Below are 288,358 nucleotides of genomic sequence, written 5' to 3' on the forward strand. Positions count from 1 at the left end.
ACATTCAATTCCGTCCATGGAATACAAATGCTATTTAACTCGGGTTTCAAATGTGATTGATATTTTTGTGATGTTTTCTACTGCTTGTGTAAATGTAAATATCACAATAATAATAATAATGAGCACAATAGATACAAAATGAAACCCTGAGAAATTGTGACCCACACTATAAAACATTGCAATATAAACATTGAGTAAATAGCAATGGCTAGTAAGAGATATACTTATAGTTATATCAAAACATGTATTATCATCTAATGACAAAGAATGAAAGATGGTACAAGCCTATCCTCTGAAAGTCCTTGGAAAAAATGTTAGAGAAGAAAGGAAACAATTCTGACCCCTTCCCTTTTTCCACATTGTTACTTTACAAACTTATTCTATCATTGATGAGAAACATTTAATCAATCTACACACAGTACCCCAATGGCAAAGCGAAAACAGGTTTTTAGAACATTTTGCAATGTATTGAAAATAAATAACACATACCTTATTTGCATAAGTATTCAGACCCTTTGCCATGAGACTCGAAATTGAGCTCACATGCATCCTGTTTCCATTGATCATCCTTGAGATGTTTTGACAACACTGATAATGGCACCGGAGGGGATGGCTGCCATTTTTATGGGCTCCTAACTAACTGTGCTATTGTTTGTAAATTATTTTGTACATGTTGCTGTTACCATCTCTTATGACAGAAAAGAGCTTCTGAACAGCGATTACTCACCTCAATCTGGACAAAGATTTTTCTTTAATCAGTCTGATGAAGGACACACTGCTTTCGAGTCCAGGCCCAAATCCGCATCATTAGCACAAAGAAATAATTCTTTGGCAGGTAGGTAAACCACCTCTACCCTCCGTACTATTGGCCAACGTGCAATCATTGGAAAATAAACTGGACGATCTACGATAAAGACTATCCTACCAACGGGACATTAAAAACGAATATCTTGTGTTTCACCGAGTCGTTGCTGAATGACGACACATAATATAGAGCTGTCTGGGTTTTCCGTGCATTGGCAGAACAGAGCAGCTACGTCTGGTAAGACAAGGGGCGGGGGTTGTGTGTCTATTTGTCAATAACTGCTGGTGCGCGATGTCTAATATTAAAGAAGTCTCAAGGTATTGCTCGCCGGAGGTAGAATACCTCTAAGCTGTAGACCACACTATCTATTTACCACCACAATCCAATGCTGGCACTAAGACCGCATTCAACATGCTGTATAAGGCCATAAGGAAACAAGAAAGCTCCTAGTGGCCAGGGACTTTAAGGCAGAGAAACTTAAATCCGTTTGAACTCATTTCTACCAGGATGTGCAATCGGAGGGGGGAAAAAAAACTCGAAACCACCTTTACTCCACACACATCATCCTACACCGGCTCTAACACTCATCGGATGTGGCAGGGCTTGCAAACTATTACTGACTACAAAGGGAAACCCAGCCGCGAGCTGCCCAGTGACACAACCCTACCAGACGAGCTATTTATGCTCCCTTCGAGGCAAGCAACACTGAAGTATGCATGAGAGCACCAGCTGTTCCAGACAACTGTGTGATATCTCTCCAATATTCACAAAGCCGCGGGGCCAGACAGACTACAAGGGTAGTGTACTCAAAGCATACACGGACCAACTGGCAAGTGTCTTCACTAACATTTTCATCCTCTCCCTGACTGAGTCTGTAATATCTACATGTTTCAAACAGACCACCTTAGGTAACCTGTCTAAATGATTACCTCCCCGTATCACTCACGTAGGTAACCTGAAGTGCCTTGAAAGGCTGGTTATGGCTTACATCAAGACCATCATGCCTGAGCCCTAGACACACTCCAATTTCCAAACCGCCCCAACAGATCCACAGATAACTCAACGCAATCTCAAATCGCACTCCACACTACCCTTTCCCAACCAGACAAAATTAACACCTACGTAAGAATGCTGTTCATTGACTACAGCTCAGCGTTCAACACTTTTACATTTACATTTAAGTCATTTAGCAGATGCTCTTATCCATAGTGCCCACAAAGCTTATCACTAAACTAAGGACCCTGGGATTTGGAAAAGGAGGGCCGAACAGGCCCCATTAACATTGACGCGGCTGCAGTGGATCGAGTCGAGATCTGTCCACATCACCAAAGAACTATCATGGTCCAAACACCAAGACAGTCATGAAGAGGGCACGACAACACATTTTCCCTTCAGGAGACTGAAAATATTTGGCATATGGTCCCCAGATCCTCAAAGTTTAAGAGCTGCACCATCAAGAGCATCCTGACCGGTTGCATCACCACCTGGTATGGTAACTGCTCGGAATCTGACCGTAAGGCGCTACAGAGGGTAGCGTGTACTGCCCAGTACATCACTGGGGCAAACTTCCTGCCATCCAGGACCGATATACCAGGTGGTGTCAGAGGATGGGCAAAAAAATGTTTGTCAAAGACTCCACTCAGGCCTCCCGAGTGGCGCAGTGGTCTAAGGCACTGCATCGCAGTGCTAGCTGTGCCACTAGAGATTCTGGCGTTGTTTAAAGTGGCTAGTGATATATTTTACATCAATTCCCATTATTAAAGTGGCTGGAGTTGAGTCAGTGTGTTGGCAGCAGCCACACTCAATGTTAGTGGTGGCTGTTTAACAGTCTGATGGCCTTAAGATAGAAGCTGTTTTTCAGTCTCTCGGTCCCAGCTTTGATGCACCTGTACTGACCTCGCCTTCTGGATGATAGTGGGGTGAACAGGCAGTGGCTCGGGTGGTTGTTGTCCTTGATGATCTTTTTGGCCTTCCTGTGACATCGGGTGGTGTAGGTGTCCTGGAGGGCAGGTAGTTTGCCCTCCAGCTATGTGAAGCTTGTAGCGTTATCCCAAGAAGAGTCGAGGCTGTAATCGCTGCCAAAGGTGCTCCAACAAAGTACCAAGTTAAGGGTCTGAATATTTATGTAAATGTCTTTATTTTTGTTTATACATTTGAAAGAAAATGATAAAAAACAGTTTTTGCATTGTCATTATCAGGTATTGTGTGTAGATTGATGAGGGGGGGAAAAAATTATCCATTTTAGAATAAGGCTGTAATGTAACAAAATGTGGAAAAACTCAAGGGGTCTGAATACTTTCCGAACACAACGTATGTCCAAAATAGATGGGGGTGGGGTCTAAGCTAACATGTGTAATTGTTTTAAGATGGTGATAACATGGATCATTTATTTATTTTGGACACATTTAACCCCTTATTTTTGTTGGCACAACTACCTCCATACTTCTTTGTTTGTATGGGTTGCCTTCAGACGAGTCCCGTGACACCTGTGGGGGTCAGAGAGCAAAACGGAGAACACCATCGTGAGTCTCATCTTTCCATAGAGTGGTCATATCAGTTTGTAACACTACAAACATTTATGTGAGAAGAATCATTTTCAGGATGTCCCATGGTCTGACAAACACATCTGGAGCTCGGCCACCTTCCACCGCAGATGCGGCAGGCTGACATATCTCTAGCTTAAACGGTTGGATTTTTATTGGAATTTAAACAAAAATTGTTACTTAGATTGACGCATAGGTGCATCAATAGACTTAAGGAATTTTAATACAATGCTAAATGTTTCTTGTTATGATATTAGCAGTCAGAACCATCTTGAGAACATAAAGGTTGTTACCCCTGCTCATACGTTGCTGATGCATGCCAGATCATACATAAAATACCAGGTGTTGTATCAGCTAACCACATGTTACAGCAATCTGGTGCCTGACGGCACAGTAGATGACATGGCACGCAACAATTGGCTGACGCATGCAAAGTCTGAGCAGAGCAACACGACCCCAGTGTTGCGATAGTGTCAACAATGATGCGCATTTCACAATCTGTTCAGTTCTGAAACTGTAATGGTGTAATAAATCAGATGAGTTCAAATACTATTTGTAATCTTTCAAATACGAAGAGCATTTGCTTTAGCCTGCCTGGACTCCCAAGTTTGGTGGGTAGGGTTTGCACTATTTAGACAACAGGCAAGCACAGCTAAGTTATTTCAAATAGTATTTGAACCCAGATCTGGTGTAAAAGGTCTACCACAGATATATATGCCATTTAGCAGACGCTTTTATCCAAAGCGACTTACAGTCATGTGTGCATACATTCTACGTATGGGTGGTCCCGGGGATCGAACCCACTACCCTGGCGTTACAAGCGCCATGCTCTACCAACTGAGCTACAGAAGGACCCCAGAAGGAGATTAGTAAGAATGTAACAGTACTGTAACAGAAAAATGTAACAGTACTGGCCCACTAAAATAAATAGTTGCACTATTTGGCCCCGTACACACTCAAATTGTACAACTGATGTAGAACACATTTGACACAAGTTGTGTCATGTTTTTCTGCACAATAATTATTATTACGGAAGCGATGTGGAGACACCACACTCTGCTGCAACCTTGGCGTTAAATGATGTGGTAAAGGCTATGAATAGGAGGAAGCACTGTGCTGCCCTGTTTAATGACCCATCGAAGGCTTTAAGTTGTATTGAAGCCTTTGGATGCAGTTTATCATAGTGCACTACACTTTAATACGGGCAATGGGTTGAGTAAACACCACTGCATTCTGTATCTGAAAGTAGGCTGACACTCTTAAATGTCTTGTAGATTGATGCATTGCAATCTTTCTGTTTATAAAGCCCTCCTGTATAAACTCTGGCCGTACCTTACTTTTATTGTTAACTTACAAGATACCAGACCCGGTCTCCCTTTGATCTCCACTGAGTTAGGTAGATCTGCTTTTAGTTTTTTTGTTGCACCTTAAGTGTAGAATGATCTCCAATGCACTTTTAAAATTGGAGGAATTGGTGCCTCCTAGGGCATTTCAGAAGGCTGGCTGATAGAGGATCTTATTACTACAGAATGTGTATATTGATATGTATTGTGCTAAACAGGGCTCACCTGGAAAAGAGACCTTGGTCTCTGCATTAAATCCTTGTCAAAATAAAGGTGAAATAAATAAAACAATGGTTGTGTAAGGACAAAGAGTTGTATCACAAAATTATCAGTTGTATCATCAAATGCCTTTGTACATCAGTTGTACAAGCTGAGTGTGTATGGAGCCTTTATGGTACTGGTGAACAACTGCTGAGCACACATGGAATTGTTACATGCCACCTAAGAACACTCATGACGTCATCGCTCACAAAAAGGAACCAACAAATGAGCCACGCACAAGCACTAATGCGAAACAAGTGGGGTTTTAAGAGGGGTTTTCAAAGACACTCATGAGCTGTCCACTGAAAGTTGACTAGCAACATGAAACTGGGTCCTAAAAGACACCCACCATGAGTGCCCACTGAATTCGCCCCATAAAAGGGAAACCAAAATAAAAGCCCACACCACTTTAAAATATGGAGTTAACCAAAGATAAAAGGCTTTGAATTCACAAACTTGGAGGAAGACAAACAGTCCAGCAATTTTAACATCTCTCCTGCCAACTAGAGCGTTGGCTCTGCCAGCACAGATGAAACTAACAACTGATTTACAGGTGCAACACATCCTGACCAACAAGGATGATTCCAATAAGCGTGCGCCACACCCATACAGAACCAACCTAAAAAGCCTGTAACACCTTCCCCCTTTAGTCAACAAGTATATTCCATGTACTTGTTGGAGAAGTTTGCTCACAACCAACAAAAAGCTCTAATTTCACAATTGAAATGAATCACTTTCTCCAATATAAACACAGAGTTAACACTCCAACAATCATAAATCATCATCAAAACGGCCATTCATTAAAATAAAATAAAAATAAAAAACGTGCACCAGAACACAAAACACAAAACAAAAACGGACTAAGCATCTTTTAAAGACAAATCAGAAAACAAGTTGTCCTTACCATGGACATGTCTGATTTCAAGGAGAAACTCCTGCAATATCCGTAGTAACTTTCCTTGGGATTTTCTTCAGTGGAATAACCTCAGGGAAACAAGTTGCAGCACACATAGTTACGAAAAATGGGTTACCGCTCGTTGTTTTGGGCAAAGAATCAATAAACCTGCTGAAAGGTTAGTCAAAACCAGAAGTGCAAAGGTGAACTGGCACTGTTCGGTTTACCCATCACCTGACAAACGTGACAGGACTAACAGTAAACCACAATATCATGTTCCAGACCATAAATTAACCAAGATACGGTCATTCGTCTTGTTAACCCCAAGACGCCATCTCTTGTCGAAGCGTAACTAGAATTTGAGATCCACTGGGACAATCGTCTCGCCCAGAAGTGGGGAACGCGACTTCCTCAGCAGAACACTATCTCTCAACGTAACCCACACAAACCTCATCAAACTCCTCTGGATGCAAAAATATGAGGGAAGCATCTTCTCTCTGTTCAGCAACCAGCTGCTTCCTAGACATCGAAGTGTCAACTGTTGGAACCCTTGTCTTTCAGCGGTCCTACAAACTCACTCACATTTTGGGTTTTCAAAGGAGCGGTCAACGCAAAAGGTGCTCGGAAATCAGGACCACACAAACCTCTCATAGGTCGAACTTGGTGGGATTGATTGTTATCCTCCAACAGTACACTTGCTCTCTGCAATATTCTTAGACATAACAAGTATAATAGCACACGCTGAGAACTCCAGGGTACTTTTCTGATAACTGGAAGTGCTCCCACAAGAAAACGTATTTTTCTCTCCTATATTTGTTTCAATTTAGGACAGAGCAGAGAGAGAATATGTACTTTCTCTCGGCAGTAATGACAAACGGGTTGATAAGAAGCTGCAGTTTTCTGCAGATCCTTGTCTGGGGAAAAAGCAAAACCTCGTAGGAGGTGACTTGTCTGGATTGCTATTTGTAATAATGTCTTTCATAATTTACGGAACTGTTGTCTGTATGCCTCTGGGAACAACTCTTAAAGTCGAAGGATAGCAGCTTTAACAGTATCATAATCTGAATTTCACGGCCATTTCAGGACGTTTGCAATCCTCCTAAACAGAGTAAAATATACATTCTACTCATTTTCAGTGAAAGGCGGTACAAGCCGGAGCTTCCGAACGAGCTCAAACTCTGTTTAGGGTGCAGGATGGCCCGAGTTGATTCAGAGTACTTCCAAGATCTATCCCTCTTTGGCGTGCTGCCAACTCCACTTATTTTAATCGAATGGCATGCTCACATTCCTGTTCTTGTCTGGCTGCAGGTTCTTCTTATTCAATTTTTTTACTGAATGTCCTGCTCAAACTAATTGCTGTTGCGCCAATTTTGCCTTTCGTTCTACCTCTCGCAGTTTCACATCTACAGGATGTACTCTACCGCCTTCAGGACCCTTTTCACCATGTTCCCTCTCCAGGAGGATTTTCTCCTCCGCCAAAGCAGTATCGATGAATTCTGCCTACTGCTTCGGAATCGGCAGGTGCCACTTTGATGTCAATGTTTTGCAATGAGCAGATTCGCCCTTGTACATTTATCCAGTATCTCCCAAGCCGGGTTCCACACAAATGTTCCCAATTCAGTCAAAATATGTTTTACCCTGTGAGTGTTTATGCAACTTTCCACCCACTGCTTTGGAATGATTTAAGCGACTACAAAAAACCTAGGACATGATCCCGGACGAGCCCCCCCTGTTGTTACGTTCCCACTGAGACAAACTCATGTCATCGCTCACAAACCATTAAATTAGCCAGACGGAAAAACACCAAAGCTTAACAGGTGGGGTTTTAGGAGAGGTTCAGACACTCATGGGGGGTGTCCATTGAAAGTTAACTAGCAACAAGAAACAGGGTTCTGAAAGGCACCCACCGTGAGTATACATTCACCCCCAGAAAAGGCTAAATAAAAACCCACACCACCTTATAATACGGAGTTAAAAATAAGCGGCGCTAACCAAAGCGAAGAACACAAGAGTAAAGGCTTAACTTGACAAAAGGTCGGTCAAACACTTCCAACATCTCTCCTGCCAACTAGAGCATTGGCTCTGCAAGTCTTCTATATTACCTGTGCCAGCACAGGGGAAACTGACTATTAACGGTGAAACAGGTGCCACACACCCTGACCAACAAGGATGACTCCAATTAGGGCGCGGCTCATCCACATAATCAACCTTGATATCGAACTAGAGAAGAAACCCAAAACCTGCAATCTCCTCCAGGACAATGCCTTTCACGTCTAACATATACACTGACACAAGACGAAATATTATTAATACTAAATGATAAATCAGGAACTTCATTATTCCATTATAACAATACATGACCAACTAAAAATTACATGATTATTACTGCATACAAATAAAACTTTGAATATTTCAAACATTTTTCCAAATTACATGTATTTTATACAAGGTATGTTAAGCAATAACAACAAAAAGACTTCTCCTTTGAACTATATAAAAACAAAATTACAACGATGTACATATCAGAATCATTATCAAATCTCTGCTTCCCGACTTCAATATCCTTACAGAACACTACAACTGTCTCTATATGTGTAGCACATTCCTTAAATAAACACATCATTTTACAATGCGTCACAAACGGCCCCACATTTCCAAAATAGTATGCTACTTTTAACCAGCATGCATTGGGTCCTGTTCAAAAGTAGTGCACTACAGAATAGGGCTCCATTTGGGACACATCCTACAACTGCTGGCTCAAGTCTATACTACCAAAGACTTGAATACAAACCATGGTGGATTTGAAAATGATTAGGAACCAGATTCTTCATATCATGACAGTACTGTTTTGACTGGGTGGCTATATAAATTCCAAAATATACACGTCTAAAAACACAGAACTTCATCCAGAAGTGAGTTAAATGTAGCTTGGGTACCAGTATGTGACATGCTACGACAAGGAGTGGCATGATGGCACACAGACTGGTACAATCAAAAACACAAGTTCATTCTTTCTTGGGGTCATTAGCACACCGATAATTTCTTTGAAAATATCTACATAAATTCTGGTGAAGAGATCCCCTTTCTAAAAGGTTTGGTTGCTATCTACATGGGAAAAATAAACACCTGGGTGGTGAATAAAAGTAATAACCTAAGTTTGTAGAAATAAAAAAAGTAAACTAGAGTCGAAAGTGAGGTGAGAACAGAGATGTGAATGGGTGAATGGGAGGCAAGCCTACTAGCACATAATACATGTAAAAAGATAAATCATCCAAAACAACATGAGTTAATCTCAAACGGATTAAATTATTTCTAAAAATCCAATTTGCCTGAATTGTCTATAAAGAACTTATATTTTATTTATCCATTTAAAACCTTCACCACTTTTGACTCACCCACATAGAGAGACCCATGTCAAATGAAGAATGGGTCATATCATGGGTTTCATAATATAATCAAAGAATTGTTTTACTAAAAATCAACTACGAATTATTTCATACATTTTTCATTGTCAATTTGATGAATACATGCTTCTTGCATGTAAGTTTAATGGGTTAAATGATTAGATAGATCATATAGCAATTAATTGATCGATACATGTTCAATTGATCTGAGCGATGCATGACCAACTAAATGCTTACATGCTCCTCAATCTATACACTACCGTTCAAAAGTTTGGGGTGACCTAGAAATGTCCTTGTTTTTGAAAGAAAAGCAATTTTTTTGTCCATTAAAATAACTTAAAATTGATCAGAAATAGTGTTAATGTCATTGTTAATGTTGTAAATGACTGTTGTAGCTGGAAACGGATGATTTTTAATGGAATATCTACATAGGCGTACAGAGGCCCATTATCAGCTATTCCAAGTTTACCATTTTAAAAGGCTAATTGATCATTAGAAAACCCTTTTGCAATTATGTTAGCACAGCTGAAAACTGTTGTTCTGATTAAAGAAGCAAGAAAACTAGCCTTTAGACTGGTTGAGTATCTGGAGTATCAGCATTTGTGGGTTCAATTACAGGCTCAAAATGGCCAGGAAAAAATAACTTTCTTCTGAAACTCGTCAGTCTATTCTTGTTCTGAGAAATGAAGGCTATTCCATGCGTGAAATTGCTAAGAAATTAAAGATCCCTAACAACACTATGTACTACTCCCTTCAAAGAACAGCATAAACTGGCTCTAACCAGAATAGAAAGAGTGGGAGGCCCCGGTGCACAACTGAGCAAGAGGACAAGTACATCAGAGTGTCTAGTTTGAGAAACAGACGCCAACACTAGTCTCAAGAGGAAACTCCGGGATGCTGGCCTTCTAGGCAGAGTTCCTCTGTCCAGTGTCTGTTCTTTTGCCCATCTTAATCTTTTTATTGGCCAGTCTGAGATATGGCTTTTTCTTTGCAACTCTGCCTAGAAGACCAGCATCCTGGAGTCGCCTCTTCACTGTTAACATTGAGACTAGTGTTTTGCGGTTACTATTTAAAGAAGCTGCCAGTGGAGGACTTGAGGCATCCGTTTCACAAACTACTGATCTCAACTAGTCTGAAGAAGGCCAGTTGTATTGCATCTTTAATCAGAACATTTTTTTATCTGTGCTAACATAATTGCAAAAGGGTTCTCTAATGATCAATTATTTCTCTAATGATCAATTATGCCTTTAAACTTGCATTAGCTAACACAATGTGCCATTAGAACACAGCAGTAATGGTTGCTGATAATGGGCCTCTGTATATATATATATTTTTTTTAATGAGCCATTTCCAGCAACAATAGTCATTTACAACATTAACAATGTCTACACTGTATTTCTGATTCATTTGTTGTTATTTTAATGGACAAAAAAATATGCTTTTCTTTCAAAAACAGGGACATTTCTAAGTGACTCCAAACTTTTGAATGGTAGTGTGTGTATATATATTTTTTAATATCAAAGTATAAATAATACCAAATGTGAAAGCAGAGTACCAAAGTAGAATGCTGACTATTTCAGTGCTACAAAACAGCTATATAGATTCAATCCATTCTGAATTATTAAGGACTGGAAACTGGTATAGAGTGAGAACATGAGTGAATGACAGGTGCCGGTGAAGATACCAGATGAAAAAAAAAATGGAATTATAGATTTAAAAATATAAACAGTTTCTCTTAAAGCAGTCATGTCTTTCAGGTCCTCTTTAATTTACATCCATCTGTCCTCCATCCATCCATATCTCCCAAAGCACCTCTCACAGGAGAAGCTTCCCATTGCGGTGTATTTTCAGAATCTTTCCTAGTCTCTGTTTTGCTGTTGCAAGTCCTTTCTTTGGACGTTTCCCTGAGATGGAGGTAGAAAGAAGGAATAAAGCAATGGGTAAGAAAACAGTTTGTCACATTTAGGAATTCTGTTCATTAGACACCAAATGGAGGAAAACAGACAAACAGGGAGCCATTATCTGGACAGGTCATTTTCATATTCCGCTCTGAAATGTTTTCTGTTGTGTGCCCTAATGAACACAACTCACAGGGGTTACAGCAACAACAAAAAAATCCCATGACTGAAACTTAAGTCGATCTCAGATTGATTTTCTGTGGGAAAGTTAACTTACACATTCATGTCAAAAAAAAAACACAAAAAAAAGGAATGACCATCATGCTTTTAGAGAAAGAGGATCATTTGTACATGTAAACAATTACAGTCCTGTTCAATTGGATAAAAACATGTATTATTAAAATAATGAAAAAAATGAATCCATATGAAAGAAATCCGCCACAGTGACGGAGAAAGAACTTTAACCCCTGAACTCATGTCTATGTGCTGTGAAGTTACCAGTGTGTTTCTACAGCCTTGACCTAAATGATTGGCACCCTTTATTCTTTATTATTATATTATTATACCACCCACCACTGCGACTTGTATGCTCTAGTCGGCTGGCCCGCACTACATATTCGTCGCCAGACCCACTGGCTCCAGTTCATCTACAAGTCCATGCTAGGTAAAGCTCCGCCTTATCTCAGTTCACTGGTCACGATGGCAACACCCATCCGTAGCACGCGCTCCAGCAGGTGTATCTCACTGATCATCCCTAAAGCCAACACCTAATTTGGCCGCCTTTCGTTCCAGTACGCTGCTGCCTGTGACTGGAACGAACTGCAAAAATCGCTGAAGTTGGAGACTTTTATCTCCCTCACCAACTTCAAACATCAGCTATCCGAGCAGCTAACCGATCGCTGCAGCTGTACATAGTCTATTGGTAAATAGCCCACCCATTTTCACCTACCTCATTCCCATACTGTTTTTATACTGTTTTTTATTTATTTACTTTTCTGCTCTTTTGCACACCAATATCTCTACCTGTACATGAACATCTGATCATTTATCACTCCAGTGTTAATCTGAAAATTTTTATTATTCGCCTACCTCCTCATGCCATTTGCACACATTGTATATAGACTGCCCATTTTTTTCTTCTGTGTTATTGACTTGTTACTTGTTTACTACACAGAGTTACTGTAACTCTGTGTTGTCTGTTCACACTGCTATGCTTTATCTTGGCCAGGTCGCAGTTGCAAATGAGAACTTGTTCTCAACTAGCCTACCTGGTTAAATAAAGGTGAAAAAAAATAATAAAATAAAGATGAGCAAAAAAAAAAAAATAGGGCAGTGACGATCATGGAATTTTTAATTGGTCGACCAAATGACCGCAGTCCCCGTAATAACTGTTTGGCGGGGGGCGCACATTTTCTCCCCCCGCAACTGACTGCATGTGCCGCCATAGAAATATAATTAATAGAATGGGCGTCCTCATTCTATGATGGCATAATGGGTGGACTGGCAGCCATAGATGTGGTAAAGGAGTCATTGGAACGCAGAAGTTCCATTTACCAGATTGGAGAACATTCAACAAATCTGATCTAACATAGTGGATATTCGCCAAAACCTTCATGTTTTATGTACTGTAACAGGCCCAGAATGTACTTACTTCAGTCCAATTTGGATATATTTGCTATATAACATGTAGAAGTGACTACTAAATGCTAACTAACGTTTGTATAAGATGGTTAGCATAGCTAGCATACAGAAATGGTTGATGGTGGTCAAAATAATGTTTAACTGTAATGTAGTTGATCGTAACAATGACATGAACATGTTTTGGGGTTGACATCCATACAAGCATTATATTTCGAAATAATGTGAAATACACAAACAATAGCCTAAAAGTAGACTAACTTTTAGTACCCCGAGGCACTTTCCCCCATGCGTTTCCATGGCAATTTCATTGTTTTGGCCGACTTTGATTGACCTCTTTACCACATCTACTAAGAGTGTACCCATAAGTAAAATATGTACTCAAATATATGCTGTAATTTGCTGATTCAACTGACATTACAAAAAATATATTCCATTGCATGGGGCACATCAGTTAAACATCATTTGAATGAACATTCACATTACCATGGAAATTATTGCATCACAATACCAGGCAGCCATTGTGAGTGTACGAATTAGTTAACCAATCTAATTGCCAGGGTTAGATGTTGCAAGCCTGTTCTATTTCTGTGTGCTGCTGCTGCATTGTCATTCAGTCAGCTGTCTATTAGACGCCTCAAAAAATGGTTAATTTATTTTCATGATGTCTGAACTATATTGTGTATGAAAAAAAGGGTAGATTACACTGAACAAAAATAAACGCAACAATCAACAATTTCAAATATTTTACTCAGTTACAGTTCATATAAGGAAATCTGGCAATTGTAATAAATTCATCTATGGATTTCACATGACTGGGAATACAGATATGCATCTGTTGGTCACAGAGATCTTTTTTTAAAGTAGGGGCATGGATCAGAAAACCAGTCAGTATCTGGTGTGACCATTTGCCTCATGCAGCGCGAAATCTCCTTCGCATAGAGTTGATCAGGCTTTTGATTGTGGCCTGTGGAATGTAGTCCCACTGTTCTTCAAATCGCTGTGCGAAGTTGCTGGATATTGGCGGGAATTGGAACACGCTGTCGTACACGTCGATCCAGAGCATCCCAAACGTGCTCAATGGGTGACATGTATGGTGAGTATGCAGGGCATGGAATAACTGGGACATTTTCAGCTTCCAGGAATTGTGTTCAGATCCTTGCAAAATGGGACTGTGCATTATCATGCTGAAACATGAGGTGAGGGCGGTGGATGAATGGCATGACAATGGGCCTCAGGATCTCGTCACGGTATCTCTGTTCTACTAATCATTGACAGTGCCCTCTGTTCATAATGTTGACATCAGCAAACCACTCGCCCACACGATGCCATACACGCTGTCCGTACAGTTGAAATCGGGATTAATCTGTGAAGAGCACACTTCTCCAGCGTGTCAGTGACCATCGAAGGTGAGCATTTGCCCACTAAAGTTGGTTACAACGCCGCACTGCAGTCAGGTCAAGACCCTGGTGAGGACGACGAGCACGCAGCCGAGCTTCCCTGAGACAGTTAGACAGTTTGTGCAGAAATTATTTGGTTCTGCAAACCCGCACTTTCATCAGCTGTCCAGGTGGCTGGCCTGGTTACATGTGGTCTGCGGCTATGAGACTGGTTGGACGTACTGCCAAATTCTCAAAAATGACGTTGGAGGCGGCTTATGGTAGAGAAATGAACATTAAATTATCTGGAAACAGCTCTAGTGGACATTCCTGCAGTCAGCATGCCATTTGCACGCACTCCCAAAAATTGAGACATCTGTGGCATTGTGTTGTGTGACAAAACTGCACATTTTAGACTGGCCTTTATTGTCCACAGCACAAGGTGCACCTGTGTAATGATCATCCTTCTTGATATGCCACACCTGTCTAGTAGATAGTGAACATTTCTCCTTTGTCAAGATAATCTTACATGGATGTAAACAAATGTCTGCACAAAATGTGGAAAATTATATTTTTGTGTGGATGAAAAATGTCTTTACATGTTGTTTTTCTGTTCAGTGTATATTATTATACTTATATACTTGCTCAGAGAAAGAGATTTTAACAAGTAATATGTTCTCTCAAAAATATTCAAATTATTGCCACCTCTATTTCCAATACTTCAGCACCATCCCCTTTGCGAGGACAACGGTACTGAGCCTTTTTCTAAAATATTTAATGAGATTGGAGAACATATTTTATTTAACTCGGCAAGTCAGTTAAGAAAAATATCTTCTTTTCAATGACGGCCGAGGAACAGTAGGTTAACTGCCTTGTTCAGGTGCAGAACGACAGATTTTTACCTTTCCAGCTCAGGGATTCGATCTTGCAACCTTTCGGTTACTAGCTCTAACCACTAGGCTACCTGCCTCCAATCGGGAGGGATCTTAGACCATTCATCTTTATGGCATATTTCCAGATCCTTGATATCCTTTGTTGGTGCTTATGGACTTCCCTCTTCAATTCAAACCACACGTTTTCAATTGGTTTCAAGTCCAGAGACAGATGGCCATTGCAAAATGTTGACTTTGTGGCCAAGTTTCAGCCTCCTGGCAGAGGCAACCAGGTTTTAGGCTGAAATGTATTGAGCTCTTTGGCCACGCACACCAGTGGTTGGTTTGGCGTTGAAAGAAGGATGCTTGTAAAGAAAATAAGGTCAAACTTTACCCAGTACGAGGACATTTTGCCCAAAACCTTGTTGCCTCTGCCAGAAGGCAGCAACTTGGTCAAAAGTGGATCTTCCAGCAAGACAATTACCCCAAGCACTTATGTACTTACCTCCACCAGCTCCAGCGCTGCCGGGGCTAGCTAGCCCAGCGGGGGAGGCTGTAGAGGGGGAGTAAGTGCTGCTGTTCTGGGGGGAGAGGGAGGGTCGTCTGGAGGTGAGGAACACCCCAGGAGCCATAGCCGCACTCCCTCTGGGGCCCCCAGGGCCTGCCGTGTACTCATGGTCCAGTAGGCTGGCAGAGTAGCACTCCACCCTCTGCTCAGGGCTTAAGTCAGGGGTGGGAGGCTCCGGGGCTAGAGGGGGGGAGGGAGGGGACGGCTCGGCCCGAGGAGGTGGATGTGGTGGGGCAACGGGGCGGGGCTTTTTGGTGTACTTCCTCTTGGTGGGTTTCTGGATCTCCTGGATGAATAAACAATAGAAATATTAGACAGCATTTGACATTCAATCATATTCCCTAGCTCCTCAGAGCATCTCAACATTTGGCTCTCCTTTGTCTTTTGGTGATTGTCTCATCTTTTAATTTAATTTTATTTAACTAGGCAAGTCAGTTAAGAACTAATTCTTATTTACAATGACGGCCTACACTGGGCCAATTGTGCGTTGCCCTATGGGGACTCCCAATCATGGCCGGTTGTGATACAGCCTGGAATCAAACCAGGGTCATTAGTGACGCCTCTAGCACTGAGATGTAGCGCCTTAGACCGATGCGCCACTCAGGAGCCGTCAAAATGTATTTGAATGGGTGTAAGATTTAGTAAAGGGTACTACCGCTACCTGCCCTACCTCTTTCAGAACATGAACTTGTCCCAAACTGTCCCCTAACATGCACAATATACAAAAGTATGTGGACACCGCTTCAAATTTGTGGATTTGGCTATTTAATCCACACCCGTTGCTGATAGGTGTATAAAATCGAGCACACCGCCATGCAATCTCCATAGACAAACATTGACAGTAGAATGGCCTTACTGAAGAGCTCAGTGAATTAAAACGTGGCACCGTTATAGGATGCCATCTTCCCAACAAGTCAGTTTGTCAAATTTCTGCCCTGCTAGAGCTGCCCCAGTCAACTGTAAGTGCTGTTATTGTGAAGTGGACATGTCTAGGAGCAACAACTGCTCAGCCGCGATGTGGTGGTCTGTCCTCGGTTGCAACGCTCACTACAGCGCTCACTACAGTTCCAAACAGTGAGTTCCAAACTCACTACAGTTCCAAACTGCCTCTGGAAGCAAAGTCAGCACAATAAATGTTAGTCGGAGCTTCATGAAATGGGTTTCCATGGACGAGCAGCTGCACACAAGCCTAAGATAATCATGCGCAATGCCAAGCGTCGGCTGGAGTGGTGGAAATGCGTTCTCTGGAGTGATGTCGAGATCGGTGTGGAAGAACTTGACGGGCCTGCACAGAGCCCTAATCTCAACCCCACCGAACACCTTTGGGATGAATTGGAACGCCGACTACGAGCCAGGCCTCATCTCCCAACATCAGAGACCTCACTAATGCTCGTGGCTGAACGGAAGCAAGTCCCCGCAGCAAAGTTCCAACATCTAGTGGAAAGCCTTCCCAGAAGAGTGGAGGCTGTTATAGCAGCAAAGGGGGGGGACCAACTCCATATTAATGCCCATCGTTTTGGAATGAGATGTTGGAATATACACTACATGACCAAAAGTATTTCCCCTCCTCTCATCTCACCTGTTGTGCCAGTTTGGCAGCAGCTGCAGCAAGGCCAGTCTCTACAGACGCCACTCTGGCCCCCTCCCTCACTGGGCGCTCCTGTTTTGGCAGGGTGGGGGTTACCCGGGCTGAGGGAATAAGAAAAGATGTTTGCGGAATTAATCAATGATATGTAACACTTTATTTGGAGTCTTTATTTGGAGAGTCCACCTACAGATGGTTATTACATGTTCAACTAAGTATCAACAAAAGTCCTTCGCTGTCGGTTTGGTCATGAAACATGTCCACTGTCTAACACTTGAAAATGGGTTGAGTAGTGAGTACCTTTGGGGCTCCAAGGAGTGTCGTCCCAGTTTTTCTTCCTCTTCATCTTGGCCTTGTTGGCGTGGTCCTCCTCATCAGACTCTAAGGAGGGATAGACTGAAACACACACAGGGGTTGGTCAGGAGGGTTGAGCAGTCAGGCAGGATAATGATAGTGACATCATTGGATCATTTAGTTTAGTATCCATCATAGTGCCTTGATTCGATGATTTAGTTCCCAGGTGAGCTAAACCCAATGTTCGTGCATTTGTTTTAGCTCGCCTGGGTAACCAGTTTGGCGGAGGGTGCAAATTTGAGACCATTCCAAAACTAATGCAGCCAGGGCAAGGGGAGTAGTCTCTGAGCAGTAGCCAGGCCATGGGTATGTTCTTCTGCTCCTTGCTCCCATGACTCACCTGGTCAGAAGTAGTGCACTATACAGGGAATAGGATGCCATTTGGGACGCACACAGCCTATGGGAGAATCTCAATTGAGATTCTTCCTCTGACTCACCATACTCGGCGTCTTTAAAACAGGTGCCCAGAGTTTCCTGCTCGTCTGGGCTGTCCTCGTCGCTAAGGTGACGGGCCGGCCGCTTGACAGGCCGCTTCCCAGGGCGTTGGAAAGTTGTCTTCTCTTTGGAGGCTCCTCCCCCTCTGCTCTTATTGGCTCCTGTCACCCACACGGCCCGCCCTCCTTTCTCTTTGACCATGCCTAGGCCCTCAGAAAGCCCTCCGGAGACAGACCGAGGGGAGGAAGAGGAGGAAGAGGAGGAGGAGGAAGAGGATGGAGGGTTGGCCATGGAGAGCATGCCCTGGATGGCATCTCGCGTGCTGGGAGAGGCTGGGGCTTCCTCACTGGAGGGTGGAGAGGGAGGACAAGAGATGAATGATCACCACACAAACAGCACTAAAATGTAGAGGACATATGTTGCAAAAATGTCTATTACGCAAGTTAACCTGTTCCGTTTATGAAGGCAGTGAGAGAAACATTCATTCTCCCAACTTCATTGGCTCCCATTTTGGATACATTTTTCCATTGGCAATCTGATGCCAAGGCAGAATGCAAATACATTTTTCGAATGATTGACTTCAAATAGATAAGACAATACGTGGTAGTCTGACTGCTCAGAATATCTGAACACAAGTTGCAGAGGGCTGGTATTGAGAATAAAACAATATGATTAAGGTTTCTGAAATGTCCAGAAGTGTCAGTCAGGCCCTACCTGAGTGCAGAGTCCAGCCCTGCCACCTGTTTGCTGGCTTTCAGCAGGTCCAGGATTCCTCCTGCTCCACCCTTCACGCCATGGACAGTCATGGTCTCCTCCTCATCTGTGGTGTAGTCCTCCTCAATGTCAAAGTCCACCTCTCCTGGTTCTCTGATGCGATGGGGGTCAGAGCATGGCTTGGCCCTCGGCAGCTTCCTAGGAAGACCTGACGGAAACAGAATCTTGTTCAGTAGGCACAAAATGGAAGAATAACATTTGAAACTGTGTGAAATGGGGAGGAACTAATAGAAATGCTACACTTGTACGTTTTCATTAGCAAAAGGTTGTTACAACATGTGCTCTGATGGAAAACGGTCCAGGCATTTTCCATCAGGTTTATAGTTTGTTCCTTGCTCCACCAACGGACCAAACCTGCCCCAGACACCAATGATAAAACTGACTGGTAGATTACGCCACTCTATCCCAGAGGACGCCTAAAAAGTGTTTTTTATTGCCTTCATATCAATTTAGCCTCAAGGCTCGGACAGCTGAACCGAATGCCCCAACAAGATCAGAAAACATTTTTTTTATTGATTAGTAATGCTATCACAAAAGAAGTGCTCTCAAAGTATATTTCCATTTGTACTATATCATGTAAACTTACCACTAAGTTTCTTCTTGCTGGATCCCCCAGCCTTGCGTCTTGGAGGAGGTGTCTCGTCAATCTGTAGCTCGTCCTCTGACTCAAAGTCTGACAGTGCAGACCCTCCCATAGCATGGTGCTGGAAGTGAGGGGCCCGGCCGGCACTGTTACTGCCGCCCGAACGTCCACCCTTCTTGCTGTGGTCAGAAAGAAAGAAACTTCTATGAACGTGTCGATGACACAATGTCAAATGCAAACAGTACGTGATAAGAGATAAAGAGGTCGCCTGACATCCCAGTCTTACCCCTGTATTTTGCCGTTGGTCAGCACCAGCTTCAGTTTGCTCTTGCTCATTTTCCCCTGGAACTCCTCCAAGGGTAGCTCAAACTGGAGATGGAGAGAAATCACAAGCATCCATTAGCATCACAAATCCATGCAAACAAACACTGTACTCAGGTTCAGAGCTGAATAAAACTAGAACTTTCACAACTTTATTTGTCCCGGAGGGATTTTCTTTTTAGGTAAAAGGACTATATAAATGTGCATTTCATTTATTAAATGTATTCGACAAGGACAAGGCACATCAATCACCAATTGAACAGACATACCTTGTTCTTGTTTTTCTTGTTACCAGATTGGCATTTCTTCAGTGTGTGTTTGGTGTGGATCTCCAGGAGATCCAGCTCCCCTGCCTCTTTCATTAAGCCCTTTTGGCCCTTCTTTTTGGGACTGGGGGACACATCCTTGGGTTTGGGGCCTCTCTTCTTCCCCGGGGGGCGGCCAGGGCTCTGGGAGATGGCTAGAGGGGAGGCTTTGGGGAGGGGCGAGGGGAAGCCCTGTGTAGAGGTGAAAGGAGCCGCAGGGCGGCCTTGCTGGAAGATGTCCTGGAGTGGCAGAGAGGACAGAGTACTCTCAGTAAGCCAGACTGAAATGAATTCATACACACTCATATGCCTGATAGGGACTCACTATAGTGGTGACCTGAACTGTACAGGCTCAGATATGATGGTAGATGAACAACTAGGCCAGTCTAGTATCTTGGCTCAGTTTGCCTCAGTGTACTCTTTTGGGCTCCCGAGTGGTGCAGCAGTCTAAGGCACTGCATCTCAGTGCAAGAGGCGTCACTACAGTCCCTGGTTTGAATCCAGGCTGAATCACACCCGGCCGTGATTGGGAGTTCCATAGGGCGGCCAACAATTGGCCCAGCGTCGTTAGGGTTTGGCCGTCATTGTAAATAAGAATTTGTTCTTAACTGACTTGCCTAGTTAAATAAATATAATCAATTTAAAAAAGTAAGAAAATATTGGTCAGTGTCTCCACCTCCCCAGGCCAGCTTACCTCCACCAGTCGTATCTCCTTGGCCAGGTCCTTGACCAGTTGCTGGGTCTTAATGGTCTCTGGAATCTCCACCTCGTGGTCAGTCAGCGACTGGTGGGAGGACAAAAACATTACGTCACCATAAGACACAAACAACTATTGCGCCCACTACAACTAGCTTCCTGATATCTTGTGCAATTGCGCATAATGTTAGCGACGGACTATGACAGATGTTATAAAGTCTTCAGTGGCTGCTATAAAGGCTTGATGAATGCATACATAAGGGGGCCTACAGTAAAGAGCTACCTCTTTGCGTGTCCAGGTGCGGAAAGCGTTGTTGAGGGCCTTGGCTCCGTGGACCAAGTAGGTAGCAGGGTGTCTGCGGTTTTCTCTCAGACCTGCAACATAGATCAACATAGACGTTATCAAGGTTCTTGACATACATTGCCCAAAGAAATGCAGTTCATTAGAGAGCAGAGGGGGGAAAAGCATGTTTATGATGAAGCACCTCACCTCTGAATGTGTCAAGCAGGTGCTTGCCAACATACCAGCACACAGTCTCAAAGTTTGGGAAACTGAACAGGTCGGCTGTACTCAACCTCTTCTCTATTTCATACGCTCTGATGGGGAAAGAAGAAGAACACAGAATGAATGGTTATAAACATTTGGTCAATTGAATGTATAGTACAATGGTAATTGAAATGTATTGAGTGACCCATTTTCAAAATAGCATTGTAGTTGTGAATGGTAGAGAAATGTTGGTATGATCAGTTCAGATAAACTGAGTACCGCAAGTGATGCGACTCACGTTTTAGTAGGAGGAAGGAGTGAAGGGACTTACCGGAGCTGCATGTCAATGTTGAGACTGTGTAGGAAATTCCCTCCAAAAGCCACACAGTCCACAGGAGTCAGTACAGCATGGATCCATCCTGAGAGAGAGAGACACACAAGTACATTGAAAACACTTAATTAGTATTTGGTAGCATTGCCTTTAAATTGTTTAACTTGGGTCAAACGTTTCGGGTAGCCTTCCACAAGCTACCTGAAACCTGTTTCAGGTTTGTAGGCCTCCTTGCTTGCACACGCTTTTTCAGTTCTGCCCACAAATTTTCTATAGGATTGAGGTCAGGGCTTTGTGATGGCCACTCCAAAAAGTTGACTTTATTGTCCTTAAGCCATTTTGCCACAACTTTGGAAGGATGCTTGGAGTCATTGTCCATTTGGAAGACCCATTTGCAACCAAGCTTTAACTTCCTGACTGATGTCTTGAGATGTTGCTTCAACATATCCACATACTTTTCCTTTCCTCATGATGCCATCTATTTTGCGAAGTGCACCAGTCCTTCCTGCATCAAAGCACCCCCACAACATGATTCTGCCACCCCCATGCTTCACGGTTGGGATGGTGTTCTTCGGATTGCAAGCCCCCCTCCCTTTTTCCTCCAAACATAACGATGGTCATTAAGGCCAAACAGTTATATTTTTGTTTCATCACACCAGAGGACATTTCTCCAAAAAGTACCATCTTTGTTCCCATGTGCAGTTGCAAACCGTAGTCTGACATTTTATGGCGGTTTTGGAGCAGTGGCTTCTTCCTTGATGAGCGGCCTTTCAAGTTTATAGGACTCGTTTTACTGTGGATATAGATACCTTTGTACCCGTTTCCTCCAGCATCTTCACAAGGTCCTTTGCTGTTGTTCTGAGATTGATTTGCACTTTTCGCACCAAAGTACATTCATCTCTAGGAGACAGAACGCATCTCCTTCCTGAGCGGTATGACGGCTGTGTGGCCCCATGGTGTTTATACTTGCGTACTATTGTTTGTACAGATGAACGTGGTACCTTCAGGAGTTTGGAAATTGCTCCCAAGGATGAACCAGACTTGTGGAGGTCTACATTTTTTTTTTATGTCAAGCAAAGAGGCACTGAGTTTAAAGGTAGGCCTTGAAATCCACAGGTACACCTCCAATTGACTCAAATTATGTCAATTAGCCTTTCAGAAGCTTCTAAAGCCATGATATCATTTTCTGGAATTTTCCACGCTGTTTAAAGTCACAGTCAACTTAAAGGCACAATCAACAGGTGAGTGAGTACCTCATTTAGCTGGTTGAGAGAATGCCAAGAGTGTGCAAAGCTGTCATTAAGACAAAGGGTGGCTACTTTGAAGAATCTCAAATATAAAATATATTTTTATTTGTTTAAAAGTATTTTGGTTACTACATGATTCCATATGTGATATTTCATAGTTTTGATGCCTTCACTATTATTCTACAATGTAAAAAAATAGTAAAAATTAAGAAACTCTTGAATGAGTAGGTGTGTCCAAACTTTTGACTGGTAGTGTATATGAACCGGCACATAATATACGGAGTTCTGACAAGCTCCACCAGGAATGCACTGTATATAAAACCCATCACCAGAAGCAATAACAGGCCTGTCACAGCACTAGTCCCTGTTTCAGAAGACCAACCATAACATCTGACTACACTTTGTTGAATACCTGTTGGGATGAAGAGCGTGTTCCCCTGTTTGACAGAGCACTTGTAGCACATGTCCACCTGGTCCCCGAAGAACATCTCGTTCTGATTGGACGAGGAGCTCCAGCGCTCAAACAAGGCAAGGTTTGCTGGCGTGGGGGAGATCAGGTAGAATATCTTCTCACCCTGAGAGACACACGTAGACAGTGACAGCGCTCATTAGTCAACCTTTCCGTTTCCACATCAACGTGAAAGTGGAAGAGTTAAAAGGAGAGAATTGTCATCCGTCAGGCAGACACAGCATTACAATGATGAACAAGGTAAAGTCAGGCATGGACATCACACATTCAAATGTTATATCGCTCAAGTCTCCTAGTATATAACGCTCCAATTATGCATGTCAGCACAGCAGGAAGAATGCCTAGTTCCAACAGTCCCTTTACACAATCTGGCCCATAAAATGTCCCAATAACTGCTCTCTTCTTACCCGTAGTACATGGTACCAGACAGAGGTGCCTCCAAAGTCGATGTGGAAGTCTGTGTAGCTGTCCTTGACCCCCATGAGGCAGTATTTCTGGACGTTGGGCCGCTCAAACACAGACTCCTCAGGCCACAGGTTCTCCACCCACGACAGCTTCCTCACTATCTTCGGAGTCTCCACCAAATTTGACAGCCTGTGACAGAAAATTGACATTTGACTTTTGTTCAACCAAATTACGTACTGATGACAAGGAAGACCCCCAGAGAGCAATACCAACCAATGAGTGCATTGACACAAGAACAAGCAGTGTAGTGTACCTGGTCTCAGAGAACTCTAGGCTGATGACGTTGAGGACTCGGTCTCTGTTGGGGCTGTTGTAGTACTCCACAAAGTCCCCTAGGCGCATCTTCAGGTCAGCTTGGCGAGACACGTCAATCACATCAATCTCCCTGTCCGGACCTATAGACAACACGCAATCAACAAATAAAACACGTCTTGCCGTTCTCCACACAGGGTGCTTTATTCCTGCACCGTGATCATATACAACATCTCAACTTCACAGAGGTCTTGTTGTGTGAGATAAGACCGTAGTTTCCTCTGGTAACCTACACTAGGTTACATCTCTTATGGTAATGGAATGTCAAGTTGAGACATGACTAGTTAAAGAGCAGGTATGACAGAGCCTTGTACTGTATGTAGAGTTGCAGGTTTACATTGAAATTTTAATCATTGAGCAGATGCCCTTATCGAAGGAGACTTACTTACTTAGAGTGCATTCAACTAAGGTAGGTAAATGTACCATAGAAGACAACATATAAATCAGTGTTCTAGTTAATGATGTGGGGAAAACAAGCAAATATTAAAATAACTGCATGTGAAACCAAAATTTCTGCTAAAGATGGAGAGGTTTACCGATGTAGTGCTCTACGTCGTTGACTCCGAAGTTCCCCGGGGGCAGGTTCATGCCCAGGCCGTCCCTCCTGAGGACCATGACAGGAACACTGAATGAGCGCTCCTCCAGGAACTCCACTGTCAGCTGGGCCCCCGACGGCTTTAACAATACCTCATCAGCACTGCACATACACAGAGAGATTGGAAAATAGTGAGGGACACAGAGAAATAGAATAACGAATGGGAAAAGCGTCCCAGACTGCTGCAATTTCACCGTACACTCAATATGGCAGATATGGTATTATGATGCAAAATTCAACTTCTATGAGAACCACGTCAGAACTGTAAAGTTAGAGAAAATAATTAAAGTACCACTCGAAATGATACATTATCTGACATTTAAAAAAATGCAGATTCAAAAGCCATATTGTTGATCACTCAGATAGTTTTGAGACGCTATACTGTATGGACGCAAGCAAAACGCTACGCATGAAATAATTTACATTATAAGTGTCGGGTTGGGTTCTTTCTCTGCGAGGCGGTCATTTTAGGTGAATGTTCATGCTAGATAAAAGACAGCGTGGAAGAGAATGAACACGTATAGACATAATGTAATATGGGAGGTTTACCTTGGGAAGGTGCGGCTTCGTAGCTCCCTGACAAACTGCGGGCTGCCTGTCTTTACTGGTCGACCAGAAGTTTCTCTTCCACCAGCATCAGCCTGCTTGGTACCTCCACGCCGCTTCCTCACTGCGGAACATACAGGGGACAACAACAGACTTGCATTACAACCACGTTACTACTACTTGTGCAATTACAACCACACTACTAGTGTACTATTACTACTAGGCTTACATTACTACTAGTAGTATTACTAAAGGCAGACCAGGTAACGAAACTGACAGAAGTGAGGAATTGTTATGTGTATTGGCATGTGTAATTCTATAGAGCCGGGTTCCCTAATCTTGTCCTAGAGTACCCCTAGCCACTCAGAATGTATTCAGAACTAGCACACCTGATGCTACAGATTCAAACAGGTTTGAAATATGGGTGAAATATAAAAATACAGCCTGGGAAGCAAATTCAAAGAGACTGAGAGGGACTTACTGACAGAGGGCCCATGGGTGACCTGACAGTTGGGACAGTGGTACAGGTCAATCTCTGCTGCTTTGTCTTCCTCCACTCCAACACAACTAGACAAACAAACAAACAAAAATGTACTCATAGCCTACTGTATACAGTCAGCAATTATAATGAACAAAAATATAAACACAACATGCACCAATTACATTGATTTTACTATGTTACAGTTCATATGAGGAAATCAGGCAATTGAAATACATTTATTAGGCCCTAATCTATGGATTTCACATGACTGGGAATACTGATATGCATCAAATTGCCATCGATAAAATGCAATTGTGTCTGTAGCTTATGCCTGCCCATACCATAACCCCACCGCCACCATGGGGCACTCTGTTCACAACGTTGATATCAGCAAACTGCTTGCCCACACAACGCCATACACGTGTTCTGCGGTTGTGAGGCCGGTTGGACATACTGCCAAATTCTCTAAAACATTCAATTCTCGGGCAAAAGCTCTGGTGGACATTCTTTCAGTCTGCATGCCAATTGCACGCTCCCTCATAATTTGAGACATCTGTAGCTTTGTGTGACAAAACTGCACATTTTAGAGTGGCCTTTTAGTCCCCAGCACTAGGTTCACCTGTGTAATGATCATGCTGTTTAATTACCTTCTTGATATACCACACCTGTTAGGTGGATGGACTATCTTGAAGGAGAAATGCTCACTAACAGAAATGTAAACAAATTTGTGCACAACATTTTTGAGAAATAAGCCTTTTGTGCATATGGTACATTTCTGGGATATTTTACTGCATCTCATGAAACATTGGACCAACACTTAATATAATAAATAATAATATATGCCATTTAGCAGACGCTTTTATCCAAAGCGACTTACAGTCATGTGTGCATACATTCTACGTATGGGTGGTCCCGGGAATCGAACCCACTACCCTGGCGTTACAAGCGCCATGCTCTACCAACTGACACTTAACATGCTGTGTTTATATTTTTGTTCAGTGTAGTAATGTTTAATGAAACTGAAGTATAACTTACCTTCCATGGAACCAGTCTTGACATATGTCACACTCGATCATAAAGCGTGTGACATCGTAGGGCAGGCGACACAGGCAGTACACTGGAACAGACGCCATACTGGGAGTGTAAACTGACTGACAGTTAGGCTTAAATCTACTCTGTGAATATGGCAGCACGACACTAGTTTGCAATTAGAATTAGTTTACGGTTGCATTGAGCTCTGAAAAAAAATATATAGTTCAAATGGCGTTTGTACTGAAGCAGCACAGGGCAGTGCCAGTAACAGGTTAACTGTGGTGTGTCACTTCACTTGGAATAGGTGCCTAGCCCACTGCTTTCTGTCACACATGGTGCATTGTATTCGCCATGATTAGGCACCTGTTGAAATGGGAAAGAAGAGAGCACGAACATATCTGTCAAAAAGTCTGCAGGGATGTGGGTGTTCATTTGAGGATAAGCTCCTCTAAGTCGTTTTACTGACCGAAGGTTCTCACTGTAAGTTGCTATACTTGGCTCGCTAGCAGTGGGTCTGAATAGTAAGCTAGCCCACGATTTGGCAATACAAAAGTTAGCTAGCTAATAATAACACTTCTAAACTGGCTAATACATTTATGGGGAGGGGTAGGCCTTGCAAAATGTCTGACAGCTCTCGCATATGAATTGGAATTCAGACAAATAACTGGCCAATTAGCTAGTACTAGGGGAGGGAAAGTAACATTAGCCAGTTAGCAGCTTAGCTAGCTAACTATAGTAGCTAGATTTGTAAACACTGCAGCCTGGCTAACAATGGCTTTTCGCAAGTACCTAGACTATGCTAACGTAACTAGCTAACAAACGAAAAGCGCAGGTAATTAAACGTTACCGATTCATAGCAAGCTGGTAATGTGTATTAGTTCAACGCTATCTTTTCGTTAGTTGCAATTCAAGACCACACATAGCCAGCTGTTTATTCGCTACAGTAACTTAGTTGTTAGCGCAACATGCTAGCTACCATTTGCTAAGCTTAGCAACTTAAGTTAGCTGGTAACGTTAGCTAAACAGCGGATAAGTCTATATTTAGCTAAATATATTCTAGTTTATATTAGTTTGTCGTGAAAATAGTATTGAATTACTCATAAGTAAGTTGTACGTTAAGAAAATTGGTCCGAAATAATTTCTTACCGGGATTTAAAATGTCCGATTGCTGCAGAGGGGCCACCGGCCAAGCATTCGAAATCGGTTGAAATCCTTACGAAAGGCTGAGGATCGATGAGGCCTTATTATGCAGCGCAAAGTATTCAAAAATAGCCCTTACTGCATTGTCTTTTCCCCCCACAAATGATACCCGGGTGTGTCGGTTAAGTCACAAAATGTATATTGCAGGGTTTGAAAAGATTAAAAGACCACTACATGAGCACTGTTACTATAAACAACTCAGAAATACAGACATTTGTGATGGAGCAACGCCATTTCAAAGCACTCGCATAAACTGTCTGTAATTGAAGGAACAATAAAGTTGCGCTAGTGAAGAACTACAATAGCGGCGGCACATCAATACTTCAAATGTATGCCTACACACAAAATGAAACAATATTTACATTACAGTTGAGTAATTAGTGTAGTAACCAGCTATTGCACTGTAATAACTGCAATAACAACCTGGGCCTGTAATTATACTGAACAAAAATATGAGTGCAACATGCAACAATTTCAAAGATTTTCGAGTTAACAGTTCATATAAGGAAATTAGTCAATTGAAAGGAATTCATTAAGCCCTAATCTATGGATTTCACATGACTGGGAATACAGATATGCATATGTTGGTCACAGATACCTTTTTAAAAAGTAGGGGTGTGGATCAGAAAACCAGTCAGTATCTGGTGTGACCACCATTTGCCTCATGCAGCGCAACACATCTCTTTCGCATTGAGTTGATCAGACTGTTGATTGTGGCCTGTGGAATGTTTTCCCACTCTCTTCAATGACTGTGCAAAGTTGTGCAGGAACTGGAACACGCTGTCGTACACATCGATCCAGAGCATACCAAACATGCTCAGTGGGTGAGTATGCAGGGTATGGAAGAACTGGGACATTTTCAGCTTCCAGGAATTGTGTAAAGATCCTTGTGACATGGGGCAGTGCATTATCATGCTGAAACATAAGGTGATGGCTGCAGATTTATGGCAAAACAATGGCCTCAGGATCTCATCACGCTATCTCTGTGCATTCAAATTGCCATTGATAAAATGCAGTTGTGTTTGTTATCCATAGCGTATGCATGCCCATACCATAACCCCACTACCACCATGGGGTACTGTTCACAACTTTGGCATCAGCAAACTGCTCGCCCACACAACACCATACACGTGATCTGCGGTTGTGAGGCCGGTTGGACGTATTGCCAAATTCTCAAAAACTACAGAGGAGAAATATTGTAGAGAAATTAACATTCAATTCTCTGGCAACATTCCTGCAGTCAGCATGACAATTGCACAATACTTCAAAACTTGAGACATCTGTGGCATTGTGTTTTGTGACAAAACTGCACATTTTAGAGTGGCCTTTTATTGCCCCCAGCACAAGGTGCACCTGTGTAATGATCATGCTGTTTAATAAGCTTCTTGATATGCCACACCTTTCAGGTGGATGGATTTTCTTGGCAAATAAATGCTCACTAACAGGGATAAAAACAAATTTGTGCACAACATTTGAGAGTAATATTTTTGTATTTGGAATATTTCTGGGATCTTTTATTTCAGCTCGTGAAAGATGGGACCAACACATTACATGTTGCGTTTATATTTTTGTTCAGTGTATATCAATTATTTCAACCGTATGACAAGATTGGTGAAATTGAAGACAGGTGTGGGTCCAACAGAATAAGCAATAAAATGCCCATTAACAGTTTGATGTTTAACACCATTTATTTTGATTAGTTACAAAAACATAAATAAAATCAACAATTGAATTAGTTACAATATTACAGAGGTTAAATCACCAGAAACATACATTTTATTTATAGGTTTTTGTATTTAAATGTCCTTCTAAATCATTGGTTCTCAGTCAGGTGTAATATCAGGAGAAGTGTGTGTTAGATGAGCCCAATGGCCTAAAGGTAGTCTAGGCCTACCTCTTGACGGTGTTTCATTGTTTGTCCAGTGAATCAAGTTTCCGTAGAGATAAAAACAAGTTGATACAGTATATCTCTATGATTAGAACCATACTGACAAAACCTCTCACAATTGAAACATGATGTAGCTATTACTCTGTTTCAACACAAAGTCTGAGAGGAATAGAATATATCCTGGGGGGACTCCAACAGAGATGAGAAGCAATGTTTTCTAGTGTCAGATAACCTCATATTTTCAAATACTGATCAGAAGAACACGATTTTACATTTTGTACAACCCCATTTCAAAATACAAAAATAATATTTTTTTCCTTTAGATTACATTTTGGTAACACATCAGGGCGAGTTCCACATTTCCTTTTCATGAATATCATCAAAGCTGTGACATATAGTCAACATGTTAGTATTGACTTGACAGCACAGTAACTTCCTCCCCTCCACTAATAATATTAAACTATTTTACTGTGAAAATGTGGGTTGTCTCATAAAAATAAAACATAAATACTGAAAACCATTATGTTAAACTATATATTCATATGCAATTGGTAAAGTGTTAAGTTTGTGAACAACTATAAGCACCAACTGTTTTAGCTCCCCAAAATGAATGTTTTGTTTTTCCTCCCACTTTCATTAGTTTTAGTGAGTTTTCAGCTCACTATGAAGCAGTCTTTCACATATGCTCTACCATCTCCTCTTTGCTGTGGGAAAAACTCTCTATCATTATACATTTAAATAAAAACAGAAACACTGATTTAACTATAAAACTTATAGTACCAAGTAAGCTTTCAGAAAAAGTATTTATCAATGTTCACATTTATATGTATAGCTAAATGCAATGATGATTGTACTGTATCTCATTGTCCATGTGCATCCCTGTCACTCACTGGAGTAAGTTGAGAAATGGAAGTCAGTAAACCTTTTGCTGTGTGCATGCAGATCTGTTAAAGATCCTTCTAGTCGAATTTACAAAAGAGTAATTCACACGTAAAACAACTTGTTAAGGACAAAAATGTTCACTAATACTTAAATCCAGAAAAAGGCTCTCACAATGCTGCCTAACAAACTATTTTTTTTCAATGACACTTCTTGAATTAAACCTTTATTTAACTAGGCAAGTCAGTTAAGAAGAAATTCTTATTTACAATGACACGCTGGGCCAATTGTGCGCCGCCTTATGGGACTCCCAATCACGGCCGGTTGTGATACAGCCTGGATTCGAACCAGGGTGTATGTAGTGTCGCCTCTGGCACAGAAATGCGCCACTCGGGAGCCGTAAAGTCATGTCCCAAATGGTACCCTACTTTACAAGATTAGGGTGCCATTTGGGACGCACTGTATTACTATGGACTTTATGGGTTCGAGCGCCACTCACTTAACTGACTTCTTTGACGTCTTGAGGAGAGACAGAACCAATACATGATGGGCTCTATAGGTAAACAGTCTGGTACAGTAACAACTAATGTTAGTCTGCTTTTATGGAAGTAGTGGGGATTCGATTTGTGATGCAGTGCAGCAATATTACAAAGCTTTTGTCACACAAAATAAAACTGTCACACACACACACAGTAAAGTATTCATTCTAAAAGGCAATATGAGGACAGCCCATATAGTTGGTTTCCCCATTCCATAAAATTACTTGGCAGTTTGTTTTCTTATCAGTTTTCCTTGTATGACACCTTTGATTTGCAGTGTAGCAATTGGTATTGAGTAAATTCAATATTGCCCTAAAACAAATTGATTCTAGCTCAAATAAAACAGATTTATTTCTGATCAATAAATTACCTCAGAGTTTGTTGTTGTGCACAACAGCAGACGTGAGAAATATAAGCACAAGTGCAAGCAGATTGCAGGCAAGTCAAGGTACATTGTAGCCGTAAGGTCACTGAACATATTCATATATTGATCACAATTTAATCATGTTACTCAACATGTCATTTAAAATCTTCTTTAATCTACTAATTGACACTTATTTATCAATGTAAAAAATTATAATCCACGAAATACATGCCTTGCCCGTGCACTAGACTGTACAGCAGTGTGCTTAGTGGCATTGTGGTAGTGATAATAGCCAGGTAGCACCACTATTACCATGCTCTGTGGTGTTACTGTAACATGCTGTTGTTGCACCTGCTTTATATCTCATTGGTAGCCTGTTGAAACATTTGTGCTATACTCATGTAATATGTCAGTTAATGCGTAAATGTTTGGTTGGTTGTTGTCAACGTGCTTCTACAAAATTATTTGGTTAAACGCCACCACAGACAAATCAGGACATCACAGGATGATACAATTTAGATGACAGTTACTAATTGCACTTAAAATTCATAGTCCTTTTCGATATAAGTAAGCATTGACAAAAACAAAACAAAAATATGTCAATGTTTTCTGTTCCTTCATGTCTCAGCTTGGGAGGAAGAGTTCTGGGTCAAACTTAGTTCGATTTTAAAAATAACATGACTGTTACTTAGTGTCAAAATACACAAGGAATATGTACTGAGGAAATCAATGGCAACACAAACACACACACACACACATTACCTAATTTTGTACATCTCAAACACACCAATATCATGACCCCCCCTCCCAAGAGTTTCATATTGCCCTCTGTCTGTACATATTCTGTCTACATAGACTCAACCATCTCTCACATTCACTTACCATCTCATCTTTACAAATATAATGGCGTCCATTTTCTCATTGTCAGACATTACCTCTCATAAAATACATACTCTCAAACTTTCCACATGGTTTTTACACATCCATCATCTCCATATTTTTTTCTACTTCCCTTGTTCCATCCTAATCGAACTCACTCTTCCCCCCTCTCATTTTCTTTTTACTGCTGTCCCAGAGGAAGAGTGGAGGTTGGGGGCGTGGGGTGAAGTTTGGCACTGGATGGTCGAGCAGCAGCAGAGCAGGAGGAGGAGCAGGAGGAGGAGCAGAAGCACAATGTCCCCCCGGAGCCACCGGGGGCAGGAGCAGCAGGAGCAGCGCCAGTGTCTATGGGCTCCACTACCGCATTGTTGCTAGACCCAGGAATCAGACACCCAGGCTGAGCTAGGGCCAGCTGAGACGATGGGGACACCTGGGAAGGCAACAGAGGTTTATTCTGATTCGGAGGTGGGGTTCCTACACCTAAATGGGGCTGCTGGGGTATCTGTTGTTGCCCTGTCTGTGGCTCTACGGGAGACAGGGACTGAGACAGTAGTTGAGTCTGGATTAGGGGTTGTATCTGTAATGGGTGAGTAGGCTGGGCTTGCTGGAGGTGTAAACTTTGATGCAGCTGAGGGACTGGAGGCATGTGTGTTTGTTGTTGTTGTGGTCCTGGTGGTCCCACCACCCCACTCCACTGGCCCCCCCCAGTGGTGTACTGAGCTGGAGCAGTGAGGCTGGAGGGGGCTGGGGAGGCCTGGGGGTTCAGTGGTGCCACAGGGAACCAACAAGGAGGAGCCACCTGGAACGAAGACATCACTAATGTGACACACAATAACGACATCCAACAGTTTTTGGTAGCTTGCAGTCATACACTGAATTGTACAAAAATGTACAAGCATGTACACAATACATTGGCAATGGAATACTGTACATGGGCAATAAATACACATGCACTATATACGTATAGGTCATGTGAGGCCTGGTGCATTACCTCTGTGGCCTGTGGCCACCCTCCCAACTCCTGCACCTGCTGAATCTGCTTGATCTGATTGAGCGAGGGCTTGGGGGCGGCGGGACCCACTGTCTCCTTCGTCCAATCATCCACCAGTTTGTGCAAGTCATCTGTGAACATGCTCTTTCTGGCAACCTGGGAGGGAGGATTGTGGTCTGAGAAGAGAGAAAGGGAAGAAAATCAATCAAACTTGCTACTTGCTCAGAGGAAGAGTTAGGTTTCGGTGAAACCATTACCTCTTTTGGTAGTCAGTAGGGTGATTTGTTCTGGGTTGCAGTATGGCGGCAGTTTTCTCTGTTCTCCCCCTGAGAAACTACTGGACTGTTGTATACCTTCAGCAGAGACAACAGAGTCAGATATCACATATCACATTCAGTGGGAGAGAGATGATCAGGTGAGAGAGAGGGAAAGATAAAACAGAGAGCGAGAAGCCAAAGAGAGAAGACCGAGGGAGAGAAATACACAGATCAAGTCTGAAAGAGAGAGTAGACCCAGAAAGAGAGATTGGTTACCGGGGTGACCAGCGAGTCCATTGTTGTCCATGTGTGAGTGGGGTCTTGGTCGGAGCTTGGCTTTGGCTGGCCTGTGCCTGCGGGGGGAGAGGGCTGGGGACCCGGAGGGGAAGGGTGGGGTGCGGGGCAGGGTCTGCTGGTGGTCTTTGAGGGAGCGCAGCTGTCTGTACAGCTCCTGGAGCTCTCTGTTCTGCTGAGCGTGGAGGGACACCACCTCCTTGATGTGCCTGGGGAAGAGAGGTAAAATACAGGGGGAGGAATGGAGGACGGAGACATGAAGAGAATGGGGTTTGGAAGATCATTAATGGCAGAGCGACAGAGTTGAGGAGGAGAGAAGAGTCAGATGTTGAGAATGTAGACAGGCAGGGAGTGGGTGCGTGGGAGAAAGAGTAAAAATTGGTCAGTCAAAATAGAAGAAACATCAACATGTTGAATGATACTGAAAATAAACCCTGTCCCTTTTTTATCCTCTGTCTCCCAGATGGGTCATTGACTGCACAACATGAATTCCCAATAAACAAGGTATTCTATTTTATCATCTCACTTCTCTCTCAGCGTGTGCAGCTCCTTCCTCAGGTCTTCATCCTCCATCTCACTCTCCTCATCATCACTACTGCCCAGGGGAGAATGACCATGCCCGTGACCATGTCCTCGGGGTGGGTTGCTCAGTGCTGGAGTCCTCTTCCCCTCCTCCCTCTCTCCCTCCTTCCCTCGGGTCCTCCTCCTCTCTCTCTCCAGGTCAGGAGACACAGGGGAGCTGTCCGTCAGTTCTTTCTCCTCTTTCTGGTTCTCCGTCTGGGTCACAGAGAAGCGCCCCACATTCCTGTGGCTGCTGCCCGTACCACAGGCTGCCTCCTTGGGGGGAGAGGCCTCAGGGGGCTGGGGCACTGGGGTGACCTGGGGAAAATACAAAGTGGGAGTCATTAAGTTTGTGTGTGTTCCTCCAGCACATTCTGATATTTAACCAGGAAGTGATTATCAGGAAGTTCTAGGCACTTAATAGATCTGAAAGAATTTAATAGGCCTGGTAGTAGTACTGTACTGGTAGTACTGGTAGTGTCCTCTCGTACACTGTGAGGCTATTTTGCCATATTGCTTACACCTACCTATCAAATCTTTTCAGAACTACACAGGTGTCTAGAGTCTATTTCGTACCTGAAATCGTCCCTTGAGTGAGTGGGGAGGGTTGGAGGAAGTCCCCTCTCTCTCCTCGCTGACTGCCTGACTGCCACTAAAGTGACCGTCTGGTAAAAAGAGGGCGAATGAAAAACAACAGGGGGAGAGAGAGGAGGACAGAGACAAGGACACGGAGACAGAGACACACACATGGGTATAGATACAGATGTGAGGACAAGGTAGATAGACAAACACACAGACATAGGCACACACAGAGGGGTATACCGACAAGCACAGGGATAAGACGTGGACACAGACACCACAAACACAGAAAGACAGAGTTAAAGATCATTAAATCCCATGACATATCATTATCAGACAGCAACCCTGTGACTACACAAATAAGTATTCTATTGTAGACAAGCTTACAGTTCATGGGAATGCGTGTGTGACATTACATTGATTTAGAAAACTATAACATTCTTATGTTTTGCAGTCCTTTTCTTACAGTGACAGGAATAAGCATAAAAACATTATGATAAAGATAACTTAAAAATAACATATACAGTAAAAACATGCTTAAATAAGCATAACATGTTATGGAGTGTGGGAAGGGTTGGTATATACTGTAAGTCAGTAATTAATATTCACATAAAGATATGAGATAGAAATGCATTTTAGGGAGGGGTCAGTTAGTTGAATGTATGCATCAGTATACTGTACACAGTATACACACACACACACACACACACACACACACACACACACACACACACACACACACACACACACACACACACACACACACACACACACACACACACACACACACACTACCACACACACACAGACCCCACACACAAACATCACATGTCAATCTGGATGAATAAATTGATCCACAATGTAGATTAAAAGGGATGTCATTTGTGGTATATGATATCTGGGGGTTTTCTAAACAGAATTGGTGTATATGAATATGTTGCATCATTTGAGATAGCAATGTAAAAATGTACAGCTTGGCATGAATGCTGCTGATATGGTTTTACACATTATGTATGATAGTACATCACCATATACAGTCGGAAGTTTACATACACCTTAGCCAAATACATTTAAACTCAGTTTTTCACAATTCCTGACATTTAATCCTAGTAAAAATACCCTGTTTTAGGTCAGTTAGGATCACCACTTTATTTTAAGAATGTGAAATGTCAGAATAATACTAGAGAATGATTTATTTCAGCTTTTATTTCTTTCATCACATTCCCAGTGGGTCGGTCACAAGTTTACATACACTAAATTAGTATTTGGTAGCATTGCCATTAAATTGTTTAACTTGGGTCAAACCTTTAAGGCAGCTTTCCACAAGCATCATACAAAAAGTTGAGTGAATTTTGTCCCTTTCCTCCTGACAGAGCTGGTGTAACTGAGTCAGGTTTGTAGACCTCCTTGCTCGCACATGCTTTTTTAGTTCTGCCCACACATTTTCTATAGGATTGAGGTCAGGGCTTTCTGATGGCCACTCCAATACATTGACTTTGTTGTCCTTAAGCCATTTTGCCACAACATTGCAAGCATGCTTGGGGTCATTGTCCCGTTTCCTCCAGCATCTTTACAAGGTCCTTTGCTGTTGTTCCGGGATTGATTTGTACTTTTCGCACCAAAGCATGTTCCTCTCTAGGAGACAGAACGCTTCGCCTTCCTGAGCGGTATGACGGCTGAGTGGTCCCAAGAGGCACTGAGTTTTAAGGTAGACCTTGAAATACATCTACAGGTACACCTCCAATTGACTGAAATGATGTAAATTAGACTAATAAAATATTCTAAAGCCATGACATCATTTTCTGGAATTTTACAAGCTGTTTAAAGGTACAGTCAACATAGTGTTTGTAAACTTCTGACCAACTGGAATTGTGATACTAATTGTGATAAGTTTGAAGGACTCCAACCTAAGTGTATGTAAACTTCCGACTTCAACTGTACAATTCACTGTATCACAATTCCAGTTTACATACTCTAAGTTGACTGTGCCTCCAAACAGCTTGTAAAATTCCAGAAAATTATGTCATGGCTTTAGAAGCTTCCATTAGGCTAATTGACATAATTTGAATCAATCGGAGGTGTCTCTGTGGATGTTTTTCAAGGCCTACCTTCAAACTCAGTGCCTCTGTGCTTGACATCATGGGAAAATCAAAAGAAATCAATTGTAGACCTCCACAAGTCTGGTTCATCCTTGGGAGCAATTTACAAACGACTGAAGGTACAACGGTCATCTGTACAAACAATAGTACTCAAGTATAAACACCATGGGACCACGCAGCCGTCAAACCGCTCAGGAAGGAGACTCGTTCTGTCTCCTAGAGATGAATGTACTTTGGTGCGAAAAGTGCAAATCAATCCCAGAACAACACCAAAGGACCCTGTGAAGATGCTGGAGGAAACAGGTATAAAAGTATCTATATCCACAGTAAAATGAGTCCTATATTGACATAACCTGAAAGGCCGCTCAGCAAGGAACAAACCACTGCTCCAAAACTGCCATAAAATAGCCAGACTACGGTTTGCAACTGCACATGGGGACAAAGATTGTACTTTTTGGAGAAATGTCCTCTGGTCTGATGAAAACAAAATATAACTGTTTGGCCATAATGACAATCATTATGTTTGGAGGAAAAAGAGGGAGGATTGTAAGCCGAAGAACACCATCCCAACCGTGAAGCACAGGGTGGCAACATCATGTTGTAGGGGTGCTTTGCTGCAGGAGGGACTGGTGCACTTCACAAAATAGATGGCTCATGAGGAAGGAAAATTCTGTGTATATACTGAAGCAAAATCTCAACACATCAGTCAGGAAGTTAAAGCTTGGTCACAAATGGGTCTTCCAAATGGAAAATCACCCCAAGCATACTTACAAAGTTGTGGCAAAATGGCTTAAAGACAACAAAGTCCAATTATTGGAGAGGCAATCACAAAGCCCTGACCTCAATTTGATAGAACATTTGTGGCCAGAACTGAAAAAGCGTGTGCGAGCAAGGAGGCTTACAAACCTGACTCAGTTACACCAGCTCTGTCAGGAGGAATGGGCCAAAATTCACCCAACTTATTGTGGGAAGCTTGTGGAAGGCTACCCGAAACGTTTGACCCAAGTTGAACAATTTAAAGGCAATTCTACCAAATACTAATTGAGTGTATGTAAACTTGTGACCCACTGGGAATGTGATGAAAGAAAAGCTGAAATAAATCATCATTCTCTACTAATATTCTGATATTCCACATTCTTAAAATAAAGTAGGGATCCTAACTGACCTAACACAGGGAGTTTTTACTAGGATTAAATGTCAGGAATTGTGATAAACAGAGTTTAAATGTATTTGGATAAGGTGTATGTAAACTTCTAACTTCAACTGTAAGTGAAATAATCTGTCTGTAAACAATTGTTTGAAAAATGACTTGTGTCATGCACTAAGTAGATGTCCTAACCGACTTGCCAAAACTATAGTTTGTTCACAATAACTTTGTGGAGTGGTTTAAAATGAGTTTTAATGACTCCAACCTAAGTGTATGTAAACTTCTGACTTCAACTGTATACACACATATGTAGAACAAGTGCACATACACTACATGTGTATGTAGTGTAAAACTACAAAAGTATGTGGACACCTGCTCGTCAAACATCTCATTCCAAACACATTGGCATTCATATGGAGTTGGTCCTCCCCTTTGCTGCTATTACAGCCTTCACTCTTCTGGGAAGGCTTTCCAGTAGATGTTTGAACACTGCTGCAGGGACTTGCTTCCATTCAGCCACAAGAGTATTAGTGAGGTTGGGCACTGATGTTTGGTGATTAGGCCTGGCTCGCAGTCGGCGTTCCAATTCATCCCAATGGTGGTCGATGGGGTTGAGGTCAGGATTCTGTGCAGGCCAGTCAAGTTCTTCCACACCGATCTTGAAAAAGCATTTCTGTATGGACCTCGCTTTGTGCAAGGGGCATTTTCATTCTGAAACAGGAAAGGGCCTTCCCCCCCCAAACTGTTGCCACAAAGTTGGAAGCACAGAATTGTCTAGAATGTCATTATATACTGTAGCGTTAAGGTTTCCTTACAGGCCTCCTGAGTGGCACAGCGGTCTAAGGCACTGCATCACTAAAAATCCAGGTTCGATCCCGGGCTGTGTCGCAACCGGCCGTGACCGGGAGACCAATTAGGTGAAGCACAATTGGCCCAGCATCGACTCCTTGTGGCAGCCAGGCGCATTCAGTGTGTCAAAGAAGAAGTGCGGCTTGGCGGGCTGTTTGTTTCGGAGAACACATGGCTCTCGACCTCATCCTCTCAAATCAAATCAATACATGGCCTCGAGTCCATACAGTAGTAGCAGCGATGGGACAACACTGTAACTACCAAATGAATATCGCGAAAATGGGGAGAAAAAGGGGTATAAAGTACACAATTTTATTTTTTCGGCCTTAATCCGAACCATGAAAAACGGCCACAGACCATTATTCCTCCTCCACCAAACTTTACAGTTGGCACTATGCATGTAGGTAGAGTTCTCCTGTTATCCGCCAAACCTAGATTTGATTCGTCCATCGGATTGCCAGATGGTGAAGCGTGATTCATCACTCCAGAGAATGCATTTCCACTGGTCCAGAGTCCAATGGAGGCGAGCTTTACACCACTCCAGCCGAAGCTTGGCATGCGCATGGTGATCTTAGGCTTGTCGGGGCATGGAAACTAATTTCATGAAGATCCAGACAAACAGTTCTTGTGCTGACGTTGCTTTCAGAGGAAATTTGGAACTCGGTAGTGAGTGCTGCAACTGAGGACAGACAACTGTTACGCACTACGCTCTTCAGCACTAAGCGGTCCCATTCTGTGAGCTTGTGTGGCTTACCACTTCGCAGTTGAGCCGTTGTTGCTCCTAGACATTTCTACTTCACAATAACAGCACTTACATTTGACCGGGGCAGCTCCAGCAGGGCAGAAATTTGACAAACTAACTTGTTTGAAAGGTGGCATTCTATGACGGTGCCACGTTGAAAGTCACTGAGCTCTTCAGTACGGGCCATTCTACTGCTAATGTTTGTCTATGGAGATTTTATACAACTGTCAGCTTCGGGTGTGGCTGAAAGAGCCGAATCCACTCATTTGGCCATGTAGTGTAAAATGAAAATACACATAACTAAACTAAACAGTGAAACACACTAATACATATAAGAATAGCAGTCTGCTAAAACAATATAAGCTTATACTGTAAGCTTAACCTTACAAAAGCCTATGCAGTTAAGAAAGAAACAGTATATATATATATATACAGTACCAGTCAAAAGTGTGCAAAACTGTCATCAAGGTGGCTACTTTGAAGAATCTAAAATGTACAATATATTTTGATTTGTTTAACACTTTTTTGGTTACTACATTATTCCATATGTGTTATTTCATAGTTTTGATGTCGTCACTATTATTCTACAATGTAGAAAATAGTAAAAATAAAGAAAAACCCTGGAATGAGTAGGTGTGTCCAAACTTTTGACTGGTACTGTAGTTACTTCTAAACCATGTACTGTACAATGTGCACAATGTATAGTAAATTATGACTGTCATCATAATCTAGGATATCACATACAATACATAACATACTGACAAAGCAAATGGCTCATGTAGAAAGTATTTTAAGGAATGTATTGCATCTAAATGTACTGCATACATATGCAGTGATTGCCATGACATGTGCCACGTGTGATTGTGAGCCCTCAAAGCGTGGTATGTAAGTGAGCCTGAAAGCATGGTATGTACAAGCCCCTACATATTTATTTGGAGAGCAAACCTAAAACTTTTCATTTGCCTCTGTAGTCCAGAATTTTGGATTTGAGATCAAATGTTTTATGAGGTGACAGTACGTCACCATGTGAGGGTATTTTCATACAAATAAAAAGGTGACATTCTGTACAGTCGCCTCATATAAAACATTTGATCTCAAATGCTGGAGTATAGAGCCAAATGAAAAGTTTGAGCTTCACTGTCCAAATAAATACGTAGGGGAGTGTTTGTGTGTACATTATGTGTGTGTCCTTGAGCCGTTGGGTATGTGCGAGTGTGTGTGGGGTGCTCTTAGCTACTCTGTGCCAGCAGGTGGGGTGGTTGGTGTGGTGAGGGCAGTGTTTGGTGTGTTGGCACTGACTGGGCAGTGGCCTACAGAGCAGAGGGTGGGGCTGTGGTGGGCATCCTAGCTCGGGGGCTGCAGATCCACGTGCACCTCCAGAGTTACAGTAGTAAGCTCATCTGCACCACGGACATATCACCCTCCTGATGATGCCCGTCTCTTCCCTCCTTCCTTCCTACACTCTGTACCATTTTCCTCCTCATCCCCCCTTCTCTGGCTCCTCTTCTCTATGCTTCTTTCCACTATTCCAGCCTCATGCCAAGGGTGAGTTATCCCCCATGCAAACAAAAAAAAGATTGCCAAAATAAATTTAGTAAAGCCATTCTCCAAAACAAATAAATCCAAACGAGTAATGTATCATGTAGTGATATCATCGACATGGCACTATACAACAAAGACAATAACATTACAATTGATACAATTACAGTTACTAATTACTTGTTAAAGAATAAACAATCAAATAATTGCTGTCAAAGATGATCAGAAACAACACAACTAGGTTACACGAAACATACTGTATCTACCCATTTGTATTTGAGATAAACACCCCCACCAACCAACATCCCATTCACCCTCTCTCTCTCTCTCTCTCTCTCTAAGATCACGCTACCTTGCTGGACTCTGGGCTTCTTGAACAAGCTGGCGGAGTGGCGCAGTTTGCAAGCCCAGCTTTTGAATTTGCGAGTCCAGGATTTCTTGCTAACGGGATTTCTGATACTAGGACATGTCAGGTTTAGGCCAAAATATCCACCTCCTGCATTGTGCTGTGGCGGCGATCCAGGGCCCAGGGGGACGGGTTGCAGATTTGCAGGCCACGTAGTGACTTCTCCTGGGGTACTGGTGTCAGAGTGAGGGGGGGCAGCCTGGAGGGGTAAGGGGAGGGGATAGGTAACATAGCGACATGGTAAGAGTGGCTGCCAAAATCGGGGGTAGAGACTCGGAGAGAAAAAAAAAGAGATGCTGGAATATCATAAACTTACATAACAAGAACCGTAGCATTGAAAAAGACATTCATAAGAACAAGGCAATCGAAGTAGTGATCTTTACATAAAGTTTCAGGTAAAAGTCAATCACTATTCAATGTTTCAATTCAACATCCAGATATGTGGACCTTACTTACAAAAACAGTGGGTTCTCCAGGGATAGGCGGGGGCCCGGCCGAGTCTCCGTGTGGAGAGGCAAGGAGGGAGGAAGCGAGGGAGGCGGAGGAGAGAGACGGGCCGGGCTGCTGCTCCACCGGGCTTTCTGGTGGAGCCTCCTCCCCCACTCCTCTCCCCCTTTCCAGGTCAGGAGAGGTGGAGGAGGAGCGGGAGGTGGTGGAGGAGGTGGTGGAGGAGGAAGAGTGAGGAGAGGTGTCTGAGGATGACAACACGGGAGGAGGGAAGGAGGAGGGTTGGAGCGAGTGCGGCCCCGAGGATTCATCCCCTCCTGCCGATGTGGAGGCTGCTGACACTGCGGTGGCACCTGCGGTAGAAGCCACAGCAGCTCCCCCCGTCACAGCTGCCCCACTACTATACTCCTGATACAACAAGTTCCTCAGCTTTTCATCCAGAGTCTTAATGCGGTTGTCTACAAACTCGATTTTGGGAGGGCCCTCGCTGTCCGACTCGGCCACAGAGGATGGTTGGACTGGGGATGGGGTCAAGGTGAGGGAGAGGGGCGGTAAGGGGGCATCGGAGGTTGTGTTAATGTTGAGGGGCAACGATAAGTCTGAGGAGGGATGTAGAGGGGCAGAGTGACTGCCTATATCCTCTGTCACACCGTCCTCCTCTGTAGACCTCTTCCACTCTGACTGTTGTAATGACGTCTGCTTCTGGGGAGGAGCCTGCTGGGGCACCTGCTGCTGCTGATGGTTAACCTCTTGTTGTACTTGTTGTTGCTGCTGTTGCTGTACTAGTTGTTGTGTCTGTTCTAGAGGGAGTTGTTGAGCTTGCGGTTGTACGAGCGCCATGTTTAGTGGCTGTACTGATTGTTGTTGGACATACTGTTGGTTCACTGACAGCTGCTGTTGTTGCTGCTGCTGCTGTTGTTGCTGTTGGAGCATTTGCTGTTGCTGCTGAATATGCAGTGCTTGTTGCAGAGTTAACTGTTGCTGATGCTGTGGCTGCAAGTCAATCGCTGCCTGTTGCTGTGAAATGACTGGTTGTTTTTGCTGTGGTGGTGGCAACTGGTGTAGCTGTTGCATGTGTAACTGTGTGTTGTACTGTGCGTTCTGCATTTGGACAGGCATTTGCTGAGTCTGTAGTTGTAGTGCCAGCGGCAACATCTCTGTCTGTGATTGCAGGGACATACACTGTTGTTGTAACGGCTCTGTGTGACTGAGCTGGGGATGCAAATGTACCTCAGACTGCTGCTGATGTTGTTGCAGCATCTGCAACTGTTGAATAGATTGTTGCAACGCGTGTTGCTGCTTCTGCTGCTGCAGTTGTATCTGCTCTTGGTACTCTTGCTGTTGTTTCTGTACCTGTTGGAGTTGCACAGTCTTCAGGTGTTGTTGTTGTTGCTGATGTTCTAGGAGTGGTTGCTGCTGCTGTACCTGTTGCACTGTCTGGAGTTGCTGTTGTAACTGGACCTGAGGCTGAACCTGGGCTGCCGTGCACTGCATCTGAGGCAGAGTGTGTTGCTGCTGCTCCAGACCAGCACGGCTAACAGGAGGAGAGGCCACGGTTGCAGCCACAGCCACTGGTGGGTGGATTGAGCCAGTGGATGAGTGGTCCCCTCCAGACACACACTGTCCTAGGGTGGCCACCTTTACTACATCACCCAGGCTTGGTCCTCGGCCCTGGCTCACCATAGAGCCCCTACTCGTAGCTGGAGAGGTCAGAGCTTCAGTTGGAGAGGGGGGTGGTAGTGGGCGCGATGGTGGCAGAAGCAGCTACCATGGAAGTGACTGGGAGGTTGGCAGCGGTGGTTGGGATGAAGGATGTTGCTGTGGTGGCACTGGAAGTTTGGTTAATGGAAGCCTGCAGGTCTAGGCCTAGCCTAGCCGAGGCAGCGGGGACTGGGTGTGGGACTGAGGCAACAACTGCACTAGCGAGACTAGAAGTCAGGGCGGAAACCCTACTGTCAGAGGCAGCAGAGGCCGTCGTGTCAGGAGCAGGGGCAGCAGGGGCTGGGGGGGCAGACATGGAGGCAGGGGCAGAAACGGTGGAGGCGGAGGCAGGGGGGGAGGAGGCGGTGGCAGGGACACACAGGGTGGACGTGGAGCGGGGAGGAGGAGAGGAGACCATTCCAGCGAAGGAGGAGTCCGATCTCTGGGATCCTCCGCCCCCCCTCTAAAGTACATTGACCAATCAGAGCACACAAGACCAGAGAGAGGAGGGACAGAGGTTTAGTTGGTGTTACTCGACAGACAGAACCAAACACAGCTAAGCCGAGCCCAGCCGTACTACGCTGGCCTGGTTACGCTTCCACCATAGTCGTTGGAAAAGACAATGCAATGAGACAATATTAAAACCAGCACATGGGAGAAGGGGTTGCAACATTTTCTGTACAGTGCATAGCCCACCTTTGGAGCAGGACACTAACTGCACAGGACAGTTCAGAAAATATTTCAACCCCTACTGTTTTCGGGGTGGGCTTGGTAGCGTGAAAAGGGAATTGCTGCCCTGTGTTAGATTACTGCCCAGGTGTGTCTTTCATTGACCCAATCATACTGTTACTGTACCTCTGTCAGTGTCTGTAGACTGGGGCACCCTGACCTCTCCGGTCGAGAGAGGTGGAGGGGTGGACGCTCCTCCCTGGTTGGACGTGGAGTCTCTGTGTCTGATGGTCTGGTTGATGAAGAACCTCCATCTGCCCACCGGAGACGACTGAGGCGCCCAGTCCACTGGAACATAAAATAATATATAAAAAGTCCCACTTTAAACTAACTACAACTTTCAAGGTTTCCTTAAACACTTTATAAAACCTATATAGATATTTTAGAAATAATTCAGAATCATTAATAATGATTCATAATAATAATCACAAGGAGCTGCACAACTGGCAGATAGAGACCAAAATAATATAGAAAAGGTCCCACTTGAATGAACTAACTTTACTTTCAAGGCTTAATGAAGCCTTCATAAACACATAGAACAGTAGTCACCAACCTTTTCTGAGTCAAGATCACTAAGTCAAAATGCAAGCCGAGATCTACTGCTGAGATTTTTTTTGTAACATGATTTCAAAAATGTAAGCCTATGCAACATTAACCAATTAAAAACAGTTCTGTAGCAAGGAGGTTTGTGCAGTGGGCTACAGGCCCAATACATTATCATTGCATATTGGCTATGCTCGAGTTACCCTGCCAATGTTGTTCTTCCCAGAACATTTTAAAATTAAACTTATATGATCACACTGGTACATAGATTACATATTACTTGTGAGAAACAGCTGAGTGAGCATAATACGTTTTTTTTTTACTGGACTGATGGCCTGCATCTGATGGTCAGTCTGAGGGGAAGGAGAGAGCAGTGGTGAGGCTGCATCTCCCCAGACTCACCATCCCCCTCTCTCCACTGAGAAAAGGGGACACAGTCTTCCAGTTAATAACGAAACTTAAGTCGCGCAGCATTATTTCAGCCTCATGCACCAATTCATGTTGTTCCTCCTATGACCAGAGTAAGTGAAATATTCCTCGATATTTAAAAAGACACAAGCCGCTAATAATAACAACGCAAGTTTATTGACAGTCTTTGCTGTACTCGTTGATTGCAGCTGCAGTGCTGGTTGTCGTGTGACTGGAAGGAGCGACGGTGCATTTTATGGCTTTATAAAACTGTTGAACAAAGTGTTGACAGTGCTGAATAACAACATAAATATAAACTTACTCAAAAACAACAGCTCTTTTCTGTATTCATTGAGTCTCTCCCTAGTCATGCTTTTAAAATGGAACATTATCAACTTTGCTGTGCATTCGAGCCTTCTTTTTACACTGTCGTGAGGAAACTGTGTAGACACGGTGATCTGAGCCATCTGATTGGTCAGTGGTAGGCCTATAGGTGCACTTGATTTGCTCTCTGGGCTTGCCGGGTAGGAGTTCTACCTTAGACACATGAAATGGTTCAAAATGGGAACACTTTGCCTTCCCGGCACTCGGGCTGCTGAATCAAGTGCACCTACAGCCAACAGCACAAAACAAATAAAAAAATAGGAACGCAAGGCGTATCCTTGTGTTTTTACAGAAATGTTTGGTGATCGACTAGGAATGGCTTGGAGATCTGTTTAGTGACCATGGACATCATTCATAATGCTTTAGGATTACAAAAGGGTTAAAGGAGTAGCTTACCATTTTACAACATGATGTTAGATGGTTCGTAACCCTGAAAGTAGTCTATGAGCCTGGAGAAATTGTAATCCATGGTTTGTTTTCCTTAAACAACCATTTCAAACTTAAGCTAACTTTAGCCACAACTCGCTAAAAATGTATGAAAGTGATAGGTGCATGTGACCAAAATCACCTGAAATCAACTTCATATTTACTTAAAGATGATTTGGCCCAAAAAATAAATATATATATATGTTCACATGCCCCTATCACTACCCTAGATGTATTTGCTAAAAGGTGGCTATACTGGGGAGGAGGAGGGGCGAGTCCCAAATTGAATTCTATTCCCCATATAGGGATCTGGTCAAAAGAAGTGCACTATACATGCACTATGCTCTATATAGGGAAACGCAGTGCATTTGGAAAGTATTCAGTCCGCATCACTTTTTCCAACATTTTGTTACGTTACAGCCTTATTCTAAAATTGATTAAACAATTGTTTCCCCCTCATCAATCTACACACAATACCCGATAATGACAAAGCGAAAACATGTTTTTAGAAATGTTTGCACGTATTCAGACCCTTTACTATAAGAGTCGAAATTGAGCTCAGGTGCATCCTGTTTCCATTGACCATCCTTAAGATGTTTCTACAACTTGATTGGAGTCCACCTGTGGTAAATTCAATTGATTGGACATGACTTGGAATGCACACACTTGTCTATATAAACGTCCCACAGTTGATAGTGCATGTCAGAGCAAAAACCAAGCCATGCGGTCAAAGGAATTGTCCGTAGAGCTCCGAGAAAGGGTTGCGTCGAGGCACAGATCTGGGAAGGGTACCAAAACATTTCCTGAGCATTGAAGGTCCCCAAGAACACAGTGGCCTCCATCATTCTTAAATGGAAGCAGTTTGGAACCACCAAGACTCTTACTGGAACTGTCCGCTAGGCCAAACTGAGCAATTGAGGGAGAAGGTCCTTCGTCAGGGAGGTGAACAAGAACCTGATGGTCACTCTGACAGAGCTCCAATGTTCCTCTGTGGAGACAGGAGAAACTTCGAAAAGGACAACCATCTCTGTAGCACTCGACCAATCAGGCCTTTATGGTAGAGTGGCCAGATGGAAGCCACCCCTCAGTAAAAGGCTCATGACAGACCGCTTAGTTTGCCAAAAGGCACTTAAAGGACTCTCAGACCAGGAGAAACAAGGTTGAAAGCAAGATTGAACTCTTTGGCACTGGAGGAAACCAGGCACCGCTCATCACCTGGCCAATACCATCTCTACCTACGGGGAAGCATGGTGGTGGCAGCATCATGCTATGGGGATATTTTTCAGTGGCAGGGACTGGGAGACTAGTCAGATTCGAGTGAAAGCTGAATGGAGCAAAGTACAGAGATCTGTGATGGAAACCTGTTTTACAGCGCTCAGGACCTCCTACTGGGTTGAGGTCAGCCAACACAACACAGGAATGGTTACGGATACAGGTATCCTGTGTGCATTTGTTTTCTCTCCTTCTGCCCTAGTCACAGGTGGCAGTCAACAATCGCCCCCCCTAGATTTAGGTTGTCTGTTGTTATTAGTTGTCACTGTTCCTTTTCACTGTTATGATCTCTGTTACGGGTCTCGTTTCCATCCCCCTAGACTGCAGGGCCAAAGGGATTCGTAACAAGTCTCTGAATGTCCTTGAAGGCCCAGCCAAAGCCCGGACTTGAACCAAATCAAACCTCTCTGGAGAGACCTGAAAATAGCTGTGCAGCCAACATGTCAGAGCTTGAGTGTAACTTATTTACCAAAGAAGACTTGAGGCTTTAATTACTGCCAAAGGGGCTTCAACAAAGTACTGAGTAAAGGGTCTGAATGCTATGTAAATTTGATATTTCCGTTTTTTTTTTTCCATTAGCAAAAATGTCTAAACTTTAATACATTTTAGAATAAGGCAACAAAATTTGGAAAAAGTCAAGGGGTCTGAAAACTTTCCCAATACACTGTAGTTGCCATTTTGGACAAAGCCAGGGAGGGGTAACTCACTTGCTGTGCCTGTTGGAGTGCTCACATGCAGCTGTTCCATAGATCCAGTCTGGACAGAAAACAGGAAAACACAGAACAGACGATGTTAACATACATACAGGCGGAATGACATTGTAATCAATCCAATTAGCTATGGTTGCTCCATTACATTAGCCAAGGTAAGGGCCTCTGTATGTTCTCCATACACCATTACATTAGCTCTCTGTTTAGGTTTAGCATTCACCAAAACATAGGATATGGCTACTGACATGGCTACTGACATATTGTTTCCATAACGGTAAGATAAAAGACAGACAGTACTTTACATGGACCTGTTTTCAAGGCACCATAATATGGACATCAGGACATGCTTTACCCCTGGCTGTACGCTGTACTGGGTTCAGTGTTTCAAACTGTATGTCTAAAGATTAAGAGTAGAAAGGAGCCTAAAAGACATTACATAAGGATATCGGAGCAGCTTCCCAAAAAGCATCCTATTCCCTTTATATTGTACTACTTTCGACCATGTAGGGCAGGGGTTCTCAAACTTTTAGGGGCCCAGGACCCCTTTTGTGAGAGCAAATTCTTCAGGGACCCCCTCATAATCAGAACACAACTCGAGTGAGATTTAAAAAATGTAATTAAATAAAAAGCATACAATAAGTTTTACTTATGACTTCGGCATGGCTGGACGAACCAGGTCTCAGGTCCAGGGAAGGAACATTTTAAAAGCCAGTCTCTTAGCATCGGAGAGAAAAATGTGCTGTTTTCAAGCGAATATCCTGCAATTCTACAAATTTTGTCATTGGGCAGAGGGATTTTTTTGTTGTTGTTGCAGCTGTAGAGCTAATATCATGCAATTCTACACATTTTGCAATGAGGCAGAGAAACTTTGCAGTTTTAAAACTAAACCACTAATATTAGTGAAAAAATACCATGCTATTGTTTGAGGAGAGTGCACAACAATAAAACGTTTTATCACGGCAACTGGTTTGATACATTCACCTCTGAAGGTAAATAATGTACTTACATTCAGTAATCTTGCTCTGATTTGTCATCCTGAGGATCCCAGAGATATGAGGTAGCATAGTTGTGTTTGATAAAATACATTTTTATATTCAAATGCCGGAACTGTGTTCTACAGTTTGAACCCCTGCTGTCTCTGGCCCCACATCGACCCCACCATCTAAATGTGTGAAGGTTAGTGTCTTTTCTGTAGGGAAACTAATTATCCACCATGTATGTACGTATGTATGTATGTAGGCTTGTACTGGACCGCAGAGTGCTGAAGCGTGTAAAAATCGTCTGTCCTTGGTTGCAACACTCACTACCAAATTCCAAACTGAATCTGGACGCAAACGTCAGCACAATAACTGTTCATCGGGAGCTTCATGAAATCCACACATGCCAAGCGTCGGCTGGAGTGGTGTAAAGCTTGCCGCCATTGGACTCTGGAGCAGTGGAAATGTGTTCTCTGGCGTAATGAATACCGCTTCACCATCTGGCAGTCCGACGGACAAATCTGGGTTCGGCGGATGCCAGGAGAACGCTACCTGCCCCAATGCATAGTGCCAACTGTAAAGTTTGATGGAGGAGGAATAATGGTCTGCACTGTTTTTCATGGTTTGTGCTTGGCCCCTTAACGCTATAGCATACAATGACATTCTAGACGATTCTGTGCTTCCAACTTTGTGGCAAAAGTGCACAAAGCAAGGTCCATGAAATGGTTTGTCGAGATCAGTGTGGATAAACTTGACTGGGCTGCAAAGAGCCCGGAGCTCAACCTCACTGAACACCTTTGGGATGAATTGGAACACCAACTGCGAGCCAGTCCTAATCGCCCAACATCAGTGCCCGACCTCACTAATGCTCGTGGCTAAATGGAAGCAAGTCCCCGCATCAATGTTCCAACATCTAGTGGAAAGCTTTCCCAGAAGAGTGGAGGCTGTTATAGCAGCAAAGGGAGGGACCAACTCCATATTAATTCCCATGATTTTGGAATGAGATGTTCTACGAGCATACTTTTGGTCATGCAGTGTATTTATCTGGATGTGGACCCCCTGCAGTACCTCCACAGCACCCACTTTGAGAACCCAGCAGACCCCACTCTGAGAACCCCTGATGTAGGGAATAGGTATTATGGTGCCATGTGGGACATAACCAATGTTTTCAAACCAGACCTGTTGATGTGTGAGGAGAATTTCCTGAGCTCTCTTGACAATGGACCTCAGCTCTTCCACAAATGTATCTTTCTCTGACTCAAGGACAAAATCCTCCTCCACCTACACAAGACATTACAGATACACAAAATATATATTTTTAAAGCCAAACTCAATGGACCAAACACAGGCTGCATGGCGAACTGGGTGTTAGTCCAAATGAGAATGCTTGCCGCAAAAACCATCATCCCATCCAATATAGAATAATCATATATTCATATCTAGTATATCAAAACAGGTAGAAGTTTGAGGTACAATAATCCCATGCAATGTCCATGTAGAACTGCCTGTTGATCTAGTCACCATATAATCTGCGATGTCTTCAGGTGCGTCTCCCTCTGTGTCGAACTTAAAGGTGACCATCTTGTTGCTGTGGGTTTCCAGCTGACACTCCACCATGTTGTCACCAGAGCCGGACACCTACAGAGCACAGGAAGAGAAACCATGTGGTTCTGTTCAATGTCTTGGACATGACAACTTCTTGGACTTGACAATTTATTGTAAACCTTTCACATCCTGATAGGGATTCATATTATTAGGGATACTATACCTGGATCATACTCAGTTGAAATGCATGGGATCCCTTTTCTGCCCCCCGATAGGACAATCTCCTCTGAGACTTCATCCTCTCTAGTTTTCCATTGGCTAACATCTGTAGATCCCCATCCCCATTGGCTGAAACAGCACTGTGAGAGAGGTGTCAGACAAGCAAGAGTCATGCACAACACGTGAACATTGATGGTCAAATAAATAGTACTCCATGTACAGTAGTGGGCATAGTCTTTTCTAACATGGAGGGCTTGACATTCAAAACAAAAAATAAGCGAACATTGACAACCGGTCCCTAGCCCTTCCCCTTGGTCCTAACCTTTGGATGTTTGCAGATCGGACGGCTCTGGAAAGGTTTAAGTAGTGTAGTGGTGTAGCTTCCACCATATCACTTCAAACTTATTGATCTGCAAACATTGACCTGATAGGGCCAGGGGCAAGAGCAAGGAAGTAAATTGGGGCCGACGTTGAGAGTAGTGATGTGACACATACCCTGAAGAGGAGTGTCTCTCTGTGCCAGACTGGTTTGGACTCTCCTGTAGAGCCACATAAATAGACAGACCAACGCACATACAGAAAACAGCAAAAACCAACAAAGAAAAAATAGATACCAAACCATTAGTTGACTGATACAAATCAAATTGAACAACTGAAATAGGAAATTGAACAAAAATGAACCTATTTTAATGTAATTTAAAGGAAAAAAACTGGATCTGGTTGTTGTAGTACCGGTTAGTTTAAATCAGAACAAATACCATACAAATGTACTTAGCGTAACTGAGTAAAAGGACTTTTTCTTAAAAACAAAACAAAAATAATGTGTTTTATTGTGATTCAAAAAGGGTATGGCCCTCAGAATACTCTCTACTGTATACACCCTTCTAGAATCGGCTGGATATTGGATGAAGATAGTGGTAGTAGTGGAACAGTATACAGTAGTGGTAGAGTGGCATGCACTTCTGTACCTGAGCAATGCCCAGCAGAGCAGGGTCACAGTCTTGGAGTGAGGTTGAGGTGGGGTGCAGCAGCGAGGGGGCGTTAGAGTCAAGGGGCTGGGCAGTGGCGGCAACAGCCGGGGGAGAGGTCAGGCCCGAGGGGACATCAGCCAGACCAGACAGGGTTAGTTGGCTCTCTGGTGGGGTGGGCTGGGTCTCTGGGCCAGGGTTAGCAGGATGGAGGGGTGGCAGGGAGGCAGGGTGGGGGTGAGACGATATATGAGAAGGACTGGGGGGCATCTGTGGAAGAGGGAAGGAAGTAGCCTGGGAAGGATTCAGAGGGGGCTGTTGCTCGGTGGTGGAGTCCGCCAATGCAGCCTCAGCGTGCTGGGTCTGGGTGTGGGCATGGGCCTGCGCTTGGGCCAGTGTCTGGGTGTGTGCCTGAGCTTGCATGGCCATCTGGGTGTGTGTGTGCGTGGGTATTGGCTGTGTCAGCTGAGCTTGGTGCTGGGGGGATGGTGGCAGACCTCCTGCTCCTGCTACTACCTGACTGTACAGGGGTAGGGCTCTAGTCTGAGACCCGAGCTGGGGCACGTTTCTGGGGGATGCTGTCTGTGCTGGGTTAACAGTAGACTGCTGGGGCAACAGATGTGGGGGGATCTGAGGAAGCTGATAACCCAGTTGACATGGGTCGGGATTTGAGACCTGCTGATGCTGAGACTGCAGAGCCTGTTGAATTGGGGCTGTCTGAGACTGAAGCTGCTGTGGGAGTGTCTGTTGTACGACTTGTGGAACCTGTTGCACCAGCTGTTGCTGTTGGTATTGCTCCATGGGAATGGGTTGAGGCAGCATAGATTTAGACTGAGCCTGAGGTATGGGTTGGTTTAACGGCTGCACCACAGCTGGGCTTCCTGTTACTTGCAGCTGCTGCTGTTGTGGCTGTGGGACAGGCTGTAGCTGTACCTGTGGTTGTAGCTGTACCTGCTGGCCTTGGTTATACACTTGCCCAGTCTGTTGTTGTATGTGTTGAGGCGAAGCAGAGACCAAGGTGGTAGGGTCTATGACTGTGGAGGCAGGGGCCTCCATGACAGTTCCAACACCAACAGATCCAGGAGACAGCATCATCTGCTGGTACTGCACCATGGACTGCTGTTGCTCCAACAGTACCTGCTGGTGTTGCTGGGTAACTTGTTGTGTGATGTCCTGATGTTGTTGTTGCAGGACTGGCTGTATGGCTTGCTGCTGGGTGGGCTGAGGTGCAGTGACATACTGGGGTGCCAGTAGTACAGCTGGAGCATGGGGGCGGTGTTGAGGCTGCGCTAGACCTGGGAGCTGAACACTGGGCTGCACTGGAGACTCGTGCTGGGGTTGGATCTGGCTGTGCATGGCGGTTATTGAGACTGGAGGTTGGGGTTGGACCAGAGCTGGACTCTGCCTCATAGGAGGCATCATCTGAGTCTCAACAACTGCTGGAATCGGATTCAAAGCTTGGGTTGGATGCAGAGACTGGGGAGTCTGCTGGATGAGTGACTGCACTGGAGCCTGGGCCTGTATTTGAGCTGGGATCTGATGGATAGCCTGTACTATAGGAGCCTGGGACTGGATAGGGATCGGAGGACTTGGTGCCTGGATCGGGGCCACCACTTGAGGTGGAATCTGGACTTCAATCATCTGGGGCTGGGCTTTGAGTGGAGGCTGGGGCTGGGCCTGGAGTACTGGGACTGGGAAATGGCCCAGGCTCTGAGGGTGAGCTTCATTCTGAGCTTGAATCTGGGCCAGGACTTGGGCATGCACTATAGCCAGTGGAGCCTGGCTGGGAATCTGTGGCTGAATGGCTACAGGTTTGGCTCCCTGACCCTGGGCTTGGGCAGCCATCTGAGCTTGGACCTGCATGGCCTGTATAACCTCTGCTGCTGGTAGGTTTGGGGCAACAAGGGGGATCTGAGAAGGAGGTTCAATGACAGAGCTCTGATGGCCCTGCTGTTGTTGCTGGACAACATACGCTTGTTGTTGTTGCTCCAGTAATACAGCTTGTTGTTGCTGCTGCTGCTGTTGTATCAGCGCTACTTGCTGTTGTTCTGTCACTTGCTGCTGCGTTAGGCTCGTGTGACTAGGTGGAAACATAGCAGTGTTTTGCTGTTGTTGTTGTTGCTGCAACAAACACACATCAATTTGTTGCTGTTGAATCAAAGCTTGCAACTGCTCACATTGTTGCTGAATCAAAGTGGTCTCTTGTTTCTCACTTTGTTGAAATTGAATATTGGCGGTTTGCTGCTGCGATTGCCCAGTCTCTTGCTGTTGTTGAATCTGTTGCTGCTGCTGTTGTAGCAAAGCCTGTTGGTGTAGTCTCTCTGCTTGTTGTTGTTGTAGCAACGCCTGCTGTTGCTGTTGTTGCTCGATCTGTTGTTGTAACAAAGCTTGCTGCTGTTGTAGCTCCAGCTGCTGTTGCAGTTGTGCCTGTTGTTGCTGTTGCTCCAATTGCTGCTGCTGTAAAACTGCTTGTTGCTGCTGAAGTTGTTGCTGTTGTAGCAGGGCTTGCTGTTGTTCCAACTGTTGCTGTAGCACAGCTTGCTGTGAGTCGATTGGATGACTGACGACCGCCTGTTGTTGTAGTTGGGTCGGTTGTTGCAGCACAGCTTGCTGTTGTTGATACAGTGGTTGCTGCTGTTGTAGATCCATTTCCGGTTGTTGTTGGATCTGGCTCGCTTGGTGAGCCTCCAGTTGTTGTTGCTGCTGTAGGAGCGCATGCTGCTGCTGTTGCTCAAACTGATGCTGTTGTAACAGCGCTTGCTGTTGCTCTAGCTGTTGTTGCTGTAGTTGCACCTGTTGTTGCTGTTGCTTTAAGGCTTGCTTTTGCTGCTGCTCTTGTTGCTGCTGCTGTAACATCGCTTGCTGCTGCTGTTGCTCAAATATTTGCTGTTGTAACAGCGCTTGCTGTTGCTCCAGTTGGTGCTGTTGTAGCCGTGCCTGTTGTTGCTTTTGTAGCAACGCCTGTTGCTGCTGTTGCTCAAGCTGCTGTTGTATGTACACTTGCTGTTGTTGTTCTAGTAACATTGCTTGTTGTTGTTGCTGATGTTCAATCTGGTGCTGTTGGTGTAGCAACAATGTTTGCTGCTGTTGCAGTTGTTGCTGCTGTTGTAGGTCGTTTAGCGGTGGTTGCACATAGGCTTGGGTTTGATCCACTTGCTGTAATGACAATGCCTGTTGTTGTTGCTGCTGTTGGTCCATTGATGGCTGTTGTGGTGGTAAGGCCTGCTGCTGAGGATGCTGTTGCATTTGCTGCTGAACCAAAGCTTGCTGCACATACACTTGCTGCTGAAGCTCAGTAGTTTGCTGCTGTTGGATTGCTATAGTCTGCTGCTGTTGTTCTATATGTTGCTGTATCAGTACCGCCTTCTGGGGAATTACATTGGCCTGTTGTTGTTGGTGTGGTTGTTGCTGCTGAAGCAGGGTGGTTTGTTGAGCCTCCATTTGCTGCTGCTGTGGCTCCATCAGTATCTGCTGTTGTTGAACAATGGTCTGCTGTTGGGTAATCATGAAAGGCTGCGCTTGCTGGGTTAAAGGCTGGGGTGTCATCTGGATGTCAGAGGCCTGCATGATGTTAGGAGTGACATTGGCCTGGGTCTGTTGTGGGAGAGGGACCATGGCCTCCATGTCACCAACTCCCACTAGTCCTGTTGGGTCTCCCACTGATATGGGAGCTGGAAGAATGTTAAGCTGGGCTTGGGGTGAAACTGGGGGTGCACAGGACTGGGAAGGGGCCATTGGTGCGATCTGTGATCCATCCGAATGGTATGACTGAGATGGTGTGAAGATAACCATCATGGGGTGACAGGGACATGGTCAGATGGAGTTATGGTGAGAGGGCAGGTAGGCGGAGATTGAGGTAAAGAGAGGAGGGAAGAGTAAGCATTGGATAAAGGGCAGGCATTAATTATCAAAGGACTGCACACATTCTTTAGAGGACATGAAAGCATTGTCACGATCAAGATTGTTATCGTTTTTATTATCGTTAAAGCACATCTGATAAAATAGTTACATGAATTGATTAAAAGCTATTCGGAATAAATCAAGGTTCAATCTTCTTTTGTCCAGTAGAAAAGAGATGTTACAGAGATGTTAAGAGAGTTGAACGGGATCGAGAGCCACTCACCTGAGAATACTGCTGTGGTACACCTGGTGAGGCTTGTGTTGCCATAGCAACAGGCTGAACATAAGTCTGCTGACCAAAAGGTGCCCCACCACTGCTTTGACCAATGCACATGGCGGAAATCCCACCACTCTGACCAGTAGGCACGTTCGGAACTCCTCCGCTCTGACCAATCGGGAGCATTTCGTGGTGGGCCAAAAATGCCTAAAAACAGATAACAGACAACACAATTGAGCATAATTGCAGGGTTGGAGATAAGATATCAATCTCTTTGTAAACTAGATTTTCCAAAACAGGAAGAACCATAATATGGTCTATAATGGCACCCTATTCTCTACATAGTGCACTACTTTTGGCCCTGGTTAAAAGTAGTCCACTACATAGGGAATAGGGAGTCCTTTGAGATGCCATATACTCACCGAGGCAGCAGCAGGGAGGCTGAGTTGAGAGAGCATGTATGACTCCCCTTGCTGAGGGTATGCCTGGCTCTGGCCACTGGCATAGGATTCACAGCTGGCTGAGCCAATGCTCTCACCTCCTGGAGTAAATACAAAGGCAAGAGTAAATAAAGGAGTCTAGACAAATACTACTTTGAGGATAAGGAAAATAATATCATTATCATTATATCCTATTCTAGGACTGTCCGCAACCATACCATATTTATCTTAATATTCCACTTCGTTGCTGATATCTACCCCATCACAGTCAGTACGTAGGGAAACACAGTATACAGTCTTACGCCGTAAACAAATCTCTACAAGCCTCTGATTGACAGAATATTGGTCTGCTGTACCTGTGGGCAGGCTCAGAGCATTCCCACTGTGGATCTGCTGCTGTTGCCTCACATGCTGATCCACCTCTGGAAGCTCCTCAACCTCACCCTGCCCTCCTCCTCCCCCACCTCCCCCTGTCAACACAGCCACCCCAGGCCCCAGGGAGGAGAGGTGAGAGCAGGTGGAGGAGGTGAGGGTGGAGTCCCGTCTCTCATCAAAGCCTTGCTGCTGTCGGAGCAGCTGCTGCTGGCGTCTCTCACGGGACTTCTTGATGAGCGTGACGCGGTCACGGATGGATTTACCCACCACCTTAGCGTCGCTCTCGTGGAAGAAGCCTGACTTCACCTGGATAGAGGAGGAGGGAGAGGGGGTGGTGGGTAGACAGAGAGAGGGTAGACAGAGAGAGGAGAGAGAGAGAGAGAGAGAAAGAGAGAGTGGGTAGGTGGAGAGAAAGAGATAGGAGGCAGAGAGAAAAAGAGAGAGAAAAAGTTGAAAGCATGGCGAGGGAATGTAGGTTGGAGGCAACAACTAGCAAGGAAACCTTGATTAATGAGCGGTGGACTCTGTAATAGATCACCTTTCCTGTAGCCCTCCAACCTTCCCTGTAGTTCCTTCAACAGAGGTCCTAGTTATTCCTGCTCCGTCTAGCACTGTTCTCTCTTCTATCATTTTCACACTAATGTGCTGAGCCGAGCCAACCTTTACTGTAATGTTCTAGCCTGGGGCCATGCCAGAAAGGAATATCAGACTGCAGGATACAGTCTGGGTCTGCACCAAGGTGTGAAAAAGGTATCAGTGTCTCACCATTTCTCTTTCTGCTTCCCTCTCCCTTCCTCCCTATCCATTTCTCCCCCTAATCTCACCATCTCCGAAGCCACCTCCTCTGCGCTGTCGTTCTCCAGGTCGTAGCTGAACTCGATGGCCTCATTGTCTTTGTGTTTTCCCTTCAGCTTCTTTGGCTCCTCCACCCAGATCCTGAGGGCCAGGCAGTCCTGACAGCCCGTGTCTTCCTCCGCCAGCTCCACACGCACCCCGGTGTCCTCCCCGAAGAACGCATGGGTCAACAGGTCCCGGATGGACAGCCTGCAGACAGAGACAACACATCAAGCTCGCAACAAATGCCCACTTCTTTCCCAAACAATGTGTGGCTTTTATCGGATAGGACAGTGGAAGAACAGATGACAGGAAAGGTAGGAGAATGGCGATTCACAAGGGCAGCGGGCTGGAGTTGAAGCATGCCCACTCTGGTATATGTTCCCGGGGTCAGCGGCCCTAACCACTAGACTTTTTCTTTACAAGCGCTCTGCTGTTTAGCAAGGTTTGCAAAAGACATTGCAATTCCTCCCATTATTAGGAGAGAGAGAGCGGGAAGGGGGGTAGAGAGAGGTCAAAACACTTGCCTCTGACTCTTGTCCTGGCGGATGCAGCACCCAATGATCTCTTTGATCTCTGGGTCATTGACTTTATCGAAGCTGGCTGGTTTTATACCCTGTAGGCAGAGCGGGAGAGAGGGGGCAGGTGAGGTGACCGAATGGACAATGATATAGATGATGTACTACTCCGTCCCACACAGACAGTAATATACTTTAGATGGGACTCCTGTAATACTTCAGAGAGTTAATCATGAAGCAGTAATGAAGAAACCCTGACTACAGCTAATGTACTGTCACATATACAGTATATTTAATAATTTACTGAATCTGAGGGAGGTTGGTGAGAAGATCAAGGGCAAGTCGGGAAACGACAGACTTGGCCAAAAGGCCAAAGGGGTTTTTGTGAAGAACGTTAGACGGAAAGATCTTGTAGAAGTAGGGGAAAGGGAACCTATGCCACAAAGGGACAAGCCCAAAGGGACAGCGGTCCCAGACTTACGCTGGTGACTTTGCGGTAGATCTGTGCAGCATTCTGGCACTCTGAGTAGGGGTATTCTGAGGTGGCCATCTCCAACATGCACATCCCAAAGGCATAGACGTCAACAGACTCATCATAATGTTCCTCGTACATCTCTGGAGCCATGAACTCAGGGGTACCTGGAAGACAGGGCACATTAGTCAATTGAAAAGGTAAAGTCGCACACCTTAAATACCCAGATGAAGATATTTTGAGACCAAAATTACCCGAAATTGGTGAAATAAGCATCATCATGCTTGGACAGTGATGCTCAAACGGTGCAACCTGTGTTTATTGAATATCATTTTGACCTCTAACCTCCTCTGTCAGTAAAGGACCATCATCAGATGCCCAGGAGTATAAATTATTTTATGAAGGTTACTCAGGAATCTATAGGGTCCACACTTACTGTAAACACAGACCACAGATCAGCTCTTAACATACACTTCCAGTGGCATTTAGTGAAACAGAGCTTGACCTTTGAGCAAGAATAACCACCGCAGAGACTGTACTCAGCTGATGATGCCTTCTTGGAGAGTTGGGTCAGCTCATAAGATATTCACATTGTAGCAGAGTGACCACAGATTGTAAAAGTCATTCCCACAACACTGATGTCCATTATCTCAAGTCTTACTCACAAGAAATCTGACATACCTATATGACCCATTCAAATACCATTCCCACAACATGACATAAGAAAACAACTGATCGCTGGCTCCGGAAACTGACGGTCGCTAGTTACCTATGACACTTTTGGCAAAGGAGGTCCTCATGAGAGTGGCCAATCCCAGGTCTCCGATCTTGACGGAGCCGGTAGGGCCGGTGATGAAGATGTTGTCACACTTGAGGTCCCTGTGGATGATGGGAGGGGTCCTAGTGTGGAGGAACTGGAGGCCCTTCAGGATCTGACGACACCAGCTCCTCAGGACCTTGGGCTTCATCACCTTGAAGCGCTTCAGGTACCTGCAGACAGGACAGGGGAGCATGGTTATAACTATACAGCATTGTGGCATGGTTTCTATGGAACAACCTCTTTGGTGTAACGCTATTTGCGAGCTGAGCAGGGGTCTGTGTGTCTTCTACCCACGTTTTGAGGGTTCCCGAGGTCATGAGTTCGGTGACCAGGACGATGCACTTCTTCCCTCGCAGCACTGACTCCCAGGAGTCATAGAAACGGACAATGTTAGGGTGCTGGAGGCCCTTCAGCATCTCTGCCTCCTCCTTAAACCGCTGCTGCTCCGCCTTGGTCAGCTTACGGTCCTGTAGACACAAAGAAATACACAGAAGGCAGGATAGACATCAGAGAGCATTCGGTTGTGAGAACACGTTGCAAAGATTGAGCCAGAGCCAATACTGCACTGTTGAATCGTCAAGCAGTTAGTTTTATTGGGCAACCCAAAGGTCTTCATCAGTGAGAACATACCCACGGCCTGAACAGTGTTCAGTGCTATTCTCCTACTGTTGTAGAAGAAGAACAAAAAACGAAGGATTTAGAGTGCTTAGGTCTGTATTCAAGAGGCTTAGGTTCTTACTTTCAGCATTCGCTAAACTGGAAACCTATGACAAAAAACGTTCAGGAGACAATGCATATACTATACCTGAGACTTATTATGGGGAGCTTGCTTTCAGGAAACAGCTCTGTCAACAACAGAGCCAATACTGGAACACTATACCAATCAGAAAACAGTGCTGTCAACAACAGAGCCAATACTGGAACACTATACCAATCAGAAAACAGTGCTGTCAACAACAGAGCCAATACTGGAACACTATACCAATCAGGAAACAGTGCTGTCAACAACAGAGCCAATACTGGAACACTATACCAATCAGGAAACAGTGCTGTCAACAACAGAGCCAATACTGGAACACTATACCAATCAGGAAACAGTGCTGTCAACAACAGAGCCAATACTGGAACACTATACCAATCAGGAAACAGTGCTGTCAACAACAGAGCCAATACTGGAACACTATACCAATCAGGAAACAGTGCTGTCAACAACAGAGCCAATACTGGAACACTATACCAATCAGGAAACAGTACTGTCAACAACAAAGCCAATACTGGAGCCTCACAGCACAGTTGAAATATATAAATCAAAACTGGACGGTCTTTGGAGATAGATGGGAGGGATTAAAGGGAGCTGAAGGATGGGACTAAAATGTAAAATATACCGTGTCCGTAAAATGTATATAGTGTATATAGTATGATATTATTTAATATAATATTGGAAATGATGTAGACAAGTACATTGATAGAAGCCACAATCTATTTGCAATATTAAAGCTGATCCACCACCTAAAAAAACAAAACAATAGTGGAGCAATACAACCAATCAGTCAGCCCTCACGACCAAGCAACCATATTTCATGTAATTAAACACCTACCACCACTAGATGGCGCAATCAGGATATAGTTTCATCTGCATGAGTGGAGACAACACCCACCTCAGCCTATAAGACACTTCTGCGGCATCTGCCACGCTGCCATTGGGCCTAGTATGGCGGATGCTGCAGAAATCCCTGGCTCCGGCAAAGTCTCCCACTGGGAATAACACTCACACATGCATGCACACACAGACGTATGCTGACGCACACACACACACACACACACACATATATGTGTGTATATACAGTGGGGAGAACAAGTATTTGATACACTCCCGATTTTGCAGGTTTTCCTAATTACAAAGCATGTAGAGGTCTATAATTTTTACCATGGGTACACTTCAACTGTGAGAGACGGAATCTAAAAAAAAATCTTGGCCCATTCCTCCATGCAGATCTCCTATAGAGCAGTGATGTTTTGGGGCTGTTGCTGGGCAACACAAACTTTCAACTCCCTCCAAAGATTTTCTATGGGGTTGAGATCTGGAGACTGGCTAGGCCACTCCAGGACCTTGAAATGCTTCTTACGAAGCCACTCCGTTGTCCGGGCAGTGTGTTTGGGATCATTGTCATGCTGAAAGACCCAGCCACGTTTCATCTTCAATGCCCTGGCTGATAGGAGGTTTTCACTCAAAATCTCACGATACATGGCCCCATTCATTCTTTCCTTCACACGGATCAGTGGTCCTGGTCCCTTTGCAGAAAAACAGCCCCAAAGCATGATGTTTCCACCCCCATGCTTCACAGTAGGTATGGTGTTCTTTGGATGCAACTCAGCATTCTTTGTCCTCCAAACACGACGAGTTGAGTTTTTACCAAAAAGTTATATTTTGGTTTCATCTGACATTCTCCCAATCTTCTTCTGGATCATCCAAATGCTCTCTAGCAAGCTTCAGACGGGCATGGACATGTACTGGCTTAAGCAGGGGGACACGTCTGGCACTGCAGGATTTGAGTCCCTGGCGGCGTAGTGTGTTACTGATGGTAGGCTTTGTTACTTTGGTCCCAGCTCTCTGCAGGTCATTCACTAGGTCCCCCCGTGTGGTTCTGGGATTTTTGCTCACCGTTCTTGTGATAATTTTGACCCCACGGGGTGAGATCTTGCATGGAGCCCCAGATCGAGGGAGATTATCAGTGGTCTTGTGTCTTCCATTTCCTAATAATTGCTCCCACAGTTGATTTCTTCAAATCAAGCTGCTTACCTATTGCAGATTCAGTCTTCCCAGCCTGGTGCAGGTCTACAATTTTATTTCTGGTGTCCTTTGACAGCTCTTCGGTCTTGGCCATAGTGTAGTTTGGAGTGTGACTGTTTGAGGTTGTGGACAGGTGTCTTTTATACTGATAACAAGTTCAAACGGGTGCCATTAATACAGGTAACGAGTGGAGGACAGAGGAGCCTCTTAAAGAAGAAGTTACAGGTCTGTGAGAGCCAGATATCTTGCTTGTTTGTAGGTGATCAAATACTTATTTTTCACCATAATTTGAAAATTAATTAATAAAAATCCTACAATGTGGTTTTCTGGATTTTTTTTAGTTGAAATGTACCTATTGAAGTGAAGTGTACCTATGATGAAAATTACACAATTGGTAGCTGACTAAATACATTTTTGCCCCCTGTACGTACGTACGTACATATGTACGTATGTTGGTTACTTACAGTAAGCAATAAAGGCCTGAGGGGGTGTGGTATATGGCCAATATACCACAGCTAAGGGCTGTTCTTATGCACAACACTTTTATTAATACATTTTATTTTTATTTCACCTTTATTTAACCCGGTAGGCAAATTGAGAACAAGTTCTCATTTACAATTGTGACCTGGCCAAGAAAGCAAAGCAGTTTGACACATACATCAACACAGAGTTACACATGGAGTAAAACAAACATACAGTCAATAATACAGTAGAAACAAGTCTATATACGATGTGAGCAAATGAGGTGAGATAAGGGAGGTAAAGGCAAAAAAAGGGCTATGGTGCCAAAGTAAATACAATATAGCAAGTAAAACACTAGAATGTTAGATTTGCAGTGGAAGAATGTGCAAAGTAGAAAGAAAAAATAAATAAAAGGTTGCAAAGGAGCTAAATAAATAACTAAATAAAATAAATACAGTAGGGAAAGAGGTAGTTGTTTGGGCTAAATTATAGATGGGCTATGTACAGGTGCAGTAATCTGTGAGCTGCTCTGACAGTTGGTGCTTAAAGCTGGTGAGAGAGATAAGTGTTTCCAGTTTCAGAGATTTTTGTAGTTCGTTCCAGTCATTGGCAGCAGAGAACTGGAAGGAGAGGCGGCCAAAGAAAGAATTGGTTTCGGGGGTGACCAGAGAGATATACCTGCTGGAGTGCGTGATACAGGTGGGAGATGCTATGGTGACCAGCGAGCTGAGATAAGGGGTGACTTTACCTAGCAGGGTCTTGTAGATGACATGGAGACAGTTGGTTTGGCGACGAGTATGAAGCGAGGGCCAGCCAACGAGAGTGTACAAGTCGCAATGGTGGGTAGTATATGGGGCTTTGGTGACAAAACGGATGGCACTGTGATAAACTGCTTCCAATTTATTGAGTAGGGCATTGGAGGCTATTTTGTAAAGTCGAAGTCGAGGATTGGTAGGATGGTGAGTTTTACAAGGGTATGTTTGGCAGCATAAGTGAAGGATGCTTTGTTGTGAAATAGGAAGCCAATTCTAGATTTAACTTTGGATTGGAGATGTTTGATGTGGGTATGGAAGGAGAGTTTACAGTCTAACCAGACACCTAGGTATTTGTAGTTGTCCACATATTCTAAGTCAGAGCCGAGTGGAGATGTTGGACAGGCGGGTAGGTGCAGGTAGCGATCGGTTGAAGAGCATGCATTTAGTTTTACTTGTATTTAAGAGAAATTGGAGGCCACGGAAGGAGAGTTGTATGGCATTGAAGCTTGCCTGGAGGGTTGTTAACACAGTGTCCAAAGAAGGGCCGGAAGTATACAGAATGGTGTCATCTGCGTAGAGGTGGATCAGAGACTCACCAGCAGCAAGAGCGCGACATCATTGATGTATACCGAGAAGAGAGTCGGTCCAAGAATTGACACAACGCGGAGTGTCTGGATACAGCCTTTATCCGTGGTATATTGGCAACATATATCAAACCCCTGAGGTACCGTATTGCTATTATAAACTGGGGACCGGCGTAATTAGAAGAGTAAAACCTGCGGTATACTTTCAGCCAATCAGCATTCAGAGCTCAAACCACCATTATAAAAAGGCAAATATAAGCAAATAATATACCACTATGAATCGCTAAGTGACTATACATTTATAGCTTAGTATTTTTCTAAATGGCAGCTGTCCTAACAATTGTCATCGTTAAACAAAGCAAGCATTGTGTTTCTTTAGTGGTCGTTTTGACCTCTGTTGACCTTGCCACTTGTGGTCTCTTACGTCATTCAACATCACGTCATTCAACATCACGCTATAGTCTGAACAGGACAACAACCAAAGGTCATGACCTGAGGCGGGAAACAACAGATATGACAATTGAAACAAGTGGTGACAAGGCAAGGCCATATTGCAAAACAAACAAACTACAAAACAAAGATGTGCATGAAAACAACCATCCCCTCACTAGCACCTGTCAAGTACATGAAAACAACTATCATCTCCTCACTAGCACCTGTCAAGTACATGAAAACAACCATCTCCTCACTAGCACCTGTCAAGTACATGAAAACAACCATCTCCTCACTAGCACCTGTCAAGTACATGAAAACAACTATTATCTCCTCACTAGCACCTGTCAAGTACACGAAAACAACCATCTCCTCACTAGCACCTGTCAAGTACATGAAAACAGATTGAAATGGTCAGTGCGATTCCTGCCATAGCAACAACAAACACACATCCGTAAAATAGCATTCATAATATGTTGCTTTCCATTTACCTCTTCCATTTACTTATAGGCTCTGTGTTCATGAATTACTGTCTGAAGGGAGAGGTGCTACTACTACAGACATTTCATTCTAAATCAGATTTACTTCTGATTTCCATGTAATGCAGTTTCCCTCATTAAATCCCTCCCCTCGTCACTCCCTCTCTGCATCGTGTAGTCGAAGATCCATCTCTTCCAACTCAATGTCCTTTTCTGGAAGTGAAGGCCACCTCTCTCCTCTTCGCCCCCTCCTCCTCCTCCCTCTCGGCACTGTCATCCCTCTCTCTCTCTCCTGTATTCGCTAGCTTGAACTGAGCGTCAACAGCAAGACTGCTGCTTTATTGTCAGAGCTAAAAATAATATCCTGGACTTGGGACTGCCCCTTTGCCTCGACTCCCTGCTGTTTCACTGTCTGAATGGCTTGATGTGTCTGTCTGGGTCTCAGTGGCTGTCTGTGCAGTAGGCCTATGCCTTTCGGTTAGTCTGTGTCCCTGCATTGAACTGTTTAACAACGGTGTCTCTACATCTGTGTAGCTAACTCCCTAACAGTGTCTGATTTTGTGTGTTGGTTTCTGTTGATCACAGACTAGTCTCACAGTCATCTGTCAGTGTGCATAATCAGAGCATCAGTCTGTGTCACCGCTTGTCGTCTGTGTGTCTCTTGTCTGGCCGTCTGTCTGGCTGTCTAACTCCATATTCTCTGCGCATCCGGCAGCTCTCCCCTGTGTATCTATTGTGTAGTTTCCAGTGTTCGGTCAGATGATCTGGGGTAAGAAAAGGTCACTGGGGTCAATTATCATCATATTCAGTTCAGTCATGTCACGGTGGCAAAAGACAAGCATACATGTACGCTTGCACAAAGAAGAAACACACACATCTGCTCTCTATAATATGAAAGGCAGGGGAATAGATGCATAGGGGCTGCATAAATAAAACATTAATTATGAAGATTGTTTAACATACTAACACACAATACTATTAATGCTGACAATGGAAAGGAAATCTCATTGACATATACACCACCGTGCAAAAGTTTGGGTTCACTTTGAAATGTCCTTGTTTTTTAAAGAAAAGCACATTTTTGTCACATTAAAATAACATCAAATTGATCAGAAATATAGTGTAGACATTGTTAATGTTGTAAATGACTATAGTAGCTGGAAAAAGCTGATTTTTAATGGAATATCTACATAGGCGCACTGAGGCCCATTATCACAAACCATCACTCCTGTGTTCCAATGGCACGTTGTGTTAGCTAATCCAAGTTGATCATTTTAAAAGGCTAATTGATCATTAGAAAACCCTTTTGCAATTAGGTTAACACAGCTGAAAACTGTTGTTCTAATTAATGAAGCAATAAAACTGGCCTTCTTTAGACTAGTTGAGTATCTGGAGCATCAGCATTTGTGGGTTCGATTACAGGCTCAAAATGGCAAAAAACAAAGTACTTTCTTCTGAAACTAGTCAGTCTATTCTTGTTCTGAGAAATTGCCAAGAAACTGAATATCTCGTACAACACTGGGTACTACTCCCGTCACAGAACAGCACAAACGGGGTCTGGCAAAAATGGCTCTACTATGTAGATATTCCATAAAATAAAATAAAAGTCAGCCGTTTCCAGCTTCAATAGTCATTTACAACATTAACAATGTCTACACCATTTCTGATCAATTTTATGTTATTTCAAAATAGACCAAAAAAATGTGCTTTTCTTTCAAAAACAAGGACATTTCCAAGTGACCCCAAACTTTTGAAAGGTAGTGTATGCATTCTCAGAACCCAGAATCACATTTCACAGTACGCGGGCCAGCTACTAGATACAATTAGACAAATCGATACTATATGTGGTTTACAAAAACTACTAGGCTATGAAAATATTTACACACTTTATTTCTCCAGCAAAGCAAACAAACTGGGAGTATACAATGTGATAACGTAGATGAAGGACAAACACGTTTGAGCCATTGCTCAGTGTAGGGTTCCGTCTTTCGGATGGGACGTTATAAAAGGGTGTCCTGACTCTCTGTGGTCACTAAGGATCCCATAGCACTTATCATAAGAGTAGGGGTGTTAACCCTGGTGTCCTGGCTAAATTTCCACTCTGGCCCTCATACCATCATTTTCTACCTCATAATCGTCTCCAGCGTCCAATTGGCTCGTTCATCCCCCCCCCCTCTTTATTAAAAAAGATATATATATATTTCACCTTTATTTAACCAAGTAGGCTAGTTGAGAACAAGTTCTCATTTACAACTGCGACCTGGCCAAGATAAAGCATAGCAGTGTGAACAAACAGCAACACAGAGTTACACATGGAGCAAACAATAAACAAGTCAATAACACAGTAGAATTTTTTTCTTTTTTATATATATATTTTTTTAAAGAGTCTATATACATTGTGTGCAAAAGGCATGAGGAGGTAGGCGAATAATTACAATTTAGCAGATTAACACAGGAGTGATAAATGATCAGATGGTCATGTGCAGGTAGAGATACTGGTGTGCAAAAGCGCAGGAAAGAAAATAAATAAAAACAGTATGGGGATGAGGTAGGTAAATTGGGTGGGCTATTTACCGATGGACTATGTACAGCTGCAGCGATCGGTTAGCTGCTCAGATAGCAATGTTTAAAGTTGGTGAGGGAGATAAAAGTCTCCAACTTCAACGATTTTTGCAATTTGTTCCAGTCACAGGCAGCAGAGAACTGGAAGGAAAGGCGGCCAAATGAGGTGTTGGCTTTGTATCAGTGAGATACACCTGCTGGAGCGCGTGCTACGGGTGGGTGTTGCAATCGTGACCAGTGAACTGAAATAAGGTGGAGCTTTACCTACTATGGAATTGTAGATGACCTGGAGCCAGTGGGTCTGGCGACGAATATTTTTGTTTTATTTATTTATTTAACCTTTATTTAACCAGGTAGGCAAGTTGAGAACAAGTTCTCATTTACAATTGTGACCTGGCCAAGATAAAGCAAAGCAGTTCGACACAAACAACGACACAGTTACACATGGAGTAAAACAAACATACAGTCAATAATACAGTATAAACAAGTCTATATACAATGTGAGCAAATGAGGTGAGAAGGGAGGTAAAGGCAAAAAAGGCCATGGTGGCAAAGTAAATACAATATAGCAAGTAAAACACTAGAATGGTAGTTTTGCAATGGAAGAATGTGCAAAGTAGAAATAAAAATAATGGGGTGCAAAGGAGCAAAATAAATAAATAAATTAAATACAGTTTGGAAAGAGGTAGTTGATTGGGCTAAATTATAGGTGGGCAATGTACAGGTGCAGTAATCTGTGAGCTGCTCTGACAGTTGGTGCTTAAAGCTAGTGAGGGAGATAAGTGTTTCCAGTTTCAGAGATTGCACTGTGATAGACTGCATCCAATTGGTTGAGTAGGGTATTGGAGGCTATTTTGTAAATGACATCGCCAAAGTCGAGGATTGGTAGGATGGTCAGTTTTACAAGGGTATGTTTGGCAGCATGAGTGAAGGATGCTTTGTTGCGAAATAGGAAGCCAATTCTAAATTTAACTTTGGATTGGAGATGTTTGATATGGGTCTAGAAGGAGAGTTTACAGTCTAACCAGACACCTAAGTATTTGTAGTTGTCCACGTATTCTAAGTCAGAGCCGTCCAGAGTAGTGATGTTGGACAGGCGGGTAGGTGCAGGTAGGCGGGTAGGTGCAGGTAGTTTTACTTGTATTTAAGAGAAATTGGAGGCCACGGAAGGAGAGTTGTATGGCATTGAAGCTTGCCTGGAGGGTTGTTAACACAGTGTCCAAAGAAGGGCCGGAAGTATACAGAATGGTGTCGTCTGCGTAGAGTTGGATCAGAGACTCACCAGCAGCAAGAGCGACCTAATTGATGTATACAGAGAAGAGAGTCGGTCCAAGAATTGAACCCTGTGGCACCCCCATAGTGACTGCCAGAGGTCCGGACAGCAGACCCTCCGATTTGACACACTGAACTCTATCAGAGAAGTAGTTGGTGAACCAGGCGAGGCAATCATTTGAGAAACCAAGGCTGTCGAGTCTGCCGATGAGGATGTGGTGATTGACAGAGTCGAAAGCCTTGGCCAGATCAATGAATACGGCTGCACAGTAATGTTTCTTATCGATGGCGGTTAAGATATCGTTTAGGACCTTGAGCGTGGCTGATGTGCACCCATGACCAGCTCTGAAACCAGATTGCATAGCAGAGAAGGTATGGGGAGATTCGAAATGGTCGGTAATGTGTTTGTTGACTTGGCTTTCGAAGACCTTAGAAAGGCATGGTAGGATAGATATAGGTCTGTAGCAGTTTGGGTCAAGAGTGTCCCCCCCTTTGAAGAGGGGGATGACCGCAGCTGCTTTCCAATCTTTGGGAATCTCAGACGACACGAAAGAGAGGTTGAACAGGCTAGTAATAGGGGTGGCAACAATTTCGGCAGATAATTTTAGAAAGAAAGGGTCCAGATTGTCTAGCCCGGCTGATTTGTAGGGGTCCAGATTTTGCAGCTCTTTCAGAACATCAGCTGAATGGATTTGGGAGAAGGAGAAATGGGGAAGGCTTGGGCGAGTTGCTGTTGGGGGTGCAGTGCTGTTGACCGGGGTAGGAGTAGCCAGGTGGAAAGCATGGCCAGCCGTAGAAAAATGCTTATTGAAATTCTCAATTATGGTGGATTTATCAGTGGTGACAGTGTTTCCTATCTTCAGTGCAGTGGGCAGCTGGGAGGAGGTGTTCTTATTCTCCATGGACTTTACAGTGTCCCAGAACTTTTTTGAGTTAGTATTGCAGGAAGCAAATTTCTGCTTGAAAAAGCTAGCCTTGGCTTTTCTAACTGCCTGTGTATAATGGTTTCTAGCTTCCCTGAACAGGTGCATATCACAGGGGATGTTCGATGCTAATGCAGAACGCCATAGGATGTTTTTGTGTTGGTTAAGGGCAGTCAGGTCTGGGGAGAACCAAGGGCTATATCTGTTCCTGGTTCTAAATTTCTTGAATGGGGCATGTTTATTTAAGATGGTTAGGAAGGCATTTAAAACAAATATCCAGGCATCCTCTACTGACGGGATGAGATCAATATCCTTCCAGGATACCCCGGCCAGGTCGATTAGAAAGGCCTGCTCGCTGAAGTGTTTCAGGGAGCGTTTTACAGTGATGAGTGGAGGTCGTTTGACCGCTGACCCACTACGGATGCAGGCAATGAGGCAGTGATCGCTGAGATCTTGGTTGAAGACAGCAGAGGTGTATTTAGAGGGGAAGTTGGTTAGGATGATATCTATGAGGGTGCCCGTGTTTAAGGCTTTGGGGAGGTACCTGGTAGGTTCATTGATAGGTTCATTGATAATTTGTGTGAGATTGAGGGCATCAAGTTTAGATTGTAGGATGGCTGGGGTGTTAAGCATGTTCCAGTTTAGGTCGCCTAGTGGCACGAGCTCTGAAGATAGATGGGGGGCAATCAGTTCACATATGGTGTCCAGAGCACAGCTGGGGGCAGAGGGTGGTCTATAGCAGGCGGCAACGGTGAGAGACTTGTTTTTAGAGAGGTGGATTTTTTAAAGTAGAAGTTCAAATTGTTTGGGTACAGACCTGGATAGTAGGACAGAACTCTGCAGGCTAACACCGCCCCCTTTAGCAGTCCTATCTTGTCTGAAAATGTTGTAGTTTGGAATTTAAATTTCTGAATTTTTGGTGGTCTTCTTAAGCCAGGATTCAGACACAGCTAGAACATCCGGGTTGGCAGAGTGTGCTAAAGCAGTGAATAGAACAAACTTAGGGAGGAGGCTTCTAATGTTAACATGCATGAAACCAAGGCTATTACAGTCACAGAAGTCGTCAAAAGAGAGTGCCTGGGGAATAGGAGTGGAGCTAGGCACTGCAGGGCCTGGATTCACCTCTACATCGCCAGAGGAACATAGGAGGAGTAGAATAAGGGTGCGGCTGAAAGCAATAAGAATTGGTCGTCTAGAACGTCTGGAACAGAGAGTAAAAGGAGGTTTCTGTGGGCGATAAAATAGCATCAAGGTATAATGTACAGACAAAGGTATGGTAGGATGTGAATACAGTGGAGGTAAACCTAGGTATTGAGTGATGAAGAGAGAGATATTGTCTCTAGAAACATCATTGAAACCAGGAGATGTCATTGCATGTGTGGGTGGTGGAACTAATAGGTTGGATAAGGTATAGTGAGCAGGACTAGAGGCTCTACAGTGAAATAAGCCAATAAACACTAACCAGAACAGCAATGAACAAGACATATTGACATTAAGGAGAGGCATGCTTAGTCGAGTGATCAAAAGGGTCCAGTGAGTGGAGAGGTTGGTTGGGGGTCACCGCGATTTAGACAGCTAGCCAGGCCATCGGTAGCAAGCTAGCATAGGATGGAGGTCTGTTGTTAGCCACCTCTTGCGTTCCGTCAGTAGATTAGTGGGGTTCCGTGTGGTAGAGGGGATTGATCCAAATCACACAACAACAACAACAAAAATAAAAACAATAGATATAGTTATAGAGGCCCAAGAAGGAAACAATAATAATAAATAAATTGTCAGATTGTCTATTCAGATAGCAGCCGGTAAGACAGCTAACGGTTAGCAGGATGCAGATGGGCGTTCAGGTAACGTCGCGACGGAAGAGCCAGCCGGATCTCCTTCTGGTAGATAACGTCGGCAGTCCAGTTGTGAAGGCCCGGTGGGGCTCTGTGTAGGCAGTAAAACGGGTCCGGATAGGTGACTGCAGCCCCGGAGTGATTGATGGAACTCAGGAGTGATTGACGGAGCTGGCTAGCTCCGGAATGGTTGATGTTTGCTCCGGAATCGACGAAAGCCGATAGTCACACGGATAGCAGCTAGCTAGCTGTGAGATCCGGGTATGAATGTCCAGAGAGCAGTTGAAATCCAGGGACATGGAGAGAAAAATTGGTCCGGTATGTTGCGTTCCGAGCCGCGCTGCGCAGTACAAAATTGGCGATAGATTTGAACTAAAGGATAGCTGATGACCACAAACCGTGGTGAGCTGAATACTAACAATTTGCCAGTAAAGAAGCTAACTAGCTTCTGGATTAGCATCTGGGCTATCTTCTGGCTAGCTCCTGGCTAGCTTCTGGCTAGTTTCTGGCTAGCTTCTTGGAATTTCTGGCTAGCTTCTTGGAGGATTACAGATTTGAGGTAAATAATACTTTTTTATAAATATAAATTGGTGAGGCGGGTTGCAGGAGAGTGTTTTGAAGAGGAGTTGATGGAAAATAAAAATAAAATGTGAAAAAGTTGTAAATATATATATATATATATATATACAGGACACGACAAGACACGTCTGAACTGCTATGCCATCTTGAATATGTAGCGGGGGCCAGCCGACTAGAGCATACAGGTCGCAGTGGTGGGTGGTATAAGGTGCTTTATTAACAAAGCGGATGGCACTGTGATAAACTGCATCCAGTTTGCTGAATAGAGTATTGGAAGCCATTTTGTAGATGACATCGCCGAAGTTGAGGATCGGTAGGATAGTCAGTTTTACTAGGGTAGGTTTGGCGGCGTGAGTGAAGGAGGCTTTGTTGCGAAATAGAAAGCAGATTCTAGATTTGATTTTGGATTGGAGATGTTTGATATGAGTCTGGAAGGAGAGTTGCAGTCTAGCCAGACACCTAGGTACTTATAGATGTCCACATATTCTAGGTCGGAACCGTCCAGGGTGGTGATGCTAGTCGGGTGTGCGTGCGGGTGCAGGCAGCGAACGGTTGAAAAGCATGCATTTGGTTTTACTAGCGTTTAAGAGCAGTTGGAGGCCACGGAGGGAGTGTTGTATGGCATTGAAGCTCGTTTGTAATTTAGATAGCACAGTGTCCAAGGAAGGGCCAGAAGTATACAGAATGGTGTCGTCTGCGTAGCGGTGGATCAGGGAATCACCCGCAGCAAGAGCAACATCATTGATATATACAGAGAAAAGAGTCGGCCCGAGAATTGAACCCTGTGGCACCCCCATAGACACTGCCAGAGGACCGGACAACATGCCCTCCGATTTGATACACTAAACTCGGTCTGCAAAGTAGTTGGAGAACCAGGCAAGGCAGTCATTAGAAAAACCGAGGCTACTGAGTCTGCCGATAAGAATATGGTGATTGACAGAGTCGAAAGCCTTGCACAGTACTGTCTTTTATCGATGACTGTTATGATATCGTTTAGTACCTTTAGCGTGGCTGAGGTGCACCTGTGACCGGCTCGGAAACCAGATTGCACAGCGGAGAAGGTCCGGTGGGATTCGAGATGGTCAATGATCTGTTTGTTGACTTGGCTTTCGAAGACCTTAGATAGGCAGGGCAGGATGGATATAGGTCTGTAACAGTTTGGGTCCAGGGTGTCTCCCCCTTTGAAGAGTGGGATGACCGCGGAATTGCTTGTTGAAGTTTTCGATTATCGTGGATTTGTCGGTGGTGACCGTGTTACCTAGCCTCAGTGCAGTGGGCAGCTGGGAGGAGGTGCTCCTGTTCTCCATGGACTTTACAGTGTCCTAGAACTTTTTGGAGTTGGAGCTAGAGGATGCAAATTTCTGCTTGAAAAAGCTGGCCTTTGCTTTCCTGACTGACTGCGTGTATTGGTTCCTGACTTCCCTGAACAGTTGCATATCGTGGGGACTATTCGATGCTATTGCAGTCCGCCTCTACCCTGTAACTATTCCCCAGGTCGTGGCTGTAAATGAGAATGTGTTCTCAGTTAACGTACCTGGTAAAATAAGAGTAAAAACAAAAACAGGACATAATTAAAAAAGGGGGAGGAAAATAGACAAGATTCCAACTTGTAAGATCAAGTTGACCACGAGACAAATGAAGGAGGGAGCAACAGAGTAACAAATAGAGAAACAGAGGAAGAAAATGGAGAGAAAGAGTGAGGGAACTGAGAAGCTATGAAAGAGGCCTATTGTGTACAGCAGGCTGTGGGTGTCTCTCTGCAGTCCCTCTGAGTGAATATCCTTGTTACTAAGTGGTGTGATACATATGGTGTGGGTCTCAATTGACACCCTATTCCCTATATAGTGCTCATTAGGGTGCTCACAGTGCCCATAGGGTCCTCTACTCCGCCAATTAATCCACACATAAAACGGTCAACCGAATCGTCTCTCTTCCTTCCAGGCCTTTTCTTCTCTTGACTTTATATTGCGATTGGCAACTTTCATAAATTAGGTGAATTACCGCCACTGACCTCGTTCGTCTTTCTGTCACCCACATGGGTATAACCAATGAGGAGATGACACGTGGGTACCTGCTTCTATAAACCAATGAGGAGATGGGAGAGGCAGGACTTGCAGCGCAATCTGCATCAGAAATAGAACTGATTTCTATTTTAGCCCGTGGAAACGCAGACGCTCGTTGGCAACGCCCGAGCAGTGTGGGAACAATAATTGAATAACATAGTTTTCTCAATTTATTTTGCAATTCTCACACACGTGACGCAAGCAGTGTAGTCAGCCTGTAAGGCACTGGATCGCAATGCTAACTGTGCCACTAGAGATTCTGGGTTCGAGTCCAGCCGGCTGTGACAGGGAGACCCATGAGGCGGCGGACAATTGGCCCAGCGTCGTCCGGGTTAGAGGACGTTTTGGCCGGTAGGGATGTCCTTGTCCCATCACGCACTAGCGACTCCTGTGGTGGGCCGGGTGCAGTGCACGCTGACACTGTCGCCAGGTGTACGATGTTTCCTCCGGCACATTGGTGCGGCTTGCTTCCGGGTTAAGTGGACATTTTGTCAAGAAGCAGTGTGGCTAAATGTATAAAATGTGTATGTAAACAAAAGATGTTCTGTTTGATAATGTGTTTGGTAATGTTATACATATTGGTAAAGTGTTTAGTAGTCTGTTTTTCTGGTCTCCTTTGACAAGCCTGTAACACTTCGGGATCCTGAGTGGCGCAGCGGTCTAAGGCATTGCAGTGCTAGAAGCATCACCACAGACCCGGGTTAGATCCCGGGCTGTATCACAACCGGCCGTGATCGAGAGTCCCATAGCGCGGCTCACAATTGGCCCAGCGTCGTCCGGGTTAGGGAAGAGTTTGGCCGGGGTAGGCTGTCATTGTAAATAAGTACTTGTTCTTAACTGAATTACCTAGTTAAATAAAAGGTTAAAAAATAATAATAATAATTACATTAAGACAGCCTGTTTGATAATGTGTTTTGGTAATGTGCTGTAGAACTGCCTCTCCAGTCCCAGTTCCTGGCCCGTTTACTCACAGGCCACAGTCACAAGCCAAAGGCTTGTAAACAGATTAAGACGTGACCTCAACCAAACCATGAGACTGTTTTTACCCAGACACCTGTTAAGCGGAAGGTAAGCCAACGAGGCTAAAAGTCAGAGTCAGTCAAACAGTGCTTGACTCATTTTGTGTGCCGGTATGGTTTATATTTAGGTGCAGGAACACCACAATGCTTTTGAGCTATTATTTTATAAGAGGAACAGGAGCTCAAGCAGTAGAACATTTGATGTGCAGGTACTCAGCTTCGGTGAGCTCCTGCCAAAGTCAAGCACAGCAATAAGACAGTAAAACAAAAATCAACCACATGATATACAGACAGCAAAACATTTAGCTAACATACAGCATTGCCTAGTCGGTAAAGGGGAAACTACTCGGCTATGTGGGGCGGCAGGGTAGCCTAGTGGTTAGAGCGTTGGACTAGTAACCGAAAGGTTGCAAGTTCGAATCCCCGAGCTGACAAGGTACAAATCTGTCGTTCTGCCCCTGAACAGGCAGTTAATCCACTGTTCCTACGCCGTCATTGAAAATAAGAATTTGTTCTTAACTGACTTGCCTAGTAAAATAAAAGGTAAAATAAAAATAAAAATGTTACCAGTGAGGGGCCACATTCACATATGGTGCCTCCCCTTCTTACAATTTTTATATTTTATTTTACCTTTATTTAACTAACTAACTGTCAGTTAAGAAGAAGAAATTCTTATATATAATGACGGCCTAGGAACAGTGGGTGTACTGCCTTGTTCAGGGGTAGAACGACAGATTTTTACCTTGTTACCTTACTGGCCCAACGCTCTAACCACTACTCTTATGATAAGTGCTATGGGATCCTTAGTGACCACAGAGTCAGGACACCCTTTTAACGTCCCATCCGAAAGACGGAACCCTACACTGAGCAATGCATCAAACGTGTGTTTGTCCTTCACCTACGTTATCACATCGTATACTCCCAATTTGTTTGCTTTGCTGGAGAAATAAAGTGTGTAAATATTTTCATAGCCTAGTAGTTTTTGTAAACCACATATAGTATCGATTGTCTAATGTGTATTTAGTAGCTGGCCCGCGTACTGTGAAATGTGATTCTGGGTTCTGAGAATGCATACACTACCTTTCAAAAGTTTGGGGTCACTTGGAAATGTCCTTGTTTTTGAAAGAAAAGCACATTTTTTTGGTCTATTTTAAAATAACATCAAAGTGATCAGAAATACAGTGTAGACATGGTTAATGTTGTAAATGACTATTGAAGCTGGAAACGGCTGATTTTTTTATGGAAAATCTACATAGGCGCACAGAGGCCCATTATCAGCAACCATCATTCCTCTGTTCCAATGGCACGTTGTGTTAATCCAAGTTGATCCTTTTAAAATGATAATTGATCATTAGAAAACCCCTTTGCAATTATGTTAGCACAGCTGAAAACTGTTGTACTGATTAAAGAAGCAATAAAACTGGACTTCTTTAGACTAGTTGAGTATCTGGAGCATCAGCATTTCTGGGTTCGATTACAGGCTCAAAATGGCAAAAAACAAAGTACTTTCTTCTGAAACTAGTCAGTCTATTCTTGTTCTGAGAAATGAAGACTATTCCATGCGAGCAATTGATAAGAAACTGAAGATAATGCTGTGTACTACTCCCTTCATAGAACAGTACAAACTGGCTCTAACTAGAATAGAAAGAGGAGTGTGAGGCCCTGGTGCACAACTGAGCAAGAGGACAAGTACATTAGTGTGTCTAGTTTGAAAAACAAAAGGTCTCACAAGTCCTCAAATGGCAACTTAATTAAATGGTAACCGCAAAACACCAGTCTCAATGTTAACAGTGAAGAGGCGAATCCGGGATGCTGGCCTTCTAGGCAGAGTTGCAAAGAACAAGCCATCTCTCAGACTGGCCAATAAAAATAAAAAAATCAAGATGGGCAAAAGAACACAGACACTGGACAGAGGAACTCTGCCTAGAAGGCCAACATCCCGGAGTCGCCTCTTGACTTTGAGACTGGTGTTTTGCGGGTACTATTTATAAAAACACCACTGTAGCTCGGTCACCTTCCACCACAGATGCGGATGGCCAACATAGGCAGATGCGCTGAATTGCCCAAGCAAAAAAAAAACTGATCACATACATTTCGTCATGTAGTGTGACAGTACACCTGCTCGTCGAACATCTCATTCCAAAATCATGGGCATTAATATGCTGCTATAACAGCCTCTTCTGGGAAGGCTTTCCACTAGATGTTGGAACATTCCTGCGGAGACTTGCTTCCATTCAGCCACAAGAGCATTAGTGAGGTCGGGCACTGATGTTCGGTGATAAGGTCTGGCTCGCAGTCGGCGGTCCAATTCATCCCAAAGGTGTCTGATGGGGTTGAGGTCAGGGCTCTGTGCAGGCCAGTCAAGTTCTTCCACACCGATCTCGACAAACCATTTCTGTACGGACCTCGCTTTGTGCACGGAGGCATTGTCATGTTGAAACAGGAAAGGGCCTTCCCCAAACTGTTGCCACGAAGTTGGAAGCACAGAATCGTCTAGAATGTCATTGTATGCTGTAGTGTTAAATTTCCCTTCACTGGAACTAAGAGGCCTAGCCCGAACCATGAAAGACATCCCCAGACCATTATTCCTCCTCCACCAAACCTTACAGTTCACTCTATGCATTTGGGTAGGTAGTGTTCTCCTGGCATTTAGCAAACCCAGATTAGACCGTTGGACTGCCAGATGGTGAAGCGTGGTGCGGCTGCTCAACCATGTAAATCCATTTCATGAAGCTCCAAACGAACAGCTCGTGCTGACGTTGCTTCCAGCGGCAGTTTGGAACTCGGTAGTGAGTGTTGCAACCGAGGACAGAGGATTTTTACGGGCTACGCACTTCAGCACACGGCAGGCCAGTTCTTGTGTGGCCTACCACTTTGCGGCTGAGCCGCTGTTGCTCCTAGATGTTTCCATTTCACAATAATGGCACTTACAGTTGATCTGGCCAGCTGTAACAAGGCAGAAATTTGGATCAGCCAAATCTACTAATTTGAAGGAGTGTCCACATACTATACATACACAAAAGTATCTCTAGCTTAAACTGATGAATTTTAATGGTGATTTTATTATTATGTTACTTATATTGATTATTATGTTACTTATATTGGGTGAGTCAATAGACTTAAGGATTAATGACAAGGAGAGTTGATTCCCGTCTGAAGAGTTCAGGGAGCCTCTATGATCAATACTTAATTAACATCTAAAAATCACACTCTTGGGGTTTCGTTTCCAATTAACCAGCACCAGAAGATATTACGAGAGGCCGTTGGATGCATATCAAGTTGATGTTGAGTCTATAGGCTAAGCAATGGTGATTCACGAAGGGTGTTAGGCCAAATATAGACATTCAGATATTGTTCTGGTGTTAGCGGTCTGTACAGAGAGACAATTCTTTACCATAATGATCCTTATATATGTGCTGTAACATCTATGCTTGGAGACATGTATTTTGCCCTCAGAACAGCCTCAATTTGTCTTGGCATGGACTCCGCAAGATGTCGAAAGCGTTCCACAGGGATGCTGGCCTATGTTGTGTCAAGTTGGCTGGATGTTCTCTGGGTCCTTCTTAATTCACACGGGAAGCTGATGAGTGTGAAAACTCCAGCAACGTTGCAGTTCTTGACACAAACCAATGTGCCTGGCACCTACCTTCATACACCGCTCAAAGGCACTTAAATCTTGTGTCTTGCCCATTCACCCTCTGAATGGCACACACGCAATCCATGTCTTCATTGTCAAGGCTTAAAAATCCTTCTTTAAAATCTGTCTCCTCCCCTTCATCTACACTGATTGAAGTGACTTTAAAAAGTGAAACCAATAATGGATCGAAGCTTTGAGCTGGATTAACCTGGGTCAGTCTATGTCATGGAAAGAGCAGGTGGTTCCTAATGTTTTGTACTGTCCGTCTATGGCTGTCCAAGGAACGCTAGTTTACAAAGAGTGTTCTGTACAGGCCAGGGAGAAGACTGTCATTTATGATAATGAAGATCTTTGTTGGTGACATTTACATTTAACACAAATAACCACAGATCACAGTTATTGCAAGTAGACTCCTCCTTTGAAATAGCTGCTCTCAGCATAATCACTGCCAGAAAGAAAATAATAAGCGCAGGTGTGAGGGTGGCTACTTTGAAGAATCTCAAATATAACATCTCTTGATTTGTTTCAACACCTTTTTGTTTACTACATGATTCCATGTGTTATTTCATAGTTTTAATGTCTTCACTATTATTCTACAATGTAGAAAATAGTAAAAATAAAGAAAACCTTTGAATGAGTAGGTGTGTCCAAACTTTTGACTGGTACTGATTTCAAGTTTTCATAACAATCGGAAATCGGTATTTTCTTTATACCTTTATTTAACTAGGCAAGTCAGTTAAGAAAACATTCTTATTTTCAATGACGGCCTAGGAACGGTGGGTTAACTGCCTCGTTCAATAGTCCTATAATTCCTATAATAACTACAACCTAAAACTTCTTACCTGGGAATATTGAAGACTCATGTTAAAAGGAACCACCAGCTTTCATATGTTTTTTAATTTTATTTTACCTGTATTTAACCAGTTAAGAACATATTCTTATTTTCAATGACGGCCTGGGAACAGTGGGTTAACTGCCTGTTCAGGGGCAGAACGACAGATTTGTACCTTGTCAGCTCGGGGGTTTGAACTCGCAACCTTCCAGTTACTAGTCAACGCTCTAACCACTAGGCTACGCTGCCGCCCCTATATGTTCTCATGTTCTGAGCAAGGAACTGAAACGTTAGCTTTCTTACATAGCACTTTTACTTTCTTCTCCAACACTTTGTTTTTGCATTATTTAAACCAAATTGAACAGGTTTCATTATTTACTTGAGGCTAAATTGATTTTATTTATGTATTATATTAAGTTAAAATAAGTGTTCATTCAGTATTATTGTAATTGTCATTATTCATTTGTAATTAATTGGTATTGGATTTTTTGGTCCTCCAATAATCGGTATCGGCGTTGAAAAATCATAATCGGGCGATCTCTATACTGTATTTTTTTTTTTTTTCTTGCACTCACACCTGCTCCTTATAATGCACGCTCTTGGTAGCATTAGCTAGCTAAAACTCCGGTATTTTTAATCCTATAGCTTGTTCTCCATTTTCTTTGAGTAATGAGTCAACATGTTTTCTGAACTTTTATTCCCATGACTGATATAAAAAAAATCTCATGAGCAATATGTTTGGAAAATAAAATTGCAATCAAATCGCTGTACAAAGAATCTTGAGAATCGCAATACATTTGTATTGGTACCTCAGTATCGCAATAATATCGATTTGTGAGGTCCCTGGCAATTCCCAGCCCTACCAACCATACGTCATAACAATCAATGATTCGTATAACATCATGCTTTGCTGTGAGCTCACAATTCGATGAAAGGGGCCAAATGTCCATCGGGTCATGGTGCACCAGATATGGCCCTTGGGCCACAGTTTGACTATCACTAGCCTAGTTGAACACGTCTGGTCAATCTGGTCAAATCGATTCTAATCTGGACTAATAAATAATTGCAGGCTGGTTTTAATCAATTCCATTGTACTATTTTAGTCATGAATCAATAGTATGGATTGTACTTTTGCTGGTGCATTTCCTATCAACATAAATCTGAACTCTACTGGTGTGTAAAAGTTGGACGGTTTTCCATCAGGCTTCAGACTGAGATGTAAAGTTGAAGACAAAGAGCCAGCCACTCCCTCACAACTGGCCTCTTCTTCTTGCAATACTGAAACACTATCAACCTACTCAACTACTGCACCACTAACAACAACAATTCAGCCATTCATGTTTTTTTGTCAAATATGAACAAAATTGACTGTATGTCTCTTTAGTGTAAACTACCAATGGTATCTGAACCAGTCGACACAACGAAATGGTAGTGCTATGGGATTATCATGATTATGACCTTTGACTCCTACAGCGTAATCCAGTATAATCCAATCGAGGGGCTGAGCTGACTGAAAACGCATGATACCACATGTAACTAACTGGGTCTCCATACCATTTCTCCCCACTGGATTATAAAGAACACATATTTATTTAACTAGGCAAGTCCGTTAAGAACAAATTCTTATTTACAATGACGGACTACCCCGGCCAAACCATGATACCACATGTAAGTGACAGGGTCTCCAGACCTTGTTTCTCCCCACTGGACTATAAGGGCCCTTTAAGATCTGCCTTTCCTAAACTTTTCTGTGCTACGAGATTATCGTTGTGTGGTTGTTTGACCTTTGACTTTAATCCAATAATAGAGGGTCTCTTCTTCCCTTCACAGGTTCTGAGCTGAGTAAACACACACACACACAAAATACCTGTATTAATTTGTAACTAACGAAGATTAAAGCACCCAGAACCAAATCTCTCTTCACTCAGGCTCCAAATGGAGCCTGAGCCTCAGATGGTTGTTTGACCCCTCCTCTGGAAGGAAACAAACAACTGTGTTTGAGGCGCTTTTGATATATAAGCATTAACCCTGTGTGTGTGTGTGTGTGTGTGTGTGTGTGTGTGTGTGTGTGTGTGTGTGTGTGTGTGTGTGTGTGTGTGTGTGTGTGTGTGTGTGTGTGTGTGTGTGTGTGTGTGTGTGTGTGTGTGTGTGTGTGTGTGTGTGTGTGTGTGTGTGTGTGTGTGTGTGTGTGTGTGTGTGTGTGTGTGTGTGTGTGTGTGTGTTCATTAGTCAGTATGTTTGTGCGTGTGTGAGCATTAGTCCCTCTGTCTGTGTCTGGACAGGACATAAATACTAAGGAGAATCCCCAGGGGTCCAGGCTGCCTGCTGTTCTAAGAAGACACTTTAAATCACTCCGACATCCCTAACAATTGTCACATAGCAACCTTTTACTGCGGTAAAGCGGCCCTAAGCAACCTTTCACTGCTGTAAAGCGGACCTCAATGCAATTCCATCCACTGACTGGTCAGAACCGGTCATTCCTGGACAGTTTACTTCTGCTACACTAGACTCTGTAGGCTAGACTAGCTTCATCCCCTTGCTGGCTGGCTCATTCCAAACACGCACGCACGCACACATGCACACAGATACCAACCAACTGCACACAGACACTCTCTGACACAAATACATTCCCAAAACACACACAGGGTGGATTTGGGCTGAGCTGGATTGGGTTAGGCCAGTCTGGGTTCAGTGGGCTGACAGGACTGGAGAGGGTTGGGGTGGGTTTGTGTGGGTTCCTGCCCCAGCCCAGACCGCCCCAGACCAGTTAGTTGTGCTGTCGGTGCAGGATTTTTGTTCCCGCCTGACAGGCACCCACTGTAATTAACTCCCTGGATCACTCTGTATACTCACTCTGACAGACAACGAGAGAGACAAAGAGAGGAGGGGGGGAGTGGCATACACACACACAAACACGCAATTACACGCACACCGATGAACGTTCTTAGCTAATGAATGTGGTAAATTAGAGCTGAAAGCTGAAATGTTAGCCTGGGGGATATATAGAGTTGCCCTTTTAGCAGGGAATTTGTGAGGTGAAGGGTGAGGAAGGAGGAGTGAAATGAGGGAGAGGAAAGAAGAGCCGCTGTGACTGAGACAGTGTCCGCACTGTGAACTTCCCTCACCTATTCTCTCTTTCAAGGTGCATTAGCAGAGCTAATCCCTGTTTCTGGAGTGATTCTCTGTGTGGGTGTGAGGACAGGACCTCACTTAGAGTGTGTCTCACGTACAACATGCATAATGTGTGTATGTTTGCTGTTGTGTATACATGTTATTGTGTCAACTACCTCACAAGTATCTTCATCATCAACACCTGTCCTTTACGTAACAGAGTTAACAGGACCAGGGAGCAGCAGGGATGAAATGCAGGCCATGAGATATAGTGATTGTATTATCTGTGCCAGTGGATCCATCTGTGTGTGACCAGACAAGGATGTGTTTTTGTGCGTGTGTTAGGTTAGTATTAGCCACACAGCCACTCTCTGGGAGTGATGCCATGTTAATCCTCTTTTTGGCTCATCAGTCTCTAACTCAGTCATTCTACCTCTTATTATCCCTCTATCTCCCATGCTTTCTCCTTCCATCCCCTTCTCCATCCCTCCCTCCCACCCATGCCCTCCTTCCATCCCGCTCTCTCCCTCTCTCCCTCCCTCCCTCCCTCCCTCCCTCCCTCCCCTCCCTCCCTCCCTCTCTCAACAGTTTTCATGAGTTGGAATAGGCCTACAGTGGGATAAAAAAAACACTGCTTTCATTACTTGAGATAAGGGACAGAGCAGAATACGTACAATACTAGTGCAGGTTTCCTTCTCTGGTGGTACAATAAACATGACCAGAGGACTTGCTGTGGGGACGTGCTGCGTTCCAGTTCATCCCAAAGGTGTTGGTCAGGGCTCTGTGCAGGCCAGTCAGAGCCCAGTCGAGTTCTTCCACACCAATCTCAACAAACCATTTCTGTATGGACCTTGCTTTGTGCACAGGGACATTGTCATGCTGAAACAGGAAAGGGCCTTCCCCAAACTCCATTGAACGCGTTTCCACTTCTCCAGTCCAATTACGGCAAGCTTTACAACACTCCAGCCAACACTTGGCATTGCGCATGATGAGCTTAGGCTTGTGTGCAGATGTTCGGCAATGGAAACCCATTTCATGAAGCTCCCGACGAACAGTTATTGTGCTTTCAGAGGCAGTTTGGAACTCGGTATTGAGTGCTGCAACTGAGGACAGACGCTACATTTTGACCCGCTACGCACTTCAGCAATAGGCGGTCCCGTTTTATGAGCTTGTGTAGCCTACCACTTCGCGGCTGAGCCGTTGTTGCTCCTAGACGTTTCCACTTCACAATGACAGCACTTACAGTTGACTGGGGCAGCTCTAGCAGGGCAGAAATTTGACAAACTGACTTGTTCGAAAGGTGGCATCCTATGATGGTGACACGTTGAAAGTCGCTGAGCCTTTCAGTACAGACCATTCTACTTCCAATGTTTGTCTATGGAGACTGCATGGCTGTGTGCATGATTTTATACACCTGCCAAATCCACTAATTTGAAGGGGTGTCCACAGAGGTTGACCGATTAATCGGTGTGGCCGATTAATTAGGGCCGATTTCAAATTGACATAACAATCGGTAATCGGCCTTTTTGGACATCGATTATGACCGATTATATTGCAATCCACGAGAAAACTGTGTGGCAGCCACGAGTGCAGCGTCAAAAGGAGCCAAGGTAAGTTGCTACTTATCTTGTAAAAAAAACACAAAAAAACAATCTTCACATGATCACTAGTTAACTACACATGGTTGATGATATTACTAGGTTAACTAGCTTGTCCTGCATTGCATATAATCAATGCAGTGCCTGTTAATTTATCATCGAATCACAACCTACTTCAACTTTGCCAAACGGGTGATGATTTAACATAAGCGCATTTGTGAAAAAAAGCACATTCGTTGCACAAATGTACCTAACCATAAACATCAATGCCTTTCTTAAAATCAATACACGGAAGTATATATGTTTTAAACCTGCATATTTAGTTCAAATAAATGCATATCAGCAGGCAATATTAACTAGGGAAATTGGGTCACTTCTCTTGCGTTCAGTGCAAGCAGAGTCATGGTATATGCAAATCAAATCAAAATCAAATCAAATTTATTTATATAGCCCTTCGTACATCAGCTGATATCTCAAAGTGCTGTACAGAAACCCAGCCTAAAACCCCAAACAGCAAACAATGCAGGTGTAAAAGCACGGTGGCTAGGAAAAACTCCCTAGAAAGGCCAAAACCTAGGAAGAAACCTAGAGAGGAACCGGGCTATGTGGGGTGGCCAGTCCTCTTCTGGCTGTGCCGGGTAGAGATTATAACAGAACATGACCAAGATGTTCAAATGTTCATAAATGACCAGCATGGTCAAATAATAATAAGGCAGAACAGTTGAAACTGGAGCAGCAGCACAGTCAGGTGGACTGGGGACAGCAAGGAGCCATCATGTCAGGTAGTCCTGGGGCAACAGTTTGGGCCGCCTGACACATTGCGAACTATGTTTCTTCCTAACAAAGACCGTAATTAATTTTCCAGAATTTTACGTAATTATGACATAACATTGAAGGTTATGTAATGTAACAGCAATATTTAGACTTAGGGTTGCCACCCGTTCGACAAAATACGGAATGGTTCCGTATTTCATTGAAAGAACAAACGTTTTGTTTTCTAAATGATAGTTTTCGGATTTGACCATATTAATGACCAAAGGCTCGTATTTCTGTGTGTTTATTATATTTAAGTCTATGATTTGATATTTGATAGAGCAGTCTGACTGAGCGGTGGTAGGCAGCAGCAGGCTCGTAAGCATTCATTGAAACAGCACTTTACTGCGTTTGCGAGCAACTCTTCGCAATGCTTGAAGCACAGCGCTGTTTATGACTTCAAGCCTATCAACTCCCAATATGAGGCTGGCATTTCTAAAGTGCCTATAACAACATCCAATAGTCAAAGGTATATGAAATACAAATGGTATAGAGAGAAATCAACACGTCATAATTCCCATTACTACAACATAAAACTTCTTACCAGGTAATATTGAAGAACTGGGAATATTGAACCACCAACTTTCATGTGTTCTCATGTTCTGAGCAAGGAAGTTAAACGTTAGCTTTTTTTACATGGTGCATATCACACTTTTACTTTCTTCTCCAACACCGTGTTTTTGCATTATTTAAAACAAATTGAACACGTTTCATTATTTATTTGAGACCATATAGATTTTATGTATTATATTAAGTGAAAATAACAGTATTGTTGTAATTGTCATTATTTAAATAAATAAATAAATAAATATATATATATATACACATATATACATTTAAATATATATATTTATATATATATATTTTATATATATAAAAATCGTCCGATTAATCGGTATCGGCTTTTTTTGGTCCTCCAATAATCTGTATCAGCGTTGAAAAATCATAATCGGTTAACCTCTAGTCTACATACCATGTCGTGTGTAGGCTATGCCATATGTATTAGCTAATATGCATATTCAGCTGTTGTTTTTAAACCACCATTCTAGCATACATGACACACACAAAAATCTGTCTAACTACATGCTTTGATTTGTGTTTCTATGCAAATAATATAATTTAACATTTCTTTAAGCCTGCAGCTAGTTGATTGAAATTAGACAATCATGCCAAAACATGATTCAAAGTTGCAGGGGCACAACATTGGTTATAGAAGTTGATGGGACATGTCCCCCCCCATCCCCAGGGAAAGTTGCACCCCTGCAAAATTGAATTCGCTGAGACACAGCTAATGAAACACTAGCTTCCTGTGCAGGCACATTGACGTTTACAGTATTAGCTGGCTAGGCTAGTCAACATTTGCTAGCTTTCAAGAAATTGGCTAAATGGTCAATGAAGTTACTTCTTCATATGATCAAGACCATTCGTATTGCATGCTGCATAATTCAAGTTCACTCAAACAGATATCTTATTTCAGTCTTTGGGAGCGAATGTTAGTTCATCTTGACACACAGACAGCAGATCAGAGGCTGTTTACATCTTAGAAGCAGGCCATTGGCTGCCTTTATCAAAAGGGGTATGTACAGGAGTTCTGATTGGTTCCAAGTTTAGCAGTTTGCAAATTTGCTTGAGCTAGACAGTGTTGAAATATACTTTTTCTGATGGTGAATTGAAGGTGCCAACATATTTTACAGCAGAATATTTCATTGTCAATTTTAAATCAGCTCCTCGCTCGACATCGATCAACTACCTCGTCTTCGGCCCACCACCTTATGGTAACACACCCAGCTAGCACATATAATATATGTGTATTTCGCCCACTGAGACGGGAGATCGTACTTGTGCCCACACACTTCCTACTGTGTCTCCCCTGCTCATCCATCTTCATGTTTACTTCAAAACTGACTGAATGAAGCAAAAAAACATATATATTTTAAAAAGCGATACTCTAAAACAGGGACAGAGCTGAAAGGTGCGGGAGAGCAATTGAGGTGGTTAGTCCTACAAACAGTGCTCTAACACAGGGTTAAGGTAAATTCCATTTCAATTCAGGGAATTGCTTTTCAATGAGGAAATGGAAATTGAATTGACCCCACCTACACCCTGGCTCTAAGACAATGTATCCCAAATGACACCCTATCCCCTATGGACCCTGGTCAAAAGTAAGTGCCCTACACAGGGAGCCATTTGGGATACATTTGGCAAGCAGACACAGAGATTGGACATGGCTGCTGTTTAGCATTAGCTACAAAAGATTAGCTCCAAAGCCAACACATGACTGACCAGCGTAAACTAGCCTACTAGCCTTTTCACACAAAGACACCAAACAAGTCCGCTGCCGAATCACACAGCTTCTCTTTTGTGTCTGTGAACAGTACATAGTGAGACAAGTTTATTTTCTTGTCTCCCGCAAGTTGAGCCAAGCCGTTTGACGTCGTTGGTTGTTGCTCCCTGTTGCTTGACAGCGTCATTAAATCACAAGCTGCTCCGCCGTGTAAAGGGTTCAGCCTTGCTCAGGTGAGAGTATAATCCCACTTTTAGCTCGTCACCCCTTCAGTGCCAATAAACGACAGTTAACAGAGTCCGAGTCCCCTACGGAAATGGTCATTCTCAAGGCTACAGATCCTCTTTCGCTACATAGAATGTGTACCAGTAGGCCTGTTCACCTTATCCTTCATCTCAATCTCAACCTCTTGGTGAGGTTGGTTCTCATTAGGGCTATTGTTCCGCTTTCCCTACCTGTACACACACACACACCTACTGTCAGGAAGTCACCGTGACAACTGGATTTTTTTTTTTACAGTGTAGGGCCCTGTTCAAAAAGTAGTGCACTGTGTAGGAAATAGGGTGCCATTTTGGGATGTAGAGTATACCTACTCTACTCAACCATTATTTATATGTTTCCTGGGTACAGTTGCTCCATTTTCTCTCCCATTGCTTCTGTCATTCAACCCAACCTGAGTGCAACAAAACGTACACATTCTTTCTCTCTTGTATTTCCTTCCCCTCTTCTCACCCCTATCTCTGTCTATGTCTCCAGTGTGCTGCAGTGAGTCTCAAGCTTCATCCCAAATTGCACCCTATTCCCCATTTCACGCACCAGTTTTGACCTGGGCACATAGAGCTCTGCTCAAAAATAAGGCCCTAGTCAAAATGAGTGGACTATGTAGGGAAAAGGGTGCCATTGGGGATGAACCGGTCTCCAATGTGCTGTAGTGAGTCAGTCTCACAGTCTGAATAGCAAACAGACAACAGGCTGAGATTTTCCCAGGGAGGAGAGAGAAGAGAAGCTCCAGGGAAGACTTCAAATGACTGTTTCATTATATGAGTCAAGCAACTCTGTGTCAGTGTGTAACTCGATGCAAAACTAATAACTATATATTTTTCCAATAGCCCAGTGAAAACAACACAATATATTGTTACCATTATCATTCCCAGGATGTTTGGCAAGGTGGGGGGATATGTCCCCCTTGGGAAGCTGGATCATTTTGTCTTTTTAAAAACACCTGTAAAAGCCATTTTCTGCAATCAAGAACCTATGACACAACTATAGAGTTCCTATATATTATTATAATGGTTCTGTGTGTAATTCTATGGATAGAACTAGTACCATGACCTGCATAGAGTAATGTACAGTATTCTCACCTGTAGTTCGCACCAGGCAACCTCCACCCAGGTCTCAGTGTCCAGGCCTTTATAAACGGTCTTGAAGGCACCCCTCCCCAGCTCAATGTCAAACTTCAGAAACCTCCCCCCCGGCGAGGTGGCCACGGCCTTCATCTCTGCCTCCTCCTCCTGCTCCCGGTCTCGCTCCTTCCCCGTCTGGGGTGGGGCGGAAGAGGGGGTGTCCTTGGCCCCGGGGTCCTGGGTGGAGCTTAGGCTGGATGGGCCGTGGTCGGCCGTGTCATGTCCCAGGGCTGCAGAGGCGGCGGTAGCGGCCTGGGCGCCACCGAGGGTGATGACTGAGTCCAGGTGGGGGGCGGAGTGGGAGACAACTGGGGGATCCGCTACCACATCGTCCTCCTCACAGATCTCCACACTCTTCCTGAAGAAACGCTTCTCTCTCCTCAGTCTCGGCCCGTGACCCCCTGACCTTGAAGCCGCCGCAGTCGCAGCCGGGGACGAGGGTGTGGAGAGAGACATGGGTTTAACCGCCAGGGGCTCCACTTCCTTACTGTCCCTGGTCTCTCCGGACCCTCCACCCCTTCCACCGCCGCCTCTTGTCTCCCCTCCCTGTACGGTTCTCCTCTCCTGGGTCTGGGAGGAGAGGAAGTCTGAGGGGGTGCTGTGCGTCCTCTCCCTCCTGCTGCTCTCCTGGTCCGTCTCCTCCCGTGCGCCAACAGGTTTCTCCGAAGAGTCCTCTGTCCCTGTGGGTTCCCCAGGGTCCGTCGCCATGGGGATGCGCCGCCTCCTCCTCCCCGTCCTCTCCTCCGACCCTTTGGTTCTCCTTCAGTCCCCGTCTCTCCTCTCTTTTGTGGTCCTCTTCTTACCCACCTTCTAGGTTCTCTGGCTGCTGTTCTTCCAGCGTTTCTGGTGACTACACGACTGGGCCCTGCCACTAGAGTAGACTCCCTCCTTCTCTCTTCTCTCCTTTCTTTAGTCTTTACAGAGGTAACGGATAAGCAGCACAGTGCTTCTTTTCTCCACCCGACCAATACTAACTTTCGATCCTTACTTTCCTTCTCTCCATCTCCTAAAGTACATTGCCTTTCCCCTGCACTTTCTGAGGGTACCTCAATAAAGCTTCACCTCAGCCAACCTATATACACACAAACACAGGCCAAGGAAAGTCTTTCAAGTCTCTGGGAGAGAGGGAAGTTAGTGTCCCTTCCCTCCTTTTCTGGATAAATCCCTCCTTCAAAGTGTAAAAGGTGAATCTCCTCAGGTAAATTCTGTGAAGAAAACAAACAAATAAAAACACATTAATATTCAGCAGGCTAGTGAGATGTGAATAACTTTCCACTGTAAAAGTCATATTTGTGCATATTTAAAGCATTAATTTCCAAGAAGAACAGTTTGACTTCGACATTTGAGAATGTTTTAGTTTGATGTTCTGGTCAGAAAGGGGACACACACGACAGAAGAGTTTCAGAGGCACAGAGAGGGCAGGCCTGGGAGGATTCTGAAGAATCAATAAATGTTTTTTTCTGGGACTCTATACTCATTTCCACAGTCAATACTGACTGTCAAAGGTCAGTGTCTAAAATCATACCAAATCCGATGTTCTTCATTAAAATGGGGAAATGTTCATACAAGCCTTGGAGGAAAAGGTTCCATCATTTTGAATGTAACCAATTCCTAATAGCACACTTTAAATACTGCCTGGTTAACACCAATTTATGGTGTTATTCCCAGGCATTTCCCCAGTGTCTATTCCACCTCAAGTGTTGATTGCCTTTTTTGCAAGGGACTGGAACAGGGAATTTCTTTGCAATGCATTTTTTTTTTATTCCTGCCGTTTGTGTTGTATCCAGCCAAACTTGATATTTTAAAAATCACAGAAAGCCTTTATTTCGCAGCCAGCCGAAACCGAGATAAAGGTCCACTCAGTGTCAACCATCATAATAAGCCTGCTGAAGAAATCCTCTAGTAATTGGATACTGGCTAATACTTCATGTTGGACGAAATAGTCAAAGATGGCATTATTCCCAGTGTTTGTGGGTAAATGATGAAGACCGTAAGGTGATTAATTATGTTAATTAGATAGCGTAAGCACAGGCCATGCCACAAGTCTCCCAAGTATGGTCAGACTTGAGATGTTTATGGCCTACTTTGAGAAAAAAAAATCAAAAACCTTGATGACAGCCTAAACTCCGTTAAGGGCTACAGTAGCATTGCTGATTCAACTAAGGAAATTGCAGTTTCCTACAGCCCAGCACCCCCTAAAGTGTTGCGCATGACTCCATAAACTATTTCAACTAAGGAATCTTTAATTGAAGACGATCATGCCCAGCTTTGCGTTAATCAGCTTGCCAATCGGAAGTTTATGAGTGTGTTGCAACTGTAGTTGTGTTCAGTGAAGACCATTAAATCAATATAGTGGTGCTAGATCCTATTGTGATGATACAAAAAAACTGGATAGATGAGGCGGTATTATGGACCATTTCTGCATGATTCATGAGCAGAGGGGGATAAACTGTATCACAAATGGCACCCTATTCCCTATATACAACCCTGGTCAAATGAGCTCTGGTCAAATGCAGTGCACTATAAAGGGAATAGGGTGCTACTTCAGACACAACCCTAATCAAATTGAACTGGAGTGAACGCCACAGATCGGTACAATGGGGGTAATATATGTAGAGTACACACATTCATCATAATCATTATCGTCAGCACAGCAACACTGCCCAGGCAGTTAGTAAGGCATGTCATTTTGTGCCCGCCAATATACTTCATTAATTTATTCAATGACAGTCAGTAGGGCTGGCTAAGTGAATTTGAATCGCCCATCAATGGTGTCCACTTCCACCAGACAGACAGTGAGTGAAACTGATCAGACGGGATCTCCACTACTAACACACAACCTTCTATAGAGGGGTAATAGATTACCACACACAGATGGAGGATCTTAATTTGATCTTTTATTGCTGAGAATTTTCCTGCAAAGCAAGAAATACAGATTAACTTTGTGATTTACATAAATTCACTTAAAACCCACACTAACACTAATTATATTAACAAGAATGCACTTTTCGTGTAGCCTACTTTTGGCCAGCTAATAGCCTAACCACCAATCAAGCAACATTATGTACTAAATGTTCAAATGCTGTTGCTGCAGGATTTTTATTTTGCTGTGCCAATTTAGGTCAAATTAAGATTAGGGACGCACATTTTGGGGAGTATTCAGGGATGGAAACTTTCCACAGGAATATATGGGAATTAACAGGCATATCTGCGAATTAATGGAAATAAATGAAAATTAACATTAATACCATTTAAATGGAGATGTTTTTTGTACCAGATCATATGGAGAAAGAAACCAACATTTTACCTTGAATAAATCCTTCCAATAGAAATAAAAACAACTTTTTTTGTTACGAATTTAACTTTAATTAAACGAGTTGACTCTTCACATGGGATGATTTCATTGAACAAAAAAATAAAGGGAATATTGAATGATCCATCGCATCTCCCAAAAACGTTTTCAACATACATCTCTAAAATGATAGTCTAGAAACTAAAGCTTTGGTTGTCTTCCTCTCAGGCTTCCATGTCTTCTCCCTGGACCTCCTCAATGTCCACCTCTTGAACATAAGACTTTGAGGCCTCATCTTCACTGTCACTTTCCAACCTTGTTGAGGATGGTTCGTTGTCAGGCTCAAAAAGCCTCAAATTTGCCCAGATGGCCACCCATTTTTAAACCCTTGTATTGGTCAGCCTGTTGCGTGCTTTGGTGTGTGCGTTCCCAAACAAGGACCAGTTGCGCTCTGAGGCGGCTGATGTTGGTGGGATTTGGAGGATGATGGAGGCAACAGGGGAAAGAGCCTCAGATTCACAAAGTCCCTTCCACCAGGTGGCTGATGAGATATGTTGGCACGACTGCCATATTGCATCTCCAGCTCAAAACCCTTGCTTGGAAGTGTACTTTGCCAGACTGCGAAGAACCTTGTCCTCATCCAGGCCAAGGTGGCGAGACACTGTAGTGATGAGACTATAGGCCTTGTTGATCTCTGCACCAGACAGGGTGCTCTTGCCAGCATACTTGGGTTCAAACATGTATGCTGTGGCGTGTATGGGCTTCAGGCAGAAGTCTTTAGGCTTTTTGATGTATTTCAGAACTGCTTTTTCCTCTGCTTGGAGCAACAGTGAAGTGGGCAGGGCAGTACGGATTTCTTCTCTTACATCTGCAAGCAGAGTCTGAACATCAGACAGGATGGCATTCTCTCCCTCAATCCGTGCAATGGCTCATGCTATAGGTTTCCTCAGGAATTTCAGGCTGCTTACCACTCTCTCCCAAAATACATCATCCAGGAGGATCCTCTTGATGGGGCTGTCCATATCAGCAGACTGTGATATGGCCATTTCTTGGAGAGACTCCTTCCCCTCCAGGAGACTGTCAAACATGATGACAACACCACCCCAATGGGTGATGCTGGGCAGCTTCAATGTGGTGCTCTTATTCTTCTCATTTTGCTTGGTGAGGTAAGATTGCTGCTATAACTTTATGACCCCATACCTAACCATTTCCTTGGCTCGCTTGTAGAGTTTATCCATTGTTTTCAGTGCCATGGTGTCCTTGAGGAGCAGATTCAATGCATGAGCAGCACAGCCAAAGGGTGTGATGTGAGGGTAGGACTCCTCCACTTTAGAACAAGCAGCCTTCATGTTCACAGCATTGTCTGTCACCAGTGCAAATACCTTCTGCGGTCCAAGGTCATTGATGACTGCCTTCAGCTCATCTGCAATGTAGAGACCGGTGTGTCTGTTGTCCCTTGTGTCTATGCGCTTGTAGAATACTGGTTGAGATGTAGTTCATTATTCCTTGTCCACGAACATTCGACCACCCATCAGAAATGATTGCAATACAGTCTGCTTTCTCTAGAATTTGCTTGACCTTCACTTGAACTCTGTTGAACTCTGCATCCAGCAAATGAGTAGATAAAGCATGTGTGGTTGGAGGGGTGTATGCTGGGTGAAGAACATTGAGAAATCTCTTCCAATACACATTGTCTGTGAGCATCAGAGGTGAAACAGTTGCATACACAGCCTCGAGAAAGACATTCATCAGCATTTATCTGACTACGTTCCTCCATTGATTCAAAAACACTTCGGATTCCAGGAAGACCATGAGCTGTTTCTATCGATAAGGTGTCTGATTCCTCATTTTCCCCTTGAATAGAAGTAGAGGGACTTTTGTCAGAGGTTGCTTGTTGCGAGTGCTGAGGGAACTTTATGCACTTGGCCAGATGATTCTGCATCTTTGTTGCATTCTTCACATATGATTTCGCACAGTATTTGCAAATGTACACAGCGTTTCCTTCTACATTAGCTGCAGTGAAATGTCTCCACACATTAGATAGTGCCGGTGGCATTTTCCTATAAAGATTAGGAAAAAATGATTTTTAAAAAACTAATACAATTCCATGTACAGATAAATAGTTCTCATTAGTGTGCAAGATCTTGAAAATCAGCTGTACATGTGATGGAAGAATGCACTGTGCATGCAGAGGGTTGCAATTCCATTGAATTGGGGATAGTTTAACCAAAATATGCCACAAGACCTAGAATTGCCTTGTGTATCTCACGAAAAAAAAGGTTCACTGTTATGAGCTAACTTTTTTGATGAATTTAAGAAAAAGTCCACAAATCACGGAATTTTACCGGAAAGTTTCCGACCCTTTGCAACCCTAATTAAGATCCTACATCTGTACGTACACACACATCCAGTACATACACACGCACAACCATTTGAATGCTGTAATAATTCACTCTCTGTCTGTGTGTGAGAGTGTGGTTTCCCTTGCAGAAAAATCTCTGTCACTGTCTCTTGGTGTCAGGTATTTTCCGACCCTGTCACAGCAGCCAATAAATCTGTAAACTCTTAACGGTGTCTGTCAACTTGTTTTTGTAGCTACTCTTATTACACAGTAATAGCCTAATACATTTTTACAAATACACAGTACTGTTCATAAAGAAAATTGTCAGGGCAAAATCTCAACTTTTTACATGATAAATGGGCAATGTGCTAAGTAAGCCTAGTTATTGATCACTCTTGAGCTCTAAAATGTAGCTGAAATATTCTCAAAAGAAAACAATAGGCTTCCAGAATTTACACAGTTTAAAACTGAATCGAGCCCAACCCTGACACTAAAGAAGCGATCCACTGTTAAATTAAGTTATCAATAACTAAAGAAATGTTGAGGGAAGTGAGGAAGTGAAAAGGTTAAGACCTGTAGTAAATGAATGAGTCTGTCCAGGAGTGTGTGCAGGTGTAGGTACATGTAGGGAGGTAAGCTATTCAGGACTCCAGTTAGCCTACACTGATATTCATGTGCAACGGGACACAGCTACAGTATGGTGCTAAAGACTCTTGTCAACCACCACCCCTGTATAGTGTTAGATAACAGCTTGTTCAGAACAGTCAGTTGTGATGACTTGTTCATTTGAATAGCCTACATATGGCATTGGGAGGCTACCTATCTTGTTCAAAAAGAAAAGTATTTTAAAAAGGTATCTAAGTAGTCACATGCACCAGTCAGCTCTCTCTGTAGTTGCAATTTACCAGGGGACGAGGCTACAAAGTAAGTTTTTAAAAACGTAATTGTAACGTTGTTATACCCCAACATTTAAAATGTCAACGTTTACTCACCACATGGGGACTAACAGAAGCTCGTTACAACCATATGTCTCCTTCATATCCTATCACAATTACTCAACATCCAGTCAAGCATGTCCTCTCTGAGAATCAGAATCTCAGACCCACAATATCAATACCTGTCACTCAAATGAGTGATACAATAGTACAAAGGTGGGAGGAGATACTAAAATAACTGCTAGGATCATCATGAAGGGAGGAGACCCTAGACTAACTGCTAGGGACACCATGAAGGGAGGAGACCCTAGACTAACTGCTAGGATCATCATGAAGGGAGGGGAGACCCTAGACTAACTGCTAGGGACACCATGAAGGGAGGAGACCCTAGACTAACTGCTAGGGACACCATGAAGGGAGGAGACCCTAGACTAACATCTAGGGACACCATGAAGGGAGGAGACCCTAGACTAACTGCTAGGGACACCATGAAGGGAGGAGACCCTAGACTAACTGCTAGGGACACCATGAAGGGAGGAGACCCTAGACTAACTGCTAGGGACACCATGAAGGTAGGAGAACGAGAAATAATTCCAGTTCAGTTACATTCCAGAAGCAGGCAAAGACATCCTCTAAGACCTATACGGTACAGTAATAAGCCCTACTGCAAGGCAAGAACCTCCATCTGACTAAAGCATAGAACTCCAGTGTGCAGCATGAGGATTGAGACAAAGATGAAAGGTATAGGCCCTTTTTCTATATAGCGCACAAAAGCCATTATGGTTGTAGAAACATGCCATTGGACTACTCTGTCTAATGGCTGTCTAGTCAAGTAAGTATCTACTAGCCTAATGGGAGCGAGACAGTAATATTCTTCCAAACCTCTTAACTGGCGTATTCCCCTCACATTACAGTTCTTACCCGAGCCGTATCGTCCTGGCTCTGATATTTCCTTTTCACATTGTCCTTATCAATTGATGTGACCACAAACTAGGGAAATTAACCACAGAGTTGAACACCAATGGGGATTTGGGGAAGACATTTATATAAGTCTGTGGGATAGACATACCAAAAGTCTTGCTGTCTGGAAAGGTAAGTCCAACATCTGATTGTGGTCTTCGTCTTTATCAATAGATATAAGTTTGACCATAAACTAGGAAATGGAACCAATGTGGTTGTGGTGAACCCCAGACGTATTATGTAAGTCTATGGGACATACAGTGCCTTGCGAAAGTGTTCGGCCCCCTTGAACTTTGCGACCTTTTGCCACATTTCAGGTTTCAAACATATAGATATAAATAAAACTGTATTTTTTTGTGAAGAATCAACAACAAGTGGGACACAATCATGAAGTGGAACGACATTTATTGGATATTTCAAACTTTTTTAACAAATCAAAAACTGAAAAATTGGGCGTGCAAAATTATTCAGCCCCCTTAAGTTAATACTTTGTAGCGCCACCTTTTGCTGCGATTACAGCTGTAAGTCGCTTGGGGTATGTCTCTATCAGTTTTGCACATCGAGAGACTGAAATTTTTTCCCATTCCTCCTTGCAAAATAGGTTAGACAGACATACCAAGAGACCACAGACAGTGGGGACAAACATACTATATAAGTGAGTCTATGAATCAGACAGACATGGATTGGTAAGGCCTCAGCATGAAATGGGCGGCGCAAGAGACAAAACAATAGAAAGGGAAGTTCTCCTTTAAACAACAGCTTATTTCCCAGTGTTCCTTAAGGTAAGGAGTTCCTATGTAATGACCGCCACATCCACATACCGGACAGTTATCACAGTGCATCAAAACACATTCACACAGCCCATCCCTCTCTCTCACACACACAAAACACACCCACAAATATGCACGTACACACACAGACGTGTGTAACGTACACTCACGCACATACAGGCATGCGCGCAGACACACACAAACATGTCCCCTTAAAAAATATATATATAAAAAATGAAATGTCAAAAGGAATTTCCTGACACCTGGCAAATGACCGCCCATGTAGGCAGAAAATGTTAAACCACCACGGTACTGTCCCAAAAAGCACCCTATTCCCTATATAGTGCACTACTTTTGACCAGAGCCCTGACAAAAACTAGCGTTTGGCACCCTATTCCCTGTAAAGTGCAAATGTTTTGACCAGGTCCCTGGTCAATAGTGTGCCTAGGCATCTGGTCAAAAGTAGTGCATTATATAGGGAATAGGTGCCATTTGATACACAACTCCTGTGTTTTTGTGTGAAGGCACATGTTCGCAATCACATGTCAATACTGGTCTGAATCCCAGCCATTCAGCCTTGCAGTAATGCAGTTACATCAACTAGGCTTACGTGTAATGAGATGTGAACATTCAATACATGCTGTATTCTGCCTCCCTGTCCCTCCAGGCCCTTTACGGAGCATATCGGTATGTACACCTGCAGTTGTGCTAATAACAAGGCCTAATAGTTTTTTGAAATGCACAGCCAAAATCACCATGGCACATTCAGTTGATTATTGCGAAAAGTTTACAGTATGGGTTATTGCTTCCTTTCATTTTACCCGCAACTCCTCTAAAGAAACTGGAAGTCAAAGTTTGAACATTTTACAGGACAATTCAAACATGGTAAACTAAATCACACAATTTAGGCTACCACACTCTCAATCAAATAGTTAGATATGGAGAATAGACTGAGGGTCCCTCTCTCACACTAAACTGCAAACTAACACTGTGGTACATTTCTCCCTCCCTACCTGCCTCTTTTCATCCCTCCCTCCCTGCCTCTTTTCATCCCTCCCTTTGTGGGTATACACACATTAATCCCCTGGTACTGAACGGCCTCTGTAGATTTAGTCAGGCAGACAAAGGAGGAGCCAGGGGAATGGGGGTGCATGCCAGTGTGTGTGTGTGTGTGATGCTCAGTTCGCGAACGAGTCATTATTTTTGAACGACTCTTTTTACTGACTCGAGAGTCATTTGTTTTTTGAGTGACTGGTTAATTTTAGTCATTCGTTTTACTTGCTAGTCCTACAGCAGGATTAATACACGCACCTCCAACTCAGTGGCTTCAGAGACGTGCTACGACCAACAACCGTCTATCATATGTTCACAGGAAAATAGATCACACTGCAGGCAGCATAAAGAAGAAAAATGTTAACTGATAATTGATCGCATGGTCCAATATGTCAATTAATTGATTATTGAATGCTATGATGGACACAGCTTTATAGAACCAAAGCATACACAGCAGACTCCGCTTAAAAAAACTCAAACTCGAGAACAGATTGTTTGGCGGGGCTGCAGTTCGCAAACAATATTGTGCTTATCACACCCACAGCAGTCAAGCAATGCATTCCGCAAAATGCCGTTCACAATCTAGTCCGGTTGAGGCCACAACTAGACCTTGTTTCAAATGTATCAAGAAACAAATAAGATTCTATGCCTAGAAATAAACAAATGTACATTGATTAAAATCACACTTTTACAAACAAGTCTCGGTCACAAATGACAGCTCCAATAAGTCCCCTATGTTGAATGCCATGTGAACGAGAGGCTTATAGAATCATGACTCCTGAGTTTTAGTTCATAGTTCGCTGGTACGGGGCCCTGCGTGCCCCCTATGGTAAACGAGAGGCTTATAGAATCATGACTTTTGAGTTTTCAGTTCAGCAGTAGGGGGTCCTGCGTGCTCTGGGCATTACTGATTCAAATGAATTAAATGAGTCGAAAGAGCTGTTCTTTTGACTGAACTAGTCAAAAAAATCTGAGTCAGCAAAAAGAGCCAAATTTCCCATTACTAGTGCGTGTGTGTGTTTGTGCATGTAATTGGGGGCTGTGTGTGTGTGTGTGTGTGTGTGTGACTGGGAGGGAGACAGATGTTGGGACATGAGTTTGATGAAAAGTGTGAATAAAGGGGGGACAGAGAGAGAGAGAAAGGAGGAGAGCGAGAGAGAAACCGCAGGCAGGAGGGGGGCTGGATGGTTTGAAGGGGTGGGAAAAATGTGTGTGCGAAAGAGAACAAGAGCCAGAGAAAGAGAGGGGGGTAACACAGACAAAAAGGGGGTTGGAGGGGATTTTCCCTGATAAAATATGTACCCGTGTGTGTGAATGAAAGCAGTGACTATAGCTACATTTCTGCTTGAACAAAAACAACCACCGTTTGCACAGGGAGGAGTGGGACAGAGAAAAATACAATTACAAAGACAAATGAGAGTCAGAAAGGAATGAGAGGTTGGTATGGGCGTAGAGAAAAATGAGTGGAGAGATTGGATTCCATTAACATAGAAATATTACTACAGGCTGAGTGACTTGACTGTGTGACAGGGAGCATAAGGAGTAGAAGCTCTGCAAGTTTTGCACTGTCCAGGGCACAGCAGTCATAGAAATAGAATCACTGCACAAAATCAATGCCGGTCCACTCATTATGGCATCATTGACTTGAATTTAGATACTGTTCTAGTAGTTGTATTTTTGAGTTTGGTGCCCAGATGCCACCGCCACGCTGATCTATCACTCCTTGCTATTGGTGGGTTCAAACCCACGGCAGACAGACAGGGATGGATGGGGACATGGGGAGTGAGGAGCGGGGGACACGGATGGAGGAACCTTCATAAGTTTGCTATTGGTTCAAACCCTTCTGGGTTGGAGGGGAGACATGCATGGATATGAATGGAGGGGGAAGACAGGGGAGGGGACGAGGCACGGGAGAGGGCGGGGGTGGGACACGGGTGAATATGGGGACGGGGGGGGAACAAGGACAGAGGAATTCTCATACTCGTTTAGGGCTCATGACATTTTGTCAGCCGGTGACTGTCAAGCAAATAACTGCCGGTCTCACTGTAATTGACCGTTAATTAGCATAAACACATTTAGCATAGTACATAGCCTACAAGCCACTGAAGCAGACCTTTGGAACATCTACATTTTTAAAAGTCTAATAAATCCATGTAATATAGCCTACACCAACACAATAAATCCATTATTTATTCTAAAGTAACATGATAAAGAAAATGTAGTCCATTTCAGAAGACCAGAATAGCACATTAAGTTGTCCTTATGTTAGGCCCTGATCTGGCTATGCCATATGGCTGTGGGCTACACTAGTTCATTTAGCAGACAAGATTTGCTTCGAATTCCATGGTATGATTTTACAGTATGAAGAATAAAATTGAACACAGCTGAATAAAATGGAAAGGATATTTTCTCCAAATTATTTCAAAGGAAGTGCGCACATGCAGCTATTCTGTGTTGAGCGATTAACAAAGAAACAGGTCCTCTTATATGCTTAATTTTGAGTTATTTATGCCACTTTAGTAGTGATACAAATGTTGGGTAATATGTTTTGATGTTTAATACATTCTAAGGCTGCATGAAGGGACTAATGATCTGAAAAAAGTCACAATCTGCACACACTTCATCAGTCTCTCATTCACAATTTGACAAACACTTGATAATTTCTCGGCGGCATCCTCCTTGTGTGGCTGTAATGCCCCCTAAAAATCCATGCCTTATGTGGCCGTCGTGCCCCTGGGCTGAATATAATAGGCTAATTATAAATGTCCATCTCCCGGCTGCCGTGTTCCGAAGCACCTCTCATTCACATGGCTCTCTCAGATGTAGCCAATGCCCGTCACATGATCGGATCCTTCTCACAGGCATTTCAGCTAAGAAATAGGCTACAAGTGACAGAAGACAGACACATCGGGTATGCAACTGACCGAATCCCTGTAAAACTAATTCTGAGGCACATATTTAAGATGTTAGAACTGTGCACAAAATAAATATTCCAAACATACTCTGGGACAGTTGTGTGATGCTAGCTAAAGCCCTATAATGTATATTCCTGTCATGTAGCTCTATAGCTAACCAAAATATTTCAAACGTTGCTCAAGCGACCTTCAAATTACACTTCATTGCCATTAATTGTTTAAAAGCAATATTCCCTCAAAATAGGCAACACTCACATCAAAAAACATTTTGAAAGCAATAAACTGATCATTTAGCTTTATTTTAAGCTTTATTAAGCTATTTTTTCACATTATAAGCCCAGCAATGTGCACATTGTAGGCTATAAGAGCGAATGTTCCAAAATGCAATGAATTAGCTGGAAAAGTGACAGCAAATGTGATTATGCATGTAATGTAACGCTTTATTATAAAGCTGCATTTTTATGGTGAAAATTCTTCCCCAAACTGGCATACAAGTTATAAAGCGGATTAATGTGCTTCATTTTAAGAAGTTATTTGTCCACGTTAGTTGTGATACAAACCTTAAAACATATAGGCCTATGGGCTAGGATACATGAGATGTACAACTATGATTTGAAAAAGTATGAGCTGTTTCTTGCCTGCATTTCTTGCCTGCATAAGCTGGGCATCATTCACAAGTGATAGTCTGATGGGTGACAATATTAGCCTATTCTTAATTTAATGTCGTCTTCACATATACTAAATTATATGTGTGTGTGTGATATTAGTTTCATGCATCTGTCTCGAGAGAAAGGGGCATAGAGAGAAAAAAAAAGTCATCTATGCACTTAAATAGCGAATGGAGGACTATGCACTTAAATTTTAAAATGGGGGTCGCTTTTCCCATGGTTTATTTTCCTGCCAACCAGGCAGGCTATACTCCTGTTGTAAAGCGAAGCAATGTGCTTAATATTAGGACATTTGAGAAATAAATATAGTATGGCTAGCCTATAGAAAGCTCACGCAATTGCATAGTCTATAGAAATGTTGCGCAACATGAGCACTCATGAAGTGTTTGATTAGATTTTCGATACATTTGCATTGATGTCAGAGTGATTAGAGGGACAATAGAGTGCTGAGTACCAGGCAGTTACCAAGTTTGGTAGGCTACTAAATCAGCAGCATCAGAGCTCGGAGAAACCTAATTACCGTGGCCTCGTGGAATTTGACTGTGGTCATAACTCATGACCGCCGGTATGGCGGTAATATGGCCACCGTAACTCCCCTAAGTTTGTTAAAGCATTGCTCATTACCTCTGGCTGATTAATCACGTGAGCAGAGAACAAAAACCAACCGCCAGGGAGGTGTGCATTTTGGAAAGAAAAGTTTTAATAAAAGAGTCGTTGCTACATTGTACTCTGACAGCAGGCAAAATAAGGCCATAAAAATTAGCTCAGCCTGACGAAGACCTTGGGGTGGAAACGTTGCACAATAAAACTGCAGGAGCATTTCTACAGTGTCATGGTATCTTTCATACATCTGAATTACCATTTCAATCTTTATTTTAATTTAACTAGGCAAGTCAGTTAATAAGAACATTAAGAACAAATTCTTATTTACAATGGCGGCCTACCCCGGCCAAACCCGGACGCTGGGCCAATTGTGCGCTGCCCTATGGAAAAAACCAATCACGGTTGTGATACAGCCTGGAATCGAACCAGGGTCTGTAGTGACGCCTCTAGCACTGAGATGCAGTGCCTTAGACCGCTGCGCTACTCGGGAGCTAATCTAAGGAGAACCAATAGGAATATAGTACTTTGATGAGATGAAAGCATGTGTTCTATTGGTCAAAGTAACAAGTACCAGGAATTTGGAATTCATTCAGAGGCTACTGGTCAAATCCTAACTTGAAAGGCATGCAGGTAACTGAAACTGTACGATATCAATACATGATTAACGTAACAGCTTCATTCATTTCACTGGTTAGACTTTGGCCCAGAGGTGGGATGGATAATGAGATGAACAGAGACACTGGTAAATAACCCACCTGAGACAGTTAGACTAACTTACAGTATAACAAAGCCCAAAACACTGATCTTCAGCTTACAGGTCTATACTTGAGCAACTTACCATGAAGAGAAACTTTTTGTATTTGGATAAAAGCTGAATGAAAATGTGCAGTTGTACACAAACAGCAGACTGTCCAACAACCACCACCACGGTATACAAAAATCATCTTTCTTAAGAAGAGAGGATCAAATTGACATAAAACACCTTATCTGACTTTGAAAATATAAAATCATCAAAGTTAAACTTCCTTCCTCTCATAATAAATCGACATCACAGTATCCGACTCTTTGACATGTTGCTCCTGTCCTGCATCTACAGATAGACTGGGAGTTGGAAATGTGTTGAAAAACTAAAAACTGAACTTTGATTCTTGAATCGAACACAATGATTGTACTCTACCCATTAGGGAAACCAAAGGGCTGAAAAACACAGCAACTATTTTTGTCAAATCCAGGTCAAGCATGTGAGACAGAGGGTAGTGAAGGAATCAATCAAGCGCACAGTGGACCGTTCACTACCAGATCCCTCAGAGAGCGAGAGAGAAAGAGTAGGATAATAGATGGTTAGATAATTATCTGACTCTTTCACACCCTCTCCTGTCCTCTCTCCCATCTTCTCCTTCCCCACTGAACAGTCTATCTAATCCAGGTGAGAGAGCCATAATCAGCAGATGGCTACATGATGAGTCAGGATTACAACATGTTACTAAAGTGGCTTAGGCCGACTACTGGAATGGAGCGCTCATCACAATGGATGGATCAACCGGTTTTATTGTATTACCACGCATCAAACTCTTATCTACTCAAGCTCCAATCACAATGGATGAATGAGCCCTTTTATTGCTATTACTAGACCCACTACACATGACTAGTGACTTGCTATTCCTGGAGCTTCTTCCTATCCATGGATGAAATCAGCCCTTTGTCTTATTACACATCATTACAACTGACCGAGGATAAGCTGATCACATTTGAACTGAATTGTTTCAGACAAACAAAGAGTACTAAAGTGGCTTAAAGGACACAACTATTGAAGCGCTCTCCCATGCGTGGATGGATGAGCCTGATAGCGTACTGATAGCGTCCTTCTGTAGCTCAGTTGGTAGAGCATGGCGCTTGTAACGCCAGGGTAGTGGGTTCGATCCCCGGGACCACCCATACGTAGAATGTATGCACACATGACTAAGTCGCTTTGGAAAAAAGCGTCTGCTAAATGGCATATATTTATTATATATTAGAAAAATAATGATTAGAATGGCAGAAGCATTTCAAGTCATAGGAATTTGATAGGGTACTTATTCTATTTCTATGCTACAGAGAGCATCACCTCTGAAGCAAACGGTTTCATAGCATTTCATTTTGGTATTGTGATTTATTAAGAATATGGATGCTGTACTCATTATGGCTTTCAGTGGTTGTATTCAAAGGTTCAACATGAAGTCGTCAACATTGCTATTAAGGAGGAATGGTCTGATAATGAATTGAGCACGTCGCTATTATAGACCATGGCAGCATCCAAAATGGCACCCCATTCCAAGTGGACTACATATAGGGAATAGGGTACCATTTCAGACACAACCCATGTGCTATCACTCCCTGTGGGCTAATCCAATCCAACTCATAACCAGTGCTTTGACTCTGCCGATTAACAAAAAAATGAAATATGAATTAGATTTTCATTAAATGCATTATATGAAGGTCCACTATCCCAAGTGATTACTTTTCATTTCCATCAAACCCCTAAAAGTTGTTTGCTCATCAAATAGTCTACCTGAAGTGAATAACCAAAAATAGGTGTCAGGAAAGAATATTGCTATTTGTTTAAATAGCAAAAAAAGGATAATTTTACCGAGCCAATTTTGACTTACAAACGCACTTGTCATTTACAGCCAATAATTTATATAGACAGTCATTTCTTTAGACCGTCTGTCGTATAGGGGCTGGTGTGGCAGTCGTCAGACAAACACACTGACTGATTATTGATTGATCATAACCTAGAAAGCAAATGGCAACGTTATAGCGTTTGCAGCCTACAGCCGGACATTGTTTTACCATTAACACAGCAAGGGCAAGTCCATCCTCAAAAGCCTTATTTTCTTGCTTTCCACTGGCTGCTGCAACAATGTACGAAGCAGTAGCAGGGGGACAAGGATGTAGTCTAAAATAGGCTCCAGCGAGCGAGGGTTTGATATCATTTATAATTATAGCAAAGTTTGAAATCCCCCCCCCCCAAACAAAAAACATAAATGGATACGTTATAATGACAATATACATTCGTTGTTTAAGCAGGGGATGCTAAGCTAACGTATAAATCAATTGGCAAATAATACATTTGATGGCATTATACTAGGCTATCCCCGCCCGCCTTACTAAAATTTGGAAGAACGTAAACAACGTACCGGTAGCCTTTGAAATAATTTATGAACATTGTATTCTACCATGTGCTGCTTGTAAAATATGACAATTTGATCCGATATCACCGGCTGGGAGCATTTAAAACCACAATCAGATATCTCGGTAGTTTGTGTACAAATGACACATTGTAACAGCTAAACTACCCCGGTGAATATAGAAACATACATTATATTCCAAGCGGTCAAAGCAGGGTTGGAAATGTGTTACATTGCAATAGAAATAAATGTCGAAAGAAAACTGCACTTACCTAAATGTATCATCTCGTTGACGTCCGTTCGGATGTATTATAGGCAAGCTGGTACCAGACAGCTAGCAAGCTAGCTAAAGCCCTATAATGTATATTCCTGTCATGTAGCTCTATAGCTAACCAAAATATTTCAAACGTTGCTCAAGCGACCTTCAAATTACACTTCATTGCCATTAATTGTTTAAAAACAATATTCCCTCAAAATAGGCAAGATACGACACGTTTTCAAATTATATCCTTTTAAAAATTGTAGCTTCCCCTTGGTGCTGCCTGTTGGTAAATCCAAACTTGAAAATGCACACTCGAGTCGTCGAGTCTCAGTCTATACGGGAGCAGGCGGTATGTCTACGTGCTGCCATAAAGATGCTTGCCTTTCGTTGGTTTGATTACATATTTCCCCGTCAGCCTTCGTTGTGGCGAGATATTCATGTACACCTACCTATACGTGCATATACCTTCAGACGTTCATTTGTGTACCTAATAGACAAGATACGAGTCACGCGGCCATCTGTGTACAAGGTGTAACCGCATACGCTTGCTGGGCTTCTCCTTTCCTCACTACAATCCGCCGAGGCACTTGCCACAGGCTCGTCCGATGTGCGCACGCCACCGCTACCCAACAGGGCCACAAGAGGGCGGCACACGCAAGCTCGACGGTGGCACAAGTCGGCGAGTTGTTGTGATTCTGGATGGACAGAACCACCAACAAATGCAAGAAATGGCCATGTGTTGAATCGTAAGTGATTGGTTTTTAGCTAGTTTTTCATTTTGTTGTTGATAGCATGTCTTGTTTCGACTGATTTCATGTCAATGCTAATATGGCAACAAAAACATCGCCAGCTATTCAACCAACTGTAACGATTTATTTGAGAGACAAGTGCAAGTTAATTTCAAACATTGGAGACGAAATATAGTTTACATATATCTAAGACAACCGTCTTTTGTCCCATAGTTGCGCACGCGTTGGTTTTGTTGCTAAACAACCAACCCATCTATAAAGAGGCTCAAGTGCAAAATGAACACGTATTTTGGCGCCCCCTGGTGTACTAATGAAATTACCGCTGTCGCAGCACCGTGCAAGACTGAAGCATGATGCGGCATTATACATGAACAATTTCCCACAGATCTAGGGCTGCTGCATGTATCAAGCGTCTGAGTCCTGATCGATTTATTTTTCAAGCATAATTCACAAGATTACATGGACAGGAGGGACCAGGGGCTGTACTGTGTGTTATGTGTCTAAAGAGTATGAGTGCTGCTCTAGGACCAGTTTTGCCCAACATAGACAAGGGGAACCTGATCCTAGATCAGCACTCCTACTCGGCAACACTTGATACATACGATCTGATCTTCTTTTAAGTTCAGCTGACAATCTTTCATATTGTCTTACATCAACCCATAAGGCTTGGCAGTAATTGCCAAATACATACTTTACATGCACTCGTACTTCACAAAAGGATTGCCAATAAAATACACTCTAGGTAGTATTTTACTGACCCACAGCTAACCTGGTCCCAGATCTGTATGTGCTCTTGCCAACTCCAATGCCAAGCCATGACAATCATTGACAAGGATTTGGCATGATAGCACAGACTGGCACTCAGGCTAAACCCCACAGCACACAGCGAATATTGAGATCTTTTAATAACTTACAAAATAGTTTGTTACAAAAATGAATATTAAGAATTCTACAGTACACTTGGTTTCATAGCACTTTGTCTATTTCTGGACCAAAACCTAAACATTATGCTTCGCTTATTTTCAGTGTATTCTAAATGCAACATTATGTATATTTTACTATCAAATTCAAAGAGAAGGAAACTGAGATAAATATCCAACTTTTTCCAGGGAAAGAGATTGTCTTTGAAAATGCAAATAAAGTTACACAAACAACAAAATAAAGACAAGGCCTGAGACACGTGGAAAGTGTTGTTACCTAACAGTACAATTTCAAAAGAGAATATTTATCTTAGGCACTAATGTCGTCACTCTAGTGTACAATTCATGAATATAGCCTACGAGGTGTAAAAACAAGTTTCTTTAGCATTTAGACTAGGCTAGTTCTATTCCAAGTCAAATACACAAGATTACTCAAAGACACTGTATACATTTGCGAAACAAACAATGATTGCTGCACAGCAAGTTATCTATAAAAAGGTGGGAATTCTCAGCACTTTAGCCCGGTCCCAGATGTGTTTGTGCCTCTTGCAACTCAATTGCACTTGCCCATTGTCAAGCCAAATGTTTGACATGACAATAAATGACAAGGAGTTGGCACTATAGCAGACAGCCACAACTTAATTTAAATCGTTAATTTTCTATATTAAACCTAGGGTACAAAATATGAATGCATTTTAATCTTAATTTAGCACAAAAGATCTTAGAACAGCCAGCAATAACATATTGCTCATAAACTACTTACTATCTATTATCCCTAAAATTGTATTCTGGTCAATGTCCATTCAGATAGGCAGTGTTCTCTGGCCTCTTCTTTTTTTTAAACAGACATTACTTGTTTCAGTTATTCATTTCTATCAAACATTTACATGTATTTATTTTTTGACCTTTTTCCACTTTTATGCATTTGGTCATCAAACATTTGGTCTCTGAAATATCCCTTTCCTCTATCTGTGGTCACCTGTTATTTCAGCAAAGTTATTAGGCCTCAAACGATTAAATAAATGCCAAGTTCAGATGTCAAGTGCAAACAGTTGCTTCAACAATCAGTCAAGCTAGCCTATTGAGCTCCAGCATTGTCAGTGAGATTCCAATCAATCAAGGGATGTCCTTTGCAGCATGTGTTACTTGACCAAAAACAGAAAAGGTATTGTAGGAGCCTGTAGTTCCATGATTTTGTAACAGAGCATTTTTTGTCCAACTTGACTGTTGTCTTACATTACCAATACCATACTCCTGAGTCTCATCAGGGACAGACTGGCCATAGGGCAGTTCTGACAAATGCCAGATGGGCTGGTCCATCTTAAAGACCAGTCGGCCTGTTTTAAATGGTTGTTTTTGCACAAAATGATCATTGTTTGGTTAATAACAGGGGCCTCAATGAAAGAATAATATATATAATTATGGTCCCAGTCCATCCCAAGTCTCACTAATCAGAATTAACGCGACGAAGCCTGGAAATCGAGGAAGTCAAACGATCATCGTCCATGCTTCTGCTGCAACAGTTTCTCAAATAGATGTGCTGCTAACCTTAGAACCAGAGAAACATTGGGTCTCAAAAGGTGCTAGTCCTTAGAAACGGTCTGCATTCCAACACTCCACCCATCTCCCAAAATGTGCACTTGTCTTGCACACTCCCCGTTATTAAAAGCATTGGATCGGTGTCGGGCCTAAGCATTGGCTGGAGGGGTCCCACCATCGTTAAATCCATGATGATGAGTGTGCACTCATTAGGAGAGAGTGGAGGAAGGGATACGTGTACCTGCAGAGAGTGTTTAATTCTCTAAGGGGGCACGGAGGGGGATACAGCCGTCCATTTCGAGAGACTCCGGCCAGCCTTCATACTTGTTACTGCTCTTACTGTTCTTCATACGCTAGGGGGAGGGAGATAGAGTGCATGAACATTAGGCTTTACAGCAGGGGTTCTCAGTGGGTCTGTGCAAAAGTATATAATTGGGAGAAAAAAAATGTAAAACATAAATGCACTGTAATGTAGGCTTTAAAACTGCCAAGTTCCCTCTGCCCAGTGGCAAACTGTGTAGAATTGCAGGATATTAGCATTAAAGCTGTAACAAAAAAAAATCTCTGCCCGATGACAAAATGAGAAGAATGGCAGGAAATTAGCTTGAACTGCAAAATCTCTCCGATGCCTGGTAAATTCCCTTTCCCCAGGGCCCAAGACTTGGTTCGTCCAGCCATGTACTGCAGCAGACGTCATAGTAAAACTTCTTGTAATCGTTTAAAAAAAATCACAAACAAGTTGTGTTCCGATGATGAATTCTGATGAATTTGCAAACACAAAAGGGGTCCCCGAACTCAAAAAAGATTGAGAACCCCTGCTTTACAGAACAAAACACACTGACAGAGCCATAGATATATTACCTATGGACAGAGCTACAAGGAAGAGAATGGTGAGTGTACAGGTGCCTCATGTGTCAGAGGTCATGTCTCCTCATCACACGCATACACATGTTCAAGCACACCCAATTCTAAGTATGCAGGATCACCATTTGAGTTGCGTAAATGTGGCTTAAGGTAAAGATAGTCTACCTGTTCGAAAGGACTCTTGTTCTCGATTCCCTTGGCTCCTACAAACACCCAGCTGTCTCTGAAGGTGAGCTCCTTCACTACTGTGCTACCCAGCTCCTCAAACAGACGACGTGCCTCGTCATTCAACCTGACAGAGACACATTAGGTTACAGTCAAGTAGGATATAATGTCCATAATATACATTAAGAGACAGTTTCCTGGACAAATATTAAGCCTGGTCTTGGAAACTTTCAGTGGAGATTCTCCATTAAGTATGCTTTTTAGTCAGAGTAGTGTTCATCTTTGTCCCTTAGAGTTGTTTTTCATGACATACAGAACTGCATTAAAAGTTGCCAGGATGCAAATGTACATTTTTAGATGTAGCTGTACTGTAATGGTGTACTTCATTGTTAATCTGGTTTTGCTAAGCAAAACTAAACAACTCGCCCCTCCAGAATTCTGTGCGTGTGCCACAGGGCATACTAACCAGTGTTAAAAGCTTTGCATGTGACTGGAACTCACTTAACAGTGCCAGGGGGGCAGAAATGACACTATAACAACTCTCTGGGGGTGTGGGGGGGGTTGAGTGTGGAGAGAGAATATTCTGGACTCTTACTTTGTGGCAGGATCATCAAAGGAAGCTACAAACACAAGTGTTCCCTCATGTAGGGGCCGTAGATACTTCAACAGGTCAGTTACATCTGAGAATGTAGGACAGAGACGATGTCTTAAAAGGGGAACGGTTAAACACCTGGATTTATCACAACAACATGGGTTGGTTTCCTGCACACAGATTGATTCTAGTTCTGGATTTAACAGCATGTTCAATGGAGATTCTCTACTGATAGTGCTTCTGAGTCCAGGACTAGACTTAATCGCTGTCCGGGAAACCGGCCCCATTTGTACCCCTTATTTCACAGAACAGCACATGAATATTAGCTAGTTTAATCCTCTCACCTCCTGCCCACATATCAAAAGATTTAGTGTCTAAGAGCTCTCCCGATACCCCTGAAGAGCAGAAACATGAAGTAGTGGTATAAGAAATGAGTACACACAAAATTCAACAGTTAATCAAGCATCACTATTCGGAACTCAATTGGAAAAGTTTACTTTATCAAGATTTGTATTAGTAGGAGTGAGATTCTAATTTCTTACCATTTACTAAAGCAATGTTTAGTCCTCTGCCAACATTGTTCTTGACACTGCTCACAAGGCTAAGGGGGAGAAATAGGAGAGGTTGGGGGGCGAGAAGGGTACAAGAGCACAATTATTTTGTCAACATACTGTTCAGGGGTCGGTTTTCCCAAAAGCTTTGTAGCACTAAGACCATCCTAAACCCACTGTAGGCAATAGACAAAAGATGAGATGAGCTTAGAGCTACTAAACTTTCAGGAAACTCGCCACGAACAGAATGAAAGGCAGAAAGAAGGGATGATGCTACAGACAAAACCACCAGATTGATGGACTAGCCTGGTCCCAGATCTGTTTGTGTTTTCTTGCCAACTCATATGGTCATTGATCATGGGAGTTGGCAAGACTGCACAAAGATCTGGGACAAGGCTAGAAAGACAGCAAGTCAGACAAAGAAATAAAATGTAATTTATTATTATTAAATACTTGCATTCAGCTCTTCAGGCAAACTTTAAGGCCTGGTTTAAATGAGATTATGGCAAAGAGAGAGAGATGGGGGAAATAACAAGAACAAAGAAGGGGTAGAGAGAGAGAGATGGATGGATGGAGAGAGTTGGCGAGAGAGAGTGTGATTGATAGACAAACATTCTCACATCTTATCCTCCAGGCAGATTTTGGGCCCAATGACGTTGGCGGCTCCAGAGACAAGACGGAAGGCCAGATGTTTCTGAGGACATGGAGCTGACAGACCACACTTGTACCTGCGTGGTTTGGTCTCTGGAAGAGGGCAAGAGAGGAGACCTGAATTAGCACAATAGAATGAAAGTGTACCCAGGCGGGGAATATGGTTCTCTACTAAGGGACATAAATTAGCACTGTCCCACTGACATTGAAAGGTTCCAAAATACAACACTTCAAACTAAGTGATTGCCACTGTAAATAATGGTCTTAACCTTGCCACATACCAGCTGTTGGCTCCTCGTTTGTCCCTGTAGAAAAGATAAACAGGGAATGACACAATCAATCAACTGAATCATAGTATTGAATCAGCAATGTTGTCAATTCTTATAACTGTTGTCGTGGAAATATTGAGTCAAATATTTCTCAGATATCAGAGCTCGTAAATTCAAAGACTTTATTACAAAAAGTATCAAAGCCGAGCAATTCCATGGAAGAACGGACTTTTCTTATTACAAACCTCAGAGGCGTTTATAAATATCGTTCTTCAAATAACACACATGGTCACTTCCCTCTATGTAGATGATTAACACCCCTTGGCCTCATCACCATTATCTTCCGGTCCCAATTCTTGCTTGTTAACACTCACATCTGCTCAGTTTAGATTATATTGGTGGCGGCGCCATAGTGTTAGTACAAAAATATATATACATTTATTGCATATATACTTTCCTAATAAGTGCTTTTCTAGTAATACTTGGTTGGTACAAACATATGTTCTTATTACAGATACATGGCTTTTGGTGCCTATATTAAATAACTAAGGCACACATGTTCTGCTTATGTTTTGTTATGATGTGTCCAATGGTTAACTCTTTGTTTATCCAGCTCTGTCCATTCACCTGAGCTCAGCCTTTATTCTGCCTACACATGTCTATTAATTAACCCTGTTTACTTCTGGGAGAACAGTCTAGACACTGGGAGAAAAAAAATCAACCATACTCATGCATTTTCTCCTACACTGTTTGATCAAAGTTCAGTTTAGTTCAATATTATTTCAGCACACAGAACCAAATCTCACATGCACACTGGTCAGCTATGTTTCATCAAGACTGGGCTCAATCCAATTAGCTCTGGATAAGAGCGTCTGCTAAATGACTTAAATGTAAATGTAAATCCAAAACATGTAGATTAGAAAACATACATACAGAGAACAGCAGCGGGGTTGTCTCTTACCACTGAAGAAGTGTTTGACCAATGAGCTGCTGTCCCCTCCGAGTATGGAGCTGGCTAACACCCATGTGAGGCCCAGCAATAGCAGCACAGCCACAGCTCGCATTGGCCCTGGCACACAAACACAAATCATTACATTAGAATGATCAACAACAGTACATTACATTCATTAGATAGATGGGCACACACACACACACTTTCTCACACATGACACAGACAGTTTTGGTAAGGATATCAATTCTTACCTGCCAATCTCATTATTTATTTATTTCAGAAGCAAGGGCAGACAGGCAAGTAGTCCTAGGGATAGAAAAACAAACAATGAGACTAATAGTAACGTCAGTAAAGCACTTTTAACTGGAGAACAATGATTTTTGAAATCTTAAAATTATACATTTATCAAATTACAGTAATCTCTACCAACGAGATGGATTCGATAAGACATGGGGGAGGAGTGAAGAGAAGGAGCCCACTGCAAGGAGGGCAAAGTGGCAACACCCAACCACCGTACAATATATATAAACTTGCATTGAAATTAGTATATCGATTTCCTACCTATTGCCTAAAAGAGGATGAATAATCGATTGTCCCAGCTGGTAAATCGCCAGTTCGTCACCTGGGACTTTATTGCTTCCAAGGAAACCTCAAGACTTTCCCCTCGTGAAAATACACATTTGCTGGGAAGCCACACTTTGAAGCAAAAAAGTAAGCCAATGAAATATGATTTGGACGTCTTAGTTGACCATCTCTAAGGTTTGATTCGTTCCAGTTTTGACAAGTACGCAGGATTTATGTTTATTTCATCAAGCTTGCGATTTTCCGGATTCGTTTTGAGCCGTATATTTTGTCGGTGACGTCGGTCACGGGTATGCGCAACATGGGCTCGCTTATCATCCGCGCGTTAATTTTTCTACGCTACATAAAAACATGTTGACTATATGATGGGATATCATCACCCATATGCATTACATAAACTAATATGAAAAGAGAATGGATTAGAAAAACTCAATAAAAAAAATATGACTTGAAATACACTTACCCCCTAGTCTAAACCGGTCTAAAACATGACTTAAGAAGACCACCAGCTCTAACGTAAATTCTGGCAACATTGGTTGAATTTGATTTGCATGGCCCGGTACCCCGTGTAGGCGGAGTTTTGTTAGTTAGACAATTCCATCACAGAGTTTCAAAACACAGAGATGCAATCTCGCGAGACTTTCGGTAACGCTTGCTCGACCGAACAAGATGAACAGGCCAGGGTTTGGGTTTTCAGAAGCCAGTGAGAGAAGAAAAAAATGATTCCTTAGTTGTTAATTTTCTAGATTCGAGGCAACGTCTTAAGTAGTTGAACATGGTATTACTCCAACCTCCTGAAAGTGACAGACTGACACGTTTTCATTTTTGTCAAAAACAACTTTACATCGAAGGAGTGCCTTTGAATTGAAGGACTGCTCATGCGCAGTTCGGTGCGATTCAAGCATTAGACCCGATGACGTATTTCTCCGTATTGATGCGGTTTCCCCAACCGCCCTTTCACCCATGCGTTTCCATGGCAATTCCATTGTTTTGGTCAAGTTCATTGACTTTTTTTTTTTTACCGCATCTATGAGCTTAGCTAGCCAACGTCGCCGTCGCCTACAAGCGTTATCGGAGATTTATATTGGAGAAGCAGTTCCTGCCTATCTTCATACTGAATTGTCTTTGATTCCATTGGTCCTCAAGAGAAAAGTCTACTCACCCGGTGCAACGGGCCATTTAAAACGAACTCCCCCAATATTATCTCTGCTGTGTGGGCACGAGCAAATGTGCGTGCACGCTGTCAGTCAGATTTCATCAAGATGGCCGCCTCCAGTGCAGTGCTCTCAATGTCCAAAATCATCAAACCCATTTGGGGTGGACGGTTGGCAACGACGGCAAAAGTAAGACAGTTTTTTATGATAAATAGTTATGATGATAAAGGAACTACATAAAACTAGGTTTGAAAGAAAGCGTTTCTTGACTAAAACACAAGGTCATATCTGGTTAGCGTGCTAGCTTCCTGGGGTGCAGTCAATACTCCAAACAGTTACAAAACGTTTTTTTTTTCAACAGAATGTAGCGTTTCTATTGGACAGATTCAGGTAGGTCCCGCCCTCTTTGCCTGGACAATAAAACGAAGGTTATGTATGTAACCAAGGTTATGTGAGCTATATGGATCACTCCAATATATTGTTATCACTCTGGTGGAGAGATACATCCGAGGTGAGGATTTACTGTGTCACGGTTGGGGTCCGCCCCTATATATAGACCCCATGGCCGCAAGACGTTCTCTACATCATTTTTGAGGCACCTCTAGCACTGTAGAGGCTTGGATTGATCAATATAGCTCACATAACTGGTTACATGCATACAGACCGAGACGTAGGTGCTATCAATGTGGAAGGGGGGTCCCGGCACAGTCCCCGGAAGGGGAGGCGACGCCCAGGACGGCTGAACCAACCGCAGAGGGAGGTGCCACATTTACCCGATAGTAACCTAGCAAAGGTGCGAGAGGAAGCCCAGCTGGCAGCAGCACAGATATCAGCGAGGGGCACTCCTTTCAGTGGATCTCAGGACATAGCCACACCTCGTGTTGAATGTGCCACCACAGATCCCAGCACTGGCTTACCAGCCAGGAGCTATGCTGTCGTAATCGTGCCCACTATCCAGTGAGAGAGCCTCTGCTTTGATAGTCCAGGACCCTCCCACCATAGCAGACAAAGAGCTGGTCTGTTGTTCTCACTAACCGTGTCCGCTCCACATAGGCAGCCAGTGCCCTCACAGGGCACAGCATGCCGGAGGGAGGCCCAGACTCCCTCGCCACTGCCTGGGGGTCATAAGCAGACAGGGTAAAAGTGATTTTCACATGCCTGTCTGACAGAACCAGCTTTGCCAAAGCTGCCAAGACCAGATCCAGATCCCAGCTCGCTATTGAGAAGGTCCTAGTTGGACGCAGACGACTAACCCCCTTCATAAACCTGGAGACCAAGGGATGGCGCCCCACTGGCCTCTCCATCCACCCCACATGGCAGGCAGATATTGCAGCCAAATACCCTCTCAGTGTAGAGGCTGCCAAGCCCTCATCCAAGCGAGACTGCAGGTATTGGAGGACATACTGCACCCCGCATGACTCGGGCACAACTTCAATACCAGTGCACCAAGAGCAGAACAACCGCCAGCGCAACTGGTATGCCGCGGTTGTAGCCGGTGCCCTTGCGCTCTGCATGGTGTTCATTACACCCTCCTGTAGTCTTAACATGGACCATTGTTGCCATTCAGTGGCCAAGCCCACAGACTGAGGCAGTGCGGCCTCTGGTGCCTCAGAGTTCCCCCGGCTTGAGACAGCAGGTCCGGTCTCATGGGAAGTTGCCAAGGTGTCCCAACAACAGGGACAGGAGAAGGCTGAACCAGGGTCGCCTGGGCCAGTATGTGGCCACCAGAAGCAGACAATGCTCTGCCATCCTGGTCCTGTCCAGCACAGCCTGGATCAGGGGAAAAGGGGGGAATGAGAAAAGCTCCATCCCTGGCCAATCGTAAGCCAGAGCATCCGAGCCCAGAGGCCCTGGTGGCGCCGACATGGAGTAACACAGAGGGAAGTGTGCGTTGTCCAGGGAGGCAAACAGGTCCACTGCACCATCCCAAACTTGTCCACAGGTGCTGCGCCACCTGGGGATGTAGGCTCCAGTCCCAAGGTGGCGGGCCCTCCCTCGAGAGCATATTTTGCTGCCACATTCAGGATGCCAGGTACGTGCGCGTAGAGATGCTAGACGTCCCTGAGCCCAGAGAAGGTGCTCCCGTGCCATAAGATGGAGGCGGTGGGACCTCAGTCCACCCTGATGGTTGATGTAAGCCACCACTGTGTTGTTGTCCATTTTCACAAAGACATTTCTTCCTTTCAGGTGTGGAAGGAAAGACTGCAGGGCCAACAGTACAGCTCGCCACTCCAGTGTGTTAATGTGCCTGCCACTCCAAGGGGGTAGCCAACAGCCGTTGGCCGACCTGCCCTTGGTTCGACCCCCCCTAGCTGATCTGGGAGGTGTCTGTGCTGACCAGCTCCCGACAGCACATCCTCAGCATCTCCACCCTACCCGAGAGAAAGGAGTGACAGCGCCACCTCAACAATGCCCTGAGGCACTGTGCGGCCACCCGCAGCTGACGGAGGTGCTTCAGGTGCAGCCGGTGGGAGTTGAACCACCGTTGAAGAGGCCATAGATGGAGCAGGCCCAGGGGAATCAACAATGAGACCGCCATCAGCAAGCCCAACGGGCATTAGCAGGTTAGGGCGGATACCACCTGCACCTGCCGAAAGTGGTCCAGGCAAGATAAGATCGCCTGAATCCTTCTGGTGGGCAGGCGTGCTCTCATGAGGACTGAGTCCAGTTCCATGCCAACGAAGGCCACCCTCTGGGTGGGCGTCAGATGACTCTTCTTGTCATTTACAGTAATGCCCAGCCCGCCGATGTGGGTCAGGAGTATGTCTCTGTCTGACAGGACCTGGGTCCTGGTCGGGGCACAAATCAGCCAATCCAGGTAATTGAGGATCAACAACCCCAGGGACGCGAGAGGTGCCAGGACAGCATCTATGCACTTTGTGAAAGTGCGAGGTGTCAAGGAGAGGCCGAAAGGGAAGAACCATGAATTCGTAAGCCCTCCCATCAAAAGTGAATTGGAGGTACTTTTAATGAGCTGGGTGAACAGGAACATGAAAATATGCATCCCTTGGGTCCAGCGTCACAAACCTCTGGTCCCTGGACACAGCCTGCAACATGCAGGCTAGGGACAGCATGTGGAACCTCAGTACCTTCACGTACCCATTGAGGTCCAGAATCAGTCTAAACCATCCTCTTTTTGGGACCACAAAATAAGAGAGTAGAACCCACCTAGCCATCTTGCGGATGGAACCCTTGTCCAGGAGTACCGTAATTGGATTCGGTACTGCTTGAGCATTGTGGACAACGCCCATGGGGACTCCACACACTCCTCCCACTTTGCCCTTTGAGACCGGTAGAAGTGGCCGGGAAAGGGTGTGTTGGGTCTGGTCAAGACCCACCTCTCCTCTGGCGCCCAGAGCTCCTGGGTCCCCCAGGCACGTCCCTATGGCGGTGAGGTTGTAGCTCCACCGCACGCTGTGCCCCTCTCTGCTGTTGTCGTCCCTCAGCACGAGGCGATGGGGCAGGAGAGGGAACCCACCGTAGTTCGGGTGCAGGTGGGTGGCGACGGTCCTACTGCCTTGAACCCGGGAACTGAGGAGGCGACATGAACCGTCTCAGGGTCTCCCAGGCCCTACGAACCTTATCGGTCTGCTCCAGAATGTCATTAATCCCTGGGCCAAACGTCATCCCTGGGGTGTTGGGGAGAGTGACAAATGTGTTCTGGAGAGCAGCTGGCAGACGGGATTAGGCCAGCCAGAGAGAGACTGTGCCGGGAGGTAACCACCTGCGCCGTGGCCCATCCGTTGGAGCGGGCCACATCCCTCTGGAGCAGGGAAAGCAGGCGAAACAACTCCATCGCAGCATGGTCGCGTTGGAGGCCAAGAGAGCAGAGGAACCCATATGTGGCTTTCAAGTCCCAGCTTCAGTGGCAGGTTCCACCCTATAATCTCCCAGTCTGGGAGGACCATGGAAGCTATCACGGTGTCCGTGTTCCCAGAGGGTGACTCTGCACCTGCAACACAACTCCGTGGTCCAGTCTCTGCTGTGAGTCGGAAGCGCCCCCAGGCAGAGGATTCACCTCTCAAGCGCCAGGCGCAGGCGTTCTGAGAACACCACACAAAACAGGCATCCAGTAGGGCGCTCCACCACCCTCTCCGCGTGGCTCAAACCCAGGCAGTGCATACACGAGGTATACGGATCTCTAGGGGGGAGGCCACTATCACACCTATCCCAAAGGGAAACCATAAGCTCAGCCAAGCCAGCAAGGCCAAGGAGCAGGGGTCCGATGTGACCCGCTTGGAGGAATAGGAACCCAGTGAGGGATACCTTTGCAAATTTCAAATCAAATCAAATCAAATCAAATTTATTTATATAGCCCTTCGTACATCAGCTGATATCTCAAAGTGCTGTACAGAAACCCAGCCTAAAACCCCAAACAGCAAACAATGCAGGTGTAAAAGCACGGTGGCTAGGAAAAACTCCCTAGAAAGGCCAAAACCTAGGAAGAAACCTAGAGAGGAACCGGGCTATGTGGGGTGGCCAGTCCTCTTCTGGCTGTGCCGGGTAGAGATTATAACAGAACATGACCAAGATGTTCAAATGTTCATAAATGACCAGCATGGTCAAATAATAATAAGGCAGAACAGTTGAAACTGGAGCAGCAGCACAGTCAGATGGACTGGGGACAGCAAGGAGCCATCATGTCAGGTAGTCCTGGGGCACGGTCCTAGGGCTCAGGTCCTCCGAGAGAGAGAAAGAAAGAGAGAATTAGAGAGAGCATATGTGGGGTGGCCAGTCCTCTTCTGGCTGTGCCAGGTGGAGATTATAACAGAACGTGGCCAAGATGTTCAAATGTTCATAAATGACCAGCATGGTTGAATAATAGTAAGGCAGAACAGTTGCCAACTGCCATATTACCTAGCCGGTTTAATATCCAAGCAGGAAACAAAAAACAGAACCATATGATGGAGTTACTCCGTTTTAAGGAACTCCAAAGTTAATGTCTCAACGTAGTGGAAGCCCACCACGATACTCTTACATTCTGCAAGGCAAAGAACAAGAAAAAAAACCCTGCAGGGTAATTAAAGCGATTCACAACACACAGAACAAGCCAGTCCGCAAGTTGTGTAAAGTAAATACATTCTGTGGCAGCAAGAGCCACCAATATATTAATGGATGCACACGGAGTCGTAGTGTAACACTTCCGAAACATAAGCACGACAAACCACGGGCGGAAGATGCAGATCAACAGCCCGCAGCGAGTAGAGCTCTCCAGATGATGGGCTGAAGATACAGATCAACAGCCCGCAGCGAGTAGAGCTCTCCAGATGATGGGCTGAAGATACAGATCAACAGCCCGCAGCGAGTAGAGCTCTCCAGATGATGGGCTGGCCATATGGCCAGCTGCTCCAGGCTGCAAACAGCCAGTGAGTATAATTCCACGCAAGATATTACACTTACCAGTGACTTACCAAGGGAACTTTGTACCTCAAACCATACGGACGTCAGCCGAGAAAATAAAAGAGAACTCCTGTCGCGGCCATGGGGTCTATATATAGGGGCAGACCCCAGTAATGACACAGGTGTACACAGGAGTAAATCTGTAAATCCTCACCTCGGATGAATCCCTCCGCCGATATAGTGAAACATAAACGCTAGTTTTCGTTGCAAAACGTTTGGAGTAATGATTACACCCCTGGTTAGCATCAGTAATGATTACACCCCTGCTATCTCCTCATCATTTTTGTTTCCAGAATTTGTTCTTAACTGACTTGCCTAGTTAAATAAAGGTCAGATAAATGAAAATACATGCATACTGTACTGTTGAATGTGTATCACTATTAGAAAGCCTCGCAGGTCCTTAATAACCACAGAATCCACAAATTGAGTTAGCTAACACCCTGTTTTGTTTCCTCAGGTTTTTGGAGCCACAGTGAGCAGTCGCAGAGAGAAGTCAACAGTAGTGAGTGCCCATCTCGGAATCGGTATCAACTAGATTATCTGTGGTGTTATCTAAATCTTGTGAATGCTGGCTGGCAGAGTTAGGCCTCTTCTAGCCAAGTTTTTCCTCAACTCCACAATGTACATCACATCACTGGAGTTGAGCGGAGACCACTGTACTGAACCTCCGACTTCGAATCGCTGTCAGTCGATACTTGTAGAAATGTACATTCTTAAACTCTTACCGTGTATCTTTCTTTGTTTGCTGAATCCATACTTTTTAAAACCTTCGTCAAATACAACCAGTGATTGTTTCCTCGCATCGACTGACAGCGACTCAATGTAGTCGCCGCAACTCAGCTAGGCCTCTTAACACTTGACATTTTAGCTACACGAGTTGCCTGGTGCACTTGATTATCAGAAATCATACGGGTTGCTGTCAACTATGTCTATTTGAAGCATCATACTAACAAGGTAGTGTAAGTTGTGTGATGTAGCTAGCCTACCCAGGTATTTTACTATGACCAGAACGAGCTTCACACTGCCACTCTGTCAGATGAAAATGTTTCTGAGGGACATTCAGACGGAACTCTAAAAACTTCTGCTTGGTATTGATTATTGTTGTGTTAATTTGGTGTGACAAAGCAAGCTAGCTAACTCTGCTAACGAACCCAATTATCAGCATCCAGCTGAGCCTGTGCAATCTGATCAAGCCCCTTTACAAATTTTTGGGACCACATTGGGGAGAGGGAATAAGGGATGACCTACCAATCTGAGGGGGGGGGGGGGCAACTGTTTGATTTCAGGTGGTTTGCTAATCTCTCACTGTATTGTTCCGCTTTTCCGGCTGTGTTTCTACAACTAACAGGGACAAATCATTGTAAGTACCAGATTGCATCCCATCACATCATGTTACAGGCCTCCACATACCCATGTTACACATAACAAACAACATACCTTATTCACACAATTGCCACACAAACATAGCATGGTAAGTCTGGCAGAACAATACACAAAGATGACAATTGTATACATTTCAGCCCCCTCCTGCAAAGTATGGTGGCAGACACACTGTAACTCTCATACCTGGAGATGGTATTGGACCAGAACTTCTCAATCACGTCAGGGAGCTCTTCAGGTCAGTCAAGTGTGTATTATAACAGTCGATAATAGAGGTCGACCGATTAATCGGAATGGTTGATTAATTAGGGCCGATTTCAAGTTTTCAAAACAATCGGAAATCGGTATTTTTGGGCGGCAATTTTTTTTGTTTTTTTTTTCACCTTTTATTTAATCTTTATTTAACTAGACAAGTCAATTAAGAACACATTCTTATTTTCAATGATGACCTAGGAACGGTGGGTTAACTGCCCCGTTCAGGGGCAGAAAGACACATTTTCACCTTGTCAGCTCGGGGGATTCAATCTTGCAACCCTACAGTTAACTAGTCCAACGCAATAACGACCTGCCTCCCTCTCGTTGCACTCCATAAGGAGACTGCCTGTTACGCAAATGCAGTAAGCCAAGGTAAGTTGCTAGCTAGCATTAAACTTATCTTATAAAAAACAATCAATCATAATCACTAGTTAACTACACATGGTTGATGATATTACTAGATATTATCTAGCGTGTCCTGTGTTGCACATGACTGAGCATACAAGTATCTACAGTGGGGCAAAAAAGTATTTATTCAGCCACCAATTGGGCAAGTTCTCCCACTTAAAAAGATGAGAGGCCTGTAATTTTCATCATAGGTACACTTCCACTATGACAGACAAAATGGTGGGGGAAAAAATCCAGAAAATCACATTGTAGGATTTTTTAAATTAATTTATTTGCAAATTATGGTGGAAAATAAGTATTTGGTCACCTACAAACAAGCAGGAGTTCTGGCTCTCACAGACCTGTAACTTCTTCTTTAAGAGGCTCCTCTGTCCTCCACTCGTTACCTGTATTAATGACACTTGTTTGAACATGTTATCAGTATAAAAGACACCTGTCCACAACCTCAAACAGTCACACTCCAAACTCCACTAAGGCCAAGACAAAAGAGCTGTCAAAAGACACCAGAAACAAAAATTGTAGACCTGCACCAGGCTGGGAAGACTGAATCTGCAATAGGTAAGCAGCTTGGTTTGAAGAAATCAACTGTGGGAGCAATTATTAGTAAATGGAAGACAAGACCACTGATAATCTCCCTCGGTCTGGGGCTTCACGCAAGATCTCACCCCGTGGGGTCAAAATGATCACAAGAACGGCGAGCAAAAATCCCAGAACCACACGGGGGGACTTAGTGAATGACCTGCAGAGAGCTGGGACCAAAGTAACAAAGCCTACCATCAGTAATACACTACGCCGCCAGGGGCTCAAATCCTGCAGTGCCAGACGTGTCCCCCTGCTTAAGCCAGTACATGCCCGTCTGAAGCTTGCTAGAGAGCATTTGGATGATCCAGAAGAAGATTGGGAGAATTTCATATGGTCAGATGAAACCAAAATCTAACTCTTTGGTAAAAACTCAACTTGTCGTGTTTGGAGGACAAAGAATGCTGAATTGCATCCAAAAAACACCATACCTACTGTGAAGCATGGGGGTGGAAACATCATGCTTTGGGGCTGTTTTTCTGCAAAGGGACCAGGACAACTGATCTGGAAAGAATGGATGGAAAGAATGAATGGGGCCGTGTATCGTGAGATTTTGAGTGAAAACCTCCTTCCATCAGCAAGGGCATTGAAGATGAAACGTGGCTGGGTCTTTCAGCATGACAATGATCCCCAAACACACCGCCCGGGCAACGAAGGAGTGGCTTCGTAAGAAGCATTTCAAGGTCCTGGAGTGGCCTAGCCAGTCTCCAGATCTCAACCCCATAGAAAATCTTTGGAGGGAGTTGAAATTCCGTGTTGCCCAGCAACAGCCCCAAAACATCACTGCTCTAGAGGAGATCTGCATGGAGGAATGGGCCAAAAAACCTTGTGAAGACTTACAGAAAACGTTTGACCTCTGTCATTGCCAACAAAGGGTATATAACAAAGTATTGAGATAAACTTTTGTTATTGACCAAATACTTATTTTCCACCATAGTTTGCAAATAAATTCATTAAAAATCCTACAATGTGATTTTCTGGATTTTCTTTCTCATTTTGTCTGTCATAGTTGAAGTGTACCTATGATACAAATTACAGGCCTCTCATCTTTTTAAGTGAGAGAACTTGCACAATTGGTGGCTGACTAAATACTTTTTTCCCCCACTGTAAGTATCTGATTGAGTGGTGGTAGGCAGAAGCAGGCGTGTAAACATTCATTCAAACAGCACTTTTGTGCGTTTTGCCAGCAGCTCTTCGTTGTGCGTCAAGCATTGCGCTGTTTATGACTTCAAACCTATCAACTCCCGAGATGAGGCTGGTGTGACCGAAGTGAAATGGCTGAATAGTTAGCCCGTGCTAATAGCGTTTCAAATGTCACTCGCTCTGAGCCTTGGGGTGGTTGATTCCCTTGCTCTGCATGGGTAACGCTTCGATGTGGTGGCTGTTGTCGTTGTGTTGCTGGTTTGAGCCCAGGGAGGAGCGAGGAGAGGGAAGGAAGCTATACTGTTACACTGGCAATAGTAAAGTGCCTATAAGAACATCCAATAGTCAAAGGTTAATGAAATACAAATGGTATAGAGGGAAATAGTCCTGTAATTCCTATAATAATAACTACAACCTAAAACTTCTTACCTGGGAATATTGAAGACTCGTGTTAAAAGGAACCACCAGCTTTCATATTCTCTCATGTTCTGAGCAAGGAACTGAAACATTAGCTTTCTTACATAGCACATATTGCACTTTTATTGATCGGTATCGGCTTTTTTGGTCCTCGGTATCAGCGTTGAAAAAGCATAATCGGTCGACCTCTAGTCGATAACATGTTTATGAGCTGTTATTCACAGTTAATAATAAACGGCTTAAAAACACAACCACTAATATGTCCCTGGGACCTCTGAACATCTGTTAAAGGAACAAGCCACTCTAAAACTATCCTTTGGTATTTGTTGCATTAGTCCACTGTTCATACAGTTCCAAAATGTTTTAAAAATATTTAACATTCAAAACGCTCTGTCACTTGTCACATCATGATGATGGGTTTTGATCATCATGATGATGTGACTATTAGCATTTTGAAAGTTCTAAATCATGAGTGGATTACCAAAATATAGTTTGAGTGGATTATTCCTTTAAGTTTATTATAACTGGTTATAACATTCATGGCTTATAAACACCTATACCAGTTCATTAATTAAGCTGTTTTTATTAAATATACACTACCGTTCAAAAGTTTGGGGTCACTGATGTTTCCTTGTTTTTGAAAGAAAATTACTTTTTTTTTGTCCATTAAAATAAAATTGACCAGAAATTTTAGACATTTGTTAACGTTGTAAATTACTATTGAAGCTGGAAACGGCTGATTTTTAATGGAATATCTACATAAGCTTACAGAGGCCCATTATCAGCAACCATCACTCCTGTGTTCCAATGACACAATGTTAGCTAATCCAAGTTTATAATTTTAAAAGGCTAATTGATCATTAGAAAACCCCTTTGCAATTATGTTAGCACAGCTGAAAACTGTTCTGATTAAAGAAGCCATTAAACTGGGCTTTTTTTAGACTAGTTCAGTATCTGGAGCATCAACATTTGTGGGTTTGATTACAGGCTCAAAATGGCCAGAAACAAATAACTGTCTTATCAAACTTGTCAGTCTATTCTTGTTCTGAGAAATAAAGGCTATTCCATGTGAGCAATTGCCAAGAAACTGAAGATCTCGTACAACGCTGTGTACTACTCCCTTCACAGAACAGTGCAAACTGGCTCTAACTATAGAAAGAGGAGTGGGAGGCCCCGGTGCACAACTGAGCAAGAGGACAAATACATTAGAGTGTCTAGTTTGAGAAACTGACGCCTCACAAGTCCTCACCTGGCAAATTCGTTAAATAGTACCCACAAAACACCAGTCTCAACGTCAACAGTGAAGAGGCAACTCTGGGATGCTGGCCTTCTAGGTAGAATTGCAAAGAAAAAGCCATATCTCAGACTGGCCAATAAATAAATAAAATATTAAGATTGGCAAAAGAACACAGACACTGGACAGAGGATCAATTAGCCTTTCAAAATGCTAAACTTGGATTAGCAGACACAATGTGCCATTGGAACACAGGAGTGATGGTTGTTGATAATGGGCCTCCGTATGCCTATGTAGATATTGCATATAACATCAGCGGTTTCCAGCTACAATAGTCATTTGCAACATTAACAATGTCTACACTGTATTTCTGATCATCTTGATGTTTTTTATATGGACAAGAAATGTTTTTCTTTCAAAAACAAGGACATTTCTAAGTGACCCCAAACTTTTGAACAGTAGTGTATATGGGATTAAAGCAGTAGTGAGTGGCTACCAAGTTCCTAAAATGTTATTCACAGCTTATAAACACATCGACATATGTCTCATATATACGTAGTGGTACAACCAATGAGTTGAGGTAGAACGACTGAGTCTGTTGGGTTCTGTAGGTTCAGCTGTGTGCCGGTGGACTTTGAGGTAGTGAACGTCTGCTCAGCTACTGAGGATGACATCAACAATGCCATCACTGCCATCCGCCGTAATGGAGTGGCCCTCAAAGGTAGGAGAAACACTGTAATGCTCATAGCACCATGCTCTTATACTCACATTGTAGGCAGGTTCCAGCTATAGAACCAATTATCCATAACTACAAATGTGTCACTCAATTGTCTGTATTCTATAGAATGCCTATAACACTGTCACTATGTTTGTAGGTAACATTGAAACCCTCCACACCCTGCCTGCTTCCCACAAGTCCAGAAACAACCTCCTCCGGTAAAGTAAAGGTTTCTATCCAACGGTTTATTTAAAAAAGACAGAGGACATTTTGCTCGATTGCTCCGTTCCTGCTCACGGTTTGCCTATCTTTAGCCCAAACGATCGTCTGTTTCTCTGCGGCTCTCTCTGTCCAGCCCTGTCAGCTTACAATGTCTCCACCCGTCTCTCTGTCCAGCCCTGTCAGCTTATAATGCCTCCACCCGTCTCTCTGTCCAGCCCTGTCAGCTTACAATGTCTCCACCCGTCTCTCTGTCCAGCCCTGTCAGCTTATAATGCCTCCACCCGTCTCTCTGTCCAGCCCTGTCAGCTTACAATGCCTCCACCCGTCTCTCTGTCCAGCCCTGTCAGCTTACAATGTCTCCACCCGTCTCTCTGTCCAGCCCTGTCAGCTTACAATGTCTCCACCTGTCTCTCTGTCCTGTCCTGTCACCTTACAATGTCTCCACCCGTCTTTCTGTCCTGCCCTGTCAGCTTACAATGTCTCCACCCGTCTTTCTGTCCTGCCCTGTCAGCTTACAATGTTTCCACCCGTCTCTCTGTCCCCCAGTACCACTTTGGACCTGTATGCCAATGTCATGCACTGTAAGTCCCTCCCTGGAGTCCAGACTCGTCACAACAACATTGACATCATGATCATCAGGGAGAACACTGAGGGAGAGTACAGCAGTCTGGAGCATGAGGTTACACACACAGCACAGACACACATGCGAATGCACGCACGCACACACTCACACGCCCCTCAACTTATCCCTTTTTTTCATTCACACTCTTTGCTTTATAAAACCTGTGTTAGCATTCTGCTCTTCCTCCTGTAGAGTGTATCAGGGGTGGTGGAGTGTCTCAAGATCATCACCCGTACTAACTCCCTAAGAATCGCTGAGTATGCCTTTAAATTGGCCCGGGAGAAAGGTCGCAAGAGGGTCACTGCCGTCCACAAGGCCAACATCATGTAAGTCAAGTCAGCCGAGGTGTAGATGTGTATTCCACCCGTTGTCTGTTATAATGACTCACACTCTGAGCACTTTGAGACTGCGGTCCAATTGTGTACCCTTCTTCCCAAAGTGTGCACTCGTTCACTCCCCCTCATACATTTAAATGGAACAGAGTTGTGTAAGAAATATGGTGGTAACTGCACCCGCCCCCTAGCCCATGCGTACACTATTCCAATACTTTGAAAAGCACGAGGTGGAGTGAACACTTCAAGAAGAAGGGAAGAGAGTCAGAATGCAACCAAGGGGTTATTCTCCCCTTCACAGGAAGCTGGGAGATGGTCTGTTCCTGCAGTGCTGTAGAGAGGTGGCTGCTGGGTACCCTGACATTGCCTTTGATGCCATGATAGTCGACAACACTACCATGCAGGTATGAAAACCAATGCTATCTTTATTATACAGACACACCAGAACGTTTTTACCTGGTCCCAGATCTGTTTGTGCTGTCCCGCCAACTCATATGGCCGTTGATATTGCCATGAGTTGGCACTTGGCAAGACAGTACAAACACACATCTGGGACCGGGCTAAGAAAGTTTATCTCTTTTGTCCATATTACTCATGCTTATTAGTGTTGTTTATCCATTCCCCTCTGATTCCCTAGCTGGTGTCCAAACCCCAGCAGTTTGATGTGATGGTGATGCCCAACCTGTATGGGAACGTGGTCAGCAACGTGTGTGCTGGCCTGGTGGGAGGGCCAGGGCTGGTGCCAGGGGCTAACTACGGCCGTGACTATGCTGTCTTCGAAACGGTCAGTCCACTGGGCACCTGTAATGTCTGCAACTCTGATGTAATATGATGCTCCTACAGTGGTTTACAACAGACAACGTTTCGATCCCATTGGGATCTTACTCCAAATAGGGCTTAGCGTTTGTAAATTGAGGAGTGAATGCTGGACTTAAACAGTAGTCAGTTGACTTGGCCAAGTATGTCAATAATCTCTCTATGCTCGCTCTGTCTTTTCTCGATGTGACTTTCAGGCCACCAGGAACACAGGGAAGAGTATTGCTGACAGGAACATTGCTAACCCCACTGCCATGCTACTGGCCAGCTGCATGATGCTGGACCACCTCAAGTAGGTACCCCTTGCATTGTCTAATGAAGGCGCTGTTTCTAGTGTATGTGTATGTGTTATCTGAGCAGCAGTTAACTAGTTGAACAGAACAGATGGCATGAAAGTCAACTCATTGTATTTCTGTGCGTCTCAGGCTCCATGATTATGCCACTATGATCAGGAATGCAGTCCTGACAACCATGAATGAGACTCAGGTAAGTCAGGTTCTCTCACCGCACTGCACAATACACTCACCAGGGGTGTATTCACTAAGAACTCCCGAGTGGCGCAATAGTCTAAGGCACTGCATCTCAGTGCAAGAGGAGTCACTATAGTATCACATCCGGCGTGATTGGGAGTCCCCTAGGGCGGCGCACAATTGTCCCAGCGTCGTCCGGGTTTGGCCGTCATTGTAAACAAGAATTTGTTCTTAACTGACTTGCCTAGTTAAATAAAGGTTAAATGTAAAACTGTTTTTTTAAAGAATCCAAGAATCCTTAACCAAATGAAAGCAAACGGAATGAAATGGGGAGGGACCTAAATGAATTTGTCATTGTAAAATGTTTTCCGTTTGGAATAAACTGTTTGTGTTGCAAAATGTTTTGCAACTGTTTGCTATGATCTAATGAATACACCCTTGCTCAATACTCTCACCTCCCTGCACCTGTATCACACTACTCAATACTCTCACCTGAGTTAACACAAGTCACTGCTCTGTATATACACACACACCTCACTGCCGACTGACCTGCTGAGGGTCTGGACAGTTATCAATGGAGCGCATGCAAATGAAGAGCATTTATTCTTTCAAGTATTTTAATTGTCTGCCATTCTAGCTAGAAATGTATCAAATTCCTCCTTTACACTCTGGGCCAGGGGTAAGCAACTAGATTCAGCCGCAGCCCAATCAGAGCAGATGGGCGGGTGGCCGGAACATAATTCTAATAATTTGTACATTGCAAATTGACCCCAACAAAATAAAAATCACTCCCTTGGCCTAGCGCAGGGTCGGCAACAGGCTGCCGTGGGCCAAATCCGTCCCGCAGGCAGCCTGTTGCCGACCCTGCTCTAGGCCAAATTGTCCCTCCTGTAATCAAATGTATGCTGCTCTATAGAGCCTCTTCATCATACAAAATGTTGCCATTGTACCCACTGATTTATTATCGGTGTAGAATCCCTCTGAGGAGGGTGTGATTGAAAGTAATTCTGAGGTGAGCAATTACAGAATATTCAGAAATAAATGTATTGTGTAGATATGATTGTCTGTCACGGAGAATATGGAATGATGTTTGGTCTATTTGCTATATTTATCTGTTTCACCTATATTGTTTCTTTGAGTAGAATGTAATTTGTGACTAGTTATTTGTCTGTTATGTTGCAGTTGCACACAGCTGAGGGGGATATAATGGCGACGTTGACAATTGTCTCAAGTATCATCCTGCCTAATAATATTCTTCTTCTCCTGCAGTTGCACACAGCTGACATTGGGGGGCAGGGCACCACCTCTGAGGTGGTCCAGGCTATCATGAGGAACATCCAGAGCAAGGGGCCTCTCACCAGCGAGCTCTGAACACACACACACAATTTGTGGATGTGTCTCGTATGTTTAAAACAGCTGTAATGTACTGTATGTGTGTGCTGAGTGAGTGGGTGTGTGTTTGTGCATGTTTGTTTCTATAGTGATACTCCTCTGTGTTGTTGACGTGTGGGAGCGGATCAGTCCTGACTTTACACACACACACCTCTTTCAGACTAGCAGATTGTGTTCATCAGTTTTCTTCTACTTTGTATTCATGTCGTCTGTATCAATGATTAATTTCACACCAGTCTGTCTTTCATAACCATTCCCTGGCCGGTTCACGCACATTAACCTTTGTGCATAAACAAAGGAAGTAGTAGGCCCAAACTCTACATCGGTAATAGCATGCTGTAGTGAAGTAAAAGCAAGGATCTATCTCTTAGGTTTAACCCCAGGACATGATAGCTACTTGCTAGGTGTATCCTACAACCCAGCACATAATAGCTAGATTGCAACACATTCAGCTCCACTTGAGATATTGGCTTTGTTTGATTGTATTTAAGCAACTGTTCTTGGGTAAATGGGTTCACTGTAGTCATTTGTGAGAGTTGAAACGGTTTTATTATTTTCTCGCAGTACAAATGACAAAGAAAGAGTGTAAACAGTTATGTTTCTCACAGTATTGCAATCTTGATAATAAATGTTTTGATGTTCTTCTCACAGTCTAGCAGTTCTTACTTGGGTCTCTGTCTTTCTGTTATCATCTTTATCAGATTTTGCTCATCTTTCCCAAAATCAAATCAAATGATTTACCAATGTCCTTTCTGTGGTCTTTAGATCAATTCAATCTATTTGACAAGGTCTTTGTTTTACTGTTCTATTTAACTGTTTTCTGTTACATATGTTCTATAACAACGGTGTCTTCATTTGAACAACTCAACTGTACACCGAAATATGATATACTTTGTCAAACACTGTTTTTCACTTGATCCTTTGAAAAAACTAAACCAGACTTGTGTATCTCTGTGTTGTACGCAAAAGCAACCAATGTGTTTGTACCTCAAACCTATATACTGTCTCTCATTAACGCACAGTGGTTGATACTGTCTCTCATTAACGCACAGTGGTTGAAATCTAGAGTTAACCCAAGCACATTTACCTGCTAAATTAAATTGTTTATTTTGGTTTCATGTACTAAGCCTACTTTTGTTGGGTAATACTTTTTCCAGATCCAACACATTGCTTGGTAAATTTCAGTGCAATAGATGCTGCAACAAGGGAATGTATTGGCATCAAAGCAGGCAAATTTAAGGGATACTTCCCAAATGGCACCCTATTCCTTGTATAGTGCACAATTAGTCAAAAAGTAGTGCACTATATAGAGTGCCATTCGGGACTTATCCAGGCAGTTATTTTGAAACTAGTAAACATACCTGTAGACACTATATGAGTTATGAAAGGTAGGGTGCAAATACTGCTTGTCAGTAGAAGTAGGATTTAGGTTACGATTAGGAATGACTGAAATACGCAAAGGAGGGTTAGTCAAACAGGAATTGGGTTTTATTTAATCCAACTTGGATGTGATAAACTCCCTCTCTCTAGAAACACGTTTAGACTATGCTACCTGGAATTAAATAACCCAGAAATGCGTATCATTGTTACATCCATATTTGAATGCTACTTTTATATTGAATATACTTTTACCACCATGAAATATGTTTGACTTATTTACTTAAGTGAGACACCGTGAAATGTGTAGTTTATTCTAATTGGCCTATAAAATACATTTCATAGTCTCCATGAGATGACGTGTCAACACAGCCACGTTCCCAAAGTGCATTGCGATGATACGGTGCTAGTCTAAAAGCCGACGTAGACTTTTTGGAGGAAGACGTGTCTGTAACAACTGCTGAAATTATTAGCTGCGGAAGTCTTTGTCGTGTTAAAGACATTTTGAGAAATCAACCATGATGATCAGAATAGCCGCGTTTCTTGCTCTTGTCTGCTTGTGCACAGGTGAGTAATTTCAGAGAGATTGCAACAGTAACTAGCTAGGAGATCTAGAGTGCATTTGGAAAGTATTCAGACCCCTTGACTTTCCAAATTGTAACGCTACACAATACTCCATAATGACAGTTTTTAGAAATGTATTTTAAACGGAATATCACATTTACTAAAGTATTCAGAACCTTCACACAGTACTTTTTAAAGTACCTTTGGCAGGGATTACAGCCTTGAGTCTTGGATGATGCTTCAAGCTTGGGAGTTTCTCACTTTCATATCTGTGTAACCTCTCATGCTCTGTCAAATTGGATGCGGAGCGTTGCTGCACAGCTATTTTAAAGTCTCCAGATATGTTAGATTGGGTTCCAGTCCGGTTCCAGTTCCACTCAAGGACATTGAGACTTGTCCCGAAGCCACTCCTGTGTTGTCTTGGCTGTGTGCTTAGGGTCGTTGTCCTGTTGGAAGGTGAACATTCGCCCCAGTCTGAGGTCCTGAGTGTTCTGGAGCAGATTTTCGTCAAGGATATCTGTACTTTCTCTGTTTAATCTTTCCCTCGATCCTGACTAGTCTCCCTGCCGCTGAAAAACAACCCCAAAGCATGATGGTGCCAGGTTTCCTCCAGATGTGACATTTGGCATTCAGGCCAAATAGTTACATTTCGGCTTCATCAGACCAGAGAATCTTGTTTCTCGTGCCTTTTGGCAAATTACAAGCTGGCTGTCATGTCCCTTTTTACTGAGTAGTGGCTTCCTTCTGGCCACTCTACCATAAAGGTGTGATTGGTGGAGTGCTGCAGAGATGGTTGTCCTTCTGGAAGGTTCTCCCATCTCCACAGAGGAACTCTGGAGTTCTGTCCAAGTGACCATTGGGTTCTTGGTCACCTCCCTGACCAAGGCCCTTCTCCCCCGATTTCTCAGTTTTGCCGGGCGGCCAGCTCTAGAAAGGTGGTTCCAAATTTCTTCCATTTAAGGATAATGGAGGCCACTGTGTTCTTGGGGACCTTCAGTGCTGCAGAAATGTTTTGGTACCACTCCCCAAATCTGTGCCTCGACACAATCCTGTCTTGGCGCTCTACAGACAATTCCTTCGACCTCGTGGCTTGGTTTTTGCTCTGACATGCACTGTCAACTGTGGGACCTTTATATAAACAGGTGTGTGCCTTTCCAAATCATGTCCAATCAATTGAATTTACCACAGGTGGTAATCAAGTAGTAGAAACAGAATGATCCATGGAAACAGGATGCACCTGAGCTCATTTTCAAGTCTCATAACAAAGGGTCTGAATAGTTATATACTTATTTGTTTTTATTTGTAATACATTTGCTGACATTTCTAAAAAAACTGTGTTTACTTTGTCATTGTGGGGTATTGTGTGTCGATTGATGAGGAAAAAATGTATTTAATACATTTTAAAATAAGGCTGTAACGTAACAAAATGTGGGAAAGGCAAGTGGTCTGAGTACTTTCCAAATACACCGTATTTGGATAGCTGGATAAGAAGGTGAATGTTAGCTAACCAGGCTGGATAGCTAGGTGGCTAGCCACAGTAGCCATTCTATTCAACCCAATTTTGCAGATTTTATCAATCTGCACCACCAGGTAGTTGGCTAGCTAAGTCAATTATTTTGTTATGAACTAGCTTGGCTCTCAGAGTAGAAATGAACAGTACCTTCACATTAAGATAGCAAGCAAAGACTGCTTGATGTCATTTCTGCCCATGTTGTTTAGGAGAGAGCTGTTCAGACCCTGTGATCACCCCCTCTGCCTACACCACCTCTGATGCCGTCATCTCCTCTGAGTCTGTCTTTATCGTGGAGCTCAGCCTGGCCTGCACCAATGGCGCCCAGGTACTGCAGTTAGACACGACATACAGACACGCCTCTCTTTTTCTCATCACGCTCTAAATGTGTATCTTTCTTCAACAGAGTGTGGCTCTGTATGCTGACGTCAATGGCAGACAGTTCCCCGTGACCAGAGGCCAGGATGTTGGCAAGTACCAGGTAAGAGATGGGTCTGATGTGGACATACACTATGGATGTCCAATATACACTTATCAAGAGTAACTTGAGCCTCTATGCACATGCTGTGGGTTTATGACTTAGTTTGTCATGTCTTCGCTCTGTCTCTCTGTGTTTCTCAGGTGTCCTGGAGCATGCCCCACAAACAGGCTAGCTCCGGTACATACCAGGTCAAATTCTTTGATGAGGAGTCCTATAGCTCTTTGCGCAAGGTAGGCGTTTCATTCCTATTCATCTATGAGTGTAACTGGGGACTTTTGCCACGTTCAAGATAACCCTGAAATGTCTGACTTGGAAACTCGTAGAAGGATTAGTTTCCTGCTTGGAAATGATCAGAATCATCAAATACGAAGCTCTACGCAAAAACAAAAAGTGAGCACATTTTTACTCAGAGGTTCTTAGTGGTCTTGAATGCGGCATCACTTACACTTGGCAAGATAATCAGCGATCTAGCTACCAGTAATGTTCAATGGCAGGAGGAGACAGCGGCTTGGTGACTAGACAGCACGAGTTCCACATTTCCCAAGTTTATGCAAATTTCGATTTCCAATTTCCAATCGTAAGAGGGCAGCTCTTGCTAGCAAGCTTTGACATTGGCTAACAATAAGTGGTCATGCATGCTGTTTGAAAGATACAAACACCAGGGGAGATCTCAATGTCTTGAATGTTGTTTATCTATGCAAGTGTGAGTCCAGAGTAAAACATTTTTGCATACTGTCAGATATGACCTATTGCCTTATGCAATTGTGTGTGTTTTTATATTTGCTTGTTTTTTAGGCCCAGAGGAACAATGAGGATAGTGACTCCATCCAGCCTCTCTTCTCTGTCAATGTGGATCACAGGGTGAGTCAGCATAGACAGAATAACAAATGAATACTCGATGAAAGACAGTCATGTCTATAGTACACGCATTACGCTTAGAAAATGGAGACGTCAGAAACGGCAGAAGAGTGAACACTACTGGAGGCACCTTTCCATTTTTGGAGACAGTGTTTTATTTGGTAGCAAAAAAGTGGGTCGCAAACTTACTGGAAATACGTGACTTGTTTCCACAGTTAGCTGAGATGTTTATCTAGCTAGCAAATGTTAGTTACACAAAGCTCAGACATGTTTTTGCTAGTTAAAGTAGCATTGTTCTGTCAAACACCTCAGTCTTCAAAAATGGTGTCTCCTGTTGTTTACTTTTATCAATTGTGTTGCACCTTCTATGTGTCTTCACACATGATGGAACATTTGTATTTAGTGTTTTTCATTCTCATCTGAGATTCCTTCCTAACTGGTGCTGCGTTGTCTTGTTGTTTCTAGGGTGCATGGAATGGCCCGTGGGTGGCTACTGAGGTTATGGCTGTTCTCATTGGTATCCTGCTCTACTACCTGGCCTTCAATGCTAAAAGCACCATCCAGGCATAAAGGACTGCAAGTCCCACAATTCTCTGCAACTGGAACTCTAAAATACTGTTGAATTCTGGTGTGACTTTTCTACCAATCCAGAGCAACAATTTGCCACCATCCATTTCGAGATGCGGAACTAGTTGTTTTATATTTTGTATTTACATTTTTTTAAGCAGAAGAAGCTATTGCATTGTGTCAAGTTGTGGTAAAAACTGCACACCTCAATCAAACCCGATGTACCCCACAAACTGAATTGAGCACAGTAATTTTGTGTTCAAAAGCAAACCCAGGTCCTGAAAGTTAAAGGACTGTTTCTATATGCCAACACTGACTTCCTTTCACAGCCTCAGGCTTATTGTTTACCTACCGGTGGACTTGGCCTCTGAGAGACAAGAGTATCTGTCCATCATTCTGTGGTCTTTCTTGTGAAGGACCTTCATTGGTACTGATTCTACACAGTCTAAAATGACTGGTTCTGTATCTACAAGAGTCTGAGTAGGACTGCTGATCTAAGATCAGTTTCCCCATTTTCTAATCATTATGATCTGAATAGCAATACTGACCCTAGATCAGAACTCATACGCTGAGATATTGTGAATACGGACACTGGTGTTTAAGAGTCTGATGCCACTGTGGACTTGGCAGTTGCTGACTGGCTGTGTCTTACCGACAGTGCATGGAACTGTTGCACTGGCTCGCTGAAGAGGCCAAATATTCAAGTATTGGTGATTATTTTTGCTTTGTGGTCAAATGAATAAATGGTTTGCTTTTCTCCTACTGTGTGTCCATTATGCTGCACACATCTAGATCTAGGGGCAAAACATTATCCAAGGCCACACTACAATGCATCAAACTAAAATAAGTTACTACTAGAGTATGAAATAGAGCAGGGGTTCCAACTACATTCAGCTGTGGGACAATTGTTTTTCTTGAGCAAATGGTTGAGGAGCCGGATCATAACTACAGTGGGGCAAAAAAGTATTGTCAGCCACCAATCGTGCAAGTTCTCCCACTTAAAAAGACGAGAGGCCTGTAATTTTCATCATAGGTATACTTCAACTATGACAGATGAAATTAGAAAAATATATCCAGAAAATCACATTGTAGGATTTTTAATGAATTTATTTGCAAATTATGGTGGAAAATAAGTATTTGGTCACCTACAAACAAGCAAGATTTCTGGCTCTCACAGACCTGTAACTTCTATAAGAGGCTCCTCTGTCCTCCACTCGTTACCTGTATTAATGGCACCTGTTTGCACTTGTTATCAGTATAAAAGACACCTGTCCACAACCTCAAACAGTCACACTCAGAACCAAACCAGAAACAAAATTGTAGACCTGCACCAGGCTGGGAAGACTGGATCTGCAATAGGTAAGCAGCTTGGTTTGAAGAAATCAACTGTGGGAGCAATTATTAGGAAATGGAAGACATACAAGACCACTGATAATCTCCCTCGATCTGGGGCTCCACGCAAGATCTCACCCCGTGGGGTCAAAATGATCACAAGAACGGTGAGCAAAAATCCCAGAACCACACGGGGGGACCTAGTGAATGACCTGCAGAGAGCTGGGACCAAAGTAACAAAGCCTACCATCCGTAACACACTACACCGCCAGGGACTCAAGTCCTGCAGTGCAAGACGTGTGCCCCTGCTTAAGCCAGTACATGTCCAGGCCCATCTGAAGCTTGCTAGAGAGCATTTGGATGATCCAGAAGAAGATTGGGAGGATGTCAGATGAAACCAAAATATAACTTTTTGGCAAAAACTCAACTCGTCGTGTTTGGAGGACGAAGAATGCTGAGTTGCATCCAAAGAACACCATACCTACTGTGAAGCATTGGGGTGGAAACATCATGCTTTGGGGCTGTTTTTCTGCAAAGGGACCAGGACGACTGATCCGTGTAAAGGAAAGAATGAATGGTGCCATGTATCGTGAGATTTTGAGTGAAAACCTCCTTCCATCAGCAAGGGCATTGAAGATGAAACGTGGCTGGGTCTTTCAGCATGACAATGATCCCAAACACACCGCCCGGGCAACGAAGGAGTGGCTTCGTAAGAAGCATTTCAAGGTCCTGGAGTGGCCTAGCCAGTCTCCAGATCTCAACCCCATAGAAAATCTTTGGCGGGAGTTGAAAGTCCGTGTTGCCCAGCAACAGCCCCAAAACATCACTGCTCTAGGGGAGATCTGCATGGAGGAATGGGCCAAAATACCAGCAACAGTGTGTGAAAACCTTTTGAAGACTTACAGAAAACATTTGACCTTTATCATTGCCAACAAAGGGTATATAACAAAGTATTGAGATAAACGTTTGTTATTGACCAAATACTTATTTTCCACCATAATTTGCAAATAGATTCATTAAAAATCCTAAAATGTGATTTTCTGGAGAAAAAAAATATTGTTTTGTCTGTCATAGTTGAAGTGTACCTATGATGAAAATTACAAAATTACAAGCCTCTCTCATCTTTTTAAGTGGGAGAACTTGCACAATTGGTTTCTGACTAAATACTTTTTTGGCCCACTGTATATATCATTTGTAAACTGCAAATTGATCGCAAGAAGCCCAGAGTTTTCAAAAACCCACATTTCTGAATAAATGTAATATAAATGTAATATACTAATATAGTATTTGAAAAATATAAAATCCCACAGTCTGCCTGTTGAAGACCCCTGAAGTAGAGCATGACCTTAGTGGCGAGGATATTGAGGGATGTGTTTCCTGCTACATTACATAGGATGCCTCTTAAAATGTATAGGCTTTTAGCATAGTTGTGGCCCAAATGGCACTCTATAGTGCTCTGGTCAAAAGTATTGCACTGCACTATATACAGGTATCTGCCAAAATAATGGAAACACTTGATTATATGAGAGATACAAATATATATTGAAAGCAGGTGCTTTCATATGTGTGGTTCCTGAGTTAATTCAGCAATTAACACCCCATCAGGGTGTTGAATAAAAATGCTGGGCCGGCCATCATCTTGGCTAACATGGCTATGCCCCCATAGGATGACAATGCCCCCATCCACAGGTCACTGAATGGTTTGACAAGCATGAAAACAATGTAAACCATGTCTGTCTCAGTCACCAGATCTCAACCCAATTGAACACGTATAGGAGATTATGGAGTGGCAGCAATTCCTGAGGTAGTGTTTACCACCACCATTAAAAAAACACCAAATGAAGGAATTTCTCATGGAAGAATATTGTTGCATCCCTCCAATACAGTTTCAGACACTTGTAGAATCTATGCCAAGGTGCATTGAAGCTGATCTGGCTCATGGTGGCCCAACGCCCTAAATATACTTTATGTTGGTGTTTCCTTTATTTTGTCAGTTACCTGTAGGTAATCCCTTCAATGTATACCACAAATTCTGGAAATAAATTCTCATGAATAGTTTTTCCATAATGATGTCTTCTTTAGCAACCTATTCTTCTCCATACTCAGCACCACCTCGCACCTTTGGGTGGTATTATAAGGTAAACTTATCCATAAATTCCTGCATCATTTAGCCCTCCTATTGCTGTAAACGGGTTCACATGCATGCCTATAAGGAGGCTGGAAACCCTGTCTGTGTCCCAAAAGGTACATTATGTCCTGTATAGTGCAATACCTGGTCAAACGTAGTACACTAAGAAGAGAAAAGAGTGTTGTTTAGGACACAACCACCTAATGGAACCAGTGGTTATTTCAGTATTGCAGGGGAAAGCTCAGGGGAATAACTGTCACACCGTGGTATGCCTTGATGGTGGAGGAGACAGCATGCTCTACATTTCAAGACTGGCTGAGGAAGGAGTCTGATTTTAAGTGGCTGTTGCAAATCTTTCTCTCTCTCTGCTGTCAAATCTGGCAGGCTGGTTCGTTCTCAACTGTCTTCTAAGAAAGTCGTGTATTTATTTTAGGTCAACATTTAAGTGGAGCCTGCTGAGCGGAGCACGTCTCATATTAATGGCTGGAATGGAGTCAATGGGAATGGTATCATACACGTCAAAGACGTGGTTCCCATGTAGTTTATACCACTCAATTTATTCCATTCCAGCCATTATTATGAGTCGTCTTCCCCTCAGCAGCCTCCACTGATTCACTGTGGAGTCGGTTTCATTAAAAGTTGATTTTCATCAGTTATTTGCAGTACTCCCGACTGGACAGCGTGTGACAGCTGTGTGCTGCAGGTCTTACACTCCCACTCTCTCCAGCTGAAACACCATCATCTCATAGGTTGGTCTGCGGATTTACTTGTAGATGAAACACTCATTTTGTACTTTGTGTGTTATCTTTTATGCTACTCAACTTTTTCCTTCGTTCATGACACATTGTGAATGATCAATTTGCCTCTATGGCAGAGTCTGGTCTGGGCTTATCTATGGATTTCAAGGAATCATTTCTATATAAGTGATTTTTTTGCTGTGAACCAGACAGTGTGACAGTGAGTATTATATTGTATATATACTGTATATATGACTTATCGTATGGGATAGGCCTATTGTTGAAACCTCACTGGTTTATGAGAACACAGTAACTGTAACTCCCTCTGTCCAAGCGAATTATGTCAACTCTGTACTTAGTCCAGGTAACACGATATACAGTACACTCTCCTGTATACCTAAACAATGTACAAAGTACACATGAGCTTTCTCATATCTATATTTTCTTCAACTGCTTTAAACAACAAAATAGTTCAGAAACATCCTCTTCTGGAGTAACTCTGAAATAACACGTGGTGTGTGTGTTTGCGGGTGTGCGCTTGTGTGCGTGCCTCTGTGCATATGCATGTGTGAGACAGTATGCATGAAAGACACTCCCTTATCACCAAGCTTGTTCCTGTGCTATGGTGTGACTAGGAAGGGTAACGCCAAAGCCTTGGACTGATGCATACATACTGACATGGCTAACCCTTCCTTTCTGCCTCCCTGCTCTTTATCTAATGCCCCTCAGCTGCGTTGCTAGGACCTCTTTGACTAACACCATCAACCTATAGTCGTTGTTCAGCCTGGCACTTCTATTCTCTATTTAGTGCACTACTTTTGACCAGAGCCATATGGGCCCTGGTCAAATGTAGTGCACTATATAGGGAATAGAAGTGCTTTATATTGTGAATAGGGTTACATTTGGGACTCACACCTTGGACTAATACCACCTATATTTGTCCTCCGCAGTCAGTTGACCTATTTACAGTACTGTATATCAAGAGGTCACTTTAACACGTGAGCAACCCAGTGGGAACAGTTGGTTGAAATAACGTCATTACTGGTTGAAATATGGTAAAAATGATGTCATTACAACCATGGGCGCCTGACTTTGTCTGAAAGTGGGGGTACTTAAGCTTAGGAGGGCGGCGGGGAGGTACTGGGGGACCTCGCCCAGAAAATGTTTGCGTTTATTAAGTCTTCACTTTCTTAACTATTTTGCTTCTGCTTTGACGCAATAAATTATATTGAAAAGTGTTTTAATGACTAGATTACTAATCTACTCCCTTCCATGAAAATCCCACCAATAGTGATCGATTGACAGGCCAAACTATTAAGAATGTGGCCAGGATAACACATGACAATGAGGAAATTAAATCGAAAATGGGAGGAATAATATAGTTTTACTCAATTAATGATTTGAATTTGAGTTTGGACTTGGTAGGTTAAGAAAAAACATAGTTAAATTGCACATTAAGTTTTAATCTTTTTGTCACAAATAATGCGATCACAATAATGTAGTACAATTACAAACGCGGACTTTGTTTTACATTTTAACAATCGTTTTTGTCAATATGGCAGTGTTCTCTGTTCGAGCAATGAACAAGAACTGTCAACTTGAAAGTCCACACCGGAGTTTTGCATTTCAATTGGGTAATTATGTTCACATAAAAATTATATTGCTAACATATGATTAATTAATCAATATCATTATCAAATTAGCATTTTTGGGGGCAGCTATATATACCCGTAAATTAAGACCCGAATCTGCAATAGAAAGAATTAAATGTAGCTCCAGTAATATGGCTCATATTTGAATGTTTGGGCTAGAGCAGGGATATCCACATGGTGTACTTCATAAAGGCTACTTCATACTAAAAATTGTTTTTGGAAGCTACTCATATACAGCCTGCATATTTGAGAATCTTGTCTTTTTATGATGAAAGAAAATAAAAGGGTTTTACATTTGAACAAATCAAATTGTAATTATGTCCACTAGTGACCTTTTGAACAACAACCACAGTAAGCTACATATTTGACAACAAATCAGGAAGAAACTGAATTATCATGCAAAGTATGAGGAATAACAAAAGTGTGATCTCATCAAGTGCATTAATTGACTTTCCGCTTTTCCTCTGACATTTACTTTTTTGGGCGCCATTGTTTGAAGCGCTGTCGCCATGACCTTTAAAATATATATATATATTAAGCAGCATACACATTTGATGCAATAACGTTATAAATTGTGAGATACAAATAGCCTGTGCTTTTTCTTTTGCAAAATAGGAGCATACAGATAAAACGTTGGCTATGTTGTAACTGCGAAGTGGCCGTGGTGCACTTGCATATGGGTCTCAGCCAGGACTGTTACTTTTGTAACTTAATGAAAACATTTTAACAATGTTATTTAACTGATTGAAGTTGGGAAAATAGGTGGCAAAAAAAACGGAATGGTGTTAAATTCATGTAAACAGCTTGGGATGTAATGTATACACCAGGAGTCGGGTACAGAAGGTGAGTTTAATCATGATAAATGCAGCTAAACACAACATGAGAAGTGTACAGAACGTGAATAAAATCAATACTACCTTGTGACTGATGGCTACTGAGGGCTAAATAAAGAGAGAGTAATCAAGGAAATAATGATGCCCAGGTGTGCGTAATGATAGGGAGCAGGCGTGTGGATTCTTGGTTGCCAGGGCCGGAGGGTCGAGTTAACTAGTCGAGATCGAGCGCTGGAGCGACATGGGGAGATAAACACTTTCTGCTACTGGTCCAACCCTCTTACACCTAGTCTATCTGCAAATCTCTCGTGGATAGATACAGAGGAAATGACAAACATTCGCGACAGAATTGAACTTCTGCATAACCAAGATTACAGATAAGCCTAATCAGACATGCCCAATGCGCGTTATGGTTCATACAGGCAAAGTGAAATGATTACAATGCATTTGCTCGTGGTGCATGCAAATGATACGTAAACACCATTGGACACGAAACAACAGATACAAATGTAACAACAGCGCAACAAAATAGATTTTGCAGGTGCCTTTTGATTTTACACACAAGTGGTGTGGTGTAACTATTGCTTTCCAACTGCACTGAACCAAAATGACGGGGGTGCTAAGTATACCTACAATCTGTTAATTGTTATATAATATTTAAAATGGAGATCTATTTTAATACAGACTAGCTCAAAACATGACTAATCATTGAAAATGACGAATTACCCAATGGATCATGACAATTTTCTAGTAAAAAAGCATACGTTTGCACCCTTTGAAAGTGGGGTTACAACTGCTCTGTTTGCTCCATTGCTCAGGCGCCTAATGAGTATAACATGTTTAGAAGCAGAACTGGTTTGAAATATGGTTGAAATTGTCATTACAACCTGTTTTGCTCACTGGGAAAGGTTTAGAGTACATCATTTTTGTCTTTTTTTCTTTGTTAAATTAATACAGTACTTTCGTGAGGCTAAATTTGTTGATCAATTGAGTTATTATTTTTCTTGTTGAAAATTATAGTCTCCCTACACAAATAATGTGTGGTCATAATTTCTTCACATGAGGGGTGTCAGCATCACTTCACTGCGCTGTTTGTTGAAAATTCTAATCCTGTCTCTCGTTCTGTCACGCCCTGGTCTTAGTATTTTGTGTTTTCTTTATTATTTTGGTCAGGCCAGGGTGTGACATGGGTTTATTATGGGGTGTGTTTTATCTTGGAGTTTTTGTAGGTATTGGGATTGTGGTATAGTGGGGTTGTCTAGAATAGTCTATGGCTGCCTGGAGGGGTTCTCAATCAGAGGCAGGTGTTTATTGTTGTCTCTGATTGGGAACCATATTTAGGCAGCCATATTCTTTGAGTGTTTCGTGGGTGATTGTTCCTGTCTCTGTGTTTGTTTGCACCAGATTGGCTGTTTAGGTTTTTTCACGTTTATTGTTTTTGTATACTGTTTGTGTTTTCATCTTTATTAAAGATGTATACAAATAACTACGCTGCATTTTGGTCCTCCTCTCCTTCCCTGGAAGAAAACCTTAACACGTTCAGTGTTTGAGTGGATGTAATGTACTGTAGTAGTGGGTCTGTGTGATGTCAGGCACATATATTCCTTTTACAGCAATGAGAGGTAATGATAGAGAAACAGAGTGAGAAATAAATGGAAAAAACAGACAGTACACCCTAGTCTAAATCCTAGACACTGAGCCAGTGTGGACTAGCAAACAAACCCACAGAGTCAGAGGCTGGCATTTTCTTTTCAACAACTATCAGTGGACTGAAGATGTTGATACTCATGTTTATTTTATTCAGACTCATCTTTTATTCTGACTTTGGTATAAACATTGCTTCAGTGCACTTATAAATGTTGAAAAGGAATTGCCAGTTTGCTAGTCCATCTCTGGCTCAGTGTCTAGGATTTGGACTAGAGTGTGGGGTTAGGATTAAGAGTGTGTTAATGGGGTTGTAGTGTACTGTAGCTGTGTTTGCTCCATCAGGCAGAGGAAAACTTATTTGTCAGAGGTGTGAAACAGGCTCTGCTCTGAGGGCCTTTGTGCTAACACACACACACAGCACCGGGCTGGGGCTCTGGGCTGCAGACACCAAAGGAGCTTAGCAGGACTCAGCAGAGTGGAAACTGGCGTCACGCAAATTATTCTCACAGGAAGTAGCTACTGAACCAGACCAGCTGTTTTCTACAGACAGTCAGACAGACAAGCATGCGGGCAGGCAGACACTAACCTTTTTGAGGCCCTTCAGTTTGGAGGAGGGTTTTAGTTGCTGAAGAGCTAAACATAACAGTTTAACCCTCTGAAAGATAAACCTTTTCTCATGATATTTACTGCCTTAACACATACAGTATATTTGTTTTAACATGGACCATCTTTAGTTCCAAGCTCGTCTCATAGACAAGACATAACATAGTAAACAAAAATCCGGGACACTCAAATTAGTATGACATGTTATATTTGATGTGGTTAAATATTACAGAAGATTAGTTAATGTATAAATGAAAGTAGGAAAGTTGGTGGGTAGGCATATAATGTGAATGTCTAGCAATCCGAAGGTTGCGTTCAAATCTCAACAGACAACTTTAGAAAATGTGCAACTACTTACTACTTTTGAATTACTTTCCAACTACTTAGCATGTTAGCTAACCCTTCCCCTAACCTTAACCCTTTAACCCAACTCCTAACCTTAACCTTAATCTTAACCCTCACCTTAACCCTAACCTTAACCTAAGCCTATAACCTTTAACCTAGCTAATGTTAGCCACCTAGGTAGCCTTAGTGACCTATCCACCTAGCTAATGTTATCCACAACCAATTGGAATTCATAACATAGGTGCTCCGCTATTAAAAATTCTTAATATATTGTACGAATTTCAATTCGTAACAAATCATACGAATTGGAATTCATAACGTATCATACAAGGGAAGCCAGGATCAGGAAAGCTAGAAACCATTATACACAGGCAGTTAGAAGAGCCAAGGCTAGCTTTTTCAAGCAGAAATTTGCTTCCTGCAACACTAACTCAAAAATGTTCTGGGACACTGTAAAGTCCATGGAGAATAAGAACACCTCCTCCCAGCTGCCCACTGCACTGAAGATAGGAAACACTGTCACCACTGATAAATCCACCATAATTGAGAATTTCAATAAGCATTTTTCTACGGCTGGCCATGCTTTCCACCTGGCTACTCCTACCCCGGTAAACAGCACTGCACCCCCCATAGCAACTCGCCCAAGCCGTCCCCAGGCACCCTCATCTGTTGACTTCTGTGATCGAAAAAGCCTTGGTTTCATGCATGTCAAATCAAATCAAATCAAATTTATTTATATAGCCCTTCGTACATCAGCTGATATCTCAAAGTGCTGTACAGAAGCCCAGCCTAAAACCCCAAACAGCAAACAATGCAGGTGTAAAAGCACGGTGGCTAGGAAAAACTCCCTAGAAAGGCCAAAACCTAGGAAGAAACCTAGAGAGGAACCGGGCTATGTGGGGTGGCCAGTCCTCTTCTGGCTGTGCCGGGTAGAGATTATAACAGAACATGACCAAGATGTTCAAATGTTCATAAATGACCAGCATGGTCAAATAATAATAAGGCAGAACAGTTGAAACTGGAGCAGCAGCACAGTCAGGTGGACTGGGGACAGCAAGGAGCCATCATGTCAGGTAGTCCTGGGGTACGGTCCTAGGGCTCAGGTCCTCCGAGAGAGAGAAAGAAAGAGAGAATTAGAGAGAGCATATGTGGGGTGGCCAGTCCTCTTCTGGCTGTGCCGGGTGGAGATTATAACAGAACGTGGCCAAGATGTTCAAATGTTCATAAATGACCAGCATGGTTGAATAATAGTAAGGCAGAACAGTTGAAACTGGAGCAGGAGCATGGCCAGGTGGACTGGGGACAGCAAGGAGTCCTCATGTCAGGTAGTCCTGGGACATGGTCCTAGGGCCCAGGCCAGTTGAAACTGGAGCAGCAGCATGGCCAGGTGGACTGGGGACAGCAAGGAGTCATCATGTCAGGTAGTCCTGGGGCATGGTCCTAGGGCTCAGGTCCTCCGAGAGAGAGAAAGAAAGAGAGAAGGAGAGAATTAGAGAACGCACACTTAGATTTACACAGGACACCGAATAGGACAGGAGAAGTACTCCAGATAAACAAACTGACCCTAGCCCCCCGACACATAAACTACTGCAGCATAAATACTGGAGGCTGAGACAGGAGGGGTCAGGAGACACTGTGGCCCCATCCGAGGACACCCCCGGACAGGGCCAAACAGGAAGGATATAACCCCACCCACTTTGCCAAAGCACAGCCCCCACACCACTAGAGGGAAATCTTCAACCACCAACTTACCATCCTGAGACAAGGCCGATGTCAACATCAGAAGCCTCCTCCCTAAGTTTGTTTTACTCACTGCTTTAGCACACTCTGCTAACCCTGATGTCCTTGCCATGTCTGAATCCTGGCTCAGGAAGGCCACCAAAAATTCAGAGATTTCCATACCCAACTATAACATCTTCCGTCAAGATAGAACTGCTAAAGGGGGAGGAGTTGCAGTCTACTGCAGAGATAGCCTGCAAAGTAATGTCATACTTTCCAGGTCCATACCCAAACAGTTCGAACTACTAATTCTGAAAATTACTCTCTCCAGAAATAAGTCTCTCACTGTTGCCGCCTGCTACCGACCCCCCTCAGCTCCCAGCTGTGCCCTGGACACCATTTGTGAATTGATTGCCCCCCATCTAGCTTCAGAGTTTGTTCTGCTAGGTGACCTAAACTGGGATATGCTTAACACCCCGGCAGTCCTACAATCTAAGCTAGATGCCCTCAATCTCACACAAATCATCAAAGAACCCACCAGGTACAACCCTAACTCTGTAAGCAAGGGCACCCTCATAGACGTCATCTTGACCAACTGGCCCTCCAAATACACCTCCGCTGTCTTCAACCAGGATCTCAGCGACCACTGCCTCATTGCCTGTATCCGCTACGGTGCCGCAGTCAAACGACCACCCCTCATCACTGTCAAACGCTCCCTAAAACACTTCTGTGAGCAGGCCTTTCTAATCGACCTGGCCCGGGTATCCTGGAAGGACACCTCATCCCGTCAGTTGAGGATGCCTGGTCATTCTTTAAGAGTAACTTCCTCACCATTTTAGATAAGCATGCTCCGTTCAAAAAATGCAGAACTAAGAACAGATACAGCCCTTGGTTCACTCCAGACCTGACTGCCCTCGACCAGCACAAAAACATCCTGTGGCGGACTGCAATAGCATCGAACAGTCCCCGCGATATGCAACTGTTTAGGGAAGTCAGGAACCAATACACGCAGTCAGTCAGGAAAGCTAAGGCCAGCTTCTTCAGGCAGAAGTTTGCATCCTGTAGCTCCAACTCCAAAAAGTTCTGGGACACTGTGAAGTCCATGGAGAACAAGAGCACCTCCTCCCAGCTGCCCACTACACTCTACTCAGCAAACTGGATGCAGTTTATCACAGTGCCATCCGTTTTGTCACTAAAGCACCTTATACTACCCACCACTGCGACTTGTATGCTCTAGTCGGCTGGCCCTCGCTACATATTCGTCGCCAGACCCACTGGCTTCAGGTCATCTACAAGGCCATGCTAGGCAAAGCTCCTCCTTATCTCAGCTCACTGGTCACGATGGCAACACCCATCCGTAGCACATGCTCCAGCAGGTGTATCTCATTGATCATCCCTAAAGCCAACACCTCATTCGGCCGTCTTTCGTTCCAGTACTCTGCTGCCTGTGACTGGAACGAATTGCAAAAATCGCTGAAGTTGGAGACTTTTATCTCCCTCACCAACTTCAAACATCAGCTAGCTGAGCAGCTAACCAATCGCTGCAGCTGTACATAATCTATTGGTAAATAGCACACCCATTTTCACCTACCTCATCCCCACAGTTTTTATTTATTTACTTTTCTGCTCTTTTGCACACCAATATCTCTACCTGTACATGATCATCTGATCATTTATCACTCCAGTGTTAATCTGCAATATTGTAATTATTCGCCTACCTCCTCATGCCTTTTGCACACATTGTATATAGACTCCCCTTTTTTCTCGGTGTTATTGACTTGTTAATTGTTTACTCCATGTGTAACTCTGTGTTGTCTGTTCACACTGCTATGCTTTATCTTGGCCAGGTCGCAGTTGCAAATGAGATCCTGTTCTCAACTAGCCTACCTGGTTAAATAAAGGTGAAATAAAAAATTTCTCCTTCTCCCAAATCAGCTGATGTTCTGAAAGAGCTGCAAAATCTGGACCCCTACAAATCAGCCGGGCTAGACAATCTGGACCCCTTCTTTCTAAAATTATCTGCCGAAATTGTTGCCACCCCTATTACTAGCCTGTTCAACCTCTCTTTCGTGTCGTCTGAGATTCCCAAAGATTGGAAAGCAGCTGCGGTCATCCCTCTCTTCAAAGGGGGGGAGCACTCTTGACCCAAACTGTTACAGACCTATATCTATCCTACCATGCCTTTCTAAGGTCTTCGAAAGCCAAGTCAACAAACAGATTACCGACCATTTCGAATCTCACCATACCTTCTCTGCTATGCAATCTGGTTTCAGAGCTGGTCATGGGTGCACCTCAGCCATGCTCAAAGTCCTAAACGATATCTTAACCGCCATCGATAAGAAACATTACTGTGCAGCCATATTCATTGATCTGGCCAAGGCTTTCGACTCTGTCAATCACCACATCCTCATCGGCAGACTCGACAGCCTTGGTTTCTCAAATGATTGCTTCGCCTGGTTCACCAACTACTTTTCTGATAGAGTTCAGTGTGTCAAATCGGAGGGTCTGCTGTCCGGACCTCTGGCAGTCTCTATGGGGGTGCCACAGGGTTTAATTCTTGGACCGATTCTCTTCTCTGTATACATCAATGATGTCGCTCTTGCTGCTGGTGAGTCTCTGATCCACCTCTACACTGACGACACCATTCTGTATACTTCTGACCCTTCTGGCCCTTCTTTGGACACTGTGTTAACAACCCTCCAGGCAAGCTTCAATGCCATACAACTCTCCTTCCGTGGCCTCCAATTGCTCTTAAATACAAGTAAAACTAAATGCATGCTCTTCAACCAATCGCTACCTGCACCTGCCCGCCTGTCCAACATCACTACTCTGGACGGCTCTGACTTAGAATACGTGGACAACTACAAATACTTAGGTGTCTGGTTAGACTGTAAACTCTCCCAGACCCATATCAAACATCTCAAATCCAAAGTTAAATCTAGAATTGGCTTCCTTTTTTCGCAACAAAGCATCCTTCACCCATGCTGCCAAACATACCCTTGTAAAACTGACCATCCTACCAATCCTCGACTTCGGCGATGTCATTTACAAAATAGCCTCCAATACACTACTCAACAAATTGGATGCAGTCTATCACAGTGCAATCCATTTTGTCATCAAAGCCCCATATGCTACCCACCGTTGCGACCTGTACTCTCTCGTTGGCTGGCCCTCACTTCATACTCGTCGCCATACCCACTGGCTCCATGTCATCTACAAGACCCTGCTAGGTAAAGTCCCCCCCTATCTCAGCTCGCTGGTCACCATAGCATCTCCCACCTGTAGCACACGCTCCAGCAGGTATATCTCTCTAGTCACCCCCAAAACCAGTTCTTTCTTTGGCCGCCTCTCCTTCCAGTTCTCTGCTGCCAATGACTGGAACGAACTACAAAAATCTCTGAAACTGGAAACACTAATCTCCCTCACTAGCTTTAAGCACCAACTGTCAGAGCAGCTCAAAGATTACTGCACCTGTACATAGCCCACCTATAATTTAGCCCAAACAACTACCTCTTTCCCTACTGTATTTAATTAATTAATTAATTTTGCTCCATTATTTTTATGTCTACTTTGCACATTCTTCCAATGCAAATCTGCCATTCCAGTGTTTTACTTGCTATTTTGTATTTACTTTGCCATCATGGCCTTTTTTTGCCTTTACCTCCCTTATCTCACCTCATTTGCTCACATCGTATATAGACTTGTTTATACCTTCCAGACTCACATTAAGCATCTCCAATCCAAAGTTAAATCTATAATCGGCTTCCTATGCCAAACATACTCTCGTAAAACTTACTATCCTACCGATCCTTGTCTACCCAGAAAATTGGATGCAGTCTATCACAGTGCCATCCGCTTTGTCACCAAAGCCCCATATACTACCCAACACTGCGACCTGTATGCTCTCGTTGGCTGGTCCTCGCTACATATTCGTCACCAAACCCACTGGCTCCAGGTCATCTATACATCTTTGCTAGGTAAAGCTCCACCTTATCCCAACTCACTGGTCACTATAGCAACACCCACCCGTAGCATGCGCTTCAGCAAGTGTATTTCACTGGTCATCCCCAAAGTCAACACCTCTTTTGGCTGCCTTTCCTTCCAGTTCTCTGCTGCCAATGACTGGAACGAACTGCAAAAATCACTGACGTTGCAGACTTATTTCTCCCTCACTAACTTTAAGCATCAGCTGTCAGAGCAGCTTACCGATCGCTGCAGGTGTACACAGCCCATCTGGAAATAGCTCATCCAAACAACTACCTACCTAATCCCCATATTTGTTTATGTTTATCTGCTCTTCTGCACTCCAGTATTTCTACTTGCACATCCTCATCTGCACATCTATTACTCCAGTGTTAATTGCTCAACTGTAATTACTTCGCCACCATTGGCCTATTTATTGCCTGACCTCCTCACTTCATTTGCACACACTGTATACAGATATTTCTATAGTGTTATTGACTGTACGTTTGTTTATCCCATGTGTAACTCTGTGTTGTTGTTTTTGTCCCACTGCTTTGCTTTATCTTGGCCAGGTCGCAGATATAAATGAGAACTTGTTCTCAACTGGCTTACCTGGTTAAATAAAGGTGAAATAAAAATGAAATCAATACAAATTCAGTGTTTGGGTTTCCTTATAATCCTATTTTCTACTGAGGTCAATTGCCTGATAAGTGCGAACCATCTAAGGGGCATACCTATTTTTTGTCCTTTATTTGAAAACATCCATCTATTCCCTCCTTGTAAATCATTATAGAGTTTCTCCCTCTCTCACACCCAAGTGTCAAAGCACCATGACACAGCCATTGTTCATTTAGATACACATTTCAAAAGACCCAGAAGTACTAACATTCTATTTTTCAGTGTCTGTGAACTGCCATTGTAAAGTGCACGAGATATTTTGCTCAGAACGTTGTTGCCCATAAAACCTGTAAAAAAACTTCAAAAGAAAGACAAGAGCGCTAATAAAAAATATATCACTTGTTTTTCTTTCAGGACCACATGTTTGTTTTTACCATGTTGGACAAATCACAGGATCTTCAATGAGCAGGGTAAAGACAAGCCTAAAAACACTCCATAACCATGGCAACAACATGTGGGTGTTAAGTGATAAACTCTCACCCCAATTCTATTGGCCGCTTAACAAAATAACTTCAAGCGATAATAAAAAGAATGCAAATACAAACTCCTTTCAAAAATATTCTCATAAAACATTTTTTTTTTTTGATATCCAACATTATAAAAGAACGTCTGACTATATTTGGAGTGTGACTGATGAAGATGCAAACAGTTGTAGTTCAATTATAGTCATAAATATAGGCGCTGCAAATGCCTGTGATGTGAGAACATTTCCTGGAAAGAAAAAAACTCCCCAAATAATATTTGCAGCTGTTCTGACAGACAAGTCTCTAGATACACCTTGACAGTGGTGGAAAAAGTACCCAATCGTCATACTTGAGTAAAAGTAAAGATACACTGTACCTTAATAGAAAATTACTCAAGTTAAAGTGAAAGTCACCCAGTAAAACACTACTTGAGTAAAAGTCTAAAAGTATTTTGGTTCTTAATATACTTAAGTATCAAAACTAAATGTAATTGCTAAAATATACGTAAGTATCAAAAGTACAAGTATAAATCATTTCAATTCCTTATATTACAGTTTTTTTACGATTGCTTACACACTTAAATGGAACTTTTCCCACAATTAGCAAAACCTTACACTCAAGGAGCAAAACACAAGGCTCGATTTGCACAACTGTAAGCACATTGTCAGCTTCACAATATTTGCAAAACATTACACACAGTGATTTGCAAAACACTAAACACACTTGTATACATCAGACACAGAAGTATATCATGATGTCACTTCCTTGCAATTCCAAAGCACTGACTGTCAAATTACCATACCTATGAGCCAATCTGTTAAACACAGCCATTAGGTGCACAAGCACATGATTGCTAAATTGTAGACACACCAATCAGGTTTAAGCACTATAAAAATGCAGCAGGTAGGTTTCACCTGCCTTCAACCAAAATGGAAGGAGTCAGAAGAAGCGTGAGGGTGAGAGGAGGAGTATGTAGAGAAGGAGGTAGAGAAGGATGTAGAGGTAGAGGAAGAGGCAGAGGCCGAGCCAGAGCCAGAGGTCGAGGAAGACCTGAAGCAGGAGGAGAACGTGCACAAAGAAGAAGAGGACCAAACTTATCAAATGACATTAGTGCAACACTAGTGGACCATGTTGTGAACCACAGATTGACGCTGAGGGAGGCTGGACTACGGGTTCAGACAAATCTTAGCAGATATACAGTGGCATCTGTCATAAGGACTTTGACAGGAAAACAGGTAAAAGATCTGTCTACAGTTACAGTAACCAGCTGCTTATTGTATGCACCACATCAGCACTTGTGATACCCCTTCCCGTGACATTGTACAGTAAGTTACATGTATTATTCTCTACATAGGATTGAGGGTCGGGAACAACAAGGAGGAAGGGGGCCGATATTCACGCAAGAACAAGAGAGAGATAATAAACATGGTTTTGGCCAATAATGCTATCAGACTCAGAGAACTACAAGCCAACATTATCGGTGACCATGCCATTTTCAATAATGTCCGTCAGGTCTCCGTCAACACTGGCACACATCCTGAAAAGACATCAGGTTCAAATGAAACAACTTTATTGAGTGCCTTTTGAGCGGAACTGAGAGGGTCGAATGGCTGCGGCATGAGTATGTGGAGGTTTGTATTGTTCACTTTAGCACTGTGATGTTGCATACTGCACACATCTTTTTTTTACATTGACTGTATACTAGTTCTATCCTGAACTACACAATCTTGTCTTTCACTGTATTTCAGGGAGTTTTGCAGATGGATGCTGAGGAAATCCTGCATTAATTCAGATATATTGATGAGGCAGGGTTCAACCTCACAAAAGCAAGAAGGAGAGGCAGAAATATCATTGGCCACAGGGCTATAATCAATGTCCCAGGGCAACGTGGGGGTAACATCACTCTCTGCGTTGCCATTTCACAGCATGGGGTTGTCCTCCGTCATGCCAAAATGAGCCCTTACAACACACCTCACATTCTTGAATATTTGGCCCGATTGCACTACATCGTCACAGCAGGTAATGAAATGCACCAGATGCAATACACGGTCATCTGGGACAATGTGTCATTCCACCGCTCTGCTTTGGTCCAGAACTGGTTTCAACACCCTCCACAGTCGACAGTCCTATACCTTCCACCATGCTCTCCGTTTCTAAACCCTATCGAAGAGTTTTTCTCTGCATGGCGGTGGAAGGTTTACGATCTCCAGCCCCAGGCTCTCCTCATTCAGGCCATGGAGGAAGCCTGTGACCAAGTCGAAGCCGCAGCTGTGCAAGGATGGATTCGACATTCAAGGCGGTTCTTCCCGCGTTGTCTTGCTAATGACGATATTGCTTGTGATGTTGATGAAATTCTCTGGCCAGATCCAGCTAGGCGAAGAGATCATGTATGGTACGTTTACTGTAGTATTTTCTGTACAATATTGTCATTTTTTTTTCAGATTATTTTTTATGGTTGTTATTTTCTGTAATTGTAACCTGTACTGGATACAGTATTTTGCATTTGTCTATTTGCTCAGCTAACAGTGTTATGCACACTACTTTAGTAGCATGAAAACTGGGACATGTTTTGTTGTGAGTCTCCATGTTGACTGATTTGGGTATATGGAGAGAAATAAATGATATTTTCTTCAGTCTGCAGAATTGGTCTTGTGTAGTGTTTGTATAGTTGCACTTTCTCTGTGTACTTCATTTACAGCACTCTAATTACTGACAATTGGACTTGCTAAAAGTGTTTTAGGTTAGCAACAGCAGTGTGTAACTGGTTCAAAAAGATTGAAGTCATATGAAATGTGTGTGTTTCATATGGTAGCAAAATATTATTTTTATGAAGTCGTGTATAGTTTTGACAAGTGTTCCATTTTGCAAATAAATGATCTGAAGTGTTGTACTACTTTGGTGTAGGGTTGTGCTAATTGTGTGTAGTGATTTGACAAACCTGGCCCTGTTTTCAAAATTGTGCTTAAACAATTGAAAAAAACGAAGGAAACCAGACGAAACCATTTTCTTGTTATTTTGCCATTTATGGATAGCCAGTGGCACACTCCAACACTCACACACAATTTACAAATGACGCATGTGTGTTTAGTGAGTCCGCCAGATCAGAGGCAGTAGGGATGACCAGGGATGGTCTCGTGATACCTGTGTGAATTGGACTATTTTCCTGTCCTGCTAAGCATTCAAAATAAAACGAGTACTTTTGGGTCTCAGGGAAAAATGTATGGAGTTAAGAGTATTTTCTTTAATATAGAAAAGTAAAAGTAAAAGCACTCTACTATAAATAGTAAAGTACAGATACCCCCCCAAAAAACGATTTTGACTTAATTACTTTACACCACTGCTCCTTGCTAAATAAAAAGTCATCAAAAGAAAGAAGCAAAACCTTTGTGTTTGATCAACATAATGGTTTACCCAGATGGTTTATTTTTACTATTTGTTAAAATGTGTTACAGTATGAAAGTGTGTTACTCAACTGCAGCTTATTTATCCTTCACACTGTGTGTGTGTGTGTTAGGTCTGTGGGCTACACACTGAGGTTGAGTAACATACACAGGCTGAATCTGAAATAGCCCCCTTTTCCCTATGCAGTGCACTACTTTTGAACTATGGTGCCATTTTGGACACAGAAACTGATTGCCCAGTGTTGTGCAGCCTAGCCTAATGTGTTGGAGGGAGGATTCTGGTCTGTCTTTTATAATCTGATTTATTGGCATAGTTTATGAGGGTTATTCCTTCAGCCCTTCATTCAGACTGCCATCCTCAGAAGTCCCTGGCTGACCCTAATATAATTGATTTGAATGAGAATGAGGAAATTCATCTAGTATGTCCCTGGCCAGGCCATTCATACAGTCATACTGTCACACAGCTGGTTGTTAATTTCTCTAATACCCTGTTACACACACACACGCATGCACACACATTTTATTTATTTATTTTGCTCCTTTGCACCCCATTATTTTTTATTTCTACTTTGCACATTCTTCCATTGCAAATCTACCATTCCAGTGTTTTACTTGCTATATTGTATTTACTTTGCCACCATGGCATTTTTTTGCCTTTACCTCCCTTATCTCACCTCATTTGCTCACATCGTATATAGACTTGTTTATACTGTATTATAGACTGTATGTTTGTTTTACTCCATGTGTAACTCTGTGTCGTTGTATGTGTTGAACTGCTTTGCTTTATCTTGGCCAGGTCGCAATTGTAAATGAGAACTTGTTCTCAACTTGCCTACCTGGTTAAATAAAGGTGAAATAAATAAATAAAACAAAACACACACACACACACACACACAGTTGGGGACACAATTCAGACCCATTTAAAATCAAATTTTCCCTAACCCCTAACCCTTGCTTCTAACCCTAGCTCCTAAAACTAACCCTAAACCTAATTATAAGCCTAACATTAATTCTAACCTTAACCATAAACCCCCTAGAAATAGCATTTTACCTTGTGGGGACTAACAAAATGTCCACATCTTTTGTTAATTTACTATTCTTGTGGGGTCTTCTGGTCCCCACACGTATAGTTAATCACGTCCACACACACACACACGCACACACAAGCACACACACTAATACCCAGTCACAGCGAGGTGTCCTGGCAGGCCTAGGGAGCCGACCCTGCAGTGCTGTCTCTGTAATGAATAAGTGACCTTGACTGGAGACATCAGACAGAGCAGGCGGAGCTCAGCATGAGTCCTCTGTACGGACTAGAACTACCTGGGTTCAAATACTATTTGAAATCATTTCCAATGCCTTCATCTTTGCTTGACTGAGCTTGTCTGGCTTAACGGGCCACCAGAATAGTCCCAGAACTGCAAACCATGTCCATCTGGCTCTCGAGGCAGGCCAGAGCAGACGCTTAAAGTATTTAAAAAAATGTTTATACTATTTGAACCCAGGCCTGTCCTATGGACACAGATGGAGCTCTGAGCTGAGCAGAGCTCCTGTCGGATTACAAATGACCACTGACCCTGCCCTGGCTATGCTCTATCAATGACCTCTGACAGCACTCAAGATTTAATACAGCCAGTGGTTTTATATGAACAAATGTTTGTGTGTGTTGAGAGAGAACCTTGGCTTGTCCCCAGGTTGGCAAGGACGTCTGCTATGCATGCAAGATTACCCCAGTGAAGACAAGGAAACCGACAGGGGAAACGTTTCTAGGAATGATATTGTACTTCTTGTGGGTAACTTGTTTTTCTTACACCGGAGTTGGTGTTTTTATTTCCATCCTCTTGTGTATTCGTTGGTTGTGCCACAAGCAGACGCGTTCAGGAAAGTATAATCCACCTTGAAAACATATTTTTCTTGGCTCATGAATCTGTTAAAAATGAAGACAAAAAACTATCTGAACAGAAAGGCTCCCTGGCCCCTTAGAGCTCTCAACAACAACAACAAAAAAACAATGAACATACAACGAAAACAACAACAGCAATCCAACCCCTTTTTGTCAATAGAAATGTGTTTGTTTGTTTGTAACTGCCAGAGGACATGACACTCTTTACACACTACGGAGCCGAGCCGAGCCGCAATGTCATTCGTAGAGAATATACAGTAGTTGTAACGGATGGAAAATATATTAAAGCCAGGCTAGAAAGAGTGCAGGAGAGATACACATCATCTCTGTTCTGGAAGAGATCCCACAGAACTGTAATACTCTTATCAAACTAGCTTGCGTGTTTTATTATAACATCATCCCTTTACGGTTACAGCAACTATGGTGGACGACGCGGGAACCGGGCGGGAACATTACGGCTCGTGTGAAAAGGGTATAAGGTTGAAACCTGAACACAAATCATGCAGATGAAGCACTGAGCCGTCATGACCATCAGCCCACAGTAAAGGGCTCTATAATGGTGGAACAAACTCCCTCACGACGCCAGGACAGCGGAGTCAATCAACCTTCCGGAGACACCAAATCATGCAGATGTATTCCCTCTCCCCCCTTTAAGATTTAGATGCACTGACTGTTCCACTGGATGTCATAAGGTGAATGACCATCAGCCCACTGTAACTGCCCTGCTGGTCTGAAAACGTCTTGTTCATCTAGTTATCCTGTGCCATCTGGTCACACAAAAAAAGACATGTAAAATCACACATTTTCGTAATCACAGTTCACAAACCACACGGGTCAAAGTCTCATTTAAAATTGGTAGGCGCAGACATGTGGATTTAATCTCTTTTAATACACACGTAAAGTTACAACGTGTACGCATGTAGCTATCATAGTAATAATGATCTTAAAGAAAGGTGTGTAACAGATTATTGTTGTCATAAGTCTGTCGTGCAGTTGAAGGGTCAATTTAGTGTATTATTATAAATAAATATAAGGAATAGAAAATATAACAAAAACAGACATACATACGTCGCTACATGCTTGAACATAAGGTAGCAACAACGGGAACTTAAACATGTCCCTTTCTCGTTTGTTTAGACATAGAATAAATTAGAGATATAAACACATGTGGAACATGTTTTTTTTGTGGTTTGTCTGTCTGGAGGGAAGCCCCACTACTACAGTAAATAATGTACTGTATTGTCCTATGTGTGAGGCCCCTCTACTACAGTAAATACTGTATTATATTGTCCTATGTGTGAGGCCCCTCTACTACAGTAAATACTGTATTATATTGTCCTATGTGTGTGGCCCCACTACTACAGTAAATACTGTATTATATTGTCCTATGTGTGTGGCCCCACTACTACAGTAAATACTGTATTATATTGTCCTATGTGTGAGGCCCCTCTATTACAGTAAATACTGTATTATATTGTCCTATGTGTGTGGCCCCACTACTACAGTAAATACTGTATTATATTGTCCTATGTGTGTGGCCCCACTACTACAGTAAATACTGTATTATATTGTCCTATGTATGTGGCCCCACTATTACAGTAAATACTGTATTATATTGTCCTATGTGTGTGGCCCCACTACTACAGTAAATACTGTATTATATTGTCCTATGTGTGAGGTCCCTCAACTACAGTAAATACTGTATTATATTGTCCTATGTGTGAGGTCCCTCAACTACAGTAAATACTGTATTATATTGTCCTATGTGTGAGGTCCCTCAACTACAGTAAATACTGTATTATAATGTCCTATGTGTGAGGCCCCTCTACTACAGTAAATACTGTATTATATTGTCCTATGTGTGAGGCCCCTCTACTACAGTAAATACTGTATTATAATGTCCTATGTGTGGGGTCCCTCTACTACAGTAAATGCTGTATTATATTGTATTATAAGGCCTCTCTACTACCAGATCTGTATTATAAGGCCTACAGTAAATACTGTATTATCCTAGATTGGGGCCCTAGCCTGGTCCCCGATCTGTATTATAAGGCCTACAGTAAATACTGTATTATCCTAGGATGGGGCCCTAGCCTGGTCCCAGATCTGTTTGTGTTGTATTGCCAACTCCTGTGGTCAGTTGGCAAGATGGCAGATCTGGGTTCAGGCTAGGGAGGCCCCTCTCTCTACTATTTATTATATTGCTGCTATAACTAGTGCTTGACTTGGCCAGGAGCTCACTGGAGCTGAGTACCGGCTCCTCAAATGTTCTACTGCTTGAGCTCCTGTTCCTCTTATTGAATATTAGCTCAAAAGTATTGTGAATATAAAGAGTACAGGCACCCAAAACGAGTACCGGAGCATGTTTCAGTTCAAGTCAAGCACTGTCTATAACAATACAGGCACTTTGTTTGGTTCTGAGTGATCTGGATCTAGCCTGGTCCCAGATCTGTCTATGCTGACTTGCCATGACAATAGGCAAAGCAGCAAAAACAGATCTGGGACCAGGCTAATTTGGATCCTGATATCAACTGAATGATAGTTTCACATTAATAGACAACAGATGCCCTCATTCTATATTTCCAAAACACAACTCTTAGGCCTACTAAAGCGTAAATGAGGGATACAAAGTAATTAAGCAGGTTAATTAAGAAATGAACATCCCACCATGCTTAGGGTCATATAAAAAATGCCCAGTTGTCCATTATTTGTGTGTGTGTGTGTGTGTGTGTGTGTGTGTGTGTGTGTGTGTGTGTGTGTGTGTGTGTGTGTGTGTGTGTGTGTGTGTGTGTGTGTGTGTGTGTGTGTGTGTGTGTGTGTGTGTGTGTGTGTGTGTGTGTGTGTGTGTGTGTGTGTGTCTTAGATCACCAGATCTCCACCACAGTCAACAACACACCAAATGATGGAAGGAAAGGTGTCAAACACTTGTAGAATCTATGCAAAGGTGGATTGAAGCTGTTTTCCGGCAGCTAGTGGTGCCCCAACACCCTATTAAGACACTTGATGTTGGTGTTTCCTTTATTTTGTCAGTTACCTGTATATCGGACATAGTATATATTCATCATAATCTCTTACAACAATCTGTAAATAATAATGGTCGTATTGTACTGTGTCTCTGCAACACTTTCAATAAATATATTTAAAATCATTGATTTACATGGAATGGTAATTTCCTTCATTGTACAGTCTAAATTAAATTCCTCGTGGTTTTTCTATAATGTGTTATTACTTGTGCATGGACTTGACACCATAAAATATTCAGATGTGGTCATCTCTGCATAGTAGCAATGTGATATCTCTCTCGTGGGCAGTCTGTGAAGAGTCACGTCTCCATGTGTTTATGAGATATCCTCATAGCATGACATCCATACATGACGGTGGCGGCTGTGTTGCACTTCTAAGAAGTACTTCTAAGAAGTCTCTCTCTATCTCTTCTCACTATGTTGAACATTCTCCCGTGTGCCTAGTATTGTTCATCCAGATTTTAAAAATCTGATTTCTCTCCAGATGTGAAATATAATCACATAATTGCGTCCTAGCTTGTTGTCGAAGCCTTGGTCTGCTAGATTCATTCACCCCCTCTTCTCTCTCTCTCTCTCTCTCTCTCTCTCTCTCTCTCTCTCTCTCTCTCTCTCTCTCTCTCTCTCTCTCTCTCTCGCTCTCTCATCTCGCTATGTTTAACATGATCCAATGTGTCTAGTTTTGTTTATCCAGAGTATTTATTCTGATTTCTCCCCAGGTCTCCTCTTACTTGTTTGACTATTTCTCTTTTCACAAGTCACCATTGTTCTTTCTTTCTTTCTTTTTCTTTCTTTCTTTTTCTGACTTTCTTTCTTTCTTTCTTTCTTTCTTTCTTTCTTTCTTTCTTTCTTTCTTTCTTTCTTTCTTTCTTTCTTTCTTTCTTTCTTTCTTTCTTTCTTTCTTTCTTTCTTTGAAACCAGATATTCATCTCCCGCTCTTCTGAGTGAAGATGAATTCCACCTCAGGCATGCATTTAGAAAACATTTTGATTTGATTTCCTGTAGTTCATCCATAATATTAACTTCCACTACTTCAACCGCACCTCCTCCAAGGATTGCTCCCAAGCTTGCTCCCACGCTCTCATCCTCTGTTTATTCTGCTACCAAAAATGGTCCTCTCCAGTTATTTCTTTCACTCTCTTACTCGCTCTCCCTCCCTCCCTCTCTGTCTCTCAATTCAATTCAATTTAAGGGCTTTATTGGCATGGGAATGCTCTCTCTCTCTCTCTCTCTCTCTCTCTCTCTCTCTCTCTCTCTCTCTCTCTCTCTCTCTCTCTCTCTCTCTCTCTCTCTCTCTCTCTCTCTCTCTCTCTCTCTCTCTCTCTCTCTCTCTCTCTCTCTCTCTCTCTCTCTCCCACCCTCCCTCTCCCTCTACTGGGATTCAGACAGTTACTCTAGATCTAAATAAAAGAGTAAAAGTCATCCACTGTTCCTCTACCTTCATATCATCTTTCCTCTCCTCTCTTCAGGCCTCTGATCGGAGTTGGGTTGCAGACAATAATCAGCATAGGAACCTCCCTACAAGAAGAGACAGAAGAGAGACAAGGACACACACACACACAAACACGCACACGTGCAGACACACACACACATACACGCACACACACACGTACACTCAGCTAGTTAATCAATACAAGTGGTAGGTAGTACAGAGATCCAAAGACTTGGCTCTGTGGAATTAGTCCCATTCACCCTCCCACAGCCCCACAGCATCTGCAGCTGCATCCAAAATGGCACCCTATTTCCTATATAGTCCACTACATTTGACCAGGCCCCAAAAGAAGCGCAATTTGTAGGTAACGGGATGCCATTTGGGGCCCAGATTGTTTCTCCATCTGCATATTCAATCCACACACTCATGCAGTCAATGTAGGAGAATATAAAATCATGAATATGTAATCAGAACCATACAGCCAGTACAACGTGTATGTCTAAGATTAACAATGAATTGCACCAGTATCAGCTTCTCTCTCTCTCTCTCTCTCTCTCCCTCTCCCCCTCTTTCTCTTTTTTTTCAATTCAATTTGCTTTATTGTCATGACGTAAAGCTTACTTTGGATATTTACAATATGAAAATAATAAGAATCAAAATGATCAATAGGACAACAGTAACAACAACATCCAAGTGTCAAAATAACCATACATTGAACAATAACAATAAGCATACAGTAGAGGACATGTGCAGGTTGATTGGTCTGTCAGACACTGTCCCTCAACTTATGGCAGGCAGAAATGTAGTGCACTGCCAACACACAGCTCTCTGCATCCTCCCCCAACAGGATGGGTAGCCTACTCTCATTAGAGAGGTCTTTGAAACCTTGAATAAGGGTTTCAAATTTGGGGAAATGACACTCTCGAATTGTTTTATATTTTTTACATTTTGTCAGGAAATGCAGCTCCGTCTCAGGTTCTGCTGTTGTGCAGTGGTTGCACAGCCTTTCCTCTACAGGGAGTCCGGTTTTCCTGTGTCTACCCTTCTCAATGGCAAGGCTGTGCTCACTGAGCCTGTACTTTCTCTCGCTCTCCCCTTATTTCTCTCTCTCTCTCTCTCTCTCTCTCTCTCTCTCTCTCTCTCTCTCTCTCTCTCTCTCTCTCTCTCTCTCTCTCTCTCTCTCTCTCTCTCTCTCTCTCTCTCTCTCTCCCTCTTCTCTCTCTCTCCCAATTCAATTCAATCTCTCTCCCCCTCTCTATCCCCTCTCTCTCCCTCTCCACCTCTTTTTCTCTCTCTCCCTCTCCACCTTATTTCTCTCTCTCTCTCTCTCTCTCTCTCTCTCTCTCTCTCTCTCTCTCTCTCTCTCTCTCTCTCTCTCTCTCTCTCTCTCTCTCTCTCTCTCTCTCTCTCTCTCTCTCTCTCTCTCTCTCTCTCTCTCTCTCTCTCTCTCTCTCTCTCTCTCTCTCTCTCTCCCTCTTCCCCTCTTTCTCTCTCTCTCCCAATTCAATTCAATCTCTCTCTCTCCCCCTCTCTATCCCCCTCTCTCTCCCTCTCCACCTCTTTCTCTCTCTCTCCCTCTCCACCTTTTTTTTCTCTCTCTCTCCCTCTCCCTCTCCCCATCTCTCTCTCGCTCTCTCTCTTTCTCACTCAGTCTGCTGTCTGGCTGCTTTGTTCTGTAGTTTGAGCCATAGCGTACTGTGAGCTTATGCACTGCTTTGTACATTAGGCATGTAAGTCCAGTCAACAAACATTTAATGTACTGCCCATGTCGTCTTGCGAGAGGTGAAGTAATTTGTAGCCTTGAAGGGAATCACCGTCCGACAACTGCACTGTTCTCTTTATATAGAGACAGACATGTAGAGACAACGTATAATACAGGATGTTTATACTCCATGGTCAGCTTATTCAAAGGAGCATTTGAATATCTTTGTCTGTTTTCGTTCCGTTTCTACAGTACCAAGTGAACATCTGATCCTGCTGTTGATATATGTATATGTATAGGTACAGTACCTATACAGGTGCTGTAAAGGTCTATATTCCATTACGTAGTGTCGATGTCTTCACTCACATTTGTCCTCCTCAGCTGACTCACGTTCCTCCTCTCGTTCAATAGCAACCTCCTCGGTGTGAGGGAGAGAAGACAGAGGGGACAGACAGACAGACAGACAGACAGACAGACAGACAGACAGACAGACAGACAGACAGACAGACAGACAGACAGACAGACAGACAGACAGACAGACAGACAGACAGACAGGGGATGTTTCATAGGGGTCCTTCCTTCCTGGCCATAACACAGCTGTCCATTTTTCTGTGTTGGGGGAAATGTGTTTGCTGCCTGAAGGTCAGTGCGGGCTGTCCTCTAGTCTTAGGTGCTGGCAGCAGTGGAGGTGGTGGTGTGTATGTGTGAGACAGTACAAGTTGTCCTTGGTGGAGTGTGTGTGCTCTAAAAAATTGAAGAATATATATTTTTAAACAAGTAAATAAATAAATAGAATCTCAAAAAGATAGGAATCAAAATGATTGACACCCCTGTTTTTAATACTCCAGCGCCCTACCCTTGTGAGGATAACAATGCGATTGGAAAACACATTGGGAGGGATCTTAGATCATTCCTCCATACAGAATATTTCCAAGATCCTTGATATACTTCGTCTGCATCATCAAAGATCCACCAGCATATTTTACCGTAGGTGTGAGGTACTTTTCTGCGTATACTTCTGTTTTTCAACGCCAAACCCACCACAGGTGTGCGTGGCAGAAGAGCTCTTTTTTCATGTCATCTGATCACAGCACCGGTTCCTATCCAAGTGCCAATGCCATTTATCAAACTCCAGGAGTTTACATTTGTTGGATGGCATGAAAATAAAGCTCTTCGGTCACGCACACCGGTGGTGGGTTTTGCGTCGAAAGAAAGATGCATAATTCGAGAAGTATCCTATACTTAATGAAAAAAGACGGTGGTGGATCTTTGATGTTGTGGGGCTATTTGGCTTCCACTGGTTCTGGGTTCCGGGGCCCTTGTTAAGGTTAAGGTCAACGGCATCATGCACTTGATCAAGTACCAGGACATTTAAAAATCCTTAAAGAAATGGTTAATTGACCACCAAATCATCATTCTGCAATGGGCATCCCATCTTAGTCTCCGGACTTGCAAACCTGTGGTTTGAATTTAAGAGGGCAAGTCCATATGCACCACAGATGAAGGATATCAAGGATCTGGAAATATTCTGTATGGAGGAATGGTCTAAGATCCCTCCCAACCTCATCAACAACAACAAAAATGTAAGGGCAGTGTCATTATCCTCACAAGTGTAGGATGCTGGAGTATTGATAACAGGGGTGCCAATAACTTTGAGCCCTATCTTTATGAGATTTTTTAATGACTTGTTTAACAAAATCTCCTTCTCTACGCAATTTTCAACAACAAAAATAGCATACAATATAGCTCTGTATTTTTGTATTATTTATTTCATAATGATTTTTTTGCTCATCTTTATCAAAGGTGTCGACAAATATTGACCGAACTGTACGTACGTGTGAGTGTCTGAATGTGTCAGTAGAGGCTGTCCTTGGTGGTGGAGGTGTGTGTGGTGGTGGAGGTGTGTGTGGTGGTGGAGGTGTGTGTGGTGGTGGAGTCGTCAGGTATGGAGCCCCTGCGCGGGGTTCTTGGTCTGCAGCGTAACAGGGCCTGTAGCTCCCTGGACACAGAGCTGCTGAAGAAGGTGTAGATCCAGGGGTTGGTACACGAGTTCAGACTGGCCAGCAGCATCAGGATGGTGAACGCTACGCCTGCAGAGAGAGAGAGAAGAAACACATACGGTCAGGCAAAGACACACACGCGGACGCGATCAGGCAAACGCACACACAGCCATCAGTCAGCCTGCAGGGAAGTGAGGGACATTGCATTGCCAGAGCCAGCAGCACAGCGGCCGTAGGCTACAACCAGTAAATTACAGCAGAGCTGAATGATCGCAATAGACTGTGAAGGTCAGAGATATAGGTAAGGGGTCATATGGAATAGACGTTCCTCCTCTTTGCTAAAAACAGAGGTTGGGTGATTGTGGAGGCCAGGTCATCTGATACAGCACTCCATCACTCTCCTTCTTGGTCAAATAGCCCTTACACAGTCAGGAGGTGTTTTTTGGGTCATTGTCTTGTTGAAAAACTAATGATAGCCCCACTAAGCGCAAACTAGATGGGATGGCGTATCGCTCCAGAATGCTCTGGTAGTCATGCTAGTTAAGTGTGCCTTGAATTCTAAATAAATCACTGACAGTGTTATCAGAAAAGCACCCCCTCTGCATTCACCCGCTCTGCATCTCACAAAGACACAGCGGTTGGAACCAAAAATCTCAAACTTGCTTTCCACCGGTCTGATGTCCTTTGCTCGTGTTTCTTTGCCCAGGCAAGTCTCTTCTTATTATTGGTGTCCTTTAGTAGTGGTTTCTTTGTAGCAATTCGACCATGAAGGCCTGATTCACTCAGTCTCCTCTGATGTTGAGATGTGTCTGTTACTTGAACTCTGTGAGGCATTTATTTGGCCTGCAATCTGAGGTGCAGTTAACTCTAATGAACTTATCCTCTGCAGCAGAGATCACTCTGGGTTTCCTTTCCTGTGCCTGTCTTCACGAGAGCCAGTTTCATCATAGCACTTGATGGTTTTTGCGACTGCACTTGAAGAAACTTCCAAAGTTCTTGAAAAGTTCTGGATTGACTGACCTTCGTGTCTTAAAGTAATGATGGACTGTCGTTTATCTTTGTTTATTTGAGTTGCCATAATATGGACTTGAACTTTTACCAAATAGGGCTATCTTCTATATACCACACCAACCTTCTCACAACACAACTGATTGGCTCAAATGCATTAAGGAAAGACATTCCACAAATTAACATTTAACAAGGCACACCTGTTAATTTAAATGCATTCCAGGTGACTACATCATGAAGCTGGTTGAGAGAATCCCAAGAGTGTGCAAAGCTGTCATCGAGGTGAAGGGTGGCTGCTTTGAAGAATCTCAAATATAAAATATATTTTGATTTGTTAAACACTTTTTTGTTTACTACATGATTCCATATGTGTTATTTCATAGTTTTGATGTCTTCACAAATATTCTACAATGTAGAAAATAGTACAAATAAATAAAATCCTTGGAATGAGTAGGTGTGTCCAAACTTTTAACTTGTACCATGTGACATAACACAGGACTAGAATGCTTCCCTCTCTCTGGTCCAGCCTCTTATTCTGCTGGACCACTCAAGCTGGACCTCTCAAGCTGGACCACTCTTCAGGAGGGAGAAGAACCTCCATCTTCAGTAGGCTGACCACAGGGCCTGCATGGACCTTAACCTATAATGGCAGGAACTGGTTGTCAGGACCCAGTTACGAACACAGGTCTCCAGAGTGAGAAACAGTCACTTAACCAACTGAGCCACGAATAGTCGGCAGAACCCAGAAGATGAGGCAGACACAGCAGTACTTGAGACGGTGTATTTAGTGAAGTAAAAAGTGAAGTTCTTCAGGAAAACATGTAACTCCACAACCTCAAAAGGAATTCCACAAGAACAATGGTAATCCTCCAAGACAAAAATATAAATCCACAAGGTGGAAGGTATAGCACAAAAAGCCTCAAAAGATACTCAAAAACAAACAAACAAGAACAAAAAACAGAATTTCACAAGAGAGTCCACCGGGCTCAACAAGAGTTCACAGAGTACTAGGGCTGGGTGCTAACATACAAACACAGAGCAAAGAACTGAGTAAAACAAAGGGTTTAAATACAATCAGGGGAAACGAGGCACAGGTGCAAATAATAATGGGGATCAAGGGAAAACAAAAGGTCAAAAGGCACAATGGGGGCATCTAGTGACCAAAAACCGGAACAACCCTGGCCAAATCCTGACACTGGTGAACTGATCATTTTGGGGAATATACCTTTTAGGGATTAGTACTTGTATTGAGCACTGTCAGTACAAGGAGTCTATAAAGAGCTAGCGTAGCCTGAACGGTACACTTAAGCTATCCCTCTTCAAGGAAAGACGGAGAAGACAATTAGAGCACAGACTGAGTATAACATCCTTTCATGTTCAGGATCTCGAGGTCTTTACTTATTGTCTTTCATTCTATTGCCCACCTTTACATGATCATTATCATTTATTTTTGTAAATATTTTGGTTAGTGTTATTAAATGTTGATTGTATAAAGAACTTGTGTTTGTCTTGTTATTCTGGGAAAGAACTCCAATTGATTCTCAAATAATTCATACCTTCAGATGAATCAATTCATTACTATTATTCTAACTGTAGCTTTATGAGCCATAACTAAAATAACTGACAAATCAGGTCTTCTTAGAATACAATTTTTTTCCCAATAACTGGACTGATGCCCGTTTATAATTCCATAGTAATAAGTGTACACTCTACTTTACAATAGTGCTGTTAAAAAGGCCAGCTCTTATTTAGCCGTTTCATCATCCCTAATCTAGTAGTTAAATTGTATTTGCCCAACACCTTATTTTCACCAAAGTGGTACCTATAAATCACCCCACTTGTATCAGCCAATCACAGTCCGGCGATCCCTGTCTACCTCCTGCCATCAGATTGAGATCACGCCGTCTGAAGAGAAGGAAGGACATATTGGACTGTTTTCTATGATTTCTGTTATTGCCTGCATCTAATTGTAAGTACTGTACATGTCATTGCTTCTTTATTTGGCTGTTGCTAAGACAGTCAAGTTATTTACCATATTTAGAAGGTATTTTCCTTTACATCATGCTAGTTACTCTTTTAGCCAGCTAGCCAAGTAGGTGCTAGCCAGTCATGCCAGCTAATTTATACTCTGTGTACCACATGCCTAGTTTAGGATATTATTTTTACGTTCATATTGTCAGTTTATGTAGGAGAGTTAAAAAGGTTATTCCACCAAACTTCAAATGATTAGAATAGTACACAACGCAGAACAGAACAAACAGGTTGGGGGTCAGTGGCCCAAGCCCACGAACAGGAATATTCTAAATCAGTCAGATCGCTATGGTCGCCAGGAACTTTACTTTTGGTGTCTATTTTTAATTGTTGCGCTACTGGTGCTGCCTGTTGATGTTAGGTAGGCAGCTACAGTAGCTGAATGATATTAACATCTTCGGGTTTTGTTTCATTAAATGTATTTGATTTCATCTGGGTGCTTGCGTTACAGAGTGCTAAAAAGTGTTGCTCTTGCTAGCTAGCATGCCTTTCTGTGATGCAGACGGTTCGCTGAGCTGCCGACTGGTGCTGGCGTTGCATTATGGGAGAGTAGTTTTGGCCCTCTACGGTTTGAATGGGATAGAGGCGATTTCACGTTGTAGCTTGTTTGTGTTGCAGTGTTTTTGTACATGAGTTGTTGTATTTTGGTACTGTAAACACTGAAAGCACCTAGCAATGTATTGGGGATGTGAGACAGGATATATGTTTTACCTTTCTTCATGCTTCTGTATAGAACAACTTGTCTGATGATGCATTGGAGACTGATGTGTTCCTGTCCTGTCTTTTCACAATACTATTGCAGGTATGGTTTTATTGTCTAAGAATTAAGATTATACATTCTTTGTATTGAGGACTGGTTATTATTGTATAGTATACATTATGGCTTTATGTATGAGTGTGGTTGTGTGAGTCTGAGAAAACACTGAGAGAGAAAGAACAACTTGTCAGGTGGTGCCTTGGAGACTGATGTGTTCCTGTCCTGTCTTTTTACAATACTATTGCAGATCGACATAAAAGCCAAAAAGACAGCCGCGGTGTCGCTCTTCATTTCTTGGTTCTCCTGTTGTACATATAAAGACCGCTACACGTATAGCAGTGTTTATGGACAATTAAAACCTTTATTTAGCCTCATGCTACTCTGCGCTGTATATTTATTCTTATGTATGTATGTATGTATGTATGTATGTATGTATGTATGTATGTATGTATGTATGTATGTATGTATGTATGTATGTATGTATGTATGTATGTAACCTAATTTAGCCTGTGCCTTTTCTGGTGGGGCAGTTACTATTCCTTGTTGTGGTCTCCTGCACATGTGCAGAACTTGGGTACATTGCAGTCACATTTCAGTTACTTTCTATGTCATTCAATTGATGTATAGTTATCATATGGTTACCAATAATTGGGCTTTTGTCCTGTAAGTGTGTTACTATAGCCTATGCAGTATAGAGATTGTGTATTCTAGATACTAGCACGAATACCACCACAGTCTACTGGGCCTGTATATTGTATGTAAGCCTATACTCGTGGTTATTCCTTTCTATTCTGTTACCATAGAAACACTTTTATACACTCTCACTTCCACTGTGAGCACTGTCAATCAAGGTGTATGGTGTGGTGATCCCTTATCTGTAATAAACCTGTTCTGAATACATCTGACCTGTTCTTGCTGGACAGACCGGTGGCGGCTGTACCACATCCTCTGGCAGATATAGCTCTCTAGTATATCTCTTAGTATTTTTCAAGTGCACAATATAGGGAATAGGGTGCCATTTGGGACGCAGACATGGAGAGATCGAGGTCATGGTCCACTTCCTCCTCTTCGGTAACAACAGAGAGTAGTGACTATTTAACAACACCAGTATTCAGTGTGGAAACGAACTGTTTACGGTTTTCCATTTTAGTTTCCCTCTGGCACCATTAGACGTGCTGTAAATTTCCTTCTGGAACAAAAATCTAAACTTTACCTATTTCCTTTGGCCACTTTCTACTTCTAACATGCTGTTTTTATGCAATAAGTAGGACACCAAGCACTGGCCTCCTCCCTCTTTACTATTGCCAGTTTAGGAAGATAAAAGGAGCTGGGGGTTGACTAGAAACTACACAGCTGATAGCAATCAGTGTGTGCATGATGACTTAAGTGTGCGCACTGTGTGTGTGTTTGCATGCTTTGGGTGCCTATACATGTGTGTGTTTCACTCTGTGTGTGAGCTGTTGGCAGATGCTATTGTTGATGAAATGTCAACATCTGTCCGGGGTGTGAGAGCAACAGGGGATATAAACAGGTTATTTAATGACACTGAGGTATGCTGTGTGTGTGTGTGCGTGCCAGTTCTGCTTCAGATCAGAGAAGAAAAAACTAATCCACAGTGTTGAAGTTGTAAACCGTTGTAAGCAGACACCTGACACAGTGCTAGTTGAGTTGAGTTATGTTATGGTGACCTTAAATAAATTCTAGTTCTGGATCAGTTGTGGCACTTGAAATCGGAGGAAGGGCTTATAGTAAAGGCTGCAATGACATAAATGGAATGGTATCAAACATATCTAACACATGGTTACCACGATATATCGGTAAGCGTATTGGAATCGGCTGATATTAGGTAAAAATGGCCCGATGTCTAGTTTAACGCCGATGTGCAAAACCGATGTCAAAGCTGAAGTGCATACCTATATAACGTAGGTAGATGACGTGCATACCTATATAACGTAGGTAGATGACGTACCACCTATATAACGTAGGTAGATGACGTACCACCTATATAACGTAGGTAGATGACGTACCACCTATATAACGTAGGTAGATGACGTGCATACCTATATAACGTAGGTAGATGACGTACCACCTATATAACGTAGGTAGATGACGTACCACCTATATAACGTAGGTAGATGACGTGCATACCTATATAACGTAGGTAGATGACGTGCATACCTATATAACGTAGGTAGATGACGTACCACCTATATAACGTAGGTAGATGACGTACCACCTATATAACGTAGGTAGATGACGTGCATACCTATATAACGTAGGTAGATGACGTGCATACCTATATAACGTAGGTAGATGACGTACCACCTATATAACATAGGTAGATGACGTGCATACCTATATAACGTAGGTAGATGACGTACCACCTATATAACGTAGGTAGATGACGTGCATACCTATATAACGTAGGTAGATGACGTACCACCTATATAACGTAGGTGGATGACAGGCATACCTATATAACGTAGGTAGATGACGTGCATACCTATATAAAGTAGGTAGATGACGTGCATACCTATATAACGTAGGTAGATGACGTAATGACGCCACGAAAAATACAGTGCTACACAGAACAAAAGCAGAAAAATACTTAGAGCTCACTTCCAACAACTAAACAAGTTCAAGTCGAGCAGTCATTTGAAAGAGTAAGAAAATTTCAGCGAGACAACTCAAAGGCGAAATCCATTAATGCCAAGATAATTGAATTCATTGGCCTTAGCAATCAACCGTTCTCTGTCGTGGATGATGTTGGCTTTCTCCGACTGGTCGAGCACCTCGAGCCCCGGTACACATTACCAAGTAGGCGCTATTTTTCAGATGTTGCCCTACCTGAGTTACACAGTATTGTTGAAACGCACATCCCTGAGCTACTTGCTATGGGCGTCACTGCTATTAGCTTCACGATTGATTGATATTTCAACCAGCAATGTCAGCCCTATGAGCATGCTGAGTCTGACAGCACAGTGGGTCTACAAGGATTTTGAACTGAGGAAAGCCCTATTGCATGCTCAAGAATGTGCTGGTTCTCATACCGCTACTGCCATTTCAATGGCATTTGAGAACATGTTTCAAACTTGAAAACATAAACACACTCCTGGCTCCATCCGAACAACTGACTGGAGAAATAAGCTAATCAACTGTGTCTACAGCAGACGTGATACCGTCTGTCATGGCATTGAAACGCCTGCTCAACTAAACTGCCCACGCAGACTGTGGGGTTAACACTTGCAAAAGTACTCTACAAGAGGCTGTGAACAAGCGATTCGGTGGCATTCTCTCTGAGCCTCTTTACTGTGTTGCCACCATTGTCGATGCTAGGTACAAGGGCCTCTACTTCGAAGCAGACAAGAAACAGGGTTTACGTGAAATGTTACATACACAGCTGGACAAGATGGAAACCATGCTGGTCATTTATGAACATTTGAACATCTTGGCCACGTTCTGTTATAATCTCCACCCGGCACAGCCAGAAGAGGACTGGCCACCCCACATATGCTCTCTCTAATTCTCTCTTTCTTTCTCTCTCTCGGAGGACCTGAGCCCTAGGACCGTGCCCCAGGACTACCTGACATGATGGCTCCTTGCTGTCCCCAGTCCACCTGACTGTGCTGCTGCTCCAGTTTCAACTGTTCTGCCTTATTATTATTTGACCATGCTGGTCATTTATGAACATTTGAACATCTTGGTCATTTTCTGTTATAATCTCTACCCGGCACAGCCAGAAGAGGACTGGCCACCCCACATAGCCCGGTTCCTCTCTAGGTTTCTTCCTAGGTTTTGGCCTTTCTAGGGAGTTTTTCCTAGCCACCGTGCTTTTACACCTGCATTGTTTGCTGTTTGGGGTTTTAGGCTGGGTTTCTGTACAGCACTTTGAGATATCAGCTGATGTACGAAGGGCTATATAAATAAATTTGATTTGATTTGATTTGATTTGATTTGACAGTGCGCACAGAGGAAGAGAAGTCACGGACAGACAGACAGAGCTGAAACTTCACTGCTTGACATGTATGATGAAATCCTGGTTGAGAATGAAATGACTGAACAAATGAAGAACGAAACAGCACAGCAAGTAAGTGAAAGAAATAGATTTTGATTATGTTTTACTGGTAATGGGGACATGCGTAAAAGGCAAGAAAATAACTTTTTGGTCAGTGTGTATGTGTGTGTTAACTATTTAAATGTACTAGAATGCTTAAAATGCCGCTAAAATTTGTAATATTGGATACCGATATCGGGTGTTTTTTGCCACGAAAAATATCACATATCGGTATTGGCCAAAAATGTCATATCGGTGCATCCCTACTACCAATTACATCAAACTGAAAGAAGTTAAGCTACACTAAAGTTACCCCTATGAAAAATATAGTAAACTAAAGTTACTTTGAAAAAGTACTTAGTGAAAAATTATCATATGTAAATCTGAAATGTCATAGACTGTAAATTGCAAGCACAGATCACTTTGGGGTCATATGATGTCAGAAGAACCTCCCCCGGCCCTTGTCTCACAAACACCACTCTAGCTCAGCCTCCGTTAATCACACAGACTAACGGTTGGTATCAATGGATGTAGTAGAAATGGACAGGTCCAATGGTACAACCCAGAAGTCTGTAGGTGTTTCAAAAGGTTTCAGAAGTCCAAAACATGCCAGCGTCAAGGTGGGACTTTAGGATTTAAACACAAAAACAATGTTTCAAGTGAGAATTAGGAAGGTCTGATGAAGAAAAAGAGAGAATATTATTGCCTACTTTACCCATGTTTTTCTTTTTGCAAAAAAATTGTTTGTAGTTCCAGTAGTTAGCTACACCACTATATTGCTAAAAGTAATTAATGTGCAATTCCATCACTTTTTATCCTCATTTTCAATAATCCAGCACAATACCAGTGTCGACATATATTTTGTAAAAAAAAATATAAAGTTAAAAAGTTCTACTCGATGACATCAATAATTTTCAAATACTATGAGAATCGTGGTGACGCGTGGAGCAAGAAAATACCCTCCTATTGGCCAGAATGTGATGTCACAGAGAACCATTTTTTAGGAACTTTCTTCTTATCTTTTTAACCACTGATCATAGAAACGTGCTGTTTTTACATATGTAGATACTGGTATGGTGCTGGAGATAGTGAATATGCTACTGTAAAATGTGAATAAGCTACTGTAAAATGTAGTGAAATTACTAGTTGAACTACATGTAGCTCACTACTCCCAACACTGTGGACATGAAAACAATAACATATTTTTAACCTCAGTGACCCAAATATTTTACCATACAGCGGAGCTCAGTATGATTTGTGTACTTAGTAAGTGTGTTTCTGTGCGTCTTCGATCTCTAACCTTGGTCTGGAGGGTTGGGGTCCCAGGCAGCCCACAGCTGAACGATGAAGAAGGGGGACCAGCAGACTGTGTAGACCAACACTATCACCAGAGTCATCCTCACCGTCTTAGACATGGCCTTGGAGATGGAGGGGGGGCGTCAGGGCCCGGGGGGGTGGGGGAGGGTACTCCAGCGATGGGCGTGGAGAGGAGACACACCGGGGGGGAGGATGGGAGCTCGAAGGATGTGTAGGACTCACGACAGTCGCATCCGCCATTGTTAGGAGGCACTGAACCACCACCACAACCACCTGAGGTGACTGGGCCATGGGATCCATGTGGGCACGGGTCACATGATGGGGGAACTACAGCTGTACTGGAGCCCCTTTGATCACTGAGGCCGGGGTTGGAGGGGAGGGTTAGGTTATCTGGGGTGTTGAAGGGGCTTTGCTGTGTTGCTGCTGTGTGGTTGTTGTGACAGCTGCTGTACTGTGGAGAGGGGGACAGGTAGGGATAGCATTCTGAGGGTACAACAGCTGTAGTAGACTGGGGGGAGAGCGGTAAGAGAGGGTTGCAGAGAGTGCTGGAGGGGTTGTTGTTCATAGTCTTTAGAAGCTGCTCCCCTCCTACTCCTGCTCCTCTCCCCCCTCTGCATCCCCCCCTCCCCCGCTCCCTGGTCGCTCTGTCATCGTCCTTTTTGACTCTGTGGAAGTGGAAGATGACAGCGTTGTTCTTCTTGAGCTCTGCTGACACCATCCTCTCTGACTTCAGATAGATGTTGTTGTGAATCTCTCTGAAGATCCGTATCTGGAATGAGAAAGAAATGGATGAATGAATGAATTTGTCTTAATGAATCTGAATATGTCTGAAGTATGTAGCTAGATGCTAAAAGAGTAAAATACATACAATTAATAGAAACGTACAGCTAACTTCCAAAATAGAGGGAACACTTGAATAAATGAGGGATACAAAGTATATTGAAAGCAGATGCTTCAATACAGATTCCTAAGTTAATTAAGCAGTCAACATCCCATCATGCTTAGGGTCATGGATAAAAATGCCCAGTCGTCCATTATTTTGGCTACCATGGCTAGAAGAAGAGATCTCAGTGCCTGAGACAGCATTTTTCACCACCATCAACAAACTTAACCCTAACCCTAACCCACCAAATGATGGGATTTCTCTCAGAATGGTGTGGCATCCCTCCAAGTTCCAGACACTTGTAGAATCTATGCTAAGGTACATTGAAGCTGTTCTGGCGGGTTATGGTGGCCCAACGCCCTAAAGATACGTTACGTTTTGGTGTTTCCTTTATTTTGCCAGTTACCTGTAGATACTAATAGAACAAATGTACTTAGACAGTAAAGGAGTGCACACAGAGAAGTATTTTGGAACCGATTCCTAAACCTAATCATCCCAACACAGACACCAAACACAGACCTTTCTAACTCAATTAAATGTCCTAGATTCTGTTTCCTGAAAAAGCACAAGACCCCAGCAGGTCATGAGAAACTGGGTCTTAGAACAATGTCTTGCCAAACCATGTTAGCAAGGACGTCACTTGATCAGATCTGGGTTCAAACACGACTTTAAATAATTTAGAATACTTAATAAGATGTTTTGACTGAGCTTGCCTGGCATAATGGAACCAAAAGAATATTGCCAAAACAGCAAACTCACAAATCGGGGGAACTTAAGGCAGAATAAATCACACACTCAAAGTATTCAAAAGATTTTAAATAGTATTTGAACCCAGCTCTACACTTTATATGAAACACAAATTAATTCAATGTCCCTAATCTTTGGCTGGGATCTGGTTCATTTGACTGTTATTCTGGTTCCTCGCTGGGTCCCTCACAGTGGGTAGTGTTCTGACAGGCCAGCCACACAGCAGTAGGTCTACAGTGGGCTGTGTTAATTAGGCCAGGGGAAACAGCAAATAGCCGGACCCTGGAAATATCTTTCCTTAAATAGAGCAGCTTGCTCTCTCTCTGAGTCTGACTGGACCAGAGGGAGGTAGCCCAGAATGTCTCTATCCCCCACGGGACGCTACACAACACCAGCCAGTACAGCCACCCCATCTACCCCACCAGCTGTCCGGCCTGTCCCAGATCTGATAGAACTGACTCCCTGCAGTTTATTCAACAGTGCCTACCAAAAACCGCTCCATCAAGCAGCAAATTTTATTCATGCAAAATCCAATTTTTTATTCTGTGTTTTGTATGTTCTCGGGGGTGGCAGGTAGCCTATAGCTTAGAGATATGGTGCGCATCCCAAATTTCACCCTATTCCCTATATAGTGCACTACTTTTGACCAGAGCCTTAAGGATAATGAAATAGGAAGTGTACTGGTAAACGGAGGGCAGCTGGTCTCTGATCCCAGGCACCCCCCAAGGGCATTGCATTGCGGTTAACGCTGTGCCTGTCAATGTGGAAAAAGGATACATTTCTATTATATTTTTGTTCGGTGGTCACACTGTGTTGTCTCCTTGTCTTGTACCTGGCAGACAGTGATCATTAAGCCTGGCAGTGTGTGTGCGTACATGTGTGTGCGTCTGTTTCAGTAGTAGTACCTGGCAGACAGTGATCATTAAGCCTGGCAGTGTGTGTGTGTGTGTGCATGTGTGTGCGTCTGTTTCAGTAGTAGTACCTGGCAGACAGTGATCATTAAGCCTGGCAGTGTGTGTGCGTGCATGTGTGTGCGTCTGTTTCAGTAGTAGTACCTGGCAGACAGTGATCATTAAGCCTGGCAGTGTGTGTGCGTGCATGTGTGTGCGTCTGTTTCAGTAGTAGTACCTGGCAGACAGTGATCATTAAGCCTGGCAGTGTGTGTGTGTGCATGTGTGTGCGTCTGTTTCAGTAATAGTACCTGGCAGACAGTGATCATTAAGCCTGGCAGTGTGTGTGCGTGCATGTGTGTGCGTCTGTTTCAGTAGTAGTACCTGGCAGACAGTGATCATTAAGCCTGGCAGTGTGTGTGCGTGCATGTGTGTGCGTCTGTTTCAGTAGTAGTACCTGGCAGACAGTGATCATTAAGCCTGGCAGTGTGTGTGCGTGCATGTGTGTGCGTCTGTTTCAGTAGTAGTACCTGGCAGACAGTGATCATTAAGCCTGGCAGTGGGTGTGCGTGCATGTGTGTGCGTCTGTTTCAGTAGTAGTACCTGGCAGACAGTGATCATTAAGCCTGGCAGTGTGTGTGCGTGCATGTGTGTGCGTCTGTTTCAGTAATAGTACCTGGCAGACAGTGATCATTAAGCCTGGCAGTGTGTGTGCGTGCATGTGTGTGCGTCTGTTTCAGTAGTAGTACCTGGCAGACAGTGATCATTAAGCCTGGCAGTGTGTGTGCGTGCATGTGTGTGCGTCTGTTTCAGTAGTAGTACCTGGCAGACAGTGATCATTAAGCCTGGCAGTGTGTGTGCGTGCATGTGTGTGCGTCTGTTTCAGTAGTAGTACCTGGCAGACAGTGATCATTAAGCCTGGCAGTGTGTGTGCGTGCATGTGTGTGCGTCTGTTTCAGTAGTAGTACCTGGCAGACAGTGATCATTAAGCCTGGCAGTGTGAGTGTGTGTGTGCATGTGTGTGCGTCTATTTCAGTAGTAGTACCTGGCAGACAGTGATCATTAAGCCTGGCAGTGTGTGTGCGTGCATGTGTGTGCGTCTGTTTCAGTAGTAGTACCTGGCAGACAGTGATGATTAGTGCTGGCAGTAAGAACACTGCTAGGGTCATCCAGGTGATGTAGGCCTTGAGTCCCCACGGCTCAGCGAAGTGAGCCCAGCACTCAAACTCTCCTGGAGACACCTCCGACCGCGAGAAGATGAACAACTGGGGAGAGGGGAATGTTGGAGGAGGGAGAGGGTGGGGAATGGAGGGAGGGAAGGAAGGAAGAGTGAGGGGTGAGAGAGTCAAAACCAAACCAAACATCAATTTACGCCTACAAATGGAACACCTTAAATTTGACTGCAGGCCCTGGGGTCAGGGACTTAATTTCCTGAGCCAGCATGTCATCTAGCTGTCCCTGGTTCACACCTGCGGTAGCCTATACTGATCAGCGGTGCCAGTGTCCCTACCTCTATATTGTTCTGAGGGCAGCTCTGCCTCGAGGGCAGAACATATGGAAATGGTTGTGTGAAAGCTCAAGTAAACAGTAAGTGGGCAGAGGCTGTCATGTTAGGGTTGTGTTTGAGGCTAGGGTTAGGGTTGAGCCTGGATGTGGACATGAAGCTAGGGTTGGGGTTGAGGGTTAGGGTCAGTGGAGGCTCTTCAGAGGAGGAAGGGGAGGACCATCCTACGATTTCTGAAAAATACAAATTGTCACACGTTTGAGATAAATCTATAGTAAATATATATCACTTCACCAGATAAGTGATTAAAACACACTGTTTTGCAATGATGGTCTACATTATCCTCAACAGCACCCTCTAGGGTGGCACCATGGTGTAGCTGGAGGACAGCTATTTTCTGTACTCCTCTGGGTACACTGACTTCAATACAAAACCTAGGAGGCCTGTGGTTCTCACCCCCTTCCATAGACTTACACAGTAATTATGACAACTTTTCTTGCAGTATGAAATATCTTGTTCATCCAATCAAAGGCTCAAAGATTTAATCAAGTACTGAAAGCTTAAACTACAGCTAGCTAGCACTGCAATCCATAAAATGTGGTGAGTAGTAGACTGAAAGATAGAGAAAATAGTTGATCAGTTTAGAACAAGAGGGAGAGAGAGATAGAGAGAGGGAGAGCTAAGCAGGGTTGGTCCTGGTCTGTCCCTGGATGGGAGACCAGATGCTGCTGGAAGTGGTGTTGGAGGGCCAGTAGTAGGAGGCACTCTCCTCTGATCTAAAAGAATATCCCAATGCCCCAGGTCAGTGATTGGGGACATTTCCCTGTGTACGGTGCCATCTTTCGGACGGGACTTTGATCCCATGGCACTTATCATAAGAGTAGGGGTGTTAATCACGGTGTCCTGGGCAAATTCCCAATCTGGCCCTCATACCACCATGGCCACCTAATCATCCCCGTCTTCCAATTGGCTCATTCACCCCCCCCCTCTCTTTTCCCCTGTAACTATTTCCCAGGTAATTCATGTAAATGAGAATGTTCTGGTAAAATAAATATAGAAATAAAACCTGACTCGAACAGAGAGGAATACTATTTACGTTAGCTAGCTGGCTAAGGATTTCCAAGACTGCAAGGTAGGGATTTCCAAGCTGAGGTAAGCTTTCGGTTTTATGAATTGATTGCTTCCGGGGCCCCCCGGTGTAACTGCTATACTGCTTGACGTGGTTGTGCACATGGATTGGATTGTGGGTTTCCTAGGGCGTTAGTTTTAGTTTGTTGACTATAATATGTTAATATGGTGACAACGATGTAGGCTGTGTAGCAGCTAGGGGTTATAGTATGAAGGTTTGGCTTGGAGAAGATTTTGCGTCTGGTCACTGATCAGGGGTGTGTTCATTACAGTGATTCTGCTGCAAAACATTTCTTCAACGTAAGCAAACGAAACAGGGAGGGACCTACATAAAATTGTCCAATAGAAAGGAATGTTTTGCAACTGTTTGGACTAATAATTACACCCATAATCAGCTAGATGCAGGCAAGAGTGTGCAAGGGAGTATTGATTGTGTCACTTTCTGTCATCTTATTTCTCCAATTTGTCTCTCGACCTGTGCACCTACATTATAAATGTTAATTTGTATGCTAGGTTGTATTGTCATAATGAGTATAGGGTAAATTTGAGTATCATGTAGTCGCCTAAACCCATCAATGTTACATAGAACTGGGTGAATGGAATAGGAATGACAGTCATCGCTAATCAAAAATAAATAAAAATCGTCCTCACGAACCAGCACTGGTTAGTGTTGAGCTGGGATGTGGACATGGAGCTAGGTTTAGGGTTAGGGTTTAGCTGAGATGTGGACATAAAACTAAGGTTAGGCTAACTGTCCCCTACAGTACCAACCTGTGGTAGGGAGAGCAGCAGGGCCAGGCAGTCATGATGGAGTTAGGGTTAGAGGTTAAGGCTTAGATTCAAGCTTAGGCTCAGTGTTCCTACCAGCCTGTGGTATGGAGAGCAGCAGGGCCAGGGGGTCAGAGGTCAGTGATAGTGCTCCTACCTGTGGTATAGAGAGAAGTAAGGCCAGGCCCCAGGCCATCATAATAGGGGTGTTCCAGCGGGACACGGACCCACCACGATAGGCCTGCAGTGGGCAGCAGATGGCATAGTGCCGGTCCACTGTCATGGCAACAATCATATAGGAGGACGCGAACATCCCTACGATCTGCAGGTACTTTACTGAGCGACACAGAAAATCCGGCCCCTGGAACCTTTCTGTGATGTTCCACACCAGCTGGGGAAAAACCTGTGGGGCCGACAGGAAATAAGAGAACATTTAGCGTGGCTACGTTAGATACTAGCGATACTAGCGATACTATACGTTAGATACTAGATACTATGAATCAATGCATGCTAGTGTGGACATTGAACCAGAGTAGACTGACTGCCATAGCAATGGAATAACAATAATAATATTTATTTGAATGCTCACGCCATTTCCACTGCATTTTGAGAACTGCGCCCACCATACAATAGTAGGCGAATGTGTGTTAGTGTGTTAGTCATTTGGTGTCCCAAATGTGTCCCATTTAGAACTCCAAAAAGTTCTGGGACACTGTGAAGTCCATGGAGAACAAGAGCACCTCCTCCCAGCTGCCCACTGCACTGAGGCTAGGAAACACGGTCTCCACCGATAAATCCATGATTATCGAAAACTTCAATAAGCACTTCTCAACGGCTGGCCATGCCTTCCGCCTGGCTACTCCAACCTCGGCCAACAGCTCCGCCCCCCCCGTAGCTCCTCACCCAAGCCTCTCCAGGTTCTCCTTTACCCAAATCCAGATAGCAGATGTTCTGAAAGAGCTGCAAAACCTGGACCCGTACAAATCAGCTGGGCTTGACAATCTGGACCCGCTATTTCTGAAACTATCTGCCGCCATTGTCGCAACCCCTATTACCAGCCTGTTCAACCTCTCTTTCATATCGTCTGAGATCCCCAAGGATTGAAAGCTGCCGCAGTCATCCCCCTCTTCAAAGGGGAGACACCCTGGACCCAAACTGCTACAGACCTATATCCATCCTGCCCTGCCTATCTAAGGTCTTCGAAAGCCAAGTCAACAAACAGGTCACTGACCATCTCGAATCCCACCGTACCTTCTCCGCTGTGCAATCTGGTTTCCGAGCCGGTCACGGGTGCACCTCAGCCACACTCAAGGTACTAAACGATATCATAACCGCCATCGATAAAAGACAGTACTGTGCAGCCGTCTTCATCGACCTCGCCAAGGCTTTCGACTCTGTCAATCACCATATTCTTATCGGCAGACTCAACAGCCTCGGTTTTTCGGATGACTGCCTTGCCTGGTTCACCAATTACTTTGCAGACAGAGTTCAGTGTGTCAAATCGGAGGGCATGCTGTCCGGTCCTCTGGCAGTCTCTATGGGGGTGCCACAGGGTTCAATTCTCGGGCCGACTCTTTTCTCTGTATATATCAATGATGTTGCTCTTGCTGATCCACCTCTACGCAGACGACACCATTCTATATACTTTCGGCCCGTCATTGGACACTGCTATCTAACCTCCAAACGAGCTTCAATGCCATACAGCACTCCTTCCGTGGCCTCCAACTGCTCTTAAACGCGAGTAAAACCAAATGCATGCTTTTCAACCGATCGCTGCCTGCACCCGCATGCCCGACTAGCATCACCACCCTGGATGGTTCCGACCTTGAATATGTGGACATCTATAAGTACCTAGGTGTCTGGCTAGACTGCAAACTCTCCTTCCAGACCCACATCAAACATCTCCAATCGAAAATCAAATCAAGAGTCTGCTTTCTATTCCGCAACAAAGCCTCCTTCACTCACGCTGCCAAGCTTACCCTAGTAAAACTGACTATCCTACCGATCCTCGACTTCGGCGATGTCATCTACAAAATGGCTTCCAACACTCTACTCAGCAAACTGGATGCAGTCTATCACAGTGCCATCCGTTTTGTCACTAAAGCACCATATACCACCCACCACTGCGACTTGTATGCTCTAGTCGGCTGGCCCTCACTACATATTCGTCGCCAGACCCACTGGCTCCAGGTCATCTACAAGTCCATGCTAGGTAAAGCTCCGCCTTATCTCAGTTCACTGGTCACGATGGCAACACCCATCCGTAGCACGCGCTCCAGCAGGTGTATCTCACTGATCATACCTAAAGCCAACACATCATTTGGCTGCCTTTCGTTCCAGTACTCTGCTGCCTGTGACTGGAACGAATTGCAAAAATCGCTGAAGTTGGAGACTTTTATCTCCCTCACCAACTTCAAACATCAGCTATCCGAGCAGCTAACCGATCGCTGCAGCTGTACATAGTCTATAGGAAAATAGCCTACCCATTTTCACCTACCTCATTCCCATACTGTTTTTATACTGTTTTTATTTATTTATTTTTCTGCTCTTTTGCACACCAATATCTCTACCTGTACATGACCATCTGATCATTTATCACTCCAGTGTTAATCTGCAAAATTGTATTATTCGCCTACCTCCTCATGCCTTTTGCACACATTGTATATAGACTGCCCATTTTTTCTACTGTGTTATTGACTTGTTAATTGTTTATTCCATGTGTAACTCTGTGTTGTCTGTTCATACTGCTATGCTTTATCTTGGCCAGGTCGCAGTTGCAAATGAGAACTTGTTCTCAACTAGCCTACCTGGTTAAATAAAGGTGAAATAAAAAAAATAAAAAAATAAAAAATTTGAGCCAGTTTGCTACAGCAGGAAAATAATCCTGCAGCAACAGAAAACGTGGATTATAATGGACATTTTGGTAGGGGTTGCTACATTTTTCATCATGTCAAATCAAGTCTAAAATTTCAATGTGAAAATTACTAACTTTACAAGCCTTTTTAAAACTCAAATCCACTAGAAGTTTGCAGGAAAATGTGCAGCAACCATAATAAATTAAGATCATATATCTGTAACAATGATTTTGAGTTGTAGGAATAGTTGACTAATTCATATTGTTCAACAGACTAGAAGGGACAGAATCATGGTCATGTTAGCTTCACCACACTCTCCATGTCATTGTGACCTAGCTCACTCATAGGTTACCGATGTTGATTACTGTATACATGTGGTGCCTAGCAATCAAAACAGGGCTGGGGTTAATCCCAAGCGAACTGGAGTTGACTCTAATCTCTAAGGTGTCAGTCTCACCTGGAACAGCGCCACCACCAGGTCAGCCAGACACAGGTTGACCATGAACAGATGCATCGGAGCGTTGTGTTTCCTCCTGCGGAGCAGCACCCACAGTACGAAGCCATTCCCTAGGGTAGTGAGGGCCAGCACCAAGCCCAGGACCCCTATCTCCGCCCGGGCCAGACCCAGATCCTTCACCCCGGGCTGGGGTAAGGCATGGGGCGTGGTGGCTGAGGCGTTCTCTGGGATAATCCAGTAATAGGACCCTGCCCCTTCGTGAGAACTGTTGAGGGACGTGAAGTCGGAGAAGAGGGAGGAAGTGAGGTTGGTTCTTCCTGTTGTCACGGATGCCAGAGAGGAGTGGCCTAATCTATTCCAACCCATTTCCCCGGAGATGGTTTCCATGCCTGCGTAAAACACAAACAAAAAAACAGAAACCTCATAAAACTAATAATGATAAAATCTCCCCCTGTGTTTGTTTTGTAGGGAGAGAGGGCAAAGAGGGCACAGAGCCTGCGGAAATGACCTATAGTCCTATAGTCCAGCCCTGTTCTATACCGGAGCATGCAAGTCACAAACTTCCTCTGTTTGTTTGCAGTAAACATTGTGGCTAAGATTTGATAATAAACTGATGGTTTGTTAGGTTTGGTTAATACAATTTTTATTAAATTATCTTCAATTGCCTTCTAATTTGTTGGACAGACGAGCAGTCTTACTATCCCTCTTCCCTCACTTTCTACGTCTTAGCACTCTCTGTCCAGACTTCTTGACAATAATTCTACCATATTTCTTTTCTTCCCAGGGTCTCTCTCTAGACAAGCTGGAAGAACGCTTTGTTTCATTGATTGGGATCTTCTTCCTGGTATGTTTTGTCATGAGGATATAAATTGCTTTTACAGGCCTCATTATGAAACAAACGTGATAATAACAATCATCCACGATGAAATCAGGGAGGGGACTGTTAATTTATATTATTTCTTTCGTGCGTTAGTCACACGCCATATCTCAGACAGCACTGGGACGATTTTGACTAAAGATAGGTGAATGATGCGTCTTGCCATAAAGATCCGCCGTTTACTAAATTAAACTGATTAGGCCCAAGGCAGGAGGTATTCTAATTAACTGACATTTGTTAGTCACATGCAATACCTCAATTGGTCCAAGGGGGCGATGCGTTATTCGTGCGGAGACTGTTGCCTTGCTTACCTTCTAGAGTGTTTTTCCTTACAGAAATAATCTTAAAGTGCTTAAAAAAGAAAAACAAATGGCAAATGCAACAACATGAAGATTGAATGTTTTCAGATTGAGATTATACTGATTGTTCAAATTTAAAAGAGATCCTTCAATGTCAAATCATTGTGTCTATATGCAGTACTCTGAATAGGGAATAGGGTGCAACCATTGTTTATTTCCTGTCAGTATATATGTAGTTCAGTAAATCTGTGCTTTTATGTAACAGTTCTACAACCTGTCTGTTGGTCTATCTATCTGACTCTCTCCTTCTGTCTGACGTAAATCCCGCTTTCAATTTGTTTTTTTTTCTCATACTTTCCTTGGCTAGATTTGACAGCTTCTCCCTCTATCCCACTCTCCCTGTATCCCTCTCTTTCTCTATCCCACCACATTTTAGTCCTTCACCTTTGCTCTTATCTCTCTCATCCCTTGTTTATACCATTCTTTTGCTCCCACCCAATCACACTCTCTTGATCCCATTAAAATCCAGTTTATTTTCTCCCTTTTATAAATAAATAGCATAAAATTAAATAATAACATAATTGATATGAATGACACTAATAATCAGAGAAACGAAGTCGTGGGATAGGGAGAAGCTTTGACCAAATAAATAGACAGGGAGAGAATAGGGTGAGGGGGTGGTGGGAGAGCGAGAGAGTGGTGAGAGGAAGGAGAGAGAGAGCGAGTGAAGGGGAAGCTGAGGGAACAGAAGAGTTGAAGAGAGATGAAAGATAAGACGGGAGGAGGAGGAGGAGAGGGTGAATAAAAGGAGGAGAAGAAGAATGGACAGGAAATTAGGTCATAATGATACTATAATTACCATGGTGACAGCAGGTATGACCTGACTGATATTATCAGGAAATTGGATGTAATATTTGTAATATACTTGTTACAGTATTTATTTGACCTTTGCAAGTTGTACAATTCTTCATTCAAATAGCAGGCGACTAACTTAAGAACCAAGTCTTATTTACCCTGATGGCATTCCTAGGGACAGTACTCACTTTGAGAGTTAGAGGTCAGGTTGTTCTGGAAATATATATTTGGAAACTGAATTAACGTAGTTCTGGTCGAATTATATTTGAATTTAGTGTGACTAACAAGAAATGACAAGGTTTACACTCAGTTGTACCACAGCCACTTAATGTGCAATTTGCTGCCAGTAATAATGTTCACACAGCCTGGTATGTGTGATAATACAGCATGACTTATTCTTCTAAAGTGTTAGCAACTGTGTTGTTCTCTGCCAGAGGCATGTATCTATAGAGAAGACCTGGGTTCAATTACTATTAGAAATATGTTTTTTAAAATCTTTCAAATACACTTGCTCTGTAGTGTCTAGAGTGCCAGATGGTGGGGGTTACAGTTCTGGGACTATTCTATTGATCAATTAAACCAGGCAAGTTCAATCAAGCACAGATAAAGTATTTTAAATGATTTCAAGTAGTATTTGAACCCAGTTCCGCTGTACAGGTTTTTACATCCTAACACAGCTGCATCGCTCTATCCCCGGCCCATTGTCTGAGTCACTCAGCAGGCAGGTAGGGAGTGATTGAGAGACAAGAAGCAGAGCAGAACCAGAGCCAGCGCTGCACTCTATGAATCCCCACAGGGTTACCAACCAAACGTCAGGAATCCCCAAACATTGCCAATGATGGCGATGGGTTCAACCATACTTTAAAAGAAAGCTGATCATTTGGGCCAGATTAATGCACTTGTTGAATGTCTGCTAGCTTACCTAACCATATCCTCGAGAGTATAGTTTATTTTTTTACTGTATTTCATAACTTCAATTGTGGGATATTGTCACTTTACGTTCATTAGTACAATTTGTAACATTACACATATTTTTTGATTTTGTTCAACGCACTAGTTCTGAGCGACTGGTTTGAAATGCCTTTGAAGGCAAATGCAAATGCACTTGCACAGAAAACATGTTCACTTGGCTGACTATGTAACTACTGCTGACTGAAACATGCTCAGTAGAGTTCGCCAAACTTTATATCTTTGTCTGTCATAACTACCACACCAACTATTTTGAGACACGGTCGCAGCAGTGGGATTTGGACCTCGGAACCGTTTTTAATTAGATAAATAGATAGGTACTTTATTCATCGCTGAGGGGATTTTTTTAAAAATGATGTGTTCAAGGCTGTAGTCAGAGGCCTATTCTTTCTCTCTCTCTTCTGTCTTCTTTCTATTTTTAATCAGGGAATCTCTTGGCCTGACTTTGAACCCCATTGGTCCCCATTGTATCTTTAATCTAAAACCTAAGAGGCTTCTTTATACTTATGTTGCCCACGGGGTCTACCCTTCCCTACCTCCTCACTCCTCCCTCCCCCTGTAATTATAGGTGGCCTTGTGAGCATCCAGAAAATGTTGCAAGTTCGCTAGCACAAGCTTCATGCCAGACCAAAGTTAATAGTTCATACATTGTTTCAAGTTTGTTGCAGACAGGCCATGTGTAGCCAATTAAATTGATAAGATATTGAGTTTATCAGGATATTTTCTACCTGCAGGCTGCAATGTTTTTATTTGTTGAATTTATGTAGGCTATTTTTACATAGTTGACAATAGAAGTTTCTTTTTAGGTTTGTACAGGGGCGCAACTTTCACATGTCCCGCCCCCACATTCTGAAATGACATTTTTGTCTACGCCAGTTTAATCATTGGAATGTGATTTAAAAAAAGGCGGTGACGGTGTGCTTTAGGACCATGCGGAGACATTTATGACCGGGTGGTCACCACAGAGTAGCCTGACAGGCTTGTGTGAAGGCAAAGGTTCTGGAAGGCTGACTGGACCATAGGAGAGTTGAACATGGTGTGTACGTGTTGCACTCTTTCACTGAGTTGTAAAAGGAAGCAGAACAGAAACGGGCTATTCTTTAGTTGACTGGTAAACTAGTGTTTATTCGCAGTGCTGACCTAGTATTGTAACTGACATGTAACTTTAGCTAATGTTTCATCACCTCTCGACTGAGGTGAATGAATAGGTTACACTAGTGAGTAGCTACTACAGCCAGGTAAGCTCCAGCCTCTAGTTGTCTGTCAGACAGCGATATGAGGCGGCTATTATTACTATCTAACAGCAGTTGTTTGTATGGGAAGGTTTGTAGCCTTTGTTTTGTCCCATTTCAGAAGTAAATGAACTAGGCAAGCTTTCGCCTGTTGATGTACTGTTAGAGAGAGAGCTGGCCAAAAGTTGGCTTACATTAGCTATTATTTTTCCCTTAATCAAACTAGACCTGAATCCAACGATGAAATAATCGGCCAAATGATTGAAGATTGATATTCTGATGTTTTTTTCAGTGCAATGTGAGTTGTATTATTCAGTATGTCAATGTCACGTTATTGATCTGTAAATTCCACTAGCTAATTCCCTATTTTTCAGACTGACACAGTAAAAAACAGCTCTCATGGTGCACAGTAGAAGTCTGCGCGGACCGATTTCTTGCCCACTCCCGCTGGCGCTACCACAAGAACTGGTCCCAAACCCTGTTATTTCAGTCCAATGTGATGCAGCTCACTTGCCAGCCATGGTCTCTGCAATTTTGCGCCCTATAGGCAATATAAAATGGGCAGAAATAATTTAAGAAATAGGTTAAATGACCAGATTCTCACATTGCCCTTATATTGTATTACTGGGCTGTATCAGCCAATATGCTAGATGTAGTTAGAAGAGAGCAGAGTTGGAGAGACTTGCACTTTCTCTTGAGCTATTTTTATAGGCTACCTTTTAGGAGTGGGAAGATTTTTAGACAGAGAAATATGGGTGATCAATATTTAGGCCTATTTCTAGGCACTATAGCCTAATCATAGGCTTATTTAGGACGTACATTTCCTTGGAAAGATAACTGCCCCATGCTTTACGCTCAACTAGGAGAGGTAGGCTACTGAAATTGAAGCTGTGAATTCTGAGTGTGTGAATAATGCAAAAAAATATGTGTTTTTAATAGAATAGGTAGGTTGACTCATACAAAGCAGAAAGGACCGTTTCCAAATCATCTGTGGGATAGCAAAAATATTTTAATCCCAAAGTCGTCTGTCTGACCGCCGCTCCTGCCTCCAGCGTGAAAAAATGCAGACTGCGCCGCAATGATCTCTGTCGGGACCTGCAGGTCCCGCAGGCATCCCGCGGGAATGTTGCCCTCTAGTGCAGTCAGTACACAACACTATACTCATCATGTTTTAGCAGGATCAGATGGTGGCAGGGGTCCCAGCAGGGTCAGACAGCCAGGGAAGACCAGCCTATGGAGCTCAAGTAAATGTTGCGTTATATTCAGTGAATGATACAAAGTTCCATCTTGAATAGATGGCTCGACCTACAGTAGCTACAGGATAGCAGCGTTAAGCATAAAGCTAGAGTCTGGGATTATGTTAATAATGGTAATTTCAATTATTGAACCATTTATTATATTCTTAAATGATATAATGTATAAATGTACACCAAGATAATTCTTTGTCATACCCCATTTTAGGAGGATCAGGCCAGGGAAGACCGGTCTGTGACAGAGGTGAGGTGAATTTTTGCAGATACAACACTTTATTCACTCTGTCCAGCTGGACAAGCCAGATGCTATTTTAAGGCAGTCTGACAAACCTCCAAAGTTGATTTCCAAACTGTATCAAGGGTTGATAGAGGCTTTTACCGATTACATACAACAAGTCAAAGAAAAATATGAGGAAGAACTGGGAGACGCTATTGATGATGATGAATGGATACAGATATGTTAGAAGGCCCAGTCATGTTCATATAATCTCAGACATAAATGACTGCAGTTTAAGACCATCCATAGAACGCTCCAAATGCCAGTGAAACTTGAATATCATGCACTCAGAAATTCTATTATTCTGCTGGAGGTGTAAAACACAAAAGGGTCCATATTTGCATATGTTGAGGTCTTGTGAAGGTATGTTATTTCATGTTATTTTATCTCAGCATGTCTACAGATTCTCCTTTCACCCTGTTTTTGTTTGCTTGGAAATGTTGATACTGGAGACTGTTATCTGAAGAAACTGTGTGACCTAGCATTTATAGTGGCTAGTAAATGCATTGCAATTAATTGAACGGTTGGTTATCCTCCCACAATGTATGGAAGAATTGTCAAGTTATGTACAGTATTACTAGATTTGTTTTAAGGGTATACTGTGCAACTTTCATAAGGTCTGGCTAGAGGCCTTATATGTACGACAAAAGGAGTATGTATTGAAAACATGCCCACGTCAGGGAAGAATACCTATTTAGGCAATCCCTTGCTGTTGGGCTGTTCAGTCCTGGCCCTGGGGGTCGGCTGTACTGTTGTCACTCTGGTCTTGGCCTAACACACCGGAAACCATTAATGAATGTTTCACTAAGATCCTAAAGCTGAGTGGGGTGTGTTTGGTTGAGACACTACAAGGCCAGGACAGGGTGACCCAGCTCTATTGTAATGCAAGTAAAAAGAGCTCTACAGTACTATTAGACCTATGATATGAATTATATGGAGAAGGGGGGGGGGTCCTGTTTCTGTGTGTTAAAGTATAGTGTGTTCTTTAAACTTTTGTTTTCCAAACCTTTCCCTTGAGACAAAAAAAGATGGGAAGAAAGTTGTTTTGGGGAGAGAGTTGAGTTATTGACTAGACTGGTGGTGGTCTGGCATGTAGGGTTGGCTGGGCGGTCTGGCAGAAATTTTATATTGATTTGAGGATGTCTTGAAGACAATTTACTTTAGATGTGCTTCACAGTAGGACCCCCAGACCCTCTGCTCAATTATTTCCACTATTAGCACTGCTGGGTGATTTAAAAGTCAAAGTCAATCGATCAATAATATAATAATACTCTTCGCAAAAATGTTTTTTTTTTCCATTTATAATATGTAGAATATATGAGAATTAGAAAGGTTTAGAACTTTTGTGAAACATCACAGCAGAGTTGAAAAATATATGCCACGCAGAAATTAAAACTGGATGGTGTTCAGAAATAGATGGGAGGGGTTGAGTGGAGCTGAAGTATGGGACTAAAAAATAAACAAGAGATAACTATTGTAGAATATACTATTTAAATAGTATGTATAAACTGGAAGTAGAAGCCTGAGTGTTATTGTCCATTAGTTTACTCCAATTAGGGGAGGGATGGTAGGGTGAGGAGAAAATAATAAAGGAAAATATATTTTTCAAAAAAACACACACAAATAAAAAAAAATATATATAATATATATATATATATATATATATATATATATATATATATATATATATATATATATATATATACCCCAAAATATATGGGGGATTGGAAGTGATGCAGACAATTATATTGATGGAAGCAACAATTTATCTGCAATATTAAAGCTGATCTAGCCCTACCTAAAACCAAAGTTGCGCACCTGGGTTTGTATCATTTTCATTTAGATTTGAATATTATTTTGATTAACCACATGACATTGATTTTGAGAGATGATGACTAGAGGTCGACCGATTAATCGGAATGACGGATTAATTAGGGCCAATTTCAAGTTTTCATAACAATCGGTAATCGATCATGGCCGATTACATTGCATAATTGCAAGGCTATGCTCAGTGAGTCTATACATAGTCAAGGATTTTTTTATATTTTAGGTCAGTCAAAGTGGTGAAACATTCTGCCCTGTCTACTTTATGTTTAGGGCCAGATTCTGTTGAGATAATTCCACTAGAGGGAATAGTAGCCGTTTTTGTGCTATTTTGTGTGTTTTTTTCCGCTGATCTTAACTTTTTTTGTACATCGTGTTTCCGCCATCATTTCCTATGACCGCAAAGAGCTTCTGGACATCAGAACAGTAATCACTAAACTCAATTTGGATGAGGATTTCTATTTCAATGAGTGGGGTGGTGGGTAGCCTAGTGGTTAGAGCGTTGAATCACAGGAAACATCCACACTGAGCTAAAGGCTAGAGCTGCTGCTTTCAAGGAGCGGGACACTAATCTGAACGCTTATAAGAAATCACGCTATGCCCTCAGACGAATCATCAAACAGGCAAAGCTTGTTTGAGATTGAATCCTACTACACCGGCTCTGACACTTGTCGGATTTGGCAGGGCTTGCATACTATCACAGATTACAAATAAAAACCCAGCCACGAGATGTCCGCTGACGCGAGCCTACCGGACGAGCTAAATGACTTCTATGCTCACTTTGAGGCTAGCAACACTGAATCATGCATGAGAGCACCAGCTGTTCCGGACGACTGTGTAATCACAATCTCCATAGCCGATGTGAGTGCGACCTTTAAACAGGTTAACATTCACAAGGCCAAACAAAATACCAGGATGCACACTCAGAGCATGCGCTTACCAGCTGGCAAATGTTTTCACTGACATTTTTAACCTCTCCCTGACCCAGTCTGTAATACTTACATGTTTCAAGCAGACTAACATAGTCCCTGTGCACAAGAACGCCAAGGTAACCTGTCTAAATGTCTATTGTCCCGTAGCACTCACATCTGTAGCGCAGGAGGTCGGTGGCACCATAATTGGGGAGGACAGGCTCGTGGTAATGACTGGAGCAGAATTAGTGGAATAGTACCAAATAAATCAAACACATGGTTTCCATTCACTCTGTTCCAACCATTATAATGAGCCGTCCTGTAGCCATAAATGCTTTGAAAGGCTGGTCATGGCCTACATCAACACCATCACCCAGACACCCTGGACCCACGCCAATTCGCATACCGCCGAACAGATCCACAGATGACGCAATTGTTATGCAGGTGAATGAGGACCCAAAAGCGACTTGGCGAAAACAGAGTTTTTAATCCAGTAAAGTTACTTTACAAACAAAAGGCATAATACTACTCGTAATGACTAGAACAGACTGGAGACTTGATCAAGAACTGCAGGTTGCCTCGGGAAGGCACTTGAACGTAGCAGACTCAGACACCTGCTCACCACGCAGCATCTGAGGGAAACACGACACGACAGGGCAATACATAGACACAGCACGGTGAACAATAGACAAGGATCCGACAGGACAGGAACGGAAAACAAGGGAAGAAATAGGGACTCTAATCAGGGGAAAAGATAAGGAACAGGTGTGGGAAGACTAAATGATGATTAGGGGAATAGGAACAGCTGGGAGCAGGAAGGGAACGATAGAGAGAGGAGAGAGAGGGAGGGGGAGAGAGAGGGATAGAAAAAGGGAACGAACCTAATAAGACCAGCAGGGGGAAACGAACAGAAGGGAAAGCATAATGACAAGACAATCTAAGACAAAACATGACAGTACCCCCCACTCACCGAGCGCCTCCTGGCGCACTCGAGGAGGAATCCTGGCGGCAACGGAGGAAATCATCAATAAGTGAACGGTCCAGCACGTCCCGAGACGGAACCCAACTCCTCTCCTCAGGACCGTAACCCTCCCAATCCACTAAGTATTGGTGACCCCGTCCCCGAGAACGCATGTCCATGATCTTACGTACCTTGTAAATAGGTGCGCTCTCGACAAGGACGGGAGGGGGGAGGGAAGACGAACGGGGTGCGAAGAAAGGGCTTGACACAGGAGACATGGAAGACAGGATGGACGCGACGAAGATGTCGCGGAAGAAGCAGTCGCACAGCGACAGGATTGACGACCTGGGAGACACGGAACGGACCAATGAACCACGGAGTCAACTTACGAGAAGCTGTCGTAAGAGGAAGGTTGCGAGTGGAAAGCCACACTCTCTGGCCGCAACAATACCTTGGACTCTTAATCCTGCGTTTATTGGCGGCTCTCACAGTCTGTGCCCTGTAACGGCAAAGTGCAGACCTCACCCTCCTCCAGGTGCGCTCACAACGTTGGACAAACGCTTGAGCGGAGGGAACGCTGGACTCGGCAAGCTGGGATGAGAACAGAGGAGGCTGGTAACCCAGACTACTCTGAAACGGAGATAACCCGGTAGCAGACGAAGGAAGCGAGTTGTGAGCGTATTCTGCCCAGGGAGCTGTTCTGCCCAAGACGCAGGGTTTCTGAAAGAAAGGCTGCGTAGTATGCGACCAATCGTCTGATTGGCCCTCTCTGCTTGACCGTTAGACTGGGGATGAAACCCGGAAGAGAGACTGACGGACGCACCAATCAAACGACAGAACTCCCTCCAAAACTGTGACGTGAATTGCGGGCCTCTGTCTGAAACGGCGTCTAACGGGAGGCCATGAATTCTGAACACATTCTCGATAATGATTTGTGCCGTCTCCTTAGCGGAAGGAAGTTTAGCGAGGGGAATGAAATGTGCCGCCTTAGAGAACCTATCGACAACCGTAAGAATCACAGTCTTCCCCGCAGACAAAGGCAGACTGGTAATGAAGTCTAGGCGATGTGAGACCATGGTCGAGAAGGAATGGGAGCGGTCTGAGACGACCGGCAGGAGGAGAGTTACCCGACTTAGTCTGCGCGCAGTCCGAACAAGCAGCCACGAAACGGCGCGTGTCACGCTCCTGAGTCGGCCACCAAAAGCGCTGGCGAATAGACGCAAGAGTGCCTCGAACACCGGGATGACCAGCTAACTTGGCAGAGTGAGCCCACTGAAGAACAGCCAGACGAGTGGAAACAGGAACGAAAAGGAGGTTACTAGGACAAGCGCGGCGACGCAGTGTGCGTGAGTGCTTGCTTAACCTGTCTTTCAATTCCCCAGACTGTCAACCCGACAACACGCCCATAAGGAAGAATCCCCTCGGGATCAGTAGAAGCCACAGAAGAACTAAACAGACGGGATAAGGCATCAGGCTTGGTGTTTTTGCTACCCGGACGGTAAGAAATCACAAACTCGAAACGAGCGAAAAACAACGCCCAACGAGCTTGACGGGCATTAAGTCGTTTGGCAGAACGGATGTACTCAAGGTTCTTATGGTCTGTCCAAACGACAAAAGGAACGGTCGCCCCCTCCAACCACTGTCGCCATTCGCCTAGGGCTAAGCGGATGGCGAGCAGTTCACGGTTACCCACATCATAGTTGCGCTCAGATGGCGACAGGCGATGAGAAAAATAAGCGCAAGGATGAACCTTATCGTCAGACTGGAAGCGCTGGGATAGAATGGCTCCCACGCCTACCTCTGAAGCGTCAACCTCGACAATGAATTGTCTAGTGACGTCAGGAGTAACGAGGATAGGAGCGGACGTAAAACGTTCTTTTAGAAGATCAAAAGCTCCCTGGGCGGAACCGGACCACTTAAAACACGTCTTGACAGAAGTAAGAGCTGTGAGAGGGGCAGCAACTTGACCGAAATTACGAATGAAACGCCGATAGAAATTAGCGAAACCTAAAAGCGCTGCAACTCGACACGTGACCTTGGAACGGGCCAATCACTGACAGCTTGGACCTTAGCGGAATCCATCTGAATGCCTTCAGCGGAAATAACGGAACCGAGAAAAGTAACGGAGGAGACATGAAAAGAGCACTTCTCAGCCTTTACGTAGAGACAATTCTCTAAAAGGCGCTGTAGAACACGTCGAACGTGCTGAACATGAATCTCGAGTGACGGTGAAAAAATCAGGATATCGTCAAGATAGACAAAAACAAAGATGTTCAGCATGTCTCTCAGAACATCATTAACTAATGCCTGAAAAACAGCTGGCGCATTGGCGAGACCAAACGGCAGAACCCGGTACTCAAAATGCCCTAACGGAGTGTTAAACGCCGTTTTCCACTCGTCCCCCTCTCTGATGCGCACGAGATGGTAAGCGTTACGAAGGTCCAACTTAGTAAAGCACCTGGCTCCCTGCAGAATCTCGAAGGCTGATGACATAAGGGGAAGCGGATAACGATTCTTAACCGTTATGTCATTCAGCCCTCGATAATCCACGCAGGGGCGCAGAGTACCGTCCTTCTTCTTAACAAAAAAGAACCCCGCCCCGGCCGGAGAGGAAGAAGGCACTATGGTACCGGCGTCAAGAGACACAGATAAATAATCCTCGAGAGCCTTACATTCGGGAGCCGACAGAGAGTATAGTCTACCCCGAGGAGGAGTGGTCCCCGGAAGGAGATCAATACTACAATCATACGACCGGTGAGGAGGAAGGGAGTTGGCTCGGGACCGACTGAAGACCGTGCGCAGATCATGATATTCCTCCGGCACTCCTGTCAAATCGCCAGGTTCCTCCTGAGAAGTGGGGACAGAAGAAATGGGAGGGATGGCAGACATTAAACACTTCACATGACAAGAAACGTTCCAGGATAGGATAGAATTACTAGACCAATTAATAGAAGGATTATGACATACTAGCCAGGGATGACCCAAAACAACAGGTGTAAAAGTAAAAGGTGAACGAAAAATCAAAAAAGAAATAGTCTCACTGTGGTTACCAGATACTGTGAGAGTTAAAGGTAGTGTCTCAAATCTGATACTGGGAAGATGACTACCATCTAAGGCAAACATGGGCGTAGGCTTGTCTAACTGTCTGAAAGGAATGTCATGTTTCCGAGCCCATGCTTCGTCCATGAAACAACCCTCAGCCCCAGAGTCAATCAAGGCACTGCATGTAGCACCCGAACCGGTCCAGCGTAGATGGACCGACATAGTAGTACAGGATCTAGATGAAGAGACCTGAGTAGTAGCGCTCACCAGTAGCCCTCCGCTTACTGATGAGCTCTGGCCTTTACTGGACATGAATTGACAAAATGTCCATCAAATCCGCAATAGAGGCACAGGCGGTTGGTGATCCTCCGTTCCCTCTCCTTGGTCGAGATGCGAATACCTCCCAGCTGCATGGGCTCAGTCTCTGAGCCAGAGGAGGGAGATGGTTGCGATGCGGAGCAGGGAAACACCGTTGACGCGAGCTCTCTTCCACGAGCTTGGTGACGAAGATCTACCCGTCGTTCTATGCGGATGGCGAGAGCAATCAAAGAGTCCACACTGGAAGGAACCTCCCGAGAGAGAATCTCATCTTTGACCACTGCGTGGAGTCCCTCCAGAAAACGAGCGAGCAGCGCCGGCTCGTTCCAGTCACTAGAGGCAGCAAGAGTGCGAAACTCTATAGAGTAATCCGTTATGGATCGATCACCTTGGCATAGGGAAGCCAGGGCCCTAGAAGCCTCCCTACCAAAAACTGAACGGTCAAAAACCCGAATCATCTCCTCTTTAAAGTTCTGGTAATTGTTAGAACAATCAGCCCTTGCCTCCCAGATAGCTGTGCCCCACTCTCGAGCCCGGCCAGTAAGGAGTGAAATGACGTAAGCAACCCGAGCTCTCTCGCTAGAGTATGTGTTGGGTTGGAGAGAGAACACAATATCACACTGGGTGAGAAAGGAGCGGCACTCCGTGGGCTGCCCGGAGTAGCAAGGTGGGTTATTAACCCTAGGTTCCGGAGGCTCGGCAGGCCAGGAAGTAACAGGTGGCACGAGACGAAGACTCTGGAACTGTCCAGAGAGGTCGGAAACCTGAGCGGCCAGGTTCTCCACGGCATGGCGAGCAGCAGACAATTCCTGCTCGTGTCTGCCGAGCATGGCTCCTTGGATCTCGACGGCAGTGTTACGAGCATCTGTAGTCGCTGGGTCCATTCCTTGGTCGGATCCTTCTGTTATGCAGGTGAATGAGGACCCAAAAGCGACTTGGCGAAAACAGAGTTTTTAATCCAGTAAAGTTACTTTACAAACAAAAGGCATAATACTACTCGTAATGACGAGAACAGACTGGAGACTTGATCAAGAACTGCAGGTTGCCTCGGGAAGGCACTTGAACGTAGCAGACTCAGACACCTGCTCACCACGCAGCATCTGAGGGAAACACGACACGACAGGGCAATACATAGACACAGCACGGTGAACAATAGACAAGGATCCGACAGGACAGGAACGGAAAACAAGGGAAGAAATAGGGACTCTAATCAGGGGAAAAGATAAGGAACAGGTGTGGGAAGACTAAATGATGATTAGGGGAATAGGAACAGCTGGGAGCAGGAAGGGAACGATAGAGAGAGGAGAGAGAGGGAGGGGGAGAGAGAGGGATAGAAAAAGGGAACGAACCTAATAAGACCAGCAGGGGGAAACGAACAGAAGGGAAAGCATAATGACAAGACAATCTAAGACAAAACATGACAGCAATCTCTACTGCACTCAACACTGCCGTTTCCCACCTGGACAAAAGGAGCACATACTTGAGAATGCTGTTCGTTAACTACAGCTCAGCGTTCAACACCATAGTGCCCACCAAGCTCATCACTAAGCTAAGGACTATGGGACTGAACACCTCCCTCTGCAACTGGATACTGGTCTTCCTGACAGGCCGCCACCAGGTGGTGAAGGTAGGCAACAGCACATCCGCCACACTGACCTTCAACACAGGGGTTTCTCAGGGGTGCATGCGTAGTCCCCTCCTGTACTCCATGTTTACCCACAACTGTGTGGCCCGCATGAATCCAACACCATCATTAATTTTGCCGACTACAGAACGGTGGTAGGCCTCATCACCAACGACGATGAGACAGCCTATAGGGAGGAGGTCAGAGAGGACATAAACCTCTCTCTCAACATCAGCAAGACAAAGGAGCTAATCGTGGACTACAGGAAATGGAGGGCCGAGCACGCCCCCATTCACATCGACAGGGCTGTCATGGAGCAGGTCAAGAGCTTTAAGTTCCTCTGTGTCCACACTTATCATGGTCCAAACACACATGAAGAGGGCGTGAAAATAACTCCTCCCCCCCAGGAGGTTGAAAAGTTCTACAGCTTCACTCTTGAGAGCATCTTGGCTGCCTGCATCACCGCCTGGCATGGCAAATGATTTCCATCTGACCATAAGGCGCTACAGAGGATAGTGTGTACGGCCCAGTACATCATTGTGGACTACTATACCAGGTGGTGTCAGAGGAAGTCCCTAAGAATTGTCAAAGACTCCACCCACCCAACTCTTAGACTGTTCTCTCTGCTACCACACAGCAAGCGGTACCAGTGTCGAGTCTGGGACCAAAAGGCTCTTGAACAGTTTCTACCCCCAAGCCATGACTGCTGAACAGTTAATCAATCGCTACCCTTTTTAGTTGCATTGACCCCATTTTTATTTGCACTGATTCTCTTGCACCAGCTCTATGCACACTTACTGGACTCTACCAACACACTCACACATATTACACTGACACACATGCATATTTATGCCACACACACACACGCACACATACACATACACATACACATACACATAGGCACACTTTCACACTCTTCACATACGCTCCTGGTACTCTGTTTATTATCTATCCTGATTGCCTTGTAATTTGTACATTACCTCAATTACTTCAACTACCTCGTACCCCTGCACATTGACTCGGTACTGATACCCCTTGTATACTGTTATACACTGAGTGGACACAACATTAGGAACTGGTTTTTCCATTACATAGACTATCCAGGTGAATCCAGGTGAAAATATGATGCCTTATTGATGTCACTTGTTAAATCCACTTTAATCTGTGTAGATGGAGGGAAGGAGAACCGTTAAAGAAGGATTTTTAAGCCTGGAGACAATTGAGACATGGATTGTGTATGAGTGCCATTTAGAGTGTGAATGGGCAAGACAAAATATTCAATTGCCTTTGAGCAGGGTAGGTGCCAGGCAGACCGGTTTGAGTGTGTCAAGAACTGCAATGCTGCTGGGTTTTTCATGCTCAACCATTTCCTGTGTGTATAAAGAATGGTCCACCACCCAAAGGATATCCAGCCAACTTGAAACTACTGTGGGAAGCATTGGAGTCAACATGCATCCCTGTGGAACACTTTCGACACCTTGTGGAATCCATTCCCTGACGAATTGAGGCTGTTCTGAGTGCAAAAAGGGTTGCAACGCAGTATTGGGACGGTGTTCCTAATATTTAGTACACTCAGTGTAGTCTCTTCATTGTAACTTTTTCCTTTTTTTTTGTTACTCTGCATTGTTGGGAAAGGGCTCGAAAGTAAGCATTTCATGGTAAAGTCTACACCTGTTGTATTCGGCGCATTTGACAAATAAAATTGTATTTAATTTTGCTTTGATAGCATTCCAATTTGTTCTGTGTTTTGGTTTATTCTTTCCAGTGTGTCAAATTGTTATAATTGAGCTTTCTCAATATTTGGTTGGGTTTAATTGTGTTGCTGTCCTAGGGCTCTGTTGGGGTCTGTTTGTGTTTGTGAACAGAGCCCCAGAGCCAGCTGGCTGTGGGGACTCTTCTCAAGGTTAATCTTTCTGTAGGTGAGGGCTTTGTGGTGGAATGTGTGGGCATTGCATGTGGTGGAATGTGTGAGTTTTGTGCTGTACACACAGTATATTTTTGCAGAATTCTGCATGCAGTCTCGATTAGCTGTTTGTCCCTTGTCCCATTTTGTGAATTCTTGGTTGGTGAGTGGACCTCAGACCTCACAATCATAGAGGGCAATGGGTTCTATAATGGTCTGAAGTATTTTTTAGCTAGATTCTGATTAGGATGTCAAGTTTTATGTTCCCTTTGATGGCATAGAAGGCCCTTAGATCGTTCACAGCCTTGTGGTAGTTACCTGTGGTGTTGATGTTTAGGCCGAAGTAGGTATAATTCTTTGTATGTTCTCGGGCAATAATGTCTAGATAGAATTTCTATTATCCTGGCAACCATACCTTTTTTGGAACACCATTATTTGAGTCTTACTAAGATTTGTCAGGGCCCAGGTCTGACAGAATCTGTGTAGAAGATCTAGATGCTGCTGTAGGGCATCCTTAGCTGGGGACAGAAGCACCAGATCATCTGCAAACGGTAGACATTTGATTTCCGAGTCCCCTCTCTCTCTCGCACTCTTTCTTTCACTCTCTTTCTCTCTCACTGAATCAGTGCTCACTGTGACCTATAAAACTGACTGAATTAGAGGTGTGAATGTTTAAATGTTTAAATTAAATTGGGATCATTAACGTTTAGAAAGAAATCCCTAACTGAAAAACAAAGATTCTTTTGTGTTGTTTTTTTTCTCCGCAAAATTCAAATCCCAGTGAAGTTATCACAAAACTACCACTAACTGTTATAGCGATGCTTGTACAAACTCGAACCTAGTCGCAGACAAACACAGCAAGCAGAAGTAAAGGTAAATTAATCTCTTTACTTAGTCTTGACAAAAACAAGGCAACAGCACAAGAGTGCACTAAGCAAAATATAAGACCAAAGCACAGATACAAGCAACTGAGGAACCTAAATATTTGAAGGTAATCAAAACCAGGTGAAACCAATAAGTAATCATTAGGGTAACCTGGAAACTAGAACACAAGGCAAGGGCGTCCTCCAGCGGTAACCCAAGGGAACAACAATCAAATAAACATAACCTGTGACAGGACCCCCCCCCCCCACTCAAGGAATGGCTCCTGATATTCCACTAGGGGTAGCAGAGAGGCGACGAACTCCCGAATGAGTTCAGGATCCAGAATGCCCCAAGCTGGGATCCAGGATCCAGGATCGCTCCTCAGGACCGTAACCCTCCCGGGCCACGAGATACTGAGTCCCACGCCGGAACTGATGACTAGAAAGGATGTGTCACACAGTGTAGGCTGGCTGTCCCACTATCATTCGAGGTGGAGGTGGAGGCCGAGTGGCCGGAACCAGAACTGAACACCACAGGCTTGAGTCAGGAGATGTGGAAGTTGGGATGAATCCTCATGGACCGGGGAAGATGAAGGCAATAGGCCACTGGATTGATGCACCGTAGAACCTTGAATGGCCCAACATACCGGGGTGCCAACTTCTTAGATTCCATGTGTAGGGGCAGATCCCTAGGAGACAACCAGACCATCTGGCCTGGACGCAGGAGAGGGTGAGAACGGCGATGACGGTTGGCCTGTCGTTGAGCTCGAGCAGAGAACCTCAGTATCGCTGACCGAGCCCTCTTCCAGGTCCGGCGGCAACGAGAGATGGGACGTTCAGCGGATAGAACCGCCACTTCAATCTCCTGATCTGGAAACAGAGGAGGCTGGTATCCGTACAACACCTGGAATGGTGACAGGCCGGTGGAGGAACACTGGAGAGTGTTGTGTGCGTACTCCACCGAGGGAAGATGCTGACTCCAAGTGGCGGGGTTGGCAGACACACAGCACTGTAAGGCGGTCTCCAGATCCTGGTTCACCTGCTTGGCCGTTGGACTGAGGGTGATAGCCCTCAGTCAAACTGGCTGATGACCCCAGAAGGTTACAGAACGCCCTCCAGAATCTGGAAGCAAACTGCTGGCCCCGGTCAGAGACGATGGCCAGAGGAAGTCTGTGAAGGCGGAAAACATGCTGAATGACTAGCTGAGCAGTCTCACGGGCAGATGGAAGCTTAGGCAGCGGAATGAAACGTGCCATCTTGGAAAAGTGGTCCACAATGACCAGGATGACAGTGTGGCCCTCTGAGGATGGAACCTGTGATGGAATCCATAGAGAGATGAGACCAGGGTCGAGAAGGTGTTGGCAGCCGATGAAGAAGCCCCAGAGGCTGCTGACTAGGAGTCTTATTCCGGGCGCGTGTCGGACAGGGAGCCACGAAGGTCCGAGTGTCCACCTCCGCCGAGGGCCACCAAAACCTCCTCCTCAAAAACTCTAGCGTTTGCTGCCCTCCCGGATGAGAGGTGAGACGCGATGAATGAGCCCACTGTACCTTGGGCCGTGCCCCAAGAGGAACAAAAAGTCTGTTAGAAGGACAGTCGTCAGGAACTGCCTCCCTATCTTGCACCTCCCTCACTACAGTCTCTATACCCCAGGACACCGGCACGAGGATGAGCGACTTGGGGATGATGGATCCAAGTGGCCGATCCTCACTGTAGCTGGGGAACTGGCGAGACAGGGCATCCGGCTTCACGTTCTTAGAACCCGGGTGGTAAGATAACATGAATCTGAACCAGGTGAAGAAAAGAGCCCAACAAGCCTGTCTGAGATTGGGGCATCCTCCTAGATGTAGGCCAGGTTCTTGTGGTCCGTCTAAAACGTAAAAGGATGTTCCGAACCCTCCAACCAGTGCCGCCACTCCTCCAAAGCCAGTTTGACTGCAAGCAGCTCCCGATTGCCAACATCATAGTTCCTCTCCGCTGGAGTGAGACGTCTGGAGAAGAAGACACAGGCGTGAAGCTTTTGGTCTTTAGCTGAGCGCTGAGACTGAACTGCACCCACATCAACGTCAGAGGCATCCACCTCTACCACAAAGCGAAGAGAAGGATCTTCATGAACTAGAATGGTTGCAGGGAAAAAAATCTGGTCCTGGAACGCCCCCTCAGCAGCCGAGGTCCAGCTTACATGCCCAGCCTTACAAGCCCTTGGTGAGCGCTGTCAATGGCACAGCCACATAACTAAAGTCTCTCACAAATCTCCGGTAGAAGTTAGCAAAACCCAAAATACGCTAGACTTGCTTGACAGTGCTGGGCCGCGGCCAGTTGACCACCGCTTCTACCTTTTGGGAGTCCATCCGTACACAGCCTTGAGACACAATGTACCCCAGGAAAGAGATTGGAGGAATGTGAAACTAACACTTTTCACATACAAGTGGTGAGAGAGGAGTCTTTGAAGGACCTGGCGTACATGTTGGACTTGTTCAACCATGGACATGTGGAAGATGAGGATGTCATCCAGGTATACAAACATGAACTGGTGAAGGAAGTCAGCAACTCATTTATTTTATTTTATAAACAAATACCTAACTGTTGCTAGCAGCAGCGTAGGCCCCCAACTACAAACATTAGATAGGAATCTTCACTCTAAAGAAGTGCCAATTACAGAAATGATTGCAGTTGATATGCATCCATTGTCACTGGTAAAGGATGTCGGCTTCAATGCCTGATGGCATATTTAGAACCAGATGATAAGATGCCATTTTGAAAAACTGATGGTCTGGTTTGTACAATGATTGCTCTGCAAGTACAAAGCGCAAGCTTTCAATCACCCATATGGGGTGTTAACAATATATTGTGGGATGACTATGAACACGCTGCCATACATCACTGCAACAAGTCGTCACACTGATGAGAAGTGGGACGTGAAGTTCCATGTACTGACAACTGAGAACATGGAGTAGAGGGACACAGCAGAGACTAAAAATGGCATTAACTGCCATCGTTGCTGAGTGGGTGGTGGACAGCAGTAAGGTAGCCTTGAGTAGATGCCTTCTGGTAGCCTGAAGTAGATAGAATGGTATTGCCACCGAGTGGTCATACACAGCCCCATAACTGCATTAAGAATTCACATGTCATTTTATTATTTTGTTCTTATTGTTTAAACATTTAAATGATAAAAAAATGATTGTTTAAATGTAAATGTTTTTGTCACATCCCTAGACTGAATCACCCTCCATAGGAAGGTTTCATGATGGATCAACTACAACTGGGCCACGGTAGGAATGTGGTAATGATGTTAACTAACCTAGATACTGAACCAGGAACAGCTCACATTCTTCTCTAGTCCAGGGTCATTTTTTATTTTACCTTTATTTAACTAGGCAAGTCAGTTAAGAAGAAATTCTTATTTTCAATGATGGCCTAGGAACAGTGGATTATCTGCCTTGTTCAGGGGCAGAACAACAGATTTGTAACTTGTCAGCTCGGGGATTTGAACTTGCAACCTCCCAGTTACTAGCCCAACACTCTAACCGCTAGGCTACCCTGCAACCCCATCAGGCACCAAACTGAAGAAAACTGAAGGTACTGCCTGGATTTGTCCAATAACAAACACCCATTTGTGGTGATTGCTAACTTCAAGACGTGGTTATGATGAGGATGACTTTAGGGCTGGTAATTGGTAATTACTTTAAATCAAATTTGATCAAATGTGTGTGTGAGGTCTCCCGGGCTTGTGCTGATAAAGCATCTTCAGTACTCTCCCTTTCTACTCTTCCTCCTCATCCTCCTCCATAAAAAGTCCTCAGTGCTCTCCTCCTTCTAAACCTCGTCCTCAGGCGAAGACAAAGCCGTGGACGAAACTCCTTCCTAACACGTACTGTTTAGTCATCGCTGTTAGATCTAATCAATCTGTAAAGTCACACGTGTAAAATGGGGTCTCCTCCAAGGCTGATTAAGCATCTTCTGTCCTCTCCTCCTCTGTTAGTACTGTTTAGTCATCACTGCTAGACATCATCCCTTGAGCGAATACCAAGATGTCGGTTTACCGCAGTTTCCCGAAAAAAAGTTTTCCCCAAAATTGGTCCCTGGTTCTCGAGTTCTTGAGAGCACCCTGCGGACATTATAGAATTTCCACCATGTTCCGTGTTCCAGAACTTCCATTCTCATTTACATAATTGAAGGTGCATCCAAAATACACGATAAGCATGATTTGCACACATTCATACACGGATGAATAATGGGATGACGCGCACTGCACTACACACACCCACACATGCACACACAGAGTGGTGCGAGTCATACAACCCATTCTCTGCAAACCTCACTGCCAGAAAGCAAGCATTCCCATTCACAATCTTCTCGCAAAGTACAAATTGTTCTGTCATATTTTGCGAGATGGACGGTGGTCCAGCCAAAGACTCCCTCCGCCTGTAACTTCCACTCGGCCTTCTGTACCTTAAAGCTTTTACCCTGATTAAAACGAATGGACCTGATCTCTCCCTCCTGCTTTCCTTCTGCAGAGTTAAATGAGTGTGGAACCATCCATTTTCCTGTGCCACTTCACCCCTTCATAGACACATCCTCTGTTCCCCACTCCCCCTTTCTTTCTCTCTCTATATCTTCCTCTCTTTCTCCCTGCACACACGTTTTGGAGTGTCAATCCATAATATCAGGCTCACTGGAACAAATGTGCTGTGAGACTTGGATCAAAATGCCGCCTGTTCACAAACACGCATGCACGCAGGTACACACGCACGGGAACACACACACACATGCACGGAAACACATACATACGTGCACGGAAACACACACACACACACACTGGTTGGTAGAGCAAGCAGGCAGCAATGAGAGTCATAGAAGCAATCAGAGAGCAACTAACAGTTGAGCTACACAGGGATTCTTGGAAATATTCTCTAAACTTTCACGCCTCTCTCTCTGTGTACTCTGCCTGACCATCTCTGTCTCCATCTCTCTCTCTTGTTTTTTGTCTGTCTGTCTGTTTCTCTCTCTTTTGCTCCCCCCCCCCACACACACACACTGTTCTCAAAAATAAAAAATCCTCTTCTTGTGCAACCCTGCCTCTATGTTACACCAAAAGCAATAATGCATGAAATGACTCAACCTTGTGGGTGAGTGATATGTCTTACGCCATATTGTACTGTGAACCAAGCAGCGTTGAAGTGGAGTCGTCGGCTGTATACTGCTCTGTTCAGCTCGCTCCATATTGTCAAAAACTTTATTTATATACCAATCAATAACACATTTTTCAGCCGAGGCAGGAAGATTAAGCTGCTGAAATACTCTATGGGTGCCCTACACTTCTAGAGCCTTTGATCAGTATTCTGTTCTGGAACACATGGGAACATAATTAACATTATAGATTGCAGTTGTCCTCTAGCTGCACACTTATACTTCAACTCTCCCACACAAACTAATCAGAACCCCGACTACTCACTCACATTTTGAGTTGTATTACCTTTTCTAAACGGGTCTGGCCAATTTAAAGTTAAATGAACATTCCGTCATTCCGTAATTTGCGGAGGGAGAAATGTCCCAAAAATTCTCTATGTAGCCTATACTTTGAAAGTCAAAAGGCTTCTCTTGAACTTCTACACTCTTGGGAAAAAAAGTACTCTAGAACCTTAAAGGGTTCTTCTGCTGTCCCCATAGGAGAACCCTTTGAAGAACCCTTTAGGGTTCCAGGTAGAACCCGTTTGGGTTCCTTCGTGAACCCTTTCCACTGAGGATTCAACATGGAACCCACTAGGGGCCTCCTATGGGGACAGCCAAAGAACCCCTATGGAAACCTTTTTTTGAAGGGTGTATGAAGTAGCCTGAGGTTCCCCTCTATCTCTATGTAACCTGAACACTTTGTCCTACAATAGCGTACCTTGCCAAAACAACCTGTCCCGACCACATCTCATTTACTTGCATTGCAATGACACACTTGCTGCTTGACTTTGCAATGAGGGTTCTCGCCTTGAGCCATAGTCAATGAAGGTTGGCACTGACAGACTTACAGACATCTCTCTAGGTCTACAATACACCATCCAGGCCAGGGGGGCCGAACTCATCTGGCCTTGCAGACAGGGTTGTTGGGTTGGGCTCAAATCCATTTAAATTTGAGTCAATTCACAAAGTAAACTGAAATTCCAATTCCAATTTGTTGTCATAGAGAACCATTGGTGAGAATTGGAATTTCAGTTTACTTCCTGAATTGACGGAATTTAAATGGAATGAACTTCAACCGTGGTCTACTGTCCCTGCTTGCCGAAGAGAGGGTCCTAGTTGAAACCGATGAAGCCTTGTTCACAGCTCTATTGACTGTTTTTGTAATATATCATTAACCAATAGGGCTATTATACTGTCATACTGACCCTCTTAAACTTGGTTAAGCTTCTCAAGTGGCCGTGAGTTATTTACTCTGAAAAATAAGAACCTTACAAGGTCATGCAAGTTACTTGTTTCTGTTGATGTCAAAAACACCATAAAAAAATGTCAAGTAAATTATATGGGGAGTAATTTGCCCAAGTAATATAACTTTAGCCTATGTTTGTTTAGACCTCTGCCTTATATCCATAACTGAGCACAGAACATAGAACACATAAGCTAGGTTTGGAACCGGTTCAGGGAACAGAACAGAAAACTGGAAAATAACTACATTTGGTAACACTTCCTTTTAATTACATGTGTAATTACACTACAACAAGTATTGTAGTTAACGTAACGACTCATAGTTACTTCAGGCACAGTTTGCCGGCCCTTAATGAATAACACCCATGCCAATATCCTCTAAACACCGGCTTCGAGGACATTATCACTTTGCCAACATATTCAAATAATGTTTGACATACTTTCATTAACTTGATTTTGATTAATTTACTCATACTATTTCATCCTTCCAAAAGATATAGCCCCGACACAAATCTAGCGTTGCCAGAGACGTGACCCAGTCGTTCAGACTTTTTGTTTAGTATATATGGACGCGACAGTCTTTTGTTCTAAATGTTCCATTGCCATACTGGCTGGCAACGTTCTTATATCTTGCTTGCTAGCTAGCCAACTACGGCAAACTTACAGTCCCGTCAAAAATTGCAGCAAAGTAGCTGCATTTGCATTTGTTTAAGATGTTTTCTAGTGGCATTTAATTGGATACATCCATAACAATGAGCTAATGAGGTGCGATTCTGCCTGGCATAGAAAATGTGCACACTCGTCAGGAAACTGTTGTTCAGGGGAGCTAGCCAACAACACAGCTAACATAATCACTTCAAACTGAAGTTTCATTTGACCTTTTTTGTATTGGCATTTCTTTGTATATATCCATAAAAATGATGCCAGCTGATTAATGATTTCGACTGGCTGAGAAACGCTGCCTGTCTGTCTCATCCAGATTCCAGACATGGTCAATACTATGGGACAACTGGAGATAGAATTTTAATATTTAAACAATGTTGCAAATGTCAGAGAGACAGACAGCAAGGTTCATACAAATCTCCGCTGTTGAAGTCTAAAAGAATGTGAGATAATGTCTTGTGGGGATCAAGTTTATAAATTGCCTGGCTGGGCTGATGAGACAGTGGATTGTGCAGTGAGATTGAACAGAGTAAATAGGCATTTTAACATCATAGATTTAGCCGGTGGTAACTTGTTGAATAGACACTGGGTGGAATGTGGTTTTAACCAATCAGCATTTAGGATTAGACCCACCCGTGGTATAAAATGTGATAACAACATGTAATTGGTATTAATTAGAGAAGTGTAACAATGAATGCTTGTTACCATGCTTGTCACAAATGGGTAGGTTGTGACAAAGGGATCCCATGTGGATGCACTGCGTGTCTGAGAGATTATCACCTATGCTCAATAAACTCGAATTGCTAAACCATGAATATGCACTGTTCAAAACATATCTCCAGTCAACATTGTTGCTAGCACTTGCCCCCAAAATAAAGGGTTAACTTGGTTGAGCTGACGAAAACAGATCTAATACAAGTGTAATCCCAGATAAGGAATAAGACACTATTTGAAAGCACATGTAATGTTTGCCTAAGTACGATGTAATTACTAGTTGTTACGCAGGTTTTAGCTAGTTAAAATGAAGTGTATCTCGAGGGGTACTTACTTGTAACTAATGTGTACCTTTACAGTACATTACCCATTCTGACAACCTGGCCCTCAATTTAAACCTTGTGGATGCAAGATCCAAGTGGGAGAATAAATACACTAGTACACCACATATCTGCATAAGTACAATGTTATTACTAGGTGTTATACAGGATTTGTCTAGTTATAATGAAGTGTATATTGAGGGGTACCTACTTTAATTATAATGTACCGATAGACAGTGGTGGAAAAAGTACCCAATTGTCATACATATAAATGTGATATGTATTTTTATATAAATTAGCAACCAAAAAAACAAAACATTTTTGCTTTGTCCTTATTGTGTGTAGATTGGTGAGAAAATGTTTTTTAAAATACTATTTTGAATAAGGCTGAAACCTAACAAAATGTGGAAAATGTCAAGGGGTTTGAATACTTTCCAAACATAGTAAGCAATTTTCGGGGACCACTTTTTGTATACAAAAGTACCGGAGAATCTCTTTAATAATAAACAACCATTCATAAGGATGGTCATCAACATAAATGCAATTTTATGTTGGAAGATTTTCAATGTTGTATTATTATTTAGATGAAAGATATGGAAAGCCATTAAAGCCATTTTTGAGTAAGCTGTCCCCAACCATTTGTTTTTATTTTGGTCGACAGAGAAGTCGTCTGTAATTTCGACCAATCGATTAGTCAAAATGTTGAAACGTGTATTTTTCCATATATAAACACCCTATGTGTTTGAATAAAATATATGCCCTGACCTGAGCTTGTCTGATTCTTCAAGCACACTGTTTGATTAAATAACTAAGACACACAAATTACTCAAGCGGGAGGGAGCCCGATGGCCACACTGTAAAATAAAACAGTCAAGAGTCCCTGTGTGACTGGAACACGTTGTCTCTCTCTCCTCCCTGCTGCATCGAACAGGCTCCACAGCACAGCAAGTGTTTACCACACTGTCCATGCTGTAGCTGCAACATAATTACAGCCATTTAGTTTCTTACTTTTTTCTCTGAATGAAAAGTTATGTTACTGAAATACCTTGTTTGTTTTGGAAAAACTTTCCCTATTCCCTCAACTCTTGCCCTCTTTATGTGAAACATGTTTGCATCACATGCACGTGACCAATAGGGCTTGACCATTAGGGCTTGACCTACAGCATATCATAATGACATCTTTGTCACGCCCTGACCTTAGAGAGCCTTTTTATTTCTCTATTTGGTTAGGTCAGGGTGTGATTTGGGTGGGCATTCTAGTTTTCTATTTCTTTGTTGGTCGGGTAGGGTTCCCAATCAGAGGCAACTGTCTATCGTTGTCTCTGATTGGGAATCATACTTAGCCAGCCTGTTTTCCACCCTAGTTTGTGGGATCTTGTCTTTGTATAGTTGCTGTTTAACGCTACAGAGCTTTAGGTTAGTTTATATTTTGTTGGTTTTTGGTGATAATTTAATAAAGTACGATGAACATTTTCCACGCTGCACTTTGGTCTCACTCATTCAACGACGGACGTGACAGAAGATCCCACCACCAAGTGACCAAGCAGCATGCCCAGGAGTAGAGTACATCCTGGACCTGGGAGGAGTTAATGGCAGGGGACAAGACCCTGCCATGGAATCAGGCGGAGGCAGCGAGAGAGAGGAACGGCGACAAGACCAGGAATATAGGACACGACGCAAGCAAGAGAGGCAGCCCCAACATTTTTTTGGGGGAAGGGGGCACACGGAGTGGTCAGTGGAGCCGAGGGTTGAACCAGAGCCAGTCACGGAGTCGAGTGAGGAGCTCGATTCTGGAGAGAGGTGCTGGCGTTGAGAGCGCTGCAGAGCATAATCTTAAACTGCCATGCTCACACCAGTCCGGTGTCATATGCACCGGATTCACGCATCTGGCCTCAGGTGCGCATCCCCAGTCCGGTACGTCCTGTGTCTCCTTCACGCACTCGCTTTAGGGAGCATGTGACCGTTCAGGCACCATGTTATGCGGTTCTACGCACCGTGTCTCCAGTGCGCCTTCACAGCCCAGTGTGTCCTGTGCCAGCACCCCGCACTTGCCGGGCTAAAGTGAGCATCCAGCTAGGACGGGTTGTGCCAGCTCTATGCTCCAGACCTCCAGTGTGCCTCCACAGCCCAGTACGTCCTATGCCTCCTCCCCGCACTCGCCCTGAGGTGCGTGTCATCAGCCCGGTTCCACCTGTACCGGTCCCACGCATCAGACCTGCAGTGCGCCTCCACAGTCCAGTACGTGCTGTGCCTCCTCCCCACACTCGCCCTGAGTGTGCGTGTCATCAGCCCAGTGCCACCTGTACCGGTCCCACGCATCAGGCCTCCAGTGCGCCTCCACAGTTCAGACAGTTCCCAGTCCAGAGCTTCCGTCGACAGTTCCCAGTCTAGAGCTTCCGGTTACAGTTCCCAGTCCAGAGCTTCCGGCAACAGTTCCCAGTCCAGAGCTTCCGGTGACAGTTCCCAGTCCAGAACCTCCAAGGACGGTCCACAGTCTGGAACCTCCTACGACGGTCCACGGTCCGGAACCTCCTGAGACAGTCCGCGGTCCGGGGCCTCCAGCGAAGGGCGGCAGTTCGGAGTCCCCGGCAACGATCTACTGTCTGGTTCCTCCGGCGATGATCTACAGTATTGAGCCTCCAGCGACGATCCACGTTCCGGTTCCACGGAAACGGAGGGATCAGCAAGCGGAGCGGGGTCTAAGCCTTTTTATTTCTCTATTTAGTTAGGTCAGGGTGTGATTTGGGTGGGCATTCTAGTTTTCTATTTCTTTGTTGGCTGGATAGGGTTCCCAATCAGAGGCAGTTGTCTATCGTTGTCTCTGATTGGGAATCATACTTAGGCAGCCTGTTTTCCAACCTAGTTTGTGGGATCTTGTCTTTATATAGTTGCTGTTTAACGCTACAGAGCTTTACGTTCGTTTATATTTTGTTGGTTTTTGGTATTCATTTAATAAAGTACGATGAACACTTTCCACACTGCGCTTTGGTCTCACTCACTCAACGACGGACGTAACACATCTATAAATTGGTTATAACAAACTCGAATACCGTAACACGTGACAGCAAAATGGATCCGGAGGACGTGAAAAAGAAACTTGATACGGGTGTATGTTTTCTGGTTTTTCAGGAGGGAATGTGGAAGTCAGATGTGTGGAAGATATTTAGACTTAGTTGTGGAAATTACTGGAGCTCCAGAAAAAGGAGGATATAGGAGGAAGGGCTGAGTGAGTATTGTGTGCCAAACAACTGCTGTTGGATTACAATATTATACTTTTTTCAAAACCATTTGGAACAGTGTAAACAAGACAAAATGAATTAGAAGTGTATCAGAGAGTATGTTATAACGAGAGAAAAATATATATAAAGCCTTTATTACAGAAAAGACTTTAAACAGTTACATGCATTCGTGAATTGCGGTTTATTTTCTGTACGGAGCTACTTATTTACATTTACATATCCAAAGCTTCCTTTATTTCATTTTAAAACTAAAATGCTTGATTGCATTTCAAAGTATGAATGACTTGTATGTTGTGTGATGACATGAACGAATGATTGATTGATACAGTAGCCTAAATATTGAAATATAGGTATGTTACGGTATTAAGATGAAACCGGACACATTCTTAGGACTGCAGCTCGATGGTGGTTATACAAGGCTATTACTGTAAGAAAGCTACTAATGATAATGACATTACTTATTATAATGATGATCATAATAATAATAGTAATAATAGCAATAAGAAGTAGGGTATAGGAGGGAGAGCTGTGTACATATTGCGTGTGACAAACAGGTGCAGTTAGATTACAATATATTTTTTTCTGCCCGTTTATAACAGTGTAAACACAAAATAAATTATAAATAATATCAGAGAGTCTGTTCTAAGGAAAAACAATTGTAACGCCTTTATCACAGCACTGCAAAGATGAAAAAGAGACTAATTTGTGAAATGGCTTTATCCAACATTTTGCGGTTGTGTGAGGCTTGGTGCTCACCGGATTCAGTAGGCTTTTGACACAAACACGAACAAGCAACAGAGGCAGGATCTGTCTTATTTCTCTACATACATATGGATGATTTATAAAGCCAGGCATGTTTAATAGTGAGGCTATTGATTATAGACCTAATTAAGTTGGTTTCCTCTCTACTCAATTTTCTTAGACAATTTTGTCAAGAGCTGTTTCCTCGTCTCCTCACTCCGCTGTATTGTTCTCAACACTAATATGCGGGTTAACTTCGCTATTATGCACGTAGCAACATATAGGGAAAGGCACCAATTCAACGGTTCACTGAAGATTATGTTTAAGAACCATAGACAGCGCTGGAGGTAGCGCATTTGTTATGAAATAATATTATATTTATTAGTGTTGCACCATTATTCTTACATGATATAACCAATTGCAATTTCAGTAGCACATGTCTTAGGGTGATGGACTGTGCCATCCACATGGCCTCCGTAATGGATTAGTCCACAGAGACAGGCACGAATCAGACATGTTATTTTTTATGGATAATTTGCAACTGCTCGACTAAAGAAATCTCGGTCGAAAAACAGCCTATTGACCAAACAATCGACCAGTCGACTAAATGGATTCAGCCTCAGTTTTTGAGTTTGTCTGTGTACAATTTATACTTTATGAGTGTATATTTGAATAATTATCCGGGTTCATACATCTATTAATTAGCATCAAGAGAGTTTTGGTCAGTGTGACAGAATGTAGGCTAGGCACGTACACATCAGAAGAGAAGAACAAACCAAGGTGAGTATAAATCTTCTCTCCCTTCTCACAGCCTCAGTCTCGGCTCTCACCTTTTTGTCAGTGCATGGTCAACCTCCTCATGCGTGTCCTGCTACAGCAGGGGAAGGAAGGAGAGAGAAATGGTTGTAGTCATAACCACAGCCTACCAAAAACCTAATGAAAAGTACAGAAAGGTCCACACACTATATGCTATTTATATCACCTTAAATGCAAACGTTTAAAACGTTCTTAATTAGTCAAATATTGTCATTAAAGGTGAAATACATATATAGCGTGCTGGCCTTTCTGGTCTTCTCAGGAAAGGAGAGAGACTCATTGTTTTCCATAAAAATGTATTGGACTGATGACTGGCTGGTCTAAACGCAGTGGCAATTCCCAGGACCAGGAGCTCCCATAAGAATCCCTACATACACAGTTACTGACCTTGGATTGGTCAGTTATACAAGGAATGAACCAACTGAGATAAGCGTGGCAAGAGTGTTGACATATAGGCTAGGTACATATAGAAGAATTTAGTTGACTTTCTGCATCTGAATGTCTATAGGCTAGGTTGTTTATCACAAAGCTTTTAGTATAATCTTATCTAATTTTGCCTGTCATCATGCTTCACACACACACACACACACGCTCACTGAATATTGTTGTAAACTGCCATGTTCAGACAAACGCATAGCTACTGTAACATATGAGGATGAAAAAAATACATATGTTTACACCGGATAGGCGCTGTGAAATGTGTTGTTTTACTTGGTCATAACGTTACAAGGAAAAATAAAAAGGTAGCTAGCTACAAACGCTCAAGTGAGTTAAAAGGTAAAGTACAGTACTTACTTTTGCTTGTGGTGCTCTTCAGTGATGTTTCACAAAGGTGTCAGAGTCCTCACCGAAATTCACATCTTTGGTCCTTCAGTTCAACACTGAAGCCCATGCATTTCCATTGTGTCTGTGTTTGTGTCAGAATCAGAGAATCCGTTTGTCTATTTACTCTAATGTAGATTAAGAGACCTGTGTTAGAACTGTCTGTCTCAAAGTCTGTGTGATCTAAATTTGTAGAGAGCTTTTTGAGTGTGAGGCTTAAGTGAAATCAGTGTGAATATTGTATGTCTGTACTGTATTTGCCAGGTTGTGTGGTTGATGGTATGTCGGTGCTGTGTAGTTCACAAGAGTCTGTGAGAGTAATCCATTAGTTCACCATGCGTTTCTGTGCTCCCTCTCTTCTCTGCTATTTCTGAGTGCCTCTACTCACTGACAGGACTGAATTTGAGCTCCGTCTGCTCTTACCATCCCTCCTTCCCCCTCGCCCGCCCTCCCTCCCTCACCTCCCCCTTCCCCTTCCTCTTGGCTCAAACTAGCCTGTCCTCTAGAACGGGAGGAGGAATTAACAGCCAGAAGGAAGGTTAGCCAATGTTATTATACATACCTATGAACTCTCAGAGAGAGCTAGAGAGAGAGAGATACCGCATTGTAATAGGCTAGATTAACTGTAGTCTATGTAGACTATAGTGTTGTTGTTATGGGATGGAGAAGAGAGAGAGATAGACAGGAGAAACATCCAACCATAGGAATAAATATACTTTACTGAGTAAGGTGTTGTTACGTTGTTGTTGTTATGTGATTACTGAGTCATTGGCATTTATTGTTGTTTTCATGCCAGCTCATCCCTTAATTCCTCCTTTGTTAACAACATTGTTACTAAACAGGTAAAACCTGTGATCTCTTTATGGGGTTCCCGGAGTGGCCTGTTGGTCATGAATACTACAGTCTATGACTAACTATTGGCTGAGTCAGCTTTGTCAACAACAGCATGTTCACAACCCACCTGGCTGAACACACATGTAGGTAGGTAGGTCACCATCGGGGCCTGTTTTGAATTATGTAAAGTTTTGTGACCCTTGTTAAATGCATTTTAAATACATTTGACTTTACTATACAAGAGAGAGAGAAAGTGAGTGAGTGTGTGTTGGTGTGTTTTAGAGACATACTTTGTTGCGTGTGTTTGTGTGTGCACACTGTCTCTGTTTTCATGTCACCGCCACCAGCAAACAAACAAAAGAGGGTTTTACCAGGAGTGTTGTCTTTCTCTGCCTGACCATACCAGAGCAGCATGGCTCAGCTGGCCCTGAGCCAAAAGATGTGGTAAAGAGGTCCATGGAACGCAGACCGTGGGGGATGTCGGAATCGTATTTGCGCACATTCAACAAATCTGATCTAACAAAGTGGTCATCGTCAAATCTGTTATGATTGATGTGTTGTAACAGGCCCTTAAAGTGGTTACTAAAGTATTTTGGAAAATGTTGTTTTCACTGCATAACATTTAGAAGTTGTTATTTTTCAGGTTGATGAAGTGACTGCTAACTCCCGCTCCTATAACTGGTCAGCATAGCTAGCATACAACAATCACTGGTAGTAGTCAGTCTTTTTCTCCTTTCCCCCTTCTGATGACCAGGTGGCGAATCGCATCTCTGCATGTCTAGCACACATATCAGTGTGGATGACGGATCACCACCTCAAGCTGAACTTCGGCAAGACGGAGCTGCTCTTCCTCCCGGGGAAGGACTGCCCGTTCCATGATCTCGCCATCACGGTTGACAATTCCATTGTGTCCTCCTCCCAGAGCGCTAAGAACCTTGGCGTGATCCTGGACAACACCCACTCTTCTCATCAAGGCGGTGGCCCGTTCCTGTAGGTTCATGCTCTACAACATCCGCAGAGTACGACCCTGCCTCACACAGGAAACGGCGCAGGTCCTAATCCAGGCACTTGTCATCTCCCGTCTGGATTACTGCAACTCGCTGTTGGCTGGGCTCCCTGCCTGTGCCATTAAACCCCTACAACTCATCCAGAACGCCGCAGCCCGTCTAGTGTTCAACCTTCCCAAGTTCTCTCACGTCACCCCGCTCCTCCGCTCTCTCCACTGGCTTCCAGTTGAAGCTCGCATCCGCTACAAGACCATGGTGCTTGCCTACGGAGCTGTGAGGGGAACTGCACCTCAGTACCTCCAGGCTCTGATCAGGCCCTACACCCAAATAAGGGCACTGCGTTCATCCACCTCTGGCCTGCTCGCCTCCCTACCACTGAGGAAGTACAATTCCCGCTCAGCCCAGTCAAAACTGTTCGCTGCTCTGGCTCCCCAATGGTGGAACAAACTCCCTCACGACGCCAGGACAGCGGAGTCAATCACCACCTTCCGGAGACACCTGAAACCCCACCTCTTTAAGGAATACCTAGGATAGGATAAAGTAATCCTTCACACCCCCCTTAAAAGATTTAGATGCACTATTGTAAAGTGGCTGTTCCACTGGATGTCATAAGGTGAATGCACCAATTTGTAAGTCGCTCTGGATAAGAGCGTCTGCTAAATGACTTAAATGTAATGTAATGTAAATGTTAAACTGCAATGTAGTTGATTGTGTGACGATGACATGAACATGTATTGGGGTTGACATCCATGCAAGCGATTTTTACCTCAACATAGTATGAAATACACATATAAACACATATAGGCACATTTTTCTGGTGGGCAATGAGGAGATTCAGGATCTTTCCCCCAAGACATCTTTCCCACACAAGTTTCCATGGAATTACCATTGTTTGGGTCAAGCTCCGTTGACCTCTTCACCGCATCTGTAGAGACTCAGTGTCCCAGAGGATCTCTGAAGCCAGAGAGCTATGGAACTAGAACCGTGCCAGATTATCCTCACATGCCACCGCCACCTTCAAACTATTCCATTGTTCTACCGATGGTTCTCATAAGTTAATGCAATATGATTATCCTGTATTTTGACCGGAGCCTTATGGTGACTGGCTGGTCTAGTGCACTAAATAGGAAATAGGGTGCCATTTGGGACGTTCAATGTGTCACATTGCTGCAGTGCAGCATCAATCACTGATCCACTTCTGATCCATTCAAATGAAACAGCAGCGCGTGAGCAGCGTATGGGAGGCCGAACGAAGGCTTCCGGCCAAAGAACTTAATGAAATGACCTCAGGCAGCCCATAAAAAACAAAGCTATGAGTCTAGGTCAAGCACTGGCGTAAATCCCTGAGAGGGAAAAGAGGCATCTTGTGATGATAGTTTAAGCAGGAGGGAAACATTTGATTAAGCCTTGCCACTCAGACATGGAGGGTGTGAGTAGTCTGGTGTCTAAGAAAACAATAACACTTTGACAGAAAACCATTGAGACACGATAATAACACTTTGACCAGTGAGACACGTTTCATTCAACCACACTTGACTAGACAGTCAAGCACTGCATTGGAACACGGCCACCATTCCAATGTTCCCTAGAAACAAATATATTGTCCATAATAGTAATAACACTTTGACAGAAAACGAGTGAGACACGTTTCATTTAACATTTAACCATGGTTGACTACACAGAGTCACACACACTGAACCACCGCCTCCATCACTCACTGTGCAACAGTCCACAGGCAGATCTGTGTAGGCTATGCGCATGGGAAGTGAATGGGCATGTCGAACGAAGTTAGGATTGAACTATAAACTCACTCCACAGCTAGCTTGAAATGTTGCGGATGGAGCCATTCAGTTGTTACCTTTTTGGCGGCTCAACCCGTTGGAACGTTGTCAAGGAGGGCGGTCACGTTTGTTACGAAGCAGAGGATCACTGGTTTTAGCCCAGTATGGGGCAGTCGAACAGTGGAGGAAGCTAAGCTGTTAGCAACACACTGACCCCCTCCGTGACACATGTATGCGCTTAACAATAAACACATCAGGAGACAATCGCATCATTTTCGGAGACATGTTATATATTTTTTTTATCAGCATTACAAACATAGCTCTAAGATTATTTTCTCTTTCATGAGATACAGACAATTGTTTTGCACCATCTCATTTTGTAACTTTTTTTGTGTAAAAAAATATATTTATTTCATATTCAATAGGCTTGTTTAAAAAAAAATATTTCCCTAGTTTTTGGGATCAAAAGAGTTGATTAACATCAATACAATACATTACATCACAAATGACTGAGAATTGATTTGATGGAATTCACAATAACAAGAATATCACATTCAACCCTTCCGCATTTCATTTCAATGCGTCTTCTCCCTTTTTAGTTTAGTTCGAACTTGCCTCCCGGGTGTTAGCTTCTATTACAGTATTAAGATAACATTCTATAATGACCGAATACCCTATGGATAAAAGTTCCACCACAGATGTTCCTTTTACTCAAGAGTCTACGTTTAAAAATGGTTTAGTGGTCTTTTAAAAATGTCTTTCAATTAAAAGCCACAGATTATGCTTCAGGATGTTTAACTGGTGTGGCCTCCTAAAGAAAATATTGGGTGACATCCTATGTAGGGCTACGTTTCACATCTTTTCTTTTTGCATTACCTGTAGATGGTGAGGAGTGACGTCACTTGACCAGGTTGAGAAGTCGTGCTGGCCATCTCAGAAGGGGTGGACGGCAGGGGGTGATCTCTCATTGTCCTCGTGTGTCCGGCTCCTTCTGGGTCCACGTTGGAGGACCATTCACATATATTAACCTCGCTCTCAGGAAGAAAAGAGTAGAAAATTGTCTTCTATTCTCTGGCTTTGTGGCCAAGGGATCCACAGAGCCAGCATTTGATGGTTGTACATTCTTTGGCTTGATGCAAGGTTACAGATGAAGCAGCTACCTGTCTGGTGTAGAAAACCCTACCACTGTAGATGCCCAAAGCGATTGCATTCGGCACCTTTAACAGCTCTCCTGTCCTTCCCCTCTTCACCTCCACCCTGTACTTTCTCACTCCGTACCAGATCCCATACTTATCGACGGGCTTCCCATCTGGCTGGTAGAATGGTGTGATATCTTTTGATGAAGGTTCTTCTCACCGATGTTCATTGAGGATTCCACCTGCCAGTGCTTCCACTTCTCATCCTGTGACTTGGTTGCATAGATTCCAGGAAGCGATGCAAAGACGTCTCTGCTTTGAAAACTAGTTCACGTTCTTTCCTATTAGCTAAGGCTATGAAACTATAGATGTCACTGGCATTAATCCAATGAGACTCAAACAAATGGTTATCCCCAACATATTCTACACTGGGGGCCTTGTTTTCCCCCACATATCTCAGCCGGGTCCAGTACCGTAATGGTAAGGCATAGGTTGGCTGATCACTGTGGAAGATAAGGAGGGTGGACCACGGCTTACAACCTGACATTGTGTGTTTACTAGTTGAGTTCAAGTGAATTAATTGCCAGGGCTGCACTATAACAAAAGAGTGAATAAGTGTTTGCTAAACTAACTGTCAACAACCTATATAGCTGGCTAGCTAAGCATTAAAACTGAAAGGTGTCTCTGATGCTCCATTTTCCAAGCATATAGCAGCTCTTGTGCCAGTTTTAGATCCACCACAACTTTGTACTTTAGTAGGAACCAACCAACATGGAACCCATAGAATTATAATTAACCAGTGGTGTAAAGTACTTATGTAAAAATACTTAAATGGTTGTTTTCGGTATCTGTACTGTACTTTACTATTTATATTTTACTGCTTTTACTCTACATTCCTAAAGAAAATAATGTACCCCATACATTTCCCTGACACCCAAAAGTACTTGTTACATTTTGAATTCTTAGCAGGACAGTAAAATGGTCCAATTTACACACTTATCAAGAGAACATCCCTGGTCATCCATACTGCCTCTGACTCACTAAACGGACTCACTAAACGCAAATGCTTTGTTTGTAAATGATGTCTGCGTGTTGAAGTGTGCCCTTGGCTATCCATCCATACAATACAATTGTGCCATCTGGTTTGCTTAATATAAGGAATTTGAAATGATTTATGCTTATGTATATTTAATCAATTACATTGATTTTTGATACTTAAATATATTTAAAATCAAATACTTTTAGACTTTTTCGCAAGTAGTATTTTACTGGGTGACTTTCACTTTTACTTGAGACATTTTCTATCAAGGTATCTTTACTTTTACTCGGGTATGACAATTGAGTACTTTTTCCACCACTGAGAATTAGTAGAATGGACATCCCCATTCAGATCAATTATGCCATGATGGGTGGACTGGTGGCCATTTTGAGTGTCCCCATAGTTTTTCTCATTCTATTTCTACGGTGAAACCCAGGTGCAAACATCTCAATGTTCTCAATCAGAACTCTGTGGTTATTGGCTGGACATTCTCCCACATGTTGAGGCTCATTTCCAGCTCAGCATCGGAGCAGAGTATCAGGCCAGAAATTAAATGACAGCGGTTTTCCCCTGAGATGGTTAGGCTGCATCCCAAATGGCACCCTAATTCCCCAAGTGTGTGTTGGTGGACGATGTAGGGAATAGGGTGCCATTTGGGACATATCATTTGTCTCTTATGCAAAACCTTTCAGCAGCTACTCTCACAGACCTCCTCCTCGTTCTAATGGCGGTGTTGAAAGCTCTGCAGTCCACTCTGTTGCATAATGGTCAACGAATCAATCGTGTGGTCAATCCTGGACTGATGGACATTCCTTAGTTCATTCGTTCCCCGCCCTGGGGGATGTGGAATACATGGAGCCAGACCCAAAGCCAGTCTGTCAGTCTGCTTTTCTGCCCGATGTTCCAAGAAGTTAAGAACCCTTGGCCTTGAGTCCACCCACACACACACACACACACACACACACACACACACACACACACACACACACACACACACACACACACACACACACACACACACACACACAGAGTCGAGTTCCGTTTGAGTTCTCCAACCAATATGGCCTGGCGAACGGAGCGTCGGTCCATAGAGATGATTACTGTTTTACGAGACACTTTATATTCTCCACGCGGGCCGAGGTGCGAAAAGTTCATCCAAGCAGATGGGGAAAGAAGTGGGCCACAGGCCTTGAGGAGGGGAGGGATGCCAGGTAGCACACGAACAAACACTAGTGATGTGTGGATTGACACATAAAATCCGCAGTCATATCGAGGCGGGCGTGTTTGGGGTCATGAAATACTATGTGGATGAAGGGTGCGTGGGTGTGTGGTTGAATGAAGAGGAAATAATAAAAACGTCCATAAATGTAAAATTCTTGTGAAATCTATATCTATGGGCTACATTGAGGTTTTTCTATCATTCTTTTTAGGCTATCTGGCATTAGTGCGTAAGCCTTTAAGGTTTAGGGCCTAACTGTACGCGCGCCAAATAGCTTACACTTCAAACGCCAAATGCTTTTGGGAACGGGCAGAAAAAGTTAATGTCGATCCACTGGGGGGAAAAGCACAAAGTCAGAGTTGAATTCAATAAAAGAAAATCTGCGAAATGGAGAATGGAAAATAATGACATGGGGGGGCAGAAACTTAATGTTTGGGAAAGATTTGGTGAGGTGGTAAAAGAGAATGATAGCAGTGTTATGTATGATGATTATTATTTTCTTTATTTTCCGTTCTCCATTTTGCAGCTTTACTTTTAGGGTTTCCTGCTTACCTCCAGAGCATTACTTGAGCTTGCTCCTACCTTTCCGATTTGGTCCTACATACCTACACGTACGCTACAGTCACAAGACACTGGAGCTCCATTTTTATGGAATGGTCTGTCTATCCATGTGAGAGACGCAGACTTGGCCTCGACCTTTAAGTCTTTTATTGAAGACTCATCTTTTCAGTAGGTCCTATGATTGAGTGCAGCCCAGGAGTGTGAAGGTGAACGGAAAGGCACTGGAGCAACGAACCACCCTTGCTTGTTGCCCTCTCTCCTCTGGGATTCTCTGCCTCAAACCCTATTACAGGGGCACTGGCTTACTGGTGCTCTTCCATGCCGTCACTAGGAGCGGTGCGTCACTTGAGTGGGTTGAGTCACTGACATGATCTTCCTGTCCGGGTTGCCCCCCCCCGGGTTTGTGCCTTGGGGGAGATCTTCGTGGGCTAAACTCAGGATAGTAAGTTGGTGGTTGAAGATATCCCTCTAGTGGTGTGGGGGCTGAGCTTTGGCAAAGTGGGTGGGGTTATATCCTGCCTGTTTGACCCCGTCCGGGGGTATCGTCGGACGGGGCCACAGTGTCTCCCGACCTCTCCTGTCTCAGCCTCCAGTATTTATGCTGCAATAGTTTATGTGTCGGGGGGCTAGGGTCAGTCTGTTATATCTGGAGTATTTCTCCTGTCTTATCCGGTGTCCTGTGTGAATTTAAGCATGCACTCTCGAATTCTTTCTTTCTTTCGTTGTGCTGCTGCTCCAGTTTCAACTGTTCTGCCTGTGGCTATAGGACCCTGGCCTGTTCACTGGATGTGCTACCTTGTCCCATACCTGCTGTTTTCAACTCTCTGGGTTTCTGTACAGCACTTTGTGACAGCTGATGTAAGAAGGGCTTTATAAATACATTTGATTGATTGATTGTGAGGCGCTATACAAATCGCTGTACAAATTCGACAGTCACAGGACGGGGACTTCAAATAGGCCTATGGCACGTCAAGGGAACTGTAGCTTACTGAACAGATGGGTTCATTTGAAACTGAAATCTGGACACTGACTGAAGCTCTATCACCTCTCACATAGCCTTAATATTAACTTCTGCAGAATTAAGCATTTCTTGCCATAAAATTGTACACTAAATGTAAGTTCTGACTAGGGAAAAGGAGTGGAGAAATAGGATTTCTTTCTTTCAACATCTGTAGTGATGCTATCTTTATCAGCATCATAAAAAGCTGATAGTATATCAACCACATAAAATGTACATCCAAGCTGAACTGAAATATGATCAGAAACATGTCCTTCCCACAGCTTTTTATTTCCTTACAACCGATCAAACTGATGTCATTTGGAAATGGTTAGAATGGCGTCAGCTATTTTCTTTTATTATTTTGAATTGATCAAAATGGGGGTATTTAGAATACCGTATAGGTACAGACCATTGAACAGAACAAGGCTGATGTCAGTAACTTCATTTGGACAAAAATTCAGATAGAACCTTATCATACCAAGCTCTTGAAATAGCCTACCAAAATGTCGGAGATTATAAGCAGAAACATATCTAAATTAGTAAAAATGTGTGGGTTAGGGTCAGGTGCGGGCCTCAGATTTTCACTGTATCACATATAGTCTGGCGGTTGTGGATGGATTATTAGCAATTGCGGGCGGGTGCGGGTGAACGAACACCTGACACGTGCACCACTAACACACACACACACACCGAGTTTGGGAAACCCTGCCCTACGGTACTGCCCAGGGATATAGAGATTTATGGCAGGCACCTGTCACAGAGAAATGCAAACGCCTGCTGGTTGGCAGAGCGCCGGGCCATCTCATTGCGATTGTTGGCGTCCTCCTCCCACTGGAACATCAAACTCCTCCACTGTGTGACCACAGTTGTCCAGGGGAACATTTGGATGACTACCTTTAAATTAACTCTCATCTGACACATCAGGGCTGTCCCCTTTGTGTGTCCTAAATTGTTTCCACGGAGGTGGATGACTATGATATATTCACGGTCAGAAAATATTTCAGAACCCTTCCGCTGAGAACAGCTCATCCATATTTCACACTCCTGTAGTCATCCAGCCAGCTACATTGTATAACTGTCGTAAGTATTTGCTTCAGTATTTGTTTCCTTGCTCTCGCCAATGATCAGTAGGATTATGAGCTGGGATTTTAACAATCAACGCATGACATTGTGAGTGTTCAAAAGCTGTTGCTCTATTATAATATCATGTATAATAATGTTGCATAATCATCCTTCTGGTGTAAAAACCATGGAAATTAAAAATAAATGTAAACACCATATTTTCACATGTGAGGAGAATAACAAATCAAAGTTTATTTGTCATGTGCTCTGAATACAATAGGTGTAGACCTTACAGTGAAATGCTTACTTACATTTCAACCCCACATGTGAATATGGAAATTCCACATTTGAAAGTGAAGTTTTCACAGTTGGAGTTTTCTTAAATATGAAACTGCAAATTAGATTTTCACTTTCAAATGCAAGATTACATGTGAAAAACAATCAAATGTTAAATTACACGTGACTGATTGTCAAACGTGAACTTGCAATGTTTTTCACATGGATAGCTGATTTTCACATGGAAAAGTTGTTATTAACATGTGAAACTACCAATTTCACATGTGAAACTGCAATTCACATGTGAGGTGAAAACATGTTATTCTCCTCACATGTGAAAGAGTGTTGACATGTGAACTCTAAATGTAATACATGTGAATATGTGGTTTTACGTGTGAAATTCAAGCTCAACATGTGAAAATAGCTATTTCACATGTTGTCACATCCTGACCATAGAAAGACAGTATTTTCTATGGTAGAGTAGGTCAGGGCGTGACTAGGGAGGTTTAGTCTAGTTTATTATTTCTATGTGGGGTTCTAGGTTTATTTTTCTATGTTGGTGTTTGTGTATAATTCCCAATTAGAGGCAGCTGGTAATCGTTGTCTCTAATGGGGATCATACTTAAGTAGCATTTTTTTCCACCTGTGGGTTATGGGATATTGTTTATGTTTAGTTGCCTGATCGCACTGCATTGTCGCCGCGGTTTGTTTATTCTTTATTTGTTTTGTATTTACTTAAGTTTCACTTTGTTCATTAAAAGTATGTGGAACTCAAAGTACGCTGCGCCTTGGTCCGACCATCATTATTACGAACATTGTGACACATGTGAAAATGTGATTTTGACACGTGAAACTACAAATTTGACAAGTTTTTTGATGTGCTTCTCCAAAAATGATTGTTGGAACTTCAATGTCTTCCTCCACAATTTGCTTTTTTTACACTATTTTTCCACACTTGCAATCCCCCCATCTGTCTACTTCTGCAACTATTCCATTGTAAATAGGAGGGGAAAGAACAGGAAAAACCAGAGACAGTATTTCAAGCATGAAAAATGGATGGAACACAGTGGAGCAGAAAATTATAGATATCTTCGAGAGAGAGAAAGATATTCTAGTGCCGTCATAATCTCCTACATTGTATGCATACATGTTTTATACATGACATGATCAAGATAAATCAGACCAACGTGAATCAGCTTCTACAATGTGATGGTTGTGGGAGGGAAAGGCTGTGTTTAGTGTGCGATATAGAGTGTGCTGCATTCAGGAGGGAGTGTATTTACAGTGTGTGGATTGAATATGCAGATGGGGAAAACAATCTGCCCCAAATGGCATCCTATGCCCTATACATTGTCTTGCAAAAGTATTCAACCCCTTTGGTGTTTTTCCTATTTTGTTGCATTACAACCAGTAATTTAAATAGATTTGTATTTGTATTTCATGTAATGAACATACACAAAATAGTCCAAATTGGTATAGTGAAATCTAAAAAATTACTTGTTTCAAAAAATTATAAAAAATACAAACCGGAAAAGTTGTACATGCATATGTATTCACCCCCTTTGATATGAAGCCCCTTAAGATCTGGTGCAACCAATTACCTTCAGAAGTCACATAATTAGTTAAATAAAGTCCACCTGTGTGAACTCTAAGTGTCACATGATCTGTCACATGGTCTCAGTATATATACACTTGTTCTGAAATGCCCTAGAGTCTGCAACACCCCTAATCAAGGGGTACCATGAAGACCAAGGAGCTCTCCAAACCGGTCAGGGACACAGTTGTGGAGAAGTACAGATCAGTGTTGCGCTATAAAAAAATATCAGAAATTTTGAACATCCCACAGAGCACCATTGAATCCATTATTTAAAAATGGAAAGAATATGGCACCACAACAAACCCACCAAGAGAGGGCCACCCACTCAAACTCACAGACCAGGCAAGGAGGACATTAATCAGAGCGGCAACAAAGAGACCAAAGATAATCATGAAGGAGCTGCAAAGCTCCACAGTGGAGATTAGAGTATCTGTCCATAGGACTACTTTAAGCCATCCACTCCACAGAGCTGGGCTTTACAGAATAGTGACCAGAAAAAAGCCATTGCTTGAAGAAAGAAATAAGCAAACACGTTTGGTGTTCGCCAAAAGGCATGTGGGAGACTCCCCAAACATATGGAAGAAGGTACTCTGGTCAGATGAGACTACAATTGAGCTTGTTGGCCATCAAGGACTATGTCTGACACAAACCCAACACCTCTCATCATCCAGAGAACACTATTCCCACAGTGAAGCATGGTGGTGGCAGCATAATGCTGTGGGGATGTTTTTCATCGGCAGGGACTGGGACACTGGTCAGAATTGAAGGAATGATGGATGGTGCTAAATACAAAATGGCCTAGTCAAAGCCCAGACCTCAATCCAATTGAGAATCTGTGGTATGACTTAAAGATTGCTGTACACCAGCGGAACCCATCCAACTTGAAGGAGCTGGAGCAGTTTTGCCTTGAAGAATGGGCAAAAATCCTAGAGGCTAGATGTGCTAAGCTTATAGAGACACACCTCGAGAGATTTGCAGCTATAATTGCTGCAAAAGGTGGCTCTACAAAGTATTGACTTTGGGGGGTGAATAGTTATGCACGCTCAAGTTTTTTTGTCTTATTTCTTGTTTTTTTAATACAACAAAAAATATTTAGCATCAAAGTGGTAGGCATGTCGTGTAAATTAAATGATACAATCCCCCCCAAAATAAATTTGAATTCAGGTTGTAAGGTAACAAAATAGGAAAAATGCCAGTGGGGGTGAATACTTTTGCAAGCCACTGTATACTGCACTTATTTTGATCAAAGCTCTGTGGGCCCTGGTCAAAAGTAGTTCACTATGTAGGAAATAGGGTGCCATTTGGGACACAAGATACAGATGCTGTGGGAGGGTGAATCAGAGTTATTTCACAGAGCCAAATATTTGGGTCTCTGTACTACCTACCACTTGTATTGATGAAACTAGCTGCTTAAGTGTGTGTGGGTGTGTGCCTGCACATGCACGTGTTTGTGTGCGTGAATGTGTCCGCACGTGCATGTGTGTCCTGTCTTCTATTTCTTATAGGGAGTTCCTATGCTGATTATTGGCTGCAACCAATTAGAGGCCTGAAGAGAGGAGAGGAAGGGCGATGTGAAGGTAGAGGAACAGGGGATGACTTTTACTCTTTTGTTTAGATCTAGAGTAACTGTCTGAATCCCATTACAGCATTAGCAAACCCGGGGGAGAACAGCTGAATAAAAGGCAGAAAGAGAAATCCAAAGGATGGAAAGCAGGCAAATGAAAGACAGATGTGGTGATAGATGGATGGCCAGATGGCACGGAAGAGAGACTATACGATAAAGGTGTATCAACCTCACATCACCATTACAAAAGGATCTAGACACACAACTAGAAGCCCAAAGCTCTATATCGCACGTCAAACTCTCCACCGAGTGTCTGCGGGATTTCACCCCTCCCTTGTTTGATTGATGAATTAAGGTCTTAATTGGAAGGAAAAAACAAAAACCTGCAAACACTAGGCCTTCCATGGAATGGGATTGACACCCCCTGGTCTATATAATTGAGCAGGAAGACTCCAACAATATTGATGGACTGACCAAACCTTTCTCCTAGACATTTTAGAGCCAATGTATGGAGCCAATGTAAAGACTGTGAAGACATAGAGTATAGACCGAGTTGTAAATAAACCTCTAGAAAGCTCTGAGAGTAAGCCCCAATTATGTTTATAATGATGTACATAAACTGACTATATGTATAATATAGTTCTTCAGAAAGGAAACCCCACGTACACATTTAAAGATGCACTATGGAGAAATACCTCCGCCATTTCCTGGTTGCTAAAATGCTAATAGTTTGCCTAATTTCAGTTTATGTGACATAACAAGCACTTAGGCTATAGTGTAGAGAATCATTGTGCTATCTAAACTGCTGTGAAATATATTTTCCATAGCCAAAAATGTTGTATTTTCAGCTGTTCCAAGTTTGTGTACAAAACCGAAAGTAAAAGACGCAAAAACAAAACTTAAGAACTGGAAGCATTGAAATAGCGCACAAAGAAAAGATATACCGCTTCTTAGACTTGCTTTCAATGAGAATGACAGATCTATAACACACATTTCTATGTGAATTTGGTCAGGTTACCCAAAAAGTTACATATTGCAGCTTTAACCATTTATTAGGAAAGATTACAATGCATAGTCTTGGCGTTGAGTCTCTGCTCCTTCAGGGTAGCTCACTACCAGAGCGAAGCGTCATATTAAAATAACTACAGGCAGTGAGCACAATATGTTATACCAAATCCCCTGAAAAGAAGAAACACAGAACCCAGACAGGTGGAGGTTGTGGTGGGATTTCAGAAGAAAACAAGCATAGTGAGTAACTGCTAGTTACAGCTAGTTAGCAGCAAGAGACACCAGAACTGGTCAGGTTAAGTAGACTGCATATACAGTGCCTTCAGAAAATATTCATAGCCCTTGACTTATTCCCAATTTTTGTGTTATAGTTTGAATTCAAAATTGATTACATATATCTCACCCATCTACACTCAATGCCCCATAATGCCAAAGTGAAAACATGTTTTTAGACATCTCCCATCTGGTGTATAGCCGACTTAACCAGGTTTTGCCTGTGCTTAGCTCCAGTCTGTTTATTCTTTATCCTGGAAAACTTCCATGTCCTTAACGATTACAAATATACCCATAACATGATTCAGCCAACAGTAATGTTATGAAGAAGTAATGGATAAGAAGTTAATGCTTTACCGCGTTTTATGCAGTATTACTTTAGTGCCTTGTTGCAAACAGGATGCATTTTCTTGAATATTTTTTATTCTGTTCAAGCCTCTTTTATTTTCACTCTGTCAATTAGGTTAGTATTGTGGCGTAACTACAGTGCTGACTGTTTTAAAGTCACCATTGGCCTCATGGTGAAACCCCTGAGTGGTTTCCTTCTTCTCCGGCAACTGAGTTTGGAAGAACGCCTGTATCTTGTAGTGACTGGGTGTATTGATACACCAACCAAAGTGTAATTATTAACTTCACCACGCTCAAAGGATATTCCATGTCTGCTTTTTTATTTTATTTTTTACAAATCTACCAATAGGTGCCTTCTTTGCAAGGCATTGGAAAACCTCCCTGGTCTTTGTGGTTGAACCTATGCTTGAAATTCAATGCTCAACTGAGGGCTCTTACAAATATCTGTATCATTGTAGTCATTCAAAAAAGTCCATGCAACTTATTATGTGACTTGTTAAGCAAATATTGACTCCTGAACTTATTTATGCTTGCCATAATGAAGGGGTTGAATACTTACATTTCAGCTTTTCATATTTTATTCATTTGTAAACATTTCGAAAAGCATAAATTCCACTTTGACATTGTGTATTGTGTGTAGGCCAGTGATGACAAATCAAAATTTAATCCATTTTAAATTCAGGCTGTAACACAACAAAATGTGGAAAAATTAAAGGGGTGTGAATGGTTTTTGAAGGCACTGTAAGTAGAATGTGAATTCAATAGGTGCAATTCCTGCTAACGCGATCAGCTGATGCCACCACACTCAGGTTTCCCTACTGAACCGGCTTTTCTTTATTTCCTGCCAAAACCAGCACCTGGATCTAGATGCGCTGCTGTTTTTTGTTTTGCACTGAATATATACATGTATTTGAATGTACTTTATGATTAGCCATCCTCGTAGGCTATAACCTGGGGTTGATTATCTTACGCGTCATCGAACTGAATGAAGGAATTAACAAATTAAATAATGAACGAATTAATGACTGATCCAAAAAAACCAACCAAGAAATGAATGAATAGTTTATTTAATGGTTTATGTCAAGTCGACTTTAGCTACCCATTCCTTACGTTCTATCATGAGGTTTTGAACTAGGAAATTCATCTTTGCACAGGTTGTATTGCTACATAGGTGAGTGGTGTGTTTTGTATCAGAAATATGTTCACGTCTATAGGCTACGAGAGGTGACAGGAGGCGGCAGAATGTTCAGACCAATGTTCCATCTGGTGCCAAGGTGTGTGTGTGTGTGTGTGTGTGTGTGTGTGTGTGTGTGTGTGTGTGTGTGTGTGTGTGTGTGTGTGTGTGTGTGTGTGTGTGTGTGTGTGTGTGTGTGTGTGTGTGTGTGTGTGTGTGTGTGTGTGTGTGTGTACGGTACATGTTCCACATACAGTCCACATACTTCTAATATCCAGAGTACATGTAGGTGAGCGCTGACATAATTCACTTAATGATGATGATGATTATGTTTGTTCATGAGTGGAGGTGGATAATTTGGCTGTGGTTGAATGAGAGTGTTGTCAGTGGGAGCCCTGAGCGGAACAGGAAGAGACAAGGAAAGAGGGAGAAGGAGAGAAAGGTAGTGGGGTGAATAGTGCTCTGTTAGGGAGGGGAGAGGGAGACAAGAGAAGGACTCTTGTGGTATTTTTTACACGTCAGTGTGGTTCCAAGACCGAGTGATAATGTGTGTGCGCTTGTGCCTGTGCGTGTCTGTCCATCCGTCTGTCTTACAGTGTCTCTGTCTGTGTGCCTCTGTGTCTGCATCCGTGTGAGTCTGTGTGTGTTTCTGTCTTGAATTGCTGGGTTCTCCTCTGGTGTATAATTTATTCCAAACCGTTACGCCTAATGTTCTAAATGTCACCCGGTGATTGATTATGGCTTAATTCTCAGTTCATAATTCAACGGACGTCCTTAGAAATGTCTGGCCTATGAAAACAAGCCGAGGTGCGTTTAAAGGCCCATTCCTGCGTTTTCCACTATTTTGACTTACTATGGGACAAAGTTACAGGTAACTGCCAAAATAATGTAAATGAGGGATACAAAGTATATTGAAAGCAGGTGCTTCCACAAAGGTGTGGTTCCTGAGTTAATTAGGCAATTAGCATCCCATCATGCTTAGGGTCATGTAAAAAAATGCTGGGCAGGCCATTATTTTGGACATTATTTTGGCTAGCGTGGCTGTGCCCTCATAGGATGACAACGCCCCCATCCAAAGGGCACGAGTGGTCACTGAATGGTTTGAATAGAATGAAAACAATGAAAACCACATACCATGGCTGTCTTACTCACCAGATCTCATTCCATTTGAACACTTATGGGAGTTTCTGGAGCGATGCCTAAGACAGCGTTTTCCACCACCATCAACAAAATAGCAAATTATTGAAGAATGGCGTCGCATCCCTCCAAGAGTTGTAGAATCTGTGTCAAAGTGCATTGAATCTGTTCTGGCTTGTGGTGCCCCAACATCACACTTGATGTTACCTGTACATGCTAACACTCTCCCACAGACCTTGTAAATCTAAGCTGTATTTGTCTCATTAGTGCTGGTTTTGGATAGAGAGACTGTGGGCGCATCCCAAATGGCACCCTATTCATTATTTAGTGCACTACTAGTAACAACATAGCCCTATTGGCCCTGGATAAAAGTAGCGCACTGAATACGTAATATGGTGCCATTTAAAACACAAACAACAGGGCTAGCCGACAAGAGGTGCCGTCATAATAGAGAAAGGCCATCTTGACGAACGTTCAGGAAATTAAACGTAATTACAGAACAGACATTACTCTGCAATTATCCTATCTTAGAGAAAGAAATCGATTTTCAAACATTACATTTACCATGCTTTCATAGCACTGCCATCATGCAAAGAAAGCATAGGCTACATACATATACCATAACCGATAATACAATTTGCTTTAAAGGTTTTATCAGCAAATAGCCCATCTCAGGCCAACATACGGGCTTTGAAGTGGGGTTAAACAATGTGGGAACAATTTATGTTGTTGAGCAGATTTGAAAGTTTTCTGAGTCCTGGAAGAGCTGTTTCTCATTATTCAACAGCAGAGAGGAAAGGGGAAGGAGAGGGTCGGAGGGAGAGGGGGGGATGAAAGGAAGGAGAGGAGTGAAGGAGGGAGGCCAATGGAAAGAAACCAAGGCGCTACACAGAGCATCAAAAACACTGAATGGACAGCAAGCTGTTTTGTTTGTATTTTATCTCTAAAATGTAGTGGTTGCAGTATGTAGCGATACAAGGTTAAATGGAAGAGAGATGGGGGGGGATATATAGTGAAGGGGAGAGAGAAGGAGGAGGGATAGAGCGTGCAGCGCACAAGAGAGGAAGAGAAATAGATGTATCAGCAAAGAGAGAGAGAGGGGGAGAGAGAAGGAGGGAGCAAGAGGGGGAGAAAAAGAAAGAGAGAGTGAGAGGGAAAGTGACAGAGATAGAGAGAAGCAGCAAAAGAGAGAGGCAGTGAATGAGGGAGAGGGAGAGATTCTGTTCATCTCACATTACAGTCAATGAAACATTAAGTGTGTCAGTCAGCATAGTTTAGTGTGTGTTAGTGTTGGGATCAGTTTACTGAATAATGAATATGATTACATGGACAGGGGTGACTTGATACCAGATCAGCACTACTACTCTGAGACACTCACTCTGGGCCCTGGGTTCAAATAGCATTTGTTTTCCTTTCAACTATGTCAAGGGTTTGATTGCTCAGAGTGCCAGATGAGATGTGTAGTTTTTGCACTTTTGGGACTATTCCATTGGTTCCATCGCACCAGCCAAGCTCAATCAAGCACAGCACAAAACATTTGAGAGAAAACCCGTCCCATTTGAATCCAGGTCTGAACACAACAGAACAATATTAATCCACCCTGTGTCACTGATCCCTCTCGCCATTGACATCTCCTTCTCTCTCTCTCTCTCTCTCTCTCTCTCTCTCTCTCTCTCTCTCTCTCTCTCTCTCTCTCTCTCTCTCTCTCTCTCTCTCTCTCTCTCTCCCATTCAGATCTACTTTCAGAGAACAGCAGCGTGATGCCAATCTGAGGAGGGAGGGATGTGTATAGTATCTGTAAATTAATGTGTTTATGATGACTTTCCCATAAACCCTCAGGGAAATATGACCCCCCTAGTTCCCAGGCCAAGGTGTTTGTGTGTGTGTGTGCTCACACATGCTTATGTGTATGCGCACGTGCGAGCATGTTTGTTCCCAAGGAAGAGAGGTCCAACTGAGGATATAGGGTTCAGACCCTGTTCTGTCCTGGCTGTGGTGGAAAAAGTACCCAATTGTCATACTTAAGTAAAAGTAAAGATACCTTAATAGAAAATGACTCAAGTAACAGTGAAAGTCACCCAGTAAAATAATACTTGAGTAAAAGTCTAAAAGTATTTGGTTTTAAATATACTTAAATCTCATAAGTAAATGTAATTGCTCAAATATATTTTTTACTTAAATAAAAGTAAAAATATAAATTATTTAAAAAATCCTTATATTAAGCAAACCAAACGGCATGATTCTTGTTTTTTCCCAATTACGGATAGCTAGGGGCACACTCCAACACTCTGACATAATTTACAAACAAAGCATTTGTATTTAGTCCGTCTGCAGATCAGATGTGGTAGGAATGACCAGGGATTGTCACGCCCTGATCATAGAGAGCCCTCGGGGTTCTCTATGGTGTTTTAGGTCAGCGCGTGACTAGGGGGGTTTCTAGGTATTCTATTTCTATGTTGTGTGTGTGTGTATGGTTCCCAATTGGAGACAGCTGATGATTGTTACCTCTAATTGGGGATCATACTTTGTGTGTCCTTTTTCCCACCTGCGATGTGGGATATTGTTTTGTGTGAGTGCCTATGTGCGCCGCGTATTTCACGATCGTTATGTCTTTGTTGTTTTGGAAGTCTCACGATCATTAAAATGTGGAACTCTACTCATGCTGCGCCTAGGTCCAATTATTCATACGACGGTCTTGACATAGATTTTCTCTTTTAAGTGTGTGAATTAGACAATTTTCCTGTCCTGATAAGCAGTCAAAATGTGACGAGTACTTTTGGGTGTCAGGGGAAATGTATGGAGTAGAAAGTACATTATTTTCTTTAGGAATGTAGTGGAGTAAAAGTTGTCAAAAATATAAAAAGTAAAGTACAGTTAAGTACTTTACACCACTGGCTATGACCAGGCATTATGTCCTCAGGTCTAACAGTGAATGGTTTGTAACTGTGCATGATGTCTCCATGGATATTTGTAGTCACATTTAGAGTTGGGGGATTCTCTGGTGGTAAACTGCTCTCTGATTAGAGCTGTGTCCGAAATGGCACCCTATTCCCTACATACAGTAGTGCCCTACTTTTGTCCAGATCCCTATGGGAAACGGGTGGCTTTTCAGATGAAGCCTAGGCCTTGTATTACCAGTAGAGCTGGAAAGTGAGCTCACAGACACAGTTAAGATTTGATTTGATTTGACTTATGATCTGGATCTAAGAGAACACAGTGGACTCCATTATTCTTAAATGGAAGATGTTTGGAACCACTAAGACTCTTCCTAGAGCTGGCCACCCGGCCAAACTGAGCATTTGGGGGAGAAGGCCTTGATCAGGGAGGTGACCAAGAACCCGATGGTCACCCTGACAGAGCTCTTGGAGATGGGAGACATTTCCAGAAGTACAACCATCTCTGCAGCACTCCACCTATCAGGCCTTTATGGTTGTGGCCAGATGGAAACCAAGCCTCAGTAAAAGGCTAATTACAGTCAGCTTGTAGTTTGCCAAAAGGCACCTAAAGACAAAACAAGATTCTCTGGTCTGATGAAACCAAGATTAAACTGTTTGGCCTGAATGCCAAGAGTCACGTCTGGAGGAAACCTGGCATCATCCGGTGAAGCATGGCGGTGGCAGCATCATGCTGTGAGGATGTTTTTCAGCGGCAGGGACTGGGAGACTAGGTAAAGATGAAGAGAACAAAGTACAGAGAGATCCTTGATGAAAACCTGCTCCAGAGCGCACAGGACCTCAGACTGGGGTGAAGGTTCACCTTCCAACAGGACAACGACCCTAAGCACACAGTCAAGACAACGCAGCAGGAGTGGCTTCGGGACAAGTCTCCGAATATCATTGAGTGGCCCAGCCAGATCCCGGACTTGAAACTGATCTAACATCTCTGGAGAGACCTAAAAATTGCTGTGTAGTGACGCTCCCCATCCAACCTGACAGAGCTTGAGAGGATCTGCAGAGAGGAATGGGAGAAACTCCCCAAATACAGGTGTGCCAAGCTTGTAGCGTCATACCCAAGAAGAGGCTGTCATCGCTGCCAAAGGTGCTTCAACAAAATACTGAGTAAAGGGTCTGAATACTTTTTATTTGTCATAAATGGGCTAATAACAATGTTTTTACTTTGTCACTATGGGGTATTGTGTGTAGATTGATGGGGGGGGGACAATTTAATCAATTAGAATAAGGCTGTAATGTAACAAAATGTGGGAAAAGTCAAGGGGTCTGAATACTTTATGAATGCACTGTAATGCAACCAGGTCGTTCAAGATTGATGTCGAAATTGGACGTCTTTCAAAACCGGCTAGTAGGGGCAACAGTGAGCACTATTACATAAAGTATGCCTGGGATTTGCTAGGGCGTGGTGGATGGGTGTAATCCCATGACTCTGGATCAGAAGTTTGAGTGTTCAATCCCAGTCGTGGACGCTGTTTTTTTGTTTTTTTCTCTATCCCAAACACTGACCTTAACCATTCGGAACGTGTGCCTGAACTTAACCCGTAACTTCTAAATTTGATGTTTGGAGAAATGGAATGACACTGGAGAGACAGACAGACCTGATAGATATATCTGTTGTTTCAGACGTGAGACAACTTGCTCACTAAACTGCAGACACAATAACAAGATTGGTATTGCTATACTGTAGGCCTAATCTGCTACGGGAAGGATGTCCACAGTCATGCAGTATAGTAAACAGTCTATTAGTGAGAACATTATGTCATGCTAAGTTAAGCATGTAAGCAGTTAGCATTCATATGCTGTAATGCGGCAGTCATGTAACAAGACCGTTCAGATAGGCACATATAAGATGTAAGGCTGATTTAACACAAGTCAAGATAGAATGTCAGTCACTGTGGTATCTGGACAGTTCCAGACTGAAGAACCAGAGGTTAGGAAACCTGCAAAGTGATGACTCAGTGGTAGGCCTGATTACCAACAGCAACGATACAGCCTACAGGGAGGAGGCGAGGGCCCTGGCGGAATGGTGCCAGGAAAAGAACCTCTCCCTCAACGTCAACAAAACGAAGGTGCTGATCGTGGACTTCAGGAGACAGCAGAGGGTGCATGCCCCTATCCACATCGATGGGGCCGCAGTGGAGAATGTGAAAAGCTTCAAGTTCCTTGGTGTTAAACATCACTGACAATCTAAAATGGTCCACCCACAAAGACAGGGCGGTGAAGAAGGTGCAACAGTGCCTCTTTGACCTCAGGAGGCTGACAAACCTTTACAGATGCACCATTGAGAGCATCCTGTCAGACTGCATCACCTTCTGGTACAGCAACTTCTCCGCCCGCAACCGCAGGGCTCTCCAGAGGGTGGTGCAGTCTGCCCAACGCACCACCGGGGGCACACTGCCTGCCCTCCAGGAGATCTACAGCACCCGGTGTCACAGAAAGGCCTAGAAGAGGACCTTAGCCACCCGAGTCACGGCCTGTTCACCCCGCTATCATCCAGAAGACAAGGTCAGTTCAGGTGCTTCAAAGCTGGGACAGAGAGACTGAACAACAGCTTATATCTCAAGGCCATCAGACTGTTAAATAGCCATCATTAGCCGACCTCCATCCTGCCCTGAACTTAGTCACTGTCACTAGCTGGCTAACACCCAGTTACTCAATCCTGCACCTTAGAGGCCCTATGAGTATAGACATGGAACACTGGTCACTTTAATAATGTTTACTGTTTTATCCATTTCATATGTATATACTGTATTGTAGTCAATGCCATGCTATTCAACTATTTCTGTACATATACTATTCTGTCCTACGTATTCTTCTGATATACTATCCACATACTGTCCATAATGTCTATACATTCACATGTTTTTACTTTTAGAGTTGTGTGTATTGTTAGATATTACTGCACAGATGGAGCTAGGAACACAAGCATTTCGCTAGGCCCACAATAACATCTCTAAATATGTGTATGCGACCAATAAAATGTGATTTGATTTGACATTAGCTTTTCATGAGGCATCCCAGCAGCAGCTGTGTGTGTGTGTGTGTGTGTGTGTGTGTGTGTGTGTGTGTGTGTGTGTGTGTGTGTGTGTGTGTGTGTGTGTGTGTGTGTGTGTGTGTGTGTGTGTGTGTGTGTGTGTGTGTGTGTGTGTGTGTGTGTGTGTGTGTGTGTGTGTGTGTGTGTGTGTGTGTGTGTGTGTGTGTGTGTGTGTGTGTGTGTGTGTGTTTGAGGCACCCCAGCAGCGTAGGGCAGGCTAGTATTAAATGCTTTGCCTAAATAAAGAGACAGGGAAAAATTAGGGGAAGGGGATGAAAATAGACTGTGGGTCTTTGTGTTTTCAAAGCCCTTGTCTTTTGCTACGGCTCGTTTTAGTGGTTTTGTTGAACAGGGATTAAGCCAAATCTGATAAGCATAATAATACAAAATCCCCATCAAAATATGTCTGTTTAAACTAGAGATATCTTCGTTTTTGCATGAACTGTGTCTCAATTTGGCAACAAGCTCTCACAGTCCCACTGCAGAATTAGATGTTTATCCACGTTCCTCCAAACATCAAGTTATTCCAAACGTCAAATGTTGAAGTGATTTTCACACCCTTAGCTAACTTCTCCTGCTCAGTATTGTTTCCGTTTCTCCAAACATCAAATATCAAAGTTGCTCCAAATGTCAAATTTAGAAGGTTAAGTGTTACGTTTTGGGATAAGGTTAAAACAAAATTAAATGAAACAAATGTCCAACGCTGTGATCGAACAATTAACCTTCTTATCCAGAGCCATAGCGATCACTGTTACCCCTAGTGGCCGGTTTTAAAGGAATTTCCGAAGTCCTCATGACATGGATAGACGTCCAGTTTTGAAGTCACTCTTGAGCGATCTGCCTGGTCAATCCACACCTTCACTGATGTCGGCATTCTGCATCTGTTGTGGAAGGCGACAGAGCTACAGAGGTGTTTGTCAGACTACTGTCTCCATGACTCTTGAGAGTTAACACCTCTGTCAAATATCATGAAAGGTTCAAGAACTGTTCTAGAACCGTGAAATAAAGTTCCAGAAGTTTATTCAAATATATTTTCAGTGCCCACTGTTCTAGAACTGTTAAAGGAGTGGTTCACTTTTGTTTTTTTACCAAATCAAAAACATTTATGTAAAGGGCACGTTAAAGAAGTGTGCAGACACTGTTTTTGCGATCTCACTTGGTTTTGAAAAACGTATTCACCATCAATAGACTTCATCATTGCGTGTTCGGCAGTATGTGGGCCAAGGAGAAGCATGAACAAAGCCCCCGAAAACACCCCAATAAGTCCTTTTAGAAACAGCAACGCTCTCAGCATAGTGATGCGGGTCTTTGGATGTTGTTTCACATGAAATTGTGTAATTCTGAACTTTATCTGCAAGGTTATAGTCCACTTTTGTCGGATTCAAGCAATACTTTCCCATATGCGAGCAGGCGCGTGCTTTCTCGTTCCCATTGTGGCGACACGAGAAACGCACGCTCGCACATGGAAATAAAGGAGTTAATTACTACAAAAATTCCATGTTAGCGATAAAATGACAAACAAAATAAATATGTAGGTAAGTACATGGTGGAGTCTTTTCTGTCTCCTGGCAGTGGCGGGAATGATGAAAAACTGTAGGCAGCAGCAGTAGAGGTCTTCACGGAGCCACCTGTACCCGAATACCCCAGACCTGATCCGGATCCAGAATTATAAATAATGTCATGGGTCTGGGTCGGATCTGATATGATTGTCATGTGTCTCAGGTATGTGTCATTTTAACTGACATGTCCAGCAGGACCCATATCGATCTGAACACGACTGCTGCAGTAGAGAGAGCTAGATCTTTTTAGTCGTTTATGCTGCTGCTCTTTGCTTGTTGTTGTTGGCCAAATCGTCGACAAAGCGGCAATTGGCTACAGTCATAGAGTGAGGCAAGAGTGGGGCAAAAGTTATGGGATATCTAATCAATGGAAGATGGAATTAAAAGTTAAAGGAGAAAGATAAGCTACAACAACCAAGAGCCAGCAGGTTGGGTGCTACTTTATATTCTGAATGGAGCTGTTGTTGTTTGTAACTGTTTAGGACTAAAAAGCGCACGCAGCCTCAATGAGCTCTGAACGAGCTTTTCCCAGTTTGATGCAGTCGAGGCAGGTACTATGTAATCCTATTGGATGATAAATAACCACCTGTAGCTATGGCAGCCATTAGTCTACTATAGTGGGAGTCGGCTTGGTGGGTTGCTGTTTCTTATCGCTCCCTCCTTCCTCCCTGTTCCGTGTCACTCGCTCACACTCACAGTAGCCTACATACACAGCACGGCCCCTGCTAGAGTGTCGCCTCTCTATGCCTTCTCTCCCTCATGCTTTATCAGTTCTGATGAATAAAGTAGCTTCAAAATGGACTTTTATGCTCACAACACTGACATTGATGAGCTTAAATGTCACTGTGTGGCAGGCACATAGATGCAATAGGCATGTAATGTAATGTATATAATGACTAATGTTATGGCTGTGATTTCAGTGAGGCTGGATGTACTACCTGTCTGCTTAACAAGCATGTGAAAGACAACAAGGCCAGATGCACAGACAGATGTACAGTAGCATGCCTCAATATACTTTAACATGTCAACTTCACAGCCATGTCCCAGGCTCCCAGCTGCTCCATTAGTCAGTGGTTCCATCATCGACTAGTGGAAAAACACCTGGGATTTTGGGAGACAACACCAAGAAAATAACATGGGTTATAACTCCTCTCTCCAGGTTCCACCACAGCCCAAACTGAAATGGCAAGACTTCAGTTGAAATGCTCCTTACAAAGAGAGTGACTGCTTATGGGTTATTGTGTGTTAAATTCAGGCTGTAACACAACAAAATGTGGAAAAAGGTAAAGGGCTGTGAATACTTCCTGAAAGCACAGTATGTACCTATTTTAATATTTTCTACTTACTTTGCTTTCAGGCCCGTGGGGAAGGGGTGGGGTTGGAAAAACACCCTAGTTGCTAGGAGGGTGGGAGGGGTGGAAAAACACGGTTTCCGGGTGCGTGGTTGGAGGGCGACCTTTTTAATGGGTGGGGTTGGGGGAATGGGGTGGAGGCTCACTTCTTTTTTCTCTCTCTCATTACATACTAAATGTATCGTTACTTTTGGATCTGTGACGCGAGCTAGCTATTAAATTATATTAATTTGTGTGTTGTGCGTGTAGCCCCCACAAGAAAAATGAAAGTGTACACTCTGTACTAAATACTCACTAGTACACTGACCTGACCTGGCCCCTTTTAGTGCTGGGTCACAGGAGGCATGTACTGTAAGACAGATCGTCTCAACATCAGGTATGTACTGTAGTAAGACTGATAGGTAAGATGGATAGCCTTCACAGCAGGTAATGTTAATATAATAAGTGGTCTGAATCATCTTAGCACCAGATCACAGCAGGTGTGGACCAAAGCTCCCCTTTTTAAGTGTATCTCTACTACAATTGCTACTGTTACACTGCTATTCATTTAACCATGTACTGGCTTGGCTTAGCTTGGCTCCTCTTTGGTGCTGGGGTCACAGCAGGTACAGTGGGGCAAAAAAGTATTTAGTCCGCCACCAATTGTGCAAGTTCTCCCACTTAAAAAGATGTGAGGCCTGTAATTTTCATCGTAGGTACACTTCAACTAAATGAGAAAAGAAATCCAGAAAATCACATTGTAGGATTTTTTATGAATTTATTTGCAAATTATGGTGGAAAATAAGTATTTGGTCACCTACAAACAAGCAAGATTTCTGGCTCTCACAGACCTGTAACTTATTCTTTAAGAGGCTCCTCTGTCCTCCACTCGTTATCTGTATTAATGGCACCTGTTTGAACTTGTTATCCGTATAAAAGACATCTGTCCACAACCTCAAACAGTCACACCCCAAACTCCACTATGGCCAATACCAAAGAGCTGTACTTTGCTCTGTTCATCTTCCCTCAATCCTGCCTAGTCTCCCTGTCCCTGCCTCTGAAAAACATCCCCACAGCATGATGCTGCCATGACCATGCTTCACCATAGGGATGGTGCCAGGTTTCCTCCAGACGTGACTCTTGACATTCAGGCCAAAGAGTTCAATCCTAGTTTCATCAGACCAGAGAACCTTGTTTCTCATGGTCTGAGTCCTTTAGGTGACTTTTGGTAAACTCCAAGTGGGCTGTAATGTTCCATGAAATGGCTTCTGTCTGGCCACTGTACCATAAAGGCCTGATTGGTGGAGGGCTGCAGAGATGGTTGTCTTTCTGGAAGGTTCTCCCATCTCCACAGAGGATCTCTGGAGAGTCTTGGTGGTTCTAAACTTCTTCCATTTAAGAATAATGGGGGCCACTGTGTTCTTGGGGACCCTCAATGCTGCAGAATTTTTTTGGGTACTCTTCCCCAGATCTGTGCCTTGACACAGTCTCTGAGCTTTACGGACAATTCCTTCAACCTCATGGCTTGTTTTTTTGCTCTGACATGCACTGTCAACTGTGGGACCTTATATAAACAGGTGTGTGCCTTGCCAAATCATGTCCAATCAACTGAATTTACCCCAGGTGGACTCCAATCAAGTTGTAGAAACATCTCAAGATGATCAATGGAAACAGGATGCACCTGAGCTAAATTTCATAGCAAAGGGTATGAATACCTATGTAAATAAGGTGTTTTTTAATTCTATTTGATAAAAAAAAAATCATTATGGGGTATTGTGTGTAGATTGATGAGGAAAACAATTAATTTAATCAATTTTAGAATAAGGCTGTAACTCAACAAAAGTCGAGGGGTCTGAATACTTTCCGAATGCCCTGTATATTAGAGAGAGGCTATGAACATCTTACTGAGATAAATACTTTAAGCTGTAGTCATAGCAAGAGGAGAAAAATAATCAAAGCTGTGTTTTCTGGTAGATTTACGGAAAAATCTGTTTTCATCAAAAGCACTTGAGAAACGGTGCACCTGGAGGAATGAGGGAGGAAGGAGGGAGGGCAGACATGCAAGAGAGAGAGAGAGAAAGACAGAGAGTCCCAGGAGGATAGTATAAGAGTGGAAAATATCAAAAAGAAGAGGGGAATGTGATGTGAGGGGAATGGTCTGTGTGGCAGCTACCATGGGAAGAAAGACAGGGGGGAGAAGAGGAGAGGTGGAAATATGTCTAGATTCTGGACTTGGTTGAGAATGTTTTTTGAAAATCTGATCTATAAATGTCCAACCTTATTTTGGGAGGATTAGAAGGATTGCAAGGGTCTTTTAATGTGACAATATTTTCTTCCCTAATAGCAGTCTAGACAAGCCCTTGACAAGGCGAGGAGGCTGAGGTAGGCTACTCCCGAGACCGGGATGAGACCTCACATACGGAGAAGGTAGCAGACCTGGGTTCAAAAACTATTCAAAATCTTTGTAATTACTTTAACGTTGGCTTTAGCCTGCCTTGAGTGCCAGGTGGGCGGTGTTTGCAGTTTGAACTTTTCTATTGGTTCCATTGCGTCAGGCTATAGGTCTAGATTCAATCAGATCAAGCGTTGACTGGCGATTGCCGACACACGCATAGCTGATGTGTCATAGGTGGAACTCTGTTTGAGCTGTCAAATCGGTGAGCAACTGCTCTTGATCATTGTCACGAAGCCACACCCGTCCCACTTGCATTAGACGTTCAGAATGACGAAGTGTAGGCTATATGGAAATAGTTATGCTCAAATAGAAAATCATTCAACAAAATAACGATGATTACTATCATCCTAATCGAGGTGCAGATTACGTTTCACATTCCGGTGTTTGAAATGATCAACAAGGCTGCATGGGATTTCTCTTAATGGACTCCATGCAGCCAATGGCAGTGTCCGGTTTAGGTATGATGACAGGAGACGCTTGTGGATTTGCTTGTGGATTTGACAGCTCGAACACAGTTCCACCTCCGAACCGCCAAAACAACCCGCTATGTGGATCTGATTGAATCGAGCCCTTCGTTCAAGCAAGCCCAGTTAAAGTATTTGAAATGATTTCACATAGTATTCGAACTTGGGTCTGCACGAGGTAGTAGATGGGAGACACGATAATTTATCACAAGACATTTCATCAATGCCCCCGGGGAATGTGGTCTGTTGTTTTAGTAACACCTGGCAGTAAAAGAGTCAAATAAAAATAAAACTGGGGGTTTGACTGAATAAGTGGGGGACTGATGGGAGGCGCGGAGCTGGCACCATGCCACGGGGTAATTATGTTGGGATGGAAGCCACAATGACATCACAGTCATGTTATGTAGGTCATCTCTGTGTGCATTTCTTGATGTAATGCAGCTTTGGCATTTTCCTCTGAATCAAGCCAAGAACCCAGGAGGTAGAACACTTGTGAGGGATGGAGGAGGAGGAAGAGGGAGGAATAGTTTGAAAGAAGGCACAACAGGTCCAAATAGAACAAGCATCCCATCAATATCTAATCAATCACCCCCATGCCCCCCCCCTTCTCTCTCCCTTCTTCGCTTTCTCTATTTCTCTCTCTCTCTCTCTCCCTCCTCTCTCTTCCCCCTTTCTCTACCCTTCTCTTTCTTTTTAGTCTGTCTATTCTTCCGGCTAATGATCGCTGAGGTTTAACCCCTAATGATTAGCAGCTGCATTTCTCCGTGGTCCGCAGAGGTCTATCCCTTCTAAAGGAAAACAACTCCACCATTTCAACATGAAACCAAACAGAAATAGCACGTAGTTAGTCTGATGCCGCTCTCCCACCGGCTTCGCAAACCAGCCAGGAGGCTTTCAGCCAGACATTAAAGCCCAGAGAGAGCTGACTGGGGAACGAGGGGGTGGAGGCGCCCACTCACCCTGCGGACGTGATCCAATAACACCCCAGCTGGTCCAACCCTCCCCCCAGCTAGTCTCATCTGTTCCCCTAAAAGAACAATGATCACCTAAGTCCTCTGACAGCTCTGATTACCAGTGCCGGGGCACAAGAGGCCAGAGAGCACGACCCAGTGTAGGATATACACACGTGGGATACATTTCCCTGTGTGAGTGCGTGTGTGTGAGTAGGGGTGTGTGTATGTGTGACATCACAACACTGACATGATGATATCTAATTACACTGTGTGTGGCACATAGATGCAATAGTTATGTAAATGTACAGTATGTAGCTAATTGCCAAGTTATGACTGTGTGTTATATCAGTGAGGGAACATATAGGATCTCTATAGGGGGAAAAGCCCGCTCGACCCTCTTGCTCCTGTCCCATAGAGGCTTCCATGGAGCTCAGGAGATATCTACAGCCAGGGGAAAGAGTCTCCCTCGGTGGTAAGCCCTGGTGGTATCCCTGCTGACACACACACACACACACACACACACACACACACACACACACACACACACACACACACACACACACACACACACACACACACACACACACACACACACACACACACACACACACACACACACACACACACACACACACACACACACTGTAGAGAACAAACCCATAAACTCCCTCCCGATGACAACAGCAACAGATGTGGAATCAAACTTCAGTCAGCTGTTTCCTAATCCCATTACTGTATAGTTGATCTGGAGTAGAACAGTAGTAAAAAGTTACATGTACAGATATGCCACTTAACAGACACTTTTATCATAAGCGACTTTCAGTACAGCAAGTACATCATTAATTTGACGGCATTTCAGAAAAGTGATCCTGCAACAGTGTGATCGAATTAAAATCCTACATCTGTAGGGCCAAAAAGAAAAACTGTACTGCATCAGACACTAGGAGTGAAGTGATGGAGGGAATAGCTGACCCCTGACGTATTGTAACGTACCTAAGCAATGTGGGTCTGAACAGGCCTACTAAACAGAGCAGCAGATGACTGGAGCCAGCTGTGGTGGGCAATGGCCTGATCGGACAGCCCGATTGATAACTATCTCCTGGAGAGCAGCGCTGAGCCGCGTTCTTTGAGTAGTGAGAGAAGATCCAAATTAGAACGAAGGAACACACACACACACACACACACAGGAAGGGAAGAAATGGAACGCAATCACAGACACACAGCCATGTGCACAAACAAGCTCACACATTCACGCACACTAATTTATGGCCTGAAAATGACCTGTACGAACTTGGATTACGATAGATAAACAGAGGGAGAAATGAGGAGATATAGCCGGAGGGAGTTAAAAGAGAGCAAGAGTTATGTCAACTAACATCATCATGTTGAATATCATTTCCATATCTCACTGTTAGGGTCAACCTCTAAAACCAACACTTAGTTTGTCATGGAAGAAAGGAGTTGGTTTTCAAATACAAGAGGATGACAGAGACAGGAGAGAGAGAGAGATTGAGAGAGACAATATATACATTTGCCACAAGGGTGGGAGAGGACAACGAAGGGTATTTGGGCCTCTTGTCAGACCAAGGCCAGAAGGAGATGATTAAATTGAGAGCGCTACAGAGGAGAGAGAAAGGAAAGCGACAGGAGAGAGTGATGGAAGGCAGAGAGAGGTAAAGAGAGAGGGGAGGGAAAGAGTAGGGAAGTCTGTCTGTAATTCATAAAAGGGCTGAAATGAAATCTACACTAACCTGCTTGATTTGTTTCCCAGGCAACTCCAGTGGCTCTGCTGGAGGGGTTATGGGCTCAATCCCTGTTGGTCTATTGGATGATAACACATGGAGAGAGCTCGCAACCTTTCCATCAGGTGTTTGTTCTCTTTTAAAGTTCTTTCCCTCTACAGATCATCAAGTATGAGTTCCTACCACATGAATCACATGCTCGCTCTGGCTCAACCACAGGGACATTAGGGGGGGAAGATTTATGGGGGAGAGAGAGGAAGAGATTGGCGAGAGAGAGTGGTTTAGGGGAAAGAGATGTGAGTGAGGGGGAGAAAGAGGGAAAGAGTGCAGGAGAACAAACCAGCATTAGGGGAGATGGATGTATGACTGGATCTATAGGGGAGAGAGGTGGAGGAGTTATTGGGGAGAGGGGAGAGGTGGAGAAGGTATGGGGGAGATAGAGGGGAGAGGTTGAGAAGGTATGGGGGAGATAGAGGGGAGGGGTTGAGGATGTATGAGGGAGATAGAGGGGAGAGGTTGACAAGATATGGGGGAAATAGAGTGGAGAGGTCGAGGAGGTATGGGGAGATAGAGGGGAAAGGTTGAGGAGGAATGGGGTGTTGGAGGGGAGAGGTTGAGAAGGTATGGGGGAGAAAGAGGGGAGAGGTTGAGAAGGTATGGAGGAGATAGAGGGGAGAGGTTGAGGACGTATAGGGGAGATAGAGGAGAGCGGTTGAGAAGGTATGGGGGAGATAGAGGGGAGAGATTGAGAAGGTATGGGGGAGAGGTCGAGGAGGTATGGGGGAGATAGAGGGGAGAGGTGGATAAGGTATGGGGGAGATAGAGGGGAGAGATTGAGAAGGTATGGGGGATAGGTCGAGGAGGTATGGGGGAGATAGAGGGGAGAGGTTGAGAAGGTATGGGGGAGATAGAGGGGAGAGGATGAGAAGGTATGGGGGAGAGGTCGAGGAGGTATGGGGGAGATAGAGGGGAGAGGTGGATAAGGTATGGGGGAGATAGAGGGGAGAGGTTGAGAAGGTATGGGGGATAGGTCGAGGAGGTATGGGGGAGATAGAGGGGAGAGGTTGAGAAGGTATGGGGGAGATAGAGGGGAGAGATTGAGAAGGTATGGAGGAGATAGAGGGGAGAGGTTGAGAAGGTATGGGGGAAATATAGGGGAGAGATTGAGAAGGTATGGAGGAGGTATAGGGGAGAAGTGGAGAAGGTATGGGGAGATAGAGGTGGAGTTATGGGGGGGGATCAGGGGATAGAGCTCAGCGCAGGAAGCACCGACCAGCATTAGGGAAAACAATGTGGGAGGTATGGTGGAGAGACAGCGATGGAGGCGAGAGGGGGAAGAGGGGGGACTGGGGGAAGGACTGCAGGGAGCATGATGCAGTGATTAAGAGCTTGAGGGAGAACATGGGGAATGTGTTGAGGGGAACAGTCAGAGGGGGGTGAGAGGGAGTATTGAGCAGAGACATCAATCTAAAATGAAGGAGAGAGAGCAAGAGAGAGAGAGTATTGAGTACACACACAATGAATTTGAGTGGGGTAAGTCTGAGCAAATTGGGCTGGAGAGGATGTACTCATAACATAAATCTTAAACGACAAACGAAAGAAATGCAGAAGAGTGTATAAGCCAACTTCAGGTCTTTGCAGACCAAATAAGTGATGGAGATGGCGATAGAGCCAAAATACACCAGAGGGTAATTCCCGACCCACTTCACACACCATATATCACTCATCCAGTCCTTCAGTCGCTCCCCAGGGCAGGGTTCCCTATGCACCTTACATTAAATCTTCTTACATGAAGTCGCTCCATAAACACGTTTCTTTATTCAATATGCAGATGAATAAATCGCAGGGAACAACTTTCCCACAGAATCCAAACAGTTGGGGAATTGGCCAACAGTGGATAGGGGTCAGGGGTCTCTGTCCATTCTGAAAGGGGCGGAGTGAAAGTGATTGTTTAGACAGTACGTCTGGCCCCGTTGTACACCTGATATACACCATGTTTTAAACAATGGTTGTGATACAACTGAGAGTTTGTCTGCGCAAAAATGATTACACAACCATTGTGCAGTGTCTCGGCGAAGCTTTTGTGATTATTTTTGTGCAGAAAAACTCTCTGTTGTATCCCAACCGTTGTGTCGAATGTGTTGTATATCAGTTGTGCAATCTGAGTGTGTATGGAGCCCTGATGAATTGGACAGGGGTCTCTGTCCTCTCGGACTGCAGAACCACAGGGGTGGAGTGACTGTGATGGCTGGGCCAGTACCTCTGTGTACATTGTGCCGGAGGTCACAATGATTTCATTTCATTTATAACAGTTATTTGACAGGGACAATGCACATCGATCAACATCACTGTAAATGTGCCGGATGTAGCGAGCCTGATCACTTTATTCTGGAATCCCTGATGCAGTGTTTGATGTCCATTACTTGGTTCCCAATCCCAATTTGATCCCTAGAACCTATACTCTATGCCCTTGGGTCCACCCGTAGACCCCTATGCCTTATGCCCTTGGGTCGTCCCCTAAACCTTACGTCCTATATCATTGTGGAGATCTGAGAGGATTGGATAGTTTTAACTAAGGGCTCGATTCAATCAGATCCGCTTTAGCCAACATTTGCATAGCGGTTGTTTTGGAGGTATGGGGAGGTGGAACTGCGTTAGAGCTGTCAAATCCATAGAGCTGTCAATTTCACACTTTTCTCTGCTGCTCAAAGTGTTTCAAGCCTGTGCCGTTTCCTAATTCCAAACGCAGATCATTACAGTGTAAGATTTCTCCTTGTCAAACAGCTAATAATGGGATGCATATGTTGTTGGAGCACAGTGTACCGAAGACAGTGCGGGACATTTCAAGAACGGGATAGACCACAGCTGACTTTTCTGTCCAGCTTCCCATTGACGACATGACTAGCCCAAACCTAAAAACGGAATCTTCCCTAACCCAAACCCTAACCAATTCAGAAATGAAAAATCATTTGCACATCAGCCATGTCCCATTAGTTTCCCCCATCCAGAACACACAGTCCTCCTACAACATAGGACACAAACATACTGCATCCTCTCTGTGAGTTGGTGTTGCCACCTTGTGAGCAAATGTCTAACTGCAAATATCTTCTCAGTATCTAGTACAATGTGAAGTACAGACCTACAGTAACATGGGAAATTCTGAACAAATTCAACATAAACATTTATTCAAACAATCATCAGATTCAGAAAACAATATAAAAATAGCAATACAACATTTAAAAGTTCATCGTTATAAGTAGCTCAATGACTCAATCACAGACAGGAGATCTTGCTGGTACAGGTTAAAAATGGACATGTCATCTGATAAAAGTTGATAGAACATATGTCTTATAGGATCTCTACGATAAAGACCATATGGCCGTTGAATGTTCATAATTATAGACCTACCCAAACATGAACCGTGAACTGACCAAATCAGATAGTGAGCGCTTGTCTTGGTGTTGGCATTGCACACATTGGGCATAGAGGGCCTCCATAGGCCCATAACCACAAGAGCATAGAATACAAACAACACTGATAATAGTGTACATTCCAAGTCATTGTGGGTAAAATAAGTTATGATATACCAACTCAAAATCTGCCATTGACTGTGTAGCATTGAAAGTCACTGGGGTCACTGGAGTGTGTCACTGGGGTCACTGGGGTTCTATCAAACACAGCCTGGTCCCACATACAGATCTGGGATCAGGCTAACCAAAAACAAGGCTTCACAGTGGGAATCAAAACCTGTCTGTCCACTTGCAATAGCAAGAATCCCCTTAAAGCTTACAACCCAATGCTTTTCAAATCCATGGCGGGGACTGTGCAAGTGCACACTGGGAAAAGTGTGGAGAAGGGGGACACAGCCCTACAGTGAAAATCAGAGTGGGGTCATTGGGGTGTGTTGTATCAAACACACTAACAAAAGGCTTCACAGTAGGAGTCAAACCCTTTTGTCTGTGACTGTCCATTCACAGGCTTCACAATGAAGGCTGCTGTCTGAGCAGACTCATACAGTACAGTGAACTGACTGCGTTTCCTGTAACCCAGCCATCTGTAATCCCACTGTCAAAGGCTGCTGTCACAACCTGTCAACCTAAACTGTGTCATCTTGTCTAAGTCTCTTGACTCTTTCGTCTCTCTCCTTCCTTTCATTCCCTCTCATTCATTTATTCATCCATCGAGCCATGGATGGTCCCCTCTCTCTTTTTACCAGTCCAGTTGGTCAGATCTAAACAGGTCTTTCCCTTCTGCGCCCGACCCCTCCTCTCTTCTGCTCTGGAGGAGGTTGGGAAGAGCGGGACGAGGTGACCGGGGGGGTGGAGGAGGATGGAGGAGGGAATGATTGTCGAGCGATAAGCTCCTTGAAGACAGAGCTCATCTGGCGGCAGACCTCCTGTGAGATGAAAAGAGGGAATACGGGAGGAGGGGGACAATGATGAAGGGAAGAAAAAAAGAGAAGAATAGAGGACAGAGATGTTTTTCTTCACTGGACCGAAGTGGAGTCCCTCTAGCGTGGTCGCAAACCTCTTATTATGCACGCTTAGTGAGTTCAAAAATGACAACAGTAATTGCAACAGCTGCTGCCGGTAATTACAGAAATTAAATATTAAATATTAGCTTAATGAAAAACATGTCAGACCTTGTCAACCTGAACTGTTATATCTTCACTGGATGACAGGTCTTGGGCTCTGTGAAAAACAGAGAGGGCAAAGAGAGAATTTCAGTTCCCCCGCTTAAGCTTATTTAGGTCACTACAATTTATAATAATAATAATAATAAATGCCATTTAGCAGACGCTTTTATCCAAAGCGACTTACACAATAACTAGTAAAAATACCCTGTGAATATCAGAGTAGATGGTACATATTACTACCAAAGTTATGGCTACAGCAGTGGATGCAAATAATTGACTAAAACAAATTATTTTGCAATGAAGGTCGACAGTAGCCTCAACAGCACTCTGTAGGGTAGCACCATGGTGTAGCCGGAGGACAACTCTTTCCGTCCTCCTCTGGGTACATTGACTTCAATACAAAACCTAGGAGACATGGTTCTAACCCCCCTCAATAGACTTACACAGTAATTAAGATGACAACTTCCAGGGGACATCCTCTAACCAATCAGAGCTCTTGCACATGAACTTAAATGTTGTCCACCCAATCAAAGGATCAGAGAATGAATCTAGTACAGAAAGCATAAGCTACAGCTAGCTAGCGCTGCAGTGCATAAAATATGGTGAGTAGTTGAGTCAAAGAGAGAGAAAGACAATAGTTGAACAGTTAAATTAATTTCTTCCTAAATGAAGGAAAAGCGAGAGCGAAAGATAGAGGTTTTGTCAATTTTTTTCACTTTCAGTTTCACTGACCCCTCCTGTCTCAGCCTCCAGTATTTATGCTGCAGTAGTTTATGTGTCGGGGGGCTAGGGTCAGTTTGTTATATCTGGAATACTTCTCCTGTCCTATTCGGTGTCCTGTGTGAATCGAAGTGTGCGTTCTCTAATTCTCTCCTCTCTTTCTTTCTCTCGGAGGACCTGAGCCCTAGGACCATGCCCCAGGACTACCTGACATGATGACTCCTTGCTGTCCCCAGTCCACCTGGCCGTGCTGCTGCTCCAGTTTCAACTGACCTGAGCCCTAGGACCATGCCCCAGGACTACCTGACATGATGACTCCTTGCTGTCCCCAGTCCACCTGACCGTGCTGCTGCTCCAGTTTCAACTGTTCTGCCTTATTATTATTTCGACCATGCTGGTCATTTATGAACATTTGAACATCTTGGCCATGTTCTGTTATAATCTCCACCCGGCACAGCCAGAAGAGGACTGGCCACCCCACATAGCCTGGTTCCTCTCTAGGTTTCTGTACAGCACTTTGAGATATCAGCTGATGTACGAAGGGCTATATAAATACATTTTATTTGATTTGACTTACTTTGCAAATGCAGCTAGGTAGTTTAGCCTACTCAAACACCCTGCTCAAACAGAGGATGCTATGAAAGCTAGCTGGCTGTGACTATCCAACACAACACTGTATCTGGTTTTCCTCATTTATTGCCTCTGGGGCCCGCCATTGTAAGTGCTAAACTGCTTACTGACTGTACACTGTAACGTTACTGCATGATTGTAGTGAGTTTACTAACGCGTTAGTTCTATTATCTATGTTGACTATGATGTTACTTTAGCTAACATGGTGACAATGATGTAGGCTGTGTTTATGATCTGGTTTGGCTTGGAGAGGTTCTTCGCCATACTGCTGATGTGTTGTGCATTGAAGTCCACAAGCGAAGGGAAAAGCTGAAAGGTGGAGATCACATAGATGCGAGAAGGAATACAATCTGGCTGCTATGAAAGTGAACTGGGTATTCATTCCGCTGACTGAAAAACTTTTCTTAAACGGAAGCAAACGGGACAAAATTGGGGTAAACATACCGGAATTTGTCCAATAGAAACTGGTTTATAACTGTTGGATTAATGATTACACCCTATATCATCTAGACGTAGGCAAGTGTGCAAGGCGGCATTGAATGTGTTACTGTTTGTCACCTCAAATTTCCCTCGACCTGTGTGGGACTACGTTGTAAACTTCATTCATAGGCTAGGTTGTAGCAACCTCATGATGGGTATAGGGAAAATTTGAGTATCATGTAGTAGTCTAAACATATTACTGTTCAATTGAACTGGGTGAATGGAATTTGAATAACAGTCATCCAATATGCTGTAATAGAAAAAAGGCCATGCTCATGGAAAAAAATATTCCTCCTGTGTAGCTCAGTTGGTAGAGCATGGCGCTTGTAACGCCGAGGTAGTGGGTTCGATCCCCGGGACCACCCATCGTAGAATGTATGCACACATGACTGTAAGTCGCTTTGGATAAAAGCGTCTGCTAAATGGCATATATTATTATTATTATATTATCTTAAACGGCACTGACCAACACTGGGCTACAATGTGGTTTAAAGTCTCAGTGGTACAGGTACCACAGTAATAGGTGAAATATCTTTGATGGTACTTGTGGTGTTATTTCCATATTGCATCCTGATTGGCCATATACTGTGGGAATGTAGGGGTTCATGAGGAAAGCATATCTCTCTCTCATGTGGCTCGTAATGTGAAGCAACATGAAGTAATAAAAGCAATAAATGTGCCTTCATAAAGATGCACCGTTAGTAGTTATATTACTCATATACAGACAGGTTTGATTACGCTACATGGTGTTAGAAGTGGACTAGAATGGCTTACGAACAGAGTTTAGCTTACAGCACCTGGTTGAAAGCTTTTGGGGGGAGAATCGAGGAGGCTAATCAGCATGGAAGACATTGGAGCGAGTGGTCGCATCGGCGCTTCGCTCCCGCAGGTAGTATAACTTTTTCATTATATTTCATTATAGCACAACGGTTTGATTTGTCTAATCTTAGCAATTTCTTCTCAGCTAGCTACATAGCCGTCTTTGTATCAAAGATAATTGCGTAATTATCGTATTTCGCCGTCCTAACGTAGTCTTCACTAGCCAGCTAGCTAACGTCCACTGATTAGCTGCACTGGAGAAACTATTACACTCAACTGAACGACTTGATTAGTGTAGTGTTAGCTAGCTACATAGCTAGCTACATAGCTGTCTTTGCTGTCTCGTATCTTCGTTCCAAGATAATAGTGTTGTTTAAGGTTTAGAGTGTGTAGTCTTAGAGTGATTATCTTAATTTACCGAGGTTAGCTAGCCAGCTATTTGTCGTCCTTAACGTAGGAGACTCTGCTAGCTAGCCAACAGCTAGCCAACGTCTTCTGAATAGAACTCAACAACCCGGTCGCATTCACAGGTAGTATCACATTTTCATTTCATTTCATTACAGCACAACGGTTTGATTTGTGTGATCGTAGCTAGCTACATAGCTAGCTACATAGCCATCTTTGTATCAAAGATAATTGTGTAGTCTAGAGCGATTTTCTAGGTTAGCTAGCCAGCTATTGTCGTTCTTTTAACGCAACGTAACGTAAACAACACTACTAGCTAGCCAGCTAGCCCCCGAATAGCAGCACTGCAGAAACTATTACACTCAACGGAACGACTTGATTAGTGTAGTGTCAACAACGCACCCACTGCCAGCTAGCCTACTTCAGCAGTACTGTATCATTTTAATCATTTTAGTCAATAAGATTCTTGCTACGTAGCTTAACTTTCTGAACATTCGAGACGTGTAGTCCACTTGTCATTCCAATCTCCTTTGCATTAGCGTAGCCTCTTCTGTAGCCTGTCAACTATGTGTCTGTTTATCCCTGTTCTCTCCTCTCTGCACAGACCATACAAACGCTCCACACCGCGTGGCCGCGGCCACCCTAATCTGGTGGTCCCAGCGCGCACGACCCACGTGGAGTTCCAGGTCTCCGGTAGCCTCTGGAACTGCCGATCTGCGGTCAACAAGGCAGAGTTCATCTCAGCCTATGCCTCCCTCCAGTCCCTCGACTTCTTGGCACTGACGGAAACATGGATCACCACAGACAACACTGCTACTCCTACTGCTCTCTCTTCGTCCGCCCACGTGTTCTCGCACACCCCGAGAGCTTCTGGTCAGCGGGGTGGTGGCACCGGGATCCTCATCTCTCCCAAGTGGTCATTCTCTCTTTCTCCCCTTACCCATCTGTCTATCGCCTCCTTTGAATTCCATCCTGTCACAGTTACCAGCCCTTTCAAGCTTAACATCCTTATCATTTATCGCCCTCCAGGTTCCCTCGGAGAGTTCATCAATGAGCTTGATGCCTTGATAAGCTCCTTTCCTGAGGATGGCTCACCTCTCACAGTTCTGGGCGACTTTAACCTCCCCACGTCTACCTTTGACTCATTCCTCTCTGCCTCCTTCTTTCCACTCCTCTCCTCTTTTGACCTCACCCTCTCACCTTCCCCCTACTCACAAGGCAGGCAATACGCTTGACCTCATCTTTACTAGATGCTGTTCCTCCACTAACCTCATTGCAACTCCCCTCCAAGTCTCCGACCACTACCTTGTATCCTTTTCCCTTTCGCTCTCATCCAACACCTCCCACACTGCCCCTACTCGGATGGTATCGCGCCGTCCCAACCTTCGCTCTCTCTCCCCCGCTACTCTCTCCTCTTCCATCCTATCATCTCTTCCCTCCGCTCAAACCTTCTCCAACCTATCTCCTGATTCTGCCTCCTCAACCCTCCTCTCCTCCCTCTCTGCATCCTTTGACTCTCTATGTCCCCTATCCTTCAGGCCGGCTCGGTCCTCCCCTCCCGCTCCGTGGCTCGATGACTCATTGCGAGCTCACAGAACAGGGCTCCGGGCAGCCGAGCGGAAATGGAGGAAAACTCGCCTCCCTGCGGACCTGGCATCCTTTCACTCCCTCCTCTCTACATTTTCCTCCTCTGTCTCTGCTGCTAAAGCCACTTTCTACCACGCTAAATTCCAAGCATCTGCCTCTAACCCTAGGAAGCTCTTTGCCACCTTCTCCTCCCTCCTGAATCCTCCTCCCCCTCCTCCCTCTCTGCAGATGACTTCGTCAACCATTTTGAAAAGAAGGTCGACGACATCCGATCCTCGTTTGCTAAGTCAAACGACACCGCTGGTTCTGCTCACACTGCCCTACCCTGTGCTCTGACCTCTTTCTCCCTCTCTCTCCAGATGAAATCTCGCGTCTTGTGACGGCCGGCCGCCCAACAACCTGCCCGCTTGACCCTATCCCCTCCTCTCTTCTCCAGACCATTTCCGGAGACCTTCTCCCTTACCTCACCTCGCTCATCAACTCATCCCTGACCGCTGGCTACGTCCCTTCCGTCTTCAAGAGAGCGAGAGTTGCACCCCTTCTGAAAAAACCTACACTCGATCCCTCCGATGTCAACAATTACAGACCAGTATCCCTTCTTTCTTTTCTCTCCAAAACTCTTGAACGTGCCGTCCTTGGCCAGCTCTCCCGCTATCTCTCTCTGAATGACCTTCTTGATCCAAATCAGTCAGGTTTCAAGACTAGTCATTCAACTGAGACTGCTCTCCTCTGTATCACGGAGGCGCTCCGCACTGCTAAAGCTAACTCTCTCTCCTCTGCTCTCATCCTTCTAGATCTATCGGCTGCCTTCGATACTGTGAACCATCAGATCCTCCTCTCCACCCTCTCCGAGTTGGGCATCTCCGGCGACGGCCCACGCTTGGATTGCGTCCTACCTGACAGGTCGCTCCTACCAGGTGGCGTGGCGAGAATCTGTCTCCTCACCACGCGCTCTCACCACTGGTGTCCCCCAGGGCTCTGTTCTAGGCCCTCTCCTATTCTCGCTATACACCAAGTCACTTGGCTCTGTCATAACCTCACATGGTCTCTCCTATCATTGCTATGCAGACAACACACAACTAATCTTCTCCTTTCCCCCTTCTGATGACCAGGTGGCGAATCGCATCTCTACATGTCTGGCAGACATATCAGTGTGGATGACGGATCACCACCTCAAGCTGAACCTCGGCAAGACGGAGCTGCTCTTCCTCCCGGGGAAGGACTGCCCGTTCCATGATCTCGCCATCACGGTTGACAACTCCATTGTGTCCTCCTCCCAGAGCGCTAAGAACCTTGGCGTGATCCTGGACAACACCCTGTCGTTCTCAACCAACATCAAGGCGGTGGCCCGTTCCTGTAGGTTCATGCTCTACAACATCCGCAGAGTACGACCCTGCCTCACACAGGAAGCGCGCAGGTCCTAATCCAGGCACTTGTCATCTCCCGTCTGGATTACTGCAACTCGCTGTTGGCTGGGCTCCCTGCCTGTGCCATTAAACCCCTTCAACTCATTCAGAACGCCGCAGCCCGTCTGGTGTTCAACCTTCCCAAGTTCTCTCACGTCACCCCGCTCCTCCGTTCTCTCCACTGGCTTCCAGTTGAAGCTCGCATCCGCTACAAGACCATGGTGCTTGCCTACGGAGCTGTGAGGGGAACGGCACCTCAGTACCTCCAGGCTCTGATCAGGCCCTACACCCAAACAAGGGCACTGCGTTCATCCACCTCTGGCCTGCTCGCCTCCCTACCACTGAGGAAGTACAGCTCCCGCTCAGCCCAGTCAAAACTGTTCGCTGCTCTGGCCCCCCAATGGTGGAACAAACTCCCTCACGACGCCAGGACAGCGGAGTCAATCACCACCTTCCGGAGACACCTGAAACCCCACCTCTTTAAGGAATACCTAGGATAGGATAAGTATTCCCTCTCACCCCCCCTTTAAGACTTAGATGCACTATTGTAAAGTGACTGTTCCACTGGATGTCATAAGGTGAATGCACCAATTTGTAAGTCGCTCTGGATAAGAGCGTCTGCTAAATGACTTAAATGTAAATGTAATTGCGGGAGAATCTTCACAAATCTATCGAGAAGAACCAGGTAAACACTCTCATGTACTGTATGAGAGAGGACGTCTTGTAAGGGTCTAAACCTAAACAAACTCGAGCAAAAGCAGTATGGACAAATAAGAGATTTCATGCATTCTTTATTGTGAAAAAGAATGTGATCTATGAGCGAGACCGCTTTAACATGTGGAGACCGGGGGGAATGAAACAGTGGATTATTTTGTCACAGCCTTATATGCCCTAGCAGAATATTGCAACTATGGACTTTTGCATGATTAACTAATTAAAGACAGGCTAGTCATTGGGTTAGCAGACGTGCGTCTGTCAGAACGTATGCAGCTAGATACAGATCTCACACTAGAGAGAGCCATTGAGATGGCAAGGCAAACGGAAGAAGTGAAACAGCATCAAAGTTGCCTGCGAGGTGACACAGTGAGCTAGAGCAGAGCGCAGGAAAGGTTTTCACCAGAGCGGAGGAGCCCACGGACTGGTGCGCCGGCACGGTGGTTGTCCCAATGAAGAAGAGGGATGTGCGGATATGTGTTGATTTCACCAGTCTCAATGAGTCAGTGTGTAGAGAAAAATACATACTTCCCACTGTCGAGCAGAACTTTGGCTCACTAGCCGGGGCGAAGATCTTTCACAAGCTCGAACTGAACATGGGCTTCTGGCAGATCCCGCTAGCCGAGGAGTCAGTAAAGCTAACAACCTTCATCACGCCTTTCGGATGTTACAACTTCAACAGTCTGCCTTTTGGCATCGCTTCAGCACCTGAACACTTCCAGAACAGAATGGTGACAGAGGTCACTGAAGGCCAGGAAGGTGTGGTCTGTCACATAGATGTTCTGTTGGCCTGGGGCCAAACTCAGGAAGCGCATAATGCAAGACTTCATGCCGCATTGCAGAAGATGGAAAAAGCCGGCTTAACTCTGAACATGGGCAAATGTGACCAGTCAAAGGAGGAAGTGAAGTTCCTGGGCCACATTATCTCGGACAAAGGAGTACAGCCCGAACCAACAAAGACAGAGGCTGTCAGGAAGTGCGGAGCCATCCAACATCAGCAAGCTACAGAGTTTTCTAGGATTTGTGAACCAACTGTGAAAGGTCATCCCTCTGCTTGCAAAAAAGGACGAGACTTACTCTCAAAGATAAAAAAAACACTGGTACTGGGGGAGCCTTCAAAGAGCTGAAGGAGGAGCTGACGTCCACACCCGTGCTAGCCCTGTACAGCCCAAACAAAGAGATCAAGGTGTCAGCTGATGCGTCTTTCTACGGACTAGGAGGAGTGCTGCTGCAGAAAAAGAGCGAGGAATGGAGACCCGTTGCCTACGCCTCCTGGTCTCTCACAATGACCGAGCAGAGATACGCTGAAGTGGAAAAAGAAGCTCTGGGGCTGACATGGGCATGTGAAAGTTTCAGAGACTTTTTCATCGGTCAACACTTTCAGCTGGGAACTGATCACAAACCGCTCCTGAGCTTTCTGGGGAACCAACCCTTGGACACCTTCCTCCACCAATCCAACGCTTCAGAATGAGATTATGAGATATTCCTACAAGATTGCTCATGTCAGTGGAAAGTCTGTGGACTGCAGATACGCAGTTGACTTGCTCAAAGCCAAAGCTACTGCTGCAGAAAAGGAGCACATGGAGAGCACAAATATATATGTGGATGCCATCATGGAACAGCTTCCAGCGAGTGTTTCCTACATGGACAATCTGAGAGAACAAATCTAAGCCGACAGTGTGTGCTTAAACATCATAACAATGTGTCAGGAAGGATGGTCTGGGTTAAGCGGATGCGAAGGACCGCTGAAACTGTACTGGGCAGAACACGCTTTTCTCACAGTGCACAACGGTCTTGTGTTTAAAGGAACAAGACTTGTCACTCCATCAGCCTTACAAAATGATGACCTCACTAAGCTGCACGAGGGTCATCAAGTGCAAAGAACGCACACAACAGGCTCTATGGCGGCCTGGACTCCAGCCAGCAAATGAACAAACTTGTGCTTCAATGCAGGACATGCATCAAAGAGCGCACAAACCACACAGACCCACTCATGCCGTCACATCTTCCAGAGAGACCCTGGCAAAGACTGGGAGCGGACTTGTTCACTCTGAAAAGCACCACCTACCTGCTAGTGGTGGACTACTTCTCAAGGTATGCGGAGACCGCAAACCTGTCACTAACAAAGTCTGCGGGCGTCGTAGTTCATCTGAAGTCCATCTTTGCCCGCCATGGGGTACCTGAGGTCCTGCTTACGGACAATGGGCCTCAGTTCCCCGGAAGATCCGTTTCCAACTTCGCTGCCGAGTATGGATTTTGCCATGTCACCAGCAGTCCAGCAGTAGAAAGCTCAGACGGTGAAGAACCTCCTCAAGAAAGCAGCTGACCCTTACCTTGCTTTGCAGGCCTATCAGTCAACTCTACTCCAGAATGGCAACTGCTGATGAGACAAAAGCTTCAAACCACAGTGCCAACACTCCCATCACTGCTAGACCCATTACACCCAAACACAGCTGCTGTCAGCTCAAATGAAAAGGAGAGAATGAGTGAGGTACAGCAAGGTTTCAACAAGAGTCACCGAGTCAGTGACCTCAGCAGACTCCCACCTGGAACACAGGTGTGGGTGACTGACTCAAAAGTCACAGGAACAGTGCTGAGGGAACATGCAGCACCACAATCTTACTGAGCTAAAACCAATAAATAAGACAAAACAACAGCTGTCAAGTTCTTACAGTTTTAACTTACCTGTGGGGTAGATTTATGTTTAAAGAAATGAGACCTTTTGGGTTAAAGTTTACAGAAAATATGTTCATGACTATGTAGAAATGTTCTAGAATAACTATGCAGGAACAGACCTACTGACATAAGAGCAAAATAATCCCTTGAGGTCTATTGAGACAAAGGAAGTCTAATCTTTGTTCTCTGAAAAGGGAAGATGTGGTGTTCTGAATATTGCATCCTGATTGGGCATTTGCTAATGAGGGCCTGTGGGAATTTAGCAGTTCGTGAGGAAAGCATCTTTCTCTCTCATGTGGCTTGTAATATGAAGCAACTTGACAATAGCAATAAATGTGCCTTCATGAGGATACACCGTTAGTAGCTATTTTACTCACATCCAGACAACTTTGATTACACGACAGTACTTACTCTTTGCGTGTGTAGCGGGGGGAGCGGGGCCTGCCGTGTAAGGCGGGGCCTGCTATGGGGATCTGTATGGTGAACTTTTCTCTAAGGGACACACTCCCTCCTGCTGGGGATGGTCTGGAACTGCAGCTGCTATTGGATCGAAATCGCTCTCCCTTTGACTCGGACTCTGGATCACAAAGAGTTATAACATTTTTTGGACTGGGACAATACACATCAATCAAGATTTCGGGTTTATGTTTCTCATAAAGCATAGATGGAAAAACAATATCCCTTTGTCAAACACACATGAAGTTAGCAGCCTGCTCCTTCTCACCTTTACTGAGGATTTCTGAATCCCCTTCTCCCTCCTCACTGCAAAATAAACACAGACGATCAACATCAAGTGTATGTGCCTGAGTATGTGCTTGCGTGTGTGTTTGTCTAGGTCGCTGTCCATTTATCTATGCGTTTTCTGTCACCAGTCGTCTTGCTCCAGCGTCATGCATTTCTCATACACCGGTCCCTGTAGCTCGTCGGGCTGGGGAAGATGCTCTCGTGCTGCAAAATGAGGCCCTTCACCAGAGAGTTGATCTGAGGCTGTAGAGTAACAACATCCTCATCCTGCAACCCTCGCACCAGACTGGGGCCGAAGCACACGGCTAAGTTATAGGGCTGCATCATGTTCTCATCGCTGTACTGGGATACACTGGGGGAAGAGGGGGAGATAGAAGGGGAGAGAGGGAGGGAGGTAGCGCGAGAGAGTGGGAGAGAGAAAGAGAAAGCGACAGATAGAGAGGAGGGGAGGAAAAGAGAGAAGAAGAGGGGGAAAGAGGGAAGGAGACAGAGAGAGAAAGGGAGAAGAGGGCAAGAAGAAGAAGAATAACATAATAAGACAGCTGAAATGTCACAGTTCAAGCTCTTAGTGCTGAACCAAATAGCTCCCTGACCCTTTGAAGAACCCTTTTTGGTTCCAGGCAGAATCCTTTTGGGTTCCATGAAAAATTCCTTTCCACAGAGGGTTCTACCTGGACCCAAAAATAATTCTACCTGGAACCAAAAAGGGTTATCCTATGGGGACAGCCAAAGAACCCTTTTGGAACCCTTTTTTTGTAAGTGTAGTGCACCACTTTTGACCAGAGCCTATATAGGGAATAGGGTGCCATTTGGGAAGCAACCTGATTGTGTTTTTAGAAAAGAGCGATCTCATCAAATGGCTGCTTCTCTCTTCTTTAAACAGAGGGTTTTCTTTGCAATACTGACATTTGCAAGGGCTTTGTGGTAAGTCTGGTAAGTGTTTGGTTAGTTCCTCTTGACAATGAAGGTAAAAAATCCCAAATAAGTGTTTGTTGGTGGACAATGTTTTAGAAATAGAACAAAGATACTTACTGATGGAGGAATGCAAAGAGGTATCTCATGACGATGATGACAGGTGGAGGATAGGAGGAGATGACCGATTTGAGTTGAGCTGCTCTCTCTGTCTCGTTATCAATCTCTGGAAGGGTTGGGTGCAACAAGGAGATTAAGGAAAAGCATATGAAAAGCTACCCAATGCACACGTATACACACTCAAACAACCCCCACTCCCCACCCACCCTCACACATACAATCACCCAACCCCCCACGCACACACTTACCTGCGTACTCCAGGAGCTGACTGGTGCTGTCCTGAGGAAAGAGAGGGTTCTCCAGGGTTCTGAAGTAGAGCTTCAGTACTCCTGCAACTAAGTCCATGTCACACCTGCTGTCTGCCAGGGGGTCCTCTCCTACAGGGAACACCAAGGGCACATTGCCCACCATTATTAATGATCAATACTACAGCGCTGGACTACGGCTTCCATAGACACCAGACCTAGGTTCAAATCAAATTAACTTTCTATCTAAATGCTCTGACTGTTCAATTGAGCCTGCCTTGCCATTTTGGGACTATGCCATTGGTTACATTTAGCCCAATGCCAGCTTAATCCAGTAAAGACAAATGATCTGAAACAGATACTTTGAACCCAGGTCTGTACTAGAAGCAGCTAGAGCAGCACGCAAGGAGCAGGTTGATGTTTATTGGGATGAATATTGCCCTGGAGGCAGCGCTGAGCGGTTTCTGCCAGATGGGCTAGCCGCAAAGTCAAAATTGGCTATATCGTATAAAAACAAACAATTAAGGTTAGGGTTAGACAAGGTTAGCAGCGTGGTTAAGATTAGGGTTAGGTTTCAAATCTGATTGTATTACTTTGTGGCTAGGCCAACTAGTGACCACCCTGCAGAGCTGCCTCCCGGACAAGATTCATTCCAATAAATGACCAACCGGCAGACAGGGACAGCAGACGGGCCTACCTCTCTCAAACGCATCTCTCAGACTGTTGACCTCGGCCTGAGACCCTGGTACTCTGAAGATACCCTCATGGTGGAGACCTACAGTTTAGGATTGATTGACAGACAGACATGAAGACCTTCATAGATACACGCTTACAGTCCATTAGCTGTTTGTAATATACAGCATCAATATGCACCAAACATGCACAACAATGGCTCACCATTGAGGTTGATGAAGCGAATGCAGCTTTCCACAACCACTGGGATCTCTTGGCCCGATGCCTGAGAATATTGGGAGAAGTTGATTGAAATCAGGATACCAAGGAGGAGAATGAGATGTAGACAGAAAGCAACAGTAGGCCGGCACCTTTATGAACGAGAGCATGTCTCCAGTGAAGAGTTTGTGGGTGAACTGGATTATAGGTTGACCCTCCATCCTCGCACGAACAGACTTCCTGGAGTTCCCACTACAGGGGGGAGAAGACACACTAGTCAGTTGACTATGAGACAGTGCCCTAAACTGTTATGTTACTCTTATGAGGCAGTTATAAAGGTCTTACAGAGGAATGTAACTCGACCTGGCTTGATGACCATTGGTTGCTTCAGCTAGGAAGGGAAGAAAAAGCAACCATTAGGATAGCTGTGACAGCTGCATTACAGGAAATGAAGAGCCAAAATGACACTTGGGCAATTAAGGAACAACAATGAGTGTACTGTATATGAGGCTATACTACAAAGTCATGCCGAACGGTTGTGTGTGTATTCAAGAGCTTGGAACTATTAGGTTCTATCTGAAAAAATAGGATTCTGCCTTTAATGTTCAGAACCCTCATTGGGTTTAAATGGTGTCCGCTATTTTTGTTCTTGTATTCTTTTGAACTTTACAACATAAATTGGGGCATTTAGAGTACTGTATAAGTAGAGACCACTGAACAGAACAAGGCTGATGTCAATAACTACATTTGGACAAAAATGCAGATAGAAACGTATCGTCCCAAGCTCTCGTATTGTAGAAGTGGTTAGTGCTGTACCTTTCTCTACAGCCACTTTAAGCAGATCGTGTTTAGCCTGTAGTTTGGATACCAGAGCGCTTTTACAGAGATACTCTTTCACTTTCTGAGAGTAGAATCAAACACAATTCAAAAAGGTCATCATCATCAGCACTACCGTCATTTCCTTCTATTTCATTTTCATCATTACCGTAACCCCCACTATTATAGTGCACTACTTTTGGCCTGACCCTTATGTGTACGTCAGTTTAATAATGACTCACAGTACAGTAGAGGATCTCAGTCTCCTGCAGGTTGGCTCTGCGTCTGGCCAGACTAGGTCTGCCACTGCTGCTGGCCAGGCTTTCATTGCTTCCCCCCTGACCTTGGCTCTGAGACGGGGACTGAAGATGGACCTGGGAGCCCTGGGTCTGGCTGCTGGAGGGTGGAGGATCTAGGTCATCATCACTGATACCTTCCAGCAGGGTAACGCGGGCCGCCCGTAGAGTCTTATCTGCCTAGGAGGGAGAAAGTGTGTAGTGAATATATTGGAATCCATCTTATCCACTACAAGGTCGATTTTAAGCTTTTGAGGGAGCCATGGCCCGGTTACTGTAAAGCATTTTGTGTCAACAGTTGATAAAGGCTTTATCCATTTGATTGGGTGGACTGGACTTTACCTCCTCCATTTCCTGGGTGAACCCGGTGAGTTTAGATTGTAGCTGTTGGAACCTGGTCTCCATCTCACCCCTAATCTCCTGCTCTGCACTCACCTCAAACACCTGAGAGGAACAGGGACAGGGAAGAATCAGGGGATATCAGACAGGTGGGAGCAAAGACATGAGACGTCGAGATACACAAGCCACACACCCTACCTGGTCTCCGTCGTGTGGCTGGAAGTGGAAGCGGAGGGGCAGACAGAAGGTGTTGGTGTGTGTCTGTAGCAGGTTGTCTCTGTCCTGACTCTGGTCCAGTCCAGACACAGCACTTTGGAGCTGCTGCAGCCCTACACTCAAGTTCTGCTGATCCCAGGACCGGCTGGACAGGTAGGCCAACAGCACACGGGACAGAGACAGGTGGTAGCCCACATCTGAACACTGAGAGAGACACAGAGAGATGCCACTGGGATAAGACGATGTGTTTATGTCGTAGGCAGGGTTTGGGTCAAATACATTTCAATACAGTCAATTCAGGAAGCAAACTGAAACATTTGAATTGGAATACGTCATGCTAGTGACTCGTTCCTACGTAATATTCATGTCCATGGTCTTTTGAATGGACTTCAAGATTATTTCAAGAAATCCATGAAAATGCAGTCAAATAAGGTACACTACCGGTCAAAATTTTGAGAACACCTACGCATTCAAAGGGTTTTCAACATTGTAGAATAATAGTGAAGAGATCAAAACTATGAAATAACACATATGGAATCATGTAGTAACCAAAAAAGCGCTAAACAAATCAAAATATATTTTATATTTGACATTCTTCAAATAGCCACCCTTCGCCTTGATGAAAGCTTTAAAAACTCTTGGCATTGTCTCATCCAGCTTCACCTGGAATGCAGTCTTGAAGGAGTTCCCACATATGCTGAGCACTTGTTGGCTGCTTTTCCTTCACTTCGCGGTCCGACTCATCCCAAACCATCTCAGTTTGGTTGAGGCTGGGGGATTGTGGAGGCAAGGTCATCACTCCAGCACTCCATCACTCTCCTTCTTAGTAAAATAGCCTTTACACAGCCTGGAGGTGTGTTGGGTCATTGTCCTGTTGAAAAACAAATGACAGCCCCACTAAGCCCAAACCAGATGGGATGGCGTATCACTGCAGAAGGCTGTGGTAGTCATTAACCAGCTTAACCATGCTGGTTAAGTGTGCCTTGAATTCCCTGATTACCAACAACGATGAGACGGCCTACAGGGAGGAGGTGAGGACCCTCGGAGTGTGGTGTCAGGAAAATAACCTCACACTCAATATCAACAAAACAAAGAAGATGATCGTGGACTTCAGGAAACAGCAGAGGGAGCACCCCCTATCTACATCGATGGGACAGTAGTGGAGAGGGTAGTAAGTTTTAAGTTCCTTGGCGTACACATCACGGACAAACTGAATTGGTCCACCCACACAAACAGTGTGGTGAAGAAGGCGTAGCAGCGCCTCTTCAACCTCAGGAGGCTGAAGAAATTTGGCTTGTCACCAAAAGCACTCACAAACTTTTACAGATGCACAATCGAGAGCATCCTGTTGGGCTGTATCACCGCCTGGTACGGCAACTGCCCCGCCCACAACCGTAAGGCTCTCCAGAGGGTAGTGAGGTCTGCACAACGCATCACCCGGCGCAAGCTACCTGCCCTCCAGGACACCTACACCACCCAATGTCACATGAAGTCCATAAAGATCATCAAGTACAACAACCACCCGAGCCACTGCCTGTTCACCCCGCTATCATCCAGAAGGCGTGGTCAGTACAGGTGCATCAAAGCAGGGACCGAGAGACTGAAAAACATCTATCTCAAGGCCATCAGACTGTTAAACAGACACCACTAACATTGAGTAACTCTGGGTCTTCCATTCCTGTGGTGGTCCTCATGAGAGCCAGTTTCATCATAGCCCTTGATGGTTTCTGCGACTGCACTTGAAGAAACTTTCAAAGTTCTTGAAATGTTCTGTATTGACTGACCCTCATGTCTGAAAGTGACTGATTGACTCAAACGCATTAAGAAGGAAAGAAATTCCACAAATTAACTTTTAAGAAGGCACACCTGTTAATTGAAATGCATTCCAGGTGACTACCTCATGAAGCTGATTGAGAGAATGCCAAGAGTGTGCAGAACTCATCAAGGAAAAGGGTGACTATTTGAAGAATCTCAAATATAAAATATATTTTGTTTAACACTTTTCTTGGTTACTACATGATTCCATATGTGTTATTTCATAGTTTTGAGGTCTTCACTATTATTCTACAATGTATAAAATATAAAAAATAAAGTAAAACCCTTGAATGAGTAGGTGTTCTAAAACTTTGACCGGTAGCGTAAATCTAAAATTATATTTTTGTTTATGGATAAATGTACTTCTGCCAGACATCTTTTATGACATTTTTGTGCTGAAGAGCATTGCGTTACATTTTTGCCCATTAAAGGCTATTCAAAAAGCATACAAAAATTCCAAACTACTTGCCGCGTCACTTTCATGGCGTATTTCAGTTTGCTTCCTGAATTTAATTTAATTTAATGGACTTGACCCCAACCCTGGTTGTAGATAACATGTTGGATGCACATTGTATTGTAAAGTATTGTAGTAAACCTTGGCTTGTGTGAGCCAGAACGGCTCATAGAAGCAGGAGCCTATCTCTTGTTTCTGTAGTGTGATGTCCAAGTACACCCCTTGGACAGGACGCTAGTCTATCGCAGGGCCTTACCCTTAATCTATCTCCTTAATGCTTAGTGCCAAGCAGAGACGCCTCGGATCCCATTTTTACAATCTCTGATATGACTCGGCCGTGGATCGAACTTCCATCTTTCCAATCTCAGGGCAGACACTCTTACCACAAGGCCGCTGAGTTTGCATCATTGCATTGCAGTCATTGTGTATTATGGCTGGTACTTTTCAGTACAATCCAGTGTCTTCCCTATTGGCGCCTGACAGCAACTGTGAAGCACCACTCACATCTATGAGTGAGGAGATGTCCTGGAGATAGTACTTGTTCATGGAAGCGTTGGCTGCAGCTAAGTTGAGGAGGTAGTCGTTTCGAGCCTTGGTGCACTTCAGCTGAATCTCCTGCACTTTACACTGTCTCTGGAAACACACATCGGAATGAGCCATTACACACACGCACACACACACACACACACACATTTTGAAAAAAGGGATGTGAGGTGTTCTTTACTTTCTCTATCTTCTTAGAAGCGCCTTGTTTCTGTTTCTCTGCTTCCTTCAGCTTTCCCTCTGCAGACACATAATCTGAATGGTACTGGTAGTAGGTCCTCCATGCCTGCAAGCCAGGAGAAACACACACACACAAACGTTGAAGCACACACGCACACACACACACACACACACAGAGAGAGAACCTCCATCAACACGTCATATCATGCAAATACCAATACCACTACTTTATATCTCACCGTGTCCTATTTGAGAAAATATGTCATACTTTGTTTCTTAACTGGTGTCTGTTTCCCACACATGTTGGACTTACTGTCTGTAGCTCTGTGGTGACTTTCAGTAGACCATCCTGTAACTGGGTACAGACATCTTTACTCTGGAAATAAAGAGATCAACCAGTAAATGTGTTAGATGACTGGAGAATGAAACAGAGGCCGAGGCAAAGATAGAGGCAGATTAGAGATGGAGAGAGAGAGATTAGAGATGGGGATAAAGACAGATTAGAGATTGAGACGGAGATAGAGACAGATTAGAGATGGAGATAGAGACAGATTAGAGATAGAGACAGATTGGAGATGGAGATAGAGACAGATTAGAGATTGAGAAATGTACAGATTAGACATAGGAATATGACTCCCCAGGACTCCCTGTAAAATAGTGCAAATGTTACTGAGCGGACTATCCTGGCTGAATTAATCAAATGAAGATGGAGCAGTACCCTCTTGGCCAGGCGCTGTGTGATGTCCAGACAATGAGTAAGGGGTTCGGTTAGGGTGGTCCTACAGATTTCACTCAGACCACTGTGGTCTCTGCTCTCCTGTCTGGTCTGAGCCAAGAGCACCAGCCAACACTGGGCCACAGACTGGCCACTACAGGGCTCCTTCCTGAAAGATAGAGGCACAGGGAAAGAGCCATGGTTTAACCATAAATTTACTAGAATGGAAATTAAAACACAGTTTTTTGGAATAGGCTTAATCTGTGTCTGGGAAACATGTCATTTGTAGAGTGGATTCAGAGACACAAAGACCACCTCAACTCTAGCCTGATCCCTGATCTGTTTGTGACACCTTGCCAACTCAATGACCATAGGACTAACAGACATAGCACGAACAGAGCTTGGAGCAATTTACCTTTTGATTTTGGAGGTGAACCTCTCGGACAATTTGTCAAGCGAGCGTGCATACTCCCCTTCTATCTCACTGCGTCTTCGCAGGTAGTCTGTCAGGTCCTGAAGCTGCTGAGATTTCTGCTCCAATTGCAGGTCCAACACCTTCAACTGGTCCAACAACTGACAACGCACCTCTTGGGGAGGGAGCGGGAGAGTGGGAGGGAGGTAGTTGAGAGAGAGGGGGGGGGGAGAAAGAGAGCGCGAGAGCAGGAGAGAGAAAGAAAGAGGGAAGTGGAGAGATATACAGAGGGATGCCTCCATTTTGTTTTTTGACTTTGAATAGTGACTGAGTTCTACACTTCCATGTCCTTCAACCAAATGCCGAAGGTGACGGTTGTGTTGTACCATTGAGTCCAATGTGTTTACAGTCAATAAGCATTTAATATGGACTCAGTCTGTGACTAGACAGACATGCATGGAACTAGAACTCTGATGTACCAACCGGAGGGCGGAGAGAAGAGAAACATTAAATATGAGCAGTACAGTAGAGTAAAGTTAGAGGGTAAAAACAGTAACGAGGAGTTCCCTTACCTTTGATTTGTGTGTCATAGTCTAGAACACCCACTTTTCTCAGCTTCACAGTTGACGTCATTGTTGCTCTGGCAGGGTGAAACCCTGTTGCAAAGAGATGCCAATAATTCCACAAGGTTTTCTGCGATAGTTCAACCTGAAACCTTACAACCAACCTGCTACCTAGTTCCTGGCAAAAACCCTCACTGTACCCATGCTTCTTAGAGAGTATATGTATGTGTGCAGCTAATGACCCTTCATCCGGGACAAAGTCCACTTGATTATTGACCTAACTCTTGAAAACCTTTCTGTCTATACTTGTAGTGTACACTACCCTGCTGCGTCTTGATGCATTATGTCCCAAACACTTAGTAACAACGCTCTGTGACACTCTTTGTTTACAATGCAGACCGACGGACTCCACAGTATCCACGTATTAGAGATAGACAGCCTGGGATAGACTGACTGAAATAGAGTGACTGTAAACAGTATTCTCTTACTGTAACACATCTAGTTCAAGCCAGCCAAGCTGCGTAGAAAGCCAGTTGGCATGTAACGCGCCGCTCTGCTCCCGCTGCTGCATAACTGTCATATGCTGTGCAAAAAATAGCAGCAGAAACATTTCAGCTGCTCTATAAATAATAATTTGCCACCGCCACATGGTACACAGTACTGTCACCGAGGGGATGTTCGTTTTACAAGCTACGGGTGTTTTCACTAATAGATTTAGTAACTGTAACCAATGTTCCCTCTCTTTTTTTCGGCACCGAGCACATTTCAGGTCGCAAACTTGAACGGGTGAAAATTCTATGCGTTTACTGTGAACTCTGAGGATGTACCCACTTTAAGTTACAGTTTTAACAGTGGCCTTGTAGGCTATTGTGGCAATTTGATCATAATGTAGGCCTACCAAAGTGGCTTTATCATCAAAAACAATGCATCCCATAACATTTTAACATGGAAATAGCTGTTTTATCATTCAGTTTACAGTAGCAACAAATGTGTGGTGTTCAATATCTTACATTCCATGAGACTTTTGAAAAAAAGAAACATACAGGGCTTGACATTAACCTGTTTATCCACTTGTCTGTCAGACAAAGAGGTGACTGAAAATTTTGTTGTGTTGTTTGATGCAAGAAACTACATTACAAAATAAAACAAATTATTATTCCCATAACATTATTACAGAGGATCAGACACATCGTGCTACTGTACCCTCTGCCTATTAGCTACTTAGCTTATTCAAGTCTGTCTCAAAATACAACAAAAAAAGCTCTTTATCTGACTCGCTTTTCAAAGATGTCTAGTAATTTACACGTTTGTGCTCCTGTTGAAAGCAATCACTCCCCTATTGCTGACTACAAGTGATCTATAACTGGGCTAATAACTCACTTTTTTATTTTACCTTTATTTAACCAGGCAAGTCAGTTGTGAACACATTCTTATTTTCAATGACGACCTAGGAACAAGTAAAGGATATTAACTAAATGTGCACACGCGGCTATATGCAGCTCTCACTTTGATCTCAAAACAAGCGCATCTACTCACGACTGATCATGCTGTAAACACAGTCCAGTTCAATGTACAATGCATTCGGAAAATGTTCAGACCCCTTGACCTTTTCTACATTTTGTTACGTTACAATCTTATTCTAAAATGGATTAAATCATTTTTTCCCCTCTGTACTTTGCTCCGTTCATCTTTGCTTCGATCCTGACTAGTCTCCCAGTCCCTGCTGCTGAAAACATCCACACAGCATGATGCTGCCACGACCATGCTTCACCATAGGGATGGTTGAGGTTTCCTCCAGACGTGACGCTTGGCATTCAGACCAAAGGGTTCAAACTTGGTTTCATCAAACCAGTGAATCTTGTTTCTCATGGTCTGAGTGTCTTTATGTGCCTTTTGGTAATCTCCAATGTGCCTTTTGGTAAACTTTGGGACGCTTCCCCAGATCTGCGCCTCGACACAATCCTGTCTTGGACCTCTACGGACAATTCCTTCGACCTCATGGCTGGGTTTTTGCTCTGACGTGCACTGTTAACTATGGGACATTATATAGAAATGTGTCTGCCTTTCCAAATCATGCCCAATAAATGGAATTTACCACAGGTGGACTTCAATCAAGTTGTAGAAACATCTCAAGGATGATCAATGGAAAAGGGATGCAGCTGAGCTCAATTTCAAGTCTCATAGCAAAGGGTCTGAATACTTATATAAATAAGGTGTTTCTGTTTTTTTATTTTTAATACATTTGCTAAAATTAAAATAAAAACGATTTTTACTTTGTCATTATGGGGTAGTGTGTGTACCCCATCATTTTAGAATAAGACTGTAATGTAACAAAAAGTTGGAAAAAGTCAAAGGGTCTGAATACTTTCTGAAGGCACTGTAAATGGCAGCACCAGTCTATGGGCTGAGTAGTGTGTGTAATCGAATCCTTCTCGGATGTGTTCTGCCTACAACAAAATCTCTTGCGTAGTTTGTTTTGTTTCGGTATGTTGCGTTGAAAGTGGCTAATATGGCATCGATTCGATCACAATTGCCACAGTAAAAGGAGACGTTGATAGTGTTAACAGGGACAACTTGAGAACAGTGGTCACCAACCTTTTCTGAGTCAAGATCACTTTAAATCAAAATGCAAGCCGAGATCTACTGCTGAGATTTTGTTTTATACATGTTTTATACATTACCTAAAAAGGTAAGCCTATGCAACATTAACCAATCAAAAAACAGTACTGTAGCAATGAGGTTTGTGAAGTAAGCTATAGGCCCAATATATTATTACCGCATATTGGCTTTGCTTGAATTGCCCTGCCAATTGCTGTTCGGGACATTTTTTCAATTATCTTTCAACATTTGAGGTAGACTATATGATCACAATGGTAATAGTGAGATCATATAGTGAGCATACATTTAAATCATTTGCTTTCTATTTTTTTTGGGCTAATGGTGCCTGAATCTGATGGTCAGTCTCAGCTGATGGAGAGCAGCAGACTGAGGGTTCGCCTCTCATCATCCCTCCTCCGCTCTCTCTTTCCTCCACTCACACTGACCAAGAAGGGACAGTCTTCCAGCTGATGGTGAAACTCGAGTCACAATCTCCTGTTTCTCTCTGTGGGCTGATATTTCTGCGTGGCAGTCTCGGGGCAACTGCCACGCACAGCCAGACAAGACACAGCACACATAATCCTTCAATTCTAGTTGACATGATTTGCAGATTATATCAGTTTACAAACTATTAACTACAGTTACTGGTTTATGACTATATAATTTCATGACAGTCAGACCCAGCCAGCCTATGTTGCTTTTCTGTTCAATAGCATAGGTGTTGTTGGCATAATAGTGATCTGATGATCCAACATCATTTTCCATTCTTCCTCTACGTTGGATTCACTTACGTTGGATCCCGAGTCATTAACTTGTCCAGTGGATGAGAGAAAAGAGAAGTCTTTATGGATTTGTGTTGTTTGTTATTGCACACTGGCTGACTCGCTGGCAGGCTACATCATAGCTTCGTGGTCTGTTTATACCAATGTCCCATCAGAATCCTCAAATACGGTTGAAGCTAACTACGTCACAGCTCTTGCTGTTTCCCCTTTATCATCAACATATCACATTGGCATCTCACAAGGAAGTCTCCCCTGTTTGCAGATTTCCCCTCGATGACTGGTTATTACTTGGTTATGTTAGACACTGTTAAAGGCCTGAGAAGTAGTGGATCAATTAACTACAGTTCAACCGCCATTTATGAAGTTAGTATTATTGGTAGACTAACAGTGACATGTTTACTGAGGAGCCCTTCCCAACAATGCAGAGGAGAAAAAAGAGAAATAGAAAAATGAGGACATGGGGAATGCGGTTACCTTTAGGGGAACGATTTGATTGAGAGCTTAATCAGTCAGTGCATGATCACTGCCAGGACTTATGGTTAAGAACTGCATTTGAATTGCCCTTCATGAAGTTAGTAGTTCATATTATTGGCATCTGTCCTGCCTCTCTGTTGTCTGTCTGTCACATAGAGACACCTCTAGTGATCTTTTGAAAGGGGAAGACAGGGGTGGTGTTTCCTGTGTCAGGGGCACAGACACACACACACACACACACACACACACACACACACACACACACACACACACACACACACACACACACACACACACACACACACACACACACACACACACACACACACACACACACACACACACACACACACACACACACACACACACACACACACACACACACACACACACACACACACACACACACACACACACACACACACGAGCAAATTAGGACTCACTTGACCTCCCTTAACCAGTCACTTGACTTCTCTCTCTCCATCTGTCTTATCACTCTCTCACTCTTCACTGGCAACTAACTTCCTCTTCTCTTTTCAAAAAGCATTCTCTTAACTTACAATTCACTTCCACATGTCACACAGCTGGTTTACAGTCTTCCCAATTTCACTCCCTTTCATTTCTTTTAACAAACAAAACAACTTTTGCCTGTGATTTCTTCAGTCCGTCCAGATAGGCATGCCTATCGGTTGATCTATGTATGTGCCTGTAGGTTCCCCCATATGTCTATTGCATCTCCATTTGGAATTTGTAACACATGTCGTCTCGCTTAAGAAAATGCATTTTTAGAAAGCAGATGTTGTACATGCAGCACGTTGTCTTCACAGCTTTGTCACCCGTTCCTTTCTCCTTCTCTCCATTCCTTCACTATGTGATCATCATTGAATCACCCAACAGGAATTGGAGTTTATTGCCATCATCATCAGGATGTAAGCAGGGTACCAATTCTTAGCTGACGTTCACTGGTCAGTTTTTAACTGGAAGACCCTTTTGTAGTTGCTGTATCTGATCGAATTAGATTTGATCTAAGGCTCACGCTTCGAACACAGCATCATCTGGATATGTGTGCAACAGAAGTTCAACATTCACCTTCTGCTACCATTTTTGTCAGGTCGTGTCGACGCCCACAGTGTGACGCATACGATCGATAAATCAAATTGACGCACCACACCGAACACATTGCAACTGCCTCTGCAACGCAATGCTGCAAGGCAAACGCAGCGTTTCAGTGATAATGAATGTCATAGTTACATGTATTGCCATATGTACTAATTAGGTGTTTCCCAGGTTATGGTCCAACCACAACCACACATAAAGGTCACAGTGGGGTGAGATACAAATTGAGAAATACAGTATTCATAACTGTCAAACAGCAAATAAACCACATTCACAGGAAGTAGAGAAAAAGTAACCTCACAAAATGGGAAATAAATGGCCTAGTTATTCTGTCATGAAAATGTGATTCTTACCTGGCTGAAATTAGTTTTAATACTCTTCTTTTCCACAGTGAGTAACATTCATCTCCAAACGATAACTTCTCTCTTCCTCCTCCTTACGTTAAATACACACATTTACATTTACATTTAAGTCATTTAGCAGACGCTCTTATCCAGAGCGACTTACACCTGGGTGCTCTCTCTCTCTCTCTGTCACAGACACACACACTCTGTTCCGTTGCCCCCTGACACACTCTCGGAGACATCCTGTGACAGCTTGTGAAAAAGTTGTGAAGAGTGAAAGCTTCTAATTCAAGCCACACCCCCTCCTCCTCATCACCCCCCTCTTCTCCCCTCCCTCGTCATTCCATCCACTTTCCCCTATGAGTTCATGTGTATAGAAGTAACACACATAGCCTGAGTAAGAGTAAGAGCTGTCATTTAGAATTACCGTATTTAGTCTTACCACCGATCTCTTACTCTAAATAACTAATATACTTGAAGAGAGCATTGCACTTAATTGTGTAACACGTCCTAAAATGGTGCCAAATCCACCCACCATGTCACGACAAAACACATTCATATCATCTCACTGAACGAGCATGTTCTCCACATATAACATGATATAATCCTGATACTATGCATGACTAGAGAGCAGTAGTTTGCTTACTCTTATAGCAAATATTGTTTACCAGAAACAATGGTGCAGAGTGAAGTGACAATGTTGTCATGCCTTTGCAAGGTGTGAAGATACCAGATAATGCGCGAAAACAGAACTACAGAACTGCCTGTGGTTAAGAGAAGGGAAGAGTTTTACTGAATGTCTAAAAAATATTGCTGTACAAGCTGAGAACTGTCAAACACTCTTCTTTCTCACTTCTAACTTCCTGTGTATTTCCTTCCCTCCCTTCCAACTAAGACACATTAAATAGCGGACTGTTAACTGAAAGTGGCTTCTAACTGATCTATATTTTGTTTTGACAGTAGTTTTCGGTATAAATGTTATATGGTATAAATGTTGGTTTAAATGTTGATGCATTGCTAAGTTGATTTCTTCCTCTTTCTCAAGAAGTCTATCCTTCTTTAGAGTTTCATTCTGAAACTGTAAGCTACGCAACATTAAACCAAATTTTCTTTTTGTGCACAATCACCAAAACACTTCTCAAAATGATTTTTATTTCCATGAAAGAGAGTAGTCTTTTTCCAGTTTTCTGAGAAAATGTACAATACCAGTCAAAAGTTTGGACACACCTACTCATTCCATTGTTTTTCTTTTTCTTTCTAAACAAATCAAAATGTATTTTATATTGGCCAGGGTTTCTCTGAACCAGCTTCATGAGGTAGTCACCTGGAATGCATTTCAATGAACAGGAGTGCCATGATAAAAGTTCATTTGTGGAATTTCTTTCCTTCTTAATGCATTTGAGCCAATCAGTTGTGTGTGACAAGGTAGGGGTGCTATACAGAAGATAACCTTATTTGGTAAAATACCAAGTACATATTTGGGCAAGAACAGCTCAAATAAGCAAAGAGAAATGACAGTCCATCATTACTTTAAGGCATGAATGTCAGTCAATTCGGAAAATTTCAAGAACTTTGAAAGATTCTTCAAGTGCAGTCGCAAAAAGAACATTAGCGTTTTTTCAGAGTTCAAGTAACAGACACATCTCAACATCAACTGTTCAGAGGAGACTGTGTGAATCAGGCCCTCATGGTCAATTGCTGAAACCACTTTTGATTTTGATTGAGATGTTTTGTTCCAACCGCCATGTCTTTGTGAGAAAAGTATTTGAAATATCAAGTGGGACACAATCATGAAGTGGAACAACATTTATTGAATATTTCAAACTTTTTTAACAAATCAAAAACTGAAAAATTGGGCGTGCAAAATTATTCAGCCCCCTTAAGTTAATACTTTGTAGCACCACCACAGTTTTGCACATCGAAATTCCTCCTTGCAAAACAGCTCGAGCTCAGTGAGGTTGGATGGAGAGCATTTTGAACAGCAGTTTTCAGTTCTTTCCACAGATTCTCAATTGGATTCAGGTCTGGACTTTGACTTGGCCATTCTAACACCTGGATATGTTTATTTTTGAACCATTCCATTGTAGATTTTTCTTGTTGGAAGACAAATCTCCGTCCCAGTCTCTTTTGCATCCACTCCATCAATTTTAGGTTTTCTTCCAGTTCTTGTATTTGTGCTCCATCCATCTTCCCATTTCAATTTTAATCATCTTGTCCCTGCTGAAGAAAAGCAGGCCCAATTTGTGCTCATGTTTTGGGGATGTTTGCTTGGGAATTTTTTTTTGTATCCAAATCCAGCTTTAAACTTCTTCACAACAGTATCTTTTTATGGATATCTTTAAGAAATGGCTTTCTTCTTGACTCTTCCCTGCCTGGTGTGTTCCTGTGTTCTGAAGTTTCCATGATGCATCTCTGATCAGTCTTCTCCTTGTATTAACGGACAGTTCTTCAGTGCAGGTGCTTTAAACTTCTTTAAAGACTAACGGACCTGATACAGGTGGATTGTATTTATCATCATTAGTCATTTAGGTCAACATTGGATCATTCAGAGATCCTCACTGAACTTCTGGAGAGAGTTTGCTGCACTGAAAGTAAAGGGGCTGAATCATTTTGCACGCCCAATTTTTCAGTTTTTGATTTGTTAAAAAAGTTTGAAATATCCAATAAATGTCGTTCCACTTCATGATTGTGTCCCACTTGTTGTTGATTCTTCACAAAAAAAATACATTTTTATATCTTTATGTTTGAAGCCTGAAATGTGGCAAAAGGTCGCAAAGTTCAAGGGGGCCGAATACTTTCGCAAGGCACTGTAACCAGCATGGCTATCACAGCATTCTGCAGCGATACGCCATCCCATCTGGTTTGGGCTTAGTGGGACTATCATTTGTTTTTCAACAGGACCATGACCCAACACACCCCCAGGCTGTGTAAGGGCTATTTGACCAAGAAAGAGAGTGATGGAGTGCTGCATCAGATGACCGGGCCTCCACAATCACCCGACCTCAACCCAATTGAGATGGTTTGGGAGGAGTCAGACCACAGAGTGAAGGAAAAGCAGCCAACAAGTGCTCAGCATTTGTGGGAACTCATTAAAGACTGTTGGAAAGCATTCCATGTGAAGCTGGTTGAGAGAATGCCAAGAGTGTCCAAAGCTGTCATCAAGGCAAAGGGTGGCTACTTTGAAGAATCTCAAATATAAAATATATTTTGATTTGTTTAACACTTTTTTGGTTACTTCATGATTCCATATTTGTTATTTCATAGTTTTGATGTCTTCACTATTATTTTACTTTGTAGAAAGTCCCCTGAATGAGTAGGTGTATCCAAACATTTGACTGGTACTGTATCTGTTCATCATGTTGGTGTACTTCAACACCTTGTAGAATGTGTGAGAGATGGTACCACAGGGCAGGCTAAATACAACAGTGTGTGAGGGTGATGGATGCTTCGGGTATGTATTACCTTGGTATCAGTTCAGTCTGTGATGTCAATTCCTCTAATGATGATAATGATGTTACCATGGTATCAGTCCAGTCCTGGAGGTCAATTCTTCTAATGATGTTACCATGGTATCTATCAGTCTGTGTTGTCAATTGTAATGAAGACAGGAACAGAGTTACTGGCTCAGGGGCTCATTTAGAAGGGAACAACATTACAGAAAATTCTAATAGAAATGTGTACAACAGGAATGACTGTCAGATAGAATTGTAAGCTCTATATGTCACATTTCCATCTGTAACATTTAAAACAGCACTAGAGTGAATCAGGGCTTTCGTTCAGGAAATGTGGCCCTGAACAACAGATTTTCATTTAGCCTACTGGCCATTTGAGAAATTTGCCGGGTCCATATGCATGCATATCCCATTAGGGCGTCCGCCCGCGGTGCTCAGAATGACAGAAATCACATTTAGATTATGGTAATGCATATTAACAGAACATGCAACTCCTGTAAGGAAGCAAACCGTTTTCAAACCTTTGCCAAAATGCAATTTGCGGGAAAACCCCATTCTAAAAAGTGCACCTGATAACGCAGTTCCATATGCGACGGAGATGAAAATCTCTGTTCGAAATTTAGGAAGAGGGTGAATCTAAAGATGTCACAACGAGAATGGGTTGCTAATATGACTAGGACTGTGCATTTGGCTTCTGGAAAACGAAAGAAAGTTGATATGAAAAACAATAGAACAGGAGAGAAGTGGCATAGCTGTGGGTCCAATAGGGAAGTTAATGGAAATACATTTGCCCAAATTATATAATCAATCTATCGTCTTATTTATGTTTGTGTGTGTGCAAGTAGAAAAAAACATGTTGATTCACCCTAGGTCTGCTTCTAGAGAAATGTCAAAGCCATCCTCCTCTCTTTCATATTGATGAAACAAACGGTCTGCTACGGGTGGCAACCATGTCATACTCTTTATGACCAGACAGCATCAATCAGGCTGGCTACACACACATAGACAGAGTGGTGCTGTTTTGCTCGCTCGGGTCCTTTATTAGGTGAGAAGCATTCAGCCTCTTGCGAATTTTTTTCTTGATCAATTATTTGGACAAGTCTTGCTTCCCTTGGCATCCACGAATAAAAATGTTGAGACAAGAAGGGGGGGAGTGTGTGGCGAAGACATAGGAGTCTGGGTTGAGCTGTCTCCTGCCAATTCTTGCACATTCATTGTTTAATTGTGTGTATTGTTTATCCTTTTATTTTATTTATATCAATTCTCTATTACATATGTCACCAGTAGTAAGTGTACCATTAATCACAGTCATTTGGTTACATACAGTACATTTCTGTTAATGCATGTATTAGTCATTTACTGTTCTCATTCTCAAGAGTGGAAACGTTGTTTGCAGAGGTCACAACCTGCTACATATGTGAGAAACAAGTTTTGTTTGATTTCATAACTATCATTTACAATATTTGTCCATTTGTTTCATTGTCTTTTGTTTGGAGTGATCCATGTAACACATGTGAGTAATGAGTTTTAAAAAATATATATTTTTTTAATTCATGACAATGATTGAGAAACTAAAACATTGAAATGAAACTGTTCTATGAAAATGTGCATATGAAAATCAGACATGATACAAGGATAAATTGTAAGCTTCCCCAAACTTCAAACTCGTGTTGCCTATGCGGTCAAGAAAATAATGGCCTCCATGTTTAAATGTCATATTTTGCCTGTAGGCTACTTTGAAGAAAGGGAAGAAATGGCTCATAACATGAAATAAATATTCAGGTTTCAAACAATTCCGTATGTTTTCAAAACGCATACTGCCTAATTTAGCCAGCTGAAACCCTGGTCTGAATATGTCCCTAGTCTTATTACTAGTTGTAAAGTCTCACTACGGTAAGAGTTGTATGCATTCGACTCACAACAGTACGACCTAGTGGTCATTCTTAGAATTTCAACCTTAAGTTACAATTTCAAAGCTAGAAAAAAAATGCCACTACAAAAAGTATTACTTGAAACTTTTATTTTCAGCATTTTGAAGAATACTTCACAGGTCTCATTAAGTCACACCCAAAAACAGAGGTTGTTTTTTCCAAAATGTGTTGATTTCATGGGTGAGTTGAAAACAGTAGTAGTGACAGCATCAAGCTCAAAACAACCTTTAAAGAACCAGTTGTGAATTTGAGCTCAACATCAACTTGTCATTTCAGTTGCAAAGTAATTTCTTTCAATCACATTGTATCACCAATGTCGAGAGAGAAATCCTATTTTAGTAAAAAAAAATGTATTTTTACTTTATGCTGTAAAAGTAACAGAAGTGAATGGAGAAGCTGACTGCCACTGGGTATCATTTTTCCCTTTATGTGAGATAAAAAGTATAGTAAGTATCTTTGACGGCAAATTTAAAAATGGCTACTAAAGATGGCTGAGTCATTGTGAATCGGAGGATGAATCTTTGACGTCTGTGCTCTCTGTGGCCTCGCTAACTTCACTGAGGTCTTTGTTCTCTCCTCCACTGTCCCCCTCTCCCTCTTTCTCCTGGTCACCGGGTGTGGTTGTAGCTGTAGGTGCCTCCTGACCCAGGGCCTTCATTCCTGACTTCCTCAACTGTGGGACCCATAGACAGAAACAACAGACAAAACGGTCAAAATTCAGTTGACAAAAAGGAAAGGTTGACCTTAACCCTCAGGTAAAGAGAGTGGCTCATGACTGCGTTACGATTCTCTACCCTTCATCCAGAAGTGTGCACTTGTTTACTCCAGTTCATGCATTTAAAAGCAAGCACGGCGGGAGGGAGTTTGCACCATACTGCTCACACCAGTCTATTACTTTTAAATCCATGAGGGAGAATAGAATATAGGACGCACCCTTCGGGGAAAAGCGTAAGCGACTGTATGCAAAACACTGGGTGAGACAAAGGTGGTTGGATTACGCCCATAAAAGCCATGCTGCTGGATAAAGGGAAAGAGTAAAAAAATAAATAAAAAAATTCACCTCATCGGCCATGTGGGCTAGGTCTCTCTTCATGGCATAGGCATCCTCCCCATCTGCATAGTACTTGGGCTCTATTTCACTAATCCTAAGAAAGAGAAAGGAAATGATTAGTAAGTGAGTTACCAACAACATATTATACATGTACATTGCATCACTACAAACAATACCTGGTTAAATAAGAGCAAAAATAAATGAATTTGAATGCAAAGAATATCATTAGGGAATATGACCCACAGTTCCTGAATAAACATCTGTTTGAATAGGAGGCTGACATGGAACATCTATATTACATATGCATTTGCTTTAAGAGGGTTTTGTTTTCACAAGGATAGAAGGAGATCTTACTGGAATTTCAGTGTGTTTGAGTACAGGTGCAAGGCCGCTCGGTTACTGCAGTAGGAGAAAATTAGATGGATGCAATTCAAGTTATTTGTGAACAAACAAATACCATTTAAGAATGATCTGACACGAACAATGTCTCTCTGTATTTAAATGATCTTCTGGCTACACTTCTAGAGAACAGAAGAGCAGCATCCCATTACAAAAACTTATGTGGAAATTCTTATCTAAGAGTCCTGTAAAAACGACTCGAAATAGAATCTCATTGAAGTTCAACACAGACATCCAGCGCACTGCACTACCTTTTCCGGACATGAAGTGAGACATATTTGGCGTTGAAGTTTTCAATCATAGCTCGACTGGCTTGGTCCATCAGCTTCTGAGCTAGTCCCAAACGTCTGTGAGAGCGTTTGACAGCCTGAGCGACAGAGACAATCCAAACCGTCGTTAAATGATCCCTCCTGTTGCTCAACAACCGCACCTACACAACCTGACAAGTGCTGCAAATGATAGTGCACGCACGCCACACCCTCTTCAATTAAGTACTACAATGAACAATACAGAACCAAGACTCACCAGGGACGTGATGTGACCATGGGGGACATCATCTGGATCCTCCTCCCTGCATACCACATAAAGAGTGAGGGCTTGATAGAGACTGACAAACAATGGCATGAGATAAGATCTGTAGTTCAGGTATACTCACATCTTGGCCAAGACATATCCCACTATTTTGCCATTCTCATCCTCTGCGATGTAGGAGAGCTGAAAGATGAGCAAAGACAAGGTGATGTTAGAGATAGACACACTGAGTTACACAGACATCTAGTAACAACTAGGCCTAAATCGAACCCGTCATTCCTTCTGATGAGTTAGATTCAATTTGTGACTGATTGAATGCCAGGACAAAGACTTGAGTCAAGTGGTGATGGAGTTGTCTGCTGAAGAGGAGGCCATGTTAACCTGCGGCCAGGACAGTCCGTGGTAGAAGTAGTATTTCATCTGGTAGTTCTCTGGGAGACACAGCAGGTTGCAGTGCTGCATGTTCATAAGGTCCTCCGGCTGAGGAAACAGAACAAGGAATGTCAATGGTATGGATACTGACTGAAACAATTACTTTAACGTTAGTTAGCTAGAACACTTCAGAAAAGGGACTACAAGAGGAGATGTCTGGAGTGGGGACACAGATTCAGTCAAAATATTATTATTATATATTAGTAAGCTAACGTTAACTACACTTCAAGTGGCACTTCTCCTGTTTACTTCGTTGATAGTTACTGTATAAGCAATCTATTTAAATAGTAGCTAGCTAAATAGGCTAGTTGGCTCACAGTTTGACATGGCATGCATAAGTGGAGCTATCAGAAACCCCTGGATTGTTATTATTAGCGATGGGTGGCTATCTAGCTACGGTAAACTAGCACAGTGTTGCATGGTCGACAGTGCTTCTCACTTACCCTTGCGTTGCGAATATTCATGTTTTCTTCGACCGTCACACGTTCAGGTGATGAAAAATACAAGTAATGGGGGTAAAGTGTTCAAGCTATGAACTCCTAACGTAGTCTTAGATTATGTTTCAGGAGTGTTCGTTAGCTAGTTAGCAAGTTAAACCGAAGAGGAAGCATGCGCTTAACCGGAAGTTAATGAAAGGTAAGTCCCGCCTCTAGGGTCATGGCTAGAAGCTTCATCTTCGGTGGGGTTTATCGGCGGTTGGCATCTAGCATTATGGTGCATTATCGCCACCTACTGTACTGGAGTGTGAGCCAGATACAAGGAGAAACGACATCCTACCCTTCTTACTCTTAAAAAAAGATAAAATATTTGGGACAATATCAAATGACGTTCTACTCAATATACTCTTTAAAATAATTTCCTGTATGCCCTCTCCCTCATATCAGTTATCAGCCTCTCTCTTTCCCTATGATACTGCCCACACTGTAGCAATACTTGCTCCACGGTCTCTGTTTCCTGGCAACAACCACACTTTTCTGTTGGATGCTTTCCTATCACATTTAAGCACTTATTTAACTGGCTGTGTCCCACCTTTAATCTTGTAAAAAATTGCCTCCCCTCTTCTGTCCCTTCCTGCCGTTCTCCCCGACTTGCCTCTTTACTCTAATTAAATTAGTATTTCTATTCCACTGCTCCTGCCATCTCTGCACCATCACTGTCCATATCTGGATTTTTGCCTCTGCATTGCTCCCCACCCTCCCCACGGTACCTCCTCACCCTCCCCACTGTACCTCCCCACTGTACCTCCCCACGGTACCTCCTCACCCTCCCCACTGTACCTCCCCACTGTACCTCCCCACTGTACCTCCTCACCCTCCCCACTGTACCTCCCCACTCTCCCCACTGTATCCTCCCCACCCTAGCGTGGTAGAAAGTGGCCCCACTGTGAAAGGATGCCAGGTCCTCCCCACTGTACCTCCCCACCCTCCCCCGGCCTGGAGGTAGGGGACCTCCTCACCCTCCCCACTGTACCTCCCCACTGTACCTCCCCACCCTCCCCACGGTACCTCCTCACCCTCCCCACTGTACCTCCCCATGCTTTCCTACTGTACCTCCCACTGTACTGTACCTCCCCACTGTACCTCCTCACCCTCCCCACTGTACCTCCCCCACTCTCCCCACTGTACCTCCCCACCCTCCCCACTGTACCTCCCCACTGTACCTCCCCACCCTCCCCACGGTACCTCCTCACCCTCCCCACTGTACCTCCCCACTGTACCTCACCCCCCACTGTACCTCCCCACTGTACCTCCCCACTGTACCTCCCCACCCTCCCCACTGTACCTCCCCACCCTCCCCACGGTACCTCCTCACCCTCCCCACTGTACCCTCCCCACTGTACCTCCCCACTCTACCTCCCCACTGTACCTCCTCACCCTCCCCACTGTACCTCCCCACCCTCCCCACGGTACCCTCCTCACCCTCCCCACTGTACCTCCCCCTCCACACTGTACCTCCCCACCCTCCCCACTGTACCTCCCCACCCTCCCCACTGTACCTCCCCACCCTCCCCACTGTACCTCCTCACCCTCCCCACTGTACCTCCCCACCCTCCCCACTGTACCCCCCCACTGTACCTCCCCACCCCCCACTGTACCTCCCCACCCTCCCCACTGTACCTCCCCACCTCCCCCCCACTGTACCTCCCCACCCTCCCCACTGTACCTCCCCACCCTCCCCACTGTACCTCCCCACCCTCACCACTGTACCTCCTCACCCTCCCCACCCTCCCCACCCTCCCCACTGTACCTCCCCACCCTCCCCACTGTACTTCCCCACCCTCCCCACTGTACCTCCCCACCCTCCCCACTGTACCTCCCAACTGCCTAGTAGTTTCCCTAGTAGTTTCCCTAGTCTTTCCTCCCAACTGCCTAGTAGTTTCCCCTCCTCCCACACTGTTGTACAACACCAATACCTTATCCAGTGCCTAATCATTAAGATGGGCCAACACCTCATCTTTCCAAGGTGAAGTTAACCCAGCCTTATTACCTATTTCCCTTTTCATCCTCCCTCCTATCCAGCTCGTTCTCGTTCTCTCCCTCTGCACCTCCTCAAATTAGCCCGAGCTATGCACTTGGACAAATGCTTAGGCCATCATCTCTGCCTTCTCCTCATCTGTTACTACATCATCCTTCCCTCTTGTCAACACTGGATAATCCAACTCCCTTCTGACCCCACTCATCCACTTAATCATCCCCCATACTTCTCCTACAGGTGTCGCCTTTCAATGATGTCATAGACCCGATGCTAACTTTGAGCTCTTTGCCTGACGAATAGTTCTCCTCACCAGGGCCTGTTTATACCGAATCAGATGTTAGAAGTTATGCGTCCTTTTCAGTGCTCTAAATGCCGTGTTCTAACTCCTCACCATTTCCCCACACACATCCGTCCACCATGGGACTGTTTTCCTCCTCCCTGAACTCTTAGGTATAGTCTCAGTAGCTGCCCCCACTAATGCTGTTCTCACCCACATCCATATCCACATCCTCTCTCATATCCACCCAAGCCATCACCTGTTCACTCAGCTCCTGAAACTGATCCCACTTTGCCCTTCCAAACACCCACCTGCCTCCTTGACCCATTGACACCTCCTCCTCCCTCTGGCCTACTGTGCATACTATGGGGTAATGATCACTCCCTACTGTCGACTCCTCCCATACCTCCCACTCACAGATTCCTGCCATCGCACTAGATACCAGAGTGAGTTCCGAGGCAAACTCTTTCCCTGTGGCTTCATTAATCCTGGTCCCTCGGCCATCATCCAGGCACACCATATCTTTGATTACTATGAAATTGTCCATCACTTGGTTAATTCCATCCACCTGTTTCCCCCCCAGAGCATATTGTGGGCATTGAAATCTCCACACCATATTTCTATCCTGGCCCTCCACCCTCTCCAGCACTTCCAGGTCCAATATCTGCCAGGGATTATAGTAGTTCACTACCACTAGCATCCATCCTCTCAACCACACCTCCACATATTCCTGTTCAATACCTTTGCTTAGCATCCTATAGGGAAGTCCTTGCTTTATGAAGGTGGCACCCCACCTCCCCACATGTCCCTGTATGATAAACTCCACAGTCGGTTTGAGTCATGTTTCCTACACACAAATCACATCAACCTTAGCTGGCATATCTACAATGAACTGCTTGAATTCCTGCCCATTAGCCAACAGGCTTCCAACATTCCATTGTAGTATTACCATCATAACTAAGATCCAGTAATACATGACTCCACCCTCGGCTGATTGAGGTCATCTCAAACCTCTTCCCATGTCAACCCATGTCTACTTTAGCAGTGCTATTGATAGCTCCTACTATGAACGTCACGAGCTTTCTCTTATCAATGTATACCATATCGCCCCCGGTCTAGATGCTCCTACCCATCTCTCCCTTGAACCTGTATCTACCTGGACCAGCCTCACTGCCTCAGCATATGACACCCTTCTCTCACTTTTACTCTTACTCTGCACTCTTACTTGCACCTCCACTGCCTGCTTCATTGCCTCATACCCACTATATGCCACACTATGAGCACCCCCACAGCTGCAACCCTTTGGTTGTACATCATCCCCACATTTCCCATACTCATGCTCCCCTCCATGTCTTGCACTCCTCTCTATCTGTTTACAGGCTGCTGCCACATTTCCCATACTCATGCTCCCCTCCACGTCTTGCACTCCTCTCTATCTGTTTACAGGCTGCTGCCACATTTCCCATACTCATGCTCCCCTCCACGTCTTGCACTCCTCTCTATCTGTTTACAGGCTGCTGCCACATTTCCCATACTCATGCTCCCCTCCACGTCTTGCACTCCTCTCTATCTGTTTACAGGCTGCTGCCACAGTTCCCATACTCATGCTCCCCTCCACGTCTTGCACTCCTCTCTATTTGTTTACAGGCTGCTGCCACATTTCCCATACTCATGCTCCCCTCCACGTCTTGCACTCCTCTCTATCTGTTTACAGGCTGCTGCCACATTCCCAAACCTCTGGCAGTTATAACATCTTAAAGGCATTGGTACATAAAGCCCTCACATAATAACGCATGTATCCTATGGTTACTATATTTGTCAGTACCCTGTCCTTGACGTGTAACAGAATAGACTGGCTGTCTACCCTAACCACACCCCTTCTTTCTTGCGATCTTTGAGCAACCACTAGAACACCTCCTCTCATAATGTTGCTTACCCCCTTTAATCCACTGCTTCCCTGCTTTTTAAAAAGGTATTTTATTTCACCTTTATTAAAACCAGGTAGTGCTAGTTGAGAACAAGTTCTCATTTACATCTGCGACCTGGCCAAGATGAAGCGTAGCAATTCGACACATACAACAACACAGAGTTCCACATGGAATAAACAAACATGCAGTCAATAATACAGTAGAGAAAAAAAGTCTATATACAGTGTGTGCAAATGAGGTAAGATAAGGGAGGATAAGGGAGGTAAATAAATAGGCCATAGTGGCGAGGTAATTACGATATACAGTTGAAGTTGGAAGTTTACATGCACCTTAGCCAACTACATTTAAACTCAGTTTTTCACAATTCCTGACATTGAATCCTAGTAAAAATGCTATATCTTAGGTCAGTTAGGATCACCACTTTATTTAAGAATGTGAAATGTCAGAATAATAGTAAAGAGAATGATTTATTTCAGCTTTAATTTCTTTCTTCACATTCCCAGTGGGTGTACACTCAATTAGTATTTGGTAGCATTGCCTTTAAATTGTTTAACTTGGGTCAAACGTTTCGGGGAGCCTTCCACAAGCTTCCCACAATAAATTGGGTGAATTTTGGCCCATTCCTCCTGACAGAGCTGGTGTAACTGAGTCAGATTTGTAGGCCTCCTTGCTCGCACACACTTTTTCAGTTCTGCCCAGAAATATTCTATCAGATTGAAGTCAGGGATTTGTGATGGCTACTCCAACACCTTGACTTTGTTGTCCTTAAGCCAATTTGCCACAACTTTGGAAGTATGTTTGGGGTCATTGTCCATTTGGAAGACCCATTTGCAATCAAGCTTTAACTTCCTGACTGATGTCTTGAGATGTTGCTTCAATTTCCTGCCTCATGAAGCCATCTATTTTGTGAAGTACACCAGTCCTTCCTGCAGCAAAGCTCCCCCACAACATGTTATTTTATTTT

At 43.7% G+C, this 288,358-nt stretch overlaps 8 protein-coding genes across 14 annotated transcripts; 2 read left to right on the forward strand and 6 right to left on the reverse strand.

The window, feature by feature from the left end:
• Nucleotides 1-10,645: 10,645 nt before the first annotated feature.
• LOC124046112 (histone lysine demethylase PHF8-like) lies at nt 10,646-28,091 on the reverse strand. 2 transcript variants are annotated; one of them, XM_046366128.1, is made up of 21 exons: nt 27,771-28,091; nt 26,628-26,987; nt 25,593-25,678; nt 25,115-25,235; nt 24,507-24,667; nt 23,912-24,053; nt 23,601-23,787; nt 23,137-23,299; nt 21,478-21,565; nt 21,150-21,256; nt 20,943-21,034; nt 20,658-20,747; nt 19,928-20,203; nt 19,624-19,706; nt 19,341-19,516; nt 18,695-18,902; nt 17,983-18,326; nt 17,492-17,587; nt 17,186-17,295; nt 15,544-15,892; nt 10,646-11,155 (listed from the first exon to the last, which is right to left on the reverse strand). In XM_046366128.1, the coding sequence occupies exons 2-21, from the start codon at nt 26,723-26,725 to the stop codon at nt 11,067-11,069; spliced, it is 3,066 nt and encodes a 1,021-aa protein (XP_046222084.1). In that variant the 5' UTR covers nt 26,726-26,987; nt 27,771-28,091; the 3' UTR covers nt 10,646-11,066. The 2 variants fall into 2 exon arrangements, with proteins under 2 accessions (XP_046222084.1, XP_046222083.1); XM_046366127.1 differs by having other exon boundaries at nt 25,115-25,244.
• A 3,508-nt stretch (nt 28,092-31,599) lies between these two features.
• LOC124046893 lies at nt 31,600-106,736 on the reverse strand. The gene is made up of 27 exons (XM_046367667.1): nt 106,150-106,736; nt 89,132-90,378; nt 60,037-60,209; nt 59,692-59,912; nt 58,932-59,089; nt 58,460-58,548; nt 57,923-58,142; nt 57,080-57,404; nt 56,706-56,824; nt 56,290-56,490; nt 52,167-55,934; nt 51,694-51,737; nt 51,203-51,338; nt 50,956-51,072; nt 50,614-50,715; nt 48,455-48,503; nt 44,841-45,002; nt 44,269-44,448; nt 42,625-43,984; nt 42,294-42,450; nt 41,784-42,036; nt 35,053-35,141; nt 34,442-34,794; nt 33,898-34,124; nt 33,622-33,717; nt 33,365-33,540; nt 31,600-33,172 (listed from the first exon to the last, which is right to left on the reverse strand). Exons 2-27 carry the CDS (start codon nt 89,879-89,881, stop codon nt 32,555-32,557), a joined length of 10,143 nt encoding a protein of 3,380 aa, XP_046223623.1. The 5' UTR covers nt 89,882-90,378; nt 106,150-106,736; the 3' UTR covers nt 31,600-32,554.
• Nucleotides 106,737-106,990: 254 nt separating this feature from the next.
• On the reverse strand, nt 106,991-115,420 carry LOC124046114 (protein FAM3A-like). Of its 4 annotated transcripts, none has more exons than XM_046366134.1 (10): nt 115,136-115,420; nt 113,643-113,697; nt 113,401-113,508; nt 112,440-112,475; nt 112,140-112,263; nt 111,511-111,569; nt 111,313-111,363; nt 110,972-111,056; nt 110,377-110,503; nt 106,991-109,700 (listed from the first exon to the last, which is right to left on the reverse strand). In XM_046366134.1, the coding sequence occupies exons 2-10, from the start codon at nt 113,653-113,655 to the stop codon at nt 109,602-109,604; spliced, it is 702 nt and encodes a 233-aa protein (XP_046222090.1). In that variant the 5' UTR covers nt 113,656-113,697; nt 115,136-115,420; the 3' UTR covers nt 106,991-109,601. The 4 variants fall into 4 exon arrangements, with proteins under 4 accessions (XP_046222090.1, XP_046222089.1, XP_046222088.1 ...); XM_046366133.1 differs by lacking the exon at nt 115,136-115,420 and adding an exon at nt 114,437-114,534; XM_046366132.1 differs by lacking the exon at nt 115,136-115,420 and adding an exon at nt 113,953-114,421.
• Nucleotides 115,180-131,165, forward strand: LOC124046113 (isocitrate dehydrogenase [NAD] subunit gamma, mitochondrial-like). Of its 2 annotated transcripts, XM_046366129.1 has the most exons (13): nt 115,181-115,316; nt 120,985-121,029; nt 121,876-121,887; nt 122,048-122,145; nt 126,555-126,664; nt 126,819-126,879; nt 127,430-127,562; nt 127,698-127,831; nt 128,139-128,241; nt 128,475-128,621; nt 128,851-128,945; nt 129,079-129,139; nt 130,393-131,165. In XM_046366129.1, exons 1-13 carry the CDS (start codon nt 115,236-115,238, stop codon nt 130,492-130,494), a joined length of 1,182 nt encoding a protein of 393 aa, XP_046222085.1. In that variant the 5' UTR covers nt 115,181-115,235; the 3' UTR covers nt 130,495-131,165. The 2 variants fall into 2 exon arrangements, with proteins under 2 accessions (XP_046222087.1, XP_046222085.1); XM_046366131.1 differs by lacking the exon at nt 121,876-121,887 and having other exon boundaries at nt 115,180-115,316.
• Nucleotides 131,166-132,285: 1,120 nt separating this feature from the next.
• Nucleotides 132,286-136,629, forward strand: LOC124045165 (translocon-associated protein subunit delta-like). The gene is made up of 6 exons (XM_046364408.1): nt 132,286-132,459; nt 134,176-134,294; nt 134,373-134,447; nt 134,588-134,677; nt 135,243-135,308; nt 135,771-136,629. Exons 1-6 carry the CDS (start codon nt 132,411-132,413, stop codon nt 135,873-135,875), a joined length of 504 nt encoding a protein of 167 aa, XP_046220364.1. The 5' UTR covers nt 132,286-132,410; the 3' UTR covers nt 135,876-136,629.
• A 28,551-nt stretch (nt 136,630-165,180) lies between these two features.
• On the reverse strand, nt 165,181-215,167 carry LOC124046115 (vasopressin V2 receptor-like). Its single transcript, XM_046366136.1, is given in 9 exon segments — nt 165,181-165,521; nt 174,582-174,717; nt 174,719-174,850; nt 175,023-175,367; nt 178,237-178,383; nt 180,676-180,921; nt 183,831-184,219; nt 213,958-213,998; nt 214,739-215,167. Coding segments are annotated over 7 exon segments (1,629 nt in total). The 5' UTR covers nt 184,218-184,219; nt 213,958-213,998; nt 214,739-215,167; the 3' UTR covers nt 165,181-165,285.
• Nucleotides 215,168-249,438: 34,271 nt separating this feature from the next.
• Nucleotides 249,439-275,166, reverse strand: LOC124046116 (SLIT-ROBO Rho GTPase-activating protein 3-like). Its single transcript, XM_046366137.1, is given in 23 exon segments — nt 249,439-250,666; nt 250,913-250,961; nt 260,755-260,920; nt 261,068-261,270; nt 261,273-261,439; nt 262,120-262,225; nt 262,368-262,496; nt 263,062-263,139; nt 263,262-263,322; nt 263,408-263,507; nt 263,601-263,646; nt 264,072-264,156; nt 264,314-264,547; nt 264,710-264,811; nt 264,905-265,126; nt 267,696-267,824; nt 267,916-268,020; nt 268,228-268,290; nt 268,633-268,798; nt 269,045-269,216; nt 269,614-269,697; nt 273,459-273,662; nt 274,928-275,166. Coding segments are annotated over 18 exon segments (2,088 nt in total). The 5' UTR covers nt 269,675-269,697; nt 273,459-273,662; nt 274,928-275,166; the 3' UTR covers nt 249,439-250,666; nt 250,913-250,961; nt 260,755-260,920; nt 261,068-261,208.
• Nucleotides 275,167-280,373: 5,207 nt separating this feature from the next.
• LOC124045166 (N-alpha-acetyltransferase 10-like) lies at nt 280,374-283,352 on the reverse strand. 2 transcript variants are annotated; one of them, XM_046364410.1, is made up of 8 exons: nt 283,158-283,352; nt 282,664-282,762; nt 282,407-282,465; nt 282,277-282,322; nt 282,003-282,118; nt 281,707-281,754; nt 281,362-281,446; nt 280,374-280,983 (listed from the first exon to the last, which is right to left on the reverse strand). In XM_046364410.1, the coding sequence occupies exons 1-8, from the start codon at nt 283,176-283,178 to the stop codon at nt 280,798-280,800; spliced, it is 660 nt and encodes a 219-aa protein (XP_046220366.1). In that variant the 5' UTR covers nt 283,179-283,352; the 3' UTR covers nt 280,374-280,797. The 2 variants fall into 2 exon arrangements, with proteins under 2 accessions (XP_046220366.1, XP_046220367.1); XM_046364411.1 differs by having other exon boundaries at nt 281,707-281,751; nt 283,158-283,351.
• Between the last annotated feature and the right edge of the window lie 5,006 nt (nt 283,353-288,358).

This window comes from Oncorhynchus gorbuscha, linkage group LG10 (genome assembly GCF_021184085.1).
Source record: "Oncorhynchus gorbuscha isolate QuinsamMale2020 ecotype Even-year linkage group LG10, OgorEven_v1.0, whole genome shotgun sequence".
In the NCBI taxonomy this organism is placed as follows: Eukaryota; Metazoa; Chordata; class Actinopteri; order Salmoniformes; family Salmonidae; genus Oncorhynchus; species Oncorhynchus gorbuscha.

Coding starts and splice junctions, on each gene's coding strand:
- LOC124046112 (XM_046366127.1), bottom strand. CDS start 26,725: ATGGCGTCTGTTCCAGTGTACTGCCTGTGTCGCCTGCCCTACGATGTC. Junction 20,204..20,657: donor AGGAGATACGACTGGTGGAG/GTAAGCTGGCCT, acceptor CTGCCACTCCAG/GACATCTTCCAGCAAGGCCG. Junction 11,156..15,543: donor CAGCGCTGGAGCTGGTGGAG/GTAAGTACATAA, acceptor CCTCCATCTCAG/GGAAACGTCCAAAGAAAGGA.
- LOC124045166 (XM_046364410.1), bottom strand. CDS start 283,178: ATGAATATTCGCAACGCAAGG. Junction 282,763..283,157: donor TGAATATTCGCAACGCAAGG/GTAAGTGAGAAG, acceptor CTGTTTCCTCAG/CCGGAGGACCTTATGAACAT. Junction 280,984..281,361: donor TAGCCCACATGGCCGATGAG/GTGAATTTTTTT, acceptor TTCTGTCTATGG/GTCCCACAGTTGAGGAAGTC.
- LOC124046893 (XM_046367667.1), bottom strand. CDS start 89,881: ATGGCGACGGACCCTGGGGAACCCACAGGGACAGAGGACTCTTCGGAG. Junction 58,143..58,459: donor CGCCAGGACAAGAGTCAGAG/GCAAGTGTTTTG, acceptor CTCTGTCTGCAG/GCTGTCCATCCGGGACCTGT. Junction 33,718..33,897: donor TGGACTCGCTGGTCACCCCG/GTAACCAATCTC, acceptor TCTCTGCTGAAG/GTATACAACAGTCCAGTAGT.
- LOC124046114 (XM_046366134.1), bottom strand. Junction 111,057..111,312: donor TTTTGATATGTGGGCAGGAG/GTGAGAGGATTA, acceptor CTACATTCTCAG/ATGTAACTGACCTGTTGAAG. Junction 109,701..110,376: donor ACAAGAGTCCTTTCGAACAG/GTAGACTATCTT, acceptor CCCTCCCCCTAG/CGTATGAAGAACAGTAAGAG.
- LOC124046113 (XM_046366129.1), top strand. CDS start 115,236: ATGGCCGCCTCCAGTGCAGTGCTCTCAATGTCCAAAATCATCAAACCC. Junction 126,880..127,429: donor TCCAGAAACAACCTCCTCCG/GTAAAGTAAAGG, acceptor TCTGTCCCCCAG/TACCACTTTGGACCTGTATG. Junction 129,140..130,392: donor CAACCATGAATGAGACTCAG/GTAAGTCAGGTT, acceptor CTTCTCCTGCAG/TTGCACACAGCTGACATTGG.
- LOC124045165 (XM_046364408.1), top strand. CDS start 132,411: ATGATGATCAGAATAGCCGCGTTTCTTGCTCTTGTCTGCTTGTGCACA. Junction 134,295..134,372: donor CCTGCACCAATGGCGCCCAG/GTACTGCAGTTA, acceptor TTTCTTCAACAG/AGTGTGGCTCTGTATGCTGA. Junction 134,448..134,587: donor AGGATGTTGGCAAGTACCAG/GTAAGAGATGGG, acceptor TGTGTTTCTCAG/GTGTCCTGGAGCATGCCCCA.